Source organism: Rhopalosiphum maidis, chromosome 3, assembly GCF_003676215.2.
Source record: "Rhopalosiphum maidis isolate BTI-1 chromosome 3, ASM367621v3, whole genome shotgun sequence".
Classification (NCBI taxonomy): Eukaryota; Metazoa; Arthropoda; class Insecta; order Hemiptera; family Aphididae; genus Rhopalosiphum; species Rhopalosiphum maidis.
The window spans coordinates 52,025,186-52,313,543 of NC_040879.1; the positions used below are offsets into that span (position 1 = coordinate 52,025,186).

Below are 288,358 nucleotides of genomic sequence, written 5' to 3' on the forward strand. Positions count from 1 at the left end.
TCGTCGTATCGGGATGATGACGTGACCCCCCGAAAATGTGTGCCAAGTGCCGTGAGAACTGATCCGTATCGTATAAACGTATATATAAATAATCGTAAGATTACTAATATTGTTTAAGTACAATATAATATACATAATATTAATATATTTTAATAATGAGTTCATACGTCATGTAATATATAAATATTAAGCTTAATATTTGAATACGTAAATCATATAAAAAAGAAAAGAAAACGTATACAATAAATAATAATAAAATAATAAAACACGTGTAGTATAATGTATAAAATATAATATTATAATTCGAGGACTTTGCAGCGATCGTATAGAAGAGTATGCCAACCCGCGTGTATATAAATAATATTACACGATTATAACTTACTATTATACTATATATATATATATATTATAGGTATACTGCTGTAGACTATACGTGCGTTCCGGTAGAGAACTTTTATTTTTTTTTTAAATTTCCTTTTAACTATTAGCATAGCTCATATATTTCTTGCAAATTGCTCCAGAACTTTGAAGAATGGACTTACATTTTCAATAATTTGGATAAGTGAACCAATTCACCCCTTAAGTGTTTTATAATAAAATATAGAAACGAAAATATCCCTTAAATATAGACGCATAATTCTCCCCCTGGAATTGTATTTAATAACAGTCATATATAGCGTATATAATTAGTATATATTATATTATTATGTACAGATATGTTAGTTATTATTATAGGTAAACCATTTAAACAGAATATTATGTATTTGATATAACCTACAACAATAATTTATTATATTTTAGACTTTAGTATACTTAGAAATATTCGTTATGGTAAAATGTAAAATTAAAACAATTAAATCATTTTATTGTTAACTTAAACTGAACCATTATGGGTCAGTGTGGTATGTTTTATTATTAATAATCGTAATATAATTCATCCATATTTTTATTTCGGGTTACTGTAGTTACTTTAAGTACCGTTAAAAATATGAAGTACTTTAATCAATGTTCATTATAATATAGATAGGTACTCGTAGATAGGACAATCAATTTTAACAATATTGTTTTAATATTATTTCACGCGCGTCACTGTATTATATAATAAAATAATGCAGACCCGTAATTGGCCACCCAATTAAAATATTTTTAACTTAAATTTTCTCAATAATTGGTAAGTAATTTGTAAATATTTGTTAATACACCCATGCGTAATACAATTTGTGAGTTCAACCATTTTCAATTGTCCACAAAAGTTTAAGCCACGGCTAACTTTTGCAAACTAGGCCGTTATATCATTTCTAAGTTTTTGACCTTGCAAAATATCGTGCGCAATTTATAAGCATTATTTGGAAACACTACATTTAAGTAGAGTCAAAGTTCAAAAAGCTGTATGAAGAATGGCCAACTTCTTTTTATGTTGGTCAATCAAGGGAGGTGTGACTCAGATATTTATTTAATTGTGCGTGTTATTTTGGCAAGGTCAAACACTTTGAAATAACAAAATGGCCATGTTTTACAAAAAAATAACAGTCACGATTAAAACTTTTGAGAATAATTGAAAATGGCTGTACGTAGAAACGACTTATTTATGGAATTGGGTAACCTACTTCACGGACCTTAACAATACTATACATTTTCAGGTGGGACTAAATTAAATTTTAGTATGATATGTTCACTCGAACGTGTTGTTTTATAGTTGTATACACATTCAGGAAAGTTTATGGGATTAAATACGTATGGTCGAAATAAGTTAAGCAGTATATATGTCTATACAGTCATCATGATAAATCCATCTGTGATTTCGGAACACTCGGAATCTGCAAATAATCTGTTAGACTATTGTCAAATTGCAGAATAGAAAAAAAAAATAATTTGCAGGACTGACGGGGCGAGGGTGTTTTTGTTTTAGGGAGGTTACCTTTTTTCGATCGAACGAGTCGCATCGCTACAACTTATCCCCCCCCCACCATACGCTGAGCTTTTATATTGTATTAGGACGATCTTACAACGCACGCTTATATTGTGTAATACTGGCAATACTGCGACCGCCGAAACCGTGCATGTATAATTATATTATTATACGTACATTTACAAAATCTCGAAGAGCCACCTATGTATAATAATAATATACGTAGGTATAGTATAGGTACACAAAATAATAATATTATGTGTGTGTAATGAAACGAGCTGCCGTGCCGAGGCATTGGGAGCAGGTGCAAATTATTATTACTTTTTTTTCCTCTCGAATCTCGGTCGCTATATATACATATGTATAGACTAGTTTACTTGGGAAAAAAAAATACATAATATATTATATCTACTAGTGTAATAATAATAACAACGAGTAACAAGTATGACGACGACGGGAGTAGTAAGTTGTACTATAGGTATATAATAATAATGTAAAACCAGTATCTGTGGCGGGAGTCCGCCCTATCGGGAGCGTCGGCAACTATAACGCCGGACGGCCGCGGCGCGCGCGTATATATCTCGACACGCCGCCACCCCTCCCCACCGCCACCAACCCTACCCGACGTCAATCGCCGCCGCCGTCGTCGCCGCCGCCACTACCACGACTACCGATGCCGCCGCCAAAACTACCGGCTTCTGGAATGCAGTCCCTTCCCGACGGTCCCGACAGTCGTACGCGTGACGTTGACGCGTGTTGATCGTCCGTTTTCTCGTTGTGGCCGCACCGCCGTCGATCTCGTGCGAAAGATTTTCCGATATCATTTTTCGTCGCTATTATTTTTTTTTTCGTTTCGATTTTATTTTATTTTTTTTTTTGTTTTGTTTAAAATTTTTTTTCAATTTTACGTCGTTTTCTTTGCCCGACGATAACCGTCGCGTATATTATGTCGATCACCGACGGCCGTGATAACGACCAGGAAAACTTTTCGTCGTCCCGTCCGCTGTCTCGGTAGACTTTACCGCGCACCCATAAACACATACTCGTCTCGCTGCTACTGCTGCTGCTGCTGCTGCTGCTGCTGCTGCCGCTCCGCCAATCCATCGACGTGTGCACGTCAACCAAGTGAGTACCTCGTACATTTTATTATTATAAAATATTTATAATATTAATGGTTTACTAATATATAATATTTGTAACGAGATCGGCGGTCGATTTTATTTGCTCGATATATTTTTATTTTATTATTTTCGTCCGAGACGTTTTCGACGATAATTTTTTTTCTCTTTTTTCGTAAATCAGATAAACATAATTTTAAAACACCTGACATATAACGATTAATTCCATATTATGTAAAATATATGTTGTTATCTATGTAATAATTTAATGAATTTGAAGGACATTCGTTGAACGCGTACTCGGAAAGTTAATTAATTGCATTTTAATATTTAACAATAATTTATACCTAATAATTCAAACAAAATTTATAAAATACAAAACAATGACAAAGGAAATATTAATAATTTAGTCCTTTGATATGCAATTATATACGAGAATATTGATGTTATTTAAATTTACTTATTTAAGTTTCTCGTAAAAAAGTTAAAAATGACAATTATTTTTAATTTTGGTGATGGTTATACGGATATAAATATATAATTAATACGTAGTGAATGCCGGATTGCATGAAAAATTTAAAATTTATTTTACGATTCACTAAAATTTTAATGAACCAATCATGAACCACTAAATCATGTTTAAGGAACCAATAGCTCACTATTGGTTGTTTATGCAACCCGGCATAGGGATTTTTATTATATGTTATATACGTTTGTCGTTGATGAATAGGTATATATTTAATATTATTCAATCAATGAAATAGGAATAAGTATATCTATCCGTTGAATTAATTAATTAAAACGTGTACCTATAATATTTAATGGATATAAAATTGTAAAAAAAAATTATCTGATTAGTGATTATTTTAATATAGGTATGTATAGCTTGCTGTGGAGTTATAATATGTGTTGTGAATTATCCCAAAATAATAATTACCTACCAAAAACTCGATTTAATCCGATCATACTCTGCTACCTGCGTGTTTGCAAGTTATTGCAACAATACTCTTAGTATCTGTATAATATTGTTATAACGATAAAAACTAAGATTTTAAATCAATCAATACTTACACCCGTGAGTGTAATAATAGGTATCCGCCCATCTACTATTCAAAGTTGATCATCATGTGAGACTTTTTTCGATTTAGGCCTCCGTGTTTTTAAGCATATATTTGTATGTAAATATCACATCGTGAGAATGGTAGGTATATTACTATTGTGTTGTATAAAAATTGATTCATTTGATGATTTTCTAAAATTTTATCATGGTCCGATAAATCCTGATAAGAGACTATTAAACTATATCGATTTATTAAAATATTGAGCGATTTCTGATCCAATCCATGTTATTTTTACCCGCTTACTGTACCGATACAAATATATACGTACCTGTCTATACCTATGCGTGTTTCTATATCACACAAATTAATAACTACTTATATATAAATATAAATCAGTATACCTTCTGATCGTTTTTAATAATTATTTTTTCGGGTGAAAGAATGTTGAGTTGAACGTGCCAAATTAATCTAAAAAAATTGATACCTTATATACATTATTAAGAGGTAGATTCGAAATTTTAAACCATCGAGTTAATTTTCAAAATACAAATAATAATTTGTGGTTAAACAACGAACATTTTAACATTTATTGACAAGAAATTGATATTCATATTCATTAGGTAGATACGACAGTAAATGAAATCTGACACGATACGGGAGACACAACACGTTAGACGTTAGACATTCAACGTGGGTTATCGGAGCAAGAAAAACGATATGTTCTTGAAACTACATAGTAAAACCTATTATATATCACATAGATTTAAAATTAAAATCAAATTAAAAAACACGATTTTATTTTCTAGTTTATTTTAAAAGGGAGTTTATATTTATCAGGAGAACATATTAATACCAATAGTATTACAGTATACACTATGACTATACAGGTTACGAAAAGATCAATCAGTATAATAATCTTCCACTAATTTCAAACACGCTATTTTGGAGCCATTGTGAAAATGTTGTTTTTAAATAGGTTTAAAACGAAAATGTGACATTAAATTAATAAATTATTATAATAGTTTTCTTAAAATTAATTTTATACAACGATTACATCTGATGATACGTTATATACTTTACTTATAAGAATTTGGGGCTTCCCATATTATTATACTATACGTAACGATATTAATTTGATACACACAGATACAGTTTACTTAAATAATTTTCATGACGTGTATAAACATTATTATTTATTGGTTATTTCTTATTACCTTTAACATGGTATTATATATTTATGTATGATTGTGAAATACGGCGAAAACAGTGCGTACTAACGCGTATTCCAATGCTCATAGTTTTAAATTTCACTAATAAAATACATTAAGTGGAACCTGTATTCTATACTCGGTTACAATTTTACGGAGAAATAATGTGGTAATAATAATAATATTATGAACGCACGCACTACTGCACTATAAAACATAAAGTAATTGTTTTTTCGTAATCGGCTGTTATTTAATTTGAATAAGTTCTAATTATCATATTAATATGATGAACCTTCTTTACATGTATTTATAATGTCATTTATTATATTATTATGATTATAATTTTTAAAATATTTAAATAATATGAATTAGAATAATTCAATGAAAATAAGAAATATTATATGATAATGTTCAACAGGCAGCTATCCGAGATTTTTTTTTTTTTTGTCGACAAGAGCTTAACCATAACACACATAAATATGTGTGCGCGTGTAAAAAGAGGAGGTGATGTTGAACCTGTCTACAGATAATGTAATTTTAATAACAAATTAGGATAAATGTTCGTCAAAGGAAGTATTCAACAAGATTATGAAGAGATAAAAACATAATATAAAACACCAACATTCGGTTTCAGCAAACTCATAATACGAACTAATATTATTCGTATTAAGGGTTTGTATGGACGGCGTGTTACACAATAATAATAATTTTATTGTGTTGTTAATAATACAAAACTGTGATTATAGAATGTGACAAGTTGCAGACGAGTATGTCAGGTCACGTTTTATAATGGTTTTTGATTAAGAAAAAATCACTAGTTACATCGTTTAAATTATATAATATAATGGGATATATTTAATTTCAAAAATTAAGTGCTTAAAAATTGTGGATGTTTCAGGAGGTAAAAACATTTTTTATTCTTTCTCTATTTGTAGGATAAATGTACTAAATATTAATATTTGATAACATATTTTTCTATGAAATATTTTAAAAAATATATCATATTTCTATTCCATAGCGTTTAAGCTATGAAATCGCACTATAGAAGGTTAGAAGTATAATAATTAATAAAAAATGATATAATAATATTAAAGTTACTAATAATCGATCTGCGTCAACATGTTTTATTGAATTATTATTTTAGATTTATTAAAGATAGAAATGTATTACAAACCAATCATCAACGGGAATATTACACTGAATCCCATTCTACCTGTAAAACTGTAAAAATATAAAATACTAAATATTGAGTTAATATTTTTATTTTTCTTAAAATGTCATTGAAGTTGCCTATTTAAACTCCTTACAAACTTTGATGGGGACATTATTTCATAATAATATCATGTTCTGTCATTTTGTGCAATCGAATCCAATGTAAAAAATATATAATACGATGTTGATATCGTAACACTACTCATTTTGCATATTATGTGCGTTTACTATATTATTATTTTATGTATAATAATGATAACTCGCTAAACGTGAAATATTATATTATAAGTTGCACTACCTAGAACATTTGATTTAATGAGATAAATATTTCATTTCAATTTTACACAATTGCCAATTTTCAAACAATAACCCTTATTATATGCAATACACTGTATATACTGGTTTATACACAATGTTGCACTCGATATTATTAAATATTTTGTATTTCGTGTACCGAGCGTACGCATTGCTGTGTCAACACGTGATTTTGTTTATTTTGTATTTTTACCGGGTGTTTTGTTATTTTAATCACGTATTGCCATAGTAGAGGATACCAATGTACATATTATTATATCCGCGTCCAATAAAGTACACAGAATATATTTAAAAAAATATTTCATGCTGACAAAATTATCTATTATTCTTCTCGTACATCAGAATCATCAGATTCGTATTATTAATAAAATATGTTATTATTATTAAGAATAATATTATAATCTCGATTTTAATATATACTCGTAGTTGTTGAGAATTAAATATATTTAGGTATTTATTTGTAAATAAAAATATATACATAATGCTAAAAGAAATTCCCTAGTATACAAAAACTCTTATGCTAGATCCTACGAAAATTTTTCTTATGTAGACTGTGTACATTCGATTAAAAAAAAAATCGTCATATAAAAATCTATTCATATTACAAAAAAAAACTATTACTGAGACAAATTCCAGTCTTGAAAAGCTTTCGTAGTCCATAAAGTTGGTAATTAAAAGTGTTTGAAAATTGTTTTTAAATGTATTTATATTATTTTTTACTTGAATACTTTTTACACTCAAGTAATTAAAATACATAAAATAGGTACCTAAATACATGTGAAATGCATTTAAAAAGTATTTTATCCCTGTTATAATAACATTATTTATTCATTAATCGTTTCGAGCAACGTGATTGTGCTATTGGGTACCGAATAATACATATTATTATAGCCGTTAGGTAGATACGCGCAGAGCACTTTGATGTCTACACATGTAATATTATGTATTTGTGTGTACTATTATTGTCACAATTGTCATTTATGGAACTGTAAATAAATGGCATGAGCGGATAGGTAAATAAAAAATATGGTACCGAGTGAATTTGTATTATTTGATTACAATATATAGCTAGTACCTACTGTATAATAATAATATGTATTATATAGATTTTTATATACATAGGTACATATGAAATCTAGCGCTTGCCTATAAAGGATAGTGAACATGGTCGTACATTACAACCAGGGTCATATTATTTACATTGTGAATGTGAAGTGTGAACGCCTTGCAGGGGTGGAATGTCTCGGTATTAGGGTAATTGTTTAGCTAAAACAATATTAAGAAATATAAGAATAAAATTAAAATTCAAATATACAATTAATGTATTTGGTTTACAATGTCTGTTTTTGTTTTTAATGTATTTATGCAAATGTAAAGATAATTGTCAATGAGGAAAAAACTTTAATATTGAACGTGGTTTGTTTTTGGTAACAGATTTGATCCAGTCCTGATGGGGATTCCAGTAAAATTCTTTTTTTTCAAAATGTTTGGAAATTTAAGTCGAAGGACCTCTAACTATAGTTGTTCTTAAAGTAATTAAAACATTTCGAAAATTGAAGTTATAGGCTCTCTCCCCAAACCCAGTCACCGGATAGATCAGTGAATAGATTAATGCCTATATTTTGTGTTCAGAAACATTTTTTTTTGTATGCTTAAATGTATCATTGAATTCTAATTTAGTTCATTACAGAAACTTACTCAATGAAGAGATATACTCAAAACATACATTGTACATCAGAGCGACTTTCTCGGTTGATAAATAATTATTTCTAAAAAAAAAGGATAAATATAAAATACCTATTACGAGTTGAAAAATGTCAAGAAAATGTTAATGAACCCCTTTCGCTTTCTCAATAATTATCATGAATGAAATAAGTGTAACATAATATTGACATTCACAGGGATGATGGTGTACATTATATATTTGGCTGTCGAAAAATGTTAAATACGGACGTCAGACATAATAATTTATATACTGTTAATAAATTATAGCTTAATACATTGTTATTTAATCATTAGAGTTTCAGTAAAAATAAATCTCCCCATAAACGATTGCATTTTATATTACTATATTATGATGCAGGTGCAGCACGACGCGGCTACCCGTGTTGCACGATATTATAATATTAATATAATAACACAGAACATTGTACGTTGCCTCGACATATTTTAAAATAATAACGATATTATCTCGAGTTCTCGACTAGATCTAATACTACCTGTATCTAGTAGATATATTGAATATCTACCGCATCACAAATATTGCGCGCCGGTTAAACGGTCTTCGTCGTCGTCGAGTATTATCCATTCGACACGGATGAGTGCCGAGTGTACCTCCTACTATACAATACTGTGGGTTAAGTTATAGACACCGGCATACAGCATATAATATTATAACGGGTACATGTTCTAGTATTATATACGCACACACGGGCATTAATTTATTATCGCGGCCGTGTATATGTTTAAACATTTTAGTTTTTTTAACGTCTCCGGCTTCGGAAGCTGACCTTCCGGATTTCTCCGTACATAATACATATAGGTAGGTACGTCGTTATTATTATTATTATCTGTATTACGTACGTACGGCGGGTAAACTTATATGTAGCGGGCGTGTATATTTCTATATATTATGTATGTATTATTATTAATATACGATCGCGACGGCTCCTCGCGGGTACCTATACGTCTCATTTCTCTGTCCACGCGGTGAACTGCTTAAATGCTCCTCCTAAACTGGTATATATATAAAATAAGCTATATGCACACACACACACACACACACATACACACATATACACACTTGTGCATATAACGTACCTACTATATTTAATTTGGTTTAGTCGGGTGCGCTGCCTCAACAAGGTAGGTACTTTTATACACGCATAATAATAATATGTACGTTTATATTATTCTGCCGTCTGCTGTGGCGTCGTATACAACGCACACATTCGTACATAAACACATACACACACACACACATACAATAATGCTAATTATAGTTTACCGGCGTCAGGTCGGCGAGGTCTGTGCGCGTTTAACTCGGACCGGCATTTATAGATTTGTTCCTATTCACCGCCCTTTAACTAAGTAAAAGAATTATACTTACGCGTGTACGTCGTACGAATGCGTGTATATAATCCACGTGTATGGTGTATATATATATATATATATATATATACTTTATTATATAGGTATCGTCTCGTCTGTTTTACGAGATCGGCGAACGACTAATTGTGACTTGTGTGTGGAACGCATGTTATTAAAGTCTGACTCACGTTTTCGCTCGGAATCGTATTTATTTATTTTTTTTGCGCAATTTCTTCTGTGTATTATACATATATATATATATATATATATATACATGTCTACCCCGTTATTCACACACGCGCGGTCCAGGGTGGTCTGCTGCTGATTGGTGCTCTTATTCATTATAATATAGGCGTATGCGAAAGAGAGATGAAGAAACGGCGTTAAAACTATTAATTCATTTTTAATTAATAATCTCGTTTACTTTGTACACACTGCGCGTGACGTTATTTTATGCACTTGTCCTTCCTACAACACTCCAGCCACATTTTTAAGCAATATATATATATTGGGAGTTTTCATCTTTTACATCTATTATATAGGTGGTTTAAGTTGGTTCACCATATTTGGTTGTTCTTAATGTTTCGATGTCATTAAAAACGTTCGTCCTTTGAAGTCATTTTTAATTTTTAAGAGCACGCTGCAGTTTGTTTATTAGCCAGAAACCAACAAATTTATGAAGCTTAATGAACTGATGCCACAACCACACATTCGGGCTTTGAACTGTTTTAGATATTTTTTGGTTTATTTCCCTGGGCTTAATTAAAACCACTTGCGAATCCGATCAATATTTTGACTGGTAGAAATTAATTTATAATAAACTGGGTCTTTTATATATAAAACAACAATTGAAGTCTCAGTATTTTTTTATCATATCTTGTACGATAAATTTATTTGTATAGATACTTTATAATGTAATAAAATAAAAAGTATAGATAGTAGATACTATGGTTAAGTAATAATTATATGTGTAATTTGTATACTGTACAGCAATGTGATATATCTGCCATAAATTTCATTAGCAGAAAAATATACTTGTTAAATTCTTGCAAACTATTTGTTAATTCATGGGCATAATTCGAGACATTTTTTAATCAAGTCGAAGAGCTAATTTTTGTGATCAAGTGCAATTCCTTGAAAAGATGGAAACAAAATTCTGATAAGTCAGACAGAGGTCGAATAATAGGTTATTAATTTATTATATTATACATTTTCGAACCGAACCGTCCGTATTTAGCCACGTAATAATATACATCAAACAATATTTTATTTCATTTTTATTCGCTGCTATAGGCGAGTGCCTCTGCAGGGTATGTGATGACGTGATGAGTAGAAAAAAAATCTACTTACAAAATGAGTTATTATTAAAATATTTTGGCACGATAAAAAACTTCGAAATCACAAAACGTCCAAATTTCGAAGAAGTTAGCTACGATATCAATTTTTGTAGATAAGTGATAACGGCTGAACTTGACAATTTCCAATTTGTAAATGTAAACGACTGAATAATTTTTGGGAAAACTTGAACTTAAGATTTTCAATTCGTACGGTCAATTTACGAACAAAATCAAAACTCGCACATAATTTTACGACGACTGCAGTTATACATATTTTTTTTATTATTTGCTATATTACGATAATTCGACGTCGACTTTACCGTCTATTAACAACAACAATGACGGCAATAATAACAATAACGAACGACCGACTACTTACTATATATAACAAAATAGTACGTTAAGTCTTTCCGGTGCCGTTCGAATAGTTATAATAATAATAGTAATAATAATAATAATAAAATAACATTTATTAAAATAATTTCTTCCCGGTCTCGTGCCCCGTACACCGATTATTACGATATACACAATAGTATATACGCATAACCTAACACATTATGCCATCTGCACACAGTGAAGAACAAAACGACAAAGTATAACTGTCTGGGCACGCTGTTGCTGCAGCGCGTACTGAATCGTTTGTACTAGTGCGCTGTTATTAAATTCGTTATCCGCTTTTAAAGCATCAAAGCATGTTTCGGCAAAAGTAGTATAGGTACCTTATACTTATATTCATTTAGGCGCACTGCTGTAATTTGTGCAGTTACGGCCGTGACGATTTATACATTGTTGTTATGATATTATATATTATGAAAAACGAAATCGACGGGGGGATGGGGAGGGAACACTCTCGGATGTTGTATATTATTATTATTTATTTTTTTACTGTCGATTGACGCGTGGTTGTACACTTTGGGTACACGCCGTTTATATATATTAAAATATTATAATAGTATGAAAAACATGTATTATTTGCGCGTGACGCACTGACGTGTCGTCGTCGTAATATAAAATATAATAATGTAAAAACGTGGTGTTTGTGCGACGACCTAGTGTGTAGTTAATTCGTCGGTAGTAATTTGATTTTTAATCGTTTGAAATCCTATTGTTAGGTTTATATTCTAAATTGTATACTTTAAACAGGTACACAAATAATTTATTAGCGAGAACTAATTTATATGAATCGTGCGCTGCGATTTATTATAATATACTTAATTGTGGCTATAATGTATTGTAAACTTCATTTGATCGTTTGATGCACAATCCAATCATTACATTATTATGTATAATAATAATATATTGACACGGCTGGAGGGACGAAAGCTGGAAATGCATAAAAATGAAAAGGTAAAAAAAAGGCCGTCGAGTTAAAGATGTTTAATGTTCCGTTACGTCCAAGAGAGTAAAACGATAGAGACTGCTTGTATACCTATTCCAGAAATGATCAAATCTCAGAAAATCGATCTAAAATATTAGCTAATTAATAACTGAAAAGGCTAAGTTGATAAGCATAATAAAATTGAATTGAGTTCACGAACTCGTTATTTTTCTCGACGATAGTAGGTTATTGTCTGGTTCAAGTGTCTTTTTGTATATAAATATAATAGTATATGTTGAGTACAACTGTGTGCATGTTGCTTATCGGACCTTTTTCATAATACCATTCCGTACGTTAAATTAATTTTGTTTTTGTACGATGTTGCCAAATATAACGAATTTCAAAATTGTATAAAACTAAGAAAATAAATTAAATCTATAAAAGATTATAGAAGAGCAAACGGTCCAGAAAGCTCCCAGAAATTGTACAACAGCCAATATCACAGTGCTCACCCACCAACAGACGTATAGTGATGTGATACTATCAGTATTAATGAAGATCCAAGTTGAAACAATAACACAAATGTGTTTATCCTCAAGAGGTGTCTTCAAATAGCTATAGACTTCTAGAGTACATCGACATTGAGGTTATGTAAAGCATGTGTTACATTTTACTTCAATGATAAATGTTCCATGTACGTATCATTGCATATTGTGAAAACCAATTAAACCTAAGAAAAGTACGCGTACTTGGTAATATTATTACTAAATATTATTATAACCTACAAACAAAAGACGTATACCTTTAAATAGTATAAATAGGTGACGTTGGGGACAATTTAAAATCAATCTAAACATTTTGTATAGTAAAATATAATAAGTTACAACAAATATTTTTGAATTACTGCAAAATAACCAAAATCGTTATTCTTTGTTTGAATTTCCAATTTCATCAAAACATGAACTTCAAATACCTTTATAAAAAAAAAATTGTTTTAGGGAAAAAGGAAAAATACAAAAAGACATTGTAACATCAATACATTTACCATTCCATTTGGAATCTAATAGTATAACAAAATTTAAAATAATTTTATATAGAACAAATCACAAACTATTGATTTTTGTCCATATATATCTTGAACTTTGAATGAACAAATGAGGTCTGATACATATGTGTGTGTGTGTTGTGCAGTTTTGATTGTTAATAACTCGAACCATGCATACGTTAATATACATTAAGTTTTCGCAACCTATCTGGAGGACATTAATATACGATATTTAGGAGGCGATTCCGAAAATGGTATATATTGAACCGCCGCCGCTGCAGCACCCACACGTAAATTATATATTTTACCTCCACAATATTATTATAGTATCGTGATGCTAAGGATAACTGCAGGTGGGCGTTATAGGCTTTATAACATCTGATTTATATATTGTTACGTGTACAATATAATATGCGGTCCACACCGATTATACGTATATACTTATCCATAACGCAACACATTTTGGCCACTCCGTATAATGTCTTATTAGCTATATTTCCGGGACTCGAAAGTTACATAAGTTAAGATCGATAAACTATAAACATTAGAAATACATATAATATTAAATATTATTTATTATTATGATTATTTTTAATTTTAAAATAATTATCATAGGTATTAAAGTAATGCAATAACAAACTGTTTGGATAAAATAATGATATATTCTATAACAAAAACATGGCATTATCAAAATTTATTTTTTGTCACTCTACATAAATATTAAGAAAAAAAACCTTTTGCGTTAAATAATTGAGTATCAAATATACGCCATAAGATAAAAAAATTTCTTAGAAAATATTAAATATGAATAAAAATGCAAATGAATTATTAAGAAATATTCACTTTTTCCATACAATTGACAAAATATGAATGTAAAAATTTTCGTTATTATGTTTAATGATGTTCTAGCTTGATATGCTTTAAATCGAGAGCACATAGACAAATATACAACTTCTAAAACTTCTGAACCGACTGAACCCTATAGTTATTATTAGTTTATTACCAGCGTATAAAATATGTGTGTGCGTATAAAAATATATATATTAATATGTTTAAAATAAGGTTTTTTATCCTTCACCAGTATTTTAGAAATAGTTTCCATGTGTATTTTATTAGTGCACCATACATAGTAATGATTACTGTCTTCTTGGTTGTATATAATCAAATACATCAGGTTTCATGACTTGTTTAAACCATTAGAAATATCCATTGCACATTTTTATACTTATAGCAAATTTAACTATAATAATTAATAACTAAAACTGTACTGTATTTTTTACCGATAGGGCATAATTTTATAATTAATAGTTATAAACTTATAACTTATAATGACTAAATTATAGTAATGTTGACTGTAACGTTTAAAATATTTTACAGAGTACAGTTATTAGCTAATACCTATTGTATGTTTATAACTTCTTTTGTTTATACCTGCACACGCGTTTCCAAATAAGTTTATAAGTATAATTCTATGTATCGCATATAAAGTTATCGTATAGTGCGAATATGAGCCATGATGAGAACTTTTCTAAAATATTAAAATGTTTGAACTATTTTGAAAAATCACCGATTCTATAAAAAAATTTTCAAATGATAAAATAGGGATATATTATTAATAGTTGTCTATAATAAATGTTCAATCTTCAAAGTTATCAATGGCAGAAAACTATAACGTATTTATCGCTACCTATATGTATATTATTATATAAAAAAGTACTACCTAACAAAGCAGATAATTTTAAAGAATACAAAATATATTATAGATATAATTATGTATATTATCACGATTGAAGCATTTACTGAAGAACTGAAGATATATTGATAATTCGAATATACAAAACATGTATCGGGTTTGATAAAAACGTTTAAATTAATAATATTAATATAAGTATACCGTATACCGTATACCAACTTTAAAGTACACAATCAACCGTTTTTCTAAAATTACGGTTTTCTTGTATAACATCGATTTTTCTATATTATATTATATTTGATGATTATAATAATATGTATTTGAAAGTTTTATTATTCTTATATTTTTATCCGTTCTGTAACTTAACTTTAGATCTGTGCGACGGCAAGGCCTCTAAAACATTTTTTTCTTCAAAACATCTATTGTACGCTTATATAACGCTATATTCTTTGTATATCTATAAATATATACCGTGGTGATCGTTCCTCCTTCTCGAGAATAGCGCGATACAATCGGCGGTTTCGTTTGTCGGTGCGCCCGCGGTCGACGGAGTACTTACCTATATATATCTGCTACCGACCTACCAACGTTATATTGTATACCGATAGGGGAGACAATGCGAGCTATCCGCAAAAGGTCAACATCGACTCGTCGGTTTCTGTTTTTACAACAGTTGCGGCGAACGCGCGGCCTTTGTGCATTGGACATCGTCGCCGACTGTGACTAGAGTTCTATGTACAACTGTGTACAGAGCGATTATTTTGACAATAACATTCGTCATATCAAAAGGTATTAATAATTTTGAAAAAAATTTGTTACGCATAGTATAAATATTTTTTTTGAGACGTGAATAATTTTGAAAAAAAAAAATGAGAACAAAGGTATAAATATTTGGACTCATTAAAATATTGTACAAGTTATATTCACAGTGATAAAAATGTTCCTAGTAAAAAAAACTATTCTGTTTATTTATAACTATAAAATTATAAAAATTATGTCATTTAAAGGAATAAAAATGAAATTGTTTTCAATACACTGTTGTTATGGATTTAAATAATATAAAAGTATATTTTCGAATACGTTAATTTTTTCTTTATAACGAGCGTTTACTGTAAAATAATCACCCAATTTGCTATGTGTCATGGCTGTGCGTCTGCAGCATATATATATGAATATAATATACAGTTACGCCCACGACTGTTATGATAATGTTATATTTATATTGCGCCATCGACTTTTAAATATTAAGGTCGTGGGTCAGACCTACTCTTATATGGGGCAGAAAATTATATAGCTGGACAACTACATTTTTAAGGGGCTGCGACGACCACTGATGTTGTCTAACATATTATATTATTTTACTGATTACTGAAAAAAAATCGTAGGAGTAAAACGTTCTTATATTTTATTATTCCTATCAAAAGAAATACAAAATAAAACAACCGCAAACCTTATACTTAGTATTTTTTATTATTGTATTATTATTTTACGTAGGTACCTTATTTTACGTATTTAACTTTGTGTTTTTTGATCTACTGCAGTACTTCTCAAACTTTTTTGTCGCGGGGTCCCTAGATTTAATGTGAAACTGTCAGGACCCCCTTAATCAAAATCATTAATTATTCTATGGCCTACTAGGATTAGGTTAGGTATATATTATACTTTTCACGGCCCACCAGTCATATAGCCAAGGCCCCCTCCCTAGAGGATCACGGCCCCCAGTTTGAAAACACTGATCTACTGAATAGTTAAAACAATTTTCAATCATGATTTGGCTGGGTATCAGATTCGGATAATTAAATTTTCATTAATGGATCACATTTTTCTCTACTACAAATATTATTTAATCATTACTATTTGCTGTATTGAAAAAGTTCAAAACGCTTTGTAGTTTCTAGTTTGTTTGATATTCGTTTAGTTTAATAAATACTAATTCAGGTATTCCAAGTTTTGTATAGCTATATTTTACGATTATTTTTCAAAATTTTTTAAATTAATAACAATAAAATAATAATCAGTGGTTATTACAGTTAAATAAATACCAAATAAAATTCAAAACAATATAATAATACATTACTATGGAAAATAATTTATATCGTCAATCTGAGAATTGATATTATTGTGCATTTATGCAGTGTATATAATAAAAATATACGAGTTTTTAAATATTATTGAATAAAATAAATGTCGTATTTTCAAGATAATACATAGAAAGTCTTATATAACTATAATATTGTCATTAGACTGAAATTAATAAAAAATATACAATTATTCTAGGTGCTAGAAAATCATAAATGTAGTCTTGTACTTATCTTACATATAGAACACCCAAATTCATTCAATACTTACGATATATTTATTATATCTATATAACCATTATTGTAATAATCGACATTGACAGATATTTAGTTGAATGTGTGAGTTAGGAGGATTGGAATTTTTACAAATTATTGAAATGAAACATGTACTTAACATAAGCTAGGTGTATATATCTAAATGTGTATACCTAAATGCAAATAAAGTAAATACATAAATTAAATAATAAGTGGTAATATTATATTTACTAGGTATATAGTGTTGTAAATCTATTAACATTGTAAAAAAGTGTTGTTGAACGACTATAGTTTCTATGAGAATGATTTGAAACTCCGAGAGGAGACTTTACTCCCCCTAAATACTACCTCAATATTCACCTATATGAAGAAATTATATGATATCGATCAATATTAGAGTTGTTGTGGGCAGCGTGTGCACTCTACTGCAGTACTTTCGAACCCTCTATTGCGTTTAGCGTATAAGTCCATGATGGTAGTCCGTCATCGTCCACAGCGAATAGAAAAAAAAAAGCGCGCGTTTCACCGACGACCACCGCGGTGTGTGGTCACTGGGTACACATCATAATTATATGGGCGTTTCTCTCGTACTCCGCGCACTTTGTCACTTTTCGCGTACCTATATCTTCTCTTTTAAATTATACAATATGATGTATAATATATCGTATATATTGTATATGCCCCGGGAAAACGAGAAACGTCGTCATTCCCTCCCAAACCTCTTGCCCCCGAGAGTATGCATCTGTGATGTAGAGCATACACATTTATAGGTGTATAATTACATCGCGTAATATATCGCGCACATCGGGAGGCGGGCTTGCAGAGGTTTCATAATTTCTACGTATGCAGTCTCGTTATACTTCAAACTTCAAAGCCATTAATAAATGCGTGATTATCGAAACCCTCAGGGGGAGGTCAAAGTTGCTCATTGTGTATAGTCCGTAATCATAAGACTAGTTAATTTCGGCGTCACCAGTTTTTTTTTCATTTAAGTTACACCCACACTAGTCTCACTATTATCCCGACGGTGATTGGTCGGGGAGGTTGAAATTAGGGTCTATATTCATCGGTTTAATATAGTTAACTATTATATACATACGAATAATAAATCGTAGGACTTAAGCAGAAAGCTGATTCGGCTATGCAGCTCATATATCGTTCTAACTTTATAAAGGTTGTCTTCAAGTTGTAAGTTATTATATTTGTGAATAGATACTCGTAAACTCCCTCACCCTAAAGATATCGTTCTGTGGGTAAACCATAAATATGATTCGTGCACATAATATTCCGGTTGAAGTTAAAATTCATCATACCGTTCGTGTTTCCCGACAACATTTAGAAAATCCTTAAACAAACAATATTAGCTGGTATACCAGCCATCTTTATATATTAATGTTAAAACACTTAAAACGTATATAGAATTATGATGTGTACACTTAAATATGGACAAGGTATAAAAATGAATATTTTTCTATGGTAGACGATTATAGAAAACAACCATTCTATGCCGACTGTCGAGTCGTACATCGTGGTTTTGTGATTTGTTTCGTTTAATACAGTACCTATATATAAGTATTTTTACACACATAGATAACCCACACGCATGTATATATATTTTCATTACTAGCGCGTTGACGCGTGTGCGGGCGACGCGTAATTATTCTAAACGAAGGATTTAAGGATCGTACTGGGGAAAACAAAAAAAAAATTAACGAGGATAAAATAAAATATATATGTACATATTATACGACTGCCGGGCGGTGCAACGATGCGTGTGATAGTGGCTGGGTGGGGGGGTGGATTCGAATGTTACAATGCACATTAACGGGTCGTTAGGGCAAGTAATTGATACAAAGCTGTTCCGGACGCACCTGTCGAGAGATGGAGCTGACTGCAGACGTATTATATTATGCGCCGGCAAGGTATATACTACTGTGGAGTGAGCGAGTCGAAAGAGTAGTGAGCGGGAAACAAGAGTGCGCGACAGAGACTTCTTTATCGAGCCCGGAGCAGATCGCCGTTCGGGTGGATGTAAAGCACCGGGGGGGGGGGGGTAAATCTCGTAGTGTCCCCTACCGCCGGCACCGCCCTTGATCACTTTCCTCTTCTCTTTGCCGTCACACGCGGTGTATTTTATTATAACTACTATAATATAGGTACCTATATACCTATAAATACCTAATATTATAGGTATATTTATCATACATTTTTATTTAAGAGTAAAACCTGCGCGTTTGCAGACGGCTGCCCGTGGTCGTTTACGTGAACACTACCGTCCGGAAACGACGGACGTGGTGAGTATATCCACCGTAATACCGGCTCGCGTATACCGCGGTAACGTGGTCTGCTTCTCCCGGGTCACGGATTTCGATGAGCGATTTTTTCTCGTCACATCCGACTGGCCACGGGCCGACGCTCGATATAATTATTATACGATTTTACGCCGGATTATTAATAATAATGTTAGGTATGCCGTCGCTACAGTCGACCCGAATTATGTATACGCGTATACCGTTGTCGTCGATTATTTTACTTGTCGATTCTTATTATAATATATATATATATATATTATGTATTGAGGATACACGTATCATGTACGTATATTATATGCAATAATATACGGTCTAAAAAACATCGTGGACGCGACGGCATTGCAGTATAATAAGATCAAAGATAGATTTATACGAAATCAATCGATTTAGACGGTATGTACACGGTTATAATAATATTATATTATAGATCACTATTTAGTCTTTTATACGCATGCGTCTCGCGTATTTCAACAGTGTTAGGCAAATACAAAAAAAAACTACAATTTATTGGATGATTAAAGTTTATAATGATTGTGTTTATATACGGATTTCAAATCAGTGCATTTCATTAAACATATACATTCGTCGAATTTGTCACTACAAATTTAATAACGAATAATGGCTGAATTATTAAACATTAGATATGGGAATACGATTAATTTCATAAAGTAGTTTTTTCGTATAGGTATTACTTGTAGTCAAATATTGCATTTATTTTAATATCTGTGTATTATAATAAATATTATACCATATTAATTAATTTTATTGATCAACTCGATGGTTGTCGTAATTGATTGATTTTAAACTATATACAAACATCATCCGATATTATTATGATATTAAGTTGTCGTGTATTGACGGGCTTCACTTTTCGAAGCTGTCATTATTTTAGCGGTCAATCATTGTATAATTCGATAATCGTATAGGCACACGTAATCTTCATTGATAAGTTATGAAATACGAAAAATACCCCCTAAAGAAAAAAGAGCAGTAACTACAAGATCACAATTTATTGTCATTAAAACTTTCAAATCGTTTGGTATATGTTTCTTACCGGCACAAATGTTTCAACCTTGTCTACAGTTCAATCAACAAGAGGATTCTTTTTAAAACGAAATTTCAAATGTGTTTGAGTGTTTTGCTGATCAAAAAGTCTTAAGACCGGTCGTAACCTGTGTGTATAGCAATCACTCATAAATTATATTATAAAGCATTATATATTAGTTTCTGTCTATTTTTCTCGAGTTATAGGTAGGATTATGATTGCGTTCGCGCGATTAAGAGATTTGATCTGATTGAACGATTTGCTTATATCTTATCCTCTTTATACCCGGTTTTCGCAATCTTGTCCGTATAACATATCATGATACAGATATAGTACACTGCATGTAATTCGCAGCTCTAATTATATAGCGTTTACGCGTATATATACCTTTCGGACAAGGTTACCGAAAATAATAGTGAAATATTTTATACACGAACAGAGCACACCCACCACCGTTTTTCTATATCGGAATCAAATTTTATATTGTAATTTCAAGTCGAGTTCTCAGTGCAATTAGATCTACGGGTTTAGTTGTCGCTGCAGTGTACCTAATAAGACGTAATAATGATTGGGTACCTACGTGGGTATATAACGATAATTAATGACGACCAACTCATTGGCGGTGTACACGATAAGTATGAAGAACCGTGAAGTGGAAAAAATTATATTATATATATATATATAAATAATAACACGCGTGTGATCTCAAGATTTATAAAAAAAATTAAACGTACAAAGCACCTTCTGTTCCCGTCAAGATATAGTGTAACATAATGTTATAACAATCGTCGTGCAGTTTCGTGCACGTAATTTTTTTTTTTGCTCGTAATAAAATTTCCGTTAAAAACTTTGATAGGATGTTGTTCTTACATATAATATGCGACGAAACCGCAGACAAACAGGTCGAACGGGTATCGGGTATGCAATTATGATATTGTTGTAGTCCAAAATATATATATATATATATATATATAAATAAATAAACCGTAAATGATCGGCGATCAGAGTAGTGTGTGTATTGTGTGTTTGTGTGTACACGCGTAGACTAAAATCTGTCCATAAGCCGATTAAATATTCAAAGTGTAATACATAACGAGGCGGATGTGTGTGCCACGGTGATTATAATATTATTATTTTTATGCGTATAGGTTTTTGTTAACCGCGAGCTTAGCGCTGTTTTGAGTCAATTTACTGCGTTTATTTTATGATAATAATATAATAACTCGAAGAACTGCCGCTCGAAATGTCCGTACACGATACGTTAGCACGTTAATGTGACCCGTCCGATAAAATATAATATATTATATATTATTTATTATTACTTATAATATCTCCGATATCTGACACACATTGATTGTTGTATTTTATATACTGGGTGATGATTAGAGTTTCGTGTTACAAAAATAATATCTCGTATAAATTAAACATGCAAAATAGAAAAATAATATTGTATACCTAATAATATGTAGTTTACGCAATTAAACATAATTTAAGATGATTAAGTAATAAAATGCTTTTCGAAAACAATATTTCTTACTATTTTTCTTTTATCATTATCGAATCGGAATATTTTTCAGTATATTTCAGCGAATAGAAACCAAATCATGAACGATTAATTAATTATAGGCACTTTACCTATTCAAAGTTTAGAGCTCAGACCTGTTTAAAACCATAAGAATACCAATAACTCTATTAGTTTAATATCGAAACCTGAAACATTGCAATGATAAAATAAATATAACTAAAATAGATAAAAATAAAAATGATAAATAAAATTGTTTTGATAACTTAAAATTACGTTAACTATTTATTTTGCATGTCTATATCAATAAGAAATTTCTTGTAAGACAAAATGCTGATTACTCTGTATAATATTATGTTTGTATAATATGATAGTGTATATTACAGTACTATATAATATATTTACATATACCTACCTACGTATTTATGCTACGGTAACGCCTGTAAACTTCTAAAAACTACAGACGTCTATCATTATATTATATTATATAGGCAACGCATATTAAATATTATACTGTACGCATCGTTCGGTTCAAAATCGGTTCGTTCGGAATTCAATTAAACCGTTTTATTGTTTTACATTTTTGTCGGACCATTTAGATCGTTTCGATAAACCCTTATTATAATATTATGTATCTATTATTCACACACACAAATCCACACATACACTCATATTATACCCGTGTTGTATGGACACAGTAGGTCATTAGTGGAATTTCGAGTTTCGACTAATTTCTGTATACTGGTACACACCGTCGCGTATAATATAATTCAGAAAACCGTTTCTATCCGTAGAGATATTTATCGGTCGTATTTTATAATTTAGATATATATTTATGATCGAATGTCATCGTGCACGTATATATATCCATATTATAGTGTTCGAATAATCATAAATTATATGGTAATCGCGTTAACCTTTACGTGTATTATTGTTTTTTTAAATACAATTATACATAATATATAGAAAACGCGCATCTCGATTAACAAACCATTATAATTATTAATTATTATGAGTTTTTGGAATTCGATTTAAAAACCCATTTAGATCGTTGCAATATTTCTGAGTAAGAGAACTCCTAGCACGACGAAGTTGCAGTAATATTTTACAAGCGGCTCATTAATACATCTAGTTAGGCATAGGCAGTTTTGTAATACACGTACACTACAAGTCCACAAATCTCGTTAATTACGAGTCATTATAATATTAACTGTGAATATACAAAATATATTGCATCACAATAAAATTATTATAATAGTAATATGCACGAGTATAAATACGGGTATCGGAATGTATTTCACAACAATTTTTTTAACGGACCCGGAACTGCACATTGTCAATCTCTTATATCGGGCTGTGATTTGGGAATACTATACAGATGATATCCGGACAGCAAATCGTACACATGCGTAGTAATAATAAATAATTATTGTGTTCTGTGTATATATACATCAAAGCGTATTGCTGCAAAACTTTTTGTGATTTTAGGGCGTTTTAGTCTAAATTCGTGTTATTGTATGCCATCCCGACGTTCCGTTTGTTTAATGTCATATTATGTTAATACTATTATAATGCATAATATGACGTGTAATATTTATATACTAACAACATGGCTTCGACATTCGAATCTGTACGGGAACACTGTTTTCGTGTGCACATTATAATGTTATAATAATACTGTTAGTAATATAGTGAGTGATTCACCAAGCATGACATTCACCTCACCCTCCCACCATGCAACCTTTTATAATGCATTTATTCTATTTAAATCATGATTTGTGAAATTTTTAAGAATACTTACTTATCGACGATATAGCGTTTTACAAATAAATATTATTATTAATATATACGTCAACTTTTATTATTACTTTTTACCTACCTACTCGCCATTACCTCAACTCCGATTACGGCAATACGGTTGAATACTTTTACCTTACAGTTTACGTACCTTCATGATATTATACACTTCATGTTTTTAACATCAAATATTACGTGCATAGTCATAAGATTATTCTAAGTAGGTACTAGTCTCGATGCTTGATCCTATTGTATATTTTGTGAAAAATAATAATAATATTTGAGACACGAATAGAGGAAATTTATTAAAATTATACTTTTAAAAGTATAGCTTTTTGTTTAAGTATAATTTAAGATTAAAAATTAACTGAATTTATTGTATATTATAAGTTTTAGAAAAATATAATAAAAATGTTTTTAGACTTTGAATAGTATTTATAGCACTGCATTCTTAAAAATAAAATACAATTTTATTTCACGGATGGCTCTTTTCGATGTATTCAGTAATTGTTTTCTATTACAAAATAATTGTTTAATTACTAATCCAACAATGAATAGATTTTTCTCAAAAAGATCATAAGATCATAATAATCAGATATTTAATTTTTAGATATAATTGTGTCGTTTTAAATGCTCAAACTAATCGAAAGATTAGATAAAATTTTAAATTTATTTTATCGTTTATAATAAATAACATGATTTCGAGGCTTATTTTAAATTTATAAGGCGTGCAATTGCCTGAACTTTTAATCATCTCCTCCTTCTCTTATTTTAACTAAGCCGCCTCATAATCCAGCATCCCTCATGGATATTTGATCGCGTTTTGCACGTCTTCGCGTCAATGGTAATATAACAATATATCGTTAACAACCAATACCTACATTATAATATCGTATGTACACTATATATCAATATACCTATTTCAATTAAAGGTATCGCATATATGCGAGTACGTAGGTATACATAATATGATGTGGTGCAGGAGTTCGACGCGGAAAATCCGAAAATTATACACTGCCTCGGCGCCGTCGAAATTATACGGTTCGTAAAAAACGTACCCGTATACATGCACATCTGCGGTGGGCGAAGACCATGATCTCATAATAATATATAATATTATAACAAAATAATATTCAAGAAAGCGATTGTATTTTTAGTCTATATCACATTATCACCGCGTAGAGGTTCGTTCGAAAATCAATTGCGCGTTTATCATCGAGTAATTCCGCATATTATGAAAATATAAACGTCATCTGTTTGTTACATAGACAAACTGCACGAAAAAAATGTCGCTTTGCCGACCGCAGACGTAGAAACAACGGCGACTAAATAATAAACGCCGCGAGTATACCAACAGTTTAATACGACGGGAGTAGTTTACCGATTGTCCCAATTGCTGCGATCGGTCATTTTCATGGTCGATAAACCTGCAGTTATATTCCGTTAAATAACATCCGTTGGTCATTTAGAATTTATATTTAATACTGTATAAGTAAAAAATTATATCTAATATATTCCTTATCCCTTGTAACTCTATATAGTAATTGTATATAAATATATACATTTTACTTATACAATATATAATTAACACTTAATTAAAGTACAATAAGAATAAATTAAAACAACCACAAATTTCTATAAAATATATTATAAACAAATAGTTTTTTGTTTTTCGTATTTAATAAACTACCTACCTATCCGTAATTTTTGTTCGTAATTTGTTCTTTAAACGCTAAATTAAAATAAATCACCATTATATTTTAGTTTAATATACCGCATTACTGTAATATGCTATAAAATAAAAAAATTAGTTAGGTAAAGTATTTTTTTTTCATACCTATATGTTGTGGTTATATAGTATAGAAGTATCTATAGTCTATACATATAAGTAAATAGTTAACAAATAGTTTTCCAATTTATATTCATATCAATGTCAATAATAGTTTTATAATTAAAATTAAAAAATTACCATAATATTTACAGAAAAATAATCTATGGTAAAATACATTTTTCATATTATTATATTATATTATCTTGTATTACAATGTGTTAGTGATAATTAATCGAATTTAGTTTTATAGAATCAGCTGATCCATGTCCTATATTATAATATATGCTATAATAATATATCATATAATATGCCACTGAAAGTCTGAAAGCTGATGTCCATAAATGTTTTTTTAAAGGGGGTATAGGCAAACTTTTTTCTGTAATACATATTAATATATTACTTTTTAAATAATATTATGATGTTTTTAAAAACCATAGGTATACCTTAAATAATTTAATTCGTCATTTAATTAGTTTATTATTAGTTAAAAAAAAGTATTTGTAAATTGAATAATCATTTGAATATTATTTGTTGTAAATCTCAATAATATTATAATATATGTATATTATTGTAAATTATTATGGTAGCACTGAATTTAAACACTAAACAGTGAATTAATCTTAAAGGGTGGAATTCTCAGCCCTCCCTTATCAACACCTCCCCCACTCACCGTTGTCGACAACCATATAATATATTTTGATTTGAGTGCGCGTGTGTGTGTAATACTTATGGATTGTAAACTGCATTTACGAGGCACTATCGTCATCCAATTATGTCGTATACAGGTGCATTACCTATACTTACCTATATAAATATATATATACACACTACACGCACGTAATGATATCGTCGCGTTGTGCACACGACCGCTTACTCAAAATCGTCGTTGTCGTCTTGTATATTATATACCTACCAACTTACTTATAATAATAGTCGTCTAGCGCAGAGAGCTTTAACCTTATTGGGGACTCTCGACCCGCATTTTAGTTATTATTCTTTTACTACCCAATACATTTTTATTTTCTACTTTACTGGAAATTCTTTTCTTTTTTTTGGGGGAAGGGGTCTTACTTTTCTGTTTTTTTTTTTTAATATGGTGAAAACTACATTGTGTAATTATAATTCAAAATAAGCGTGGCTTTAGTTTATAGAAGCTTAAACTAATTCAGGTTGGTCCGTAAATTGTATAAGTATAATTTAATTTTTATTACTTTTTATTAACTACCTACGATTAATTAATTGAAAATAACTTGTTTTATGAGTAAACAGTGACTTGTACTTGGTCATTTTCCGCCGTTATTGAGATTGTTTAAATAATATACATAGGTGTACGTAGTGCAATATCATAGAGTGGTACGACTAAAAAGTTTGTGGGTAACGAGTTTTTTTTTTTATCGGCATCGATTGAAATCGCCGTTCGCTCGCCTTTGTCGTCGTCTTTGTTATAATGCGTAGTTGTACTTACCATGACCATTGTTGTATTACGCTATTTAGATACGACCGAGTAGAAAAACTCCACGCAGGGCGTATGCTTTCGGCGCATCTCGGGTTTGCGGACGAATTTTTTCTTCTTCTTTAAACGGCCACCTGAATACCGCCGGAATTCGTCGTCATTATTATGATATTATTTATTTTTTATCTTAGAAATATATCTTCTGTACAATCCGAACATTAATTCCCGCCCGTAATTATAATTATTAAATTATGTATAGGTGTATACTGGCGACATTATCTACGGGCGTACCTGCTATAAGTCTTTCTATCTTATACTAACATAATATTATGTATTGTGCGTATAACAATAATTTAACGTTTGACAATATTAAATAATAATAATATGTCTTCGAGATGAGTGACAATAATAATTATTATTATTGTCGTTGTCGTCGTCGTCCCCTATGTATAATTTATTTGAAGGTAAATTATTATACATCGACTGCATTGGAGGCGTTTGTGATCGAATTCGAAAACTGGTGAGCACGTTTATCATCATCATCCGACGACAACGACGACGATATAATAATAATATTATATTATAACAATATAAAAAATATATATTCGTAGACACAAACGTCCGTTTATCGACGCGATAACAAAAACGGCTTCTAGCGATGTTCCACCTACTTTTTCTTCTTCTTCTCATTATTATTATTTATTAATTTTTTTTTTTACTCGTTCCATTCGAAGGAATATATTATATAGCTGCTGCTTGCTGCTATACGTACATAGTATATATTATATATACACATTATACACATACACTGCACAGGGCGTAGCCCGACCGTTATTTTAAGCTCATTCCGTTGCTGGTATTATATTAGTATATAAGTTATAAGTCAACACAAAAACCAATAATAATAACAATAATTGTAAAATCGGAAGCCGGTACATAATATTATAACGATTTCGATCATCGCTTTTCATAACAACAACAGAAAAAAAACCAACCTTCGCCTCTTAACGCCACTGCCGAAGACGATTTAGCTTTTGTAGTCGTTATCGCGTGCTCGCCGTCCTATATATAACATTATACGAGTTAGTACACTTTATCGTCTCCGCCGTCGCACAACGATTTTATTATTTTTATTATTATATTATATTATTATAATAACAATCGTAACGGTTTTGATCGCGTGTCATTGCATTCTCTACACGACTGTATAACTTACCAGCTACTCTCCTACTAAAACCTTAGCTCTCTTCTCCGATAAAAGGACTCGGGTTGATAATATTTATCTTCTTTGGAAACATTAATTAATGGTCTTATTTCGATATTTCCGAACTTTTTAATTTTGTTAAATTCAGTTTCCCTGTATTCAAGATAAGATTACGATTTCCGATTTCCGATTTTTAAGTTAATTTCTTAAAACGATTGTTTTAGTATATATATTTTATATTAAAAAAATAACTATAATAAGAACTTATTTACATTTTGGCGTTATTGTCATGCTTGTTTAATTAATTCGTTTACTGATTTATATAATATAATATTGTTTCAGTTATTATACCTTGTACTTAATAATAATTATGAATTGTGTATTGTATTGGGCTTGCCCATGTTTTGTTTGAAAATAATAATATTAATACATGTTTATGTGTCCTGATTTAAAAAAGGACTTTTGACTGGTTGTGGATTTACTCTCATAATATGGTTCTATAATTCTATATTATATTTTATTAGAAATAGGATAATATATTAATCAACTAAAAATAATGAAATGTACGAGTATTTATAGGTATTAAATTTATAATATTGTAATTACATCAAATTTAAAAAAGTTTAAATATAATATTATATATTTTTATATCAAGTTTAATATGTACACGGTAATTCATCTAACGACTGGAATCACCCCAATTTTTTCGACAGGTCGTCTTTTTATAAGTTAAATTAAATAATAAGAACGCACATTATGGATCGTTCGTTGAGTACACAAAATAAGCATACAATATAAGTATGTCTGAGGGCGGGTTTTTTTAAAAACAATTTTCCAAGTGCGGGTAAAGCAAAATTTGTCTTTTTTTAACACTTTTAAATTATTATTTTGCATGCATATATTATATAGATGCCTATAGTATAGTATAGTTAAAAAAAATCTAAGTGAGGCACTTAAATCAACGTCACCCCTCGCATCTACTAAATCCGTCACGGGTGTGTGCTTAAGTATATTGTGTGTATAGATAAAATACCTTCCACATAAAAATTATAAAAATTCGTATTACAAAAATGGTGTTGCAGGTGATGTGATATTATATCGCAACTCGTAAGACTCTTTTGATATCTCTGTCGCTCGAGTTTGCGACACACACGAACTCTTCGAAATGAATTCCGTGTATACACCTACCTACATACACGAATCGCAGCAATACGATAAAACGTATCCGTCTAAAGTGATTTTTCTTTTAGTCAATCGGATTAAGTGTTTTAGGACGTATCTCATAAGCCCCTCACAACCTTTTTTTTTCTTGTCGAGCTTACAAATCTAAAAATTGCCTGTAAGCAGTATTCGTAGACACCCGCAAAAATGCGGGTTTCACTCTCGCAAAAATGTAATATATAGTTTCTATTAAAAATGCATAGCATAATAATATTTTAAACGAATATAACGAACAAAAGGCAAAATTTCATATATTTTTTATGGTTCTAAAGGCATAATATTACTGTAACGTGGTCGGAGGATAACCAGTTAAATATGGGATATCCAGGGAGAGTCGTAGGACTCTACAGATATAGCTTCCGTAGCCAGGGGTACAATGTAAGAATCTTAAATATAATATAAATAACTAGGATTCTGTTTCAGGTGTTATTAACTTTTATTAAGTATTAAATAATTATAAATAATGCTACTCACGATAATTATCTTCTATACTAAAAATGACCTTAAAGCAGTCATACGGAGTCCTGCAATCCTTTATGTCTAAGGTGTATTATCGACTGACTACCTACTATACATTCGTGGCTTGGCCATAGGCCTTACAACTATATGTGTGTGTTAATAATGCATTGGTCAGCAGCAGTACGTATACATATAAGTGTCATGTAACATATATATTTATAATTGTTACATTACCATCATATTATAATATAGTTTGGGCATATATTTTTTGGGCATCGTATGTTGCATAATATATATTTTGTTCAGAGTTTTTTAAATATTTATAATATATACTGACCCTAACAATAATAATAATAATAATAATAATAATACACTTAATATAACATCGATGTTAATAAATTACTACGCGGTGTTCGCAGATGAACGAGTATGACGAATCGACTGGAGATTTTTGTCATGTGCGTGGCCTTAGTGATGGCCTCCGCCGGTCGGGCGTCGTCAAACGAACAATCTTTCGTCGTCGAACCAGAGGATCTGAATGCGGTAGTGGACTCGACGGTTTCGCTACCGTGTAGAGTTGCCGATCTTGCCGGACAGCTGCAATGGACCAAGGACGATTTCGCATTGGGCACCAACAGGAATCTATCATATCACGGTTACCCGAGATACGCGATGACCGGCAGCGACGCGAACGGTAATATTGTATTGCATTGCATTATTACACCCAAACTACACATTATACTAGTTATTGTTTTGTACTTAGCTATATTATCTATACCGTTATCATACGACGCGATTTTATAATAATATTACACACAATATATAGTTTTAGCGGTGAAACGAACCTAAATTGTAGCTAACCCCGAATTACCTGACAATGACCGTGATCGTCGTCCGCGTAGATTTCTTAATAATTAGAGCTAGTATATTTATAATAATAAGAAATATATAAAATAGTGTAACAAAATACACAATTAATTTATCCCTATAGTTTCCAATTTATTATTAACTATGAAGAAGCGTAATATCTATTATATGATTTTAAATTGAATTGAATAAAGTTACTTTTTATAAAATTTATGAACTAAACCAAAAATCCGTGGACCAATATAGGCGACTCTCCATCTTTGCAAATCATAAATTTTTCGAGTTTACAGTTAAAATAAGTAAAATAAAAAACACACCATATTATTTTGTATCAATATTAAGCGATACGTGGATATTACCAACTATGTCTTTAAAAAGACGTGGCAAAAATGCTTACTAATGCAATAATACATATTATTATAAAATATATCCTAGCCTTACTGATAATAGTCTGCGACATTATTTTCTCGAAGCAACTAATCCCCTCGAATCTCGATATTATATTTTGTTTCGCCGCTGTATATAGAATTATGATCTTCTGCGATCTGTAGCGTATAATATACAGAGTGATTTTCGATATATCATTATTCAGCTAACGTTGTATAATATAATATTATATATGATAGGTGTACACCGTGGACAAGTTTACGTGGTATTATTTTTTAAGGTCCATGGGTACAAATTGATAATAGCTTTTATATTGATCGAAGTTTCCCGTGTACTATGTATAATGTATATTATAGACGGTAAAATACTTTTGTTATGGGTGGGGGAGGATTGTATTACGCCATTCACACTCAATTAATATTCATAAAAATAAAGAAAAAAAATAATCGCTTACTTAATATAATATAGTACGATATATTCGTATAAAGTCATATATTATATATACATATATTTTTTTTTTGCAATTTTATTTAGGTTTATATTATCACAATTATTTGCGTGTTATCAATGAGATAAATATGTAAATAAGTTTAATTTTTTAATTCTATAAAACAAATTATAAATATACTACTTATTCAATGAGGACTTAATTTGGGACTCTTTCGAAAATAGAGATTTTTCCCCTTCACTTCCACTATTTACTCCCACGGGACATGTTAAGGGCGTATACAATACCTGTATCGTGATATATGTGTGACTTATTGTTTAACACTTAATGATTTTATTCTCGGAAATTCAAAATATTTAAAATATGATAATATACGGTCGTGTGTAGGTATACGATGTTGCAGTTTACTGGTTGATGATAAAATAAAAATCACTCTGTATATTATGGTATTATATTGTAAAAAAACGTTTATTTTGCCGCTATGATAATTACCTGACCTAACTTAAGTTAAGAATTTGCGTGCAGCCGTCCCTCATCATCTTAAGACAATTTATTATATATACATTATATCATATTAAATTATATAAATATATATGTACGTACATAACCGATAGGTATATCGGGAAACAGATCTTTCACAAATTCCTTATCTTCTATATTAATGTACTTGATTCACCGCGTCTGAAGTCGACTTTTAAACCTATTATTCCTTTACTTGTTCGTCAATACAATATATAATTACAAAAACAGTTTGGAAATATTATGATGATATGAAATAGATATACCACACACTCGGCACTATATGTGCAGAATTCATAAATTATCTAACAAATTAAATAACAGAATCAAACAAACAGATTTTGAAATTGAAAATTTCTCGCCATTTCTCTACAATAGTTCTGATATTTGAATAGTTACGTATATACGCTATTATATACAGTAACAATAATTTTGTTGTTCGATTGAAATTCTTAAACATAATATATTACGCAGCACCGTTCGATGTAAATTTAATGGCGAACCGCTACAGCACGAGCGGTTTGGTTTTCCAAGATGCCTATAATTTCGTAATTATTTCGAAGAACGTGCCTCTAAATATAACACATTTATGTATTATATAGTGAATAACGCATGGAAAGGCTGCACGCGTCAACGGCTAAATAATGACTTATAATAATTTGACGTCAGACGAGCGCGGCTATAAGGAAACCCATCGAAGAAAACTTAACCTGCCGCCGAGTGTAGGTACTCGAGTGTAGGTAGTCTATGATGGCGTAGCGCCTATAGTTACATCACTATAGGCATTTACGATCGACGACAATTTTTTACATGAAAACCGTTATTATAATGCCATTCGTCAGTAATTTCAAAGTCGACGGCGATATTTTCCTGACCATTTACCATGCTAGTGTACAACGGGATTTTCACTGAATATGCTCACCCCCGAGTGTTTCCCGTTAATAATAAATGTATCAAAATTCTGATTTCTGAAATTTTATTTTAAGTGTATGCCTACTTAAGGACCATGTTTTCAAATACTTAGATTTGTTATATGCCATATAATTTATGGGGAGTGTCATTTTGGCAATACCATCTATTCTTTTTTTTAATGAGAAAAAACTCTTGATCCGTGACACCCTTTTTTCATGTAAATGGTCGTTAGCGCAAACGGCTTTAAAGAAAATGTTGACGTATCTATATCGAAATTCGGATGAGTAGCTTTTGAGTTATTTAACTTCGTACAGATATTAAGGGTAATATTTTGTGGTCAGAGGATTATATTGAAACACTGGCTTAAATAGTACTAAAAAAAAACATGATTATTTAAAGATATTATTGTCTTTAAGTATACTACTTAGGAATTATTCAAAAAAAATCTAAATTTGAATAATAAATAAAGATGACAGATGACTTTGGCGAATCGCTATCATCGGCACTTAGACCCCCAAAGTCCGAAACCGCCCTATCGAGTCATACATATGGTTCCGATCATTGCACATACGTCGTACGGGTTATTTGAACGTTGATACAATATAATATTATTATTATGTAGTCGTATTACGATGATCATCTATATTACTATAGTATAATATGACATGCACTCAATACACGTATACAGTTTTTATTGCACATCGGACCGGACTGTGATGCGATCGCTTTTATACGGATTTCGACTGTATATATTACGAGCATTCGTTGGCACAGAAAATCCTGTATAATCGCGTGCATAAATACCTTAGGTATATATTATTATATTATACACGCAGAACTACGGATTTATCGGCACCTGTCGACACGCGTCAATAATATACATCGATGCCGCAGTGCATGCTTCTGCCTCCGATCCGTTTTACGCTGCACGACTTGTGTGATGTTTAATTGCATATTGTTATTATTATTATAAATACATATAATGTATTAATGTCGTTAGTGCCCAAGCACTCGCGTAACGTTCGAATGCAAACTGCACTTAGTGCAATGTTGAATAATTCATTTTACGTTACGCGTGCTAGTATACGACTGCATAGTTTTCGGTCGCTCGACGCATATCGTTTTACCATATATTATATAATACAGTATTATAATATATTATACGTGTGTATATAATTTCATTAAATATAATATTGCCGACGTGATGCTTGGTAAAACTAAGTCGATGTTCACCATATTATTATTTGTTCTTTATAATAGTTTATAATATTATATACATATGCAAGAGAGCACATCACATGTCGTTATGCGTATAAGTAGTGCCGTAGTGATAGTCGTAGTGACTAGTACATGCACCATTATATATCGTGATATTTTAATACTTAGTATATATATGTATATATAGTTTTACATGATATTATATACATATATATTAAACTTCTATAGAAGTAGAAAAACCATATCGAGGATATTAATGACACTTAAATCGTTCAAACTCTGTTTTTATTCTTATTCTTATTACATATTTATATATATTTAATATATACTGTATAGGTATTGTACGCCGTTGTAATGCATATACTAATATAATAATAATATCAATATGTCATTTCATATTGAGTTTATGTATATTAAATAATATAATATAATATATTCAAATGGGCGGGGGGCAGCTAATTACGAATATTAACTTTTATTAAATAGAAGTAAACGTTAAGAGCGTTAAGATGAAATAGTTGATTATAGCTAACAAACAATATATTTTTATCTCTAAAAGTTAGAAGTCAATATGGACAAAAATATGCAAGCTATTAACTCGGCTAAAAAAATGTAATTATTTCGTTTTTATTTAATTATCACCCCAACACCCAAGAAACACATAATATATCAAAGTGATTTTCTAACATTCGTTAAAAAAAAATAGTATCAAATATTTTCTTAAAATGCACTTTATTGTACCAACTATATTCTTTCTTTTTGTATCTATAGTGGTTTAAGTAGTTCAATGTTTATGTCAACTAAACTATTACTACATCAAAGAATATTTATTTGTTACTTTGTGTTTCAAATAATCGTAACACTGGCCACTGATATAGATTATGCAAAACAAATAATTTATTGACATATTTATTTTAACTAAAGTATAGATACACACATTATAACGCCATTTTTTAAACATGGCTTTTATTAAACTAAACGTATTGTGGTTTTTCAAATTAACTGGATAAGTCTAAGTTCTTGTAATGAACTATTTACTATTAATGTAATTAGATAATTTACTAACTATTTAAGTAAAAAAGTCTAAAAAAAATAACTTTTAAAGTATAGTTTAAATTCACATCTATATATACTATATTACACAAATATGTTTTTACACGATGAGTAGATAACTTTACAAGCTGCTATGACATTATAAACAACATTTATAAACTCTTAAACTATATGATTTATTACTATTATAATATTATAAGCATTATGCTGCAAAGAAATTCTCGTATAATACGATTTTATTTTTATGTTATTATTGGGATCTATTATATTATTATTATTATCATAATATTATGCTGCTTTCAGCGGACGATTTGACCGTTTACAAATAAATAAATATATTAATTCAATGTATGCATATAAATTAATGAATATAACACATTAAACTTTATATACTATTACTATGTATAAGATGTACGAGAAAATAACATTTATTCAGTACGTTCTACTTACGTATATGTAGTACTCTAAATGTACTCTAAATAAATAAAAATATGTATAAATATGAAATAGATAAAATGCATGACGATTTTTTTAAAAATATTTTTTAATAATTTCGTATAGAATTTCGTTTTTATAATATAATTGTTTATGTTAACGGTTAATAAATGTATAAAAAACAATATTATACAATTTTTTATTCTACAAACGCACATTTTTCCTATTGTTATTTTTATATTAAAAAGTCTGATAAATATGTTTATTAATATAAAAATAATAATTGATTTTTATAATTGAATTATTTACTAAAAAAATGTATAAATACCGTAAACATTATTATAATAACCGTCAATGATTTTTTTTTTTAATTCAAGTTCATTAAAATAGTTTTATCTACTCATCGTGTGAGGAATGTCTGTGTTGAAAACAATTATCACTGTATTTATACATATCTATACAGACGTTAAATAAAAATTTTGACAACAAATATTTTTTAGTAGGTATAATAGGTATATATTGTACTGTCTCATATTATATGATAGAAACAACATTTATAATCGATTTCACCCCGAAACGATAGGATTGCTAATTTAGTCGTAGGCAATTTCAAGTTAATGAATTCATTTGAAATACGAAATACTAAAGATGCAGGTCATCATATAATAATAATATTATATTATTATTATTTATTATAACAAAACTCTTAGTGGTCTTTGGCGTAAGTAAAATGTTAATTTAATAATATAATATATTATATTGTTGTTAGTTATTTTATCTATAGTTATTATTATTATTATTATTATTGTTGTTACGTATTTGATTGTACCAGAATTATCGTTACATTACACCTGTTGCTTATTCTATTTAAATGCATTTCGTCCTGTCGCGCGCAGCATCGACGACCGCACGCTGCAGCATACCTGTAATAATTATGGTTCTCTTCAATATTAATAATACATAATCAGTCTTCGCCCTCACCCCTCCCGGCGCAATTAGTTCGTTTTCTACCTATATAATTATTTATGTATATATAAAAAAAAAAATGACGCATCTAAACACTGGTTAACAGCAAAAACAAAAGTAGCTCAGTCGAGTATAAAAAAATTCAAAACTGTTTCGAACGCGTAATGTATTATTCATCCCGCGCGTATTGCAGCCAACGGTGATACGATGACGTATATGTATAATATTAAAAGTCTTTACGTTAACGTCAAAATAACTTTATTAAAATATTAAACATGATAATTTCAATATTATAATTTAATTTAAAACGAGATTTACACGTAACGTTTAGAGCATGTTATGTCGTTATTATATTATATACTGTTTGAAAACTTTTCAAAATATAAATTTATAACCATTATCATTCATCAATAACATTATACAACTTTTTGTTGTTTTTAAAATGTGTAACGCGACTGATCGCTGACTGAAATGTTTCAATGTTGCGAACTATGTATATCACTGCAGTTATCTATGTCTATACTATGCCAAGTTGATTATGCTTACAAACAAGAACAAAACCTGTTTTATCCGACATCTAAATTGGTTCCCATAGCTAAAAAAAACCTATATCCGAATTGGTTCTCACTGAGTATTTTTTTTCTTTTATGGCATAGATCAGCGTTTCTCAACTGTTTTCATTGATATCTTCCCTTGACCTCTCATTACTCTTCTATATACCTCCATGGTTAGGGAGTATAACCACCACCTTTATAACGTTATCTATATTTATTATAGTATTATAGACTATTGTATATTATAAAAACTGTTTTTTTTTTGTGTCAAAAATGATTAAATTATAAAATATTTCACGAATAACATCAAGTTTTATTTTATTGGTTATTTCGCTGTTTTTTGCGTCCCCCTCACGTACCAGTAGTACACGTATACTCGGTTGAGAAACGTTGGAAAAGTGACATAAACTTAAGAACCTTTATTCGAGCAAAATAATACTACTGAAAAGTTTTAAGACATTTTAATGCATTAAATAAACGTGCACAATAAATTAATAACTAATAATTTAAATATTTGTTTTAATATATATTTTGTATAATCATTTTATATATACAAAATATAACACTTTTTAACTTTAAAAAAAAAAAAATCTATTAACTACTATAATAGAGATGTAATATGTACGTACGTAATATTTTTTCCAGTTATTTGCCTAAATGTACCATAAATTTGGAAATGTTTTTTTTTAACAATGTAGTCTGTAGAGGATATTGTTTATTTTGATATGATTTGTGTATAGTTTTTGCGTTAGATAGTTAATTTTTATTATCCAGTGAATACCGTGTATGTGGGGCATACATTAAAATAACTTAAATAACCAAGTGTTTTTTACTATAACCATGGTTTTAATGCTACTGTTATGATATAAAATATTAGTCTCGTAAAGACGTTTAATCGGTGGGATCGCTTTGTAAATTTATATGATAAAAAAAATAGACCGGTTAAATAACTTTATTTTATTTTATTTGCATTTGATTCAAAAAATAAAATATAAAAATAAACCAAGGGAACCAATTCGAAAATATAATTAACTGCTGCATCAGACGAATCTACAACAGATTGTGATGATGATAATATTAATGGCGGGGGAGTTTTTTTTTTTAATTCGGATCCAGCCTCCGGTTTGCCATCCAAAATCCTGCAGCACATCTTTATGATACATTTCAGCGGTGTATTAATCTAACCGGGGGGGGGGGAGTAAGTGGGATTATAATATCCCCCTTGGCCCTTCTTATTCTTCTTATATTTATATGGTTTTATTTGTGATTTATCCATTTATCACTTTATGAGTAGGTAATAAAATGCTGGGACGTTTGACATCGACAATTTTAGTCATATCTCCCCCCTCGAATAAATCCTAAATACACTACTGATACATTTCTATCATACTACATTATATTATGTTTTATTAATAAATTATTATCGTACACTATATAATATATATAAATATAATACAGGAACCGATAACCGAGACGAAAAAAAAATATGCCGCCGCCACGACGACGCGCCACCCGCGCCGATAGTTTCCCATATAGATTTTTTTTTTTCAATGACATCTATACTCGTCTGTAATATATGATATATCATAATATATATTTCTACAAAACTATACATCGAAAGACAGCCGTACATAATGTTTTGTTTTGTTTTCATTGATATATTGTTATTATTATTATTTATTATGTCCGCTGTAATTGCGTTACGATTCGGCTGTGCACCTCACCTAACATAATAATATCATAATAATAATAATATATAATATTGATCTCGCGTAACAAAAATGTGGTCTTTGGACTCGCAGAACCAATCGGTATGTACCTCTCTGCACACCGCATTTCGCTGCAACAGTGTCCGTAAGTTTGTTTGATGGCTGCGTGGGTTTGACACAATAATAGTAATTCTACAGACTATTATACACGAGTTTTCTTTTAATCCGTTCGTTGTGATTCGAGTTGTATTATTATTATTAAAACGTTAAGTTACAAAACTATATAACTTACCCGCGCAGTCTAGTGTATGTAGGTATCTGCCTGTATTTTATACAAATTATTACAAACAAGTCAATCGGGTTTTATATTCTATTACATATTTTATACTTCAGATAGACGTACGCGAACATTAATATATATGTGCTACGTTAAATAACTGTGTCTTAAATCGGAAGATCACTCTTTCAAAAAATCAATGGTTATAATGATATTTTATTTAACATTCAACTCGATATTAACCGTAATAAATTAAATCGTTTATTATGTTATCATTCATTTTCTATTCACGTCATACAATATGACAATATCTATCGTATAATTATAATAAACAGTTTTAATTAATTACATTTTGAAGATGATAAAAATATTCTCATCCGCACATTTTTAAACAAGCACTTGACAATCGATTAGAAAACCTAATTCACCGTCATTATTATTATTATTCTATTAATTTATGACAGTCTAAAACGTTTCATAATTTATTTTACAATAAGCGTTTATTGTAGTCAGGTACAATAAATAATGTACAACTCTGATTCCCGAGGTTTATAAAGATCTAAAACATTATATTACATAGTGTGTAAGTGTTATAATTATAATGATATTGTGCAGTAGGTACCGACCTACGCGTATAATAAATGCTAAGTCTCGTTTACTCGAAAATTAATTCATGTGGAAACGTTTTAATTAAAACTGGCTCCAGCATATAGATATAAGTGCTGCGATGTTTAAAGAAAAAAAAATTATATATTTTAATAAATAAAATTATATACTGTAGGTTGTAATATTTATTTTAATAAGAAAATAAATAAATAAGCCTAGTTTGTTTTAAAATTGAAAAGGATAATAACTTTTATAATACTAAACGTGACCTGTAACTGTTATATTACACAATAAAGATGTTTTTTTTCACTAATAAATTCTAAGTACTTACAATATACATCCTACCTATGAATAATAATTTACAAAAGTTCTTAAAAGTATTATTATTACTACCACTACAACTTCTCATGACCATGTTAAAGATATATTGGGCTCCGGGACACCAGACAATTATTAGTGACCTCCATTCAACCCTTCTCACTTCAAACAATTTTTAATTACTATTTTTAACTGTTGTATATATTATATAATTTATAATAACTAATAAAACTAACGAAATAAATATTTAATATTTTATTATACACATATATAAATTATTTAAACAAAGATGATATATATATATATATATATATAATGGCCGCAGCCAACGCGATAAGCCAATAACATATTGTATTTGTGAGCGTTAGGACACTAATATAGCATATTGTTGCCTCACCCGAATAGGTCAAAAACACCCAATACGAATTAATAATTGAATATGTTAATATTATTGATTATTGCATATACTTCAATAGTGGTAATACCATAAACATACTATAATATAATATTGAACAACATTGTTCACAACTCTCATTTTCACTAATTTACAAACACTATTTAACAAATATCAATTCGTTATGCGAGATCTGATTATTTTTTTATTCAAGTTTAAAAATTTCTTTTGAATGTGTGCATTAAATATTTTCTTTTAAATTTCTGTACCTACTTAAATAAATGCTCATCTTTAATTCTGGGTTTGCTACTACCATTCGTTCTTTAATACCACTCAACAATCTATAACAGACCTTAAATAATATTATGCTTTCTATTATACATATTTAATCGAATACTATAATTGCAATATAGGTACAGTTCTTAATCAAATATTTAATGATATTAAAATAAAAAAATAACATTTATAGAGATGGAATGAAAAAATAAGTATAAAAAAATATGCCGAAATTAGTTTAAAACCATTGCTACAGACTACATAGTATCATCCGACATTTTATGAACAGCAAAATTATTATGTAAATGGAATCAAGAAATGTATTTATTTATTTTTTATATAGCTACTTAGTTATAATTCGATCGTCATAATATATTACACTGCTATATTTTACCGAAATTTAAAACATTTTTAATGTTCATTTATTACCTGTTTTCGTGTCTATAAACAATAATAATTATTATTAAGCATTAATTAAATCGATTAATTTTCATAATGCGTTTTTTTTCGCGCGTTTGCAGTTCAATTACCGCAATGAAATCAATAATATTACTGTAAATATTCTTTAATCACTCAAAATCACCATGTAAAAGTATGAATCTATACTAATCGGTGTTCGGTAAGATCTAAATAATATTTTAAATCGATCGATATGGCTTGACGCGATAACGATATTATTATAACATAATTATATATAAAATTATTTTAATATTTATTTTGAGGAAAATAAGAGTGTTATACTGACATAATATTATAATATTAATAATATTGCAGCCAAGGTTAACAATAAATTAACCTCAAGTCATAAATCGACAAGCATAGTTTTTTTAATATGTATAGATACAGTAATTAATGACTCTGCCGGTTAAAGTTAAAAGTCAACTCTTGATTTTATTTTATTTAGCTCAACTGCATACTATGTTCATATTTAAGTTATTGTTAGTTTTGTTAATCTATCATTTATTAATTGTTCATTTAATTGCCGTGTAATAAATCTTCATACACAATATCAAAATAAGAGTTAATTTAGACAAATATGCATTTTAGGTTATACCTAATTAGAACATAGTTTGTGAAGTGCAAACAATAATGGCGATAAATTAACAACTATAATAAAAAATATTTTTATACACATAATAATATTTTAATAAAGCATTTAGGCTCAGCAAAACATGAAGAATAAAACTGATGTAAAAATCGTTTGATTTTAATTTTTTTTTTAATTAAATTTTATTGGCGTGAATAACTTTAGATATAAATAATAATAAATTCATCGATATTTTAATTACCTACATAATTTTAAAAGAGAACAATGATTCATGATTAATTTACTATAAAGTAAGTCAAAGTTTAACTTATTAATTTTAATACCAGTATTCATGGTTGGATGAGAAGAGGTTTCCACGTACCATGAAATTTATTGTATTTAATTTTTGAGTCAATACCACCTTACCGAGTTACTGTAAACAGTGTAAATAAGTTAATGGTAAAAATAGGTACCTAAGTAGTAATTTCTTAAAATTAATTTACATATAATAATAATAATATTAATAATGTTATGAGGTAACCATGGTTGCAAACCCATTATTTTAATAATAATATTGGATTTGCATAAAAAATTTAGTTTTTCCTTAATTTTTTGTTTGTTTTTTCCAAATTATAAAAAAAAAATATTGGGAATTTTTTAAGTTTGACCTTATTAAATAATAAACAACATCAAATTTTCTGTCCAAAACTACCCTCAATGTTGGAAATCGAAGCTTTTTTGACTGCTTATCGTGTACACAGACACTAAAAATCAACACACATCTTTGTAAAATTAATTGCTCTGTTCAACATCTAAAATTCTGAAATACATAAAATAGTTAAAAAGTCTGTTATTTCTAATAATATTCCCAATCTTTTTATGTACATCGGTGATTTTATTTGGGTATGGCTTAAAATTTCATACAAGGCTTTTACAATTTTTTATTCCTTAAAACATCTACCCGTCCCCCCCAAAAAAGGTAACTAACTATTTAATAGAAATATTATATGTTATTGTACATTTTCGTGCAGTAGTTCATTGCTCACTTGCTCGACATTATGGTCTATGACCGTTTGTTATATGATGCGGTTTTATTAGAAAATATTCTTGTCACATCCAAACATACAACATACACATATTCGTTCCGGACCATAGCATTGCTACAACAGCAATGGATAGTGAATACATTGTATAATAGACTAATACACCAATAATAATAATAATAATAATAATATTTATCATATAAAACAATTATCGAAATGTACATAGTTAACGAACACCGACCGCGTTAAAAACTAAAATATTATACCGATCATCGTGTTATATTATAATATTTTAATATAATTATATGAAGCCGTTCGAATAAATGGAATAATAACAACACACAATAACAACAGTATCTATATTATTTAAGTAGAATCGACACGTCAATGGGCGTTTTCGTGTTGGACTATATTATATAGTTTCGTCCGTCCGAACCATCGTATTATTATGTATTATTATTATTATTATTATTATATTGTGCGCACTGTATAACTGCAAGTCGATGCGCGTTTTTCCCTTCGACTTGGCGGCGCGGCGACTGATCCCGTTCGAATACCAACGAACTATTTATTATTATTACCGTCGTCATTACTGCGCGCAGTTTAATATATTTCTCAGCTCTTAAAAATCGTCGATAATCTCGTTTTTATGCTCAACCGTCGTCGCTTCTGCTACAGTCTATATAATATATATATTTATATTTTATATTATGTACTAATATATCTATATATACACGCACATACACCCGTCAACCGACTATACAGACAAATCCAGTTTTACTCATCGGACTTACGTATGCTGCGTAGGTATAGGTACACACTGCACAGGTCGTCGTCGTGGTCGTCGTCGCGGCGCGTGATGTGTAGACGACTTGCACGGCAGCAGCAACAGGTGTTCGACTTCTTTCCTCGCATAGGTATACGTCGCATTATCGTTATATATATATTTATATAATGTATGCACACTCCTCGACCCCAACCCGCGTCATGGGTCTACCGCGGTCGCCGACCGGTTCGATCTGACGTGCCTGCTACCCAACGACGACCGCTACTCCATATTAATTCACCGTTGAGAATAATTTCATCCAGATAAAGACGAATAAATTTTACTTTTAACCGGACAATAAATTAATACGGTAGATACAATTAATGTTTCATATTAAAATTAAATATTATAATATTTCAATAATACGTGATGATGAATAAACGAAATTATTTGAATAAAGTTATACAATAAACTTTTTATTACATTTTCTGGTTTTAAAATCCAAAAATGAACTAGTTTAGATCTTAGAACATCAAAATCTAAAATTCCCAATGACAGCATGAAATCACGTGTATTCGATGTACATTTCCATATTTTTAAGAATCGTTAATTTCTTAATTACCCACGGTAAAATAACAAAATTTGATTTAATTCATTTTTTGAGAAAATTTTCCCGAACACTCGTCGATTTAAAAAGTATAGAATTCGTAAAATGACATCTCAAAAGTACTAATTTACATATTATGTTCAATATTTGTCAAGAAAAATTAAAAATGAATAATTTTTATCCAGATACCTAAATCTAAATACATTGTATATTATAATATTATATTATATACAACCATATATAATACACATTAATTATAATATATTAAGTGTTCACGCGGGACGGCTTCATCGTTGTTGTTGTTATTATTATTTTTTTCATTATTATTATTATTGTTAAATTGTTGTTGTTATTGTTACATGATCGTCATGTTTATTGTTTTGATCTCGTCACACCAGGCGAATACAACTTGAAACTAAATCCTGTGACTCTGGACGATGACGGCGTGTACCAGTGCCAAGTGGGCACGGGAAAGCGGGACGAGCCGGCCATCAGGTCCAGGAAAGCGACGCTGACCGTTCTGGTGCCGCCGAACCGACCGCGGATCGTGCAGGGCGAGAAAATCCACATCACGGAAAACTCGCCGATCGAACTGGAGTGCATATCCGAAGGTGGAAAACCACAGGCAGAGGTAAGAAGCTTTTCACGTTTTATATATTATAATATATTGCGGCCTCAATTATATATTATATATACTATATCCATCACTTTATCGATAATTCCCATGCATATAATATGTAATACATTTTGGTCCATTTTACGCAATTCTACTTTTACACTATTACACTAAATAATGACATTATAAACGTACTAACACTCAAAAAATATGCAAGTTTTATCAACCGCATAATATTATATAAGTTCTATAAATTCAAAAGTATTAGATCAGAGTTCTATGTGTTATGTATAGAAAAATTACAGTGGGAAATGGGAATCAATATCATTATATCATTATATCAAATAATATCATTTGGATGTCGATCTTTATGGGCAATAGGACCACCAATATTATTTGGGTGTAGTCAATATTTTTATTACTGCATCGTAATACTATATTATTATTATTATTATTATTATTATAAGTCGAGTATAATTCTACCGTCGACCCGATGGCGTAATAAAATAATGATATTTTCATGACCATACTTTATTATGTATTATATTATAATGATATTATGTATAACGTATAATATAATGTGATGTATTATGTAAAACACCCTCGCGTATACGTCGGACAGATATCAATTGAGTCGATAATTCTCATATATTAATCTGTATTAGTCGCACGACTATAAACATATAATCACACGATAGAATATAAGCGATATTATTCCATTAGGTAGGTATAATATATCATAGAGGCCTCTATAGGTATTATATTTTTATTATGACGGCTCTCGATATTTCGTCACGCGTGTTGTCCGAGGTCTGACAGACTTTTAAAAATTCTCACTCGAATATCAAGACTAATATTACCCATCATTGTTGTTATATTATTATTAAATTATAAAATATTAACTATGAAATCGTAATGTAATCATATAAACCCATATGATGCATTTTGTTCAAAAATCTATTGGTTTTTAGAATTTACAAGCATATACATTCATCAATTACTGTAAACATATATATATATATATATATATACTTGCAAAATCTTTGATTTTTTTATTCAATTTAATGATTATTGGTGGTTTACAAACTTTTTTTTCAAATATAATGAACTACTATTTTTATTTAAAATTGTTTATTAGTTGATTTATTGATTATTTTGAAATTGTTTACATCAAAGTTCGACCTCGTGTAGTTTCTGAGTTTTCAAGATTTATGAACTATATAAATAGTATATATATACTATTATATTATAGTCTTTAGTATCTCATGGTTTTACGTAACATTCAAAATATTATGTTGTTTAAATGTTTAGTCTAGCGTACCTAAGATACCAAGAAAGTTTTTTACAATTTATAAATGTTGATAATAATAGTATAATATTAATCCTCGGTAATTAAAGTTTATTAATTCAGAAAATACTCGTTTGGATTTTGATTTATATACCTCATAAACATTTTTAGACAATTTATCTTCCTAAAAATCGATTATGAATAATATAAGTTTGCATTTTGAAAACTAGTTTACATCACTATGAGACACTCTTTAATTCTTATATCTATAGATTGCATAACAAAATTTTAGGTATTGAAAATATGGTCCTTCATATAGGTACTTAAAAATTCCAAAATAAAAATTTAAATAAACTAATTATTATAAATGATAGCAATGGGGTGAACATTATGCTTGATGAAACACTATATAATATATAATATACGTTCATGTATAAGCAATATAAAACAGGTGCGTGATCTTGTCGATCGAAATCAGTACCTACAGTTAGGTATATCATAATAATAATATATAATATTTCATATGTATTTGACTCGTACATTTTATTATTGATATTATTTTTCTCTGCGTGTAAGCAGACACAACGACCTAATTTATATCTCATTCACAGATATATATATAAATCCATCCGTCATTAATAAAAGTGGGCTGTCAAGACCAATAGAATTTTTGGAATTATACCTCCCGTCGTCGATTATACACATAGTAAAGTTACAAGTGGGAGGTTCTGTATATTATGTGTGTTGATAGTGAGAAAATTATCGAGATTCACTGCAGCAGGTCTCTCGGCGGCTGCGGTTTAAACCCCTACGGGAATTGATGGCATATCTCATTCATGTATATTGATATAATCATAATAATATTATTGTGTTTTATTTCAAGTGACTAGGTATGTATGTATAATATATACATATACATATAGATATATGTACAAACATGGTGATTATTTTAAAAGTAAACATTTGCTTGGAAAGTATTTACGTTTTTATAATTTTTTTTTTTTATTTATTCATAAATTGAGGTCTTTATTATGAAACAATATTTTCGAGGAGTCGACTAGTTATAATAGTATTTACTTGCTCATTCTAAGTTCATATTAAAATGTTCAGAAAGGTATTCTACTTAGGGATACGTGTAATATTATATATACGTATATATAATATTTATAAGTATACCTATATGTCATTCATAAAATAAAATATTTAAAATCTCGTTTTAAAATGATCTTAAATTATGTCTAAAAAAATATTCACACATTTGTATGTAATTTTAAAGGAATAATCACCCTGTACAACGTCATCAGTAGCTATTAAGTTTGACCTTCAGGGAGGAAGAATTACAATTTTTACAATTGATATTTGAAACGGACGGTTCTCATTTTGACGCTACACGTATAGTTAATCAACTTTTTGAATCTTTTGAATACTTGTTTAACAGTTTATTTTCGTTTTAAAACAATAATCATAATAATTATAAAGACGATCACGAATGTACAATGGAATCGCTTCGGAATTGAGAAAATATATAGTACGGTGGAGCTATTATAATATTATTGTTGTTAGAAAAAGTTTTGTTAAATGTTTTTTCAAGAGTTGATTTAAAACGATAAATAATATTATAGAATCAAACAAAATTGTTACGTTATTTCATTATTTGGGATTTACTTTGAGTAAGTACGCATGCAGTGTTTAATAACAATGTGAATTGCAATGTACATTTACGTAGTAAAGGAATGTTTATCGACTTAACCTCAACCCTAAATGTCGACTCTGTTGTGCCGATTCGTTTTTTTTTTTTGTAATCACCCTTTTGGAATTTATAACCTCACTCGCAGTACCCGAATCATTATATACCGATTTCGATTGAGTATTTATTAAAAAATATAATAAAAACCACATGAAAAAAATTTCAGTTTTTTTTATGTATCAAAAACTTAGAAATTACCATTTCAATCTTATATATAAGTATGGAGCAAAGTAAATAAAAGCGTGTCGAGTGTATAGCAATGGTAGTTTAATGGTTGAAAAGTAAAATTGATTTGCAAGGGTAAAAATTGGAAGCGTGAGAAAACGTCATTTGTCGCTTGTAAGTACATATACACACACAGACAGTACTCGTATAATGAATTTATTTATTCGACGCCACCGCCGAGTATATTATTATTATACTCGTTTTTGTATGTAATGACGTAATGTTTGTTGGCAGTCCTTTTATTTTAAATCGCAATATACAGAAAAACAGAGCTGAAAACGACACTGTAGATATATATATATATATAATAATAATAATAGCGACTGTAGTCATCCTGAGATTGAGCGTGTATAATAATAATATTATAAAGTCGTCTGTCTCGCTCGTTAATGGGCAGTTTCTAAGATGCATATCTCAAATTGAAAATACATTTGTATCTTATAACTATATTGCATCGTTTATTCGTTTGACACTTGTTAATTGTATATTATATAATTTTATATAGTATCTATTTGATATGTGGATACTTTACTTTTCTTGTGTAGGTAAAATATTTTGTTTATTTTTAGAGTATAATATTTGTTAAGAAAACATTTTTCTTCTCTTTTAAAAAAACAAATTAATTTTTTTTAATGTTTACCTCGTTTGTTATTTCCATTAAGCTAATTGATGGAATCACAACATTCATTGTATAATAAGTTTAAAAAGGACACTATACGCACTTTTCAGTGTATACTTATTATTAGTTACATATACATTGAAAATAATTTTTGAATTTTTGACAAAGAAAAATATCATGTTATTATTGAACTCAGATAATGGTGTAGGAGATATTGGTAGGCCGTTTGGGTACAGATAATTATATTTCGATAATATGGATTTCTGACAAAGATTATTATCGTCACGCGATAAACGTATTAATAAGTACATAATATAATACTATGTTACATAAAACTATGTACAGCGTCAGACAAATAATATTAAATAACTACACATTTTAGCAATTTTACTCACTAAAATAAGTACATATTATTACTTAGAAAAAAAGAATATACCTTAGGTATTAGTTACCTATTATATATCTTTTGGATCTTGGATACAATACAATATAATATAATAATATACATCGTACATATTTTCGAAAATTGTTGAATGATGTAACAGCTAAAACATATTCTATGCATTTCGCGTGTCATGATATCTCTTTTCAAGCCACTTGCGACCATTCCTGCAATCCGTATAATATAATATACATATGAAACATAATATTATTTTAACAACAGATGGTTGAAATGTGAGTAAATAACTGCAATAATAACAATAATAAGGTAATAAAAAATATTTTTATCGATTACGATATTACAATAACGACAGCCGACTTTGCATATGGGTTTGCCTACACTATTATTATTATTGCGGTTATGAGTCGCGACGACGACGACGACGACGAATAATATTAAAATATGTGCATAATATTGTAATCACAGATGATGCATTTTATGCGACGACGAAGATGCCGTCGAACCCGTTTTCTGAGAGATGTATAAAAATAAAACACGAAAAGACCAAGTCGACCTCTGCGCACCCGTATAATGTGTACGATATAATATAAAACTAAACATATATTATGATAATATTATAATGTTCGTATCTGCGTCAAACTGGTTATGAGGCGCCGCAATGGTGTCGGCCGCCCGGTCGGTTTGTGTCGCGCGAGCGTCGCGTGTAGCCGCCGCGCAGAACACGCGTCCGCGGGAGGAGTCGATTGGAATACAACATTATATTATTACTGCTCCGCGAGACCCGTTTCCCGGCGGTAATACACACACACACACACACACACACACACGTATATTATAATGTATATAACGCGAGCATGCGTGCGCGTTATTCGTTTCATTTGGATATGTGTGTGTTTGGTGTGATATATTTTATTTAAAATTGTACGATCGCCATAACATTGTTATTATTGTCAACACCTCCGTTCACACGTCGCTACAGTATTACAATACGTCTCGTACTCTCGTCTATTACGGAGGAAATGTAAAATTTCATGTTACCACTCAGCCGTTTAAACTTTTCAAAAACTTTCGATGTTTTCACGAAACTTTTATTTTGCTATTTTTTTTTTTTTTTTGACCGTTTTGCGTATCACAATATATAAACCACGATTTAAATGTTTACAATAACATGTACACCTAGCATAAGTTATTAAATTATTTAAAAGTGATTAGTTATAGTAGGTACATAATATATTATAGCCATTATAAGCATACGGATTTGAGTCAATCTGAAATTATTTAATCGATTAACAGATAAAAAATAAATAAATAAAATTATTTTAGAATAGAATAGATACTTATGTGACTAAAAGTATACACATCATCTAAAAGTAAAACAAAACTAAAAAAAAATGAACAATTAATAGTTATAATAAGTATTACCTAATGAACAATTATTGTAGTTATTTGTAGTTGTACCGTTTTTATTTAAACAGTCAGTTATAGGTTGCTTATATTTCCTCAATAATACAGGATAAAATATATAACTCAATATCGTATAATACAGTATAATTTTATATCGTGCTTTACTAATGCCCCGCACTGCGGATGAATATTATGTGTTGTAATGGTTTGTAAAATAAAAAAATACCACGTTGACTATTTACGGCAGATAAAATATTATTATATAAAATGTACAGCTGACCTGCTGACGTTGCTGCTGTAGTCCTTTTCTTGAACACAACATTTTTTTTAGGGTTTAATTTGAGAATAATAACCTTTGCAGGATGTCCCGAATTAGATTTTTTTCGGTAGATAAATTCATATTTTTGAATTAAAAACGGCACTCTAATGTTTTTCTAAACGGTCATTTATACGAAATAATAACGTGAATATTAATAAGCCGAGTTCTTTGCTTTGTGTATAGCGACTACAATTCCATTATAATTAATTATAATAATTAATGAATGTTTTTCAAAAATGTTGTTTCTCAATGACCTAAAATTATGTAAAAAAATATATTTTTTTCAAAAACTTTGACAACACTTTTTAAGATAATGAATGTTTACTGGCTGTAGAAGAGACCACTGCGCGGTATTCATATATTATATATTATTATATTATAAGCGGCCCGTCGAAAAATAAGAATAATGGTCTATGCACATTTTCTGAATACGTATACCTACGCGCCTAATAACGAATTCTTTTGTGTCGACGGAAGCGTTGGTATATAACGTCAATATGGTAGCTTGACGAGCAACAATCGAAAATAATAATATCTCCCTATCGCAGTATTGTCGCGACCTATCTTAATCCCTACACCCCTTGCATCGTCACCTTTGCGCGCGTTCGAACCCAAAGTTTATAATATATTATTCTATTCCACGCCTATGCGCGCGTCAGAATAACTGCGCTGTTCAATAACTGAACAGTTTATCACGATCGATTGTCCGCAAGACTTACGTATAATGATCATATATAACATTACATTGTGTAAATAATAGATAATATGTATGTAGCGAATGACGTAAACGGGAAAATCTATAGCACAGTATTTTTATTTTTTTGATTTTTCGTGTCAATAATAACAAAAATGGGTCAAAAGGGTTTGTTTTTTTTTTTTAATGGAAACGCGTGCATAGTACTTTCGACGACCAACTGAGAATGAATAATTATAATCTACTCGCGGATGCTGAACATTATCTATATTGTTTTCATATAAATATATAAAAATATAAGGTCTGATTAATCTCAGAAATGAATCATATTTTAGTCAATTGCTTAAAGCATACTAAATTTAAGTGCCAAATAAACTATTATCTATTATTTGAGATATTATATAAAGTTGTTGTTAATGATTTTCATAAAATAATAAATTATTAAAGTTTTTAAAACCAATTATTATTACGCGCTTTAATAACTTTTGCTTTCTCACTCCATCATATTTTTGGCCATGTAAAAAGTATAAATGGTACCTACGCCTTTTGATCTAAAAATCAACTTAATATTTGTATAAAAGTAAATAATTAACATTTAATTGTATCCTTCAATATTTTTGAATACTCAGGTAATCTTGTTATCTACTTGATAATGATTTAGGTACTTTGTATAAAATATAAAGAAGAATTTTAATTTGAAAAAAAAAATAATCTTTTATTGTCACTCAATGAAATTCCTTAAACGGCACACACAATCTAAGTAGATATTCAAAAATTCGTTGAAATCAACATTTTAATAAACGCGTATAATAATTAAAATAATATATAGAATGACGGAGGGTGAGCGTGCTTGGCGAATCTCACCACGACTCAGTGTAGTTTCCGCGAACAAAATAACATCCGGCAATATACGCGCGTGTATAAAGAGGTAATTATATTTCAAATTATTAATAAATACTTTTTGTAACTTTTTATACCTACTATAATATTATAATGGTGATCGTCTGTTATCACGCGAAAACCAAATTGCTCGCCCGAAATTAATAAGTAGGTAGGTATATATACATAGGTACATAATAAAGTGTTATGCTCGGACGGTTTTAATATAAATATAATACTTAACATACATTTATATAGATTGATTCCCCTAATTTTTGAGATTTTCTGAATAATAAAATTATGTTATGTATTAATCTAGGATAATAATCTAAATAATCTTTAAAAATTATTTTATTCAAATATAAAATAGATTGGACAAGACAACTGTAGATGATTCTGATTTTAAAAAAGGAGTTGGTATCGCCATCAGGACACCATTTAAATGGTTTAAGAATTAAGATTTTTAAAATAATTTAGTATATATTATGGTATTTATTAAAAAAATCAGAGTTGAAATAAATTTATTACCAACGAAAAAAAATGTAGGTGAGCATGCTTTCGGTGTGACGATTAAGAGTAAACGTTTTCTTTTCGCTCGATTATAATTATAATATTATATATTTTAAAACTAAACTTTATATTTTGGCAAACATAAAAGGTAAATGTAATGATTATTGATTCGGCGGAGTACGAAATAATTTTATATATTATCAGCACTCAGCAGTAAACTATTGAAATTTAACACACGCGGTTCATTCGGATTCCTGACGAACGGAAGGAAAGCCAACCGTTTTTATGTATACTCGTATAATCATTGTTATAATTATTTCTCGGTACATATATGATATAATATTATATTATTAAAATAACGTGACCCGAAAACACAAGACTCTCGTTGATGGAACGACGTTCAGCCGTGTGTCATGGCGATTAATAACACATTATACAACACAACAATATAACAATAATAATATCGACGAGACGGTGTTTAATAGGACACGGCTGAATAGTTATGCGTCAGATCCGCTCTCTATATAATATACATATGTTCGGTGTGAACAAACACGCGCACCTCACGCACTGTTTATTTTGTGTATTACCACCAGTGAATTTGGTGGGGTTAAATAATTATATACGTATATTACGCGCGTGAGGGTGCGAGGATTCGTGTGTGTATATAGGCAGGTACGCTAAATTATATGGCCCGCCGCGATATGCGCTCGGCGATGACGGATTTGACGACGGTCGAGAACGAGTAGCCGGTTTTCAATAATGATTAAGGGCCGAGAGATAAAAAGCGGAAATTGAAAATTACTCGCTAGGATATTATATACATAAAAGAATAAAATTTAATCCATTTCAAAAATATAATAAATAAACGGCGGACGATATTATTTGTCTCGCGGCGCGGTTCGTATCACATCTCATTGTCTTCTATATAATTCTTCTTCAATCGTGGATTAGCGGCCAAGAAAATGCATTATAAATGCATTTGATGTTATTACGTTTTTCATCTCGCTATAGTGCACTTTAGAAACCTCGTGCAATTGGACGGCGCGATTCTATGTACGGCCGATGCCGCAATATGCGAGTTCAGTCTGCCGACTGATTATAATACTAATATATATGTATGTGTGTGTGTGTGTGTTTATACTCGGATTTTCATTAATTAACAATAGCACTTGTGCGAAAACAGTGGCTACGACGCAGTCTGCACGTGTGTTTTATTATTTATCGTCTCGTATACAGAGTGATCATCGTTTGTATGATTATTCTAATATTTCCTTCAATAATGAATTTATATTGAAATAATTAATTGTATACCATTTAGCCGTATCCTATGGTGGCGATATAAATTTATTTATTTGATTATTTCAAAATATGAGAGTCATCTTTTATTCCTGATTTTTTTTAAATTGTATAGCAGAAGACTTTTTTGAAAATGATGACGTTCTAATATTTATATATACCTAATTTGAAATGCAAACTTGTTATTTTTAAGCTCTTCAACTTAATAGGTATGAATGATATTAAAGTACCTATCTATCGACGTTTTTTAATTTATAAAATAAATAAATAAATATATTATATAGATTAAAAATTAATGTTAATTCTATTTTAATTTTTTTTTAAACCATATTTCATCCTTTTAGACTTTAGTATAATATATATTTTAATTACTCAGAAAAATTAATTTATAATTTACTTTAAATACAACTGCATTTTCAAAAAAGATCATTTGAAAAGTTTGTACTACTATAAGACTGCTCTCGTATTTAACTAATATACGTTATTTATAGTATATAATGAATATATTTAATAATTAAAGTATGGTTAATTATATTTTGTTATTCGATATTTTTATATAACTATAATGACGTCGACCACACACCAGACAAACTGCGTTATAAAGTACATTATATATAGGTACGTGATAAGATAATACGTCTATACTGCATAGACACGAAAAAATGTTGTCCGAAACTTAAAAAAGAAATACTACGTAACAATAATGTCTATATTAGGAACTTTTAATTTGGGATCAACGAAACGACGGTGATGATAATATTATATTTTAATGGTCTAGGCTCATCATCATTCTTTAAGTCGATTTACAATTAAGCGCCGGCTGGACGCCGTCCTCTTAGCCGAGCTCATCACCAGCCGAGACCACACATATATAGGGGCGTTACTATAATACGCATAAAGGTGTATGCGATAACGATGTAATTACTAATTTCATAATTTGTCTCGACACATCAATCCGTACGTATAATATTATAATAATATAACGCAGTTAACGTCCGTGCGTACTCACAAAAAATAGCTTAAATTATATGAACGCAATTAGGAATGAGTCGCGACGATAATGATCGATTTTATTTTTTAATGATATTTTTAAACATATTATTGATTAATATGGCACGTGATATACTCAGTTTTTCTTTTAATTCCACTCCTTTTTTTAATTTTTTTTTTAATTCTGAATTATGTAATGTTGGACAAGGGGGAAAACGGGAAAATATACTCTGTATCCTGCAATGCAGTAACTACATAATATAATTCTTCTTCACAGGTATTCTATTTCTCTGCTTTAATCCATAATTTGGAATTTCCTCCAGTCCTTTACACGAGGCACTAGCTCTGTTTTACTTTAACTCTCCTACAAAGGAGTTAAGAAGCCATCCTGCTATTCATTTTTCTTCCAACAGATAGGTACATTCTTTTAGGACAGTGTTCGTGTTATAAACAAATTCTTCCGGATGTCTTATTATGTATCCAATAATTTTCAATCCGTACCTTATTTTAATCATCTCCATTAAACTTCGTTTTTCTCCAACATTATCTAACACTAAACTTCCTCGTTATTTTTCATTTCTATTCCAGCTTGTCCTCTCCTGTAGCTTCCGTTTTTAGCACCATATCTCCATACCTTCAACTTTATTTTAAAATCGTTGTTTCGCATTCACAGGTCACAATGCTCCAGAGTTCAAACGTATGTTTTTACCAGCCTATTTTCACAGTTCTATTACATATTCTCTTCGATATGAGTAATTTGATTTTGTAACTGACCTACATAAACGATAGGAGGTTGAATTTAATTATCGTTATTTGATCATAAATATCACTATAGATAATAAAATATTAGGGTAATATTTGATACCTGCATGTGCTACATTATATATATATATATTCCTACTGTAGTGTTCGGACCGAATATATTTTATACTTGTCGTTAATGTTTAATCGGTGTTATGAATAATTACGCATTAAAATAATATGTACCTAATAAAACATTTGGACATAAACTAATGTAAACACCTTTCATACGTATATAATATTATATTATACATAGTACATACAGAGTGAGAGAAACTAACCTATTTGTTATTCGTTTACCCCGAACAAACTATTATAGAACTTTTAATATTATAATTTTAAACTCTTAAGGTGTACAACCAATCGAATTCAATTTGAATTTAATCTTCACGTGCTCTCCTGGTTCCTATAGTATTTAAATCTCGTAGTCTGTATCCAAAGCTTAACTTCGGTAATTGCATAAATCTTTTATATGACCAAATCATTGGAAAATGATCTAATCTCATTTCGCTTCTTGGTAGGTATATACAATTGTTTCCCCAATCCAACCTTATCATCACATTTAATCCGGTTTCAAAAACTCAATTTTCTTAGAAATAACCTCCTTATTTAGTCTTCGATTTCGATACATCATTCCTTTAGATTTTCCTAGCATGACTACCCTCTTACACACCTTCATTCGAGTAGCTTTGTTTAGCATTTTCATCTCCTTATCAACAAATTGTCGCCACGATACTATTTCATTATTTTTCAACCACAAAGAGTATAATACCACTTAATTTTTGTAAAAAAAAATATATTTGGAATTAATTAAATGTTCACAAACCTCGGGTATTTCATACAGTTCAAATTTATTTTGAAAACTAACATTGTTATTTTAACGTTGTCTGGCAATTCGGCTTTATTTGATGTTTACTGATAATGTGTGGGTATATGACAATATAGACCAGCGGCGACCAAACAGTCAATCGTGGACGGTTTTAAAATCTATTTTCCTTTGTTAGATATTACTACTATAAATTTAATAGCCCCCTCTAAAAAAACCTCCAGTATGATCAATATCAACAGTTATTATAGTTTTCTGTATTAGTAGTTTATACGATTCTTCATACGAAAAATATATTTTTTGTAGATCTTTATGAATTTAATGTTGGTCAATCACTTCATTCCTATACCTGAAGTAACAGTAACATACCTACGTATACATAATTTGTCGATAATGTTTTCAAATACATTATTTAAACAGAGTATAATGGACATAGGATATATAGTTTTTGATTTGTTATGGAAATTGTAATTCTATACAATTAAAACCATGGTCGATAATCCAGCGGATTTCCTTATACGTAAAAAAAAAACTGTTTATTATATGAAGCGGGCCCGGCCAAAGATAAACGGACGGCGACAGATGAATGTCCTACACGGGTACCATACGCATATTATGCGCGTGCAGTTAGCTTGTATAATTTTTAATAATATATGTGCAGTGCATCTATAGTCAAATTAAACATCTCAAACGAGACATGCGCGTGTTGGTCCTTTTATGATTTAATATTTCATCCGAACAAAAACGTTCATTATTTTTATTTTATAGAGATGTTTTCCCAGGGTTTTAAAATAATATAATGTTTATCACTAGCGTTTCACGACTTTACACACTCAAAATGTACTTACACACACATACAAACCATATTATATATGTATATATATATACGTATAATTTAAATAACAACGAAGGTAAATCGTGATGATGTCGTTTATTTATAGTTTTTGTTTTTTTTTCCCTGACAAAAGGTAACAAAAGAACCTTTGATGACTATTTCATATTTGTTTTCGATGTTTATATAATATTATCATAATATATAGGTACTCTTCATCGCATGTACGATATATGTCCAAATAATGCGGGTGGATTGAATAATGTTTACAAAAGGATTCATCGAGCATTTCACCCCCTCTCCTATCTCACTAACCTTTAATAACGAATTTATTCGAATACTGTTTCTTGGAATATTTTCAAATACAAGTTTTATTTTCAAATTAAAATCACCATTTTTTTACATTGTAAGTTGTTAATTAGTCAATTTTATGAAATTTTGGTGCATCTCTATCGAAATTTGATAGAGATAACTTATAGTTCATAAGTTATTGAAGTTTGTATACTAAGGATAAATAGCTAGTTTTAAATAATTTTTTTCATAAAATATTAAATATATGTGATATTTAGTTATTATTAGTTATAGATATTAGTTATTATATTTAGAAAATGTTTAAATTTTAGTTTAATCATATATTTTTTTTGTAATAATTTTATTATTAAATTATCTTAGCCCTCATTTCTTTTAAACCAATTAAATCTTAAACTATTTTCCTAACTCGTAAGTACTTTTATATTAGAAAAGATACTGCTAAATATTATTAGTTAAGTTATGATATTACGTAAATTTTGCTAAAATTCCCAGGTGGTCACCCATCCGGGAACTCAAATTGGGAACACTCACTTAACACCAGCGCCAGGGTATGTCCAATCAAGTATACTTAAAAAATGAAAAAATCATAATTTGAATAAATTCATTATTAAAAGAAAAATGAGAGTAAGCACTGTAAAACAATTATCCACATCAATAAATTATCCGTTTAGCACATAATATATGCAATACATATGGGCAGCAGACCGAGAAAGGTTTCAACACCTGTGCTGCTGCACAAGAGTATAATAATATGTGAAATATGGATATTATCATCCCGATCGGCTGCGAATTGGCAAAGGGGGGTGGTTAAAAGGGGCCTCTCAAATAATTTATTATTATTTAAAAATATTTTATAAATTGAATGGTATTTTTACTGAGTTTATATTATAGCTTTTATCTTCGTTGCGCGATCAGTCACAAAACAATTAAGGTATTGCTATAAACGTATTTTTGATTTTTAGATGTTGCGGATATATCATTATTATTATTAGCTGTAGGTATAGATCAAGCAAAACATAATTATTAATAGTTTTTTCGAGTAGGTATAGCCTAATAAATGATAATTAAATGGATTCATATATTATTCAAAACACTGATAGGCGACGGGTTGTGTGAATTCGTATCGTGCTATTTGATTGTAAACTTCATTCATTCAGCCCCTCCCCTAAAATTTATCTAAATGTCCGCCTATAGGCGAATATCAGCGTAACTTTAGTGGTTTGATATTTGAAGTTTATTTAATAATAATAATAAATTATTTGTACAACTCAACTAACGATCGTGATGATTATAATAACAAACACGCGTACAATATTGAAATGTTTGCTTTTATTCTTTGCATTTGTACCTCTGGGCGAACACGATTTTGAACTGTTAATAACTATCGAAATCTATACTTTTGATCTTTAAATCCGATCCGTGTATTATTTGTTTTACAAACGTTTATAATATTATTATCATAACGAGTGATAAAGCAATAATAAATAATACATAATAATAATAATATTTTAGTTGGACTATCGAACGCGTGCGCGTTGTATAACCGTCCCCATATATTATATCTCTATGATATTATAAAGTATACACCCATGATATTATTAATATTGTAACATGCCGCGGCTATTTGAAACTTTTTATTTTGTTTACACGATTCAATAACCGAGTTTCGCGGGTAAATCACAAAAATGCTTAAAATATTAAACACGCAGATATATTATATATATATATGTACGAATATGAGTGCGGATATTTTATCGGAACAATTTTGTACACTATTATTAATACACCACGTGTGCGTATCTCACGAAAACGGTGTTCGGAATTTTGAATTGCGTTTTATTTATTTATTTATTTTTTTTTTTGACGATCAGAATGTTATCTAGGGACTTGACCGAACTCGCCTCTGCTGCAGATGATGTATTATGTAGTGCGTAGTGTGTGCATAACTGTAATATTACAATATGATGTTATTATCGTGATTATTATAATAGGTGCACGCGGGAATTGAATGCACTATAAATACTGTCAAACGACTACTTCAGGCGAAAAATATTGGCAAAACATGGGTTAAAAATTCCGTAACATATGACTTAAAATGCTATAATTATGACTATATGTTACGCTGGAAAAAATGTCAATGTTTTAAATTCTTCTTGAAAATAATTATTAGACTTGAATTTTAATCCTATGTTTATATTGATTTTATTATAAATAACTGGCGAGATTTTCAATTCCCTAGTAGTGATGGTTATTTAAATAAGTAAAAAAGGAGAGGCGCGTAAATTGATTTAGAAAAACAAGTGTGTCGTGAATTGGAATGTTTTTTCTGCTCTTTTTACTTACTTTATGTGTCAACGCTAACGCAAATAAAAAAAATACCCCTCTATATCCGATCTTCTATCGGAAAAAGGTGATCGGATCTTTCATTATATTCCCGAAATGACGATCACGAAAGTTAATAGAGAAAACACTGTATTGTAAAATTAATTCTTGAGAAATCTAAAAAAAACCAAATCAATTTTCAACAAAATTAAAAAATATTAACGTAAACAAATATTTTTGCTGTGAAAATATATACAAATAATAGTAATAAATAAATATTTTGTGTACATACTTAAGTAAATAACATAGTAGTTGTTGTGTCAATTTTGTATTATTATAGCAATGATTTATATTTTATAAACTCTTAAAAAACATATGAAATAAATACGCTTGAATAATAATAAAAAAACAATTTTAATTTTAATCTTACTTGCGATTTCTTCTTATACATGTACGTGTATTATAAAAACCAATAGCTTTGTGACTAGACTATAATAATTTTAAATAACACTAACAATAATAATATAATGACAGTGGTGATTTCGATGATCCCATCTCTCCGTCTCGTGACAGACGAATTTAATCAATACATGATATTATTATAGTACTTACTTATAGTATTTTTTCGTATACATAGCGTGTAACGATTTCTGTAATAACTAATATATTAATATAACTTTAAGACTGAGGACTTTTAGTAGGTATATAAGAATCTCAAAGTATGTAGGCACTAAGCAATTATATGCAATTGCGCATTCAGAACATGTTCTAAAAAATGCATTCTGTGTTCTTTATTTGGAATAAAAATATGATAAATGATGATTATATTTTATAATGCCTATATGAAATAAAAAAAATAATATATTTTATTTTGATAAAGTTGGTGAATAAAAACTTTCTTCATCTACATCTCCATTTTCATCACTTGCTTTGTTTTATTCTTCTCTGTCTTTAAATAAAAAATATAATGCACCATAATATTAAACTTATTTAACGAGAGTCCAATGATTGTTTTTCTTTTGTCATTTACTAAATAAAAATAATAATTTTTTGTATAAGTATAACAATATGATAAATAACAAATAACTTTGATGGACAATTAAAGTTCATAATTATTTACTACACGTGTTTCATTATAGTGTATATACATATAGTATATCGGTCGTAGTAATATTGATGGCTTGTCATAAATTATGACTCATAATATTATTATCATTTATAGGTTAGAATTTCATGATAGTGGAAACATTTATTTTTATACCGAACACTATGTGATCATTATATAAATAAAAGAATTGTATAAATTCACCAAAAATAAACACCGTTATAGGTACATCTGTATTTTCATTAAAAGAAAGTAATAACAATCGATAGAAATTAGCATCTAAAACACGGAAGTTTTCCCGGAACATTCGTTGGAGTTTTAGGTCATTAGACCCGGTATGTAACTACAAATGGTGAATCAGTGGTAGATCAAGGAACAGATGATGATAAAGATTTTTCCCTCGACGTTCAATATTTTCAGTTTGTTGTTTTCGATGTTATTCAAAAAACACACTTTTATACTTACATAAATCGTGAGGCGTGTGACCTCCGAGCATATACATGTTTGATAAATGACGAATGCTGAGGTGGTGTATTAACATAATATTATTATAACCTATAGAAGGGGTGGCTAACCTATGGCACAAAGGTCATACGTTGGAAAAATTTAACGACACGAAAAACTATTTATTTTTTTTTATTGTTAAACTCGCATCTAATAAAAAAATAATATTAATTAAATCGAATTCTTTACTATTTTTAAATTATTATGTATAGGTAGGTAGTCTCTAATTATAAAATTTTCAATGGTCCAAACTCACTTATATTGGAATATTTGAAATAAAGTTACTCATACTACATCATAATATAGTCACATTCAATATTCACGTCAAAAAACTATGAAAGTTCATTTTCCACAGTTCCAACGCGATAAAATCAAAATAAAGGAATTAAACGTTGATGGAAACAACTATAATGCGGTGCTCGGGTTTTGCATTACAACTAACAAATTATGTAATGGGTGGGTGCAGAAGTTCAGTCGTCATTTAAAGAGTAGACAATCAATGTTCATAAGTATCTATCTATCTATCTATATATATATATATATATGATATGATATTATATTCATGTTTGTACATTATTTTTTAAATCTCCGACCATTCGGAAAATTGTTTTTCTTACGTACCGGCATTATACAAATACATTACAATATTACTGGCACGTGAATTTTTTTTTAAACTTTGACTACACGTATACTTTAGCACGTGACCCGAAAAAGGTTTGCCGTTCCCGCGCGGTCTATATAGGTTAGATCTGGCTGTAGTAACAGTCGGCTGTTTCTGGTGCGGCGCAGATTTAATATTTTCCCCGGTCGTAAGAAAATATCGTATACTATCATTATAGGTGTCACTGTAAACGATTTCTCCACACCGCAGTTTGTTTTGCAGATCGCTCGCATCTAATTATTATATGGTTCTGCGACCACTGTATTCCATATATATATATAGTCACAAATATTGTGTATAATTTGATAAAAAAAATAAACTATTCCACAGTATATATAATATATATACAGGTATACGTGTATAAACAAGTCATCGGCGGCGTCTGCGGCGCAGTAGTCTGCAGATTATTTTACCGAGCTATATACGACGGCTAATCCGATACATGAGTGGGAGTGCAAGTCGAGTGAGTGATGAGAGGGAAGGGGGTACTCTACACGCGTTTACTGTCTTGTTACCAGCGCTATAGGTACGTATACAAAACCCGGTAATTAAAATCTCACGCCGTCGCATACTAATTGTGCCGTCGTTGTTCGCATATTACGCGAGCGCGTTTCTACTATTGGTCGTTAAATTATGCACGGCCGAGACTACCTATATATATATGCACGGGAGTAATATATTTATATACGTGCGAGAGGAATGTTGTTTTTCTCGGCTCTTGGGCTTATCACTCGGGCAAATACGTATGTTTTCCACTCGAAACCGGAGAACGAAAATCCTAGAGCCTCCGTCGTCAGAATATATAACAATAATAATAATAGTAATATAATATACGTGACTGTATATTATTATTCGCAGAATAGCGCAATACGCCGCCTGCAATAATATGAAGAATAACAATAATTACGATATTAACACGTTTGATGTGGTACAAACGGCTTTGTTTGCCAACTAATTGCATCCACATATCGTATGTATATATTATATAGATTATATAAGTGCCGCTGATTATAGGCGAACTTCGAGGGAGGGGGTGGTGTGTGCTTAACACCTCCGATTTTAAAATTAGCAAAGCAACCTCATCATGTATGACTACAATTATGTTGGGTTAAGATGTTAACGACTTTTTCATGCTTTTGCTTTTAACTGCAGCCAAATTATAAATCCTTTAGTACACGTCGTATATACAATACCTGTACATCGGCTATATCGTGCAATTATTTTCTATATTTCATAAATTTTTAGTTATAATATATAACCTAGTTTAAAATAACATAGAAATAATTTATATATATATATTTATAAATAACAATATAATGTCACATTATTCGATTTCGGTTTGGCGCGTCACTATAAAATATATTGTTATGCGTATTGTATGCGAAATATAAATTCGAATGACGCGGTTTTTGTCAAAAATAACAACGGTGGGATAGAATATGATCGGCTTTATATAATATTGCTGCGGGCTACGCGCTATATAGTTGCGTTTTTATTACTACAAACTCAATTATTATTCTCGCGCTGGCACAGCGGTCCTATATAATATATTACGTTACTGTCGCGCGGTGTAGTCTTATTTTTAACGACGGCCGTCGATACATAAATCGGTAGTTTTAGGTGCAGCAGCGGTCTACATACGTGCATATATATAGGTACGCCGATGGGGTTGCAGACGGTCGTGCGAATCTCTGACGAAAATCATAAAACTTTCGCGAGAAATGGAAACGAAATCGTTTGGGTCCGGTTTTTATAGGTGAAAATTCCGTCCGCAAGGACATGACGTATAATAACGTTATACATGTTAAATGCGTGTTCGCGGCAGATTACGGAGATCGCGGAATCCGCGCGAAATATATCGCGGCTATACAACAGTTTTACGAGGCAAACGATAATATAGGGATCTTAAAAAACACTGCATACGTCTATAATATACCCACATACTGTATGATATTCTCGTCGTATACGCACGACGATGATGTGTTGGTCTTGAGCGCATTAAATCTCACGAACAAGGCAGTTTGCCGTTTGTTCTACTCGGAAAAATATGTGACAAACTGCAGCGGAATATAATGTTTCATATCAAAATTGCACCCCCAACCCCACTCCACGGTACTGTCTTGCATTAACACAGTTTTTGATTTTATTAATTACAAAATATATTAAAATGGATAAAAAACAATAAAATAATCGTTTAGCATATTATTACGAGAATATTTGAATTTCTATACGTTTTATAAACCAAAATACAAAATCCACAATTATTATACTTATGTATTTTATGCTCATATTATAATGATGCCCCCATGACAGTCAACCCATATTTTTAAGCGTCCTTATCCATAAAAGCAAGAGATTAATAATATTATGCAAACCAGAAGAAAAAAAACGAAAATCCAGAAATGTAACAATATTTATTGATTCTTTTTATAGTGTGGAAAGTATCGCAGGCTATAACGCGAGCTTCAATAGTTCCGAGTTAATTATATGCATCATTCAATGTTTTAATTAAATTCAATCTGTGATTTATCAAATCTATCCCCTTACCCAGAATTGTGTCGACTTTTAACAATATAATTTACCTACTTCGGTCAGAAATATATGGACATAAATGGAGTATTCAAATCCCCTACTATATTTTATGTTTATATATATATTTGAAAATAACAATATTGGTAATTTGCAAATGTCATTTGAAAATCCGCCTTAAAAAAAAAGTCTCTGTAGACAACTCCCTACCTTTCAACCCCTTAACGGCCAGTACCCTGTAATAATGACGAAATATATACATATACGTATAATTATAATATATGTGCAAATAAATAACATATAATACAAAATATAGAAACATTACAGCCTGGTGGAATCGACTATAGATGAGGTATATACCATATGTATACGTTTATATATCAGGTATATGATGTAATTATATATATATAATATACCTACTACAACGACAATGACAATAAAAATGGTAATGTCGAACGTAATGGCGTGTGGAAGTAATAGTAGTATAATACGAGAAGTGTGTGTATATACGAAGAAGGCTGCGAGCCGCATGAGAGATTCAGTGCGGAACAAGATAAACCAGAATATACATACTCTCTAGCAGCAGGAACAGCAGCCACAGCTATAATAGTGTATAGTCGGCTATTAAGAAGCCGCGAGATGATGAGAACATTATATATGCGTAATATGGGAGAGAAGAAAAAACAACCATCGCGTTCCGTGAGAATAACAATTTATTGTCAACGCACCATTTATATTTCTAATTATATTGCATGGTTTTGTCGTAATCTCGGATTGTCTTGACGTATTATTTCCTTATAATGAGCCGACGAAAAAAAAACCGAAAACTCGATAAAAAAAAAAAAAAATAGATGAGAACGAACAATAATTGTATTATACTACTAATAATATTATTATCTATGTACTAACTGGCTCTATACAACTTCGCCGCACAGCATACTATATATATATATATATATATATATATATATAATATATTTTCTAGTATCACATGAGTAATATTATATTATTAAATTGCGGAGAAGAAAAAAAATCTCGTCCGTTTTGAATAGTCAATTATATTATAATAATACATCACGTACAGACAAAATGAAGACATCATAAATCCAAGTATGGAGTATTAGAGTATTATTTGTTTGACTCGCATGTAATACAGATTTTACATTTTCGAATCTTGCGTATGTACAATACCCGCAAAAGACGGGCAAAGAGTTGGATTATTGTTAATACTCGTATATTTTGGGTTTAAAAGTTCCGTGGAATTTATTTTCTTCAAATATTTCATTTATTATGTAAAAAATAAAAATGAATTACAAATATCTAGTAATATTACACCACTTTGGAGCGAGGTAGAGAACATTTTGAAAAGTATGTTTATATTGTATAAAGCAAAAATAATCCGTTTCATTGCGAGTCAGCAAGTCACAATGGCACAAACTCATTTATGAGAGGAGTAAAGTAAAGAAAAGTTACACGTTTGAAATCCAAAACAATAAAATATGCTCGATGTTTAATATTTGTTACTTATAATATTAATATTATATTGTTTGATAACTTTATTTTAAATTCAATATTAGTAAAATGATAGTAGTATTATTATTATTTCTTATCAATAATGCGAGTATAGTGATGCTAACAAAGCTTAAATGTGAAAATACAGCGAAGGATATTTTATACAAATATTACTAACAGTCTTGTGAATAATAAGAATACAGATATTTTCATGTAAATCTCATCAGTCATAATATTATTGTTAACTAATTTTCATGAAAGACTAAAAACCGAACCGATTGGTGTTCATTTGGCTTACAGTTTTTTCGTGTTGTAAATTTGTAATATTATATACATATTCTGTTCCTATATTATAGAGGTTTTTCATTGATTGTACAACTTAAATGTTAACAAAAATTGTGTAATGTATTACAATAATGTAATTGTTAATCCACTCACGTGCTATACTGTCGTTGACGTAAAAATAAGATACGTGGTATTACAACTTGCCGAAATCAACCTACACTGAACAAGTTTGTTGCAGATACGCATGTTATGTAGTTTACAAATTATACAATTCTTGTAGTTGATGTATAGGTAAATAAAATACGGTATACGGGTAGAAACCACGGGTCTGTCGCGCATAGATAAAATTATACATTTTCTCGCCGCTTATATTCCACTCGTTCTTGTCTAAAGTCACAATATATAAGTTTTATTAATCAGTGGCTCGGACTGGAATTTCAATTGAAAGGTGGCAATTTGTTTTTAATTTGCTTGTAGGCTATCTATGTGATAAGCGGAGTACTTACCTATATCATGAATAATGTATAAATGTAAAAGAAGGTTTTGATACAATATTTATAAACGTCATAACTTATAATGTTATATATGTTAGATTATCTAATGTTACCGGTCGCCTGAATACTCGATTATTTAAATTATTTAAGACAAATTACTTATTTTTATAACATATCAGTAAAAGTTTAAACTTTGACAATAATTTAAAATTGTTACCTATGTAGTTAATATTTTAACTCTTCATAACTTGAAAATATTATTACAAATTATTACACGTGGCATATGACATCGGACAATTATAGTGGGTCGTTGCCTTTGATACGTTTTGCCTCCCTAATTTAAGCTACATAATTCATTAGATATTATAATACATTTTTTTAAACATTATTCTCATGCTTTAATATGCTTGAATCTTGAATATTATTTTCAACGTGTGTTTTTTACTAATCTGTCATTAAAATATTTATATTGTAAAAGATATAAATATATATATATATACTTAAAGTTTTGCTCATTATATAATATGAATAATACCGAATTCATATATGTTTTCATTAATTTCACAACATTTCAAGAGACGCTACATAATGTTTAAATTACGTAAAATATAAGATATATTATTGGCAAACTATTTGAGGAGAAGAAGAGCTTATAATATTATAATTATATTTTGACTGCTCCAAAAAATAAAAAGTACTTCAAGTTACGCCAGTACTTGATGCATACGACTTTCATCATTCATAGCTAAGTACTACAGATGTTATGTAGTATCGCGATACGACAACGTGTATAACCTTTTGAAAGTATTCGTGGTATATTTTTTTTTTTTTTAAGTTGAAATGTTTTGAATTATTTTACCGCGTGACGTCGAATTGAACGCTGTTGAATGGACTGAATGGACTATATAGAAAATTAAACATTTTCAAATTAAAATTTAAAAAAAAAAAATACACCGTATACTCGACGACATGATAAATACAGTATCCCTGCATATACTTACGCGCATGTTACATATATTGCATAATAAGTAAGATATTAGCTATAATAAGTGGTGCGTACACGTTACATACTTGCATTACACAGATAATTATATATGTAGTGTGAAATTCGCTCCACATACACATCAACATTCAACGTAATATTATTTTATTTTCGAACTGTATGCATATATAAGAATATATTGGCGATGATGACTGTATAATATACGTAACCCTATTACACGACGTGGTAATCAAATGCAACCTCCGAGAAAGCAAATTATACGTTTGTGTGATGTGCGGGTACAGTCTATATATTCGGCTGGCAATATCGTATTATTCGTATCAGCATACGTCATGTGTTTTTTTTTTCAATTATAATTCTCAGCAGTTTATATTATATTAATAATAAACCATAATGGTATAATTTTTTCAAATATTTTCGCGTAATAACATACATTCCGTAAAAAATATGCCCTAGCTGGTACATGCGTATGATGCGTTAAAATCCAAATCAAAACGTGTGTAATAGTAGGTATACATATTATTATCGAAACCATTTCGCATGGGGCCAGTAATTCAAGGGGAAGGGAGGAAATCCGAAAACGTTAAGTAATATAACATCATGTTATACTTATAATATTACTATCAAAGTATTTAATTGTCACGAATATTGCATTTTTTTTAAATTGTTATTATATTATTATTATTTTATTATTTTTTTTTCGCTTTAAACAATCTTTGTAACAATACTAAGACCAACTATACACTATTATGCACTTATATTGGCTATTGATATAAATAAACATTAGAAATTAAAAAGTCTTCAAAGTGTTTTTTTTAAATTTTTTGACGACTATAATAGGTATTAGGTTATTACAGCGTTATCTCATTTTTTTAAAAAGACAATTAAATAATAAAACACGACTCATATTATTATTGCGATATTTTTAGGACACGAATTCAGATGTATTACGTCAATTATTATTATTAATGCGTACATTTAAAAGCTATATAATTTTTTCCGGTTTTTGTTTTTATCTCTATAAAATATCCTGATGTATATTTTAGTGATATAAATAAACAAAAATTGCTTATATTTTATGAGACTTGATATGAATTCATATATGACGCTCAGTAATATACGCGATACATGTCTACCTATATTTCCTGAGCTTTTCGACCGGCACGTTGGAATACTTCAAAAAATTCCAATTCGCCGCGCGATCGAGCGTTCGGTATTGACGTTGTGTTTGACAAAATGTCGATACCCAGTATTTTACTTAGTTTTTTTTTTAATGAATCCTTATACAGTTATATAATATTAAACAAATTTTTCAAAATGTTTATATATACATAATTGCTAATAATAATATCGTCAACTATTAAATAAATAGCATTTTTTTTTAAGTTTCAATTTTATATTTTATGGGTCGACAAATACTGTCACTGAATATTAGTAGATGACCCCGGTGCCGCAATAAATTTATATTTTGTTATTATATAACTCATAAACTACTCGTCAGAAATTCGATTTTTATGTGCACGTGGCGAAATATTCCAAAAAATATTTTTCTCCACTATAAGGAATTATAAATGTATGTTGTTCTTAAAAATAAAAAGTGAAAAACTTAAACAATTTTAACGATAGGAAAGTGAAAAATGTAATATTTTTCAAACTGGTTGTTTTCTAACGACTTTAATCACCATAACCCAATCACGCAACACAATTCGCTATACTCTCGTGTATATCATAAAATCTATAAGAACTCGAAACAACCATTATACTATTATAAATAGAAATATTATTTTATAGGGTAGGTTGATGGCTATATAAATAGTCTAAAAATCAATAAAAGAAAAAAAAATACATAATATTTCTTCTCGTAAAAACGAGAAATCGAGAAATCGTCGACTCGGAATAAGCCTATAGCAGCTTACGCGAGGATCATCACCCCGTAATAATGATGTATTAATTATTGTATAATTGCGATATCTTATCGAGTGCGACGATAATTTCATCGCGCCGTACGGTATACCTATATATACGCGCGCATTACAACCGTCCCGGGGGGTCGTCGACGGCGTACGTGCCTCGAGACTTTTCCACGCGGCAGCCGAGACACTTCTAAATTTATTTGTCTGGCCGCATAAAAATAGCGAAAATGGTCGACTGTCGGCCGTGGCGACGGCGGCGACCGAAATAAAAACGCCTATGTTAATGATGATGCGCCCACTTTCCACCACCGCCGCCGCTCATGTCTGTACCGCGTATTACATAGACGACGGAACCTTCGCCGCCGCTCTATACAGATCACAGACGTCCTCATCGCGTGTGAACTGTATTTATGATGATTTAATAACGGACGGAAATAGCCTGCCGGTTATTACGATGGCAAACTCCTACGGGCTCGAAATCCGACCGGAACTCGAATCGGCGCGCCGTCGCCGGTATACCGCACCGCCGCGCTTATAATATACCAAATAACATATAATATCGTCGTATCGTCTGCGCTCCGTATAATCGTCTATATTTATACATACTTTGAGGTGTCCTTGTTGCGATATTATTGACGGGGGCCGCGGGAACGGATAGGCGCTTTATGGTCATAGAAAAGTCAAAAATCTTTTTTTTTTATATAGACTGTATTTGTACAGGTACTTATTATTTTTAATTAAATATATTAATTTTACCATTTCACAAAATTAATTTATATACCTAGCCTAAATATTTTTAAAAAAATACCAGCCTATTACAATAAGCCCTGAACCCAAAAAAATATATTAACCTATTAAAAGTTGATGGAAAACTGAATAATGTAATAATACCGACATTACCGAAATACTACAACTTTACTAAGCACTAAGTGTAACACTACTCCATTGCACTCGACTAAACTTTAAATATACTTACAATTAATATCTACATCAACAGAATGTATAGAAAAATAAAAATAAATGTTTTTATGAGGTGACTTCAAATTTTTTTCCGAAATAATGTGAGCGTTTACTTAGTTCGGAGAAAAACTAAGGACTAAATATCGAAAACGGCTAAATAAACTATATAGTCGTAATAAGAAGTAAAAAAGCTCGAGCCTGCGGAAACCGTGACGTGTGTCACTTAATTTAAGTGTTTCTCGAGCTAGTTTGTTTTGGTGAAAACGTTTTGTTTCTATATTATTATTATTATTATTATTTACAACGGTCCTGCAATGATGATGATGATAGTAATAATAGAAATTTTGTATTGATGCGCCCGTCAATACGGCAGAAATGATGCTGAAGGTGTAGGTGGATGTATGAGACAGTTAAATTATTTCGTTGTCTTCACCCACTTAATCGTCTAGGATCGTATACCCTTACGCGGTAGTAAATTATATTCCTGGGCGAAGCGAACAACGAAATGAATAAGCTTTCCGTTGGTAGGTTGGTAGGTATGGTATAGATAATATACTTTAATATAATAATATTATACGTTCGCAAAATGTGTCGAGTATGTCCACGTCGCGTGGAAGGTATGATATTTCGTTCGAACGTTGTATCGTATACAGCCTGCCTATTACATGACGTGTAAACCATCCTCCGCCTGACGGGTAAACGAAAAAAGAAAGAAAAACAGTTTTTACGACGTCGTGTGCATCCAACATATAATATAATATCATAATATACACATATTTAACGGTCTGTTTAAAAAAAGGAACTCCGTCAAAGTACGTAATATTATATAGTATATAATAATAATATATATATATATATATGTATATTCGACGCAACGACATTTCGAATACACGATATATTATTATTATTTGATAATGATCATATTTGTAACCTACGTCATTTTGTATATTTTTGTTTTGTACACCTACATATATTATTATATGACACACACCCACGACATATCATAGATCGTTCACATCTCGTTTAGTGTGTCATATCCGTAGTCGTACAGACTGCAGTGATTTGAAATGCATCGTACTCGCTATAATATTATATACGTACTACCTATATTTTATAATAATAAGCGTTGGTCGCCGAGCGCAGTACATAGATTCAACACGATTGTTAATTGATCCAATATAGAACCGTTATTTGAGAATGATGTGCCTTGTAGATATTGTTATGGCGTTAAAGTTAACTTTATTACCCTTTCATTTATAGGCTTTTGTTATATTTTTTAAACCTTAAATCTGTTGATACAAGAAAAAAATTGTTAGGTAGGTATCTATAATAATTATACTTACAATCGATGCGTCTTAATGTGCGTCTAAATTTAAATGGTTCAAGTCGCATTCACGATGTGGATATATAACTTAATATTTGCCATCGTGTACCATTTTGATAAAACAACTGTCGTCTCAATGTTTTTATAAAAATATATTATGTAAAACTGGCGAATAAATTAAAATATTGATCTATATTCTCGAGTGTGTATATAGCTATACTAACTGTTCACGTTTTTAATGCATATTTAAATAGCTTATTTTATCAATATTGACAATATTGTATAGCACTGTATATATACTATTTTTTATAACCATTGTTTGAACTTTATGTTTTATGATCTTTGATAATAATAAATGTCATACTATATATATTACTATTCTGTTACTTGGCATCAACCCGTCTGAATAAATAAATAATATTGATATAGTCAGATCTCTCCCAGTATACCCTGACCCCGCGATCCTTAGATGACGACCGTTATGTCTGAAATTCTATAACCTCGTTAAATGTAAACATACCGAAATGGTGTACACATTATACTTTGAAAATTACAATTTAAAATACAATACATCTAGGGTGATCATTCTATTACAGAATACACTCAATAATCCTTAACCCGGCCCAAGGGTTAGAGAAAATCCTTATCGTGCTCCAAAGTCACGAAGGTTAAATGATGTCAAGTGTATGGGACATGGGTAATATGCGTATATATTATATTGTATTATAAAGAACATTGTATAATAATAAATTTGAATACATTTTTTTTCTACTCGCGTGGTTTTAGACATACCTAATAGTTCCTATAAAAATAACATGAAATGAATATTTTCTATACTTATTATTAGTTATTATATGATTACAGAAAATATTTTTCCCCGCTGATATGCGTTTTGTATTATGATGTTCTTTTAGGAAATGTGTACAATAAAAATGTGTTTCTGACTCAGATATTTTTGCTTTACGGTGTGGCATTTTTATTTCATTTCTAAACACAATTATAACACCAACTAGTATCAGCCAAACAAAATCGATAATAATTATATAGGTATATTTTCTTGACTAAAATGACCGCTATTCCCGAGCCTATATAGCTGTTTTCTATAATCGCCTTTTTTAACTACTGTGTTTACCATATAATATTTTAATTATCAGAACCAAATTTATTTTTTCAGTTAAAGTGATCCTGCTTTTTATCGCAGAACATAAGCTCCTCATAGATTCTGTATATAGCCGATGGGTCAGATCATATATGCTCATATTATGTCACTCACTCCCAAGTCAGGATAAATATTTTATCGGGCGTGTGTAAATACGTATTGTTTGTGGTGTTGGTTTTTTGAGATAAATATTTAAATGCGTTTATCAAATGACGTGTGTCGGTGCGTTTTGCGTTACGCGCATGGATCTATAATATTGAAATTTGAAATGTTTTACGATTATAAAAACGATTTATATTAACTCATTCCGTCCACCCAACGTTATAATAAACATTCGACAGATTCGCGCGCGCACCGAATAATAAATAACGATATTATAATACAGTATTTTATATTATTTTAATATACGAGTTGTAAAAATTGTATTACTGATAAACATATATAAAATATTATAATAATATGTAGGTATATATGGCGTTGCTATGTGGCGTACAACGATGGTCGGTTCGTAGTTTTTCAATGAACCTCCGCCGCCGATCGACGTCGTGAGCCCCGCGGGTCTTAAAATAATAATATCGTAATGATATACGTATGCGCGTTGTTATGCGAAGGGTAATACTCGGACGGCGGCGGAAGACATATCGGCGACGATTTACGAGCACGTTTATTCGAAAGAAAAACTAGTAATTAAAATCTAGATGACCGAAGCGGTGTACGAAATAGCCCGCAGTCCATATCGCGGTCTATACGCACGCATCACAATGATATTATTAGATATTATATATACTCCGTATACTGTTCCGCGTGGTATTTTATTTCTTATTTTCGCTCATAATTTAATTCGTGATTCGATTCCGTTCGTGATTTATTGTCATTCCGTATTTATTATTATATATTATATTTTTTTTTCATTCATTCCACGCCGCTCCGACACTGCCACCACTACGCAACCAGCTGCATACTGTAAACGTACCACGCGCAAGTATACTGTACGCGATGGTATATATATGCATATATATATATAATGATAATATTATACTTATAATCGCGTTGCGCCCGTAGCGATTGTGCAGGATCAATAATAATCATCGATAGTGTAACGGGACGAAAACGATAGGTGTAAAAATAAAAATAGGATACAGTGAAAAATCTGTTTTACAGGAATCGGCGTCCGGCATTCTGCAGCAAGACGTCATCTGTTTGACACCACATCAGGGACAGATATCCGAACTTAATTCAATATTATGTCATACGACCTCGGCAATCGTACCGTTGTTAGTCTAAGTAGTGACGGTCATATTATTATTACACAAAGATATATTCTTTGGGTACCTACTTGGAAAATTATTTCCGAATATAAAATACATAGATAAGCGTGTACACCATTAGTTCGTCGTCATAATGTCTATAGAAATGAACAATTAAATTATTTTATCATTCATATTTTATTATGAATTGGATGTATATTGATTTTTTAATTTTTAATTATGCATTCAAGGAGTGATCTGCAAGATGACATCGGGTAAAAATTAATGACGGCGGAACGATAGATTATTTCAAAACTATATTTGCGAAATCGATGATAGGTCTCAGATATTATAATACCTATGTCTGTCTAAACTTGTTATCGTAAATAATTACAGTGTGATGTATACAGAGTACAGACACAACTTTTATTGAATCGACACACGTTTTTCTTCTAAGGACGTAAATTTGTTTCATTTATTCCGTCTAGTGGTGTTCCGTTCGATTTGCATACTTACCGCGTTTTTGCAGTTGCAGAGTTTTAGTGATTAAAAAAAAGAAAAAATATATATTCATGTCTTACGCGTTTTAATAAATATACTCGTAGACGGACAAACTCTTTCAGGAAAAATTAAATCTGTAAAGAGAGAATAAAAAAGATTAATTAACTACTCGGAATTAACTACCTGTCGTGGCGTCTGTAGTGCGTAAAATGTTGCAGACGTGTACGTTTGTCCTTTCATCTTATTATCCAGGACATGATACATTATATTATAATATTGTATACCAGCCCTTTAGTTGACGATATTCAAATAATTCTTCTGATCAAAATAAATAACCATAAATCTGTCATTTGTAGATTATATATACAGTTGAGGAGAACGTAATAATATTATGTCGTAAAGGTCATCGGTGGTTTACAATAATCGATGACTGCGAACTTTACATAGCGTAACTTTGTGCAGGTTATTATTTATATATATTATTCACAATAATATTTTCATATCAATCGCAATAAAATACGTTTACTTGTGTATGGGCGTTTATAAGCCAAGTCTAGAATCCGAGACGACTTTAGTTTTTAACGTCATTGTAATTTAAATGTAAGGTAATATTTATCATGTAACTACAGAGCTGCAAATTTATAATATGTACATTGTAGTGTGCAGTGTGTTTCGAGTTCAAACGAATTATTATGAGTTATGACTCATTAGTAAGGTCCGTATTTTTATGCTCAATAAAGTCGAAATATGATGAAAACACGAACTTACAGTAAACAATTTCCTTATATTTTCTTAAAAATGATAAAAAAAATATGTAAAAACGGCATGGCAATTTGATAACAAGTATTATCATATTGCATGTGTGCATTGAAATAACTATGGATGTACAATAATATTAATGTGCAGACCAACTTGAAATAATTTTTAAACAAAATCACATTTATTCAAAAAAAAAAAAAATTGATAAATTTGTAAACGATATTGTAAAACCTGCACACTATGCAGTATGTGTTATAGTTTTGAGTATTAACACATGGCGGGGCTACTCTATCTGCAACGTCTGTATCCTAAAATGTGTTGTGATAACTGAACGACTTGACTATGTATTAGGTATAACACGCGCCCAATGCATTTGTACGAAAAATAAGTGAATACAACAAAGAGTAAAACGAATCGGTCTGTATAACCGTTTCGTTTATTTTATTAAACTATTTATATTATAGATGGTAATAATAATAATAATAATAATAATAATAATATCTTGGTCGCGGTCTCGTTTCGAAAAATCGGCGATAGTTATATTATGCTTATTAAATACCTAAGTATACATAATATGATGTTATACCGAACCGAATGTGATCGTATCTATCGGTAAAAATAACACGTACAGCAGACTGTAGATATTGCTGCAGTTAGCAATAAACATCAACGATTCTATCGTAAATAGTAAGGACATATATGTCATAGTCCCTATGACTATTGTAGTCATTGTGCATTTTTTTTTTTACACGCTCGATCGTTTTAAATTATATTATTTAAGATGGTATTTTATATACTTTATATCGGTCAGGTTAGGTAAGTTCGGTCAGTCGATTTGTAACAGTCGTAACCGGAACACTGCGCCGCATATAATATTATATACTCACAAATCACAATGATAATAATAATTATATTAACACACTGACAGCCATCACAGCAGTTATTTTAACTAGAACATTCATCCAACTCGGGTACAGTTGAATTACAAACGCAAAAAATAGCATTGCAAATCGACTAAATAATTCACATCTCGAGAATTTGTAAAATGTTATGGTCCGATACAAAAATTATAATATTTGAATAAATTCGTTATGAAACGGAAAAAAGGGTCGAGCATGCTTGCGGTGAATCAACCTGTATGGGAGGACGCGTATATAGTGTGATTGTGCGCGAAACAGTTTTTATACGTTTGTTTAATAAAATAATAATTATTATTGTATTACTCTCAGCAACAGATTCCAACGTAAAACTCGCAAATGCACAACAAAACAACTTCAACAACAACCTCATCCCCTAGCCGCAATGGTAATAGTAATACACGTATATGTGGTGGCAGTAATAAAGTTGTAGGCGGTGAGGAAATTCGGCACTCGTCGGTGGCAGGTCAGAGTGGTTGACGCGGAGTCCGTATACGGGTTTGCGTGCCATATAATAATAATAATAATAATTTGTAATAATATTATGCGGGTGAAATATTATCTCCATAATATCCACCACCGCCACAGCTGCTGCCGTAAACGCGTGTGAGTTACACCAACTCGAAATTCGTGTGATTTCTTTTATTCCCGTGTTAACGACGACGACAACAACCGCCAACTTAATAATGATAATATGATAATGACATTCGTTTTTCATCGGTCGATTTTCGTTTCGTTTTTTTTTTCGTCACGTCTGTGTTAGGTTTACGCAAAACAATATACACCTCACGATGACGATATAATATTATACTCCGGGTACTAAAATAATAAATTAAAAGGATCAACGGGCTCGCGGTGGTGGATATACGAGTATACGCGTTTCGTGTAATAATAACGTGATACCAAGACGAGAGAATAACGTCTAAATATAATACAATATGGGGGCTCGGGATTTGTCGAAAGATTAGCAAATTTCTATCACGGTGCTCTATAGTCTATAACGTACATAATAATATATACTTATACCCATATATATCCACTGTTTTTTAACATATTATCTGCAAAATTCTATTCACGCACCGAAGAATAACATAAACATTACGTTTTTTTTTTTAGCGATCCATTTTTTGCCTAATTTTATTTTTACTTTTTTGATTTCATGTCAATAATGCGTTAAATAACTTTCTTATTTATTTTTTTAAGTCCTATATTGAGATCCGAGTCACAACAATTAAAGTCGACATACTGCGGTCGATCAATAAAAATATTATTTTCCATCTTTGATTAAAAACAAATACGACTGTCCAAATTAAAAAAGGTTACGCAGATGACATCAATTCACTATAAGTGTGTTAATTTGACCTTTTAATTGCAAATTGACTCCAATTGTTTTATAATATTCCAAAAATCGCGCTAAAGCTATTTTTTCCACTTTATCATTTTATCAATACATATGTATATGGTTTTGGATCTCGTAAATTGTTTTGTCATTATTGTAATTGCTTTAATATTACAAATTTATTTTGTTGTTTATTTGAATTATTGTTTTAATTCCCAATGAAATTAAAACTTTAGTGTAATAGTATATTTTATTAATTTGTTCAATATTATGAACTCTTTTATTAAGCTAGAAGCATAATAATATATATCATATATTATAATTGTATGCTTTTATTTTACTTTATGAAATTATAGCTCCATTAATTAATTATTGATGTTTAAATCAACGATGACCAGAAGCTCTGACTATTATAGTATCTATTAGCTTTTTTTAAGTCTAGTATGCCATCCCTAACTATCGATACAAGTATTGATAATTAACTATCTATCGATGTAATAATTAAACAAGCATAATAACTATTAGTAAAAAAAATTGTCATATATGAATCGATAAAAATAAACATGCATATGTCAATTACTTCCGGTAGGTAGGTACATACATAATTTACATAAACGGAGTAATACAACTTAATTTAAACAGCAAAAATAGTCTAGGGTTTATTTATTTTTCCTCACTCTTTCCACAGTACATCATACATATGACGAAAATTATCTATAATATAATGAATTTACTAAATGCTTATACATTAACATTTTTTGTGGATGACGCTATAGCATAGTATGTTGTCCTCATATTAAACTCTATTTAGCATAACGTCAAATGGGTTTTTTTTTTAGCTGTTTATATCTTAAAATTACAATTATTCTAACTTATGTGCTCCCGCGCCTCTGTAAATGTTTAGAATAAATAACGACAGTAGCAATAAAAACTATTCAACGCATTAGTAAATATTATTTTAATCTAAAAATAGTCGACTTAACTATAAAAAATAAACATATATTTATTTCATATAGTATAGTTTCTTATGTGTAGGGGATTTTTATTAGCTTTTTCGGTAGTCGTGTCTTTATATATAGGACACACAAACAAACACTGCTATAGTATAAATATATATATATATATATAAATAAATATTTGTTTTATTTTTGAAAATAGAATACAATCATGTAATATCACTCTACGTTGGCGGTATTATTTTTGTGTGCATGTAAAATATTCAAAATGTTAAAAAACATTTCTAAAATATTATTAATTCAATCATACATTTCCTATGCACAAAAACATATTATATGATAAAATAAATACAATTAATTATAGTACCAAATACTGTTAGAGAAAATTTTACTTGTATACATCTAATAAATTTTGTTTAAACCAATACACGTAGTGGTAGGTAATAATAATACCTACATTTATTTCTTGTATTTCTGTGTCAACTTCGCAAGTCGTAGTGTCGTTTCAAGACCAATTTTTAGGTTATACCCGACATAAAAATATATAATACACATAAATAAAATAAATAAATCATACCCTCGCATTCTCTCTACACTCAAATAATTTGGGCTCTGTATTTGGTATGTAAAATATTATACATTTTTGTGGCTAGACTGCTGAAGGCCGCGGACCCATAACCACGACTAAGATGAAAATAAATTGGTGGCTTGGTGAACGCAAATAATATTATACCAACATTGCGTGTACACGTAAGTTTGTTAAACGTATTATTGGTCAGGACATTATATTATTGTCGTCAGTGATTACGAAATTCGTTCATATACAAATAGATAGTAACTTAATGATTTATTAAATAATATAAATGGAGATGTAACTATTGAATAAAATTGATTGTGAAAGGATTTAAGCACAGCATAATCGTTACTTCTAACTGATAATGACAAAAAAAGCATGTGTAATTTTAATAGCTATTTTATTATGTACATTCGACTAATTTTTATGATTTGAATTATGTACATTTATTCGAAAAACTTGAATTTGTATTTAATTAAATTAAGTGTAGGACCTTCGTATATAATATATTAAACAATAAATATTAGCATGTATTAAATGTCATTAATACTATTGGTAGATTCATTAAATAAGATTTGATTTATTAATGTTAGCAATAATATTAAGTATTCGATGTTAAGAAACTATAAATAAATAAATGATTTACCCCTCCTCTCTTCCACTCTTTTACAAATTATTCCGCTACATGTGTTAATAACGTATTAAATCGTTTTCATGAAAATTTATGCATTCTTTGAAACAGCTTTCTTTGATAAACATACCACACGATAGTGACTATCCATAAAAAAAAAGAATATTTTGTAAAAAATTATTTAATTTTTACTGATCGACAGCAATTTGCAAATTATATGATTTAAATTACTCATATATTATAAATATAAATTAATCATTATTCCATATTATATATATATATTATACACGTTGTTTAAACTTAATCTCCAAATGATTTATAATATTTTTTTAAATTAATCGAGTTTATTTACACGTTGTCGGGACAGCCAAATATTATTCATCGATGTTTATCTAAACGAGAATAAACCCATAGAAATATCTAAACATTTTAAACAAATATTTCAAATCAATTGAAATGATTCTCCGGTAAACATTAATTAAATCATAGACAAACTGCAGTAATATTCAAATATTATGTTTAATTATTTAAACAAAGGATGCACGAACAGTAGTTGTATATATTGTACAATATTAAACAATATAATCAATGTCATGTCAAAACGTTCTGTAAAAAATAAAGCTATAATAATAATAATAATACGTAGTACCTATACAGTGAAAGGAATCTGAACAATTTACGGAATAACTAAACTAAAATTAAAAAATAGATTGGTTTTATGTATTACATTATTATATGGCTTAAAATTTATTTTACGAACATTATATGATTATTATAAATTATAAAATATCTTATTAGTATCCAAATATCTATTTATTCTATAATGCGTTTAGTTAAAATGCAAATAATATTATTAACGTCTAACCGAAAAACGCATATTTGTTTTGAAATTCGTTATGATTTAAAGGTGTTGAACTCGAAACAACTACCAACATGGCATTCACTAGTACTACTATGATATTAAATAACAACATCGTTTAAATATGCAATAACTTAAGGAAGAAAAAAAAATGTAAAACCGAGACAGATTTATAACGGATGGAAAAAAACCGGAATTTTGATTTGCCTTCTGGTCATCTGCAGTAGGTACTAACGAACGAGAAATCCTTCTATCGTGGTCATAATTGTTTGTAAAATAAAAATTGCACTTGTATTTGCTCTCAAAACGATAAAACCAATCAACGTGTCTTGCGGATGCAATTTAACGGTGTAGTGCCTACTAGAGGTGTGCACTAAATATATGACCATCAATACCGCGCGCGCATGTTGTACATAATAATATTATAATGAAGGTATCTCTACGCGCACTTTACCACGGTATATAATATCGGCCAACCGATAATGTATAATAATATAGTCTACTGGTCGATTGAAAATCAAAAAAGAAATCTGAGTATAGATTTTTATTGTCAATGATTATATTATTACATTATTAGGTATACGTTGTTTTTGTAGATTATAAAAGAATAATTTTACTGCATATAAATTCAGCTCGTATCTTATATATATAAATATACCTACGAAGAAAAGCATCTACTAAATAGTTAAAAAGTTTATTAAATTTTTACTTTTTAACTTAACTAGTTAAGTAATCTTCTTAAGAATATACTTTACAAATTTAATTTTCAGTTCAAATAACTTAGCTCAACTTATCCAACAAGTAAAAATTAAAAATATTTTGAAATTTTTGGTTTTGATAGTTTTTCAGATTACTGTTGTACACAGTACACAGTTTTAAATAAAAATAATCTAATGGTTTAATAATAGAAATATGTAAATATTTAATAATATAATATAACGTCTGTTCTATTTCTTGATACAATAATATTATACATTTATACATATATAGATATAGACACGAAATAATTGTTTAAGTGATCCGCGTAATAATCAATAAATTAAATTGAATTTTTTCAATCCGAGTTAAGTTAATATCTTTTTCCATATTCGCATCAAACTTTGTGAGTTAAATTTATCATTTTTCGACTATTAGTTTCTATCTTGACGATATTGTGTTCACTTCACTTGACTCGACTTGAGTTAATTATTTTCATTAACTTGCCTACTTTCGACCATGCTTATATATATATATACCTATACATATTATCGTTTTATGTTACGAAGTACGCCACGAAAACTTTTGTATGATTTGAAAGACGGGAATCGCCAGCTTTTAATTAGGGTTCGTATTATGTATATAAAGAATCATATAATATTATCGGTTATACGTTTATACGAGTTTACTGTAGTCTGTAGCAGACACGTTGTAAGAAAAGGATTAACGATCGCGTAGTATACCAGACTCTGCAGTATAGCTTTCTATCTATATATCTATATATAATATAATATTGTAACAGGCGTATAAAAAATATAAATATAATATATTTTATACGTCGTCACATCGGTTAAGGATATTGTTTATTTTCGTGTAGGAATAGTATTAAAAAAACGTTGGGCTGACAAAAGGTTTGTTCTGATGCTCTTTTTTTTCCACACCTGCCATGTCGTGCCTACATAATATTGTAGGTATATATAATATATATTATACGCGCATAGTCATACGACTTCGAAGATTTCATAAACACTAATTATTTTTGTTGGTAGCGTTTCTTTCCCCCTTCCTCCTTGTATTTTTTTTTATATTTGTTATTATTATTTTTTTTTTCTTCTGATGTAATTTGATTTTGCCTTCGTGATATAGTTCTTCTCTTTTTTCTGTTTCTCTTCCCTTCCCCTGCTGCTCGATTTCTCGTACTCTCGTTCTTATATTATTATACTCGGTGACTAATTATTAGGAACGTCTTTCTGTGAACCGGTGCACGGACAGGTAGTTTTCATTTATGTATCGGCCGCCACAGCATAGAAGTGCTCTGGCTTAATAAAAACCGGTGTACTGGTTGTACTATAGGAAAAAAATAGAGGATATAGAAGAGTAAAAAAAAAAAAAAAAATACTGAAAATAATTGGTAGGTGCTTACGGCAAACGGCGAACGCTGAGATCAAACTCGTTTTATAGAGCCTCCGAATCAGCGGCGCACGAATGAGATTTTTTTTTAAACAAAGAAAATCCATTAAAAATTAAGCTATATATACATATATACTCGCGTTTTCACCCAAAATTATAATTCAGATTAATTTTTTTTACTTACTTACTTGCTTAAAAACGTGTAAGCTATAGGGGAGTAGCAGCTGGATACAATACCTACAGCTAGTATATATACTTAAAGATACGTACCAATATACATTATATATATATAATCAAAATAAAATATAAATTTGACAAGAAAACTAGTTGGCGTATTATTTTATGTTTTGATTTTATATTCCGAAATTATTAAAACGTCGCGAACGTCTAATTAAAAGTATCTTAAAATCCATCGAGCATTAATAGATCGAATTAAATTAGCTTTTAATGTTACACTGTATCTGTGGGGTATTATTTTATTACCTATTACGCAACTTATCTACAGTCCGATCTGAAGTCCCAAAACAACATTTGTATAATAACTATTTAGAAAGCATTATTTGATTCCTTGTTAACATATATGTATAAATATGGTATACTACCAACCGCAGTTAGTGGTCATTAAAAACTCCAGGAGTGATGTTTTATGTTTTTAACGAATAAACTCCCCGCAAAGTGGTTTAATTTTTAAATACTTAAAGTGACAATACTAACTATGTGAAACGTTAGTTTTAATTACGAATAGTCCAGAAAATATGAAAGCCAACAGTTGGTTAAATTAAAATGTTTCGTGACAATAATGGGATTTTTAAATTTCTAAAGTAAAATGTTCATCGAACCACCCATATATATTACAATCTTAAAAACAATAATTTGTTCGACAATTATGTTGCTATTATCGATGGGAATTATTGTAAAAGATTTACCTATATTATTATGTAACCTGCAGTTAAATGTAAAACCCCGATTGATATTACATAATATGTATATAATTTAATAATTTATAAACTATAATTTGTTCATTTTAACAACAAGAATGTATTGATAAGAGTGTCAGGTAACACCGTTTAGTGGAGCAATAATAATATAACAAGGTAAACTGTTTTTGTATTATATTTTCAAAAAATGGTAATCTTAGCCAGACTTAATATAAACAATATCAGTATTATATGTATACATATATTATTATATAATATGGTCAAACGCTGTGCATTATCAAATTTTGATTTTTATAAAAGGTTACATGGAATTAGGGCATACTATTTAAAGTCAATTTTTTATTTCAATCAAGTTTTTTTGTTGTATACAAATTGTATTATTATCCGACCGTAATCAAAACCAATTGCTATAAATACAATAATGTCAATCGTTTGCAGAGTTGTTTCCGATAAAACATCAGTGATTTATTGCAGTATGTTTACAAGACTTAAAGGTGACTGTATTATAATGTTACACTTGTAATAGGAGCGCAAGAAATCGACGTAACCGTTTTAATAATTGCTATATTATCTGAAACGTGTGTTAATGTATTGTAAATTGTAATCGTATAGCTACCTATATGCGGCGCAGCACGCGTTGTAATAACATATATATATATATATATATAGTGATCTTTGCTGCTAACGATTTAGGGTTTGAAAAGTTTTATGGAAACCATCAAGCTGCAGCAGCAAGCGCGCGAAACATGTACTTTATTGTAACACACATATAGGTACATATATATCTGAAAGGAGTTTTGCGTGGGTGGTAAAAACGTACTCGACCTAAACCGGACTACGCGGACCGAAATATAGCCCCCGACTGCAAGTGAAATATCGTAAATGGAAGAGCGACACACACACACACACACACATAGCATATATATATATATATATATATATATATATATATATAAGTGTATAGCGAAAAATAACCAATTAATTTCAATAAACGCGAAGTCCTGCGATAACCTCATTTTTTTAGTTTAACATTAATGTTTGGAATAAAATCCAAAAACCCATTAGGCGTAACGTACACCACGCACGCTGGATAAAAAATTCGTCGGTCGCGCTTTATATATGTATAGGAGGTACTGCGGCTGAAAATGTAACGCGCGCCGCACAATGTACGATGAAGATGGCTAAAATAATTTAATAATAGTTGTGACGAAAAATTGTGCACTGGTATAATCATTACGTGTAATACGTTGAAGTATAGTTCACAACTTGGAATAAATAAACTGCATTATTCTCGCAACTCTGAACATTATATTATAACGTATAGGTAATAATGCAATAGTAAAAATCAAATTACGTTATATGCTCAAATTTTTGACGATGCGCAATACTCGATTTGAAAAATCGGTTGGGGGGGAGTTTGTGATCGAAAACAATACGAAAAATGTTTTATGTATCTTACAATAATAATAAAATAAATATTCAAGTTTATAAAGTTTTTATGCTTATATAGGTTTTTTTTTCTTTAACAAGTGTACTGGATAGGTATACAATTTTTTTTTTTAGAAAATTAATTTTCAGTTATTTATTTTTGAATTTCTTTTTTTGTGATTTGGGGAATTTGTACACACCTTAAACGCGTTTAGGTGAATATGTCTTGTTCGTGTATTAAGTTTATATTTTGACTTTGGTACAATTGTACAGTACAGACATTTACATTGTTTTATTTTTTTTTCTTACATTATTCTATTGTAATAGTGTGTATTTGCATAGTTATGAAACGTTTTTTGTACACTAAGAGCAGAGCAAAAGAATTGTATTTGGTTTTACAATGATGTGTACGCATTGATTTTTTACGCGTTTTTTCGGTTAACACTTTATCGGAATCTAAAGAAAAGTGTAAACAGTGAATATTCGACTTCTAGATTGCCAATTGAACATATTTTAAACTTTATAGTACCATATATTTATATGTTAGTTTGAAAAAATGACAAAAAATATAATAAAAAAAAGCGATGAAGAGAATATATGTGGTTTGTGGAACGTAAGAACATGTGTCTAGGCTTTAGCAAAATCTTTCGGTTTTCTTTGGTGAGCGAAGAACTACAAATCGTTGTTAGTTTGATCTTCTATAACTTTTAAAACTCAGTCGCTCTACTCGCTCTGTAGCTTATATAAATTATAACTATATGTGTTATGTTTTTCGAAGATCTCGTATTGTTATTGATATATACTTATGATAATAAAAATACGCTATACGCAGATTAACATTTATAATAGGTATATTTTGTAAAATTATTTAAAAAGTCATTATCCATTAGATATATGAAATCAAAAAAGAAACTCAAGTTATGTAGGAGAGAGACGAGAGTAATGTAATATTATTATAAACCCGGAACACTCCTTGAGTTGACATAGACTATGTAATATTAATATGTATATAATATTGCAATAAAGAGATGAGCTGTTTTTCTGACGAAGAGAATGATTAATTAATATAGTAAGAATCGGCAACCACGTTATAATTTAAGCATAATATATATATCATATGATATTGCAGGTATTTAATAAATATGAAACATCATACATTGTTGGAAAAAATTGAGGTCTAGAATAGTGTAGCCACGATGGTGTAAAGGTGAGTACGATCAAACCTATAACTGGTGTGGAACGAAAAATTATACTGTGGAAAACCTTGGAAGGTCATGACGGTGTCGAAAAACAAAGGAAAACCTATGTATATATATATATATATACACACACACACATTGTAGCCGGCTATTTATTTATCACAGCTATATATATACGTATATAGTTATTTCGTCGTCGTGGGTCTCGTTTTTTATAATTCGATCGTCTCGCTGACGAGTTCTCGCCGTGGTGCCCACAACAGAGCGACGTGATGAGGTGAGGTGAGGTAGAGTCGTTGTTTCGTCGTGATATTCTCAAGTCGCGGTAGTGCTCGGTGTCCCCCGGACGACGGCCAAAATCGACCGAACCTAATGCCTATTACAGTAGCTGCCACCGTATATACCACTGTGTGTATATATATATACGCTGCGCGGTAATAGTGTCGTTTGTGAGAAAATCGAAAACGACGAGAAAACTAAACAAAACCACATTAATTCGACGGATTCGAAACCGATAAGTCGTTATTACTTATTATTATAATATTGGCGACTCTGCAGCAAACCAACGTAATAATCCAAATGTGTAATTTGATTTTGACCATCACAATCAAAGAATTAGATGAATTATGTGTTTATATCGTGCAACGACCATATAATAGGTATGTATATGAATAGTACTCAGTATAATATACACTAACAAGCCAGAGTTCAATAAAACATATAAATCCAATCAGCTAGTATATTAGAGTAAAGTCATACGTTGAAAAAGTGGGATTTAAAAAAATTTTAGAATAAAATAAATTGAATCTCCTGTCGGTCTGAGTCCTAGACCGTTATTTTTCGGTATACCTACTTGTGTTAATATAATATAGTGTCTTTCTATTACTTAAGTATATTGTTGATGATGTTTGATACTGCGCGCGATGACATTATATTAATTGTTTCGTATTCGGCACGTCGTACATATTATATCATACAATATTTTCTTAGTACAACTATAACGTAACAATATAAAATAATTATAATAATGGCATTTTACTTAGCCGAGAGACATATCTTACCTGCCCATATTATTATTATGGTTTCCTGAGTTACCTCTCTGTAGTACAAAATAATATAAAGAAAAAATAGCTTTGAAAAGTTTTCCATACACCTTCAACGTTATTATAATATAATAATATGTGTTAATTGCGCAATTAAAACATTCGTAATTCTTAAATTTACCGTTTTGCATTCAATTAAAATCTATTTTCATATGCGTTATTTTTATATTATAATTTATTATTGTTCACATATTTTACCCGTATCTAGTATGTATTTACATATTTTTTCTTCATTGGCACTGCAAATGATAATAACACAAATAAAATGTTTCACTGCACCCTCTCCCTCATGTGCCTTCCCACCGCGCTGTCCACATTACGTGTATCTACCTAAAAAGTTTATGCTAAAATCAACAACAAGAAGCTTTCAGCAACGTTGCTCGACTTTTTCGTTCAATGTTTATGTACATAAAAATCAACATAGCTATAACTTTTATTAAATCGCTTTATTTAACGTATATAACAGGCGAATTCATAATTTATATTTTTCTTTCTTCTTCTTCTTTTTTTTTTTTTACATTTTAGTTACTTAAACTAAATCGCCTTCGTTTATTATTTTACGAAAAAAAATAATACAATAAAATATACAAATATATATAACTGTCCGCATATTAAAAATGAATTAAATGATCGACCGGCCGTTGTACAATGTATATCGCGCTATACTCAAACACTCAACTCAACATAACATACCTACAATAATCTCCTTTTAACCCAATTTAACATTCATATTATTATTATTCATTATACTCAGGTATACTATTGTATAACATGTACCTAAATCAAAAACTGTGACTGCTGTCTATACGGATGTTCGTAAATTACTCGTGAGATGGTCAATAAAACTATATACATTTTAATGTAATATATTTATTATATCTCCCACAGCAATACGATATCTGCTAAATCTGTGTGTTTTATTTTTTTTATATAGTATTATGTACTCTTCGTTATTAGTTCGTGTTCCGACATGATCGTAAAAAATATTTGTGATCCGGCAGGTATGATAGTCGCCTATTTGATACATTTTACCCGTTCGTTATATATATATATATATGATACGTACTCGAAAATAATTAAAAGTCACTGCAATGATGGCCGCGTTATAGTAGAATATTATCGCATGCTCTATACATACGTGAACTAGAAAAATAATAAAATAATAGATGAAAGGGAGCCGTTTTCGACATAAAACCATCCTCGCGCAGTTTATAGTTTATTATATTTAATCGGTAGTTGCATGATGCCTAATTGGCTCGTAAAAATTGTGACTGTATAACACGATAATAACATTATGTGTGTGTGTGTGTGTGTGTGTGTGTGTGTATATGCACACACAATATTCTATCTCGCAGTCGCGTAGCTAAATTATTCAATAGTAAATTGTAATTTTTATTTAAAAAACGCGTCCAATTCCCAACGTTTGTGGATGCGGGCCTGGGTGGTGTAAATATAATATGAAATACGAATAAATTATCAAGAATCGGTCGAACCCACGATATTTTGATAAAAGCGCAGCCCCCCGGTCATACAAAACAATGTAAGACCGCCCGCAGCTGTTGACCGTTTGACTAATATATAATAATATTATTGTATTCTCATGCTAATGATATTATTATCGGTGTACTACTTAAATAAACGAACCACAATATTTTGATTTGTTTTTAATGATGAACTGGTCATTCGAAGACGCGTTTCGTTCTATTATACCTATGTACATAGCCTATAGGTAGATAGGTATAGATAGGTATATATGTATTAGGCATAAATTATTTCGTATATTATACGAATTTCTTTGTAAGCGTCGCCCCTGAATCAAATATGTATTAATAACGGCGTCTCCCCATCTTTCGTTCTCTCTATATAGTTCATGTTTACGTCATTGTACATAATGTAATAATAATAATATATTGTTATATCGCGATATTATCAATTAATCCAATTACGTCGATATTGGTTTCGATAATACAATACAATAATGAAGGTTTCATTGTGATGTGTATTTTACTTATTATTATGTAGATACATACGACCGCTCGGGATTATTAAGGCCAGTTAGTAGTCGGTATTGTGGGGAGGTGGAGGGGGACACGTGATATAACACAATTTATAATACATGCGGTTGTTTATCATTTTTCATTTTATGTACGGCCCTTTAACACGGGCATTCGACGTGTTTTAACACTTTGTGTTCAAATCATTCATTAAAAAATAATGTAATAATAAATAAATAAACATATATAAACGAAACGAGACCACTGTTATATTGTTGTTTCAATGACGATCCAATTATCGTGTGTCCGTAAATCGCACGAGATATATCATCAGGCTGTATATATTTATTAAGTGTGAGTATTATAATGAGCTCATGCGACCGGACAACGTGTGTCATAATAATAATTTATCGTGGCCAGAGGTTTTTAAAAGTTATTATTTATAATAATTAGTTTTCAATAAGTGTTGTTCGTGTCGTGTGTGTTGAGTACGCGCACCCCGCGGATCAAATTAATATATACTATATACATATATTTTATGCAATATGTTCTTTCCGTTTGAAATATAGTTACTTATTCGTATTTAAATCTCTCGTTATTACATATTTGTGAATATTTTTTGATATCCTGCATTACTTCTTGCGGTGATGATTTCATTTTTCGTGCACGAAATTTGGGTAAACTTTTCCACTTTCATTTTCGAATTGAAATCGTCGCGTATTATTTGAAAGTAATAATGCTCACTTAAAACCCCCCATTGTAATAACGTACTCTGTTATCACGTCTTCTGCATTATAACAGGTTATATTTGATATTATTTTTATATTAGGAGTATAATATACTTGTGAGGGAATAAAATAAAATATTTAGTCAATGTATATTATAATCTAAGTTTATATGGATAGCTTTTTGTCCATCGATGAATAAAAAAATGTTAAAATAAAATATATCTAACACGGAAATAGGATAATATACTAGGTATGCATTGTAACCTATATGGCTAATATGTTATATATACAGTACACATGCAATTATTGTGTGCAGAGGAATTGGAAACGTGGTTTATATCAATATAATATTATATGATTATGTTGTTTTATCGCCGATAAAAAATGAAGTTTCCTTGATTTTTTAAAAATATTGTTTGGATTGATGCTCGACACTAAGATTTGATGTCGTAAGACTGGGCTGCTGTAGACAGTCGTCTAGGAATTTGTGATTTTACATCGAATTCATTCCGTATAATCGTAACGATTAATCAAAACAAAATGATATACACTTTCCTACATGATACCTATCGGCTACCATAATATTATTACCGTGTGACTGTTAATTCAAGGACACGCGTCCTGCGCTCGTGTAAGAGTAAAACATATTTTATTAAACATTAATCGTGACACGTTGCACGACGTAACATATAGTTTAATAATAATAATATTATTGGATTATAATATTATAATATATTTATGACCGATTTTATCTCGAACAGATCATTAAGTGACCGTTCGTTGTCATCCTATTTACATTCACAACACACAGACACACTCGCACGGCGTATAATATATGTAATATTATAACCCATCTTTACAGGCAGTTCGTTTGTGTTCGTATTACGTATTATATGCGTATTGGTAATATAATATATTTTTTTTTAATATATACGGTTATACAGGATTTTTCTTACCTATTGCGGTCAACCGTGGCTCACAGTGACCAGCTTTTTAATTTTAATAAGTATATATCTATCTATTTATCAGAGTTACTAGCAGGAAGAGGGGATGTCTCTGCGCGTCGCGGGTGACGACGATAGTCTAAAGAGATTGAAAAATACAATTTCCCGAATGGAAAAGAAATCCGTATTCGTGTTTCCCGGAGGGTTTGACAAAATAGTATAACGAACGGTATATATACATTTCGTTACATCATATAAAAACGCATGTATTATGTATAATATATAAGCATATATACTACGCCGTGCTCATAATAATATTACATCTTTATATGTATATAGTATAATGATTTTATACCTATATCGTGTTTACTAGTTACTTTGACGGACATGATAATTTTTCAATCTGTATGCCGTACCGACCATCATAGCATTTATTTACCTGTATATTCAGGACTATGTATCATAATAATAATATTTACCTATAAGATACATCGCGTATTCGCCGGTGACAAGCAACTTAATATTGTAGGTACACATAAGGTGTTTTAAAAAAATTCACAGAGGAAAGTGAAAGATTTAACCTAACCTTTTTTTACTGATTCGATGGCAATTTAATAACGGTTCACTATTAAGTCTATTAATTTTTCATACGATGCAGCTATTCGATGGATTGTTTTTTTTATTGTATATATATATTAAAAGTTTGTTGTTAGAAAACAAATAGGTTTTAGTGTTTATTATGTTAACGAAACATAAAAGACATTTATAAGTTTGTTGAGTTTTGTTGTATGGCTTATACACATTTTGTTTGAAATCACTTCTTTTGTATTGTTAATTATTAAAAAATAAAAATTATATGTATACATGCATATAGGTATAGAAAAAAGTTTTTCTTATATTTCTATATTTACTGCATATAATACTCGCAGTTATATAGTACTATATAACCTAATCTAACTTGTATATATTTATCAGTCGTACTTTGTTTTCCTTCTGAAACACGATGTTTATACGGTAATGTAAATAACCACACGTCGGTGTCCTGTCAGGTTCTGTTATTTTATTATTTTATAATGCTCGTGTATAATACCAATAATATGGTATGTTGGCACTCAATACATATAGTATAGCTGGTGGTAAATCGATTTGTTATTGTACGGCCGATAGTCTCCCGCGGGTTTTGTACGCAAATGATACACGCGGCGCACGTCGCGGTTTTTGATTTTACTACTTTGTCACGTTTGTGCTGTGCATGTATTAATGTATTATATATAGGTGTGCCGCAGTGCGTTGTATAAATATAATATAATGCACAGATAATATTTAAGCGCAATTCAACAAACATGTTCACCGCCGTTTTTTTTTTTCATTTGATAATGAATTTATTCAAATTCTAAAGATCCTCCTCGTCTCGGTACAGCGTTATACGGTTGTTTTTGGGGTTGTACGTCGTTTCGATATTATTTATTGTCGTCCTCTGAGGATCGGCACGATGATTTTCCGTTTCGGGGTTTTCGACCTACTCCTCGGAAACCGTTACCGACGGTTATATGCTGTATATAGGAAAACGCGCGTCATGTCATATGTGTGTGTGTGTCGTCGAACCAATATAAACGCAATATCAGCTATTTATAATATAGTATATGTATATATTATATTATATAGTATGTATCTTTGTACATATAGGTATAGCTGCTGCGGGGTCGGCGTGGAGGAGAAATCGTGACACTCCGCCGTCGATATATATTTCGTAAACGCGTACTGTTGTGAGGTGCACCCTGCTATGGTGGTCAAAAGCGAAGGTCTCACCTTATACAGATTTCGGACTCTGATGTTCTGTGCATATATATATATATACATAGCGTTTCGATTGAGATTGTACACGTATACCTTTATTTATCAACATGATATTATGACATAGTCGAAATCGCGAGTTGTCAGAACGATGTGTTTGATACATTGTGTTATTCGTTATCGTACACGACGACCGCTAAAAAAAACGTCGTCTAGATCGTGAATAACGGCTACAGTAGAGCGATATTTTTATTTATATTTTCGGAAAAATTCGAAACGTGTTTTGCGGTTGCATCCGTTTTGTCGCCATTAAGCTTTTTCGTTATACTATGAAATAATACTGCAGCGAAAATAAATTATTTTAAAATAGAAGAATAAATTATTAACTTATTATCATGATAATGAAGTACTCTTTCTTGGATAAATAGCTTTTTTGGGAGGGGGTATTGTGTTTATTGTTTGCACGCGAGTTCGAATAAATATACCCAATAAAAACTTTAATATATTATACTATGGTGGTGTCGCGTTTCTTGCGTTAGAGGAAATTGTATTATAGACGTTTCGTCATCGAATAAGGAAATCGCGAATGAGAACGACGGTGATGAAAACGAGATCACGACTAGCGAGTCATAATAAAACTAAAAAAACTTGCAAGTATCTGCCATGAAAACAGTAAAGACGCGACGGTTTTCACTTTTAATATAATGTACCTACCTATAATATAACCATGATAATAATAATATTATTACGACCGTACGTCTCCGAACATCATCCGTATACCTTACCTGTTTCAGTATATCATATAATATCATATTGTTTTGAATACAGATGCGTGCTGTAACATCATATTACAGGATTTTCTTTCATTTTCACATTTTCAATTCAAAACCGATTACCTGTACATAAATACGATTCTGTGATACAAAATTACGACACACATATTATACTATAACTAAAAGTCATATGTATACATCCCCATAGGGTTCTGAGCCTATAATATCGAGTGTATTATATTGTGTACATTCACGGATATACAAAGTGATTTTTTTTTAAATTATAGGAAATATTTTTTTAGACAATTTTTATTTATCATGAAATAATATTTTTTTTAACAACTTTCTTAAGTTTTTCATTTTTTTGAATGACGTGTGTCTTTTATTCTTAAGCAGTTATTTTTTTAAGAATGTCAATACATATAATACATAGATAATTTTTAAGAAATAGTTAATTAGTTAAAAGTATTTCAAATCAACAAGTCGAACAGTGGAGTGGCACGCCTGAACGCCGTAAAGTATTGGTTCTTGTCTAATTCGATTATTAATACTTTTCAAGAAAACAATTTCGTTTACCTTCAAAACAATCACCTTGACCTATACACAGGGTGAGTCACAGTGATTTTCTGCAAACTTTATTACGGGATCCACCATGTAGGTTAGGTTATCCGCGTACAGATTGAATAATATCCAAGTTTTACGCGCGGGGTGCCGACGTGAATTACCGAATTTCATAATATAATATTATATAGTACAACAGTCGTAACTATATATTGGTGTTACGACTGTTACGAGCACGTGAGGTGTGAATCTATGGCCCCTAATATCATACAAAACAACGCCGTTGATATTACCTATATACGCCTATTACGCCTATAGCTATAGCCTATAGGTATATATTGTATTTATAAGCCCAGGTGTCGCAACAGCGGCTCTATGAATTAATAATAATCACAGGAGACAACACACTTACAGGAACTACCTATATATTATTATAATTTATAAAACATAGCTATGTCACAATATAGATACTGCAGGTGTTTAATATGTAATTATAGTGTATTAGTGAGTGAGTGTATATTATATTCCTATAATATACCTAATATTATAATTTATAATATATACTACTATCTATAGCAGTGCACACTGCGCCGGAGTAAATTTGGAAATTGTAGAACAAGCAACTACAAAACGTTAACAGATTATAATTAATATCATGGGTAGTCTACGTTTTTCGCTCTTTAACCCGCAGTTATATACAAGTACTTTAGTTTTTATCGACCGGAGGACCCGTTGCCGTACACACCGCGTTGGCTGTGACGGTAACGCGTGTTCAGGTTTCGGATCGAATCACGGCCCAAGTTCAATGTAATATACGCACGAATAGCATAATATTATAATATATTATAACCAAAATAATTGCCTATTGATTAAATTTCACCGATTTGCCTCTAAAAATGTATAGCTTAAAAATCGTAAGTACACCGTACACAACACATAAAATAACTCCGCGACACACTATACTCGTACTATGTGTAAATAATACTAATCGTATTATTTAAAATTGTATTACTTATAAAAACATGCAATATGTAATATGACATCATATTATATTATGAATGTTATAAAATATTATTTTAACACTTTGAGTTCGTTTTCGAATTCCATTTGATCGAATTTAAATCGTTAGTTAATGCCGTGCCATGTATATATATTAAAAAATCGAAACGACAACACACATAATATTATATACAATATACATGTAATAGGTACACAGTATAACATACTACGTAACGTCTGCAGTGCATACGCATATTGTTGCCGTGTGACGATACATAATATTATAATACCGAAAAGGTGTGCATAAATATATGCAACGATGATTGATAATTTAATACCCAAGGGATAGGTATTATAAAATTATTATATGGCCGGCCATCGGACTTTTTATATAATCGTTTTACGCGCGCGACGATCCGGTCGGTTTGCGCGGTTCAACCGGAACGATTATAATTACTTAATGAAAACCTAGCCGGCCGCCCTACCGTATAAGTCGTGAGCTACTGTATTATATTATAATAATATTTTAATATACATGTATTATAATAGAGCACGCACGACACTGTGGTCACGCGGGGAAACGCGCGTTTGATATACAGTGTGATTCATCAAACGTGTGTGTTACCCCATTTTTTTATTTTTTATAAAATAAACTTTAAATCAAACCTAATGCTTTATTACTCACAAGAAAATGTTTACAAATGTTTAAATACAATGATAAAATGTGTCGAATGTTGTTATACTTGTTGTTGTATATTGCAATAATTATTAGTACCTATACTATTAATTTTAAAATTACCATAATTCTAACAAACATAATATCTTGATCCTATTATACTTAGTACACAACGTAAAATACCTAACTCAACAACTACTCTTTGAATTTTTATTTATTGTAAAAAGTTAAAATTATTTGCTTAACAGTTTACATGAAAAAAGGGTTAACCTATAACTTCAAAAAAAGTAGTTTGTATTATCTACAGAGAACTTCTTAAATTATATAAAAAAGAATCCAAACATTTAATTGAAAATATAGTCTTTATAGGTAGGTATACTAAAAATTTCAAAAATCAGTAATTGAAGAAATTAACTGCTTAATTGTGGTAAGCATGCTTGGTGATCCCTATAAATATATTATTAATATCTTATATTTACCTTAATCCTAATAATATATGTTATGCGAACATGCAGTGACTTTGTTAAGTGTTGATCAAAACACCCGACCTCGAGACACAGATATTAGGATTTAGGCGGTAAGCAAAATGCTGAGTCATATATATTTTTCACGGGTTCATTGTATTTACATATAATTTTATATAATATGCGAGTAGGTTTGAAAATTCCAATGAAAACCTTCTGTAAAATACGAACAACAATATATCCATTAAAATGGTTCGAAATATTATAATTTTACTGCTCACGAGTTTATTATAAGTACGTTTTAAATAATTTCGCGCTATTTTATTTCGTCGTAGTGGTTTCACAAAATAATTGATCCAAGAGCGTAGGTTTTTTTTTTTTTTAATTTTTCAGTCTAAATGACCACTCGAGTGCATAGTAATAATATGACGAACGCACTACAGTGAATAGATTTTGACTGATATCAACTATTAGATATGATATTATAGCTTAAAACGTAAAATTAAATTTAATAAACACATCGTATCTACCTGCGTATATTATTATATTATATCGCAACGGCAGCGTATTTAATAATATATGATTTATAGTATACGAACCGTTTATACTTATTACGTTAAAATATATAGATTATTATATTATTGCATACGACATGTCATATTTATGTTATATATTATATCGTAGAAGAAGTTATCTTGACAAGTCACGAAACATCAGAAAACCGATTTTTTATATAGCATGGATTACAGCTGTCCAGCACTATTTGTAAACGAGTATATAATATTATATGTATATAAATATCGCGTAATGTATACTCTGACGAATAAAAACTCGAATTTAACATTGTACGAATTATTATTTTTTTTTCAAAGGAATTCGATAGAGTTTGTAATACTTACTTGTATATATTATTATTATATTGCGAGCGTATAGCATAGGCACAAGATGATATAACGAAGTTTAAATTAGGTATATAATATAATATGCAGTAAAGCGACCGGACTGGTTGTCTACCGGTGTTGGTAACGACGTGAGCGGGGCGGCGCGATATTTTTCTGCACGCACATTTCTGCCAGATTTGCGCGAATGACGCGTTCGTGAGGACGCCATTACAATGTATACCCATTATTATAGATAAAACTTATTATTTTGTTATTATACGGCGAGTTTTGGGTTGGTGTATATTATAATGACCAGACTAAGTGAAGAAAAAAAAAACGCCTAAATATAATCAACGTAAAAATACCATATTGATAACATGTATAATATAATAAAAATGTTGCACATTATATTATATGTCCGAACACATCTAATATCCAAAGCAGCTATAGTCCACTAGAGGTTATACATGTACATAGGTATTTAATCTTATGTAATTATAAAATAATATTATTATATGTAGATACATATATTTTATTTGAAAATGTTATTTAATTTCTATAAATTAGAATTTAATACGGCGAATTTTTTTGTTGTATATACATCGATTGTCTTTTGATTTTTGTCCCATCAGCGATTTCGAAGTCTTGACAAAGTTTATATTTTATTGAACGTGATTGGATGAGATATTTCGATGTAAGCACATATTCGTTTTAATATACATTTTCGAACGCCTCGCGTAACATATTTTATGTACGATTTGAAACAAAGCCGTGTCGTGCAGTCACAAATCACCCAACTCATCGTAAAACCACAAAATAATGACTTCCGGACGAGAAACGTAGTAATGAGCGCAGTCTTAATAATAATAATAATAATAATAATAAGGCGCTAGCCTACTGCGAAAATTATACCGAAAAGAAACACACGAAGGTTTCATGATGCCAACATTGCAGCTCATCTTAAAAGTTTCTTTGTATTTCAATATAATTATATTTAAACATTTAGAATAGGGATCTCAATGTATTTAGAATTGTTTGTTCAAAGCTAGGTATATGCGATGATGTTTGTTTTTTTCCAAATCAGTTGTTTGTATTTTATTGACTGAATTCATCAATTTAATTTTGAACTTTTATTTAGACTAAAAAAAAAAAAAATCAGAAAAATCCATTTTACTCTGTTATTTGTATTATCGTAGTGAACTAATTAAATATTATATTAATATACAATATAATAGGATTTGACTTAAATTTTAACAAATAACCGATAAGCTGCGATTGTATGCAATAATGCTATTAACGCTTATAATCAATCAACTGTAAATATGTTTTGCGTTCTATTAAACGGAAGCTAGTTAGAACCGTTACGGTATTACTACATACATATATTAGGTACCTATATATTTTAATATGATGTTAAATACTTATTTCAATAACCAATCTTGTACAATATAGGTCACATAAAGCGTTTAAATCTTTAATTCTCCTAAAATATAAAATACAGAATACTGTAATAGCATATACTATATATATTCGAGTATATCATTATGGTACCTACATAGGTATTTATAGTTTCCTTGTCTGAAAAAATATAAATTGAATTTGTGTCTACACGTAATACATATAATACGATTTAATATTATTATTATTCCTTATACTTAATCTAAATAAAAATTAATAATGTTGTTTTAGAAACCATTGGTTATTACTATTATTACTATTATAAATAGGCAGTAGCCGTGTATAATGTATATCGATGAAAATATTAATATAATACCCACAGTTTTCCATCGATCCACGGTGGAACATAATCGCGTGCACGAAATATTTGTTTTTCAAATTAATACCGTCGCAGAGAATTCAATATAATATATTATTGTCTACTGTGGAAAATAACAATGCTTGTGTGTGCGTCGTCAAGTGTGTATAAAAAAGTTCGTTGGTATCATATTATATTTATTCGGATTGTATAATAATTTTTCGTATCGTTTTCTTTTCGCCAACGTGTGTGTGTATGTGTGTGTGTGTGTGTGTGTGTGTGTGTGTGTGATGCGGTTTGTGTGATGCGGTTTGTCGGTATCGTGTGAGCTCGTCGTTATTAATTATTTTACTTCATAGTGGCAAAGGGGAGAGAGAATAAAAATACTGACTCGATCTATTGGCATCATGTACATTATCACGGAAAAACCACCGAGCATACACGAGCTATATTTTTAATAATGACACAAATAGGCGAAATTCCCAGGAGGTCGGAGCTTAGGGCTTCTGCAGATATTTTAATATAACTCTATAGGAACTGTAGAAGAATCAAGAGAAATGTATTGAGTATGCTTAAACATACATGATTTATCACTTGTGTATTGTTTGAGGGGATTAGTTAAGATAAATGATAACTGCAATAATGACCAAAAAACATCTATAGTACCGAAATTTCAATCATTAATAAAAATAGTTATATTTTATTAAATATTTAATGTCAAAAATCAATGGTTAACTAGTTAATGGATCACTCTATATACACTATTATACAACCTATATATTCATTTAACACGGCCTATACGACTAACATTCTTAGTTAATTTTCATGTCGATAAAAAAACTAAAAAAAATATGAATAATAAAAAATTAGATTTTTTGTGTTACTAACGTGTAATCTAATACCTCCAACTAAATAAAAACATTATTTATGTTGTTTTTCATCACAAAAATCTCAATTTTCGACAACAAAAATTAGTGTACAACCGGTTAATAACGAATGATCACCTATTCGCCTTTATAAAAATGTACGTACACGTGTTTCACTGTAGCAGCAGACCTCTGTAGCCCCGGGGCCACTGCGCGGTTGATAATAATTATTATCTTTACGATTTTCACTAGGTATGTTATAACATTATCGAAACGTCCGACATTTTAATATAAAATGTTTAAATCGCCACTGTGTGCGTAGAAAATAGTGTATCATACTATAATAGTAATGTGTACCAATGCATGTATAATGTAGTATATTATGAATTATCGACGTTTTACAATCGTTCTCTTCCCACTGCCGCATGTATACATAAGATAATAATAATAACCATAATGCATGTATACGTATGGTACGCACTTAGGTTTGTAAAACGTCGTCGTATAACGATGATGATGATGATGATCGCTTATTGCCGCGCTCGCGCCCTATACAATATTATATATATATTATATAGTGTACGCACATTATCACGTAATATTCGTTGGCGCCCGCCGAAATAGAAAACAAAACGACGTAATATACTTACATAGTAGCCTGCAGTACGTAAACTGAATAATAATAATAATAATAATATAATATTATGTAGGTCTGTTGCACTCGTTTGTCTCTTGCTCATTTATTATATCTGTACACATGCGGCTCGTCCATAAGTTTATTAACGACCTAATAGCTATTATAGGTACGTGTTAAACGTACGGTTTTAATCTCGGACGAGACTTCCGTGTTCCACCTGTAGTATTGTAGGATACAATATATATTATGTATGTATAACAAAAAGAAAAAAAAAGAACAAATTTGATTTAAGCTTGACTGTATAAAAAAAACTACCTCCAAAAATTGTTTATTTTTTATAGTAATAATAATAGTATTGTGTGTTCGCACAGTTACGTCTCCCATCAGTCTTATTTTTAACTCCTCAAACGAAAAACCCCAAAAATCATGTCCCAAATTGTGTATGTGTATATTACCCGCGCGGTATCCACCGCAATAATGACTATAACCGTCGTGACGGGTCCAGTGCTGCACGACGAACATACGGATTATCATTTTTTTTCCTACTCAACAGTAAATATCCATCGCGTACTGTAATAAGTGCGCACTACAATTACTGTCGGTTGGTTGCGATTATAAATACTTTTAATTTTACTTGTGTTTTATACGCTTATAGATACTTATAAGTATCTAACCACCGTGTGTAGGTACATATGTAGCCGTATAAAGGGACAGCACTATCGTCGACTGCCAGCGCGCGCGTTAAACGCGGCAGCGGGCGGCTCTGCGGCGCCAAGTACGGCAATAATTGACCCCTGCGGTGGTCGGCGAACGCGCGGCGGGGGGGGTTCGCGCGCACAATTGAAATATTTATGGCGCGTTTCAAAGAAGAAAAACCAATATACACATTTATGTTTTTTTTTTTTTTTATTACTATTTAAACTCTGTATTAATAATGCGTGCGACGTGCCTATACATGTATAAAACACTCACACACACGCACACACATACGCACATGGCACATACGCCTTAACTAAAATGTTCGTTTGTGCTACTTCTATAATTCAAATTGCGCGATTCACAAAACTGGATATGACTTGTGAACAATGTCTACATTGCGTTGCTCGGATAATCTGAATAACATAATAAAAAAAATTAATGTTTTTTGTCCTCTTGGTAGGTACATAAAATTATGTAACTTCAAAACGATTCGTTCGATAAATTTAGATTTTGATACGCCAAAGTTTTTGTGCAAAATATCAACTAAATGATTAACAGTAGGAGGGAAAGGTGGTCGTTTGAAGTTGTATATTCACAGAACACTCCTTAACTCTGAAATAATACGAACATTTTCAACATTTTGAGAGTATAGTCTTTAAATATATTCAAAAATTCCAAAACTCTTATTTTGGATAGCTGTGCCATTAAAGAGAAAAAGGGGTGCATGTAATAAATCGATCAAAAAAAAAAAATAAAAATAAAATTAGTTAATATATTATTACTCGTAAAATATAAATAATATTGATGAATAATTGGTGCACTTATAACACAACTTTGCAAGACAAGCAAATACGAGTGTAGGAATAAGAAAATGATGGAGGCATAGTTTGCAACTATAAGTACCATTCTAGTTAATCAAATTCGAAATTATCTTAATTAATTGAATAACAATAATGACTTTAATATTTTATAGGCGTTGTTCCATCAATATAGTACATATATTAATAAAAAACCTTCGAACGTATAAACAATATGCGACGTTACAATAATGATTATACTTTCTTTTTTTTTTTTTAAAAAACATTTCATTTCCGATATTGAAAGTATGGTAACATCATATCAGTTTCCGTGTTCGTGTATCATATACTTATTGTAACTATACTCGTTTCGGAAATTCTTAGGACCGTATAGTTATATTTAACTGCAGGTATACCATGAGTTATGAAATTGTTCCACACGCAATAATAATAAATATAACATATAATATGTATCTGTGTTAACGTCGAATCGGAAAAAACATACTCATAATTTTCGTTGTTTGCATAATTTTGCATACATTATAATACGGCGGTTTTTACTGCGTTTAATGATAATAAGCTATATTTTGTCGGGTTACATATTGGTCAAAGTATTTAGTTATTCTATAGTTATTCGATTTTTCTTCTTTTTTTTTTTATCAAGTCAAAACGTTATTCATTTTTATCGGTTTGAGGTGAGCCGTACGTTATATATATTAGTATTCGTTGCACACGCCATCATAATATAATTATTTTTATAATACTGTAATGTTTACTCGGCGGCGTATACAGCTATCCTTTACAAATCCTGATACCAGCGAATAAAGTCGACATCGCTTATTATTTCCCGCGGTGAAAATAATTTGAACGAAATCCTATATTATTATTATACACGTAACAATTTTAGTCCGGCCCAAAGTACGATTGTAAAACAATAAAACATGTATATTTTTTTAACCGAACATTTTTTATTTTTATTTTTTTTTCGTCCACTATAGCTGTTTTCGAGGTGTGCGTATGTGCGCGCGCGGCTCACTGCAGAATATACTACGACGATAAATTATAAGGGCTGTTGTTTATCTCTGTCTGGCATCGTGGTGTAACGAAATCGAGATCGCATAAATAGATCCGTCGCTAACGGTCGGAAAGTGATTTCCAAGATGGCTATCAAAAAACGCCTGTTGTATTTGTTATATACATTTATAAACGAATCGCTCGGAGAACAATAATAAAATTAAATTTTCTCGCAGCATTTTTTTTCATTACGCGCGTACATATAATATGTATAATATATATTAAATCACACGCGGTATGTGTACAAATCGTTTTTAGATACCTACCTAGCTAATAGCTATATATGCATGCAACCGACGTTCAGTAGCTATATTTAAACCGGGATAACTGTAGATGTATGTAGATTTTTACTGAATAATTTATAGGTATAGTGTAAATGTTTAAAGTAAAAACACTATACGCGGAGGAGTTCCGTCGAAATATATCAGTTTCGTTCGGCTTTATAATACATAACAAGGTAAACGTAAATATAATATGAACGAGCAGGTGTTTTGAGTTTAAAATCACTTTCCGCGGACTTGTTTTCACCGTATACGCGTTCCGAACGCTCATCGTGTGCAACTATATAGGTACGCCGTAATCATAACAAATCTTGTAGGTATACTACGCATATTTCAGTGTTCAGATGTTTTATTTTATAATAAACCTATTCGCGACTTTCCCTTATTAAATCGTATTAGAACGTTAAACTTAACCAATTTATGTTGTTATATTATATAATATGTTGTGTACCTATGTACATTGTATATATATAATTTAAACACTTGTAAAAATCTATTGGCTCTTTACATAACACAGCGGAATCTCAAGTATATTTAACGAAATCATCTACGAAAGTAGTTCAATAGGATATCAGACAGTTCTTCGACAACGTAGAACATAGAATATAATTAATAAAAGTTATGAGACACGTGTACAACGCGCTGTCACTTTTATATTTCTACATATTACTATTATATTTTTTTTATTATTCGCATCAGTTTCGTGCAGTAAAAATTAGTTTTATTTAAGTGAATACATCCCGTTATTGTATATTATTCGTTTAGCAATAACTACAATCTTACATTATTTATTCAAATACCGATCGGATTTCTGTATGATAACTTGCACCCTTTGCATAGAGGAAAACAATTTGAGTTTTGATTCGTTACGAAACGAGTGGCCAGCAATAGTGAAAACCGAGATCAGAACGAAAAATAATGATAAAAATATTACGCATGTAATATTCTCTTATCATATAGTTATATATATATAGCTTGCCACAGTTATATATTATATAAACGTACATGACGTATCACGCGTATTCGAAACGATAGATCTCTGAGACGAGAGGCTTTTTCGTTTCAAACGCGCAAAATTCGCCTCGGTAATAATAATATCATCTCAAACGTCACTCGAAATCCTCGAGGAATTCTCCACGTTATAATGTTATCGCGTCCGCGTATTATACTATGTACATTACGTATTCATATATATATATATATATTATCATATAGATTTAATAAAAAACAAAACCCTAATAATTGAAAAGTGTCATTTTTTGACATTCCCTACGCGGAGATTTAGTGTTTACCGATATATTAAAGCGTGGAAATATTTTATAATTTTGTCTATAGAAACTTACACATACATATGATGGTTTAACATAATTTTACCTGAAGTGGTGCCGAGAAAGTATATTTAGGTACATTTGAAAAATCTAAAACTATTTGCGTGAAAACTAGCCATACGATGATGATGTGGGTGGATATGGATGCAATAAATTGATTGAGTAAAATTAATGCTTATATACAAATTTACTATGTATATATACTTACGTATCGATATTATTAATAATATTTTTATAATATTGTATACCTATTGCAGTTAAGTACTATACTACGTTATTTCATAGGTTACTGAAGAATTTCTAATTATAGTCACATGACGCCGACTATATTGGCTATTGCTGAATTTGGGAGTGAGCTTAAAATATAACTGCATCACAGTTTGAAAATTTTAACTTGACAACTGAACTCAGCGCCGCTGGCCGGATAATGTATAATTGGCTTCTAAAATGGCTTTCTAATTAGACTGTGTGATTTTTCAAAAATTCTTTTCCTCTCCTTAAAACCTATAAGAACATCATCACTGCACATCAACAGCCACGCGTTCATTATCACGTATGTGCTGCGCGTAGAGCCGCTACCGCGGTACACATGCGCCACGCGTACGCCGGTCAAGTAGTCGAAAAGTATATATTATTATTATAATTATAATTTTTAATAACATAATAATGAGCATCGCATCTATATAATATACAAACTATAGGTACATTACAATATTATACGCTTAATATATTATAATTTGTATTGTACCGTACATGGTAACAGTCGCATTATACCACGATTACCAAGTGGTTATACCATATTATAATAGAGCTGTAATACTTGCGCAGTTACACCCCGTCACGATTGCATTGCAGCCTCATTGTGCAGGTCGTGCTCACTGCAGCTTACAAATTATAACAATTTATAATATACACGCATTTCAGTATAATAATAATTACCATACGGTGATTTTCCAAAACGCGCACAAATACTAACGACGTACAATATATTATAATATTGTAACGAATTGCCGCGGCGGCGTACTTAGGGACGACAATAATTGATGCGGTGTTCGTCACGTCGGGCGGCTGCAGTATATATACACTGTACAGTGTCGCGTACATATAAATATTATGACAGATACATTATAATATATAGTAATAGGATAGCAAGACGAGTGTAGTCTGTTCCCCGGCCGCAGCAATCAACTCGTATGTATCGGAGTGATCACGGACCGGACACATCTAATACACGAAAAACGCGGTCTTTATACAGTTTCGATCGTTCAAAAACACGCGATTTTTTCCGTCTTCTCATATGGTATACTATATCATTGTAGTTCACGTAATTTTAAAAATATGTATCTTTATTTATAAAATTGTCGTCCGTGTGTCACGACGATAAAACCCGATACACCCTGTACAGCACCCGAACATAATAATAATTATTGTCAAGTCGTGAAGCGCGCGAAAAATCTTCTACACCCGAAATTTTCCCAAGTATATAGAGTTTCAGCGTAGGTACCTATATACAGCTGCTGGTATGCATCGATCTTTTAAAACGACCGACCGCGTCTCATCGACTATACCTACATAAATATTATCACTATTCATTTACCGAGCTTGCAAACACGAAAATCGATTATTATATATAATATTTATCCTAATGAGTTTCTATAATTTAGTCGTTTTCATTTCTTGTTATCAGATCTATCGTTTATATTATACCCGTAACTCATATCCATACCTATATTATGAGACTTTATATTTATATAACAATATGATATTATGTTTATATGTCTCCGATTTATTTGTTCTCGTTTTTATTTTAGGATTTTTCGTTTTGCCATATAAACAGCGCACGTTTCTATACGTCAGGGGCTTAAACCTTTTTTTTCAGTCACCGATCCCTTAGGGATATAATGATATATATATAATATAAAAAAACAACAGTTACAGATCCCGCATCCCCCGTCTGATCTGATAAACCCGTTTTTATTTATTTTAAATAAAACTTATTCGATTTCAGCTAAAACATAATATAATTAGATTGTAAAACAACTCGCATAGATTGTCGCAGTATGGATATATTTTATTTTCCAAAATTGAATCATAATGGGTATTTTCTATCAACTAAAAGCGTTTTAATCAAAACTTAAACTGCTATAGCAAGACGTGAACGTGTATATAATATGTGTACATCGCATGTAGCATGTGGCCATTACTAGTTTTGGAATTTAATAATTCGTTTTTGATAGGGAATAACAAAAAGGGTTGTCATCGAAAGTACTGTTATAAATACCGTTTCTTTGTGTAAAAATAAAAAAAAATAATGATAAATAATAACTGATTTCGAGGCCAAGTCTATAGTGATTTTATTATTGAACTTCTTGACCGGGACTACAATATTTTGTATCAGCGTATATTATATAGTTGTCGCTTCCGTTGTATGTTTTGTGATATAACTATAGGGGAGGCGACATCCACGGCAATCGGAATACTGTCGATGTTGCATCCGAAACCTCATGCATATAACCACGTCGTTTATTATAATACGAGTATACAGCATATTATTGTAACTTATATTATATATTATTATAATAGATGGTTATTATTATTATCAGTGCCGCGCGGTAAGAGCCGGAAAAGTAACGACGTCGGAGGATCCACGGTCGATGCTGCGAACAGTGCTATATAATATGTGTGTGTGTGTGTAAACACGCAGGAATTGGATTATTCGAAAAAAAAATGACGTAATCTTGGGCTTCGTGATACGCTCTCAAATCGAACCGACAGCGGGGGGTATAAAAAAAACATATTTCAATCGCTCTGTTTTATAATAACGTTATATTTTTATATTACTCGTCGAAAATGAGATTATCCATCCACGAACGGCGGCGACGTGAAGGCTGTGTATATAGTGTTATGTCCATATTATTTTTATTATTTACCTATTATATGCATAGGTAGTTTCCGTTGGGATAAAAAAAAAATAAAATAAAATAAAATAAATAAATAATAACAGTATTAATATAGGTACGCGTATTATGTACGTATAGACGATTTGCGTACATATTTTACTATATAGATAGATCTAATTACGGCTGGACCATTTAATTTTATGCGATTCTGCGGACAACTAACGGTTATATCATGTTTGCCAGTGCTTCTGCGGCATTATTATGTGCATCTATACGCGATCGCCAATACACAGCGTGACATAATAATATATACATTATAATTTATAATTCAGAGTAATAAGTATTTGCCGGTTATCATATATCAACTGTAAAAATAGGGCCATACAGTACTGCAGTGGTCAATTAAAAAATATTAATAATCTTATTAAGTCGAAATAAATGTCAAAGGTATTCCGTGCCCGATCTTCTTCGGCCGCACGGCAGATATCAATAACCGATTGTCGAATTATTCATCCCATCACGCATGTTTTTCTGCACATTAACTGCACATCTCTATTGACGGTATGCGACTGCAGATTTTTTAACTCTTCCAAATCTCGAGAGAGAAACGGAGAAAAATATACGTAAACTATGTTCTTCTCGCGACCATATTGTATTATAGTATGTATTATATTCGATCGGTGATCGTAATATTAGTATATACAATTAAAATACTATGATCCTTTATTTCTATACACTCTATTTGTAAGGCATTTTAGAATGAAATAAAAAAATCATGAAAAATGCAACAAATCGTTTTTTAAATGCTTTTCGGTTATAATTATTTATGGCGGATTAAAGTTGAGAAAAATACTTATTTTGTTTGTACTATAATGTTGTATTATACCCGCTAAACTGTGAAAATAATGCATTTTGTAATTGTTTTTTTTTTTTTGGCTACATACTTATTGATTCGTTAAAAAATGTGTTGTGCATTACTTTTACATTACTATATACTATTTACATACGTCAGATCTTTGTGATATTGCACCCTAACTGTTGGTACATTATACAATAAGTATTATGTGGGTAATATTTATGTCTTGAACGAGTATTGTAAAAAAGTCTAAATAAAAATAAAAATACTTTCATGGTATATAGGTACCTGTATTAAAATATACGCACTATAATATGATTGTTCTCGTTCCCTTCCACGCATTATCGTACGGTGAGTAAATGGTAAAAAATGCGTTTTATAAATAATTTTAAACGAAGTATATCGGTAGGCTGTGAATATAATACGATATATTATATATATTTATTGAGTGTCCGAACGGTTTTATGCAAAGTATAGTTGACAGATATTTTATAACCGATTTTCCATTGCGTTATATCACTACACTAATAATACAATGAATAATAATATATTATTCATACGCGATTTATTCCCTGATGAATGGAACCAAGAGGCACCGCGGGTGTTTCATGGATTTTTCAGTCAAACACGAGTTTTATTATTTTTATCGCGCAATGAACATTTTAAAATACCTCGCCATGCTATGCATTTTTATTTACTAATTATATATATGTGTAAGGCTAACGGTAGATGATAATGGGATAGCGCTAAGAACAAATAAGCATGCCCCGGTTATAAAATAATATTATGTATACCTATATAAGGCCATAGAAGGCTGGCAGAGACGACATCAAGTGGTGTTGGTGAAGACACCCGCTCCGGGAAATTGTTTGCAGTCCTCTCCCAGTAAGGAATACGAATAATAAAATTTTTTTATTACATAAAATTATACATAAAATATGTAAGTACACTGTTATTTTTATACCATTAGTAATAAAATTGCTCGTTACCCACCTCTTTGCTTATCAGTGTGTTTAATTATTATTTTTATTTTTGTACATATTTGGGTCGTTTGGTATTACATCGATTATTCATAAGCACTATGTATAGTTATGAGTAGTAGGCAGAATTTCAATATGTTCACATTTGATAATATTATCATTGTCATAAATGGAGTTAACTTAAATATTTTGGCCATTTTGGTATACATATATAATATTGTGTTTAATGTGCAAAGCTCAAAGTTGTAAATTGTGTGTAATCACATTTTTTTTCGATAGAATTTTTCAATTGTTATTAGCCTTATTGAGTATAATATGCGCCTAGAGCGGTCATCCGTTATATTTCATATTAAAAACACCAGATTTCCGGTCGAGAGTTTGAATAGTAAGTCCGACAAAACGGTAGCATTTAACACATACATATATGCGAGTAGATATACTCGGTACATGTAGGTACAGATAGAATATCCGTTTAAGTATCACTCGACCAACGTCGGCGGTTACCCGCGTGATTGATGGCGCTTTAAATATAATAATATATTATGTGCCTAATATGTATCAACTGTTGCGGATATAGAAACGCGCGCGCGCACGCGGGTGTATGTTATTATATACATTATACCATGATCATAACAATCGACCGCGTTTTAATCTCTGCCTGTAGGTAGTACGTATATAATATGTATAATATTGTATAGTACGGAAATAATACGATGTGTGAAAAGGTAGCTTAGCGGTAAACGGAGGATAATAATAATAATAATATTTTGTTTACCGAAAACGTGAACTATATAGCGTGCCTGCCTTCATACACTATATAATATATTACTTACAATAATATCGTCGTTTATACATATTACACTCGATAGGATCTAACATCCTACATCAGCACTATGCGCGGCGATATATTATAACGTACGGAAGGCATTAGGCACGCCGAGTGGAAATTAAATAGTTTAAAAATATATACGCATACCACATATTATTATACTACGTACCGCGGTTAGTTGCGATATGATGTATCGCGCGTATAATTATAAGTCGTTTTGTGTGCGCTTTCCCGTTTTAGTGCGTTTAAATAATAATAACGCGTCCAGTATATATAATAATATGTAATAATATAACGTGCGTAGCACGGCAGTGCCGGAATGGCTTAACCCACGAACGATTTCGTATTTTGTTCAGAACATTTTAGACTAATGCCCGATGTAAGATATTCTTAATAAAAGAAGAAGAAAAATTTTCCGTTGTACCCCCGATAGTCTTGTTTGCGGGGTCCGCGGTAAAACAGTGCGACCCTGTGACTTTACACAAGACAGACCAGGTTTTTATTTCGACAAGCGAATTCATTATCATTTTTGACAGTCGTGGAAAGGGCCAGATCCATCGACTTTATACAAAGTAAATATACCAATCGCTAAATGTATCACTTACTGAACAAACAAATGTGCATTAACCGCGGTGTTTCCTAGTCACGATATTCACTATAGTCATTAAAGTAAATTCATTAATTCACGTCTGTTTGACGGCGATAACATATATTATATATTTACGTACGTAAGTTATAGTACTACTAATGCACCTACTATAGTTACGTCCCAATAATAATAATAATAATAACGCGATAAGAACAGTAATAATATTAATAGTAATACAACAGAATAAAACGACCCTTCGCGAAATGTTTGGTACCCTCAGGTATTATATATACTTACATTATTATTACATTATATATATATATAATATGTATAATTTACAACAAGACGGAATAGAGGTGCACCGCAAAAACATTGTAAAACGCGCGATTTTGGACGTGACGCACACTGCAGTGCCATATTATACCTAGCACACTATTATATTATTATACTCGTGTATTCGCCGCAGAAAATCGTCTCGGGACTCCCTAGCACACCACTATATATGGATAATGCTATAATCCCTTCGCCCCTAGGACCACCCCTTTCCGCGTCGTCCTATTCGGTCATTGTCGGGTGGACTCGTCGGCGGACAGCACACACATACACGCACTCACACATATAATATTAACACACGTAACATTATGTGTATGCAAAAGTACGTATGTTTATCGTGTAATTTACCCGCTGGTCATCGTTATACATCCCTGACCTGCGCTCGATTCCACTCGGTGACCAGTTTAATGTACATATGACCTACATACATATATATATGCACACAAATCGTATACACATGCTTAAACACACATACGCGTACAATGACCGAGCCACACAATGTACGACACTATATAGACTTAGCCGAGTCGGCTTTAACGTCCAAGTCGTGGCTAAAACAGCGGACTGTTCTCTGTATACGAAATCCGCAAGAGGTTTGTGTTTACATCCGCTGTTTGTTTGTTCGAATAATAATTTTGAAACGTGCAGATATTATTACGACTGCAGCGACCAAATTAATTAATAAATACGCTGGATATCATTTATGTTATTCGATCCTTGTCGATGACGAAATAATCGCCGTAAGCGTTTTGATAAAAACAAAAAAAAAGTCAGCCATTTCCCGATTTTCAATAAACGTTACATTTCGGGCACAGGTAGATGCGGATATGTAAATAGGCAATATATACATGTATACGTATTTACCTAACCTTCGGCAGGAATGCGTAGGCGAAGGACTAATACACGCCCACACCGTCGTGTATAATAATGTGCGCTCTATTCCCGTAACGTTTTTCCGCCGGTGTACATGCTTAATTGTAAGCATATAATATATTATATATTATACATGGTATATATAGTCGAGAGTCGTTCGATATAAATATAAATCGTTTTTGTTTATATAAAGTAAAATAATATAACAGTTTGGTACGATTTCGTATTGTTTGAAAAACTAAATTTTCTGTCTTAACGTTGTTTGCGCGCGTAAGCAATATATACGTGCGATGTATGAAGTGTGCATGCGTTTAATCGTTGTATTCGATTTTACCGTTTATCGAAAGTGTGCGTAGACATATTGTTTTTTTTTATTCATACAAATAATAATTTCGTCATAATCGATCAATTTGTATAATTGTATTTAAATTCAAATTCAGAAGTTTCTAGATAAATTACCTATCACCTATATATTATTCAACTATCTATCAGAATATGTATTAAGTATCATATGATGTAAATAACATCCAGTTTATAGGGTTCTATCTCCTTCTCTAATCCAAAATACTGTTAATGCGTGACTACGTATACGTAATACGACTATAAAATTATCGTTAATCATGTGAGATAAATTACTGCAGCAGCATACTTTTGTATATGATATATTTATATACAAATAGGGTATTGAATTTTCAAATGGACTTCATGGAATATTTTAAGATTATATAAAATCGCAAGGATTAATGTTTATTTCATTAGAATATGAGCTACTATTTCCTGTTGCTTTATACGAAAGCCGATCCAAAGCAGAACTAATTAAAAACCGTATATTATAGATTGGAGGGGCTTCGGGTTAGATGTTAAAGACAACCTATATACACAGGATCTCGGGATAGTCGGTACACTATATATAACGTAAATCATACATTCTTGTGTGTGTAAATATATATTTTGACTATACATGATGATATTGTGATGCAGGAAGTGAAAACGAAAAATCGACTCTCATCCGTCTGTCGATGGGCCGCGTGTTAAATTTAGAACCGTTAACCAGACTCGCGTGCAACGCGTTACCGAAATCTAAAAACGTATGCCTTCGGGGGTGTTTGACGTATTGGAATAAACGTTCCGAGATGAAAACTTCAACACCCACCTGTGTATACTGTTTGTATTTTTTCTATTGGGGTTGCGACCGCAGTCACATACGCGCCGTGTGTATATAAACACGTCACTGCAGTAGACGTGCACGTCAACGTCACTAACCGCAGCCCTTATAATATAATATTAGTTTATGTTGTACAGGGTGATTTCAATTTTTATTGTTATTCAGTTGTTTAGGATTTTTTAAGGACGTTATTATAGTGCATTAATAATATCAAACACTTTGCTTTTTTCCGAATGTCAATCAAACTTTACTGTTAAAAAATATACGAAAATGTAATATTCTTTATCGTTTAATTAAATCCGGAAAAGTGTATATCATATCGCGTCAGTTTCCAGTAAAAAACATAAAATTCTCCCTTATCCCATTATAATAAATGTCATTATAAATTATATAGCTGGTACTCGTGTGTATCGTTATACAGATAGATAGATGATGTTTCATAGCGAATCTGATCACAATAATCGTGTAACTATTATAATATTATTATTTAGGTACTCTATAACTGATATTATCGTAATGAATCGATTTCGCGTTGTAAAATCCTATATAATAACATAAGAGTAGAAGAACGAACTTTTTTCGGTCAATAAATCTATATAATAATATATTGTCGGACGTGGTCGATGTGGTAAGATAATATTATAACGCATGCATGCTGCTGTGCGTACGTTATAAAACGGTATTACCGTTGTAGTATATAACAATGTTACTCTTACGATTTTTACGATATTACTCTTTATTGTACAGTGCGATCATCGCTTATAATAATAAATCACGGGTACAACCCGGTGATGGTGTGTAATCTAATCCCATGCAAAGTCCTCTGGCAGCACGTCATCTACCGTGTAAATTGCACACGCATATATTTAGTTACGAGCAAATTAAACACCGTGTTGTTATACATATTATATGTATTTTATATGGTATATTATAGTATACTGTGTGTAAATATTATAATTACAGAGTTTGGTGGTTACTGGTTAATTAATTTATTTTTATTAAAAAAATTTAATACTTTTTGCATAATTATTAATTATGATTTAAAACTGTGGTAATTAATATTGTATTATTATATTGTATTCGATTAATTTTACAAATCGGAAACATGCTGCAGCCGGAAATAATCGTTTGGATACAACGATAATGTTATTATAACATATACACACGTTTCTTGCTCATTAGTTTATTATAATATGTATATATAAATGTGTGTGTATTATACACACAGAGAACAACTTACATCATAAGTAAAATTTGTGCGTGCGTGTTTAAAGTTCGTGTCAAGGAATAAAAAAAATAAAAACAGTTTTTTATTTTGTGTATACACGCCGTTATTCAACAATATAACAACAACAACAATAATAAAATAATATGTTTATAATCGTAGTTTGATATAATATACATGTAATCTCGTCACCAGATACAGCAACTTTTTCAATATCTTTTTTAGCACTGGTTACCGTCGTTTTATATAAACTGCTGTTGCAACAATCAGCCATCTATTATTATAATTATTTAACGTATTCAATAATCGTTTACTATATTTAATTTCGGCCTATCCTTGCGCGATATCCATCGTCCTGAAAATGATTTGCTATGTAAAACTATTTTAATTCATCGGTGTACAGCTTGTTCACTAAATTAACATTTTTTTTTCTCTTTTGCGATGTAGATCACTTGGACCGACGGCTCCGGTAATCCGATCGAAGACGGCGTTGAATCGTCTAGCCATGCCATGGCAGCTGATAGCAAACGGTTTACCACCAAATCCATTCTGAAAATGATACCGAAAATGGAACACCACAACACGTCGATATGGTGTCAGGCGCACAACTTGGCTGTTGACAAAAAGTTACAGACGAAAATCCATTTGTACGTCAAATTCGCTCCGAAGGTGAGTACTCGGTCAAACCACACGTAAATAATTTATTTCAATATAGGGTGATTTGGCATTCGCCAAACTGTATTCTAACCACCGACATAATATTATAAATAGTGCATACGTTCTCTATAATGGGTTTTAATTTTTAAAATATGTCATGGAATTAATAGTTTATTTCAATTACTTAAGACATTGTTTATGATTACATTGCGTATAAAGTATGATGTTTTTAGTGCACGGCGCAAACTGTTACTCATCAAACAAATTCGATCCTTTTTTTTTATCGAAACCGAAATAATTGATCAAGTTTATATGTATAGTTTTCAAGTTATTTTACTTTATACGCGTACAATAAGGATTTAAGCTTGCTATGAACATTTGAATATATTATATAAATTAGCGTATATATGGTTTTGACCATCATAATGGGATTAAACATAAGACTATAATAATTGAATCGGTAATATTTATTTAAATACTAATATAACCCGAATAGTTCTTACAAAATATGAAATCTATTTTATATTTTATGTACATAACCGTATATTTGGGAACCCAGAATATCTACAGTATTATATTATATTCAACCATTCGCATATTATTGGTATTCACAAAGTGGGATTATAACTTATGAACTACTCGTTGAATTTTCTATTTCAATGAGTTCAAATTTTCAGAAAATTATAAATAAATATTAAAAACATTTTGGCAGGTCACTAGAAATGATTTCCAAAAATACCAATTTCAAAAATTCACCATTACAAATGATACACTTTGTAGTGATGTAGTTGGGGGGAGTATTGTGCATGCTCGGAGAATCTCTTTTTATACCTTATACGATGTATTATTTAAAGAATGCAAGCAGTGATGATGATATTGCTCGTGCTTAATCTGTTAACTGTAAATTTATGTAATTTCAAAAACGGTTTAATACAAAACGTTAAATAATCACGGAAACTGACTATGGAGTCGCGACGTGGACATGGTTAAGACCAAACGTAAACCACTACAATAATATAGCTATGGTATAGCGTTGGTATACTCGGGCAATATAAACGGATATTTTTTATTTTGGCAGCCATTCTCTAAATTATAATATAATATTATCACATAGATATTAGATTTTTAAAAAACGTATTTTGAGACGACGATACATTTCAAGAGTGCCACGCACGCTACTTGATAGCATATAATATTATATATTTTACCAATGATATATTTTCTATTGTGCGAGCAAACGTGTACTATTATTATAATCTCAAGAGCTTCGCGGAAAACGATGTTTTCTCAAAAAATACTAGTCGGCGGCGTCGGGACCGTCTATTGCACATGCGCCCATTTATTTATTTAATATATATATATATATATATATATATAATAGGAGAGCTGCAGAACAATACGGATAAAGCGTACATAAAACATCTATACGAGTAGGTTTATTATATCATATTACGAAATATAATTCATAAATAGAGATACGTGTATACCGTTCAGGGGTGTTAAAGCGCAGCTCTAAATAATTTTCCCCGAAACGGCGCTAACTAATAAAGTTTATTATTTTTCTACGCACTCGTTCACGCCACACTCGCCGCCCACCTCCCGCCCGAACCATAGAAAGTATCGCCGTCAACACTACCAGCATCAGCAATATACTATAGCAGTACTTACGTTTTTATCATATACTATGTATAACTACTATCTATAAATAACGTTGCACTTTTATATAAAAATAATAATATGTTTATTAGACAAGTATTGTAACATACACAGGGTGATTATTTACATTAAAAACCAGACAATATCTCTGGAAATATAATAATATACGTCATATTATAAGGAATTTTTTTTTTTTTTTTAATTGAAAAGTTTGACAGCAAATACCATTTTATTGTCATTTCATTTCCTTTGAATTAAAGAAAAAAATGTTTGTTTTCATTTTCTGATATACTGTCTGGTTCACGATAAAATAATCGTCATATATATTTATGTTACACACACTTCTTACACTCAATAAATACGGTTCTCAACTTGCTATCATATCATCCAGTAATTTAAATAAAAAATATATTAACATGATTAAAAACTTATTTTTTGAAAATTAGGCATTTTTAATAATTTAGTTTTTGAAAATTAAAGACCTACACAAATGCAATAATTTAAGCATCATTATGTATATTATCATTGAGCTCATCATTATTTGCTTATCAACGAAGCGACCGTAAAGTTCATAGTGTATATTTAATGTATTGTACATTACTCGAACAGTTTTTATTGATTTAGGTATATTATCATTTTAAATTTAGACTACAATAGAATGGTGGGTCACTGATCCTAACCTTGACTAACTCACTTATCATAAAGTCCCATCTGATCTGAACTCAATCTATATCTCAATTATTACTATCACAATGCACAAAAACTATAATTAACATTTATATCTACATCAATATATATATATATATATTGTAGAAATGTATTATGAAATTAGAATTATTTCAATATGCGTAGGTCAATATTTACCAACAGATGTATACGAGTGAAAAATGTATGCGAAAAATAATGTAAAATTTATTATTTTTTTTAAACAAGTGCTTTCACTGTGGTGAAGAATCATCCCTGTATATTATATTAACACGTGTGTGATATTTCAGATCGCCGTTTTCCCCTTGTGTATACAATCGTATTTTATCAAATAATATTCCATCCGCCAACTTTCGTTCGAAAGTCAAGTAAAACGATCGATGTATTAGCGTATATACATACCTATATTATGGTTTTTAACTAATATAGAAGTAGTCATTATAACAAGTACAAAACTATAGGTCATTGTACACATGTAACTGTTAGTTATATTATACTCAAACAAGTATACTACTGCGTTTCAAAGGAACTGATAAAAATCGTCGTTTTTGAAATTAATTAAAAATATATTTTTTTTACAACGCTCTTACTACTATACGGGAGGCGAAACGAATGTAGATTGTCGTATATATAGTATATACCTATGCGTATTGTGAGTAGTAGTACGGTTTTTATCAGAGATTTAATTAATTTATGATTCATATATAATGCGGTGTTTTTTCAAATATATATATATACATTTATCTAAAAAAAAAAAAAACTAAAAAAAATTCAAAATACAAATACAAATGCAAATTATATTTGTACAAGTTTCTGTCGAGAGATCTGAAACTAATTAAAACACTTAATACCGTACGGCCGTTTATGAATTATACGAAGAAATTAAACTTTCTTGAGAATACATTTAAATTTTAACTATTTAATATTATAATGTATACGCACACATTATGCAAACACGCACAATTCACATTCATATACACTATACAGTATACAGAGTGAGCTATTTTGTTGTGAACCAGTCAATTCGTCAAATATTCCAAAACAAATATTGTTGGTTCATATAAAAAGGCCGTTTTTCACTCGTGATAAAACGTCAGCATAGATCTACAATGGAATATTGCAAAGTTCATACGTCTTTCCACGTATAATTACAATATTATAATGTCCGGCATTATTTATGATTTTCATACAAAAAAATCATTACGTGTAATAATATAGTGTAATGTGCGTGTGGTTATAGTACGCAACCAAACCGCCACGGTGTTAGTACGCATTAAATTTCGGTTTAACGCTTTTTTAATATTAATCTATTGGATACTTACCTATATTACCTATATGTGTGCAAACGATTTTTCGATCGTACGGTTCGATAGTGTAACGTGTGCTGCAATCAATCAGATATTCTGTTCGATTAAAAACGCGTATCGCATACACCGCAGTGGTTATTATTTCAATCGAAGATAATTAAATAATGTTATGTAGATCGAAATAAAGCGACGTAATCTTACGGATTCGGGATTTCTAAATATATATTGGTACCTATATATTAAAATAATGTGTGTATGTGTGTGTGTTACTTTTCTTAGCGGAATACTGCAGCAATCTCGACAGGATTGAAAAACAAAAATTGTGACTATTATATTATATTATGATTAATATAACTAACGCTTATCGGATCGTATCGACGGCGACGAAGGTATTTCAATATAATACATTCGATTAATGAATTTCGAAATGAAATCGTCTCCAAAATTAAGTAAAAAAATAATTCGCGTAATAGTAGCCGGCAGTGCTCGAGATTCGACGAATTGCTGCGGCAACAACTTACTGACATATTATATCATTATCATCGATCCGAAAAGTCACGTGTCGATAAAGTTTTCATACTGATACGACTTTATTCATTAAAAAATAGATACCCTAACCTTTCTACTATAATATTTATAGATGATATGTCGCTTTTATTATTACTTAACACCTATTTAATCTGTAAATTTGTATATTTATCAAAAATTGATTATCAAAGTATTATTTGTTCCTCACAAAATTTCATATTTTTTCAAGATATATCTATTAAATTTTAAATGATAACATACGGGTGTACGTAAAAATATGAATGTAAACTTGACATTTAGTAAGTACCAAATCATTTTCTCTCATTTTCAGATTCAAAACAATATCGCAAAAATAATAACAATAATAAAATGTTAAATAATCATATCACAATGTTTATTCAATTCAAAATTAAAGTAACCTTTCACCTTCAGTTGATTATATATTAAATACATTATAACATTTTATCTTAAAAGTCCCTACTCTGTTTTTGATATCCACAAATAACTACTTTAACCAACTTAATAAATTATTCGTCTTACAGAATTTCAAATAATTTTGATTTCTCCCTTCGAAAACTCACTATGTTAATTGACTTAAAAACTAAAATAATTTTATTTGCACAGTGACAAATATATAATTTTCGATTATATTTTCAAGACAGTTAATTATAATTAAATTTGTGTACTTTACAATAACTACTCTACTGTCAAAAAAATATTTTCAGAGTGTTTATAAACATAATTTATCAAAAAAATTAAAACAATCCACACTCGGGAATATAGTATACTTTGTAACATGAAAATACTAAATTTTTTGCGATACCTGAAACATTTTTAATTAATAAAAATAATTATATTTTTATGTCTAAAAACTAGTTTTCAATAAAATTACATAGACCATAATACATATGTGTTTGTGACCCCCAAGGTAGTCACAGCCACCAGGTATAATTATACCACTGGATTATAATATCATTAGCCGTTAAAAGCTTAATAAATTATTCTTAAACAATTACTTTATAAACTCTATAATTTAGACAAATAATATATTATTTATTGTTATACTTGATAATTTGATAATTTTTAAAATACCTATGTAAAGACATTAAGTATTAATAAAAATCATAATTTTAACCTTTCCAATGATGTTTTGCAACTTAAACCATTTGTCTTCAGCTATTGTTAGTCGGAAGGAAAATTCGTGGTGTGAATAAAAACGATTTCGAAATACAAAAAGTATATCATATAATTATTTGATTTTTTTGTTTATTTATATATATATATTTTTTAAATTGATTGGTATTATAGGTAAGTACATTTGATACGACAACAATTATTTGAGCATTACCATTTTTAAACCCAATTGTTACGTTTTTTGAAATAATAAGTGCGCAGTTCTATTTTACACAATGGTATAAAGTTTAATGTTTATATTTATAGTATAATACAATATACTACAAGCACATATAACTATAACTCAATTTATAAAGTCTCGCGGTTTTTAGAAAATTGAAAAAATAACCTCATGAACACGGCTAATAAATGTATACTACTACAGACATATTAATTAAATGTAAAATTGTCAGATCTTCATCGCGATACGCTTATATTTATATATTTATACACTTGGGAACAATAACATTTCGACACGTTGCTGTTGCATCTGTTTTTATATAAACATTCACCACGCGTTCGGCTGAAATAATAACTTGGGCCCAAGTGACCAATGTAATTTAGATAGGTAAAAAAAAAAAAAGGAGATGTTGTTCTCGAGTTTCTTATCATTTTCATTCGAATAACTCGTTTTGGATTTTTTTCACGTCGATGAGTATCAGTGTACCACAGTTATAGCCTGCTGCTGCAGCCTGTCAAAGACGTGTTGGCTAATTATATTTTCCCAAAACTAGCTTTATAATTTATTATATTATCATTTCCGTTTGTCCGGTACTCGAGCATTTAAAATATAATATAATTTAATATTAGATAATATAATAGTATAAGCTTTTATATTAATAACAACTGATTCACACAATATATTAAACGCGTTTATAATATTATTCATAAAATATATTATAGAAACCGCGTTTGTAGTGCATATTATCGAGTTTTCATTTTTTAACACGATAATGGGATTATAATAGTATATAAAAGTGATGTTCTGTGCGTGACTAATAACCTGAAACATGCCGCTGTGGCACTCCGTCGTGTAAGATGACAGATCAACGATAATTCGACGTGAAAGCCCTATAAATATATATTATATAGATAAAGGCATCTTAAATATATAATATATGATGCGTTTGCTACTGGCTGCTGTTGTATTCGATTAGATTTCACAAACGTTTTGACGTTTCAATCTTCGTGGCAGGCTTTCGGCTCATAATTATATAATGATAATATGTTACGCATAATATTGTGGTATTGAGAAAAATTGCAATGATTATCGAGCGGTATTGTAGACGTATGCGTAACGTTAATGTGTGACGAGCGATATACTATATATACACGATTAAAAATTGTAAGTTTTACGTCGTATACCTATGTAAACGACAATGTTTATTATAAGTATATATACATATTTTTTCAGGGTTAGAATCTTAAATTCGTACAATTATATGATTTTAAATTATTCCAATTTTATTATATTGTTAAATTATTTTAAATACATAGATCGATTTTCTATACAAATGTATGTTTTATTAATTAAAATAAAATCGATTTGTATGCAAAAATTATTAAAAAAAAATTATAATTTTGATATAAATTAATGGTTTTATTTTTTTTAAATTTTAATACAAATTATTTAGAATATCATTAATAAATATTTTTGATCTTAACATTAGGTACTTTTGAATTTTTAAAAGATTTTTAGGGATGTTTAAAACTGATTTCTAATCGATCTCAAGTCCTGTATTTATTACTCTTATGAATTAAAGGAGTAGGTTTGTTAAATGGAATTGTATAACTTCGTAATAATTAACGTAATGCACAACGGGAAATACATTAATTAATGATTCCTGATTCGTTATCATTACTGCATTGGTGCCGCAGTACGACCGCAACTATACGAATTATTCGCGAATGGGTCAACTTATTTTCTATCAAAACATTTACATATTATATTTGAGGCGCTTGAATTGATAAATTATTACTAGACAATGACGGGATGTTGCGCGCGATTTAGATTCGACTTCTTATTCTTGGTTAACGATTATTTCTCTCTTTTTCTCTCTCTGTCTTACCTTAAGCCGTGTACCGCTAACGCCATCTGCGGCAGCTTATAGACATGACACACTATAGAACACGAGATAGATACGTGCGCGTTTTGTAGAAAACGAACGCGAATCGTACTATACAGTGGCAGGTCGATATAAATTGATTTTTACGACATTGCATTATTATGTACCTGTACAATAAAATATATGATATACGCACGTGTATTATGTGACCGGGATCCGCCCATCAAGCACAGCAGCAAAATGTGCCGGTATTAGGTCGACGTGTCGGTATTAGGTCGGAGCTGCTACTACGGTGGTATCGTAGTTATGAGCAGGAAATAAACACCCATTTGGTTAATCGAAAAAAAAAGAAATAAATAAAAAGTCTGAACCCCCGTGTGCGATAGGAATCGTAAATCGTACAAACTTTTTTAAATTACTATAAACCTTCACCTGTGTTTTATTATTATTATTATTTTAACGCGTGTGTGGTGTGTATATGTAAACGTATATATAATATATTAATAGTAAACCGACATACGAAAAATATTGAGCTATCGACCGAACCGCATACGTCGTCGTCGATTTCATTACGATATTAAATGTACGATCGACATTGCTCTGGCTGTCTATTTCTCTCTCTTTCTGTATACATATATATAAATACATGTTTATATATATTTTACGGGACAGACTTCTGTAAATTATATATTATAATATTATTTAGATCTGTGAACGTATTAACGTAATGCATTTTTAAGTTTTTTTTTTTTTTTCATTCGTTGTAGAATTATAGAATAATTACCTAACCGTATACGCTTAAAATTTGTTTTACATTATACTATTTATTAATATTTTGTGCAGCTTAATAGTTCTATTATGCGTAACATTTTCGCATATTTTGAGTGTTTGAGCAGGGTTTATATCATAATACATTACGTTTTTAAATTTTAATAATATCAAATATTATTGTTTTGACAGTTCAGAGGTTTAGACAATATGTATTCTTCTTTACTTTTTCATTTGTTCCACAAATGCATGCTTATTGAGTTATTTTAGTTAAATTCACAGTTAATGCGTCGTACAAATATACAATATATTATAATAAGTGTATGTGTGTGTGTGTGTGTGCGCTGAGCAATCTACACGTTTATAGTGCAATATTATTTAATAATATGTGCACTGTGCATATTATAGTATATTTTATATTTATGGGAAACGTTTATTTACACACATATAGTATGACATTATTATTATAATATTAGTATGACAGAGAAGATGCTAAAATACGCGAGAAGACATTTTATTATTATTATTTTTTATTTTATCAAATTTTAAATTATTTTCATTAAAATATATTTTTTAAAACGGCCGTCTCCGATTAAGAACTAATATTCAAACGTATGGTGTTTTATCTAACTTTCGTAGTGTAAAATTCACTAGGACAAGTGATTAAATCGTATAATTATGTAACCGTATTCCTAAAATAAACGCACCTACAGCAACTGCCTACATAATTAAATATAAAAATAACTGTACGTTTGTAACATTACTAAGATACATTCAATTAGAGTAAAAATAACCATCATCACGACAATGTACGGTTCGGGTTTAACTCCTAGTTCACGTTATTTTTTACGGGGCCATGTTTAAAAACTGTCATCATTCACGAGCAAAGACACTCCGACGAGTTTACAAGATTTGAAAAAAAAAATAATTACGGATTATAATTACTATACACTGCATGCTGTCGAATTACCCAAATCCACATTATATAAAGCTAAAGCAAAAGTTTCTAAGACGATTTGTTTTTTTTTCGAAAATTTTTCAGATTACATAGCTGAAGGAATAGCGCGTAATACATGCTTCGGTTAATCGTGATCTTAATAAATCAATATATAAGTAAAATATAACATGTACATAGTAAGCTCGCCAAAATTTTTTTTAGGTATATATTACATTTTTTTTTTTATCAAAATCCGTTTAGTTATTACTTATTACTTATTTCTATAGTTATATAAACTCGCGTATACATGTTAGCTGCGTATGCTTCAATCAAGTATCGTTCTTTGCACTCCATTGCTTGTAACTAAAAATATATACTGTTGAAAATGTATACGTCGTGGCGTATGTCACGTTCAATTTAAATACAATATAATAAATTATTGCACCGAATGAAAGTCAAAATATTGTACGAGGACGTTGACGGATGGCATTTCCTTAGTCTAGGCAACACGCTATTATATGAGAGTTGCTCCCCATGAAACGCTCCAACACAGCTCTACTAACCGAAATGTTTTCGTGTTTTACTACGATAATTCATTCCAAAAATATTAACCTGCTGCACCCTCTTGTATTCACAACAACGCGGATCGCCGGTTAAAATCGTATATAGTCGGCACAGTGCGTTGTACTGTATACGGTGTGGTTTACCGAGTATGATCACCACCCACAATTTTTTATTTAATAATAAACATATTAAAGTTATGATTATCGGATTTTTCGGGACCAGCGCGTTTTTGATACGAAAACTTCCCTCGTATAAAACGTCTGTGCGTCGGATAATATATAATAATAATCGTGTACCTAATATACGCATATTTACGTATAGGCACATAATAATATAACTTGCTGCTTTGTTTATAAGATGCTTGTCCGTTTTACTGCAATAAGCAATGCATTCAAAATCGTGGTAAAAACTAGAAATATCACAGTGAATTTCCCCATGTGTAGGATATCACAATTATTCGACTAAATCGTCATTCTGCAATTCATTACATTCACTAGATCGATGATAGAATATGATGCATACATTACACGCGGATCACCCCAGCTGCTCGCATATACTAATAATAATAATAATAATATAAATTATACTTTATACCTACGTGAACAAGTGATATAGGTACTGCACCATAATATACGACCGCGCCAACCACCACACGAATGTATCAAATATCACATGCGTATACCTCTACTATCACAATATATATGAGTCGTCGTTGTACCTTGTACACACATAATATTATATTATATTTATACACACATATAGACGATCGCGGTAAACAGCGCAATAATTAATCGTGTTTAATCCTATTGCGGATTCAGAGAAAATGTTGACTTATCGACGCTCGTAATCGCGTTAAATTATTACCAAAACACTGCAACTCGCGTACGTATTGTATATATATAATACGCAAGTATAACCCACAAACACGCACGCGTGTTTAAATATATATATACATATAGGGTGATTCACCCCATTTTTTTTTTCAATAACGGTTTTATTTATTAATTCTTTGTAATTTGGAAATATACACACTTGCCCGAAAATTATTCGTTCGAATTTGATTTTGATGTGTCAACGTTTTATGAAAAATTATCCGGTAAATAATTTATAGTGAAAAGGGGTTTGGTTTTTTTAGAAAAATAAACAATAAGTTTTATCTCCACAAGTCATTTATCGAACGTTACAAAAGATTTCAATAATACAAAAACATCATAATCTCCGTTAAGTATAAAAATTCCGAAAATCTTATTAGGTATTTTAAATAACTGCATAATGAAAAAATAAAAAGGGTGAACACGCTCGATGAATCACCCTGTAAATACGCAATTGTCGAGTGGCGTACGCCTAAGTATATATTACCATACCGGTGCACTGCACTTTATACTATAATGCACGTATTGTAACTATTATACTCGTGTATACACAATAATATGTGTCTCTGTACAACATGTACGAGAACATTGAACTGTATATGTCTGCGTCTTCTGTTTATATTACCTAACGACTCTCTCCTCACTTGAAAGCAATTAACGATCTTAAATAGAGAAAAATAGAACATAAATATTTAGACAGCAGTACGATGAAATATATAGTTTGAGCTAAACCGCGTTCACTTCGTTGTTACTGTTTAAAAATAATCCCCGAGCACTGGAAATGATGGTTGCAGCGCGTCGAACGTATTCATCACACAACTCGGGAATTAACCGTTTTTGCGAAAAATGAAAAAGGTTCAATTTCTAGGTTAGGTTTTTACCTATCCAATTTACCAAATAGTACTATTAATCTATAATCAATAATGAATAATGATTAAATACAGAGTAAAACTGGTCACATTTATACTTCACACAAAATAATAAATAAAATAATGTACAATAAGAAGTACCTAATGTGAATAGATTATGAAAGCTATGTATGATGTCAATATCAAAAAGTTTCATCACATCATTTTTCAAGTTCACAAAGAAAACTTAAATATGTTTCATGCGTAAAAAAAAATTGTCATATTCTATAAAAGCATAAATTTTCAGTTTTAAAAGTTATGATTCTCAATAGATCAACACCACACGAGAAATATTATTACCTCATAAATTCTAATAGAGTTTTCCTGTATAATGTTTCGTTTATACCACGGTATATAGACTTTGGAATAACTGAAATATCCCTTGTGGTCGATTTAAACGGAAATTTAATTATCATATAACAGTAGACGGTACCGGCACATTTTACCAGACAGGCGACAGTTTGACAGCCACACAACGGAAATTTTAGCATCAATCAACATTACTCCCCGTGGTCTTTTGCTTGCACACACGCTATTAACACAGTGATATATTTTTAAAAAAATCGACCTATACTGAGTGTATTCAGTTAACCGGACAACATAATTTAAAAAAAAAATTATTATTTTTCAATTTTTATTGTTGTAAAAGGTAAAACCCAACGATCTCCTTCAAATAAATCATTCTATAACCATATGGTTAAAATTTTCCCGATTCTCTGATGCATGCACATGCATATTTTATGTCTTTGAACTTTTGCAGTATTAATAAATCATTTTTTTTTCAAAATAAATAATACTAAAAACCGTTTATCTATAAATTTTGGAGTTTTTCTATAATATAATATTGTTACTCAATACTTTTTAATTTAATTTTAATTTTATAGATATATACATACACGAATACTGGGCCCCATTAAGAGAATTCGTGTGGAAGCCCAGGAATTAAAAAATATAGTTACATTAGAATCTCAAATAGTTATATGTAAAAAAAAGAAAGAAAAAAAAGGTTGTTAGTTTTTTAAAAACATACAATCATAATATTATTTAAAATTATTAAACTAAAATTAACTACAAATTGATTACACTGTATTGAGTATTGGCAAATATAAATTTATGTTATTAATTCGTTATGAGACTCCTCCGATAACTATTGCAGAATTATTTTTTTAAATAAATAACTGGAACGATTTTTATTTCGGATGGTATTTTGTTACATAATTTGATACCAATTACTCCAAAATGTCTACTAGATGAATTTTTTTTAGTTCTTTTAATTAAAAAATATGTTTTTGCGTAGATTCTATTGATTCGATGCATTATAGTTTGTAATAGATTATGACTTTTTAAAAACACAGTCGTTGTTTTTAAATATAGTTTCTTAACAGGAAGTACATTTAATTGTGTGTACAATTTTCTTGTTGGGGACGTACATTCTTTGTTGAACGGTAATTAATCTACCATGGTATATTACCAATATTATCTTGAATATGTATTATTGGCATCGATGTAATGCGACAACGTTATCGCCTGTAAATGGCTGCCAGTATATCCTTCGTCGACTATACGATTTAATATTGTACACTGCACCTGATGCAAGTCCGTGTACACGATAATTAGTTGTCCTGGTCAGGACAGCTCTTCTTTGTGACGCGCAAATATCGCGTAATTGGTAATTCATTTTATTCATTATATCAGAGAAAATAACCAAAAAAAAAAAAAAAAATTCTCTTTGGAATAAAAAATTTTAGATGCATGTTTATTAAAAATTATTCACGTGATGATCATAAAAAAAGCAAAACTTTATTGTTTTCTTAAAAAATATAGTTTTTAACTTAAAAACTTAAAATTATATAAAAAATATAAATATTCAAAACTGTTAATAGTTATTTTAAATAAAAAGTGTCTTATATTTAATGGATCACCGGTTTATGTATAGATAATATATTGATACAGAAAACGATAGACCAATTCGTTATTATTATATTATTCAAGAAGTACCTAATACAGCACTAAACACTACGTTTCATATATTATACGTTATATTCAATATAATATAATTTTTTTTTTTTTTTTTTGGTTTCGATCAACCAGGTCTCTGTAGCGGTAATTGACGAGAAACAGAAAACTATTAGTGCTTTCGTATGGTCCGATAAAATATTAATACATTTCATATGACATATGTTGTATAATATTATTGTTGTACCGCCGGACGCGTTCTACTAATATTATGCGCATTTTATATTTATTTTTAATTTACACGCCGATATTGATTTTTCGCTCTGAGTATTCCACTCCAGAACACGAAATTCTAGTTACGTATTTCATATATTATGTATATACCGTTTTTAGTTTTAGTCGTTTTAAGAAATGCCGGGTCAGTTCATTCAAGTCTTAAAGGTCCATTATTGTGCACTGCACTATTTTCCTTTCAGTTCATTATATAATAATAACGCGTCTTTAGTTCATACGTGTCGCTGGACGATGAGTCCTGCTGATTGTCCTGCGATTCACGGCGTATTTTTTTTTTATTTCCACGTCTCTTATTATTATATTATCCTGTGGTTCTGGAATAAAGGATTTTTTCTTTGATGGATTATGTCGGGAAAAAAAAAGTTTTGCAAAGCATTGCAGCAGTGTGCGTTGTAGGTATACCTATATATACCTATATATATACACGAATAGTTTCTTACATTTTCCGCATCGTCCTAACGTATTTGTGTTTTCGAATGCCACCTCATCCGTAATCATCGGACGATAAAACGGCCGGTTTTCAAGCGGAAAAATCAATTAGTTCGTTTTTGAAATCGAAATATCAACCGAGAAAACTAACGACATATAGCCCACACGGTACTGTTGATAATTGACCATTTTGCGTACATAATTACGACATAATACTATAAAAGAATATAATATATAATGTTATGTCTAGTACATGTTTTTTTTTAATACGACGCTGTAGCAAAGCTCGCGAAATTTTTAATCGGTACTTCTACCGCGTTCGGACGCAAACGATTGCGACGGTGTTTCGGAAGTGGTGGCGCGCAGGGTGTGATTTATGTCGGAGAGTTTAAAACCTTTGTATCCAACCACCCGCCCCCCTACCCTCACATCACAATCCCCGACAGTGTTCCTCCGCCCCTATATACTCTCCGTGCACGTTTGGCTTTTTCGTTCCATTCTCACCGCCGTTGCAGACGGCTGCGGATACTATTATAAGCCACCGCACACGCGTATACGTCTATATATATATATATATATTCGTATAATAATATGTATCAACATATCACGATGTCTGTCTGCGAGGCAATAGTGATGCCGGTACGGAGGTGCGGCGGTCGTGTATATAAATACAAAAAATATATACATACATGTATATAATAATAATAATAAGTGTAACTCAGACAGTATACGATGATAATGAAATAAAACGCAACGATCGTGTGTATACGCGTACTACAGCGCAGTAGGTATAGAGACTTTGTAATTTAACACGAGTCGGAAGAGAATAAAAATGTAAAGAAAAACGGCCGAGGTGTGATGGCGCGGCGGAGGAAGAGCAGGCGGCGGCGGGTCTGACGTCTGTCGTCTCACACACGGCCGTGGGAATCGCTCGTCTGCTCGCTCGCTCTCCGACTAGTACAAACGCGCAGACCATTACCGGACAATAATAATAACAACAGCAACAACAACAACAGACCCTCCGCCGCCTTTGCCGATGTCTGGTAAAACATTTCTGCGCCCCGTTGTTGTGTTTTGTAGTTGAAATCGTATTATACGTACGCGTATATGTATATAGCGTGTGTATGAGTGTGTGTGTGTGTTTATAAATCGTTTAAACATTTCACGCCACCCCCGCACGAGCGTGAGTATATATTATAATGTTATTTCATCTGCACGCGTTTAGTGCCGGAGTTTTCAGAAAACAGATTTGAATTGGTATTTGAATCGCGTGAAGTTTGCACTAAACATCGACTTGCTCGGATTTTCAATCTTTTCACGCGTATATATTGTATAGGTTAGGAAAAAAAGGTTGTTACGGACGATTTTCGAGTTAATTCGTCTAATGGATATAAAATCGAAAACGTGAGAAAGTCGGTCTCGAGCAGACTTCACGACCAATTCAAATCTGTGTTTTGAATCCACGTCGTATGTCGTTAGAATATTGATCGATCGTCTGTATTACAACACTATAACACGTCTGCCAGTGCAAAAAACCACCGCTGTCTCGAAACCCTTTACGTTGACCAATCGACTCGCAGCGAACGACTTTGGCCGAAAGTCTAAATATTTTATACACAAACGTGGTTACGACAGATTTTTACAACTCGAATACGCTTATAAATAGTGTTGTTTGATTGTTTCGCTGAAAGTTAATTCTAAAGAAAATATCTCGTGTTCTAGGATATATAATATAATACATATAACGTTTAAACGATATGTGTGTTTTTTTATATATCAAACGTCTCTGATTGTATCGATATAACTGCAGTAGTCCACAACGCAGAATCGTGACTAAACGTTAACCGCGAGCATCATATTTTAATAGAATTATATTGATCGCCGTACAATTTTTTATTTATCGCACTAAAACTGACCATAGACGCAGTTATACGTGATATTACAACAGTATTTATATCGGTGAATTTTGGTTGGATATATACGAATATAGTTGTTAGCTCTGAGGTGACAGTGTACGTATGAGTTTCAGAACTCATAATGTTATATTATTATACTCAACACAATTGAACAAATTTTCGGTTTTTCTATATATCAATATACTACGCACCTATTCCACAATATTTATGGATAAAATATTGGTGATTCTTCTAATGTAATAAAAAAAAACTCATTATTTAAAAAACGATTAACGCTTTTGAAAATATTTTTACACATAGTGCAAGTCGTCAAAAAACTATATTTTTTAAAATACTTAATCATTATCATTGTTTAAAATGTGCATTTTAAGTTCTTTGATTTAAGGCAGACATTTTTTTTGTGTATCTAGTTTGATATAAAAAAAATCAGACGTTGAACGAATAGTTTATGAGTTATAACTTATAAGTATTTTAAGCTTAGACAAAAGGCGAACGATTGGAGTGTTACAGGAGTACCCAGAAAAATGTTGGTTCGTTACTCTGCTCATCTATAAACGTATTATATGTAACTAATAAACTACTCGTCCGGAATTTGCTGTCAATAGATCGAAATATTCGAAATAATTATCTGCTTCAGAACGTAAAATTAATAATGTATTGTTGTCGTTCAAATGAGTAGAAAAAAATGGATTTGCATGTACATTTTAATAACGTAAAACACGTTTAATCATCTACCCCGTAAAAGTATAGCGAATAACACTAGTAATTTTAATTAGTTGATAAAATAATAGTCGAAAGAAAATCCGTCCACACACTTGCTCGCGTGTCGGGCAGCACATAATATGTTTTGCGCCCATGATCATAATATATTTATTATACATAATAATTATTAATAACACAATATTACAATATATACGTTTAAACGCACGTGTGGAGGAGATTTGCGGATAATATGCAGAACGATAAACAGTCGTAAATTATCATAACGATACGCCCGGGCAATGATCGATTTGTGTCACGACTTAATCATAAATCATATAATACCTCCCATGATAAACACATTAAATACCTACGGGCATACGACCACTGCAGCATCACAACGTAAATGATACTATACGCAGTGATTAACCAAGCCCAATTTTTTCATTTAATAATGTATTCAAATTCCAATCTTAAATATTTTAAATATACTTAAAAACTATATTACGAAATTGTTGAGATTGTATATCGCACTTAACAAGTATTCCGTACGATAAAAACTTCTGTTTTTCAAATGAAAACCCTTCATTTTCACTGTAAATGATTAAGATTAATTGAAGAGTATTTTCGAACATTACCCAATTCAAAATTCGAACAAGTATAGTTTCTCAGTATTTATTAAAATGTTTATAATAAGGATAATAGTCCTTAAAAATAGTTTCACAAAAATGTACAATATATTATAATATTTTATCGGATCGGGTCCACCGTATTTATAATTGGACCATTATTACGAATTGCAAATTTTTATTAATTACAAAGATTAACAAATTAAACATAGTTCCCATATGTTACAAACCAGTCATCGTGGACTTTTTTCATAGTACATAAAGCTTAATAACACAAAATACACTCGTCCTAATTTTGATACCGACACGTAAAAATGTTCAAAAAACAATACCCATTAAAACATTTACAGTAGAAAAAAAGGCTGTTATTTTTAAAACAGAAGTTTCTCCACGTGACTCCTTTAGTATAGTACGAACAAATTTCAAGAATTTGAACAACTACTTTATTGAAGAAGAAAAGGGGATGATCATGCTCCATTAATCACCCTGTATTTTATACGCCACGGCTGTCGTGGATTCATGAATTGTTTGCGTACCTATCAAAAATATACTCTGCATGTTTATGTGTCTGTGTGTATGTAGCCATGTAGGTACGTAAGTTCAGTGGCGGGCGTCTAGTGTTATATTATTCAAAAGGGGAAATGAAGATTTTAATTAACAGCAACGGAGAGATATACAATTCAAAAAGTTTAATATAATTATAATAATATTATCGTTGTAGTAATCATTATATCATTGAGATTCATATTTTAAAATATTGTATCTAAGTAGGTGTATATATATATATATATATATGCCACACCCCTTCTATTCAAATGATTCCTGCCTGAAAATCTGAAAGTATACTTTGCAGGGTGATTCATTGAATTATACATGCTACAATAATTTTTCCAAGTCAATTTTAGTGTTAAAAAAAAATGCTGTGAAGTAGTTTGAAGTGTTTATAGCGGTAAATCATAATTTTTCGTTATTTGTTTTTTATACCTTGTACAGATTTTTACATTTTTTATAATTATTATTAGTACTATTTTATTTTATAATAATTATAGCTCATAAAATTTAAAATAATTTTCGAAATTCTTAATTTATTATATAATATCATGTAATATTGAATATTATTTTTCTAAATAAGTGGAGGATTATACTACAAATTTTACAATGTTCCTTATTATACGACCTAGAGTATGTTATCCGTCCAATTAAACTGTAAATGCTTATAAATGGAAAATTATTTACACGCTATTCGATATTTACATATTGATCGTTTAGTCAAGCACTCAGATTTTGATTATGAAATTAAAAATAAACAAGGTTGTTGTTAAAAAATTGTAAAAACTACGGATAAAATGGCTTTGTAATTAATAATAATGAAACTAATTGTAAAACAAAGTTTAAATAAATAATAATAATAACAATTAATAGTTTAAATTTATATAATAAGAGCAATCTTTTTTATAAACACAAAAACTGAATATTATTGTCATCAATCATCATATAAAATGTATTTTCATACCTTTTCACGTGTTCAGTGATTTAGGGCTAACTAAATTTTTCAACCTGACTTTTCGTTAGATTTCAATGAGACTTTTTTTTTTAAACAAATTCGGCAGCGTTTGTCTATTTTTCTAAATAATTTTGTCTTAGATACAATTAAACATTAAAAAATTAAAATTGACCAAATTAAACTAATGTAAATTTTTCTTAATGTTCTTAGACATTTTTCTTCTTTTGAAAAATATACTAAATATTTTACGTATTAATAGGTACAAAAATATTTCAATAACTTTCTGTGTATTAATCAATAGCGATTCAAACTATATATATATATATAATATTACAGACTGTCAGATTTTCAAGATTTTAACAAATAGCAGTTTTGTTGTTCTGGTACTTAGAATTTAAAACTGCGACTTACCGATTCACTTGACAGCATGTTACTAACTTTTAATGAATTTTAACCAAAAATTCAGTATTTACGTAAAACTCGAATTCCCCAACATCACCCGTCGTATGTATTTCTTGGGGCGTGGTGTACACATTCATCCCCCGGCAGTACAGAGCCTCCGCCGATGTCAACTTTCGAAAACATTTAACCATTTCATCGGGTTACAATTATTTTGGCTCTGAGTATAAGACGCGCGTAAAAAACCGAGTGTCCCGGTCGAAAAAATCATCGTTGTTATTTGTTAATAATAATAATAATTGGTAACATTTTTTTCCGATTTAACTATCTGACCCTCATTACACGCGATACCAGCACCCCTTCTCACCACAACCACGACTGTAAACATACGCTTACCACATCATAAGATATTTATGTGCATTTCATTATATATTATATAAATGATAATTATGACGAGTTATTTTGACGTACACTTTCGATCGTTTATGTACGTGTATATACGACTTGTTGCACGCGTGTTATTTAATATGATAATATTTATTACTATTTTGACACTTGTTGCCGTGTGATGTTTACATATTATTACATATTATTATATTATGACGTGCGAGCAACATGCGCGGTGGAAGTATATATACTTAAGCGTTGTATAAATATTATTATAATAATATCGTGATGGAGCGGCGACGTTAAAAAATCGAAAAATATACGAATAATCTGTGGATTAAAACATTCATTATGTAGGTCCCCTCATACGAATATAATTTCTATTATTTAAATATTTTCAACTAATACAAGCGTTTCACCGTGCGATTAATCCCTTTGACGTGTCATTAATATTATTATTATATATCATGTAACTATACGTGACGATAAAATAAAGCATTTCGGTCTGCACCGTGCCGATTTCCTACAGGTATAATACATAGAGGGACTATACGCTTTTTGTCTAAGTCGTTTTTTACATATTATATTGTATAGTTAATTATAAACAATAACGATTGTAATATGTGTCCGCGCATCTGAACGTACCAGCCATTTATTAATATTGGTAATATTAAACTCGTGACCGAAACGTTAACATATAATATAGTTAAAGGCACTATAATAGTTAATCGCTATAATATAACTTACGATAGACACTATAGACATAATAACAATATAATATAATGCGTTATCACGTTGTTACCACCTACCTAGTAATATTTATGGCGTCCGATATTGAGAACTATTTAAAATCGATTTAACGTGCAGGATACGATATTATGTGCACTGCAGCGATCAATAAACGCGTCGAAAATCCGATTTCGGTTCGCGATCCGAATAAATCACCTGACGTGATACGATAGTTTCAGTGCGTAATTAAAATATATTATATATTATAATATACGCTATATAGTTAGGTAATAACATATACCTACGACGTGCCTCCGATGTATTATGGCTAATATACGGCGCGTCGAATATTATCAGGCTACTTATACAGAATATGTTATTTCCCTATACACATTAAAATATGATACGTTCTCTCCCGGCGATCCACCATAATCCTCATTAAAAACAATAATAATAAAAACCTGCCCGTACCGCCCACCCGTGCCCCGCGCGCGTAACTCCTTCCCGTGATGTACAATATTATATGACGTATAATACACGTCGTCAATCCGTCGTCGTCGGCGCGTTGTGCTCGCTCGACTATCCGCGGGAGTCGGAACAATCGTCGCAACTGCACTGTACAGCACGTATTTTAATATCGCCGTAGATACTACGTGAACAATTCGAGCGAGTGACGATAGTGTGTCATTACCGCGGAGACGCTATTATTACGTATACCTGTGTGTATATTACACAAGTGCGGTACGATACGTGTAGGACGATTGCGACCTACCCACATGTCCACCACGTACGCGCACCGAAAACAACGGCTGTGATAATGTAATTTGTCGGATCCCTATATATTATGTACCCGTCTTCCGCCGTCGGGACGCAGTGAAACACAATGGAAAAAAAATTACCCGACGATTGGCTACCTATACTCGAGCAATATCATATTATAATATATAATGATCGTTATAATGTAGTACGATTATTATTACTTTGCTGCTGATGCGCAGCAGTATCGGCCTAAATTAAAATGTAATATTCTTATGTGTATACCGGTCCGCGCAAGACTATACGTATACCTATTACGCCACAGTCTATATATACATTATAATTTATGCTCGTAATAATATGGATGGGCGACGAGTATAATAGATAGAAAATAACCCGTTACTCGCACGAATGATTTCAGTGGTATATATTTTACCAATTCGACGAAAAACGATGACGAGCTGAAAAACCTGCAGGTGTTTGCAAGATAAATCCCAGTAAATATATGTTTATTATACATACCGTACGAATCCACGCTAAACCTGAAATCGGGAATGTACATATGTATGTGCGACAGAAAAATTGGGATGTTGCAATTATAGTCAAAGTATGTTGAAATCTAAAAGGCTAGAATAGACGGATAGCTGCGGTGTCTACTGATGCAGGAAAGCTTACGGTTAGATTAACGAGGATCGAAGACAGATGAAATCGTTAACGGTGGAAGGAATAGATATAATAGATACAGCAATAATGGCCTTCGTAGCTGTAATGCTTTAAAAAATGTTTTAATAATAATAACTAAAAAACCACGTAGCAATTCAGTTTCTGCATTGTGCCAGTTTCTCTAGTAGGTTTTTTTTCGGTTAGGGTGCAAAGTAAACAAGTAAGGCTTCAAAATGTCTACTAAATATAATGGATAATTTTTCTACAAAAGGTTCGTTCGTATTCTAATATTATTGTTATTGCTTACGTTTCGTACGGCTTTAAATAATAACACGTAAAAGTTATAGTCTCATCTGCATTTAGTTATTTATTGCACAATAATGTGCGAATTGTCCTCGTATATCGAAACACACGTTAATAAGGAGCTCTGATATATTTTCAATATTAGTTTCAACGGGAAAAGACGAAAAAATTAAGTAAATAATGAAATGGTTGATTTTTCACTTTGCGGTTACAGAGTCGCGAGCGCGCACGAATCTTCAAAACCATAATTCGTGTAAAACCTTGTTTATTATAATATATTAGATATATAATACAGGACCATAATTTCGTCTCCATTTTTTCGTCCGAAACTGCACACACACGCGCGCGCATATCGTCGGGTTATCGAAAATAGGAGGGAAAAAATGTAAAATGAAATTACCGGGGGAGAAGAACGGTGCACTGTGGACTGTCATAAATAAATAAATAATTTTTTTCTTCTAAAAAAACCAATATAGTCGCGTCTGGGTCGCCGCCACTGTGGTCGTCGTAATAAGTGCGGTTTACCAAATACACGCGTATAATAATATATAATATATTACCATAATAATATGTATATTAAAATATATTATGTGTAGCTGTGTATAGCCATTAAAAGAATGACGCGCGCGCATATTATCTCATTAAAAACGTCGCCGTGTTCCGCCCGAGTCGAAAAACCGAATGGAAAAAAAATCATCATCACCGTCGACGTCGTGTATATAATAATATGTGCGCCGCGTTGTTAGCCGAAATCGCGCCTGGCAGACAGACGACGTCTGTTGCAGGGTATCGCGTGTTATTATGTTATATAATTTCGGATTTTTTTTCGTCGTCGTCGTCGTTGTCGAATACATTCACCCCGCGCGGTCCGGGAGATTCCGACGTCGAGTATCCCCGCTGCCGGCACATGTGTGTACGAGCGGACTTCTCCGCTTCCCATATGACACATACTACGCCTCGTATATACATATTATTATTTTAACGCGCATGTCGTAATATCTGTAAAATAATATTATATGTATTAATGACAATGTTTAATAACACAGAGTACCCCCTTCCTCCTTCATCACCATCTCATATATATATATATATATATATATACCAGTTATTGTTTCTTTTCGATTTTTTTTTCCACTTTGCCCCTCCCTTTTCAAACCAGCGCTTCCGTTTCCCTATTTAGGTTTCTTTTTCCGTTCTCACATAATGCCGACGACGAATGCGCGTGTGAATGCATATTGAGTCCGGGACGACGCCGACGATGAAAAATAATAATAATAATTCCAGACCGCCACTATATTATTATGCGCACTATACTGCCACGACGGATAGGACCAGATTTATTGACTATTAACATAATAGTATTATATGCATAATACTTAAATGCAAATATCATGGCGATTCAACAAGCATGTTCACCCTTTTTTACTTCTATAGGTATTGCATTTGTTAAAAATCTGTTTTTTTTTTGGAATTTTTAAATATGCTCTAAGACATTTGTATTACTTAAGAATTAAAGAGTATCCTGAATCCTATATGACTGTATGGCGATACAAACGTCTGATTTTCAAATAACAATCTCCCTTTACTAGAGTAAATTATAGGTAACCGATAATTTTTTTTCTAAACATTTGAATTAAATCAAAATTCAAAAGAGTAGTTTTTGAAGTTGTATTTTAAATTGTGTAATAAGGATAAAAGGTTGATGATGACGGATTTAAAAGAATGGTATAGCTATGATCAATTGAAAACTGTATCAATTTATATTAATCTATCAATAACATTTATAATTTGTAAAAATGATCCAATTACAAATACTATGAATCCGGTATAACATAATATATTGTATATTATTGAAAAAAAATTTTCAAGGGCTTTTTATTCAAAATTAAAAAAATAAAATATGTTCACTAAAAATGATTTACAATAGAAAAAGGCGAGTTACACTCCTCAATAAGTAGTACAAAAAATATCAAGAATTTGAAAATATGGTTTAAAGACTTAAAGCGTATTTAAAAATTCTAAAAATCAGATTTTGAACAACGTTAAATGAATAAATTGGGGTGAGCATGCTTGGTGAATCACTCCGTGTAATGTATTGCTGACGGCTATGCTTGGACTATACGGTTGAAATCGAAAAATAGTAATTTTCCGATATACGCAATAACATTGTATTATATATATATACATGTAGTATGTACGCATCTACAACATAATATATCTTATTGCGACCACCGCGTTTACCGCTTCAATACCATAGCTATACATATAGGTACAATATAATATATATAATCTATCGACCGCGTGATCGAGTGGCGTATTATTATATGGTAGAGTTCCGTACGCGTTATAATATGCCGCGGCCAGAGGATCTAATTATTATTTCCGATCACTCGTTAGGTGCATGACGTTATTATAAAAATCGAACACATACTATACTATATATGTATATAAATAGGTAACAAAGTAGTCTACTCTTCGCATTCACCTCCAATTATTTTATATCTGTACACATATTGGACGTATACCCGAAAAATATAATATAATATTTAAATCGTATACATATATTACACGTAGGTACGTAATATTATTAAAGCATATACTGACGGTTTTATTTAGGTTGTTTTTTTGTTTCTGATTCCGCGCCATTACGCTAATTATTACGAAGCGGTGATATCACAGGAGGTATGCTTTGTATAATATATACGCATATATACTATTGTATAGGAGGTGTCTAACCTAACCCTAGTGCGTATACAATATTATTTCTGATAAATATTTTATCAACGAGCAGAGAGCTTTTTTTTATCTCATCCCGTTTTCTTTCGTTTAATCAATAACTTACACACCGGTATTATAATATGTAAATGTCAGACTGTATATATTATTATAGTTTACAGGGTAAATTATTTTACATCGCCAGTAAACATTGTTCATTATTCGTTTTCTTGAAAAGTATTAACGTTTTTGAAAATATGTTTTTAATACATTTTTATTGTTTTTTTAACGGTATAAATTTTTAGTTTTTACATAATTGAATAATCCCATGAATTTTTGATTTCGTATTCCCAATATCAGAACATATAATTCCTGAGCACTGTGTCATTGTGTGTATAAAAATAAAATTTCAAACGGGTATAGTTAAATACGCTTATATATACCTAATATTTACTTAAAATATACAAATATTTAATATACCCTCTATACGCTATATTTTATTAATACGATTAACTTTAAAATGCAAAAACAAAATACATCTCGTGATTTTTCGATATTTACTATCTTGTAGTTGTTGCCTCATTTTACCCGGTCGCTTATCTGCGTGAATTTCGGTACCCGATTAAAGTTTGCATTGGTGTTGATTTCGTCCAGCTGTTGAAAACTACTATACAATGTTTAAATAATAATATATAAAATTAAATCCAATTTTAACTTTTACAAAAAAAAAAAAAAGAAACACAAAATATTTCAACTTTAAACTTAAATCAATTAATCTACACAATATCGCGCGTTTTATGCGGTGGATATAATATTTAATTTTAAAGTTCGCTGCTGACTTCGACCAGACGAAGAACAGCAAGCTCTTATTTCAAACGAGAAATAATAATATTATATTATAAAGGTATCTAATGGTAGTAATACTACCATACTACCTAACGAGTAATACTCGTTGTCGCGAAAACCGTGATCGCAAAAAAAAACTGCGTGACAGGTCATCGTTGGCGCAACACATATAATGTTCTACTGATGTTTCGATAAGTAATAATTGTTCAACGCGCGTGTTATTATTTGATGTTTAACATCTGTCATTTCGCAGATAACGCTGACCATTGCCGGGACGTCGAGGAAGCTGGTTGAAGGGTCAGACGTGCAGTTTTTATGTCAGACGAAAGCCAACCCACCGGATGTGTCCTACCGGTGGTTCGTCAACGATCAGTTCGCGCTGAGTGAAGTCACATCTGAATTGTGGCTATTTAACATAACCAGAAGGCTGCACAATTCGTTGGTCAGATGCGAGGCGCAAAACTCCGTGGAGAAAACCGAGGAATCTAAAGCGTTGAACATATTATGTGAGTATACCGTATTATATACAAAATACTTATTATTATAATACTTGATACGGGGTTATCCACTGAACGCAAGACCCTCATTATTTCATATACAATTTTTTTTTTTTTTACATAATTTTAACTTGTTAGAAAAATATTTTCCTAAAAAATACATAAGTATATTTTTACTATTTTTTATCGTAATCCCTCATTTCAAAACTACAAATTAGGTTAAAGCTTTTCAAAGTAATTTTAAGAATATCAAATTTGTATTCTAAACCAATAATCAACTGAATAAAAACTATTTAAAATTCAGTTTTTGGTCGAATTTTCGGAAAAAATATTTATTTTCTTAATAATGCGAGTATTAAAAAATATAATAATTGATAAATAAACTTCACATTGATGAACTCTGATCGTATCACAATGCTTTGAACAAAATGTACCTATACGAATAAAAATAAACTCCCATTTGGTCAATTTTGAATCCATAGAATACGACTATATAAGATATTATATCGAAGTATTTTAAAAAATGATGTAACCAATTCGAATATTATATAAAAAATAATAAGGCTGTCGCTTGAAAAAAAAAACGAAGTTACGTTGACCATGTGTAAATTGTGAGCCAGAGAAAATACATGGCCTTTCATTAGTCTAATTTCATATTTTACAAACTAATTTTAAAAATATGCATAAAATACTCAGTTTCAAAGTATTTCTTATCTCCGTTGATCACGGTGTGTGGAATCGTACCTACAGAGAAATTTTATATTAACAGAAAACACTACATCATTTTACCAAAATTTTTATTTTTTAATATTTGAAACACACATATTACATATATTTATTATATAATTTTATTTGCAACTGTAGGCTCTCATTCAAACGTTTATCCATTTTTTATATGTTTTACTGTGGAACAATTTAGATTTTTAAATTTTAAATACAAGTTCAATGTATATTTTTATTTTCTAAAAATGTCAAAGTTTGAATTTCGTGAATGTTGAACGTATTCAAATTGTAGTTTGTTTGGTTTAGAGTGGCACGGTTATACGCACTAAATCTAGACTTCAAAACAGCTGTTAGTAAATTACGATATACTCGTTTGGTATATTTGATTTTGAAATACATATACGCAACAGCGTTTTAAGAAAATATCTCATATATGAAGCACTGCAAACACACGTATTCGTATGATATAATTATATTACATTAAAATATTAAGTGAGTGTTTGAGATAATCGAGTATTGTAATCAAAAGCAGACAATATACTTTGATATTTTAAAACTCGCTACCGTGGTTCATCGCAGGTCGCCGTCTGCAGCTCGAGAGCACTAGATTCTTGAATTTCTATTTCTATATCATTTTTTCTCGTGCTCTTCCTTTGCCGTATATACATATTATTACACTGCAAGCAATAAAATCTAAATGTCACGTAACAGAGAAGACCGCCGCGTTGTATATATACGTATACTACACGTACGGATGTAACACATGTACTCACGTGCAGTGCGTTTCGAAACGATGACGACATTTACACGTGTTCCAGACGGCTGCAGCGGCGACTTATGTACCTACTACTTACTATCATATATCTATACGTGTAGTAAATCGAATACGCTATTCGCATTCATCCGTGGCGAACATTGACAAAATTAAATTAATAATCGCATGTTACGTCTTGTGCGGATTTCGTAAGCGAAGTTTCCGTCGATTTGGCTTTTCATATATTACATTACATAACTATCTCTTAAATCGAATTGTGCTTTGTTGAAAACACTTTTTTTCACGCTCCGCAGACATTACGGATATAACATATTTTAGGTGGCACCTATTGTACGTAATATTTTGTACGTTGTTGGCATAACATGTAATATCTTATGATGCTGCGGAGACCGCGATCTAGATTTGTGATCGATCACGGCGCGTACACCAACAGCATATTAAGATATGTTTAGGTATATAGTACCCATATACTCGTAAGTCAGTTGCAGCTGCGATGATGAGTTACCGCACACAACGATATATTAATTTCTTTATGGTGACTCTTTTGTCGCAAAATCCTCGATACGATGACGTGTACCCACGGCCTCAAAAATTGGAGCTACTTGTAAATTCCGCGCAACTCTTACGTCACAGGCATCGATTATATTATTATATTGCATTTCGAGTGCTCTGCAAACCTTGTGTGGACGATGTACATGTGTGTCTGGTATGACACCTGACTACCATCGTGTTGTACGAATGAAAAGTATCATGCGTGGCATATAAAAACACTAAAAAATGATACGACTTGCGCGGGGTAAATTAAAAATATAATAACAACGATAAAAGAAAAAAAATGGGCTTGAGCGAAAGACATGGATAGTATTCCATCCGGGAGGTCTGCACCGAAATAATATCATTGAGGTTAATTACGCGTTCAGTCTACTGATGTTTGCGTATAAAGTGCGTCTCAATCACAACCAATTGGAATTGATGGTGTCGCTCCACCATTGGGCATCAAAGATAATAATATAACGTGACGCGTAGCTGATGCATATTGTTACTTTTCAGAAAATAAAAATATCCCGAGGACAAAAACTATACGCGCGTCTAGTTGTTTTGCCATGATTTACGTAGGAGATTTTTGGAATTGCAGTTCGTGTCATATTATACAGTTATTAATCGCACATAAGATATTTTATAAACGATTTATATAGTATAGGTAACACATAATATTATAGAAGTCTTGTTTATTAATTTTCATCAATGTAGAGATAATATATGACAGCGATAGTGCATTTTAATGACATTTTAAACGTTCAAAATAATCAGTTCGACTTTATTGAATGAATTAATCGATGTGTATTATTAGTAAAAATAATATTTATCCAAGGTCCCATAGTAGGCATTTTTGATATTTTAATTATTTTTTTACAATATAAGTTATGAACATTTAAAAATGTATAGTTCTAAAATGCTCGCATGACTTGCTTCAAAATTCAAATAACAAAAGAAACCTACGATACGCCCTAGGTAATATTCTTACCTTTGAATTTTATTACAAGTCTATTATCTTTCTAATATTAAAAATAATCAGAGTAAAATGAATTCTTCTGACGAGTGTCTGCTGAATTTTCCATATTATGCGTCAGTAAGACAAAAAAAAACACATAATACACTGTTATTAAAAAAAATAAATAGAAAGTTAAAATATTTTTTTATTGAATATTTCATATTATATAAATAGGTATATTTTGAAAATTAAATTAAATTTTTTCATTCAAAAAAAAAACAATTCGACCGTCGTGAGTTGGAAGCACCTGCTTGTTAAAATTTTGTTGTAAATAAAACTGCGATGATAATTTGTGGTGTTTATTCAAAATAAATTATACCTGATCCGGTGTTTATAGGCGATGGCCAACGTCAAACATTATTATGGTAGGTATATTCGTGGGCATTTGATTCGTGATAAAAATTATATAACATAGGTAACATCGAGTCTTTGTGTCACGATTACAGCAGATTCATCGTAATAATAATATTATATCAATACGATGCGTATTATATTATGTTATTTATGCGTCTCACACGCAGTTTATATGCGAATCGTGTGAAACTATCGAGACGCGACGGTTTCGTTTAAATTTCGATGGTTTTTGTCACACAAATATTATAATATAATACTATCATAATATTATCGTCTCGTGTAGTATTTTATAGTATCCACATATATTACTACAACTATATAGATCCGAACACGTTCAGAGCTTAAACAGATGCGGGCGTATACGCGCGTAGTGTGGACATCACGTGTGTGCATTGCGTGAAACCGATATTATTCATTCGACGTTCGATCATATACGACATAATATATACGTGTTCTACGGTATACACGGTATTATACATATTATACCGTAAGTTAGCATGCACGGATACGCAGGTCTGTAAAATGAATGCGTTGAGTGGTTGTTTTTTGTAATATCGCTATTATATTGTATTATATATAGCTCTCGTAGACTGATGTAAAATTAACTTGATGTTAAGTTGATTCCCGGAAAAATTGTGTCATTTGTTTATGCAATTTGCATAATGTTTTCTTCTTACAAAATATATTATTATTATTTTTTTTTAAATTATTCATTGATATTTTTAAATCATATTAACAAATAATTCACTTTTCCTGTACTAATGAATGTTATTGATAATGTTTATGATATTTGTCACATTGTTAGTGTATTGCATTAAAAGGCACTACTATTGTATATTTACTATAGGTACATATGTATCGTAATAATTATAAGATAAAATAGTTCACAGAATAAAGTTTTGAGGATTAAAGGGTTACGATAATTTAAAAATTATAGTAATTCATTGTATTAATTTATAATAATTTTATAATTTTTAAACATATTCCGGTTATAATTAGTAAGATGAAATATTAGCATGTTTAAAAATTTCAAAAATCGTATAGTTTTAATAAATATATTAGTTAATGTGTGCGTGGTATGAGGGGTAATGGGTGCACGCTTAGTGAATCATCTATACTCTTTAGTATAGAGAGGTCATACACTGTAGAGGCGTTCTGTGCGAGCCGAACTATTTTCTTCTTTTCATTTTCCTCCGATAAAACAGTATTTTCTGACATAACGCCCTCATCGTCATCACAAAACCACCGGCTCTGAACAATTTTACCTATGTGTACATAAATGTTACAATCGTTTAGCTCTGATTTGGTATTACGACACTATCGTCGCAAATATACTTTCAGCACATCTTATTACGCCATTACTATATATATATATATATATAATATGCACGAAACATGTATAAATACCAATACATACATGAAATAAGTAGGTATACCAATATGCTCGTAAATTTTTCTCATGAGAAACACTTTTGAAAATGTGTTTTAGGGCCTGAGTAAGTACCTAATTAATTCACCTATATAGTATATATATATACAGCAGTGGTCTGCAACTAATTTTTAATGGAGTCTGAATGATTTGACAAAAAAATTTCGAGCTCCAGAAAAAATCAAATACAAAATCGAGCTTTCCGCGACAAAAAACACACTCTGTATAATATCTATATTTTATAAAATGTATTACATTATAATTACGGTCGTTCTGTCGCGAGTCGCGACGATGAGTTTTAATACCTTAATATTTTTTTTCTCTATAACTTAATACATATTATTTTTATTATTTTACGACGACGTGACTACGAAACGATGAAAATTTTTTCGAGTTCCCCGCACACACGTTTCCACAGAAAAGACCCACCGTATAATAATAAAAATATATATTCATGAAACCGTAACATTTCCCAGTCACCGCCGCAGTACAATTACCGGACATGCTGCCATAATAATATTGATAGGTGATATCGAGCATTATAATATAGTATATATATTATTATTAAGGTTTTTGTTTCATCGACACGGCTGACTATACTATACATACAGAACGATTCACCAACCATGATGCTCACTTCTCTTTTATAATCTATTTATTCAAATTCTGATTTGTAGATATTTTAAATGTACAATTGGGTTTTCAAATACTTAGAATTGTTTTTAAACTTAAGGGATTTTCTATGTCATACAAATACTTCTGTTTTTAAAAACCTCATTTTACTGTTAGGTATGTAATTTTATTGAAAATGTTTATAATCTAAATTGGAATTTTAACGAGAAATTTCTGAGTAATTTTAATGTATACCTACGTTCTATGTACCTATATTGCATATAAGAGTAGATATTTATGAAAACAGTTCTTAATAACTGTTGTCTGTTTCACATATAAAACATGCAGCATAGATTTAGTTTTTATCATTAAATTTTGATAATTAAAAAAAAAAATTTAATAAGAATAGAATAGTTTTAATCAATATAATTTTTAAACTTTCATAGTTCATATACCTATATATTTTCTGAACCTTTAATCACGGGATTTTATCCTTAGTACACAAAGTTTAATCCCTAATTAAAAAAAAAACTACTCGTACGAAATCGATTTAGTTCGTGAGCAAGTTATATAAAACATCCTGTAGAAATATAGTATGCATACAATTATTTTAACTAACATCATGCGTTTTTTTCTCCATAACCGTGCACGGCGATTTTGATAACGTGATCGTGGCTACAAAATCAATCGTTATGGGCAGTATCTATAATATTGTGATGAACTCCTCTGACTCACGGTCGTATTAAGAAAATGGGAACTGGCAACGTTTCGTAGACGCCAAATTTGTTTTAAACAGACGTTTAGTTTTATTTGTAAAACCACCCACGATTCGAGATCATATTTATGGAAACAGTAGTTAATTTTTTTTAAATTTCGATGTTAACGAACAGTTACTTGTGCTCCGGCAGAATAACCATGACTTGGGCAGATGTACGATGTATCTTACATAGATACGCGTCCTCCGTGTAAATGTATAATATAGTATCATAATTAAGTCTTTGTCGTCTTACATCACTGCTCTACGTGATCCAATTATTATTAAACTCGACAATTGGCCGACCGAAACTCGACGTCACTGTGATTACCCAAACGATTCTTTAAGTGTATAGATATTGTTGCGGTTTTGAAATATTATAATTATTATACTTAAACATTTTAGAAGAATAGAGTAAAATATAGGCAGTGATGATACCTTTCGAACGGTTAAGGCCACTATTTAGTTCATCATTATGTCTGTTATGATAATACATCAATTTTTTTAAAAAAGTATATTATTCGCGTCTGATTTTAAAATTAAAAATACACGTTCACAAAGTATATTCAACAAGTTTTTTCTGCAAAATCATCAAAATTGTTTTGTAAAATTAGTGTAGAGGTGTAGACGTTCAGAGAGATTACACAAATGTACGTCGCGTAATAAGTACAAAGATTACTGACATTGATATTATACCTGTAATATGTACTATCAACGTCGTGGACATTCGAAAATTACGTGGCATAAACCTACTCAACCTATACACATTGCACAGTGTACAGTAATTTAGAAAGTCGACAATCATTTTTAGCTAAAATAATTAAAAACTATAAAGCTTTTTCACATTTTTTTTTTCTTTTAATAGTCATAGCACACGAAAAACCATCAAGCCATATTATATATCACAGCTCTAAAATATTTAAATATTCGCACTAAATAATGAACTGTGGTTACAAACTTTCCAATTAATTAACATTATAATATTGTAAATATAATAACGATAATAGTGCATGTAATAATAATATTCTTAAATGTGTTGGAATGCGTTTAATTCATTCTCCGCAGGGGTTTTTCATGTGCATGTTGCTCATTTAGTTTTGTTTGAGCTTGCATGTGTATGAAATATTCAAAATGGTGATGGAATAGGGCGAGTGATAGCATGACGGAAAATTAAAGTGCCAGTGCTAGCGCAAAATTTGAAATCTCCCCTTAAAAATGACAAAGGAATTAAAGCAAAAATTGACAAATTAAAATTTTTTTTAATTTTTTAAAATATTTGAAATTAGACAATTTGCTGGTTCTGTGGTCAAATTTGGAACGTCCCGCCCTCTCGGAACTAACGAAATCTCCACATGGGTCCTGATAAAACCAGGCATATAAAAACATTTACGGTCTAGCAAAATAATCAATAGTGAGCTACTATAGGAAATCCTTGTTGATAAATGATAAATATATTTAGTGTTAAGTGTCGTTGCATATTATCATGTGATGTTTCGGTGCCAATTCATCGTAGGACATTATACAAAACGACGTCGCTGTAGACACTCGACGATAATATCAAATTATCAATTAATATTAATACACCTGCTCGTCGTGTACCTACCTAGTCGTGTATAGCAAGGGTGGCCAAATTGCGGCTCTCTTCATCGACGTATGGCTCGCGGTCTTATTTACAAAAATGTTATAATTTCATATTTCGTAATTTGATATGTTTATTGGATGTTAGCTATCTTTATAAATTTTATGGTATAAAAGTACAGATTAGATAATTTGGCTCTTGATATAATTGCATTAATGTATGTGGCTCTCGTACATATTAATTTTGGCCACCCCTGGTGTATAATATAACGTAAATATTATTAATAATAAATTGCAAATGTGTTTAAATAATTGACCGCAAGCGTTTTTTGTGTGAGGCTGCGTGTGTATTAAACACGTATTACGCGTCCGAGAGCTCGTCGTGCCGGTCGCGGTCCCCAGGAAATCAGAGTGGATTCTCGCCAGTGCTGGTTTTACGATTCAGATTTTTTTCACATTTACGTTTTTTTTTATCAAAACCACATTTTAATTACTAGTTTTTAATTACGCAAAGCTGAATTCGTGTACCGCACACGTCCGCGACCTCTGTAATGTAATAATAATAATAACACGCAAATATATATATATAATCTGTAGGAGGTCCGATGGTGAAAAAAAATTTAATTATCAACGTTTCGACGCTTGTATATTATTTTATTGTACCCATACGCGACGAACGAATAATAATATGAAGTCATCGTGATCGACAACATTTTTTCAAAAAAAAAAAACCATCTATACATCATCGAGAGTTTTGAGATTTATTACACCTGAACCGTTGAGAACTTCGTCGGCGCGGTTGTCAATAAACGTTATCCGTCGCTATACAGCGATTAATAATAATAACATTAATAGTAAACACGGCCAGCGATCGCGGTCGTGCGACAACGTGAAAAATTATTAAAGCTGATGACAACATCGTTATGTATAATTATATTATGACAAATATAACTTATAAACATATTAAATAACATGATTGACCATATATAGTACTTGACACGTAGGTCAGTGGCGTGAACGTGATTTTTAAATGACGGCATAACGGGTGATGGTTCGCTGTTCACCCGAGATGCTAATAATACCTATCAGCTTAAGTAATATTCTAATCTATATGCAAACTTGTCAAAAAATAGCGTTTAAAAGTTTTCCAAATTGGTATTTTCACTCGATGCGTTGGTCACACCGCTACAGCATAGCAGCAGTATAATAATATGTTCTCAAAATCAGCGTCAGGGATTCAGTTCTTATGACAACATTTTAAAAACGAAATCGTTGTGTCAACTGTCTCGTCGCTCACGAGGTTGCTATTTTGATATTTCTATTCCGTGTTACCTAAATTGCCCGAACACCTGCATACTTACAATTTATTCGAAAACAGCCTACTAGAGTACTATATACAAAACTTTCGTACAATTAAAACATTTTAATTAATTGTTTTTTTTTTTCATGCAGATAAACCTCAGTTCAAAAATCGACCGAAAAACGTCCAAGCGGATTTCGGGAGTTATGTAACAATTATATGTGATGTGGACAGCAACCCACCACCAACCATCGAATGGACGTTCGAGAAAACAAAAAAAGTAAGTGTTGAACGCTTATCAATTATTTCGCTTTTAGATAATATCACCCTATGTAGAATATTATCATTGTGATATGACATTATGGCAATTTCACATGATGGCCTTGGGGTATTATTTATCATTTATGCTAATTGTTTTTGAAAGTTTTAATCATGCATATTATGGTGGTGAATATTTTGTTCATAAGTTATATGATTTTTTAATCCCTCTCACAGCGTATCAGTCAAAGCCAAGGAAGGGTAGCGCACAGACGTAAGGTTCTGTCGTCTGCCTACGCACTCTGAACAAAAAGCATTAATCATTTATTGTCTAATATAATTATTATTTAAAGTGCCTACTGAAACCTATATAAACACAATTATCTTAGAACTCGGAATGAACTTATTCATTGTTAGAAGTTTGAAACGTATGGATGAAAATGAATTAAGTTCATATTTTGTTTGCATCAACTTAATGTGAATTTTGTTTCACATGATACTTGAACTTTTTTGGAAATTAATTTTATTTTAAAATTATCACATTGACAAAGTGAAACTATATATAGGTAATTTTATAAAAAAAAAAAAAAATGAATTTATAAATACATTTACGGGTACGCTTAAACGAAACGAGTTTATGAATTTTATTAGACGTATGACGGACTAGCTGTATTAGTTCATATTTCAAACAAACGTTCCGAATTATGTGATATAATTCGGTATGTATATATATATATATTATATACTTTCGTCTCGTCTCCCCGTAAAAATGCATGTCTGCAGCATATCATCACCCTCGTAACCCTATACAGTAAATAATATTAAAGGCACATTATATTATTATCATTTAATGTAATATACTATTTATATTTATAAAGTCCGTTGTTTGGCTGCAGGTGATGAGTACGACTAGCAACTTGACGGTACTCGTGTCGAATACGACCATAGGCCGGTACCACTGCAAAGCTAGCACCACAGGGTTCGGCGAGGTGAACGCTGAGGCCTCGGTGTCCATGAGAGGCAAGCCGGTCATCGACAGCCCACAGATCCAGCACGGCACGCCGTCCGAAACGGTCCGGCTCGAGTGCGTCGCCTCGTCCGTGCCCGTCGCAGACCGAATAGTTTGGACTTATCACGGCACAGTTATCGGCACCAGGAACGATCAAAACTATTATTCGGTGAGTACCTCGCGGTTAATATATGCTTTATAACGCGTTAGCTCTAAGTATATGTATTACGCACATCGCGTAAAATATTATTTGTGTGAATACCTTACCTACATAGAATTTAAAAAATATTTCGTTAAATATGTAATGTGGAATAATAACAAAACTTATTAACACATAAAAACATAATTGCTCGCGATTATAAATTATAAATATTAATATACGAGTACTAAGACCGCGAGTGTACAAATTCTGTTGCATTCCCATGTTTTTAATTTATTTATATTATTAAAATATTATTATATGTATACCTATTATTTAATCATAAATATTCCAAATTGTTTTAAAAAGACGATAAGAACTTACGATTTTACGAATGTTCACTTTCAATGTTACAATTTTTTATAATTGATTGTAAAAGAAAATGAAGGTTTTAATTTTATCGGACGCGCGAAATTTCTCTGTATATTAAAACTATAGCAATATCAATAATCGGTTATTTGGGTTACATTTCCACAAAAAGTCTTTATAGTTAATTACACAGATCGATTTTCGATGATAATCACCCTCGATCAACGAGTTTTTGGCTTGCTAATACATTATCGTTGTTGTTATTTATTTATTTGTTTGGTGCCCCTTTTATTATTTTCCTGATCGATCACTGGCATTAAGGCCGTGACTGTAAAAGGTTAGTGAAGGATGGAAATAAAGGATTTCAACAACTACTCGTATACAGGATTGTTACGATTTCTTTCATTTTCGTAAATAATCAAATTTCATACTATTATTTATTATCTTCAGGAATCCAACAAAACATTCTATAATATATTTTAAGATTAGTTCAAGGGTGATTGTTTAAAAGGTACAGCAAGGTTTAAAATTCATTTTCTGAAGTAGGTACTTATCATTTTGAAACTTTTTTTTAAAAAATTATTTAGTCAAAAAAAAAAAAACCACAGTATTTTCCATTTTTTATTGTTATAAATGAATTTTAAGTTTAAAATTATAATGTTTTTTTTTTTAGGAATTTCAATCATTAAAAATCGAAATTTGAAAGAGTATAGTTATTAGTTAATAAATAGTAAATATTTGAAATTTAGTTTACCGAAATAGTGAACCAATATTTTGCGTGGTGCACTGAACCACACCGTTCCTCTTATCTAAATTCTGAACAATTAATACTTAAAATTAATTAGTAACTATTTGTAACCTTTGAAAAATCTTCTTATGATAGTATGATACTTTGGTATAGCGTATTATGATGCTAAATCCGCTTTGATGGTCGTCCATATTAATTATATTATGAAACAAATTAAACTTATTGTGTAAGTATCAAATCAAAAATCTGTGATTTGAACACCAAAGTATAAAAAATAATACATGCACACTGCACTTTATCATAATAAAACACATTGTACCTAAGGGGCATAAACTAAACCATTTTTTGAGATCAGTAACGGTGTAATATATTATTATTTATTATTATATTACTAGTATTGCACGTTTGATATGAAAAAATAAGGGAAAAGACCATTTGCAAAACGAAACGTTCAAATAACCACACTGAAGCGTTTTAAGAATTTGAAATTCACATATAATCATAAAATGGGGAAAAAATACATAAAAACGCGGTTTGACTAAAACGAAGAAATACGCGGTTTTTTAGTTTAATCGAAGTGTGCGTTTTTATTTTATTTTATTTTTTTGGGACGATACGGAAAAAACACACACACATTAATCTAAGTATCAGTACTACATATAATATGAATATGTATCTAGATTGTAGAGCGATATTGATGCATATAAATACTACAATAAATAGCTGACTGGATACAACGTATGACTCAAAAATACCTGTTAGAATGTTAGATACACTAATATTATCTGAACTGATTATTGTTAATTTATAAATAAAACTCAATTTTTATGTACGTAGTATTCGGATATTCTCAGATATTTTGAGGGGGGTTTCTATAGAGACCCTATTCATACGTGCCTACCTTTTAAATACAATTAAGTATTTTACATAATTTGTATTTATTAAAAACTTTACCTTTATTATAGATCGAAAATAGAATTTTGTATCGTCACTGGACATTCCTTAAATATCCTAAAAATTCTCAAGAATTAGAAAACGTTGTTTTTAGTATAATATTTAAAAACTTAAAAAATCAAAATGTTAAACAATACATTATTATTCTATAAAGTACATATATAGATTTATAAGCACACAGGTACGAAAACCAGCGCTTAAACGTTAGAAAATCATATGATTTTTTTATAATCGTTGTTTTCATCATCACTCTTCTCATATTGACAACGACAAAGACTACAATGAATTTTATTGAAATAATAAAACGCTTCAAAGGATCGATTTTATAAAGACATGCTAAACTATGCCATTGTTATTATTCAACAAAATAACAATATAATTGCTTTATTATATAAATCATAACAATACTCACAAACAGTCGGCGGAGGTCATGAATGTATAGTATATATTATTATTATGTATGTATGTGTAATGTTATAATTTCCGAGGGACGGGACGCCAATTATCGAAACTCCACGCCCTCTCTCGAGGAGTCGGTGTTAAATCCGTACAACCAACCACGTTTATGTATTCTAATACTTATTTTATTAATATACAGAGTGCCACTAAACACCCCAACTTATCAAGTACGTTTATTTCCATTTTTCATATAATAATAAATTCATTAAAAATTTTGAGTTTTTGAATATTTTATTACACTTAAACAACATTTTTTCAATTTTTTTTTTATCTATCAAAATAAAAGTTTGAACGAGTAATTTTTGAGTTATTTAACATTATGTACTCAAAATAATATGCCCATTTTAATGGGTTTTAAAAATATGAGGGCTATAAAAATTTCAAAATATGATCTTTCGGTATAAAATATTATTTAAAAATTCTAAAAAAACAAAATTTAAGTGAATTAATTCGGATGATATGATGGTTGGTGAATCACTCTGTATAAACTGTAATGTTCCAGGATAATTTTTAAACATAATAACAATGATTTGGTAATTGTGTTCACACAAATTTGAGTATGAATAACAATGTCACATTATTATTATTATGTAATACGGTAACATTATATTAGGGCGAATAGTACCTATATCTTTATCTTAACTATACTGCTATAATTACTTATATTTTACCCGTGAAATTCACCACATCGACGCAAAGTCATTCAAGCGTAAAAATTCGTTTAATTTGCTTTAAAATTACTACGACAATAAGATGTATAGTGATTAATATCCTTTATTCGTATTGTCTCGTTGTTACATCTCTATTACGATAATATATTACCTATACGTATACTTGAAAATGAAATAATTTTACTCCACAAGCAAAGCTTGTATAGAAGACGATAAGTTTTCCAAATTCTAACACATTTAAACTAACATAAAAAATTAAAAAGAAATCATTTCATTTATCATAAAAATAACAAATATGATTAAATTATAAAAAATCTTTAGAATATCAGTCTTGCTATATTTTAACCCCTAAAACTATATTGTATGTATAATGGCGATAGAAAAAAAATATATATATAAATGTGACTGCGTTTGGGCGACGGTACATATATATTATATAATATAATTACACATCGACGTCACGTTTGTAGTCTCCCCCTGTTTTAAACGTGCGTGAAAAAACTAGGTACCATCTAAAATTACGATTGTCGCTGCCGGAACCATGTACGATGATATAATAATAATAATAATAATAGAAACGCATACCGAAAATGAGATCGACCGTCAACGCGTAAATCATTTGTACACGAATATATATGTATAATGTATATATATATTATATATGTATGAGTGTGTGTAATGCGAGTTCCTATATATATATATATATACATAATATATATACATATATAAAAATAATAAATATTATACGGCACATATTTTCGTCTGTGCATTTTGAACCGATTCCAAAACCAAATATAATAATGTACATAGAGTATTTATGAGAATAGTACCGTATTATACATATATAGTGATCCACCACGTGTCTCGCCCGTTCATCCGGAAATCTCGGCTAGCCATCACCCCGTGTATGCCTATACACGGTAAAACTTTTGATAAGTACGTTTTTTAGTCTCATAATAGTTTCTTGGAGAGCAAATAAACATGAAATCAGCTAGATTCGCGCGCGTTCTTTCGTTTTGGCCGAATTAACCGCTATTTTTTATAAAACTAGCCAAACTAGATATACATTATTAATTGTATAGCTATATATTAAATAAAATGATCCCTCAAGTATATTCATTGCCTTTATATTCTTCAATATTTAGTTGTACATAAACTGATTTTTGAAATGTTTAAGTATACTTAAAGATCATATTTCAAAATTATTGAGATTTTTTGTGCTATATACAAACAAAGATACAAACATCTTATATTTTTTCAATCACCCTAGTTTTTTTGTAAATTATTTTTAAAGACTATTGTTCTTAATGAAAATATTTTAATAATAAATGCCTATGTTTATTTTTCTCATTGAACGTTTATTTAAAAAATCATATTTTATTTGAAAATTGAATCAAAATTCCAATATTGTTAAAATATATGTGGTATAATGCGTAAGAATATAAATTATAATATATGTATACATAAATCAGTGAGGATGTAAATACATAAGAAAATTTTAAAAGATTTAAATTGTTTTATTTTAAGTAATAAAAGACTATATTCATAAATATCGATAATTTATTAAAAAAAAAAAAAACCATTTGTTTACCATATACTAGGGGAGATATCATTACAAAAAAAAATCTTGTCTAGTTAATAGAAAAGCTGGACAAAAAGTAGTAAAAAATTATGTTTTATATTAATTTTTCTGTTTCTATTTCAACAAAATGTTGTTCTACAAAATATTGTTCATTTTTTTTTTTTCATTAGACGAACATTTAATTGCATTTCGCAAAATTCGTTAACAATAATATCGCCGTTCAAAAACATTGTAGTATTTTAAGTCCATAATAATAATTATATCCATTTTCTAATAATTAAACACAAATATACTAGTTTATAATATAATAGCCAATAGACAATAGCCCGCGGTATTTATCACCGCTTTTTTTTTGCTATGTATAAAACAAAATAATAAACATTATATACGTACAATAACAATATAACAATAATTTTTATATGTGTACTGTTGCAGGTACTGGAAGACCCGACGGAAGATGGCGTGAAGAGCACGCTGATCATCAGGAACTCGAGACAAGAACAGTTTGGAAACTATAATTGTACGGCGTCCAACGACTACGGGTCCGACTCGATCGTCATCGTGCTGGTGCCAAAAAGTAAGCTACACACGCGAAATGGTTGCTTGTACTGAGTTCACTAAAATATTTAGAAAAAAGTGTAGCTTTGAAGAATATGGCATCACGTTTATTATAGATTCAATAACATTATTAATTAAAAGTATTCAAAATGATCTTTTTCCTACTAAAAAATACTTACTAAACATTTTCTTACTAGGATTTTGAAAACCTTTTTGGCTTACACTTCTTTGTATAAATTATAAAAGTCATTCGTAGGATCAAAAATATATCATTATGACTTTCAAATCAGATTTCAATGTAAAAATTACAGCGTCGAATCGACTATAGCGGTGTAGTGGAATGAAAATTGCTCGATTATTAACTTTTAAAATACGAGATTATAGTATGTGTAATATTTAGCCTAAATATTAACTATATACAAAAATCCTTGCTAACGGATGCATTTCAAATCATTTTTTTTTTTTAATTCATTAGCTTAATAAAATTTATATAATAGATAACCGAAAAATACACATTATGTCGTTATTAGTTATTTATGCATAACATTTTTGTTGCAGAAGATTTTATGCTTATCTTGGCAATCATTGGTGCCGTGGGCGGAATTATAGTCATGATTATGATTTTCTCCGTCATCGGGTTTTGTCGACGTTCGACGTCTCAGAAAAAGAAGAAAGCCAAATGTGAGTTCAATTTTATTATTATTATATATATATATATACTATTGACATTATTCTATTTACGACGAGGAGGGAATAGATTAGGTGTAAAAAAATTGAAGACTAATTTTATAAATAAAAATTGTTCAATATTACTAAAGCTGCAAAGCCAGATTTAACTGCGAGTTGTTCATTGCATCAGTGGACTTAGATGTTGTGACTTGATTTTTTTTTTTTTATAGTAACTTAAACCTAAGTTGTAGAATTGTTTTTTCTAGGTCATAGTACATAAAATCAATCAAGTTAATCAAGTGTACAATTCTGTTTTAACCAGACTTAAATTATATTATTAAAAAATCCACAGAATCAAAGAATAATATCGATTTTGTATACATACCTGGTGTGGTGGTGTGCAAATAATTTCCCTATTTATTTCGATTAGATTCAATAGTACTTATATTTGGACTCTGACTGGATTAATATAATATATTTTATTAAAGAACCTGATAGATTAAAGTTATATATTATACTGAGAGAATACAACCAAGAATGAACTTTTTTTTTATAAGACACCTTTTATAGAATACAAAACCTATGAAATAATCTTAATACTTCATTATAATATCAAACATATAATATTATGAAAGTTGAGTTAATAATTTATTAAGTGGAGTTTATGAAAAATGATGCGTTTTGCCCACTATGTTTTATTTTCAGACTAATTTTCATTCTATAGACACGGAGTATACAGTAGGTTCACGATTTTTTATTTAAAAATGCCTGAGTAATACACAATAATAAAATATTAATATATTGTTCTGCATAATACGTTTTCTGAACGTCCCAATCAAACCAGCTATTCTCGCAGTATTTATAAACTGGCTAGTTATTCTATTTGAACGGCATTAATGTATGTATATTTATATATGCTATTTATTGAAGGGGCAAAGAGGTAGACCGCTGTATTAACGTGAGACTTCGTGTTTCTATTAAAGATAAACATTTTATCATTTATTCCAAAAGTATTAACGATTATTGAAATAAATTTCTTTACATAATTTAAAATAATTATTAAAACCTGAAATTTTTGCAAAAAGAAAAACGTTTCTTTTTTATAGTAAACTTTTTCGAACGACATTATATAGATACTAAATACTTTTTAAATTTCATATTCCATGAAAAAAAATAGGTAATTTATAGTTATAAATGAATTTTAATCGACTTCTTTATTATTCATAAAACATATATTAATATATTATAAAACGTATTCGTGGTATTTTTAAATGTGTCTTGACATTTTTTCAAACATGTGGAGTGGTCACTCGGGTATTCTGAAAAATGTCATTCCATTTAAATTCATTTTTAAATTATTGTTTCTATACATTAAAATTCTCAAATAAATTACTGCCTAGAAAAATAAAATTATAAATTTGTAACAATTAAAAATACATTTTTTTCAAAAACGTTCTCAAATTGTATGTAAAAATCATTTTTCAAATTAAACTGTTCATACTTTTCGAGAAAATAACGAGTTTACATAAAAAAAAAAATCGATTTCTGTCGCTCGGTGTTTGCAGTTCACGCTTAACATCTTATAATAGATGATCCGAAAATAGCCGAAAAAGAATATTAGCTACTTTACATTGCGTAACGCGTGATTTTATCCGCACCCAAACGTACACATTATTATATTATTATACGAACGCAGTTTTAACCACATTAACTCATTATACATAGGTACACATAAATATAATAATATACACAATATTATATATGCCAGTAGGTAGTAGGTAGGTAGGTGTACACACAAACGCTGAACGAGTAGCCCGAAGATGTACCTAACCGCGACATTATATAATGGTCGAAACTATGTTATAGGTCTACAGTAGCGGCAAAACTATTACGCTCGTATGTATGCATGTATAATGTGTATATTACCATAATGTTTATGGTTTTATTTATTTCTTATATTATTTATGTGGAGTATCTATTAAATGACTATCGAGTTACATTATGTTTAAATCTTTTCCCCGTAAAACATTTGAGTTTCATAACATATATATTATTTTTATACATATATATATAATAACACGGCTGTAGTGACTCCGCCTTCATATATAAGTACATATTATTATTATATTCATCCTACCGTCCAATAATCGTAAAAATATTTATGCAGCTACGCGCCGTGCGTTTGTATTTTAATTATAAAACTAATCTCCGTCAAAGACGTTGTGTTCGTAATATAATAATATTATTACAATAAAGTAGCGAAGAACGCGCGAGGCTCGTATTACTATAAACCGAATGCGCGTAGAATGTCACTGCGGTAGTTTAGATACGTCGTCCTACTTATTAATATACATGTATAATACATCATAATTATACGAAATTCAACGATCGAAATATCGTAATAATATATTATTTGAAAAAAAGCGAAACACAACATTTCCCGGTTAGGTAATACGTATATATTATTATTTTATACAGCGCGCAAAAGTGTGCTATGTACAGTTTTCGTTTTGTCTCGACCCGGTAGTCCTGAGCGACAGAGTTTAACGACGGACGTTTAAATAATAATCAGTCATTGTGAATCTGCAACGGCGATTGTTTGTTGAATGCGGTCGGTTTCGTGACGTGTATCCAAACCGTTTGCTGATTTACACCAAAATGTGCTTTAGAACTTATTCCAGGCACCGGAATATTGTATTATGCATTTATGTGTTCGTACCCCGACGGTTGAATTGGATAAGTGATCAAATGATTGAAACAACGTCGTCACCATTTTAAATCCAACTGATGGACCGTGTTAGACCGAATTCCATTTTACATATATTTTCATATTACACTTGCAGAGGAATACATATATTTTAAACAAAATAAAACTGGTGTGGGTATTTTGCTTTTAGTGATAACTGGAAGTGCTAAGTACGCTCGCAAACTCGCTCTCCGATCGCGCATATGTATGGGTTTACAACTTATCAGTCATAAATGTTCTTAATTACTCGTATTTACGGTATGATGGAAATTGTATATCTAAATAATAATGATTTATCAATTCGTGTCCGCGCTATCGACGTAAAAGCTCGTAAACGATTATAATTATTACAACATATATTATTATTATACCTAATACTATTAATATTTACTATAGAACGCATAAAATCCACTACGTATTTAAAAACGGTTTTTATATTTTTAATCGCGATATAATCGTGAATTATTATAATATCATTTGATATTATCATCATGGATACGAAATCGGATTGCCGTGAGTACGATCAAATATAGTGATCAAAAATATACGATATTATACAATACTTAAATATATTATTATTTTACGATATCGATCGAAGTGATTATAATTATATTATATGAAGATATACCATCATTAAAGAGTTTTCGGATTCGATGACGCCAGCGCACCTGAAGCGGGGCCGTAAAAACAACACGACGCCCCGTAAAGCCGCTGTCGAACGGTTCGGCTGGTGTTGTATAATAATTATATTTTTATGTAATTTATAATAACGTTTTATGGGTACTTAAAAATCGTAAATGTACACACTAAAACGTGTGCACGTGATGCATGTTCGCGCGCTAGGTGCAATTATCGTTTATACATTATACTTTACCCCGATGTGGTGTGTGTCTCGACACGCGTTCAATCGCCAACAATTTTTTCTTTTTTTATATCCTTTTTACGCACAAACATATCTGTTGTACGCCGTTAGTCGGTTTACCTATACACAGCTACAGTTAATAATATAAATCCTAATTAATCGCCGGACTCCCGGTCGACCGGAATGTAACGTCAACTGTACCCATATTTTATATAAATGTTATAAATTATAGTAAATAATATAATACAGGTCTGCCGTACCTGTACATAATATAGTAATATAGATTACCACTAAATAATTAACCGCTGCAGCTACTCAGCAATCGCACGCGTTAAATATATTGTTATTCCAAAGCTCATGTATACGCTATTATACGTTGGTATATAATAATATAACACAACTACAATGACCGTCGGCTCTCATCAACAGTGTCTGGCCCACTCGACGCGATATCTATACACCAATCGAGGTTTACATTAACAACGTGTCAACATACATATTAATATTATGTCTGCAAATGTAGCGCAATCACAAGGGTCTAAAGTATGTTGCGGATAATAGTTTGACTTGTTAATGTTATGATATTAAGAGAACGCCACACGCATCCTTGAATGATTTGTAAAAACTGTTTCACGTGAAAAACAACCACTCTGGCTATATAGCCATAGTTAAGAAACGTGTATGCGATACACGAGGCTAATATATTTGCTGTGTAGTAGCGTTTTAGTTTCTGTCATACCATTATTAACACTGTGAAAGAGTTGTTTTTAAATCTGGTTTTATTTTTATGTTTTTGGAACAAGAATAATTTTTTTGCTATTAAAATGATTTAAACAAAAAAAATACCGCATTATTAATATTATCTTCTAAATAGTGTACACCTTACTTTTTTTCTTTATAATCCCATATACTCATGTACAATAATTAACAGTAGTACCTAAAACGAATATGGGAAGCGATAAAAAAATGGAAAATATAATTGGATTTATTGTGAAGTTAACTTTAGATCGATCATCCAATAACTTTTTAATCTCTCCCTCAAATGTGATCTTCAAATATAAAAACTAAAGAATTTCAATATATTAATCGGAATAGAAAAAGTGGGATATCTTGTAAATTATACAATTAATTTTTTTCTATGGGCAAAAAGGTGCATAAACGCCATATTTTTTAATCGAAAATATTACTTGTCCATGTTGACAATTATACGTGAAAGTATGTCCCCTTTCCCTTAACTTTTTAACTCTACAGTCAGATAAACCACCTAATATATACACACATATTGCCACAACAGTACGCACGCACGTAAACAATTTCCAAAATTGAACTCCTTAAAACATATCTAGGTACCTTTAGATTTTTTATAAATTTCATCAAAATACTATCATAAATCCATTAAAAATTAGGTGTGTGGCGTGCGGATCTCTAAAATGTATATATGAAATAAAAATGTTGTTCTGTAAAATATACATTTTTGCATTATAAAACAACGCCAATGCCGGGCGGTTGGTTTCGATATTTTAACAATAATCTATTGGCGTTTGTTTTTTTAACTTTATTTTATAATAAGTAAAATTATTACACAAACCACGGCATCGTGAGCGATGTCTACAACAAACATAGGTATATAAGTAGTGTGTAACCAAATTTCGGGCTGCGACTGATAGGTCGCAAATATCGAATATATAATACTGTCTGCGGTCTCAATCACAAAGTTTATAATACCTATATATTATGATTATTATAGATTAGTTGTCGAAAACACGCGCGCGCCGCGTTCGTCCGTTCCGATATTATTTCACTTTCTGCTCGTACAAGTTGTAGGTACACCTAAATACCATAATAATGATATTGTATAATTTATTGTAATATAAGCAGGCATATACTATATTATTGTGATCCACGAAACTAGGAATACACTTATATTTAAAGATAATATATCTATACAATATGATGTCATATAATCTAAACTGAACTTTTATTGAAATTTAAAAGATCATTCTCAGTTTAAAAATAAATAATTAAAACACTAAATGACTAGTTAGGTCTTGTCTAATAGAAAAAAAAACTAATACCTAAATTAAAAATGTTTAATTTTAAATTTCTGTGATAGTCTTTTTTTTTGCTTATTTAATTAAATTAAAATAACAAAATAATAGTCTACATTATTTATTTTTTAGCCTCGCATATACTCGATCGCCAACTACATATACTTGACCGGCTTTTTGGACTTGCATTAGTAATTCAGCAATGTACGTTTCCCCAGCTCCCCACATATCAATTTTCGAAAATTTGTTTTTGCTGATAATTAGTACGTCATAAGTTTGTATTTTTTTTTACTACACTCCGAATTTGTTTGATGTCAATTCATCTCGGAAAATTGGTTTTCTGTGTAAGGGGACTAGTGAAATGGATATCCATTTCATAAACTACGATCATATCGTATAAGTCAAATTTTAGTTCATGAAATGGGCATATATTTTATCCATTTCATGAAATGGAAACTCTTATTTTACACTTTGTGTAATATTTTAAATTAATTACACCAATAGGTAACTTTTCATGAAATCGAAATAATAACTTTTCGTGTTATGAAAAAATACAATCAGTTTAAATTAAGTTTAATTTTTAATCTATTACATTTATTCATGATTATTATAATTATTTATAATGGTAATAAATAATTATAAGAATATTATTTATATAAATAATAAATTATTATTTATTTTTAGAAATATTAGAGTTATGGCAACGACTGTTACACTTTACAGAAACTTTAAAACAAGCACATCGTTTTGATTAACATTGGCGTTTACAAATACAACTTAAAAAACCTTGTCCTCCAAAAATATGAAATATTTTAACAATTAATTACATTTTTATTTTGGCTGCTAAGATTTCTTCAATTATTAATTGAACCTCATTTTTAGTAGGTGGCTTTTTCCCAGGTTTGTCTACGTAGTAAGCATTTAATTTTTCATAAAATTTAGAAAATGAACCAAATTCCTTTTTATATAAAATATGTATTTTGTAATAAACGGTAATATACGGCTCGCATCAAGTCAGAGAACGTACTGGCATCATATAAAAATAAAAATGATATAATATAAAACTTTTCCAGAATGTTCCATAGTCATATTACACTCATACAATTGATCCAATTATTTATCAATAACAGGTGTTGATAAGATATTAATAGTACAGCATAGGCGTGCGCAGACCTTAATTTCGGAGGGTGCCTACAATTTTTTCGGGCCGTTTTCTTAATTTGGACCTTCTCAAAAAGACATGAACATATATTAATAAATTATAATGCACGAATAAACATTACTTACATTATATCACATATTAATCAGTGGTATTACTAGTACCAAGAAATATAATATATTTCATTAGATAGTTGGATCTAAAATCTATTTTCAAGATAATTGCAATATTTATTAATTATTTTTACTATTATAGTCAATAAAATCTAGCTGTTATAATCATAATAAGTTTTACCACGCAAATTTAAAATAGTTGACGTTGTATTATTTTTTTTATGCCGAAACATAATTTTTTTACGGCATATTTTAGAAAAAATACCATTTTTATCCTAGTAAAATTAGTTAAAATACGGACCCATATAATATATGCTATTGTATTTAAATTTTAGGGCCCCAATTACATGTCGGGGGTGCCCAGCCACACCCGGGAACCTCCCGTGCGCACACCTATGTAGTACAGTACTACAGTAAGTTCTATAATATCTAATTAGTATCTTAATGCCTACAATTTAAAGGTACTAGATTCATTTTATCGTATCAATGTTATTATTTCGATTTCACAAAAAGTTTACTTATTGATGTAATTACTTTAAAATATTACACAAAGTGTAAAATAAGAGTTTCCATTTCATGAAATAGATAAAATATATGTCCATTTCATGAACTAAAATTTGACTTACACGATATGATCGTAGATATACGATATGGATATCCATTTCATGAAAAATACGATTACACTAAGTGAATGCGACATATATAATATATATATTATATATTTTGTACAGAGAACGCGAATCTAACATGCAAAGTGTGAACAATTTTCAACTTATTAAATTTTAACTAAAATCTAAGCGGCTTCGTAGTATTATTAAATACATATAATTATTTCGACGATTTCGCAAACAATCAATTATTTAGTATAATATTCAATAATAGTTAGATAGTTAGATACAATTGACAATATGATCTCAAAATGTATAGACCGTTCACGAAACGTATTTTTTGAACGGAAATACGAAATTAACTTAGGAATTCGTAAACAACAACCGACACGGCGTGGGAATCGTAGGTTTTCAAAATCTCGCCGAATTGATTATTATTATAATTCAAACATACGATGTCATTGTGATTCAAGATTTTAAAAGACGTTTATCAACTGAAAAAAGATACAGAAACCGGCTCTTGAACACTGAACATATTTTATAGCTCAACTATCTTTGTAATAGTAATTTTTTTTCGAGGCTAACATTTTTTTTAGTGGTGATGTAGAATCTCAGCATAATAATACAGTGATGCCAGTTATTTATAGCTTCGTCACAATACGAATTATATAGTCAGTTTTATCATTAATGCAACAATACAAATATTAAACGTTAAATGCAGGTATAGAAATCAAATTAAAATGTTATAACTTTATAAGTTTATAACTAAGTATCTGTAAAAAAACAATTTCGTAAGATAGAGTGGTTTTCAAATTTGTTAATTAAATTATTGGTTGTGTTGTGGGGAATTGAAAAAATGGAACTGAATACTTTTAGCGAGTAGAACATAAATAAACTTTAAAATGAAACATTGAATGAAGAGAAAAAAAGAGAGTCAATTACAACACAGGTACCTAATGAATCGTGAAGGAAAAAAATATTACAAGAGTAACGACGGTCAACCGAGAGGGTAACTTAAGTTTATTAAGCACTGCAGGGTACACCGGTTATAGTCACAGTTGGGAGAGAGAGAGTAGGAGATTTCATAGCGTAACTTACAAAGTTTTGTTTTGTCGATGTTTTTTTTTCCAAATAAAGATTCCGCTGCTGCTGTCACATAAACTGTACAGAACACACAATCGCCGCCACTGCGATCAAATAACGTGATGTCTAATACATTATGTATTAAACCAGCGGTTCCCAAACTTTTTTTTTTTCCGTAGTGCCTTTTTTAGACCAAATTCAGCCGCGGTGACCTGCTGTAAATTCTACGAAATCTTCTTTCGAGATTATTGTTTTTATTGTAATTTTTTTTTTTAATTGCATTTTACAGTATTTTTAACAATTTTTGTTGATTAAAATATTATCGTTTTTCTTTTCTGTTTACTGACAATTATTATAAAATTATTAAAAATATATTTATAATTCCCAGGAGAGTGTCAGTCATTGTGATAAATTAAAATATTGAATTATGATTATTATCATTTTTTGTTATCTAAATATTAACTTAAAAATATACTTTTTTCCTTTTCAACGAGACTTAATGCTTTTAAAATTTTGATTTTCTCCGACATTAATTAATAATGTGCATGCATATTTAAGTGCACATCTATTGAAATTTTAAGAACGTTTTGAACTGCATTTTATATAGAAATATAAATTAATTTGTTTGCATTCGATTCACAGTCCATTATTTATGAATGTTTTCCGTGGTTACTCGCCACGCACTCATAATATTATACGGACTAATATGTTATTGTAGAATTGAGTGAGTATATTATTGTGGGTTCATAGTGTGATAGCCTTAAATCCCAGTTGAAAACGACGATTAGCCGAAGTGAAATCGTAATATCATTATAGATCAATCCAACTACAGAGGAAGCGTAAGAGGCCGTATATAGGTTAGCCTAATGTTAAAATAAAAAATAAACAAAAATCTTCTTTGATCATGTTATAGCTTACACGGTATTTGATACTCCATCCGCGTATTATTATTGTTATTATTATTATACTACTGTGATAATGGCGTGAACTATACCATGCCGTGGTTAATACGAGTCCGTTTATAACGTAAAATGTATAGGTAGGTTATATAGTATTACGTACACTGGATACGGTGGTGGCTTACTACACTATTATTCGCGTCTATCTAGATAACAGATCTTTCACTTTTACCCTCAATGCTTGTACGTGCATACTGCATATAGCCACAGCTATTCATAATAATAATAATAATAATAATAATAATACTCTACAATATACGTATGTGCATACACACTGCACGGCGTCATATATATATATATATTGTGTATATACATTATATGCATAACATACGCGATCATTATCCGTTGACGTTTGAGTCATATAAACTGCTGCTGCAGTCTTACGTATAAATAATAATATTTACATACCTCTTTTTCTCTATATATACATAGTTAGTATATTATATGCATTTAATATATATATATATATATATATATACTTATGACGGCACTTGAAATATCAGTCAAAAACAACGCCAAACAACGACGACGACCCCGATTTGTACCCCGATAACATATTAATACGCACAGCCGAACAGGATTATAATATATATTTACAGTGGCGGATTTATTGGAAAGCGACGTATAGGTTGCAGTGGTCTAGGTTCACCGTAATGTTTTAGGGGCAAAAACTTCCTTAGGTGTGGGAAATTTCAATTTTAGTTATCTGAAAGTACATAATTAGAAAAAAAAACAATAAATTTAACTTTCTCTTAACTCGATTGATCTTTTTATTAAACTTAAATTTCATTTGGAAACGGATCGCGTACGAAACCCTTGTGGACTTGACAGAGCAAAGTTTAATTTCTACCCCCCTCTCCTTGGAAAATAATATCTAATGAATTTTAAATGTTTACCAACGTTGTCCGTGAATTTATGGACAAATTTGTTCGATTGATTGGATCGATATCTGCTAAATATTGCGTTGCCAAGTTTATTTGGGTCCGTGTAAGATACTTATCGTATTATGAATTTGTCACTATCGCAAGATCTGCACTCCAAATTATCTTATCGAATTTATTAATACGCTGGCCCTTACAGCAACCGGAACAATCGATACGACTATAGTTTCAGAGAATAGAAATGCACTATTATAGTATTATTAGAGGTAAGTGCTGTATACACTAAACGCAACTATATATATAAATAGTTACCTATGTAGTTGCGTTTTATGTAGAAATTTGCTATTTATCGTAAATTGCGTATAAAATAGTCTAAAAAGTATATATTATAGTGGCATACATTATGTTGTACATTTTATATTTACAATTTGAATAGGTACTAATACTAAATAATGAATTTACAGAAGTTTTGTACCACCTACCTACCTACCTATATATACGTATTATGACATTATATTATTATTATTATTATTATTATTATTATTACTATGAAAAATGTGTTAAAAGAACGGTAAATCTTTAAATCCACCACTACGTACCTGTGTATGCTGGCATTACTGTTGTGGTGAAACACAATTGCACCCGTCCTACCTTTTTACACTGCAAAAAACGTAACACGATTGCGCTCCGTGAAATATATGTCTTGGCCTTATAAATATAGGTCATTGCCCAATACATTTTTTAAAAACACAGTCGAAGTGATAAACCCAAAGTTTAAGTTATAAGTTTGAGTTATCCAAGTTCGACTGTATTATATAATATATTTTAACAAGTTCCCTTCCCAATTTCAAAGGCTTAGGACTGACAAAAAAATTAAATTGTTGGCTTGGTTAAAAATTGTTTCTTATACATTTTATTAACAACTACAAGTTACATTTTATTTTTTTTTTTTTAATAAAACTATAATATAATATGTCCACATTAGTATACACTATTAATATATTTTTTTTCAATTATAATATGCCCAAATATGTATAAAAAAAACTCAATAGAATTACGAATTACAATTTTATGGCTCAAAATTGAGGTCCCATTACTTTCAAATATTCTAGTATAGATATTTTATTTTGTTCTAATTTTGTTCAAGTTTGCAATATAAATTTCAATTTGTTTTCTTGTTCTTTTCGTGGTTTGTTTATTCGATTTTCTTTAATACTTTTAATTTTTAAATAGGTTTCACTTTGGATGTCTAACATTATATTAATAACTTCATGAATAGAAGGATGTGAAGTGTAAGACTGTGAGTTATAATGTCGGTGGAATGCATATAATCCGTAAAATCAAAGTCATTAATAGAGCATTTGCAATTAAACAGGAAAAGGCATCGCCGACTAAATTTTCGGGTAAAAAACTAAGAGCGAAAAAACATTTTAACTAATGACCTACTTCTGACTTTAAATTGTATTCTTTTAATAAGTTTTTATTGGTTTGGATTTTTCTAAACCAACTTTGGCCTAAATAGAATCTACAGGCCATAATTTTGCTATTTGGAAAGACTTCTTTAATAGCATTATGTACGCTTTTTTCAAAATAAAAATAAAAATTACAATTTACTAATGATACTATTAAATGTATGCCTGTCAACTTAAAACATAATTTTGCAACCGTGCGCCACATATCTACATAAACGTCAGTCGATTTTGACGTCAAAAAACAATATACTAAAGGAGTATAAAAACCATTTTGTAACGTATGTATTGTATGAAGTTGATCGTAGTATTTTGGTAAATGCGAAAATGTGCCATCAGCAAAAATATGAGTTGAACGACTTAGTACATCAAGATTAGTCGAGCAAGTGAATACAACTATATTTGAAATTTCTTCCGTGTAGCAAAAATGTTCCTGTGTATTAGTTTTAAGAGTATCACGTAAGTTAAATAATTGAAATTTGGATTCTTCCAATGATATTGGAACTGTTGGCAATTTTTTGTTACGGAAGTCGTACATACTTTTCCTCCATAGCTTAATATCGGAATGAACGGTATGTAAATCATTTTCATTGCTACGTAATTCTTTTCGAATTATTTTATTCGGTCTCGTAAATAAGTCGTTTTCACATTTTCTTTTGGTCCGGGAATTTACTATTTGTCTACTAATGATAGTTTTTGGAATAATGTTATGCTTGTGTTCATTAAGCACACTAAGCACTTTCGTCACATAACTGTTTCCGTAAAATAAACTCGTTTACAAGAGTTTCCGGATTGTTTTGTCGACATATGGGATAAGGTCCTAAATCCTGATCGCACTCTCACCATCGGTCGATCATCGGCCTAAAATGCAAAACATTTTAACGTTTGACCCGGGTGAAACTGCAGCAAACGGATACAATATTATTTGTACACACGTGTTTTACCTTTAAATTACCTATTTAAAAGTATTATCCCGTGCGTTCTCCTAGCAGTGCCGGCTTACCAGATTATATATTATAGAGGACCAATGACGATGACGAAGTAAGTCGTGGCAAAATGTCAACATGAAAATGACAAAAATATTAGGGCTTTTGACAGTGCAAGATCCCAAAATATATTTTGAAAAATTGTAAATAATAAATCGATTTGTGACAACCATGTTTACATCGTTCTGCGAAGTATCTATGCATATTATTAGTATGTCGTACGGTGTACCTACTCCAAGTACCTACCCTCTCAAATCGAGCACTTAGGAAAAAAAACATGTAAGCAAGATCATTGAATTTAATGAAATATATATATATAAATAAATACATATGTGTGTGTGTGTTTGTGTGTGTGTGTGTGTGTGTGTGTAGAGCTTGTACTATGTATTGTTTATACACAATACAGTTTTGAAATCATTATACCTATGTCCTATATACAATATACATAGGTATAATATATATATCAAATAATAATAATGCTGTATATAAATTATTAAAAAATATCATAAAATTTCTCGATTATCATCAACATAGTTTCAAATTAGTTTCAAACAACTTTAAGGGTACTTTATGATAAAGTAATATTTCAAATGAATTTTAAACTATTATAATTAGTTATATAAATAGTTTTTACCATGGCATATACAATAACGTAAAAATATACACAAAAATAACACGACATTATACGACATTAACTTCATAGCTTAGAGATACTCCATCGATTTCTTTTAATGTAATATATTCTATTTCCAAAGAATAGTCCAATGAAACATTTAGATTACTCTTTCCTGTCGATTAACTATATTGAACTAATACGTATGAAATTCAAATGTAATACTTTAAGACTTGAACACGATCGGGTTTATTTGCTATAAACCGTACTACAAACAATTTAAAATTGACATAAGTATAATGAAATAAATATCTATACATTCACAAATCAAATCAGTCTGGCTTTAAGGAATTAAATGATGGGGTAGGTACTTATTGCTGAAATGTCAAATATAAATACAATTTAAATAATTCAGTCGGTTATGAGAAAAATATTAAAACCTTCGTTGTACGTTTAAAATGAAAGGTTACATAATATAGATCTTAAAATATTAACCGTTGAGAAACTGTTAAACATGCACACGTAAAACTCCGCGCAGAGCACAGGCCTCTTCTGCACTCAAAACCATTAGTTTCAGCTCTCTCTCTCTCTCTCTCTCTTCTCAAAACTTTTCTAAAATATCGGATAAGCGTCTAACACAGTAATATGACAATGTTATACATGCATGTAAATATTTCTCAAGAAAATTCCTTCTCCAAACTAAAATAATAAACCTATTCATCGCACGAAGTGAACCCAACCCGTGCGGTCTATTCCACCTCTCGTGCATTTAAAATGTATATTCTAGGTTTAATATTTAATCACTTTTACTTTACTACACATCTAATTATGCGCAGATTATAAGTAGTTATCTTGCAAAAAAAAAATAGATATAAATAACTATATATTATTCTAATAGGTACATATATACTAATATAATAAATAATATTATGAATTGTTTGTTTTTAACAATTATTTAAGTTTTGAAAATATGATACGATCGTATTATTTTAAATGTAAATACAGTAGAATACTAATCATGAGCGTGTACATGTGTAATAACTAATAATGAATATTATGATGAAATTATATAAATAATTATGAAAATCAAAGGTCGTTTAAATTGATAAAATAATCGTTTACCCCTATTAATTTGCTTGTTTTAACAAAACAGAATACTATTTACTTAATATAATTATTAACTCATAATAATATTAATAACATCTGTTGGTACTGTATATTACTGGTCACATGTTCTGTATTATTTTACATTTTTACTATAAATTTTAGTTTGTGTGTTGGACACTACATTCTTTTATTTAATATACTTTTTCTATGTGTTTTTGCATGGTTTTTAGATAGTTGGCATAAATAAAATTTAACTGATTATTAGCTAAATCAAAGTACTTTTATTTATCTAACTTGTAGGTAACTGTTGCGAGTTGAATAGAAAGAAAAATTATTTCATTTGACGAGTTAAAAAAATAGTCGACTTGTTTAGCCTTGTATAATATTATTAATGTTAAATACATTTATTATACATTTAGAAACCATCGCACCATCGCGCGCCGAATTAGATCTCATAATTAATTTAATATTTTACGAATAATATAAACATGTAGGTACATCCCACAAATGTTCTGTTGAAATTAAAAAATGTATACACGCATATACTTATATATTATACGAAACCGTTGCTTTGACGTGAAGTGCGTTTCAAGTCCGGCTCGGAATCCAAAATCATTAATCTATACAACTATACATATATGCGATCTATAATATTATATGCATAATAATAACAAAATATAATAAAGGTAAAGCATACGCACTCGTAAACTGATCGAATGCGGCACGCCCTTTGTTTTTCTTATTGTTACATTGAAATCCAATCTCAACAACTATATGTATATGTATATATTTATATAACTTATAGTCGTCACATAATAATAACAATAATGATACATGCATACATACACACTTGTAATTTTGACAACCGCCGAGGCGTACAAAAAATACGCCGATGGTACGTATTATAATATGCACTATAGGTGAATACATACGTACCTGTATAGTTTATACGTATAATAATAATATGTATGTAACGTGTGCCCCTTAAATGAATCGATTTTTTCGCATAAACATATACAATATACATATAATATATATAATATTATGTATTCATATTCGAATAGGATAAAAAAAACATGTGCAGTATAGCAAAAAGTCTATACTATTATTGTGTCACCATGAGATTTCCAAACATCGTTGATACCGCAACTAGGTCGACCTATTATATATCTATGAAAAAAAAAATAATGCATATTATACTCTCATCGTACACTGTAATAATATTATCGTTTTAAATTATAATCAACAAAAATTATACAAAGGTACAAACCAATTTTTTTTATCTTATCATTCTTTTATTTTAATTATTTCTGTTCTGTGCTTGTCATACTCCATATTCTTTCTTTTTTCTTTTTATTCCTATTTCTTGCTTATTATTTAATATATTTTAACACTAATGCTGATTTGAGCAATTTCGAGAAAAACAAAGATATCTAAAATTGTATTTTTTTTTAAATTTATGCTCCTGGAAGAAAATAATTTGTACCTCTGTTACTTTTGAAACAAGAAGTTAAAAATGTCGACATTTCATGCATTTTAATATGGAATTCGAAAACTAATTTCATAAAATAACTAGGGATAGACAATATTAGTTACCAAGATCAAAAATAAGCATTATATCAGTTAACATGTGATTAAGAAAAAGAAATCAAAGCCAATATAACCCTAACTTAAATTGAAGAAGTCCCTAGGTATATTTATCATGAAAGGGATTCTATTTATAAATGCTTATTGAAAATTGTCTTAGTTATTTATATATGTTACCCAATAAACTGTGGAGCCAAAATCAAGATTCGATCTGTCTAGAGTTTATAAATTTTCCAAACAAAATCATTTATAAAATTTTTAGTTTTTCTATTAATAAAACCTATCATCTAATAAGATTTATTTATTATAATTTTATGATTATTACATTAATAGATTTAACTATACAAAAAATATTTGATTCATCAGCAAATAATAAAATGCCTATAAAATAATCAAGAACTATATGAAAATAGTTATTAAATATAAAAAATAGAAGTAAAAATTGGTATACAAAATCTAAATAATTGAAAAAAAAGTTTACTTTAACCTATAATCTTAAGTATACTTAAAAATTTCAAAGTTAAAATTTACCTTACCTAACCTATTGAATTAAAAAATTAGAATGATCATGCTTAGTGAATCTAATCAAGTTAATGTATAACTGCAGGTAATAATAATAACAGCAATAATATATGAAATACGAATACAAGGTAGAAAGTCAAGTCTATTCGTGCTTGATTCTGTAATGACGTATATAATCTATAACAATAATATAATAATATACATTCATCTTGTAAGCCACGGAGTTCATCGTTTTATTACACACACAAAGTCCAATAAAGTGCACTAGGTACTTTATTTTTTCACTGACAAGACCATAATATAATATATTGTAATAATAATATTATAACCAATTGGCTGCAATAACAATATATATTAGTGCATTACTATGCATATATATATTACATACGAGTACATACAACTATTAAAATATCATATGATTATAATATAAGTTATAAGGAGCCACGACTTCTTCTCGTCCCTACGCATATTCATTCCGGGAAACCCTTTCAAATAATCTACCACCCACCACTACACCAATCAAACTCGTAACCAACATGCTTGTATTATACTATGAATAGGTAATATATTACTGCCTATACTTGACACATAGATGAACAACACTAGTTAAAAATACTTTTGAAATGTATCGCAGTTAGCCAGTTAAGTAGCTGTTCGAAAAATCGTATTCGTCTATAAGATCACATCAGAGCTGAAATTCGTTTAGGCAGATTTTTTTTTCGATAGGTAGGTTAAATCATCGCAAATACCCTTAGAAATCAAAACCCAAGCGTATATAATAATAACATTTGATTGTTAGAAGAAAAATTTTAAAAAATACATTCGCTATTTTATTATATACGTATACCTATACCTATAGGGTATAGAAAATAAGAATCTCTACTAATCCCATGACCAATTCAATTAAAACGTATAGTGGTATAGACGTAGAAACGTCTAACAATATATAGTGGGTATGTGATTGAACATTTTGTGATCTATTGTGCGTCCCGTCAACTGCAGGTATAATAATAATGTCCTTTATGGTTTAATAAAAATAATAGTACGACCGCCCACTACGATTGTTCCAATTCTAATATATTATCTCTAGTGCTATTGATATAGAAAAATGTCGTCATATAATGTTAAAAAAAAATATACATATATTATATTATTAGAGCAAAAATAATATTGTTAAGTAATTTATAATGTACAAAAATAAAAAAATGAAAGAAAATATATCGAAACAATATTCAATAATATTAATTAGCAAACCTTATTCAAATACTAGAAACCTATTGTAAAAATAAACTAAATATCTAAATAAAATTATGAAAATCGAAATTTGATTGACTTTTTTCCATCAAATGGCGAAATTACACCGTGTAATAAAGCGCAGGTTTACTGAAATATATAGTTTTAGTATACTAACCTTTTTTTTTCATTTACACAAGTTCAATTGGTTTTAAATCTAACATAATATTATTTCTGAATTTTGTAAGTTATTATTATGTATTATCTATATAGCGCGGTGCTATAACGGCCAATATTTTAAGATGAAAACACATTTTTTTTAACTGATGATGACAATTAATGTACTTTATTTGAATCGAATTACTGAACTTATGAAATCTTAAATAGGTCCTTGTGATCACTTTATATAAAATAGTTGAGATACATTAGTCATTGGCATTTCCGCCAATGTTTGAAACGTTTCTTTGGTTGAAATTCGTAAGCAAAAGGTGCGACATGTTAACTAACCGTGATATAAGACATGATAAAAAGTCATACCTACCATACTGGTCCTCGATGATATCAACTTAATTTAGTCTACTTAAACATAAAAAAAAAATACGACCCCGGTTTCGGTTATTGGAACTAAACAAACCAAACGCTGGATCACGGCTTTTACTATGTTTTCAAACGTCTTTACACTATCGTTAAGCAGACGGTCCGAATTTCTCCGTTATAAAACGTTTCCGCAACGTTTACCGCTATCGAATTTTTTCAACGTATGGGCGGCATAGGCGTAAATACCAAAATCTGTATCATACTAATATACTATATACACTCGCTGTCTTCGTGATAACAATAAATAATAATAATGTGGTATTTTGGTTTGCAGCTGATTTCGGCATAGAATCGGACACGGACAACAAGCAGAGCGCCGCGGCCAGGGAATCGGACGCGTCGTCTAACGTGTCGGACATCAAAATGGAGACGGGCACCGGATCGTCGCTGAGCAATTACCGGTACAAGATCGACTACGGCGCGGACTCGATGACGGTTACCACGACCGCGACCGCGGTAGACGACCAGCATCCGCGGTCCGCCACCCCGAAGAGCGGCGGCGGCGGTAGTCAGACGACCCTGTCCCGCGGCATACCGCTGGCTGGCCCCGTACCGGTCGATCCCAGATACGCCACTGCCGCCGGTTACCTGGGGCACCTGCACCAGCACACGAACGTCATGCACCACCCGTTGGCCAACGGCTCCGTCATCGGCGATTACGCGGACCCGCTCAACTACGTCAGATACACCAACAACCATCACGCCGTGAGTGCATATTATTATATTAATACGTAATATTGTGTAAAGAGTAAACGAACGTTCGTTATTGCACGTACTCGAATATATATATATACATGTATAGTTTGTACACGCCGATATTTCGATTCGTGGTCGTTCGCAATATCGTTTAATGTGATAGTCTCGACTCTCGGGGATTAGCTGGTTATATATTAAGCTGCTTTTCGACCAGGAATAATCAACCGTCGCTGCAGCTTGCACATATACACACGATTGATGATTATTATAAGTTTATCCTTGAAATGCGAAAATACATTTTTTTGTTTTGTTTATTTAAAAATATACATAACGGGCGAGAAAATCCCCTTTTTAATATATGTCATTGTGTTTGTCTATATTACTATACTCTTGTTCATTTTTTCCCGGGCGTATTGGTACACCTAAACCACCTTAACCGATTTGCTCGTGAAATTATATTATTGCAATCCATTATTGTTTGATTGCACTCTCGCTAGGCACCTATAGCGAGAATCACTAGAATTTGAACGTGAGTTAAGATTCACGTTAATTAATTGCTAAATCGTGGATATTTATTTAAAATATAACATAATGAGATTTTATTTGATTTAAAACATGGAAAGAATGTTTGTGTTTTCTGCCGTTCGAACTTTTCAATAAAGCATATGTACAGCATTTTGTACGGAAAGTCTGTGATTTTATTTTCTATGTGGTATTTATGTTGCATACTCGCGTATAATGAAGTCGTCGCCAAAAATTATTTCGCTGTTTGTTCAAAAATCCTATCTTTGATTGTTCGTTGATTATTCATATATTCATACATAATCTACTTACTTATATAATATAAATATATATATTATGCCGTCCAGCTAAAAAATTAAGAATATTTTAAATTTTTAAGAGAGATAATATTACAATGACATATTGAAAATACTTTCGGCTGTATAGACACTTGACAGACGGCTTTTTTGCTGTCAACAAACTTCCGCTGTGGGATGTCTTTGCTACATCATCCAATGTATTTTAAAATAAAACAACAGTATTTGACGGTTTATTCAAAATTACACAAGTCACAATATAACATAAGAATTACACAACACGTATGATATTATGCCCATCTGTTGTTAGAGATGCATATTTTACCATAAACTCGACTAATGCGTTTTTTTTTTTGTTTATTTAATGTAAACCCTTTTGGAACGAGTGGTTTAGGAAGTGCTTATTCCCTTTACGGGTACCTACCTATCTAATTGGGCCCATGTGTGCCAATAATCGAATTCTGTCTCGTTTTCGGAAATTATTATGGTACTTAGCAGGTGCTACTATATATTTTATACACAAAGACTCAGATAAGTTATCATAAGCAGTTAATATTGAAATCAAAGTATCTAAAAATATACAAGCACAATTCATTTTGTGTAGACATTTTAAATTAAAAGGGCAATAATTATTTGAGACTAGTAGTAATTAATATAAATCTATTTAAATCTTATAATTTGAAAGTATTATTTGACTATATGTAAACATTCTATTTAACATTACATCTATTTTATAATTTCGTAAAATTATTTTTAAGTTCTATGTTCATGTAAGTAAGTACATTTTTTTTTATTCAGAAACCAGTGGTTCAAATTTAAATATTATTTTAATAATAATAGGCACAGTAAAACTTAAGGGTGTATCGCACACATATTTCGGTTGTTTAGTTAAACATTTCAATTTGAAAAAATTCATTATTAAAGAACAAAATGAGGGTGAGCATGCTTGATGAATCACCTTGTGTATGTTGAGTTATTGTGAGTTGTAACGACGGGCGAATGATTGTTCATACACTAGCTGGTTATAACAATATAACATAACATAATATTATGTAGTGCTAGTTCAAACACGCAACATCGTCGTTTTATTATGCATTTCAACATTTCGTACTTAAATAACATAACCCCAACAATCAAGAACGAAAAATAATATATGTAGATACACGTGTTTGTGTGCGTGTATGTGTGTATGTCGGTTTTTTAACGAGTCGATACGGTCAAAACGTAGTCTCAGATCGTATTGTGATACGATTATATAAACAGTATAATATTACAAAATGTAGATTTTATAACAATATAAATTATAATTATTAAGTAGCGAACATATTACTCCCGTTTCTCGGAAGATGTGAGTTTCCTGTCCTGTCCTCCCCCCCCACACACACACACACACACACCATATGGGACAATTAATAAAATTGCACTAGGTATAATATAACAATAACGAGTTAAAACAATTAATCAAGTTCTGGTATGCAGAATAATTAACAAAACGTCAGCGGTGCTGAGAAATATTCTTTTCCGCGTCACTTGTACCTACAATATACACCACTCAACACCACCACGACTATTAAATTGTCTGCTACACTGAATAGTGAATAATATAGTTGAGGCGAAATGGGGTAAAGTCGCACGCATTCCGTTAGTTAACACAACTCGAACTGCGACATTTATATAATACATATACATAGTATACCTACATGTTATATTATATTATTATTATTTATCATATATAGTGATATTACTGACTGTATTAATAATACGCGTACAAGTCTGCCTGAATTTTAATCGAAATACATTTTTTTAGCTTTGTAGAATAATGCACCAAATATATTGATTTCTTTACACAAAAATTGAATCATATATATTATATTGGTGGGTTCAATTTTAAAACTGATTTGCTTGTTTTTATTTTTTTGATCATTTTTGGCTTTTTTTAAATAAATAAAGACCGCCGTCATCATGTCGTATATACATTCTTGTCTGGTGATGGATAATATGGCATGAAGTTTATGTACGTAGAATGACATGACGTAGATACACTCGATAACATGTATACATGCACTCCTGTAGGAAGACTCGGGACGGGACATGTTCAGAACTCTGACGGTTCATCGCTGCAGACAGTCGTAGGAATTATAGGATTGCGGGTTGTTGTTGATTTTAGTGTATATAACTATTTTGAAAAATCATTCAATTGTTCCTAGGTGGGCCACTGTAAAGTCGTACCAGACAATCCACTGTTTGATCTATAAAAATTCGGGAGTAGTTTCGATTTGCAATTTTTGCAATTAATATATTTAATTTATAAATTCTTGGCGACTATAATCAAATATTTTCTGACATCGGAGACTTCGTATAATAGCTAATAGGTTGGTAATAAGACAATATTCATCAACAATACTATTTATTATATATATACGCCCTACACTTAGTATTTGAAAGTCTGGAACAATACCGTGGCCGTATTTAAACGCCCATTCGACTAATAATATTATTTTAGGTATATAATGACGCGTGACGTCCACTTAATTTATTAATACTATGCGTGTGTGTATGTGTGAGTGTGTTGTGTTGTGTAGGTTGCTTGTTTTTTGTTTTAAAGGTGGTTTTTTTTCGATCACTGAAACCTATAAATAAACCAGACAAAATAACACTTACTTACTAACCAGTCACAACCTGCAGTGATCCAATTAAAATTCTGTAGAAATAATGTACTTATTTGATCCGGTTGGTTTATTTTTTGTATATTGCAATATTGCACCTGTGGCATTTACATCACAGAAATCGTTTTTCGGTGTTTTAATTTTGAAAACACGTCATATAATGTAATATTAAATGTAATTCTTAAAATTTGAATATTCACAACATTTAAGTGTTATTTAAAAGGATATGTTATTATATACACTCTAATTTATTTATTCATTAAGAGCAAAAATTAGAATTTTATATTTAGTATTGAAATACACCTACGGAAAACTACAGTGATCACTCGTCGTTCAAAGTTCTAGTAAAGTGGTTTTTGAGGAAAAGCACAAGTTACACAATTTAAAGCAAACAATATTTCATATGTTATGATACTTACCCGCCGTTTTGCGAAATAGTCCGTAACAACCAGAGCTTATTATAGTTGTAAGAAGTAATGAAATATAATATTTTTTTATTCGTAAAATAATACTGAATATAATTTAAAAACGGATTTGTTAGTTCCTCAAAAAGATTATCGTCTTTCAATTTAATAATATAGTGTTTAACTTTAAAATCGCACTACAAATTCTTGTTTACAATATGGCAATAATTGATCAGCGTTAGTAATATTTATTCGTGAATACAAACCAACAATAAAATAAAACAGCAAAAACTATGCTCCCCCAACTGTAAGATACTTTGCTCAATTGGTTTTTAAATTATAAACAATTTGATACTATGTTTTGATTTTAAAATTTCGTAGAAGTTATTGAACCTCTCTTTGATCGAAAATTCGATGGCACAACAACGCCTATAGAAGATGCATTATAATAATATTATCAAGTAGGATCTGCGTTCAAATGTTTTTGGCGTACAGTTGAAATCGGATCACTGGGACATGATGAGTTTTGTCAGGATTAAATCTAAAATCTAAATACCCACCACCAACAACACCAATCGCGCGTAACGACGGCTGATCAAATGTACTGTTCGAACTTCGTAGAAATGTTATTAGTGTTATTACATAAATAGACATATCATCAACGCATAATATGTTATAATACGTTGTATTATATTAATATCAATATATATTATTATACAGGATATAACGTACAAACTGTACAAATTCATACAGACTTTCGTAACTGGAACGAAAATATATTGATATTTATTAACTAATACACCGATTTATCGCATTCGCATATTATAATATCGTTGTTTCAACGATTCAATTTAATAATATTCCATTCCAGAATTTTCACGAACGGCCGACAAAACCAAAATATAATATAATATCATGTCTATCTAATACGATAATAAAAAACTACATTGTGCGCCATTCGTGGGAGGTAACAATAACACTTTATATTTTACAACACTTCGATTCGATTTCCAGCCCTCATCATCACAGAAGATCTTTGTTATTCATATATTCTATACGTTTGGGTCCAATATTATTATCGTGGTTGTTGTTAAAGGTTGGTAATGGAGTTAATCAAAATAAATTAATTTGAGCTCTTAGTAACTGTTGGATAATAGTTAACAAATAACTATAGTCTATAATATATACAACTCTGAGAGTTTAAAGTTAATATGGAGAAAAATGTTGAGCCAACTTGTCTTATTTATTGTGTATAAATAATTTGGTTTCTCAATACTACGACTGAAGCTTAAGTGGTTGTTTTCCACACGAAAGCGTTTCTCTATATAATCTCATAATAAATTACGTAACAACAAACTATGGTACCAACATGGGATCTGAGAGTTACTTTGAACTAATATTTAAGATATCCATTAAAGATTTTCAATTTCAATTTTTCTCAAAATGTCATTATAATATTACCTATTTAAAACTACCTTAAAAAGCTACTGTATAGTGAACACACAATGACACAAATCTTTTAAATTATAAAGTTCAAAAATACGCATTTCTTTAATTTCTATTTTAAACCATTATATACGCTATGCGATGACTAAACAAGATAATATTAAATTAATTCGTTATTAAACTGTATAACTATAAATATAAGTTTTATAATTATATTTTCAAATTTTGAATTTACTGAGCTGATAAATTATAATTTATAAGTTTTTAAAATTAATCAGAACATCCAACAAGATTCCTTGGAAATTAAATAAATTTAAATTTAAAAAAAAAAAATCAACAGTAAAACAATAAAAATATAACGTGATACATATTACTTCCACACACACACACACACACACACACACACACACACACACAAGAGTGTTTGACTGTTCAATAACATGGCGTTGAATAAATTATATTAGTGCCAATTGTTCGTAACTTCTTTTTTATCATCCTTATTTAACAAACCTAATTTAAAAAAAAAAAAATGCTCTATAGTACGTATAAATAATAAAAATTATCAAATTATCGTATCTAAATGTTTTATTACCTATTCACCGTGTTTGACATGACAAGTTTTGTTGGTGCTGTCGTATGAATAATTAATGACTTTAATAATAAGGTTTCTTGATTCTCGGAAACATGTGAAACTATATTTACGAAATACAAAACCAATAACAATAATTGACCCGTTTTTTTTTTTGTGACTTGTTGTTTGGACGTGTTATGTTTAAAAAAGCATCGTGTAAAAAAAATTAATAATAAATAAATATTCTAGCAGAATTTATAAATGTAGTGATATCAAACTACAAAAAACAATAATACTTTCTTCGATGATGAAAATCAAAAACACAAAATATTGTATTGTAATTGTAAGACTAATATATTTTCCTCTAAGATATTTTTAATCGTCGAAAGGTATTGTAATTATTATTACAAAATTGTTTAAGTTTTTGATGTTACCTATCAGTTTAAAAGCAATGTTTCAATAATGCTATTATTCATTTCACTATTTGGGCAAGTTAATGAAACTTGTTTTAACAGTTAGTAGAAAAAAACATTTAGGGCTTTAAGTTAATAATAATTTTTTATTTTTATTTTTTTTTACAGCTCAATTAATATATTTATACTTATAGAAGCCAATAATTAACTGACTTAAGTTAAGTTTATTAAATTAAATTATATAAATAACTAAATAATAATAAATATTATTGAACTCAGTCAATACACTTACTGTAGTCTACTAGTCTATAATAATTAGAATAACTAATAAATTACATTTACTTATGGATTTTATAATATTATGACGCAACTATTTTGTAATTTGTTCTCTCAAGAATTGTTTTTTTCACGATCGTCGATCGACGATGATGAATAATAATATAAAATATACCTACTATTTTAGTTTTTTCTACTTTCAGTTACATAATATTATAAAACAGTTTTATCGACTGAGTATCGTACTCAACTTTTACGCGTATTTATTATAAATATGACGTAATTTAATTGAAATTTTTCTCGTTGTGTTTTTATTAATTCGTGAAAAGCACTTAGCACCCAAAACGATTCGCAGGAGACCTGCACGGTGGACTCTCGGCTCTTCACAATCCCATCGCTACTTTACTTCGCCGTCCCGCAGTATAATTGTGCGCGCGGTCGGTCCCCTCGGTCCTATCCCGTTATTATTCAGACAACTACCGTTTCGGGGATGACGCCGACGTTTGCAGTTATTTATTTTTATTATTTTCGCGTGACGTATCGTCCACAATCCGTTCTCATTAAACTTCTAACTATATATCATAACTATTACGTATGACGCGTATTATTACATATAATTAATATCCCACGATATACAATTGATATAGACGTGTATTACTATATGACCATATAGTGCAATTTTCAGAAGTTAAGCATAAAAAACAATATTATATATAATCGTTATTACAACGTACTTATTTTAACTCGTAGATCCTATATAACATATATACTATTTACTTAGAAAATACGTATTTGTATATAAATATACCTTTCAATGAAACTTACATAAATGTTGTGCGTATAGGTCGATATCCTATATTACCTATAAATTGTTGTTTGCCGCGTCTTTTTTGGAAAAAGCTATATATATATATATATTACGATTTAAACCCTCTAGAGGTTGTATTAAAATATCGTCGAATATATATTTTTTTCATTTAGCGTTGAATATGTTATATACGTAGGCCGTAGGGATAGGTGTCTCTAATATACTCGTCTGTGCTCTACTCATCTGTATACAGTGTTGTTGTTTCCAACACCGTTGCTCTATATTCGACCTCGACGAAATTCGAATTAAAAGTTTCGAGTGATAATTCGAGTAACGCTAAATGTATGTCTATTGCACTATGTATTATTATATTGCGGACATTTCGGGACCGTTCAAAAGTACCTATTAACGAAATTTTTCGATATCTCTCGCTCCTTCTTCATACATATAACATTCATACGTTCGAGTTTTTTCTTAGTTTTAAACATTGATCGTCAATACCTGCGATATTAATCATAATATTATGATGTTTTGACAAATTGTCGAGAAAAAAATTTATAAAAAAAATCACTATGTTTAAGCGGTTAAAAACTGTGGTAATTAAGCAAGGATACAATGTTTATTTTTTTTTTTGTATAAAATCAATCGGACCAAAAAATTACCCTCGCGCGATGATGATGCAGTCGTTTCGAGCGGAACTCGCCGTAAATATTCACAAATATTTTACGAAAAACGGTCGCGTACACACTCGTACACACTCACGCGTAGTGCGTACTCGATATTATATTTACATAATATGGCATATATACCCGGTATTAGTGAATTACCAGCTATAGGAGCGTTTTTTTTTTACGAGTTTTGTGTGTACGATACGCGCGTTTCGATAGCAAACTTCACCGCCGTGTAATACCGCCATCACAGTGCGTTTTAATTAATACAGTTAACGTATAATATACTGTACAGAGTGATTCGCTGCAAACACGGTCGCCCCCGTTATCTTCGTAGAAAATGTTGACGTATATAAATTGAAATATTCGATTAAACGTAGTTTCTGAGTTTGTAAAATGTTTCTGCTATATAGGGTAGGATCTAATATTCATTACACTCGAAGATATTTTAGAAATTAGGATAAAAAATGTGGATGGTTAAATAATATTTCAGATTATTTGAGTGCGTTCGAAATTATAATCATCATATTATTATCCTCAAAATATCTTCCAAAGCCGCGTTTCCTTATAAATTATCCTTAGTACATTGCCGAGTTAAAAAAACTAAAAATCTATTCGTTTCAATATTTCAATTTAGAAATGACGTGTCAATGTTTTCAAATAAATAAATCTGATAAGCAATGTCTATATTTAGGGAGAAAATGCGATAGTTTAATTATTCAAAAACAACTCTTACAATAATGTTGAGTTAGACGACGTTTCGACGATTGTTTTTGAAAAAGAAGTTTGTGTGCCAATGCACATTGAATGAGCATAATGCTTATAATGAATCACTCTGTATACGTCTGTCGAAAGCCTGCAAGAAATCCGAGATCGCATTTCGGTGATGATACTATAATAATAATAATAATAATAATAATATTATGTATTTATACTAATCGCGGACGATGATCCCGCGCCACCGAGCGAGTAATATAATGTGGTTTATAAACATATTTTTTTATTTAAATTTTTTTTTTATTGTCCCGGTCAGAGTCAGTCGTGTGACGTGCCGGTTTTTCGTTTTTTTTTTCCGAATCACAAAATCGCACCATCCCTCTACCCTAACATCCACCACCTCTACAGCTGCCGTCCATTATTAATTCGTATACTCAACGCGTACACCACCACACGCATGCACGCACGTGGGTATATCGCGTGCGCATTATTTACATATGTGTGGGATACGACCCTCGATCCGGTCACCGCGATTCCCAGTGTTTTACGGCCCTATAATCCTTCCCTGTGTGGCTGCAGTCTGGTCATCCGCCAGCTCACAGACAGTACGCGTATTTATTTATTTATAAAATTTACGCGCATTTACCTGTGCATACAGAGTGATTCGTAGCGTTTATTCGTCATGCTTTCCGTTCATATATGATTGCAGTAGGACTTTTATCAGTACACTGCATCGCCTTTCTGCAGTGTGTCGAATGCACAGGTGTATTCCAACCAGATTATATATCTCCAAGGGAGAAAATTACCTCCTGGAATTTCATTCCTCCCCTAACAAATACAACTGCCAACAAAATGTGCAATATTCTCTTAACGATTTTATTATTATTATCGACGAACGCACATTCCATTCACATATTTTACAACGAAATACTTACCTGAAAATTGTCTAAATTAAAAAGTGACTGCACTTGTAAATATTATGCACAATGCACTTAAATACCATTTTTTTTTTAAATTTCTGACATTATATTTTATACAAGAAATTGACTGTGTTTAGTGCAATGCGGCCAAACACAAATGCATGTATAGATATATATTGTTTTATATCATAATCATATTGTAAAACAAATAATTATTATTTTTGAAAATTTCAATAAACCGCCCGCTCGCTGCCATCTGAAAATCGACTGCCCAAGTTATTTAATTTTAATACACTATGTAAAAGTATTTAAAAAGAATAGAACGCGGTTGCCCAATCACACTTCACATATCGCACCCTGTACGTTTAATTATGAATAATTATTCGGGTCTGATCCAGCGGTAGTGTATACATCATTATGCATATTATTATAAAATATACTATACATGTAGCCAATACAGGTATATATAAACATGGCTATATGTACGTTAACCCCGAAATCTTGCACGTCAGTGTATCGTGTCTGTTGTACATAATAATAATATTATTATAATATTGTAAATACTATACCTCGCATCGTTTGCCGCCGACTTGCGAAGCAATATAGGTACATCATGATATTATAATATTTTAAATTTATTATAGGTCATGTTGACTTATAATTTGCTGATTTTAAAATTTTCGCGAACCAACCAGAAATTTTATGTAGTTGAAAAACGCTTCTTTCATCTCGAATGTATTATGGACGAACGTTCAACAATATTTACGAAAAAAATATCATTTTTTTTTAAATTCGTTTATAAAGTAAAATGTCCCAGAAATATCTCATAATAATAATTTTGCATATTGTTATGATACAATATACCTCACAGCTCTCAACAGTAGTCGGTTAGCAATTGGTTTGTGATTATTAAATTATGTAAGGATAGTATTAAATTTTTCGACAACTCAACTCAACGATTCCGTGTAATCGAACGAAAGACTTGAAAACTAATAAAAGTACTAATAACGTTATGCAATCGTTTAAAATTATACGTAAAAGCAATTTTAGCCATATTTTATTTGTGCATTATACCAATCATATTATGGCGGCCATCGTTGTCGGCCAGTCTTGGTTCGCGCACGTTGAGTCTTGATCAACAATGTACTCTTTTTTACTTGTTTTTTTTTTTTTTTTTTTTAATAATAATCTGTCGTGAGAGCGCTTGTGGCATTGCAACCGTTTCTATTCCGGTTTTTGCGGAAATGCAAAACCGCTGAGTAATCTGACACAGACCGAAAGTCATCTTATTAGGATACAATGCGTATATTATAACTTTGTCGTTTTGGCGAAACTTTCAGACATTTTTTTGGATTTGTTCGACAGCACGCCGCCATCTCTGCCATCGCCTTTATACGTGGTTACAGGTTGAGCACTCGGGTTCGGTGTTTTCTAGCAGCTCTCGGGTCTCGGTACCCACGTGCGTGAACTTAAATATCTGGATCGGTGCATTCATATGATTTCGTGTGGGCACCCTACATTGTGATATATTTTTAAAAAAAAACTCTGTGCGCACGTTTTATTAACGTTTGTTATGCACGATATTTTAAACGATATACATTATGATAATATAATTTCGCGTAATTACGAAGAGTTGAAAAACGCAGGAAAACCTTTATATATATATATATATGTATTATCGGAGAATACAAAAAACTAGAACAATAAAATTAAAAGTTTACTTATGTACATATACAGCAGAGTGCGCCTAGCCTGTATAATACAAGGTGCGGTGATTCTTATGAAGGTAATCGTTCATGTTCTTGAATTTTTTGTTGTTTTTTCTTTTATTACATGGTTTAGGGAAATATATTATTTTCGCATAGCATTATTTTTACTATATTTATCATTATACCTATAATTTTTTAATTTATTTACTTTTTGATCAACTAAACACAACACGTTTTTTTCTTTTTTCATATCATAATGTAAAGCGGGATATTTTTCTGAGAATTTAAATTGTATACATTAAAGTTCGAACTAGTACCTGCTTACTTAATAAGTTATAAGTATTCTAAGTGTATATAAGCGGAATAGGAGACAAATATTTTTGCGTGATACTATGACACACTATCCACTCATTGGTACAATACTTCAAACACTTATGTTGACATTTAGTAATTAACTACTGGTTTCCAATTCAATATTTATAAATCGGAATTCTCGGAAACATGTTCTGTTTTGGAATTATATGAAATTAAAAACAAATACTGTCGTTCGAAAAAAAAAATTATTTTTTTTTATTGTCCGTAATATAAAAATATAAATAATACAACTTCTTGTAATTTATACAGTATGCTTTTCAAAAATGATGATGTATTGTAATGACTTCAGAGAATATAGATAAGTCAGTCGTTACAAAGGACTTTTTTTCTGATTAGTATAATAATTTTGTTTTTCAAAAACTATTTTAAAAATTCATCGAACACGTTTGAGATGCTATTGTGACACTCATAGTTATATCAATTAAATAAAAATTGACTTACGGTTTAAATTATTTTTCGAGATACTTGCCAAGTCTAAAAGTCTGAATTCCGAAAGGCGAAACGATTTAAAAATTTTTTATCACGTTATTTTTATATTTTAAAAGTTAAATTATGTTATATATATATATATATATATCTAAGTTTCCGTCAAGTATCCGATCAAGTGTATAAAATGTTATAATAAAATAGCTATACACAATAAGTCGTCCGCAAGTTTAAATAGGAATTGTGGCTGCAACATGAGTCGGTAGGGAACAGATATGTAGGTATAGGTATACATAGAGGTGTCAGTGTGGCGGAATTGTGTTTACGAAGACAAACGCAGCGTGACACCCTATTATGTAAGTATATATTGTATCAAAGGTCACGTTTTCGCGTATCCCTTGACATTTGTTGTAATAATATATACATATTTTGAATTATCCGCGATGTTATTTACGTCATTATGTTCGCTCGAGCTTCTCGACGATTTCGACTGCGGAGAACAAAGCGGTTCCGATACATGCGACTTATGTTAGGCGTATATATTATAATTCAATAGCCATACCAAACGCCCAAAATGAATATCAGAAACATTAAATTATATAGTACACTTTTTCTGTAGAGTAGGTACAGTAAAATTTCCCGATTTTTAAAATATTTGAATCACTAAATTTTGATATATTATTTTATCTGACCAAATTAGATTATAAAGGTCACAGTAATATACTATGTACATTAATTAGTGAAATATTATATGATAAAATATAATTAAAAATATTGTTTTATGCAAATTTGCTGGTTTTAATATATTTGTCAATCTTAGTTAGGTAATGACACTATTATACAATATATAATTGCTTATTGACTATTATAAAATATATGTTATTGATAATTTAAAAAAATAAAACTATTTATTGTACATTTAGACTGTTTAGCTATCGAATTATATGAATTATATTGTACCTATTCGTTTCGCAGATATTATAATCAATATTTATTAATTTTATTAACCATGCTAGTGATTTCCATATAACAAGACTTTAGGTCAAATTAATATTACCAAGGAACAAAAAAAAAAAAAAAAAAAATATGCAAAAAAGATTATTTAATATTTTATTTCTCTTTCTGTTGTCCATTCAAGCGAAATACCAGCTTTTTATTATTGTTATATTCTAAAACTTTAATAATATTTATTGACCCCCAATATACCTTCACTGATTCAAAAATAAAACGTATGAATTATTATTTTTCCGTTTGCGAGAAATATTATCAACTATTTTTTTTTTTTTTTTTTGTATTGATTAAAATCCGTTTAACGTATACAGTATAAGTTAACGTTTAAACCGTTCGGGAATCGAATCGAATGACCATGTAGGAATAATAATCCAATTATATGTGATCACGTCGTTGTCCGTATAAATTGTTTGTTGAATCTCGCGCGGGCAAAAATCTCTCGGACTATAATTCTGTAATTAGGAATCAAAATCATACCACAAGATTAAAATAAAACTGACTGTATGAATATCATTTGCGAGATAAATTAATAATAATTATTGTTTTAAAATCGGTTATTATTATGTTCTTATTTCTGAGTTCTTTCTAATAACTATTTTCCTATAACAAAATTGAACGATATTACACGACCTAAATTGTATTTTTTTTTTTTTTTTTGTTTTGTTAATTTATTATGTTTCTTATCTATAACTGAATCCTTATCGGATTTTTCACGAAAAACTGTAACTAACTGTGTTGCGGTATTGTGACGGAACTAGTTGTTACTTAAATAGTACTTATAGTAATAGGTATTTCAAGTACGTACTTTGAATTTTTATCTAAATATAATTAAATTATCATATTTTTTTTAAAATGTTCATACATTTCATGTATTTAACCCTTTAATATTCGTTACAATAATGATATTAATAATTACGCTTTCGACTATAAAGAGGAAACATATTATTATTATTTATCATTACACATTACTGTACTAGTCGATCAACTTGAGACATTTTGATTAAATATTTCATAATTCATAATAATTAAATGCAACTCATAATCGTATCTGAATCACAGCAAGACGTGTGATGGCAGACCTGGGACCCAATCGTTTCTGAGCCTAAAACGTAGATTAGTATGAATAATTAGAATCAAAGACATCCCGCCTCCCGCTAGAAAAATGTTCGCATAACAAAAGTTATGTCTTAATGACAATAATATATTAATTTAATAATTTATAGATATATACACAACTTATTTTATAATTCATAATGATCATAATGTTTGACTAATTTAATATAATCATAACGTATCTATAAAGATAGATTATATTATGTTATATACATTTTAAACAAAATTAATTCGCATATAAGTACTATACATAGAATATAAAAATAGCACAATATGATCGACTTGAGGAATATTCGACGCCCACTGAAGACACTTCGACGTCTTATAAATATAAATTAACAATATACCGACATCGTCGTGACGGTCACACTATTATAATACGTTATTTATCACGCAATATAGCTGAAAATTAATTACATATGGGTATAATAGTACTTAAAAACAAATACATATAGGTCTTCGCCGTGTTAGAATAATAATATATAATATATTTAAGGCAGATAATAATTTTCTGGTATGTACCGCACACAATGTGATTACCTATGCATGTTATTTTAATCCCTAAATAATATTATTATTTGGGTTGTGTGTTATACGCCCCCGCGCACAGGAAAGAATAAATGGCCCGAACGGATTCCAATTTCCGAGCCCGAAAATTAATTGCGAAATTGCATTATTTACGGAAGAATTACCTACATGCCCGCCTACGATATAACTAAAATATATTATTACTGCTGCGGCGGTGTAGAGGTATACGGAGGTAGCGTTTTTTGTCGATCGGATCGATTGCATGTACGTATATTGTATATATAAATAGTTAACCGCAATTTTCACTTTGAATCTGTGTACCTGGTAGCTACAACGTTCTACAGTGTTACAGCGTTTTAGTATGAAATTTTGTTATATTTCATGAATTTCCAGGCACTAGCAAAATAAAAATGATATATCATAAAATTTATAATTTTAATTGGTATAGTAGTTAATAAATTCCCTGCGATCCCAGTTCTGCAGCTATACAATATTGTTTACACTTAAAGTATAGTTTCTATTCTACTTATATATTATATGATGTAGTATTAATTTAATTTCAATTAAAGCAGCTAATAATAATTAATAATACGAATTTCATACAACAATAAGTAATATACCATGTTTTTATGTTATAAAAACGTATTACGAAATACATTTCGAGCACTCTCGTAAAGAATAATGCGACGCTTTGCCAAACGGCCACTCTATAATAATATACTATACACAATATACATATTTACATTTAGGGGCACGATTTAATCTCGCTATACCTTGTTATAATCTGCCGTCTTCGATGGTAAATTGCATTGATCTCTGTCAATTTGTAATTCGTCGATTTTCAAACTATGGCCTTCAAAAACTTAACTAGGAGGGACCAACTTCACACTAACCCCCTCCCCCATAATGTATCAATATTACGCCGGAAAAATAACCCGAGCTTTGTTACAACTAGCAATTTTTCCGGTTTAATCTAGACAAAGTGGTAATGGGGCTAACTTGCGTCGACCTACAAAAAATATTGTGACACTTAACTCATAACTAAGCCAGTTTCACATTATACCCGGTCTGGCATTCTCATAAAGTTTTTACTAAAAATCCGTAACTATGTAAAAAAAAAAAAATAGGTAGATATTACATTCGTAATATACTTACTTCAAATATCGTTATTAAATAACATAGTACTGCCAGCTAGTGGCCATCTATATTAAATAATAAACTTTAAAACATAAATCAATAGCACGTGAAGAGTTAATAGATATTTGACTACTATTCGAAAGTAAATTCCGAGGCGAAATTCAGTAATAATGTTATGAATGATTTTAAAAACAAAAGTATTCGAGCAATGTTCTGCGTGTACCTACGCATTTTCAAAGAATATCAGCTATTCTAAACAACACTGGAGCACCACTGTCTGCAGCGTACGTATAGGGCATGCATTTAGAACGTTTTGAAACGTTCGGCGCATAAAGGCAATGGCTATATAATATGCACAAACGACGACGGCATATACACCTAAATACACATTATGTATACGTATAGTTATGTTCTAATACAGGCGGCGTTCCAGTTAAACGGTTCATATGTCGCGGACGTGCGACTACGCATGATACGTGACGGTCGTGTGTGTGTGTGTGGTTATAAATTATTTTAATATGAAATCGTACATAGAAATCCAATTCAAGAAATGCGTATCTGGTATAATAGAACATAAGATTGAGTGAGGGGGGAAAGTGGAATAACTGTGGCCTTTAAAAAAAAAAAAAAAAAAGCTTAAAAATATAATAAGTATTGTTGTTCGTGTTCAAAAAGAAAAAAAGAGAATTATTCCATTATAATACTATGCATACATAATTATAATAAACAAATTTGGTATAATATATTACAAAATAACACAGGGTATAGAACGAGCTGACAATACTCAAGATTTAATTTCGACTATAACTTTGATATTTAATTTTTATTAATATATCAAATCAAATCTAAATTGTGTTTTTTTTATAAATAATTAAATAATTATTAAAATAACATTTTTACCGTAACAAGAAGAAGAAATTAGAAATGTAATTCTTATAAAAATAAGTAGGTACTACTAGATACAATTTCTCAAAGAGCAATTTATAAAATATAAGAATATTATTCCGATATTATTTCCCAGAACATCGTTTTCCAGTAAACAAAATAAAATTATTTATGTTAAGTTTCTCCGTTAAATATTTGTGTTTTGTTTCTTTTTATCTTTGCTTATCCCACAAAATATAAAAAACATTTTCAAAGATCGCAGTCACGCGGTTTGACGCATTTCTTTTTATATAGTGTAAACTCGAAAGTCGATCACAAGTCCATTGAAGTTGGCCTCCACGGTATACACAAAATACAGATGCCTTATAAATCTTATCGCGGATTCGGCCGTGTTTTCTTATAAGAGGATGTGATGGTTGCGTGTGTTGATTTCGTCTCATGTACGTCGTACCTATAATAATATAGTAAATGTACGTTCAACCGAATCAATTTTGCAATTTTAGCTTTACTAATATAAAAATTAATTGATCGACATTGTAAAGTTTAAAGACGTGTATATTAGCTGTATTCTCTGGTATATTGTGTTTTTTATCCTATTAAGTATTATTGTAAAAGCTATTCACATGAATGTAAAATAATTAACTTAAAAATTAGGTTATTTGGCGCTTTCCGTCCAAAACTCCCGGGGCAAGTGCGCTGATTCATCCTCTCCTCCCCATATATCCGGCCCCGCGTGCGTGAATTCACTGTTATACAAAAACCAACAACAACACAAAGTGAATTCGGCTGAACGCAAATCGTCTACAACGCTGCCGTGTTGTATCTTGTGTAATGTTTGCAAGGCAGAGACAACACAGCACGTGAGCATCACGATCTCTTAAGCTGGGTTCACACGAACCGTGACGTGACATGATTCGATATTTCAATATTTACGATAGTCGCAATCGTAACTTGGCCTTTGAATTCGGGAGGCTCAAGTCTCATCTAAAATTATTTTTTTATATTATTTTTTATAAATATATAGGTAGACAAATATACTTTAAAATGCCTATTTTATGGAAATTGGTTGTGGTTTCTTTCCCAATGATCACCCTTCTATCGTATAAAAAATGTTATTTATATATACTACTGGTATCGGTCGCCGACGATCTGCAACGATCGAGGGGTTTACCCAGACATGAAATTGTATAAAATATTCAACGGACGATCGTATAGAGTGTGTTTACTGTTTGGCATTATAATATTATCACATTATTCATTGGATCGATCGCCATAATCGATTAAATATATACGAAGACCGAACGAGCCTCGTCGCGTGTGTACATATTATACAAGAGGTGATTCTTTTAAAGGCAAACACTCGCATTTTATCGAAAATAATTACATTTTTTCGTTTGTTGATCTGGTCATGTTAAACATGGAAAATACGTGTAGACCGTATTATAATATAGTCGTTGTATGTCAAAAATCATTTCGTGGTTGTTAAACTTGAACTTTGGTTTAAAGGTAGAAAATTACACAATATACACCGTAATATGTTTAATAGTTGTAACTTATAACTGAAATGTTCACCAACTTGATATAATATAAATATCATTAATATCCGCTTAATAAACTATAAAAGTGTTATTTCTTACAAACGTTCTTTTTTGTCAATAAAACAATAAACTAAAAAAGGAAAAACCTCCTAAAACCCAGCCTATATATGCATTGTGCGCGTACATAGTACATACACATTAAGAAAAAGACATTGAAATCTCAATTAATAAACCGATAAAAAAAAACTCGTATAATATATATTTTTGTATAGCGTTCAAATCATTTTTTAACCTATAAAGCATTAAAAATGTAATGAACCAACGTTGTGGTTGGTTACAATATAATTTTCGTAAATGACAGTTGTATACGAATAATTAGTAACATTATAATAAACCACTACCATATTATCAAGTTTTACACTTCAACATTACCTACAAATATGATTAATAGGCGCGGCAAATTATAGATACGTTTTTATTTCGAACTATTCTGTTTACAAGCATAAAAGTTTTAGAACGATATAATATCATATTTCTACGACTTTAAAATTATTCGTGTATCGAGTGCTGACAATCGATTTCCCATCGACTATATACTATTATAATATGTTCTCGCGATCGATCCACTCGTGTGGGCAGATACATACTCAGCGACCGTATACATTACAATGGTGTATTATTAGCTATTATATTATTATAGTACGGTCGTAGACAAAAACTTGGGGGTCTCGCAGAGGAAAATTGTGGAAATCACACACCACGTGGACAATTCGCACACGTGTCGCGTGTATTCAAAGGTTTCGCTAGTCGTTGCATTTCTACACGTGTTCGCGTGTGACTCAGAAATTCAAACAAATAGACTCAAAGTTTAAGTATTAATATAAACACAGTACAGCACACGTGACACTCGTGATTGTTTACCCCCGAAAACGTCGTGTTGGCGGGTCGCTTTTGACGGAAAATACAAAAACCGAAAACGGTCGTTCTTACTCACTCGACACACATGGTCCTCACCCGTTCATGTCCTCGCCCGCGTACATGCAGCGAGTATCATTCATCAAGGTCGCCAATCTTTGATCTTTTGATATAATATAATAAACTAATTATTAAGTTTCTAATTTTTAGTATTTTCTTAAGGGGGACCATGTTTTCAAATACTTGTAACACGATTTTAGGAGTGTTAGTCCCGAGAAAATTTTTTTTTCAAAACCGACCTTTTTACTGTAAATTGTTAATCAGATGTTTCATGTAATCATGATATTTTATTGAAAATTTCACGTATCTTAATAATTGAAATAAAGTAGTTTCTGGTTATTAAAATACAAATGTTAAGAACAATAGTTATATATAAAATAGATGATAATATCAAATATGAGGTATAGTTAGCACTTTATTATATACTTAGACAATTATTACAAATCATAAAATGTTCATATAGATTAGGTAATATAAATTAATATCATTTTAAATTCATGACATAAATCCTCCGGCGCGTATCTTTTAAAGTTTTAAACACATTGTAATATTATGGGTTGTTATCATAGTGATAGCTACATAAAGTTTAATCATTAAAAAAACTACTCGTTAGTTACATCAACATTTTCAAATTAAAATCATTGGCTGAACAATTTACAGTAGAAAATGCTGGTTCTCATTTTAAATTAAAAAGTTTGTATCAACACAAAATTTATCTTGAATTATATAATTATATAATATAATTAATTGAAAATATAGATTTTAATTGAATAATTTCACAAATCAAAATTTGAACAAATAATGCATAATTAAATTGGAAATTTGCTGCCACTCATTAAGGAGGACTTTGTCCAGCGTTAGAGATCTGTATCCCTTTTTTGTCCCACATTCATAAAAATACATAATATTATTAGTTTTTGAATTGTATTTATATGCTAAAAAGAATATTTAATTATCTACATCGTAAAATTGACACCATTGTGGTATCGTCCATTACTATGGCACTATACAAGTTAGTTGTAATAACTATATCGCCTGTATTTTACCACTATTATTGTATTCAATAATAAATTATATTATCATAGTTTATTGTAAGTACACATTTTAATAAAAAGTATTATGTAGTGTATTCTTATGTTTTTTTTTTTACAATATGATAGTAAAATTAACTTAATAGTCTTATAATATTTCATCCGATGTCCAAAATGCGTGGTTAACAAATTTTGAAAAATGTCTAAAAAGTGCCCACCCTTTTTTGAACTGGAAAATCATGGCCATTATATTATAATGTGGTGAATCGTCGTATTCGGGTTAACGCGATATGTGCTGTATTTCGTCTATTATCTAGTTAGGAGTCTTGTGCGCAGTGTCGCAGTGTAATATAAATAATACCTAATATTGCCGTATTATTAGTACTTATTTCTTCGTCATTCCTTATTGGCGGGTGAGGTGTTGCTTTTTATTTATTTATAATTGTAATTTAATTTCGTTATTTTTAGTGTTGTAATTCTCGGGAAGAAGGGACTCGTCATCTCAGCAGACTTCTATTATTATTATAAATTTATTGCATTAATTGCACGTTTCGTCCGCTATTCTGTATTACCTATATATAATAGAAATGTCTATACCTGTAGGCGGCTGCAGTTAAAAAAATATGTTAATTGCTTACAAAATTTTTATTTATATCAATTATAGTATGATAAGACTTGAACTAAAGCTTTGTTTAGATTAATTAAGCCTTTTTTTGTTGTAAATTGCACGTTTTCGCATAGTTTATGCTTTGGGCGTAAGTAAGGGATGGGTTTTAGGTGTTCAAACACCCCCCGAAATTAAATATAACAATTGTATTATTTATACAATTGTTATATGTATATACATACAAATAAATTATTCATAATTTTATAATATTAATATAGATTTAGACAAAAACCACCTCCGAAAATATTTCCTACCTACGCCCATGGTTTATGCATATTTTTACAATTTCCAGTGCGTAATTTGAGTGCATACCTATATAAAATAGTCTTTTAGGGCATTACATTTTTAGCTCTGTTGCATTATAATACCACTTTGTATATATGGAAACAACGGCAGCCGTGTACCGCAATGTATGGTCATAGTTGATTTATTTGATTTTTTTCCTATAGATCAGTGTGTTTCGAAGAAAGTTTTTTAGGCGCCGGTGGTATAAACAATAAATTATTACTATTTGGAGCTCAGATGTTATTTAAATATAAAATCTAAAGATAAATGCATTACAGTATACCTCAAATAAAACGCCAAAAATCTACTATAAAAAATTATCACATTACTATTTAATCAATCTCTAAAAAAATGATTTAATACACTTTAAACAAAATAATCACTTATAAGGGATGCCCTTATTGTTTTACTTTCAAAACTTTATCCTTTCAATACATTAATATTAATTTTTGTATATTTATTTAAATAATATTAAAAAACAATTGATTGGAATATATCATGCATCTCCTTGAATATTAATTGTATGATGATTGTCTGATTTTTCAACAAAGTCCATCATAACAGACCTATACGTATCGATAATAATATTATTACATACCATTTATTACCTAGTTGTGTCTATTATCATTTTTACAAGAAATTTATTAATAGAAGAAATGAAAAACTTCCTCATCAAAACTATTATAACAATTGGTTCATAAGATCAGAGAGATGACCTCTGATATTCGTTGTTATGTATATATAAGCAATTTATAAAATAATTTGGTATAGACATTTTTTTTTTTTTTGTTCGAGACACGAGCAAAAGCGAACATCACGTGACGTCTGTTGTTGTTTTCGGCCCCGTAGTCGATCACATTTTCCGGCGCGTTTATACAATAATTTATTTATAATATAAATAATTGTATTATGTGTACATGTACGCGTGTAGGTCGAACGAGACGAGCGTGTAGCGTGGGTGACGGTGACACGCGAAGTATCATATCTAATCGCCCGGTGAAATGTACTTTAGGCGAGACGTTTTTTTTTCGTATTCGTTTCGTTTTCGTCGAAAACGTACTGAAAATCTGAAATTCAAAAACAATTATAGAGGGTAGCACGAACATCGAATAATTCGCCATCCAATCACAAGACAATATCGGATAGTAAACGGCACCCGTGACATTTATCGCCATCGTGTGAGTGCCTGCGTGTAGGTTCTTATATCACCCCGCCGGATTTGGGCATTGACGAGTTAAAAACTTAAGGTAAAGTGTTACTTATTTCGACTAGACAACTAAACGACGACTATCTACTGCTTTTCTATATTTATACGCGTAGGTAATCGTGAACGATAATATTAAGTACCTAATCATTGCAAATTTTGTAGTGTGTGGTAAATATTAATAATCGTGAACGATATTAATATTATAATAAATACTAGTATTGTTATACTATATTATCTGGAAGCTCGTTGTCACAGTGTGTTTTATATAGAAAAAAAAATGTCTGAGCATGCACCGAACCCGCTGCAGGTCACTTGGTGTTGGGGCGACGACAAATCCGTAGCCAACACCACCACCACCACCACCGCCGCCGCCGCCGCGCCACGAGTGTGCAACGTATAGAAATCATATAATACGAATTTTAAAATGTTCAACTCGACAATATAGGCTCACATCCGGTCGCGTGAACAATATTACAATATGTAATACATATCATATTATACCTACATGACGAAATACATATTATATCGCCGTCACCGTTGTAACCGTACATATGTATACCTATTATATTATTATACAATGTATATAATATTAAGTACCTCTGTATACTGGAAACGTATATTATGGTTATGCAACCGCGAAAAATCAATTAGAGAAAGTGAGGGGTGGCACTCCATCACGCTCCAATTGTGTACAACATCTATAATATTAAAAAAGTCCATAAAAAATATATCACATCGCCATGCATCATAATAATAATATAGTATATATTATAGTACGTATAGTGTTCTCGTATGCAGCGCCGGCGTTAATTACAAAACGACCGCGCGTCGGTTGCCATTATTCGCGTCAGTAGTAATAATAGTAATAATAATAATAATTTCAACGCGGTCGTTTACCGTCTTAACGTCGTTTTCGTAGGTATAGGAACGCACGTTGACAGTCGCGTTTCCGAAAGACGAACAATGAACACGCGTTGAGTAAAACGATCGTTGTAATATTATTACATTACTACTTTAATAACACATATACCTACCTGTAATATGACGGGGTTGTGAACTTAATGCACTGTAAAACCTTAGAAAACGCGTCTAAAACCTGCTAAAATTGCCACGGTTTAAAATGGACTTTTGATTTCAAAATCTGGTAAAAACAAAACAAAGTTTAAAAATAAAAGGATTTTCAGATTTTATTGAGGGGAAAAATTAAGTATTTATACTTAAATTTAGATCAAAAGGGTAAAAACGTTATTAATATAATATTTTTTCATTTTTTCTACATAAGTGTTTAGAAATTATTATAAAATACAGTTATACAGTTAACGCGTGAACGTCTAAAATATATCGTTAATGAAAATGTTAAAATTACCGTTAAATACAATTAGAAAAAATAAAAATAAATGACCTAGACGGACAGACACAACTGTACCCAAATGTCAAAATATGCAAAATAAAAGTCTTGAAATGTAATTCATTATTGCAAAGAAAAGGTTCGTGGTGTTTCACAGTGAGATAAAAAAAAAATCACTTTTCCTCTGCAAATGCACACAACAGCCCTAATAACTATTTATACTCGTAGTGTGTAAAAGACGCGTCGTATAGTCGGTATATATATATATATATATATATCAGTAATATATTGTAACACGCGGTATTATAATCCATCACTCGAATTTTCGTCGTTTTCCGTTTTTTAATCGTTTGAAATCGTACAGCCATTTCCTCCCTTTCTCTCGACCGCTATCACACACACACATACACACACACACACACACACGATTCCACGTGATTAACACGAAATAAACTACGATTTGCCGAAGAGCATTCGCCTTTAATAACGCGCGTATTGTATAACATGTATCAAACATATATGGGTATATGTATTATAATACGTAATTTTAGCGTAATCTATATTATATGCAAACCGAATAATACCCGATTAATTAAAAACTTTTTTTTTTCCATTCTCCGACGAATATCGAATTTTATGATTTGTAACGCGCATATATATTATATTGTGTATTGTATTGGCTTTACGCAGACGCGTAATATTTTCGGTTTTTTATTTTTAATTTTATAATGTGCTCGTCGGGTTCCCGCTTTATCTGCTATAATATAATGATCTATCTGGCAACGATTGCCAATCACATTTTCCCAATTTTACGCATTATTGTCGACTGTTTGTAAAGTGACAGGTCGCAGCATGCTTTCGATAGACGATTCCGTAGACGACGTACTTGTTCGGCGACACCTCGAGTACTTTCGGATTGCGGAGAAAAACGAACCGTTAATATTTTGTTCACACTATATATCATACTATTATCTCGAATGTTATTTACACTTGTATGGCTGTACATGTTGGAGAGACATTTTTTTTCCAAAAATAAATTACTATTGTATTCACATTGGACATTACGCCAGAACATTAATTGGGAAACAGTTATCGATTTCCGTGTACTTATAAATAATAATGTAGTTATCACATTGTTCTGTTACATAATTATTATGTAAGTGTCTATACAGGGTAAACTGCAGTCAACAGTGATATCATCTCAAAACGTATTAACATTTTTAGAAATATTTTTAACGTATACGTACGCCTATAGGTACGCTTTAGTTTAAAAAAAATCATATTTTATGAAAATTTTACATATTTTTAGTATTTTTTACTGTTTAATTTTTATTTTTTCGAAAGACAACACTGACATTTGCGTTTCATTTTTAAGTACAATAATACTAGTCAATTATGCAAACAGTTGCTTGAAAAAAATTTAGGCAATATTGTTATTATTATGTTGTCGATAATTGTAGCTGATTTTCATCGTTGCTGTCTGCTTACCTAACACGTATTATTGTTACATGCGTTGCATTTTGAAGTTTGAATAAAAATGTTAAGTAAGATACCGTGCCGATTACGTTTTTCGGATAGACATTTTTCATATTTTCCACATCACGCCGCGCAAATACGTAAATACGCGCAAAGCATCGTAAGTAGATGATACTTTCCGCTGTACTTATACACACATCCAAATATGTTCATATCGCACTATAAATCACCGCGACTTCTGTCGCCGTAACCACTAGGATTTGCATAACCGACTGAGACTGTTTATGGAAAGCGTTCGATTTGATTAAACGCCGTGACTTAGCAGAAGCGAAAACGGTCGACCGGTGCTCGGTATTCGTCGCGTTCCGCCGATACAATCGAGCGGCCGATTTTATCAAATTCAATTTTAGAATTATAAAGTTTTTTCATCAGAATGGTGAATAAAATAATTTTATTGTACAGAATATATTATTATAACGCTCAAAACTGAGTATTGACGAATTAAAAGGTTATGTTACATAACGATAAAATTACCTTTCTTTTTTTTAAATGACTTTTAAAACTTATAAGTCAACTTATTATTTATTAATTTCAATCTCAACCATACATAAACTAATTTACAATCTTTTAACACTACCAAATACAGTATTACCCGAGAGCGATGTCTAAAGAAACTTTGTTAAATGCTCGTTTTAACGAGTTAAAGAAAATGTATAGTTAACCTGCCCCGCCTTACGATTATACCCAATACTATTGATACCACGTGTGTGTCAAGCACATACCACCTATCGAACATCACAAGCATAACACAATAACACATAGATGAAGATTAAACATTACTTTGGAGGTACCTACGTTTAAAAGAGTTTGCTCATCATTATTAATAAGGAGAAAAAATTATCTATTATTTTTTGGTTGCTATATAATTATTATAAAACGTTTACAGCTTGAAATATTCACTTTCAGGCACATTTATGCTTCGTTAAAAATTAGTTCGCTTTAAATTATACGCTCAGCGTTCGAGTCAATATACAGTTGCGAACTTGCAAAAGTCTATTGTCCTGCGCGATAAATACGATCAAATAAAATAAAAACTAAAGAACACATTGAAGTGTTTTATGAAGCTATATATGTAGTGCATTAGTGCTGCTCGTGTTTCATTAAAATCAACAAAATACACACCTGCAAATATATTAACAAGACGTCCAATTATCAATAGAAACAAAACTTATAGGTATAAATATTTATATATACAATAGATATAATGACGGCTAAACATCAGTAGGGCGGAGTTCGTTTATCGTATAAAAAGATATGATATAAAAATGGTCATCGTGAATCTTTCATGTAGTGAAAAATTTCAAATCCCCAAATAAGACTTTTTTTATACAGGTACCATTTATAAATGTGTAGGTACACGGACAAATTATTACCGACACGCGAAATTTTCTCAAGATTTTGATTACGACATTTTGGCCCGGGACCCGCGGTATTCGCTATACGTTCACGGTCTTAGGTCATATTAAAGATTATATAATATATAATCTGTACAGAGATCGCGGGCTTATACGACATGACTCCTCTCGTAACATCACAATATATATGTATCTATAAAAAGACACAGCACGCATACTCGTCTACACGCGGAGTACACATGTGTGCACGTGTGTGCGCGCGCGCTTTATGCGTGCTTACCAGTGCGATAAAAGTTTTCTCCGTGTCCTTTTCGTTTGGCGCTGCGCGATTTCACCATTGCCGAGAAGGTATCCTCCGGGGAATGGTCGCCGCCCCCTACGCCCCCCACGACTGGATACAATGATTTATATACACGGCTCCAAATGTTCGTAGACGATATATGTTTACAGGTAGACTGTATATATGTGTGTGTGTCAGGTACATTGAAATCGTCGAAACGCGCTTTTTCGTCTGAACTCCAATAGTAATCGTCTTTCTGAGAAAAACACCTGACTATATAGCTATATATATGCGTGTGTGTGTGTGTGCGTTATAGGCGCACGCGATGCGTGAAAACTGTGGGGAAAGGGAGTTGATCGCCGGTCGAGAGGCTGCGAGAGAATCATTTTGTCCCGCGAAACGGACAAAATTGTTATTACCGTTTTATTCAAACTATTTCTTGTATATGTATATATTTTATAATAAATTTATTGATTTTTTTAAAAATTTAAGACCGTTCGTTAAATCACCTACCGTAAATAAAATATAAGACCGTGGATTAAAAAATGATCTACGATAAAATAATTTGTAGAACTGAATTCATTTCGTGTCAAATCGCGTTCAAATATTATACGTGATATATATTATAGAATTGAAAAAAACAGTGTATGCGTTTGCGAATATAATTACTTGCGATGTATAATAATTACTGTTCATTATAATTTATGCTTTGGTGTAAAAATAGGACGTCGCACACGATTGTTTTCGTCGTCGTGTCTTGTCCGCGATTAGATACATATTATTATAATATATGTATGTAGTTATAGTAAAAATCGAGTAACAATATTTCGTTTTTAATTAATTTTTTTTTCTTAATGTCTTGCACATAAAAGGCGGCGTAGATAGAATAAAAACAAAGGCCGAAGATCTATCTTCCTCTTTCCTCCCACCGCCGCTACCGACGCCGGTTCGACCCTTGAAGGTGAGACGTAAATACGGTAATGCGTCCATCCGCCTGCTGCTAAATATAAACATTAAGACTTGCACGTTACATATTATTATACTATTTGAACATTTAATGGAAATTAATAATTTAGCTTTTAAAATGTTTACTTACATAAATCAAAGCTCTATCAACGCGGATGTCTAAGGATTTTTTTTTTAAAATCCAAAACAAACATTTATTTTTATTTTTTTTTATTTCAAGCTTTAAAAAACCGTAATATACTCTATAAATTGATAGCAATATAGAGCGGCTGTCTAACACCGCGCAGTACTAATTTTGCACAATCGTAAGTGCATACGGAAATATATTAATTAAAAAAAAAAGTGAACTAACGGGAACGCGCGCCGCGCGCGAGACACTATCTGGAATCTTTAATTGATATAATTATATCGTGAGCCAAAAATAATTTAATAACATAATTGGTAATTATGATGTTTTCGAGTTACGCAGACGAATTAAAAATTAATAATATTTCGAACGTGGTCGGGTAAGAAAAAATTAAAATTAAAGTCTATAAGTAGTTAATTCGATTTCTCGAAATATTTCAGTCGAGATATGATCGAATTAAATTATAAAATACGAAAACGTCGACTAATCGTTTAAACTCGACACTATAACAACACATAATACTATAGTGTAGTTGCAGGTGGTATAGCTTGTAATCGTTGACTTAAACAATATTTACAAGGTTACGACGCAAATCGGTTTAATTAAAAATATATGAAAAAACAAATACTTACAATAAATAAATAAATCTTTTAATCGCGTGTGAATTCGACAAAAATGACACCACGCGATGATGATGATGATGTATGGGTGTTTATTACATAAAATTGAATGAAATTGTTTGAAACGCCGATTATCTTATTATAGCAATTGATGGGCGTATTATCGTGAAAAATACGTTTAAAAATGTATATTTTGCATTTTTGGGCGAAAGAGGGGGTTGTGATCTTGTGATTTATTCATTTTTAATAAGTTAAAATCCCAGACCCGACGATTGAGAACCCCCGTTGCATGACGAATAATTGTAATTAAACCGGGCTCACCGGGATGAGCTGCGTCGTCTGCCGCGCCGCGTCCAAAAGTCGCACTCGACCCGTATATAGGCCGAGGTACTCTGCAGGAAAGGCCGCGACAAACGACGCAGCTGCACGGCGAGCCCGCGCACGTGAGATGCGGCGATTTTCACTACTCGTCCTTTACCTATTTTATGTTTTCTTCGCAGGACCGGCCGACCAGCAGCAACAACGGCTACATAGCGGCCGACCGGCTGTACGACCTGAACCCAATGCCGCCGCCGCAGACGGTCATCGCCCTGTCGTCGTCGTCGTCGTCGTCGCCGTCGCCCAAGCCGTCCGACGCGTCCGCCTCCAGGACGTCCACCGGCGGCGACCCGGCCACGCTGCTCCAATACTCGGCCGCGTACGGCAACCCGTACCTGCGGCCGACGTCGGCGCAGTGGCCGGCGCAACCGCCGCGGCCGGTGCAGCAGAAGTACGACGCGTACGGCCGGCCCGAACCGCCGCCGTACAGCGCGGTCGGCAAGGGCAAGCGGAAAACCGCCGCAGCCGTCCACGGGCCGTCCGCCGCCGCCGTGCCCGTCGGGCCCAACTATCACATCGGCGTGGCCAAGCGGCAGACGCTGGCCACGCACGTCTGAACGGCCGGTCGAGTAGTCCGGCGCAACAAAGGCTGATGAACTATAGTCGTATTATATTATATTAAATAAGTTATAGCGCTGTGTGTGTGTATATGACCATCGTTGCGTGAACGGTGACATCCGTGTAATAGTAAAAATTATATTATTTTATCTGTATGAGAAATATCATTATGTAGTGATCGTCTCTCGGACTCTTCGGACACGACGAACTTTCTAAGAACTTCGAACAATGTCCGTTCGAACATTTTGATCGCCATGTCCAAACAGTTCGAGTGCACGCGTCACACAGGAGATTGATTTTAATTATTATTATATTTTTTTTTCTTAAGTGTTTTCTTTACTACTATTTTTGCGTTTTAAAACTTGTTACGGTTGAATTGTTTTTGAAAAATCGGCAGGGTTCGAACTGCAGTTATATTATAATCAATAGTATAATAAAAAATCGAGTTCCACAAAACACCCCTAAATGCCATCGTGGCTATACTTAATGATGTTATTGTACACGAATAATAATAATATTGTACGGTAAATAAAGCCGCCTGGGGTTGAGCCACGAGGACCCACCCCCCCCCCTCCCCTATCGATCATACCGGCCGGGCCGATTGTCTTGCGAGGGCCGGTGCGACGATCAATTATTACACGATATCGTATGGTTTGTGTGCCTATACTGTGTCGTGTGGTTTCCGACGATTGGAAAAACGATAGAAAACGGTTAGAGTTTGAAAACAAATTCAATTGCGCAACAACATAATGCTGTATTGCCTTTAAACCGTCGACAGGTAAGAACGCGTCACTAACACGAACATTTAACTGCTTTACGTCTTTTAACGTTTTTCTTTTCGTTATCCGAACCCGACCGATTCGATTATTGAACACGTCTATTTTTTTATAATATACGTCATACGGCGTTTAATTAATTCAATACTTTTTATTTATTTTTTACTCGTTAGCACATAAAAATATATGTATTCAATTTTTTTTTCATCACTCAAAGTGTACAAACGGTATTAATTGTGAGAAACGCTTATTATACTGAGATTTAGCCGTTTTCTTAAAAATCGTTGGTAGTGATACTATTTTTTTTCTCTATGTCGTCGGGAATTGCACGATACATAAACCTACTACACCTTATCGTATACTACTATAGGTATGATAAACGACAAAACCAAATTTCTGTTGGACTTTAATACGAATTCGTCGTGAATCGCCACGACAATACAATATATAATATCGACAAAAACCGTTATCGTTTATCTGCGATATCGAAACCCGCCACTGCGCACAGATGATACGGCTCTCGTTTGTATGTCCCCGCACTATTATACGAATAGATTTTTGAATCCTAATCAAATAATATGATATAATAAATGTAGGTACGCGCGCCGTCCTTGAATATTTTATCACGATTATGTGGGTAAGGTCGAATGCACTCGAGGCAGAAAAGAACAATATTGGACTCGTTATATAATATATACATATTATTATATTATCCTATAATCATCGATTTTAAACAATATAAAACCTATATGTACTAACGAATATCAATTGACGGTCGAAAGAATAATAAATTCGTATCTTAACTGCAATATTATATTTCAATAAGCATATTGTTTTCAACTATAACAATAATTACATTGTTATAAGCACACGGCTTCAATTAAACAAAAAAAAAAAAAAAAAAAAACAATGAAATATACAAACATTTTTTTTCTAAAATAAATAAATAGCTACGATTTTACGTTTATTTCTAAATCAGTCACGTGTTTTTGTAGCACTCGGTCCACACACACACACACACATACACACACTACGGGTCTTGGAATATTGTCAACTAAAATAAAAAAAAAAAAACATTTAAAAATTCTACCTATATGGAATCGAGCGCCGCAATCCGAACATAAGCTTTTTTTAAACCCGCGGAGTGATGCGATTCCGGCATTTCGGTTTGGTTAACGAGTGCAGTTCGACAATGCCCACATAGTAGTCGTTGTTACCACGCCGACGATGATAAACACGTTTTTGCTGTGCCTAAATCCTAAGTAAAGTCAATGTTAATCCGTATTGCTGTACTGTTTATACAGAGGCGGATCGTTCTGGTTACAGGTTTATTACCACACTAGATTTATCAAAACTAAATATGATATACTCTGTTGATAATTATTAATGGTTAAATAATGATAAGTAAAATTTTAGAGTTTGATGTTGTTCTATATATTATTATATATATATATTTCTTTTTTACTTTTCTACACGTTGTCGCCACGAGTCTTCGACTTTTTACTATACTGCACTCTGGTCCCCGCAGTGTTTTGACGGGGTGCAGATTCATGTTCCGACTGTTGTAGCTGATGTTACTACGTCTGGTCGAGAGACACCGTTTCTCCCGCGTGTAATATACATATAGGTATATGACTATTACTATCTCTCCGAATTTCGCGCCACTTCCATTCCCGTCCCGACCCCGCGGCGACTCGCCGTCAAATAATACTAATAATCATTGTTTGTTTTGTTTTCTTCTACCGGTTCCATCACTGTTAACTTAAAATCGTGCAACAACGATATATATATATATATATATATGATAGCATAATTATCGCGGTGTGCTCGCGGGCGATCCGTCTGCCGCTCGTTATATTATGATGCGCACTTCGACGTAGGCAGAAGCGCGCAGTCCTATCCGATATATACACATAGATATGAAAATATACGGTATTCCGTGATATACGAACGACGGATATCGATGGCTCGGAGCGGTGCACACGTGCACGGACTACTATTATGTAAGTGTCTACTTTTTACCCGAGATTTAACGTTAAAGTGCCGTTAAACAAAGTGCACATATATACTGCAGTGGTACAGTGCTCATATTGAATTCTGTTTGTTTTTGAATACATTACATTATCACATCGTGTGTACCCGGCGTGTTTTTTGTCGTCCGTTTAGATATAGCCCTACCGTGATACGTATAGGTGGTACATATGGTATATCCACCTATACTTTTAAAAACCGTTTTCATATTAATATTATACAACATTTGATGTAATGAAAATAAAAATAAACCCTGAAACCGACGAAGCTCACCGACTCATCGATTTCATACGTTTTGTGACTTGTTCGATGACATAATAATAGTGCAGTGACGTGTGCTCTGTATAATGGTACGGCCATCGATATACACAATAGTGTTTGCGAAAACTCACCGTTTTTACAGAATTATAGGTAATCGCGCTGGCGGATGGGTATAATATATGCTATATATATATATATATACGATTCAAACAATCCCTCCTCGCCTACCCCCTCCCCCCCTTCCTCCCGAAAACGGTAACGTTTCGTTTCGTCTTCGAATTTCGGGTAATTTCGGTTTCGTCCTAAACATTTTTTTTTTAATAATATGTCTTTTAAGCGGCGGGCGTGCTACAAACATATTATGATGTATATTGCATTATATATTATAGTAATACGAGGCTGCCCTGTACAGGTTAACAATACAATATTGATAAATTATTATTATATAAAACTATATATATATATATATGTTATATATGTTACGTTACGTTATTATTTTAAAAATTATAATATATATTTATATATATATATATAGTACCTAATATGATTATATGAATGTGTTAGCCTATAAGATAAATATATTATATTATTATGTATATTGTTTGATTATTGTGTATCTACGTGTATAAGAGTTTATGTTCCAAACAAATATGATCTATATTATAATAATAAATTAATATTACGATAAATGTATTATTGAAAACATAATATATATTATTAGACTATATAAATTATAAATAAATGTATTATTATTACTATTATATTATTTACCTACGTTTCGATAGATAAGTATTATTATTGATATTTTTTTTTTTTTTTGTTATTTTGATCGTTATATATAATATATGATAAACATATTAATGTATATCGTTTACAAATACGAAACGATTTATTTTAAAATTATAGACGAATGTGTACTTAGTTTTTTTTTTCATTTATTATTATTATTATCATTTTTTTTTCTTAAATATAACTATACGAAAAATCATTATGTAAATATTATGAAGTTAATATTATATATATATATATATATATATACCTACCTATTATTTTAACTTGTACTATAATAATATTACATTTTATGCCATTATTGTGTAAAAGTCTACCTTACCTATAAGTGTGTGAATATCAGAATATATAAAATTATAAAAGGATTTTCGAAATATATTTTATTTCTATTGTTTTACTATATACACTATAATATATGATACTGCTATTATATCGGTATGTACAGGTTGATTTCTTAAAACGGACACAACCGTGTGTACCCTAAAGTTATTAACGTTTTTGGAAATATTTTTTTTTATCATCGTAATAATATCATTAAAAGTCATTAGAAAACCAAATTTTAAACAAAAAAAAAGAAGAATTTTACACTTTATCGAATGACACTGAATGTAGGTGGTACATTTTTAATTTAATATTATTCCTTCCGCGAAGCGCAATAGGTACTTTTTCGAGGATTTCAGTGTATAAGATTCGAATTTTAAATGAGTAACTACTTAGTAACTAATATAGTACTATATAGTTACCTATTATATAGTTATAATAGTATTTAAATTTTTGATAACTGCGGAGCGGGTTGGCACGCAGAAGTGCCCCGTCATATGTTAATCTACTGCAGCTATATTATTATACTCTGTTCATCAAAACTTTAAATAGGCGCCCACTTAAGGCCATGTATTACGAACTAATCGTTTGTTATCCGATTTTTTTAATTTTGACATTTTCAGAAAAATATTCTGATTAGGGATAAAAAAAAAAATATTTATTTTATGTTTTTCTATTAGTCGAAAAAATATTTCCCAAAACGTTGACATAAGCTCATCTGCTTTTTGAGAAACAAGACGTGTACACCTTTAAAAAGAATCGACCTGTACTGCCTATACTGTTATAATATTATATTGTAAACATAATATAATACATTATTATGTGGTTCCTCGATCTATGTATTAATATAATATATTTTTATTAATATATTGTATCTATGTAAGAAAGTGAGAAAATACAAAAAAGACAATATCATCATCGCCTATAGCTGCGGAATATTAATATTGTTATCGACATCGTGACCCAATTTAAAAACCCTCGTTTTGCGTTATTTCGTTGTAAAAATATAACCGTCGATGGATATGGTTGTGTGGAAAAGAAAAAAACGTATAAAATATGTATAATCGCGGTAGGTACAATATTATGATGCTGCGCGCAAGTGACGCGGTACACCTATACCGCGGGTGTGATATTGCTCGCGCCCGTAGTGATATATGTTTCATCTCGCCGCGCGTTATATTATTTTATTATAATACGTATAAATATACCGTGTACGCGTGTTCAGTGGCGTAGCCAGAGAGAAGGCTGAGTGGGTTGCAGCCCCCCCCTCCCCCCCCCCCCCCCGAAATATGAAGAAAATTTAAAAATTATTTTAATTTTTAATGGTCTATGAAAATTGCTACGAAAATGTCAGATTGTTCTTTACAAAAATTGATCAGCCCTCCCCGACAAAAATCCTAGCTACGCCACCGCGCGTGTTTTTAAATTTTACGAAGAAATAAATGAAATACGTAAGCCACCTACCTATATACACACAGTGTATACAATAGGTACGTATCGAACGCAACGTCGTGAACTGCTGCAATAATAATAATATAATATAAATAATGACGGCACGGGGGCGTCACTCTTCCGCAGAGATGTGGTGAAATCGCTCGCCGTACGTGATCTTTTTTTCTATCGTGTTTATGGGTACCCTACGCGTCTAGAGATACTTTTTGTCGCACTCCCGATATAAATAATATATTATTTAGACAATATATGGGCCGGTGCGTGTGACCTATACCACCGGGCAATCCACATAATGTAATAGGTAAAACATGTATACCTTTCGGGTTTACGATCTAATGTGTGTGTGTTGGCCATCAGTGACCTACCGAATTCCAGTGGTCTGCAAACAGACAAATATAATAATATATAAATACATATAAGTGTATAAATATCTGAGCAAAAAGTAAATATAATACAAGCGTGACGCTGCTACGAAGAAATTTTAATCTCGGCGCGATCTATATAAATCTATAATTTTACAACATCACGACGATTATTATAACAATAATAAAAAAGGTCGAACTGTCAAATTTAAAAAATCGTCGATCTATGAACATAAATTAAATTTATAAATAATTTATTAGAATCTAGATCGTGACAGCGATGACGCGGAATCATTTTAATATTTTTATTTTTTTGATGATGAGTTTTTTTAAGGTTTTCGATTTTTACAATTGAACAACAACGATGTATAGCTTATTTTGAATAAGGCATTAGCTTGTCGTCGCTGAATCTCTAAAGGACCGAGAACGGTTTACGATTAAAAAGAGCATAATTATAAGAGTAATGATAAGTAACACGGGCGCCCGGAGGGGGACAAGACGGGGCATTTGCCTCCCCCTGGAATTCAAATAGAATTTTGAAGATTTTAACTTTTATTTTGATTTATAAACATTTCATCGATATTTGTACTTTAGTGTTTGGGGTTGGTATTTGATTACATGTAATTCTAATTTGGTGTTTGATTTCATTGTACCCCTCCCTGATAAATTTCCTGCGGGCGCCCGTGATGAGTAGCTACATATATACACGGCCGGCGGAAGGCAGGGGCGGCAAATTTTTGTCTAAATAGTAAATACCCATGGGCGGCATTTTAGCTAAGACACTACTCGAATTACAACAGATTAGGGCGGCAAAATAACTTGCGCCAGCTCTGCTTATATAATTATAAGGATCGTGGATAATACATTATTTGTATCTTCCATCTTCTTTTGATACTTAATAACTGTATATAATATAATACCTACCTACATTATATACACAGAATTATTCTAGTTACTTGTTTCTTTGAAGTAATTTGTACATATTTTTTCATTTCGTATTAATATTTTTGTTATAATATAAAAGAGTGTATTTTTAATCTGAAATCATCTGCAGATACGGCGGGTACCTACATAATACATTAAATAATATCGGTATGAGTTATGTTAGATTTTAAACGCGTATTGTTTAAGTTAAGGAGAAACCCTGTTGATAATCTGTAACATATAATATATTATGTAAGACGAGCAAATTTTCTGATTACTATTTTTTTTTTTTTTTTTTAACGTTAACGCGAGAAAGAATAGCTGATAGAAAACTCAATGAAATCAATTTACAAGTCGAGATTCAAAAAATCCATATACACCAGTGGTTTTTTAGATGATTGGAAGGAGTGAAAACTTTTTGGAATTTAACGAAAAAAAAATAAATTAAAATCAAATAAGTTTTCAAATCCACCTAGTGTTATTTCTATATAGGCGTCATTTTAGTTTTTAATTATGCCATTATGCCGTCTGCAGACCGTTTTTAAACCATTGCCATACCACATGTTATACTATCAGCTATACTTATATATTTATTCCTAAATATCATTAGCTAAATCTATTTAACGAGATAAAACAAATTTCATATAGCAAATGTAGGTTAACAATATATATAAAATAAATCAATAACATATATTAATTATAAGAAAAACAGAATATTTTGCGCCAAGCCAGTTTTCGACAATAAGAATTTTCTTATTGGCTTTATAACTCAAAACGAAAAACAGTAAGTAATTGATTAATTTTGACCAATTTTTTATACTACTATTTCTATACATGATATAATTTTCAAAATATTTTGACTCTTTTTGAACATTTTTTCTCTAAATAATGTTGAATGTTTACTTAAACATTTTTCATATTATATTACTACGTTTTGTATCCAAAATGATTTCCTTTCGGAGACTTTCTTATACACACGGAAAATGTATTTTCTACAAAATGGATTAAATTATCTCAAAAAGAATCAAATTGTCCTCGGAGGATCAACATAATGACATTATTACATTGTCCCGCAGTTAAAATTACATTTTCAAAAGATTTAAATTAATTATATATTTTTATAAGTCTATTTCTTATTTACACTTATTTCACACGGTTCTATGGTTAATAATAATTATTATTTTTACATATTATAATATAAATATGATATTATGATATACTTACTATTATAATAATTTAATATTAAATGCAATGCAATGCTTTCGCACAAATCAATTAAATTTATCATATTATTACTAATTACTAATAGTAAAATAAATTACTTTTTTTTCTGTAATATTGTAATATTTCATTACAATTTTATTTGAGTAACCAGTAAAGTAACTCGATTACTTTTTAAAAGTAACTTACCCAACACTGGAAACGATGTTTAACTCGATATTGTAAATCTTGGCAACAGTATGTTTTAAACATTATAAATATTACCGTTTGATAGCTCAATGACTGTATAATTCGAGTTAACTCTATTCATAATCTCCCTTATACTCTACCGACAATCCTACATTTATCCAGTGACTCCTCAGATATATGTTATAGGACGTATAGTACTTAATCGGTAATAATAAGCGCAGAAACATTCTAAGGCCACGACAAATTAATCAAACTGAAAAAAAAATTGACAATAGACTGATAAAATATTTTAAATAACTATCATAATAAATTACTAAAAAAAAACCAATACGCACACTAGTGCTCTGCGTGGTCTGGTCTTAATCAGTCCGGTCTTAACCAAACCGGACCATGGTCCGGTTCAATATTTTTTAAGAGTAATTCAGTCCAGTCCTCAGATAAAATACATTATTTTCGGTCCCTTTCGGTTTAAAAAAAAAAAAATGAAAATAGTTCAGTCCGGTTCGGCTCGGTCCCAATCGCGGTTCTTAAAATCTAAGTAAGTTATCTTTATGTAATACCATTGATTATAAATACTATAGATAGCTCACTTTATATCTTTCTATTGTAATACAAAACGCATCATTGTCCAGTCTGAGCTAATATTGATTGAACCTTACGGTCCGCTCCGTAAACGGTCCGAAATGTTTTAAGATCGAACCGGCAGTCCGGTCCCCCGGTCCACTCTATATGAATAAATTTAATAACTGGTCCGGTTCGGTCTATAAATAATACGCAGCCATGGTTCGGTCCGAATTTGGTCTTCTATTGAACTTTTAAGTGTGGTCTGGTCCGAATTCGGTCCCTCCCTCAAATTTTAAGTACGATCCGGTCTTTAAAATAACGGACCGTGCAGAGCTCAAACGCACACATATATATAATTGTATTATTTGTATAATAATTATAGTCAAGGCTAGGCATTAACTAAAAGTTAAAATTAAGTTAAAACGTTAAGTTAATTTACTCGTTACATTTTTTTTAACTTAATAAGTTACTTTTTTTTTAGATTAACGTGTTAACTTCAAGTTAATTTTATTCAAAAGTATCTAAATCAAGTTAATTTTTGTCTGTAAAATAATGCAAGAATAATTCAAAATTTTAGGGTTTATTTTAGAAAAACACGGTTTTTGATAGCTTTATTGGTACTAAGATGTATCATTTTAAATTTTCCTGGTAATTTTCTCGAGCGTAAGAAAAACTATCTAATTAACAAGATTATATGTCTGGATTTTTTTATTTTTGCAAATTAGAAAATTTTAACTTTAAACTAAGTTAAGTTACTTTTTTTTTAAAGTTGACTTTTAACTTAATTTAACTTGATTCTTTTTAAAATAACTTAACTTAAGTTAAAAAAAATCGTTAACTTACCCAGCCTTGATTATAGTGAATATAAATATACTGTAAAGTGGAAAACATCATACCCTATTGTATTCGTGTATAATGCATTACCTAATGTTTGCGCCGAAAAGCCACGTCTATCTGTGGTATACATAATAATAATAATAATATATAATATGCTATTCTTGTTATTAATATTGCGATATTATGCTAACGAGCACGACATCGTCACTAGACGTCTTATTAGTTATTTGAATATCATCCAGTCCTCCTCGTTCTACCGATTGATCACTTCCATTATTATTATTTTGCATATCCATGTTCCTAATTTTCACCAAAACTTAATATTATCATTTTTTAATTATTATGGATTATATAATCTTCTAAATATTTTGGCTTATTTTGAATTATTTATAGAAATATTCATCTTTTAATTGGTTTTAGTTTTTCTTCTATGAGTGTATCGATAAAAAAATCTATTAGTGTTCTTAACAGATTTTTACTACAGCTATTAAAAAATATTTAATATAAATAGTCACGATATTTATTTATATAGGTGAGTACATTTCAAGTTTTTTTTTTTAGTAAAATTCATTAAAATTACAATAATTTGAAAATACCCAGTTTTGAAATTAAACATTCATACAATTTTCATTTTTTTTTTTGTAGCTAATGAATTAATCCTATATTAATTCTAATATGTAATTTAGACTGTAACAAAAAAAATCTATTTGTAATTGAAATATATTATTCGCGTGTACTTAAATTTTAACGTATATTTATATATATATATATCTATTGTAATATTTTATTATATATTCAATGACATATTTTTCAAGTACGATTTTTTCGGAAAAATTAATTCAACCTACGCATTATGATGCTGTATTACTATAATAATTAAATTAAACTACTTTGTGAGTAATATCAAATAACATATTATTATTATCATAAAATATCGTTTTTCGTATGCAATGATAAATGTCTTTGAATTCGAATTTAACACACAGGTGCATAATAGTGACTTACTCCACGACAAACAAGTTTACTCTACACCTGTCGCGCAGCAAAGCGGTTATCCAATTTCCCCGTTTTGTATTAATCGTGTAAGTTTTTCTCTTATCACAGTTGCGGTGAAATCATTTTTTGTATTAATTAAATCGATGTATGGTTCACATCCCACCGTTTTTTTATCGTCCACAAAATGTCTGTTCATTTGCAGGTCATTTGACTATAAGGACGTTGATAGGTCCAATAAATTGTAAACACGTCATATCCCATGTATATATTCTTGTTTATGTACCTTCTTTTGGCATTGGATCTGGTCAGAGACGTACGCAGAACAACGTTTTGAGGGTGTTTTTGAAAATCAGTTATTGAAATGTAGAACTTTTTTTAATAAGTATACAAACATTTTTTTATGAAAATTTGGTATACTTAAAATACTTTTTTTAAATATAAACAAAGATATAACAAAATTAACATTAAAATTGAATAAGTAAATAAGCATACAAAAACCCAAGTATTTTGGGGTGTGTTTGAACACCCAAAACACCCCCCTGTATACGTGCCTGGACCTGGTCGTTTTCCGTGTTCCCAAGTGTTGCGTCACTTGAGTTGCCTATTCAAAATCTATCGACGTACATGTGTAGTGACCAACGGCCTTTGCCTTTATAGATTATACCAGTAGTTTTCAACTTTTTTAACCGTGTGGCACACTTCATCTCCTACAGAATTTTTGCGGCACACCAGTCCATATAATATGTGAAGCATATTTTGTATATATACGTATATCTATGTATACACATATAAATACTAATAAAACTATTAATAGATTTTTCACGGCACACCGGCACGCGTTTATAAACTTACGAATTCGTTGTCTTTGTGTGTCATGACACGGTATACGCTATCGGCTGGTGTTTTTTGTGTGGCGCATGATACATCTAATTTATTTTGTTTACAATGTTTAATATATTCAAATATAATAAATATGACATTTAAAATGTTTTACACCTTTTTTTTTTTTAATCATTGTTATACTCTTTACCCCCCTTTTTTAATCTACATTGTGTGGTATCTCTAAAGATAGTTTTTTTTTTCGAGGCTGTGAGCAGATTTTCCACTTTCTCTGATTTTACAATTGTATATTCGGCAACTCCTGCAACATCTAAACGATTAGGTTGTGATTATGGGATTCCACGAGATAGGAGAAGTGATTGACTAGTTTAAAACAATTTTCCTGACATCTTTCCCTATTGTTTAGTTACGCCCCAAATGCAGTAGACATAAACAATAGCTGTGTTGGTGACAATATTACATGATGATAACTTAATAAGGACGTCTTCCTATTACGTTAGTTTTAAATTTGAATGATAGCCGCGGCGACATGAGAACTGGACAAGGTATAGTACATACAGGGGCGTATTTAGGTAGGGGCTTTGGGTCGATCCCGTTGCCCAGAGCGGCAAAGCTTTAAAGATTAAGAGGGGCGGCAAATTTTTATTTCGTATTTTACATACTGAGTACTGACGTAATGACGTCAATCATTAATATTTTTCACAACAAATGTGTGCCATAGAGACATAGAATACTATAGTATTTATATAACATGGTGTTCTATGGTATTAACAGTTGCGCGATTGCGCGGCGTAGAAGTTTTTTATTTTTTTTTCTAGGGAGGGGAGGCGTCAAAATATGTGTTGCCTTTATCCTAAAATTCCTAAATACACGCCCCGAGTACATACACATTATACATATATATAGTCATAGCAGGACAAAGTAGGCTGCCGTGCTAGACAAATGCATTGGGAGTGCGTATAAAAGAGTTTTGAAATTTTACCCTCTTCACGCTATGGTAATTACACGAAACTTGTATAGGTATACCGACATTTTACAAAATGCATAAAAATGTAAAAATGTGCAACTTAATATATTCACCGATAAATCGCTACGTCATAACAAATTTGGAGGTACAAATGCCCAGAGTCTTACACCATATCCATCGTATCAATCTCAATATTTTTTCATATTTTAACAACGTTTTTGAAACTAGATAAAATATTGATTGCAAATAATACAATTAAGTATCTACCTATTTAAAGTATTTTACCGTTAGTTTTGAAAACTTTGCTTGAAAATTCAATTCTCCATTAAATTGTCTTAATTTCATACCTTTATTTTGAACTTATCATTTTTCGAGATCGTTTGTAAAAATATCTTGCACGTTGCACAAAATAGGAAATTTTGTATTTACAATTTACTGTCCATATACAGCAACTAGCTGCAAGCACACGTCATAGATGCCTACTAACAGTCATGGGTAGAACTATACGGCCTGGGCCAACTGGGCCATGGACCAGGCTAATTGCCTCGGTATTAAAGTATACATTTGCTAAGAACATATTATTTTAAATGTAATAAAATAAATTACTTATGTTATATATTTGTATTGTAACGAAAAAACATTGGTGTACATTAACTCATTAACATAATCATAGTAGTATTAAAATAAAACCTAATATATTTTACTTGATATAACCAGCTAGTATGTCAGTTGTCAGTTTATAAACGGTATATCTATGGCTAATAAAACAATAATTAACAATCTTCATTAAGATGAATTACGATTTTACATTATTTGCAGTTATTATTGCGGGCACGCGGCAAATCGTAGACTCAACAGTTGACAACCAATTTATTTTGAGTTGGGATTAAAGGGAAAAAAATATGCTAATGCGTAGAAATCCCAGCGCTAGTAATAACCTAGGCGGGTACCTTATCAGTATAAGTACTAAAGTACCTAGGTATAATATATTAGTTCATAAATAAAAGAGTAAGTAATATTTTATTAGCAGATTATAAGGGTAGTTTTTATTAATACATTATACCCACTAGGTAACCCGTTCAATAATAAAGACACCGTTAACACCGAGGTCGTGTCTCCGATGCCTCGTTAATAATCGTATAACGAAGAAAACTCAGCGGCGAAATTGCGAAAGAATGGGTGCTTGAGAGTTATAGCGGCTATAGCAGATGATACGTTTAAGAGACGCCAGAGTTCGCTGAATCGTATAACGGTCATAAGGAAAATTTGCGTAGGTACGTATGTACATTATTATTTGCCGTTAGCTATTTATTTATTTGACCGCCAAAACGTTGTATATATTATAGATTATATAGATAGGTATATATGCTGCCTTCCTACAGTCTTGTAAAGTATTTGAATACTATTCTAAATACATTAAAAAAATATATATTCGAATACGTATTCTGAATATCTTTTTTTAGTATTTTTATTTTATATTTAAATACTAAATTTGAAAAAAAAAATGTTTGAGTTTATAAATTATCATCCTAGGTAGTGGTCAAAAAATAAAAAATATAGTATTAGCCATAACACATAGACCTTATACTAGTTGACTTGATGTGCGGACATGTGGTGTACGATGTACTACCTATCAGCGCTGTCACGTTCATACTTTATACGCCGGAACTACAGCCATACGACTACCATACTCAGTCAACTTATAGTACAAGGGCAAAAGGTTTATGGTATTACTGTACTAGCACAAAAACCCCGATAAAAATTGATGGTAATTTGTTATTGCCAGTGTAGATAATATTCATATTTTGAGCAAAATAAGTATTAATAAATAGTATTCTCAAAGTATTCAAATAATTTTTTAAGTGTTCCAGAATGTATTCTAAATAAATTTTTTGAAAATTATTCGAGTACACGTATTATGAATACTTTTTTTAACCATTTATTCGTACACGTATTCCGAATACAAAATAAAAGTAATCTTTACAAGACTGCCTTCCTAGTGAAACGAGCAATAATAAGTGCCAAATTTTAAAAACCGAGGTAATTTCATATTCGGTGTATCTAATTGCATAATTAATTCCGCATTTTTTTTTCTTAGGAAAAACACCGTAACAGCCTAACTCTACTAGAAATGCCTTTAAAAAGCATTATAAAATGTAGTATCGACCAAAATATTGTCGAATACTTACTAGGGAAATACACAGTATAATATGCAAGTATAATAAATATACATAAATTCCTACACAAGGTGATTCTTTTATCATTGTACACTCATTATTTCAAAAAATATTCATGTTTTTAAAAACATTTATTTACATAATTTCAAGTTGTTAAAAAACAACGTTTTTATTAAAAAATTATATTTTTAAGTTTTTTACTTTTTTGAATGACAACATAGTTTTAATTTCATATTCCAAAGCAGAATAATTTTCTGAGTATTTTAATACATACGAATCGAACGTTGTTTTTTAAACAACTTGAAACTATATAAAAAAATGTTTTCAAAAACATGAATACTTTTTGAAATAATGAGTGTTTTATGATAAAAGAATCATCCTGTATGGTTGATTTTTGAATTTTTATATATTTTTTAATAACAAGAATTGTACTTATTTAATGCTTTTTTTAAATACATTTCCAGAAATGTATACATTAAAATGAACTTAATTGATCAATGATTAAAAATACAATAAGATAATTTGTAAAAAAAATAATGGTTTAGTATTTTAAAATAGGCTCAAATTACAATTATTGAAGATACGAGACGATGCAGCTGATTATATATCATAATGCCCTTTTATTTAGTTTTGTGTGGCGCAAATTACATATATTATACATATATTTAAAAAATTTCAAATTCCCAACAAAATGTACAAATAACAAGGTAGTTAACCTAGTAAAAAAATTAAAAAACAATTGTAATTTACGATTTTTTTAAATTTTACCTAATATATTATTATATACTACAGTGACTATACTTATGCAATATAATAAGATACATAAGTATGCATAATGTAACTTGGTAAATATTATAACATAATTTGATAAACATGTTAATTCGTAAGTAAGACGCGTATCATTGTATAATATTTATACATAAGTAGTGGTATCTGCCTATTACCTACAGCTACAGGCATTTAAAATGTAATGCTTTGATCCTGCAATTTTATAAACTATACATAAATATAAGTATATTAAGTAGATTATATACTTACGTTAACGACGGTAGAACCTTTAGAACAAAGGTATAAAGTTAAAATGTGCTAAATCACGGACGTTCTCGTGGGTGGAATCATCTTTCTTGGCTTTTTTTAATTTTAATAATATTTCTATTTGAGATGATGGTACCTATGAAGTACCTTATATATAGGTTTCAGTATTGTATAGGTATAAATATTTACGTTTCACAAAGAAAAATAATATTATCTTTATTTAAAACATAATATTCATTCAACTATATTTAATTTAATTTGTTTTAATTGCGTACGTGTATATTTTTTTTATATATTTTTACCTGGTTCAAAAGAATAGCTGCTATTTATTTAAGCATAAATTTTTTTCGGATTTTAGTGATCACCGCAGTAATAATAAGTAAAAAAAAAAGTTGAAAGTATTTAGATACTTTAATTTTTATTAGGAATGTATATTTTAAAACGTATTTATAAGTTAAATGGTCCAGGTGTGTTCATCCATGCATAAGTAATTTAAGTATATATATTATTTTATTTTATTATATCTCAGTAAAAATGTTTAGTCTTATTAATTTTTAAAAGTTTTTTTAATGTACTTATGTAATTTTTTATTATTAATAAATTGTTTAAGTTATCCAACATGAAAAGTTACTTTTTTACACTTTATTTCGTAGTTCAAATTTATATAAAGTTGTTTGCGCATAAAGCTTTATACAGATTTATTTTTAGCTATTTTTTTTTTCAATTCAAAATAAGAAAAATAATCACCTTTTTATAAATGTTGTTTTTTATTATTTATTTAAAATATAAAAATTTACAATGTACAATACGTACATTTGAAATTGAGTCGGGAAGCATAGGAAAGCGAGAAATCACCAGTGTTAGTATCTCAGAAGTTATGGAAATGTTAACAATAAAAATTAGATTAATTTGAAACTTTGAACAAATCGCCTAATTAGGCCAGTTAGGATTAACCGGGGTAAAAATATTGATATATTTGATGTCTGCAGACATAATATTGAAGACAAATTTTAACCAATGCACAAAGAAGAGACAATGTAACTTATGTCAACAATATAATATTTGATACCTATTGTTAGTTATTTTCTTAAGTAAATTATTATTTAATACTTAACTAGAAAATGACAATTACGGAATTCATTCAATATTTCTTTCAAATGCTTAAATAAGAAACAAATAAATCAAGAAAATCCATTTTCACACAGGAATAATTCAACCAAAAATGTTTTATAAAATTACCAGTCAATCCTTACATTTAATTTGTACATATTCAATTTAAAAGAACGACTTCTGTTCCATAATGATATCTTGAAATGCTAGTTACGTTTTAAAATAATTATTAAAATTACCTACTAGGTAAATAATAATAATAATAATAAATATATCATTAAATATACTATAATTTCTTTTTCTGTTTTCAGTATCTTTTTCCTAGAGCAGTGTGATCAAATGATTTATTTTTTATCTCGAGTCTTGACACAATGATTTGGTCAGTAATTGAAAAAATTAAAATTAGCAATTAAAACTGAATATAATTAATTAATGAAAATAAACATAATCTGTAGATGGCTGAAAATATGTTATACCCCAATATTTTCAATCATTCATAAATTTCTTAAACTGTTATGTAAGCTTACCAGTGTCCACATCAACACTCTAAAAGACATTTTAACATCTAAGAACAGCGAAGACTAGAGATAAACTATGTCTGAAATAAGAATAAATCATCATAATGTATTCTCCAAGATGATATATTTTTTTTAATTTAAAAATTGTAGTCTTACAGACCTTGCCAAATGGATTAACATTGTTGGCTATTCATAGTCATGTTCCTATTAAACCAGAAGAGAATATTATATTACACAAGTCCAGGAAAACAAACAAAATATTATACGAAAATAAATTAGTTTCAACTAGTGGCGGATTTATGGTGGGGGGGACGTGGCGATTGCTCTTCTTTTGGGCCTTTAATTAGTACTACAGATATTTTTGATATAGATATATTTTAGTTATACAAATATACATAAATATTCCTACTACAAATACCTAGCTTGTTAGGAGTATGATACACCCAGATGTGTTGTCTTCGTCTTACAAACGTACAACATGACAAATTTGCATTTAACAAAATCCATTTGATGTTGTTAGCTTTAATATTACAGTAAATTTAAATATTATCAAAGTTAAAGGTAAAAATATAATCTAGGGCATCCAACAGCATTATATTAATATTATAATTTTAAAATGAGTTATGAGCATTTTTAAGTTTTAGTATTTTATGTAGCTCAAATTGACTTTAAAATCATATCAATAAAAGCCTTTAAGATGTCCTAAATTATTTTCTTATTTATAAGTTTAATAATCAGTAAATTTGCTCTTGCATTTAAGTTATAGCATAAAATCACTTCTACTGAAAGCAAATTTACTGTTGTACATGTTAAGATGGAGACAACACATGCAGGAGTAGCATCCTCTTAAACATAAAATATATTAGATTTCTATAATAAATATTCGAGGAAACTAGAAGTATTACATAATAACCTCCTATGTGCGCAAACACAAAAAATCGGGTTTCTGAATTATTCGAGATATTTATTATAGTAGATAGTATAGGTATTGTGTTAATTATGAAATAAACAGATAATATATATATATATATATATATATATATATATATATATATATATATATAATCATACTCATTTATTTATTCAATAATACAATTTTAGTTACTAATAGGATTATATACAGTACATTAAACCACGTTTTAATTTTCAATTAACTTAAGTATTTGCCTAATAACTCATATTTAAAAATATGAATTTTAGTAATTTCATACATTTTCACAAATAGTATTTGTTTAAAGTGTTATTATAATTTATAAGTTATAACTATGGATCACTTAGTTTTTTTGCAATCTGAACATAGAAATTTCTTGGCTACATAATGAATCTCCATGTGATGCAAGTGCAGCTCATTCAGAAGCGGTTGATTATAGGCACGTTTTTTCAGAATGTCAGCTTTGAACCACAGTAAAATAAAACATCTTGATAATCTCCAAAATGTATTTTTTTGTAAATTAAAAAATTGGTTTTGCCATTCTATAATAGTATAATGTGATTTATGATCAATAATAATATGTCATGCAATTACACACCAAAAAACATTTAAAATTCAAACCATATAATATGCTGAAGAATATGGAAAAATAATAATGTACAGCATATGCTTGGTATTTTAATATATATTTTTATATTTTCAAGACGTATAAAATGTACTCTAGTTTGTTTGTACAATGAGCTAATGGCTAATATTATACTTAACATTGGTATTAACAATCATTAATTGTATGATAATGATCTGTTGAATAAGTATAAATAAGATAATGGTATTCAGCAGTCAGATCTTGGTAACAATAATGAGATAAATGTACATATAACTAGGGATGGGTAAGCTACTTTTAACATATTTATTTTTCCATTTATCTTTGTTTTATTCCAAGTCTGTCCATAAACCACCAAATGCCAAAATAAACAAAATTACCAAAAAAATAATGACTTTTTAAATTAAAAAACATAAACATAAAATACCTACTCCATTACCAACAAGAGAAGACAAATTATCAATGAAATATAATAAGCCTTTAGATTTAATCTGTCATTAATAAACCTTTTTCATTTGCCTTATATTCTTTTTTGGTATTTACTATGTATATATATATATATTGTTTACAGACAATAATTCCAAAAATATATTTGCTTTAATTTATAACACAAAAATGATTATACAACAAATACTTTTAGGTTATGTATTTAACCAAATTTGAATCTTATATATTTTATTCTTTCTTTGATAAAGGTTATTATAAGAGCATCATGATCTTGTATCCAATATTCTTTATTAAATTGTATTTTGATACTTGTATAGGATCACCTTATCCAGCCCCTATAAATTACACTACCGCATATAACGATAAATTAGAAGAAAAATACCTTTAACAGGTGAAGTGAATTTGATGGCCAATCCTAATCAACACATATATCTCCTTGTAACTTATTCCATTAATGGATATCATCGGTTTTTATTTACTCCTTTAACACCAACCATGTTGATAGTGCATAATCACCAATCATTTAAACACATGACCTGCGATTATTGAATATAAAAATCAACAAAAATCCATTTATAAATATAAATTAAGGAATTAATAATTTGTATTTAACCTGTAGTTAATATTTTGAATAACCCATCTGGCCAATCAATATTCCTAGTGCATCGTTTAAGCTGATTATCAATTATTAATACTCCTGTACATTATAAATATGCATTAAAAACACAAGGAAAACAAATAAGTTTCCAATTTATAAGTAATAAATTAATTCACACTTTTCAAAGCAATTGAAAGTGAAATATAATAAATGGTGCTGATAATGGGTATGTGTATTAATGAACAGATACAATTATCAATTTAGGCAATAACAAACAATAAGTGATTTAAATTTAAAATGATACAAAAATAAAGTAATTAAATCGGAGACTTTGCTAAACTTTGTTCACTATGTGTATGGCCAATTATTCACCAAAATATATAATACAATACACACACATACGGGCAACACATATAATACATTAACTTATAAACTTGAACACAACATTATAGGTTGCTTTACATACATTTAATAGATATTGATTTTAAATATATACTCATACAGTTCCACAATTAAGATATTCTGCAACACAATCAGTTACAAATTGTAGAAATAAGAAAATTGAAATCCAAATAATTTCAAGTTTTACTGTACAGTAATAACAAAATACCCAAATAGTTTGAAAAATACTGCTGAATAGGTTCTTTAAGTGGCAAGTTTTAAAAGACTAGGTTGACTTTGCTTCATTATTTTAAAGAATAAAACAGCAGTTTTCATCCATTTCTATATCATCAAAACAATTCAAAATTCATCCGATTTTTAATTAAATAAAACATATCTATGGTTATATCTCATACCTATAGTGGTATGTGATTTCAATGAACCAAAAATTGTAATAGATTTTAACATTGAAAATCGCAAGATAAAATATAAATGTTTTGAAATTTCCAAATACATTACAATAACCACAATACCATGAATTAATTTTTTGATATGTGTTCAATGCAAAAAAAATAACCGTTTGAATGTATATGTAAATGACATATGAACTTGAATAATTAGAAAAATAACAAATTATATAAATCAACAAGGCTAATGATAACTAAATGAAAAATAAATAATTTTAATAGGTATTATGATAACTATAGAACAATAAATATTAAATAAACATTAAATTTGGGATGCAAAATTCTAATGAAAAACGGCTTCAATGAGCCATAAATGATTATTCAAGGGTTGTATAAATCTGTTTTCCTCGATATTTTAAAATAATATTAACCATGAACCAATTGAACAGGTTAGTAAATTCGATTCTATTTCTAATAATTTATATTTCTTTATATTTTTAAGAACGTCAAAAAGGACCTTAACTAAAACTTCAAAGATGTCCAACTACACAATATGTACCATGCTAATGTTTGGAATCATACATATCTTAAATTAAAAAATCAGTTCAATGGCCTTACAAAGAAACATCAAATATTTTCAAAATTTTAAATCAATAATTTTTGATTTTTTTTTTTTTTGTACCAACATAAACAATCTTCGATTGGTTCACTAGAATTCGTTTTCACAGTTTTAATCGAAGCTGGAAAATCATTTTTTTCTACACCATTAATGTACTTGCAATAAACATACTTCATTGGGTATTTCTTGGATATGTGTGCAGTGTAAATCAAATTATTCTTATTGACAACAATACATATCTAAAAAAAATTATCATAGTTACTTTCAATAAAATCAACTTAAATTAGACAAATCGAAGCTTGTCAAATAATCTTTATCCAGAATAATCTCATTTTTGACACGCCTCGATGAGTACAAATTTACTTTGCGAAGTAAAATGGTATTCTGATGATTACGGCCCAACAGCCATGATTAGATTGATATTGCAATAATAAAAAAAATGTTTAAAAAGTCGATTAAAAAATAATAATTTTTATATATAATTGATTTTATATAATGTCATTTATTACAATATATTACATTGTATATGCAGTTTGATAAAAAATAAAAAATTTATTTTAATAATTTAAGACAAAAAAAAACGTAATAAGTATACACATTTTTTTTGAATAAAACAAAAAAATATTTTAAAAAATGTATCATATAAATAAAATTAAAAATACCGTCTAAGATTTGCTAAGATTAAATACTTTTGCATATTTCTTTTTAAGGTCTTTGGGACAATATTTATCAACCACATCTTCAATTAATGTTTTATAGTCAAATATTTTTTTCAATTGTTGTCTAATTTCATCTAATTGAGCTCTTGATACTTTGCTTCTTTGAATGTTATCCTAAAAAAATAAAAATTGATATACTAACTACACAACAAATATAGACATTGAGAATCAAATTTAAATTTAAAATACCTTTTCATGAATTATTTTAAATCTTACAAAATAGTTAAAGGCGCGCCTAATAAATACTCTAAAAAAATGTAATATATTTATCTATTTAATTTATCATTTAAAAATAATAAGTGAATTTTGTTTGCTTATTATTTTTTTTTTATAAATTGTACTTTTTTCGTATAATGTTTCGATTTTGTTTACAAAAACGGGTTTCTTATTGAATAATTAATTCGTTATATAGAAACATCAGATTCTTTATAGAGGAGATAAATTTACACTTAATTATAATGAAAGTTATGGTTCTCAAAAACAATTTGTTAAACAGACAATTTTGTTATATGAAGTTTTACTGTAATTATATATTTATAAGATGTAATATTTTCAATAAAATAAATAATAATAAAAAATAGAAATACAAAATAGGGATTAATATTACTGGGGGTAATTTGTAAATGGGATATTTTTAATTGAGATATTTTGAAAACAAATGATATTTTAAATCTAGTTAAAGCTATTTATTCAATATAATTGTTTTTCAATATTTTAATCTAAATTGCAGCCCATTATACTTGTATAAATGTTGTTAAATTATTAACTCAGTAAAAAATAAAAAAATGTTATGTTATGTGGATAAATTGTAACACTAGTAAAAATAATTCTGTAAATAATTTAATGTTGAATGTTTACTCTCTACAACAAATAAATAGAATAACAAAAAAACATAATATTTTTAAAATATAATAAAACAAATTAAATTATTAATAAAGTAATTAAATTTATAATGCATAAATATAACAGAGAATAAGCATTTTTTTTTCAAAATACATACTTTAATTAGTTCAACGAGAGTAGTACACAGTCTAAGATCTTTTATATTTGCTTCAATTTCAGACATAAGTGCAGTCATTCTTGCAATAATTTCTTCTTCGATAGTTATCTATAACATTGTTTTTTTATTTTATTAAAAATTATTTTACATTACTATTGGTACAATGGTTCTTAGCCGGTGTCATGTACAAGCAAGTTGGGTGTAGTCAAAACTAATTTTTATTTTTTCTTCCCATTCATTTCTATCTAATAATATAGTAAATGACATGTCACTATACATTTTAAGAACTATAATAAGTTATAAATATCAAATATTTTATTAGTACCTAATATTAATATTATATGCCATAAATTATTTCTTTTAATTATATTGAATGCACTAAAATTATATGTACCTTTACCAGATACTGTAACTTAAAAAATATAATTTGTAACTGTAACACTGTCTGAAATTTAGATCAATATAAATTAAGCTATATATAGACTGAGACATGTTTAATACTTTCAAAATAATTAATATTTTTAATTACCATTCCATCAAATTGATCTAATAAGTGCCGAACTCTCCATCCAGATATGCTATCTGACGTCCACTTTTTAGCTTGCTGCATATCAGCTAATTGCTTTTTCGTTTCTTTAACTTTAAAATCAGTATACCTACAAAATAATTTGCTTAATATTAATTCATAATAAAATTACAAGTAAGCTACTAATGTTGCCATTGTAAAAATATAAACATTATATGTTTTATATATAAAATTCAAAATTTTTATATATCTAGACATAACCTCAAAGAGTATAATGTAAAAAGTATATTTGTTCAATTGTTTCAATCAAATTGAATTAACATATGTATATCCTAGGATTTAATTTTAAAAGGATGTTGCCTGAGATATGTTGTATGTCTTGAAAATGTGTAATTTATCAAATTTAAGTTCAACACAATCAATTTTGTGTATTAGCTAAAAATATTAAGGGTAGTACCATATTATCAAACTTAAAGTTAAAATCATTATCAGCGCTAAAATGTTAACTTTTTTACGATATATTAATTTTTAATTTATGATATTTTATATCTTCATTATAAATTAAGATACTGTAAAAGCCAACATTTAAACATAGATGTTTGATAATAAGTCAATTCATTCCAAAATTTAAACTATTAACACAATATTGATTCTACTACACTAAAAATTGAGAAGTTTAACATTTGTAAAACAGAAACAACACATGTATGCGCTCTCTTAAATATTCTTTAAAGCACAAAAATCAATTTCAACATTTAATAATAATTTATAGCTCTGGATTTTATATGAGTACATGTGTTAGTCATTCGATAAAACAAAAAAATATGCTCTGCGAATGTTTTAATTAATTATATATACTAATATATAAATGTTACATTTATTAATTCAATAAAGGTAGTTTGAGATCTATACCTTTGAAAATGGTGAGAATTTGCCCCCCGCCACATATTTTTATAACCTCCCAATAATGTTGGTCGTTTATTCTTAGGTTTATTGCAAGCTGAGCTTTCATCACTGGCTTCTACTGATGTTTTAACTTCTTCGAAGAATGTTTTATCTGACTTAACATAATCAAATTCTAAAATTCAAACAGAAAACAATGTTAATTTTTAAAATTTATACTTGGGTTTAAAATATAATTAATACTATAAGAAATTAAGTAACTTACCATCTCCAAAATCATTCCCAAAATCATCATCATCATCGTCATAATCATCATCTGCAGGACAATCATCATCAACATCCATATCATCTAAATCATCTTCTGCTTCATCTTCAGCATCACCATCAATTAAGTCATCATTACAAATTAAATCTTCATCAGGAAAATCTTCTGATTTATCATTTTTTATTAATTTTTCATCCACATACTCCATATCATCACCTACTATTTTAAATGGACTATCTTCTTGATTAACAGGGCTAAAAAAAAATTAAAAATAACAATTATTCATGAAATAAAGAATAATTTAAAATAAATTATTCAATTTAAGATGTACTTACAGTAACTGTTTTCGAGGTTTTTTTCGTGGACTAATTTCAACCATTATATGTGATTGCTTACTTAAGGCAGAAATTTGAGGTAGTAACCTTACCTCTGGTATTTGTGGTACCATAATTGATTCTAATTGTAAGCCACTATCACTATATCCATTTCTGTTTAGTGGTGTTTCGTCTATATTATTTACACATTCTTCAATGTCAGGTTTGGTTAAAATTGGTATTAAATTTTTCTGCGCTCTAAGTACACTATATCACATTTAAGTATTAGTATTTAAGACAAACAAAAATACTTCAAAACTACTTACCCATCTGCATCACGCTTCCTTAAAATACTAGGCCTAGGTGAAATAATTGGTTTAAATACATGTTGACTATTGGGTATATTTATACATGGCTCATCAATATTTCCAGGAATGGGACCTATAAAATTAAAAATATTGTATATATAAACATGAATTTAAATTCAGAAATATATCTGTCAAAGCAGCCATCAAGGTATCATACAAACAAGTGTTATAAAAACTTTATTGGCTAAGAGTATTGCAAAATTAGTATATGTGTTTCATCTGGGTTTATTTTATAATATTTATTTATTTATCTTTAACAGGCGAATAAATAGCGGATATTTAGTGGAAAAATATGTTCATATTTCAAAAAAATCACAGATAATGTCCTTACCATTTAAAGTTTAATAATGGACCAATTCACTCTTATACTAATTCTTATTACATAAAATTGGAACTGGTGAATACAACCATATAGTAAGTTTAAACATGTTGATGTGGTGTGATTCTAGTTAAATATATCTTTAACCTCCAAAAAAATATTAAAAGTTGTTATTGAGCATAGAAAAATATACAATTGTTACAATAGACGGAATAAAATGAGATGTAAACTATGAATGAAATAGTTTTACAATTATTATAAGAATACCAATAAGAACTCAAGTATTATGAAGTATATGGAAATATTAACAGAAGTTATTCAATGAATGATAATAATTTAAATTTTTTTAAATCATACATCAGTATTTAAAAAGAAAAGTATTTTAGGGAAACAAAGAGGGGGTTCCATAACCCAGTACAATGATTAATGTACAACTAATCATAAATAAAAATAAATAACATTTTTAATAAAGAGCAATATAATAAAACATTATTTTATGTTATATTGTTCAAACTATTAATAAAATAATATCAAAAATTGCTAGTAATAGAACATTTTTTTTTATTGACCTATAGCAATATTTGCATAAATATTTTAAACTATTATACTTTAAAAGCATATTTCTGTTATATTAATACACATTCAATATATTTCAGCTTTTTTTTTTTTATACTTAACTGTTATATATTATTATATCTAAATGAAACCTAATTGAAAAAAACTAACAAATTGAATAATCTAATAAAGTTTTTCTGTTTAAAATTATAACAAATATTTAATATTAAATAAATAAATAATAATAATGAAAGAAGGATTTGTCATATTTTATCATGTAACGTATATATTTAAGTTTTTCAATACATTGACATCTTGCCATTATTTATCAATTATGAACTATGAGTACATTTTAACATAATTTTTAAACTTTCAATGTAATGTAGAAAAAATGATTTACAAAATATGGTTTAGTTCAAATTTTTTTAAATTTGTAATAAGTTCAACATTGTCCCACTTAATTTTAATTAAGTAAAGCTAATGGTGTTAATATTTCTATTATTAAGAGTAACATTTAGTTTTTTCTAGTGAGACATTTTTCTATTAACAATTAAAAGTTTTAAATCAAATATTATCAAAGGTTGTAATTTGTTAGAGTAAATTTTTAAATATAATTCACAAAATTATTAAATAATAGTTTATGCATTTTTTCAACTATTAAAGGTCTTGATAATTAATTTTCAAAAGTCCAAAAGATAACAAAAGTAATTATCTATGATACAATGATTATTAATATACTTAATGTATTTACAATAGCCAATGGTGTTTATGATTAATTAAATATTCTTGTTTCTAATAATTTTGTTATCATGCATATTGACAACTACACATTGATTATTAATATATTAATATTACAACATATAATTATAGTTTAGCTTTATCTATTAGCAATAGAATTATTATTTAACTTTAAAACTCATCAAATCTAATGAATTGTATCCCAAACGTAATTCAAAAATATGTAAATTGAATCCCAGTTTGTATATTATTAATAGGAAAATAGTGTAACAGTTGAATTTCATTCAATTCTAGATGAATTAAATATTTGGCTTTTTCAATTACTTGAATAATACCTAATGGATTAGATAGTAAAACAAATATAAATGTAATCAATCCAAAATTATATTTATACAATTGTCATCATCTACAATCAATTTTTCAGTTGTCACTCTGAGTCATTGCTATTAAGTGTATGTATATAGGCAATTCATAATATAGCTCATTTATTTGTTCAAAATATATTTGCCAGAGGGAATAATAATTTAAATTCCATAATCTTCAATATGACCTATAATTTTCAAGCAGATGTTTAGAATAATATCTTATTTTAAATGAGAAAATAATATAAACATCAATCTAAAGAACAAACTTACTTTGAACCAGACAATAAACCAAGAAATTTCCAAAAAAACAAGCAATATTTTAAAAGAACAAGCTAATGAAGATATTTAATCAAATCCATCAAGACTTTTACACGTTGAATTAAAAAATAATGAAGTAATAATAATAATTAGCTATGTGGCATTATAACCAAATTAAACATTTATTATGAAAAGTATTAAGTTCAATAATATGGAGTAACAATTTACCTAATAATAAAATACAACTGGGATGAAATTCACCTAGTTTTAAGAAAATATGACATAATCATCTAATACCGAATTTTTTGATTAGATGAACACTAATTATTTAAACTAACACTACACTTTTAAAAAAAAGATGTATATCAATTATGACATATCTTATTGCATTTAAATGATAACAATTGGACAATAATATTTATATTGATTTTTAATAATTTTTTAATATTGAAATGTATTACAGAATGAATGCAAAAACATGCAATATGCTAAAATAACATATTATGCTAAATTCTATCACCTTGACAATAATAATTTCTTGTTGCCTGTCAATTAACATGACTTTTCAAAATTGATATGCAAAAGCATGAGTATTTAAGTCCTGATCATATAAGTTGTAATGATACTATTATAAATGGCTAAAAATACTCTTACAAAGAACTTAAACTATCATATTTTTATGCAACTTAAATAATCAAAAATGTTATTAAACAAACTCATGCTGAATTAATATCTTTTAATGATAAATAAACACATACAAATGTCTAGATCCAAATATGTAGAAAAATTCAAACGCGATACCATTGAATACTGACAACTTATTAATATTAAAAATATAAATAATGGAACTGATTTTAAAAGATACTAAACAATTTATGAATAATTACAATTTAAGCTTCATAACAATATTCATTAGTTCATCATATTATGTTCAAGTAAAATGTACTATTAAACAATTAATGATAATCAAAATAGACACTTTTTTTAGACCACGAGACCACCACTAATGATAGATAACAGATTTATGAATGAACTATTGTAAAATATTTAAAAAACGATAAAAATGTATATGATTAGAGGTATAAACTAAAAAACATATACTAATATGATTTATTAATTATATGTTCATTATATTATATGTATAAGAAGATTCTATAATTTTTATTTTTATTTAACTACATATATCTGATAACTCTTGATTACCATGTAACATGGCATTTGTTTAAACTAGTTTTAAGATAAATTTTAATTTCTTTCAACCAACCAATTAAGGTACATTATTTATAAATAATCATAGTATGTAATAACTAATAAATAATATCTAATAATATCTTAGATATTTTATGACAATTATATGATTTATTTGGAGTAAATAAAATATAAACTATACAATTATTTATAATAAAATTAATATCAACCAAAATTGGTTAAACTATACGATTTTTTAGTATATTAATACATATTTTAATATATTTTCTAAACATATGTATAATAATGTCGATATAAAGGATTATTAAGAATTATAGAAGTATGTAAGCATTTAAGGAAGTAATATGAGATACTTAAAAGTATACAAGTGTTGAGAAATAAATTAGCATAACCAGATATATGATAAAATACATAGAAGCAATGGAAGTATAACATACTAAAAATCTAATATACAAGTTTGGTTTGCATAGAATATCACCCTCTGCCCATTTAATTCTTTAGTAATGAAATTGAGATACACTTACTAAATATGAAATTAGTTTTATTAAAAATATTTAGTTATCATTAATGTCTAATAAATTATGACTGTAAAATAGTTCTATTTTTAAAGCCATTCTATAATCTAAATAATTTGTAATAAATTTGTCATAATTACCATGAATAACTGCTGGATTGACAACAGCATTTTTATGGTGGTAACTTTTTGGAGGAAAACGAGCAAAATCACTCTGAGTATAAACTGGTGGTGTACCGGACACCAAACTTTGGCGTATGCCTGTATATTCAGGTATACTATCATAAGAACCTATAACAAAAAATTAAAATGTATATGATCCCGTAAGTAACATATTATTTTGAACTTAAAAATGATAAAAAAAAAAAAAAAAAAAAAAAAGGTATATAATAATGATCTAACACATTCAAATGCAATTTAAATATATTGTTTAACATACCCGTCTTATTAATTACAGAAAAATGTGATACAGCGGGAGCTGATGGTATTGGAACAATCTGTTAATAAAATTAAATAAAAAATGTCAAAATTGATATAACTAAGTTACATAAATATATAATACTATTGTACTCATATTAACAGAATACATACTTTAGCAGGAACAATGTCATTAGACGAATGAATAACATGCGATGTAGGTGTTATTATAAGTGGGGAAACATTTTGAGATTCCATAATAGAACGTTGCAATGATGTTGTAACAATACGGTTTTGCGCTTGAGCTGTCATCTGAGATCGTGCAGGTGCAAATCCAATTGTTTTTATAAGCGCATCACTTTTCATCTGAACCTATTTCATAAATAGTGAAAATGATTGAGTTTGTTTATATTTCAAGTTAAAGTCAAAGTTTTTTACACTATAATCATACATTAAATGGGGAGCTTGAATGACTATCAAAAATAAATTTTTAATGTATAAGATCATAAAATGGTAATTTTAGGTTTATTGATAGCGCAATTTTTTTTTTTTTAAATGTTTTATCAAATGTAGATTAAGTTTTCCCTATATTTAACATATTATTATACATAAGAATAACTAATTTAAGAATATGTTAGTTTTTCACTGGAAAAACATATTCCATATGTCAGGTAATTAAATATAAGAACTAGATTAATTAGTTTCACAAATAAAATTATAAATAAATGTACTGTTGCTGATAAAAACAGTTTAGGTTACTCACAAGTTTAATCAAAACTAAGTGCATTAAAAACAGTACTTTATTAGATGTCATGGTTTTTATTTTTTATTTTAACTTTTTCTTAAAAATTTGCGCACATTGTTTTTTATAAAACTTAAAACATTTCTATATTAGTGAACAAATTATCAATCAATTTATAAAATCTTAAGATTTATCAAAAAAAATTACAATTGTCATACAAAAATATGAATAAATATTTTGATCAATTTAATTATGTTATTATAAAAATAACTTGTACTTAGTTAACTATCCATATTATAATATAACAAGTAAATTCTAAAAATAAACTTTGTAAATTATAAATTTACTAAAATTTGAAGGAATATTTTGTAATTTGACCTTAGAAATTAGAATATTACAAAAAGTGTACTACCTGATAGCTACATAGTATCAGAAGCAAATTTAAATTATTTTTAAATTAATTTAATGGAAAACCTGACAATGAAGCTTGAATTTGTAAACATATAAAGTATACATGAATATACGTGAAAAAATAATTGTCATTTCAAGAATGAAATTAAAAAACAATAAGAATTCCATTCCAAAATAACCCTAAGTAATTTTGATAATTTATTATAAGCCATAAAATATCAAGTTTAAAACATATAAGTCTAAATTTAACAACTTTTCTAACCAATCGCAATTTAAAATAATTTGATATTATAAAGATATATTTATATAAACATTATAATTCACTCCCTTATGAATTATAAGAGTTATAATATATACAAATAGTCTAATACTATATCATATTTAACAAATACCTACAAAGTGTCATTGGTATATGCCTAGTATTAATATCTAAAAACAAATTAATTTATCATGACTTACTTGTGAACTCAATTGCTTAGAAGGATGTAATATTACAGGACAAATACCAAGTTCATCTCCAACTTCATGGGCTGACAATTTTGGTATACCTTATTAATGTAAAACAAAATATAATTAAATACTGAAATTTGATATTGTAAAATATAAATTAAAAACTACACTAATTTTGTATCTAATATTTATGAAAATCAATTTATATGTTATTAGTAAAATATTTAACTAAATAGTTTAAGTAAGGTATAAGCGTATAAAAGAATAAATTAAGTAATACTCAATACATAACATAATTAAATACTAACATCAAATTATTATTACATTATTATATACTTATGCCTAATTGTTTGACCTACCTATATACTTATAATATATTTTTAGTCAACAAAGTGGGATGATTTTTAAAGGACCATTAGCTCACTATTATTTGTTAAATATATAGTAATTATTTAATAATTTGGTATTAGCATGTTATTTTTTCAAGTATAAACTGACCTGGTTTAATGGAATTTCCAATAGGTGCAAATTGAGTTAATGGTATATTATGAGATGAAGTATTGCACATTCTATATGCCTAAAAAAAAAAAAAAATTCAATTAATACATATTATAATTATAATTTTTTTGTACCTATAAATGTAAACATTTAAAAAATATATATTGTTGTAACATTTAGAAGCTAACAAATAAAAAATAATAACTATTTAAATATACTTAGTAATTTTATCTAAAATAACAAAACCTCTTATTAAGTACCAACATACATTTGCCAAGTGTTATGTAGTACACAAATTTAGATACAAATTATGCCAATTTTATTGAAAAATAAATTTTTTCATTACATCAATATAAACAGTTGCAAACTTACAGAGGTATACAAAACCATTGACTGGGGTTAAATGGTAAGGGGTATTATGTAAAAACTACTCAATACTTATTGATTTTCTTTTTTGAAAAAAACCACTAAACAGAACAAATATTTTTGAATAGACACCAAGGGTAACTCAAATAAGACAACACAGATGTACAGTACAAATCAATGTGAATAAAATGAAAGGCCCTTATACTGCCTCGACATGGATAATTAATTAATCATAAAAATGGGATTAAACGATGAAAATCACAAGGGGTTAATTATAAAATGACAATGATTATTAATTAATTGTGATGAAAAAGAAGAGTATTGTTTCAAAATATAATTTTTTAGTAAATTGTGTTACTAATATGTAACATATTTTAGGTACAAACAAGTGAAATTATTCAAAATGCAGAAGCACATGGGAAACACTCAAAACCGTGATCCAGCCAACTGTAGGCTGAAACTCATGCCTATTATTGAGCAATGAGCAAGTACCATGTTGCATACATACAATTGCATTGAGCAGAGTAAAATGGTGAGACATGAACATTGAAATTACAGTGATGCCATTTCAAACGAATTAATTTTCATATAATTGCACAACATTAATTTCGCATTACAGAGATAGTTTCGGGATAATGTCTGTTATTTTATAGTGTTTTTCATGGAACATACATCGTTAGAAAACATGTATGTGAAACGTACTTCAATGCCATCAACAGATTTCGCGTGAACCTAATACGCGAGAAACTCGACGAGAAACGATGATACAAGTGTACCAATGTAACGGCTACATTCGTGTTGAAAAACCAACATCGATATTGTAAATCGCCAACGACATAAGGGCGAGCAGAAAGAAAAAAACGAACGTCTAGTGCGGCGTATGCCTCACGAACCCTACACGGTAGACCTCAACCGTACGATCGGCGAAAAATCCATCGCAACTGTAATCGACTCGTACGGCGTCACTTTCGGGAAGGATTTGAAAACGGGTAGAACACCCGCGGATCGAACGACTTTTTCTCTTTTTCTTCTCTCGACGACGGTTATTGCGATTCGAACGCGGACTTTGCGAGGGGGCCTGGCGGAGGAGGAGGAGGGTGCCAGGGTTTGAACGGCACGGGACGACATTGTCGGTGGCGATCGGGCGGGAAGGCAGGCGCACAGGGCAGACGGGCGGGCGGAGAGGAAGACGGACGGGCCGGCTGCTGCCTAAACGTGACGGCGTCGGGCCGATACTCACGGTGGCTGGCACGTCGACGGCGCTCTTGAGGACGTCTTGTTTGCCGATGTTGGAGAACGGGCTGGTCGTCAGTATAATATTGCTGCCGTCTTTGATCTGGTCGGCGACGTCACTCATGCTGAACGTGTAGGGGTGAGCGCGGTCGGGCGGGTCGTCGCCGGTAAAGCGGTACGGGACGACGACGACGACGGCGGCGGCGGCGGCTGAGGCTGCGGCTGTGGCTGCGGGCGAGGGCTCCCTCGGCCGGTACAACGACGGGGTCGGGTACGCGCGGCTGGGGCTGCTGTAGAGTGGACCGACTGTGCGCGGCCGCTCGGAAAGCTATCGCAGACCGCCGGACGGACTCAGGTCGGACCGGACGACGCAACGAGCGTACAATAACGGGCTGTGCACAACAACGGCACGGTGGCCGGTGGACGACGCGGCGGCGGTGACTGCGGCGGCGGTGGTGGTGGCGGCGGCGGAGGCGGCGACGACGACGGACGGCATCGCGCGCGACCGGACGGCAACACGTACACCACCGGACGACGTTTACGACGTATTTAGCACGCCCGCGCGACCGATTGCGTCGTCAACTGTCCCGTTAAGTACGCGGCGGCGGCGACGACGACGGACGACGAGCGTAATTGGCTAAAAACAGCGGTTGGGCAGACGATGACGACGGTTTCGCGTTCCGACGACGCACCGCGGACCACGACAACGCATATAATATCGCAAATGTCGTATGAAGATTACTGTCGTGGCTGCTCGCTGCTGTTTTTGTTTTTGTTGTTATTACTGTGAAAGTTACGCGCGTGTGTTTGGGTATGTATTAATGTATGTGTGTGTGTTCGTGCGAGTGTGTTTGTGTGTGTGTGTGTGTGTGTATGTGTATGTATGTGCAACAATAATGCGATAGAAATTGACAAAAATATCGCTCGGACTGAACGCGAAGCGGTCGTTTTCTATAGCAGCCGCCGCCGCCGCCGTCGTCGTCGTGTCGTCGTGTTGTCGTCGTCGTCGTAGTCGTTGTTGTCGTCGTCGTGTCGTCGTCTCTCTCTGCAACAGTGGCAATGATTTTTGTGTTCGAAATACGCTTTTTCGTTCACTGCTGCTCGACCGTCTCGATTGGAATATAAATTAGCGCGCGCGTCACATGCACGGTGCAGTGTTACGGGCCGAGTAGACAACACAGAACACACTGGTGGCGCGCACAAATAATTCGTCGCGGTGCTTGCTGGCTGCCGATTGTGATGTCGGGGACCGCCGCCGCCTGTCCCGACGGTGCTGCTGGCTGGCAGCTGGATAATCTATTGCACAAACACGGCGGTGCGCATGCGCGTCGACGAATGTCCGTCGACCCGCCACTCCGGGATACAGCGGTCCGCGGGTGACGAGCGTTTCCCAGCCAGACGGCGGCGGCGGTCGTAACAGACACGAAAACGCGCGCGAAACCGCGACGGGAGACGTGACGCCGTCGCTATTGTCGCAAAAAAAAAACAAAAAACGAATTTCCGATCGATTATCGGACAAATCTCTACAGACACGACGATATCGGGAGAATGTGTCCGCCGACGATCTGCTCTTTGAACGGCACAAAATAAGTCGTTTTAGTTTTTTGTTTGTTTTTGTTCGGCCGTCGATAGTTTTTCTTTCCATACGCGTATTACTTTTTCTTTCCCCCCTTTATTTCTTTCTTTTTTAACGACCGTAATTGAACTGTAACCGTTTTAACTGGTCGAATAACAAATGACAACGGAGGTAACTGGCGACTGAGCGACCGCCTCCAAGGTTCGTTATCTGCGCTTGATTTATTGTTCATTATCATGACTGGAGAGAGGAGATCCAAACGATTTTCTTCTCCTCTTTTACATGTCACGACGACATAGTTATATGCGTTGGTGATGTTGTTGTTATCGTGCGATTACAGTCGTGAGTCGTCCAACACTTGAATAACAGCAGTTACTGATCGACTACCCAGCTACATCAACACCGCGATCTATTCTCTCAAAACATAGTGCCGATTTAAAAGCAGAACTAAAGGCATGAGCGAGACCTCTTCAAAGTAAATACAGTCGAATGATAAGAACAAAATAATTAATGGATCGCTAGGCTCTACATTAGATTGCATAAGGACGATGCTTAACAATATTTATAACTTTACGTATAATAACTTGAGTTGCTGATTTGACTAGATTTTAAACCAATGAAACGAGCTAATTACTAATATTACTCGAGAGTATTAGTTCTCAGTTGACCCCCACGGGTCAACTGAGAACATTATATAGAAAGAATATATTTTTGTTAAGGTTTGATAATTTATTTGGAGCAAGAAAGCAATTGGTTTTATACTGGTAATAGTATGTTATCAATATAGATGACATTCTGCAAGTTATAAAATATAAAATTATAGTTGTTTTTAAAAAATAATGAGAAAAAATGTACATGTTACTATTAAAATAAATAATTACATTTTCATAATGTATATTGCCTATTATAAAAAATTATAATAAGCCAATCGACATTATGCTTATTATATAGATTATTAAAGATATAAAACTGCTAGTTAAAATATATTTATTTCAACGCTATTAATTTTTATTTTTCATAAAATATTGAATACTCGTACGTATAATCTATCTAAATATTTTGTGTGAAATTTTATATGGTTAAGTTAATACATTATAATTATTTAAAAACATAAAACCAAAAACCTTCTTAATGATCACGTAAAATTTAAAATTCATCTCAACAAATTATTTATCATCAGATTCTCTACTATCAAAGAAACAAATTAACTATAATTAAAATCAATTTGTTAAAACTTACTGGTGGTTTCAAGTGTTTCATCTCCTGAGCATTTTTTGATATAAAAGAATGATTATCAGCTTTATTAGTAACTTGTAGTGAAGAAAACATTGATGTATCTAATCAACAGAAAATGCAATAACTTAAATCATATTCATGGTATTTAATTTAAAAATAAAAATGTTTAGGTATATTGTAATTAATAAAATCTAATCCGTATGTGTTATCAGTAATAACTAATAAATAGTTGGGAAAAAATTATTTTAAAATTGAATTTAAATACAGATACAAAAACATACATTTAGAAAATAAAATCAAGTACAAATACTTGACATGTGTTTAAATTGTTTTCTAAACACTCTACAACTTTATTTATTAATTGTACAAGTTAATAAGGAAAATAATTTTATAAATAGTAGGTAATTAATAATTTAAAATTTTAATATCATAAATAAGTATAATTAAGACTTTAACTACCTACTTTATTTTATACTGAGCAATGCTGTAATCCTTTAATATTAAATAAACAAAAAACTGTTGTTCATGAAACACGTAATAAATAAATGTTTGATGATTTAATACTACCAAATCATAATTAATATAACAATGATAAAAAAAAATATGAAATGTGATGAATAATTAAAACATTTGATGTATTTGAATTTAAAAATTAAATAGTTGTAAATAAATTATTTTTAATATTCAAAAAAATTATTCATTACATTTCAGATTGTTTTTTTTTTTTTTTATCATTATTATAATATTTTATTTATAAATATAATCAAATTATTAAAGATTTATTTACTATACTATATTTCATTAACTACCATTAATTTATATAATTCATAAATACTAATTTAAATTTAAAAATTTTTTTAACATTGATACATAACACATTTTAATTTATTTTTATTTTTTGGTATAAAATGATATAGGTAGTAAAAATTAATTTTCTTACTCATTCCTATAGTTAAATAAATAAAATTAAAATAGTATTTTTAACTATTAAATTTATGTATTTGTATCTGTATTTATAAACAATTTTATAAGATTGATAAAAACTCAAATACTTAATATAGTTTTTTATAAGTTATAATATTAAATTTAATTAAATTATAATGAATAAATCTTAGAATATATATAATGTTTAGGAATTCTTATATTTCTTTTTTGAGAGTTTATTTATTAAAAAATGTTTGTACTTTGATTAAATAGTGAATATTTACCATAAGAAGGAAGATTAATCATTTCAGATTTTTCTGGAATTTCAGATTTTTCTGGAATTTCAATGTCTGTCGGATGTGGTCTATAAATAATTTAATAATTGTTTATATATAGCTAATATAATATTTAAAATTAAAAATATTTGTGTTAAAATTTTATCATTTTTACTTTAATTGTGTAGATAAGGTTCCAGATGAATATTTTTCATCTATTGAGTTAGATGGTTGAATAGTTGGATAAGAAATTTGAGGAAAATCATTTTGTTCATTGTTAGAAGTTGATTCTATTTGTCGATTAGTGTTACTGAAGTTGTATATTTTTAGTGATTCTTCATACATTCTTTTATTGATGGGTTGAAGTCTATTTTTCGGTATACTTTGTACACATTTTCTTATTGCTCTATGTAAATAAAATTATAAAACTGTTCAATTCATATTTTTATTTATTTATAAATCTTTACCTATTAGATTTTAATAATATATTTGGCTTTTTCCGTCTTTTGTTCATAGTAGGCATACTAGGCACTTCTAATGGCATTTGATTTTCACTAGTAGTGTCTAATAAAATAATAAGACTAATTAGAATATTCCATCGATGAAAAAATTATAAATTTTAGTACTAAAACTAAAAACTAATAAGTAATATTTTTCAAATTAGACAGCAATCAATGAAAAATGAGTAAAATTCAATACAAAAAGTAGAATATACTATTCATGATATAAAACAAAACAAAGTACTAATACAAATTCATAACAAAATCTTTACAGTCAAAAGAAAAGAATATTCTAAAAAATATTCTATATACTTTTTAAAAGAAATGGTACCTAGTGTATTGTTAACTTTATTTAATCTGAAACACAAAAATTATAAATAGACATACATACAACAAAAAATATCAACACTGTTATTATTGTCAATAAGTGTATCAAAAATAAAACATTTTGCCGGTAAAAACAATATTAGTACATTTAGTACAATTTTTTAAGTTAGTTATCTAATGAGTTTTCTTATATATTATTATTTAATTTTAATTAATGCTTAAAATTATGATTGGTCATAAGCATGTTGTCTAAATTTTGTTTCACAATGTCTAATATTTATTTATAAATAATATAGAATTTATATAAAAAGAAAGGAATGCATATTAAGGTAGTATTGAAAATTTTACATTTTAAGTTTACAATATGCATACAATTTTAGTACTAAATAGAAAGTTTATTAATTAAATAACTTGATTCTAACCGAAAACTTCAACTAGGTATTGGGTTACATTATTTTATTAATATAATTTTAAACATACTTATTGACTGTTTAATGTTATATTGAATTTATTTTTTGTGAATGAATAAATAAAATAGTAAGTAAGTAATACTTGAGTAAAGTATATGATGTATATTTTATCATTTAATAATTTGACATACTGAATATTGATATTGTAATTTTATAAAGAAAGATATGGTCACAATTAATATAATCAACTTGTGTGATTGGTAACATAAATACAATTTGATGGTTAAAGGTAAAGATAGATAGAATAAATAATGAAGTTTTTTTAAGAATAAATACTAAATCTACATTTATAATATCAAATATTTATTAGTTACCATAGTTGACAGAATTATTTTTATTAATGCTGCACATAGAAGAATCGGCTTCCTTTCTATTAACAACACTTTGATCAGCAACACTCTTTTTGCATTTTAAAACGTAGTCTATAACTTTAGGGCTGATTCCTAAAAAGAAATTTAATAAAAAATTAATTACAATATTATGCACACCACTTATAAAATGTAGGTATTATTATTAATTGTAAATACTAAATATTTAATCAATGGTATTATGGAAAAATAAGTATTTGATGATGTATAAATAAAAAAAAATCAACAATATAAGTATGGATTATATATACCTTGGTCATTCTTAGAAGGGAAATGCGAAGTAGTCTCTGGTATAACAAATGACTGTAAAAGTAAGATCAAAAAAATGTAATCTACATAGGTTATAATTTAGGATTATCAAAACTTACATCAAAAGGATTAGCTTCATTAATTGTTTTAATAAGTCTAAATTCTGTAAGAAAAAAATGTAATTCAATGGACATCAGCAAAATATTAAAAGCTAATTTATACCATATGTTATAAAAGTACCTATCATATACAACTACGTATTTAGCTTAAAATTATGGATAAGTATTAATTTAAATAAGCATTTGACATACTTTGGAAGTATGATAAAAAAAACAGTAAGTAGTAGCTGTAGGAAAAAACTACTGTAAATTAAAATAAAACAAAAATATAAGATTCATACAATATACACTCTTAAAGTAAATGCATATATCAGGAGGTTCAATATTACTGAGTGTTTTAATGTCTCGAATTTCTGAATAAAAAAAGTATGTAATTCTAAATCAATAAACAAATAAGAATATCAAAATAAATTTATACTACATATAAAATTCAATCATAATATTGCCCGAGATAAAATGATAAAGATTAACTTTTAATTTACATACTTGGTTTTTCAACTCTTAATGATTCTGGAGCAGTCATCATTAAATATAAATTTGAATATAAATTTGATGTTCTTCGGGAGTATGATGAAGTACAATGTGAAGTATTCGGCATAGGATAAATTGACTGTAATTTAAAATGAAAAAATAATATAAGATTCATACAACTAATTGCTTGGTGTCTCACCTGCATGTGTTGAATCCGTTACATTCGTTTTACACTCGTACGACATAGTAAATTTTCGTTCACCAGTTCAATAATGTGCAATTAGTTTTAAGAGGCCGCAACTCCCGCATGTGTTGTCTCCGTCTTACAAGTACGTAACATGGCAAATTTATGCTCAGCAGATCACATTTAGCTCCGTTAGCTTAAAAATTAGAGTTAATTGACCTATTATGAAACTTGCTGGTATGAACATTATCTGTGTTTGTATGTTGGATTTTTATGGTTATTACGTTTTTAAGTGAGTTATGAGCACTTGTAATTTACACTAAGTTATATACGCATAACTTGCTAAAAAATTGAACTATTGTAAAAAACCAAAGTACAAACACAGATAATTTTCTTACCATCAAGTTTCATATTAACCTTTAAATTGACGGAGCTAAACGTGATCTGCTGAGTGTAAATTTGCTATGTAACGTACTTGTAAGACAGAGACAACTTATGCGGGTGTGACATCCTCTTAATATTAGAGTAAATTAACCTATTATCAAACTTTTAGGTAAAAACATTATCTATATTATTTCGTTGGCTTGTTACGATATTTTAATTTGTAGGCGAGTTATAAGTATAAAATTATTAAATATTTGAAAATGATCATAACCCACTTTAAAATTAAAATATCGTAAAAAGCCAACAAGAACACAGATAATGTTCTTACCTAAAAGCACACTATTGAAACTGGTGAACGAAAATTTACTATGTTGCACGTGTGTAAAACGGATGCAACGTATGCAACGGATTTAACACATGCGACAAAGATGTCTTAAAGATCTCTTAAAGTAAATGAAAGACTTACATCGATAGGTTTAATATAAGTGGATGTTTCAACGTCTCTAATCCCTGAACAAAGAAAATATGTAAATCAAAATCAATAAATTAAGAAGGAGTATATTAAATAAATTCATATTACATAAACAATTCAATCATAATATTAGAGTGGTATAAAATAATAAAGATTAAGAATTTATATTTACATACTTGGTTTTTCAACTCCTGATGATTCTGAAGGAATCTTTGATAAATATAAATTCGATTGTGAATTTGACATACTTTGGTAGTTTGATGAAGAATAGTGTGAAGTAGTCACCGTAGGATAAACTGTCTGTTAATTAAAATGAATAAAAAATATAAGATTCATACAGATAATTTCTTAAAGTAAATGAAAAACTTACATCAGGAGGTTTAATATAGGTGATACAAGTGGGCGTTTCAACATCTTTAATCTCTGAATAAAGAAAATATGTAAATCAAAATCAATAAATTAAGTAGGAGCATATTAAATAAATGCATAAAATGCATACTACATAAACAATTTAATCATAATATTAGTGGTATAAAATAATAAAGATTAAGAATTTATATTTACATACTTGGTTTTACAACTCCTAATGATTTTGAGGGAATCCCTGATAAATAAAAATTTGACATACTTTGGTACTTTGATGAAGAATAGAGTGAAGTAGTCACCGTAGGATAAACTGTCTGTAAATTAAAATGAATAAAAAATATAAGATTCATACAAATAATTTCTTAAAGTAAATGAAAAACTTACATCAGGAGGTTTAATATAAGTGATACAAGTGGGTGCTTCAATGTCTCTAATTTCTGAATAAAGAAAATAAGTAAATCAAAATCAATAAATTAAGTAGGAGTAAATTAAATAAATTCATATGACAAACAATTCAATCATAATATTAGAGTGGTATAAAATAATAAAGATTAAGAATTTATATTTACATACTTGGTTTTTCAACTCCTGATGATTCTGAAGGAATCTTTGATAAATATAAATTCGATTGTGAATTTGACATACTTTGGTAGTTCGGTGAAGTAAAATGTGAAGCAGTCGTCGTAGGATAAACTATCTGTAAATTAAAATGAAACAAAAATGTAAGTCTTACACAACTAACTGCTTATAGTAAATGGAAAACTTACATCGATAGGTTTAATATAAGTGGATGTTTTAACGTCTTTAATCTCTGAATAAAGAAAATAAGTAAATCAAAATCAATAAATTAAGTAGGAGTATATTAAATAAATTCATATGACAAACAATTTAATCATAATATTAGCCTGGTAAAAAATGGTAAAGATTAAGAGTTTATATTTACATACTTGGTTTCTCAACTCCTGATGATTCTGAAGGAATCTTTGATAAATATAAATTCGATTGTGAATTTGACATACTTTGGTAGTTCGGTGAAGTAAAATGTGAAGTAGTTTCCGTAGGATTAACAATCTGTAAATTTAAATTTAAAAAAAATGTAAGTCTCACCAACTAATTGTTTATAGTAAATGGAAAACTTACATCAGAAGGTTTAGTATAAGTAGGTGTTTCACCCTCTTCAGATTCTGAATAAAGAAAATATGTAAATCAAAATCAGTAAATTAAGTAGGATTATTGAGCAATTTCACATCAAATATAAATTTAATCATAATATTAGCCTGGCATAAATTGATAAAAATTAAGAGTTTACATTTACATACTTGGTTTTTCAACTAATGAATCTGAAGCAGTCATCGATAAATATAAAATTGAATGTAAATTTGACATACTTTGGTAGTTTGTTGAACTATGCGCCATTGAAAAAACAGGCTATAAATTAAAATAAAACAAAAATATAAAATTCATATTTAAAGAATGTACTTAAAGTAAATAGAAAACTTACATCAGGGCTATTATTACTGGGTGTATCAATGTCTTTAATCTCTGGATAAAGGAAATATGTAATCAAGATTAATAAATTAAGTAAAAATATCAAACAAATTAATACAGCTATGAAATTTAATCATCATATTTGCCTAGAATAAATGATAAAGATTAAGAGTTGACATTTACATACTTGAATTTATTACTGGCAATGGTCTTGAAGCAGTCTTTGGTAAATATAAATTTGACATAAAATTTTGGCAGTAATTTGGAGAAAAATATGATGTAGTCATCGGTGTAAAAATAATCTGTAAATTAAAATGATTTAAAATTTTAAATCCATACCATTTATGATCATTTATTCATTTTAGACAGTCAAAACTTACTTTAGTAGGACATTTTTCATTTTGTTCATTGAGATTTTTTTTTAAAGACAAATCCATAATTTTAATTTAGGTAATCTGGTGCAAATTAAATAAGTATCCATGCCCATCAATTTTCACCAGATTCTGAAAAAAATATTATTAAATGCAATTTATTGAATACCTATTACTTAAATTTTTTTAATTTCTATTGTGAATAAATACTAAGAATTAATCAATAATTTGATTTTTAACATACATAAATTTATATAAGTTTTAATTATATTTAAATATTGCCTTCAGTAGTTTATCGATTATCGTGTGTAATAGGTGTAAACGAATATTTCGCAGTCGTTTCAAAAAAATTAACATAGGTTATATGATGAAAGATTTCTTTTTCGTTACCTTTTAAGCGTATTTGCAAGTCTGTAGCACTTGTAGCACTCGTTCAGTTACGACCGATCACAGCGGCGTGTACGTTCAGCGTTGACAATGTCTATCACAATAGTGTACAGACGCGTGTCGGATCAGTTATATTCTCGCGTATTCGGATAATTTTAAAAATTTAACACAATTCGATCGATAATAATTGACGCTATTGAAACCAATAAGCGAACGCGGAGTGCGAGTGAACAGACGAGGGAACAGGCGAGCGATATTATCGGGTACACGTTCACGGCACAACAAATCACATACCGTTACGCAAACGCGGCGACATCACATTGCGGATCGCAGTGAAGACGACGACGACCAGGACGAGAGCAAAGGCGATCATGGAGACGAATGTAACGATTCCGACCATGGACGTCTCTCGTCTGGCCCGGCGGCTAACGCGTGCGACCATTACGTGCGAGATAACGACCGCGACGTTGGGAGACGCATGAAAAAAAACTGGTTAAAAACACCTACTTTTAATGGACGGCGGTATGAATTTTTTTTGAAACAACGATGGCGAACAACGAACACGGGGACGAGCGAACCAGAGGTCCGACGAAATGACGAGACGGACGACGGATAACCGAACGTGATGAGCGCAGATTCGAAACTGGTCGCCGGCCGCGTGCGTGTGCGGCTCACACGTTTTTCAAGACAACGTTCGGCCGTCGTGTTGTGGCGGGGGCGGCGGCGGTGACAATGTGCAACCGCCACCCGCAAGACAACAAAAACATTGAACGGCCACACGTTCGAGTGGTGGCTGATTTTTTTCCCGCCGTAACCGCCACCGCCCCCGCTCAAATGCGGTGGCCGTTTACGCGGGAACGAATCGGTTCGCGTTCCTCAGGTGGTTCTCCTCGACAAAGACGTACTCACGCATCTTATCGCCGTTCCGCCATGTTTGTTTTATTACCGCGATTCGATCTCATCGATCCGGCCGGTCGGGTGTCGTTCTCGTCATAGCGAAGCGTCGTCGTCGTGTAGAAATTTCTCGACGTCGTAGCATGTCCGTGTGCCGCACACTACGCGGCACACGGATTATAAAAACATACGTTTAACGACGACATTGTTATTAGGCCATTTACGACGCGGAAGACATAATCCGATGGACGAAGAACGAACACGACGTTTTGTCAACTGCGGGCTACAACTGCAACCGCTGCTGCTTTTGCGCGGGCGACGCGTGTCGACTTAACACTAATTAATACTTAACAGCACCCACTCGCATCATTCAGCTATCAGCCAACTGTTATCAGCAAACATTTTATAATATTTTCCAATGCGACTCGTCGAAAAACAGTTGGTTACGGGAATCGCGGGATCGCGCGTCGACATAGAGAGCGCTCGTTTTCCGTCCGTGTACGACGACGACGACGACGACGACGACGACGACGACAACCCGAGTGGGTACGTCGGCCGTCGTCGCAAGTTCGGCGGTACCGACCGTACGATGTTGCGATGTTGTGCGTGTCGTCCGTAATTATTATTACTATTATTATTATTAAACAGTAAACGCGTCCCAGTGATTTGATTAGTTCGAGATGCTGAGGTTATCTTTTTCGATAAAATGATCGACATCGATGATGATTAACATGTGATTAGCATTAAAACATTAGTCACTATTCGTAATTTATCGTCAAGGACTATATTATTATGATAGAGCGTGAAGAACTAAAGATACCCCGAATTAATTATGCACAATTAAGTTTTACCATCACATAACTTCGTTGTTATAATATTATTCAATTATTGAAATAATCAGAGAACTATCAGTATCGATATGTGTGATTAAATTTAAAATGTTTTCTCTTTTCTAAATCGAATAAAATGTATTAATGGCATTTTATGAATTTTAACAATTTAACATTGTTGCCTTATTATCGTTACCTACACTAATTCAACGTGATTTTTCGTACCAATTTAGTATTTAGTGTTTCAAAGGATTTTGTATTTAATCTTTCCAATGTTTTCAAAATCTCTACACAAACTAATAGTCATTTTTCAGGTCAACAATTGGAATAACAGGTTTTCACGTTTTTCGTTCTGTACACAAATGTATTGTTAGTTTACGGGTAAAAATGTGTTTTCTGTACGTGTTGTAAACATGTTTTATACACAACGATGAATGTCGCCCTTTATTCTCCACCGTCAGGCCGTCCATTCGAAAGCAGGCAGTAGCAGGTCTGTGAGAGAATAGAGGATGGCACAAGAGGCCTGCTCGACGGGAGATTTTTGGTGGATTAACTTATTGTTGCAAGATGGTTAGACGACTGTCGAAGATATCAAAAAATGCGATCTGGATAAATAAAACTGAAGCCGAAATGTATATATACATATGTTTTATATACAATACACGGGTACAATTTAATAGGGTCGTTACTATATTCGTATTATTGAATTTAAATTATTTTTCCAGTCAATTTACTTTTAGAAAATATACCAAATATCAAGTGAGGAGGGCGGGAGCTATGTGTAAATTTGATTTCGAAGTGTGTTACAATTCTTTATAAAATTACTATTTTTTTAAAATTAACAATCTCCATCGAACTACTATGAATTAAATATATACAAATTTAGCTTGAATTATTTATATCTTGCATATGTATTTATATAGTATATAGTTACTAAATCATAATATGTATTTCCTAATCAATATATTTTAATTAAATATACATTCAGCATATTATATAGTGAATAAAAAAATATTTTGGTATGACTGTGGATAAATTAAATATAATATACCTAATATAATAAAATATTAATGGTAAAAAAAATAATATATGCACTGTTTCGTAATTATTTTTCTTTTATTCTTTTGGCTTAATACTATATATTTGTCAAATAATAATAATATTACATCAAAGAGAATAATATGATTTAAATATTTTAAGGGGGTCACTAGTAAATTAAACAGTCGACGAACTGTTACTGCAGATATATTTCAAATCATCTGAAAATAATTACCGAGCTCAATAATTAGTCAACCCCCGTAATTTAAGCGGGTGGTCCGAGTGACCTAGAATTTATTAGTACGGCCGAGCCCGTAAGTTATAAACTTACAGGATGTGATTTCATATAAATCACGAATGATTGAAATTTAGAAGCTCTCAACTTCTATAAATACATACCGCTATATGTATTCACCAACCAGCTGACGATTTAAACGTCATTTAGTCGTTCAAGTGTACCTCTTTATCAGATAAACGTCTTTATACAGCATTATACATAATACATTATTATACTTGCTGATGTTGAATTAAATAGTGCATTCCAGAATTTAAAATTGCTAATTTAAATATTGCATAATAAAAGATAATTTTTTTTTGTATATATTTTATACTATAATTCAATAAAAAATGGGACTTTTAACAAATAACATATTTTACATTTTATTTTTCTTACTTTTATTAATATTATTTTATAATTTTGAGTTATGATGTAGATAATTCAACTATTAAATGCACATATCCATATTTAATCAATGCTATAACAATAACATTAAAGATATTATGTAAATTTATATTAATAACATATTTAAAATACTTTTAAATAAGTAAATAACAATAGGTATATTAGAAAATAATACAAATTAATGATGAACTGTACTATAATATATTCTTTTAATATTTAATTTTCCCACCTTAATTAAATCTTGAATATACATAGAATACAATTAGGAAGTCAAATCCATTACAAAATAATATTATAATATTTATCATAAATTCATAACTGACTTTAGGCAATTATTGGACACATTCCATCGGAGCACAAGAAAACATAATTTTTTTTAAATCGACCTAATGGTCATGTTGTCGTTAAATAAACTTGACATTTTTATAATTCATAATACAACTATATCATATAGTATATTTAATGAATATTATTATTACAACAATACTAAAATTGTAGTTTATAGTTATATAAGTGAAATTTGTATATAAGTAGTGAGTTCACGTTAATGGTTATGCGTTGTGTATTTATTATAAATAAATATACCTATTACTATATATTTTTGAGTACGGAATATTATTATTTACTATTCTACTTCGGTCAAACGAAAAAACGGCGGTTCTGTATATTAATATATTATAATATTTAATATTAAATAGGTATAAATAATGTACAATACAGAATTGTTCGAGAAATCAAAGATAAAATAATAAATAATAGTATATCAAAATTCCCCTAACCGGAAACAGAGGTTACGATCTTATTTGAAAGGTGCTATAGACAATTATATACAAAATACATCTATACAAGCATAGTAAACAACTATATAAAAATACTATTTTTTTTTATAATAACCAGTAATAAATAACTACATAAAAATAAAAATACGATATTTTATTATTTAGGTACCTATAATAAAAAGCTATATTGATTCCTGCAAGTAATAATATTATAATATAATAATTATATTATTATATACAGCATGAAGATTAGATAAGGAGACCAAACTTCACTTCTAATAAATTTATTACCATATCGATCACCGCTAAACAAATAGATCCTTTGGATGGTTAGAATGTATAAAGTATTGGAATTGTGCATACGGAAAATAATATGCATATTATACGTATTAGATATTATTAAATTGTGTTTATAAAAAATTTTTAGAATAAAAAGAGATGATAATATAATACAAATATTAGCCAAACTTTTACAGTCCACTGCAGTCTGCGCTTATTTACCGTTTTAATAATTATTACTTTTTCTATAAGTCTTTGATCATAGGTCATGGTCATCAATGATATGACAACAACGCAATATAAAATTATGGGTGTCGGGTGACACTGACACGGCAAAATATATCCCCGCAAAAATATTTCATGACAATAATATCCTGTGTAAATATTAATTAAAGTTTAAATCTTTTTATAAAAGTTACACAGATAATACAATACAATTGTTATTAATATTTATTAGATACAAAAAAATTAATAAAAATATATTAAAATTATATAGAAATATTATATAAGAAATTATTATACAAAAATAATTGATAGCTCACGTCACACGTTGTAGGTAATGATATAAAATGACACACTATATTCGTATTTTATATACTATTATCAGAATAACGAATAATTCCAATAACTTTAGATAAACTTCGATTATTAATTATAATCGCAACTTTTATAAAAAAGGTTAACATTTTAAGTTATTATTTATGCTGGATATTTTGGTTTAGGCCTTTAGGGATACCTATTTGTCGTGGAACTATAACTATGTTTTTACCTACGTTACTCGGACAATTAATTACGTACAGCGAATGGCGTTGCAGTAATTACTTTAAAGCCTTGCTGAATAAGTAGCAAACCACATTGGCGATTAATAATAAATATACCTACTCAATGATAATATTATATTATTATTGTTATTAATTGTATTTAAAAAATAATGATTTGTATTATTTTTACGACTTCTCTATCGGAATATTATTTTATTGGAAATTAATGTACCCAATTAAGGTATCTACTACCTACCAACAGGTCCACAACACACAACTATTAAATTGTACCCCTATCATATTTATTTTTTTATTGTTTTTATAATGAGCACATATTTCCCATGCAAAACATATTTATGATAACGCGAAGAGTTAAAATAATTGCAATTAAGAATAACGCCCATGAACAATGTTATATATGAAAAAAAAATCACTATATATATACTATATACTATAAGAATCAGGTGGACGGATAAGTATAACTAATTGGCTTTTGAAATGCAATACATTTGATTTTGATTGACCGATTCCTATTTTAGCAACACATTATTTACAGCTAATTTATATTTTATACGATTTTATGATTCTATTCAAGAAATAGTAAGTTTGGTAGATTTAGTGAAACTGTACATTTTGCCGTAGGTAATTGTATACTTAATACAAAATAATAAATAGTTTGTTATGGTTGACAACTATATTAATAAAATATAAACTTATAGTTGACCCTTTACATATGAATTTCTTAAAAATCATATTTTTTAATCATTATTATACTGTTTTTATTTATTGTAATACACTAATACACTGCAGTATTGAGTTGACTTATCGCGTATTTATATTGCATTCGGCCATCGTCCGAATATGAAATGTCAATATTTTAAACAAATAATACAATTTGCTGCAATTAACTAATGTCATATGATCATTAAATTATATATATTTTATAAAATATTATCTATTGCTTTGTCAAAACGAACCGGTGTGAAAATCAAATACACCGATTTGTATTAATGAATTCGTAGAATGAGCGCGACCGCTATACTCAGAATATGCCAATTATAAATCAATCAGCTTTCAGAGAAGACTGACGTTTTGACCATCTAATAACACTAATATAACTGAAAAAATTCAACTATTCAATACCAGTGGCAGTGTCAGGAATTTTTTCCAGGGCGGGCTATAACGAAACCAACATATTATGTGTATTGTGGCAGGCGCAGTCACACGATAGAGTCACAAAGTTATGGGAGGGGGGAGCAAAACACTTCCACACTGGTGCCCACGGTCTAGACCCTCCAACCTTAGACCTCGACAGCGTTGACGTCGTTGTCTGTTCTCTAGCCGTTAATCGCTACGTGCTACATGCCCATAGCCAATATTATATGGTCATTTTTCAAAATAGTCTAAAATTAGATTTATATTATGATAACCGCAAAACCGTCTCGGAGAACGGCACGAAATCTTAAACGTAATTCGTAAACGACCTTCACTATCCCACGGTTATATCTGTGTATAACTACTGTAACTATCCATATGATATAGAAAAATCAGATACTTGCATTTATTGAATTTAATATATAAATAAATAAATATATAATATATAAATTTAATAATTTATCATTTATTTGCGTAATAATATTTGAAAATACAAATTTAAATTTGTTTGTTAAATCAAGATTTCAAGGCGGGCCATGGTCCGTTCGTGCCCGTCTTTGGCGCCGCCACTGTTCAATGCAATATTATTGTTATCGGTACTTCCGTCTTATCTCGACTACCAAAATGTTTTCAAGACTACCTGTTAGAATCATCTGGGTTATCTCGACTACCGAAATATTTTTAAGACTATCTAACCTACCTCCTTATACCTCCGTATAAGAATCTATTTATAAATAAATATAAAGTTCGATTTAAAAATGCATATGCGGCTTATTATATACACACGCACTATATAAATACGCCGTATATATTGTATATACCTACTTATTTCCTCTAAATAATAAAAACGGTCATGAATCCATGACTCGTGACAAAATCGACAATATTGCCGTTCACGTCAAGTTTCTTAAATCCAAGTGTTCGTAAAATTATCCCACTCAGTACACACGTATAGCCAACCTAATCCAAATCTAAATAGAAAATACGATGTACAAAATGAATAAATACACACTAGGAGTAGTAACTATATTATTTAAGTACCTACGCGTTTTTCAAACATCAAAAAACCAGCCGAAATGTTGCAGAAAGGATCGATCTTTCTTTTTTTTTTTTTGACACAACTCGCACACAATAAACTGCAGTACACTTAATACCTAGCACAGCGGCGACAAAGATAATAATACAAAACCATCGGCTGTGTGAGTATAATAGAATTATTATATGTGTACGCACAGCATGCGTTTGGGTCTCCAAGATGTCCATAAATTCCTGGAAGGATATGTGACATTTTTTCTTTCACGTATACAACCCTATTGCGGCACTGGTGGTCGGCCGGTCGGATTTTACCCAAAACCGTCACTTGACCTTCGCAGAGGGTTGTTCTGAGAGTTTATTGAAACATTGAAAAGAAAACTGCGACGCCACATAATATTATTATAACAATATAATGAATAATGATCGAGAAAAGGTTTGTAGGTATTCATTAATTTCTCTGCCCGGCAGTGCGATGTCAAACAACATATACAACTACAATGTATGTTCGTTATTGTCATCTGCGTAAACATATTTTATCCCGACACAAAAACACGCTCAAGGGCGTATATTTTGTTATATCGAGATCATATTATTATATATTCTTGTGTACTATACTAAATAACGTGCCAACAAATTATGACTAGAATGTAGGAGCAACATTTGCGTTCGCCGGGAAATGTTTTGATCATATTTCTCATGTTTTGATGTTCTTAACATTATTTCGTTAGATATTGACAGACCCGAAAAAAAATTTACGTGAAAAATATAAATACTCAAAAGTATTATAATGGGTTCATTGTTTAAATTTCATAACTTTGTACTACCTATTATATATATATTAAGTACATATTTATGTAAATAGTAATATACCTAAGTGTTACGTGTATATAATGTAAATTATTAAAATGTAAAAATTAAATACAAATAAAGTAAATCATTTAAAAACGTGTACAATAAAAACATATGTCAAAAAAGAGAAATAATATTAAAACCAACATATATACTAGGTAATATATGGGATTTAAAAATTCAAAATTATTTCTTTGTTTTGGTGCTGGTTACATAAAGTGTTAATAGCTTATAATTTATTATTTTCACTAGAATTAGATTTTTGCTTCTTATGTAACCTATTGACACATTCGTCCAATTGTATTGCCCCCAAAACTGTTCAAAAAAACTCGAAGAATGCTGTATAAGACACTTAGATTAACCAAATAATATTTAAACTTAATAACAATTTTAATAAAATTGTATATAATATATACATATGTATATACTTTATGTATATAATAGTACAAAGTGTCCGCGTTTCGCATTTTTGATGCTCGACGGTACAAAGTGACCTAGAACCCACTGCGTGACATAAAGTGGTTATAAACACCGTTTTTTAAGCAATTACCTTTAGATATATCTTAGGTGATCATGAAAAAAAAAATAAGTAAACAATCTACAGTATTACAGTAAGTGATGTATGTTTATCATTAGTAAGTCATTGTATTTGTAACATGTGTTAGATTTTAATTAAATAGATAATTGAACATTTATACGAACTTCAAATTTCAATTAAAAAAAATTGTAGATAAATTTCGGATATAATAGGTTTCGGTTGAAATATTTTCTGTTATTTTATACTCGGCGTGTACCTATATATTATTCAGATGACAAAATACGGTATTGGTATATTATTTTTCGGATGAAAATACGGTTCGGACAAAATTCTTTTCTTATAAAATATTTTTTGGTATAAACCGTACACAGGATTTGGATGAAATATTTTCGGATATTTTACGCACTCTCTCATTGGGAATCACTGAACCGTGAGCGCCTTGACGCCAACAACATTATATCGTTTAGGACAATCACGAACGTTACGGTTGACCCACACGGTTTACCTCCTGCTTTGTTGAAAAGGCCGTTAGCTGTTGGGGGTATTTGGAATTTCGACCTTAGACCGGTCCCTATTGTCCCATTTATAACATATATTTTTGTTGTAATTTTGATTTTGTTTGCAGCCTAATATAATGTAAATAGGTTGTCAGTATCTAAAATATTTTACCATAGACCATTTCTCTGTATATGTTTTATTCAATGATTATTTATTTAGAAATTCAATTGTAATATGTCATAATTTTATTAATGTAGTAAAAGGTGTATATACCTTTTTAGTTTTAATATTAATGAATTCTTCGATTAAAAAAAAAATCCATAAACTTTGTTTTTGAATTTGACTTATAACATGACTACATGGTACACGAGTTATATGATTATTGAAAATTTAACAATATAATATATTTATGATTTAATAATAAATCGCAGCAATGTCAAAATACATTTAAATTATAAACAATGATAATTGAAATTAGGTACAAAAGTCCGAGAACTCTGTTACGGCATGGCATAGGAATATTTTACTTAGTGGTATTAAAAGAATTCAGTCATTTATTAAATATTTTTTTTTTATAAATTCTATAGAACTGTCACGGGCATAACCGTTGAACGTATTATAATGATGTCTATAAAATATATAGATACACATACATGTTTAACACACTATAAGTATATTTGATTGTCTAAATGTAGGCCTGTAGGCGGTCGAATGTCGTAATGATGTGCGCCTAAGCCAACATATTGTCTTTTTTAAATTTAAAATGTATAATAAAACAATTATAACAATCGTTAGCCATTAAGGATAAGAATAAGTTACAAATATAGCGATAAGATATTACACACACGCACGCGCGCGCGTACACAGCGCACACATACACAACATTAGATATATAAGGAGCTCAGTTTTCAGTCCAGGACATAATATACGTGTTATTATTGTCTTTTTGTACGGGCGTTTAAGGGCGAGTGTAAAGGACTACGTAGATAGCAGATCGTCTATGCAGAAAGAAGTAATCGTGAAAATTGGTTATAAACGTCTGTCATATAATAATAATTTAAAATACGTGTGTTGATGCGTGTTAAAAATTTAAATAAAACTAACAGTGGTGAACCAGAGAAAAAGGTCTTCAAAATACAAATAGGTCATCTCATCTTATACATCGTTTGAGAGGGGACGCTAACTACGGTTTCAACGGGAAAGTCGTTACAGGGATCGGAGAGGTAATATCACTAATATACTGTGTAATTGATTTATGTATCTAATAAACAATGTACCTCTCCCGCGACTAGGGCGTGCAGACAATGGACGGCCTGCCGATACGATCTGCCGCCATCTATCGAGCGTTGCATGCGTTTCATTTTCGGCGTCTTCTTAAGTCAGACCGTCGGCCATTTCGTGTGTCGCAACTACCAGGGTCCCATGCAGACGAGCGCGCGTTCAAGGTGGATATACATACATATATATGTATACACGTTGCGCGGGTTAGTCGTTCGAGTGTACAGCGACCACAGATATTTATAACAACATCTGTGTGGTGTCAACTGTAGAGACCTTTATTGGTGTATAGGACCCTAGTCAGCGGTGGTGCCAGAATTTCAGTACCAAGTGGGCTAAGGCCCAACATTTTTTAGGGGGCCCAATATTTTAACTCGATATATACAAAAACGATAGTGATGATTGGTGACAGATACTTGCGCAAGGGGATGGGGGAGGGGTCATACCACCATTGGGTTATTTTTATTGTCGTGTAAACCTACTAGAACAATGATTTATAAACATGCGTAAATAGTATTTTTTTTTCTAATAAAATTAATTGAAAACAAAAAGTACCATAGAATAATGTTAATATATATATATAACGCACTTATCTTCAACTTTATATACTAATCTGACGGTTAGGTTAGTACACGATCAAAGGATCACAGCGGTCGAATAGAAAAAAGGTCTATTTCATAGAGTAATAGTATTACCCTATGGTCTATGTGCGGTCGATTATATTGATTACTATTATTACTAACGTGATTTTTCGAATATTTTCCACTTTTCACAGGATTATGACTTTTCCAGAGTTTTTCCAACCCATTCTTTTCGTATTTGCTAATGTCAGTGGCGGCGCCAGGGACGGGCAAGGTAGGGTCATGGCCCTACTTAAAAATGCATGGATCTTCCAGTAGCCCTAAAACTGGCTTAACCTTAGACATAATAATATTCTCATTTTTAGTTTTTTTGTAGCCCTAACTTATAATTGTAGTCCTCCTATCGGCCCTAACTAGAAAAAAATCCTGGCGCCACAACTTGATTTGGAGACATATAACCGTCTCCGGTAATCCACAGGTCATTACAAAGGTGCTAGGTCACTTCGCACGGTCGAGCATCAAAAGTGCGAAACGCGGACACTTTGTACTATTATATACAATTTTATTAAAATTGTTATTAAGTTTAAATATTATTTGGTAAAACTAAGTATCTTGTACATTCTTCGAGTTTTTGGACAGTTTTGCGGGCAATATAATTGAACGAATGTGTCCAGTGGCGCAATTATCGGGAGTGTTGGATGTGCAATTCACAGGGGCCTCAGGTTTTGAGGGTCTCCTAGATTAAAAATTTCATGTATGATTTTCCTACTATAATCTGTAATATACACATGTTATATTATTTATTTTAATATAATAAATAATTGTGTCTTTACTCTTTTGAATTTAGAGAATACTTCAAATTATGATTACCTATGTGGGAAACCAGTTAAGAGGATGTCAGCGCACTGTTTGTTTTCTCTCTCTAGCCCACGCGCAACATAGACAAAACGCATTTACTCAGTCTGAGTAGAACCCACTTAATTTTGGTTTTAGAGTAAATATACCTATTACAAAATTAAATTTTGATAATATTTCTGAGTACAAGACGATGAGTTTAAAAAAAAAAAAATTGTAATGTTGAAAATTTAAAGGTTATAAAAAATGTTGTAATTTATAGCTATTTTTTAACGATATAATTAACGTTGTATTGGGAATAATGGAAAAAACTCATCGTCTTAAAGATTATAAAAATAATTTATTTTATATTGGGTTTACGATTAAAAAACAGAAACATAACATTTGTTACGTATTTTAAAACGACTAAGCCATACAAGTTACGTATTACATTACATATTACTAACCTAAAGATGTTTATCACTCCCTTAACGGCCTTAACACCTCCTCCCTCTTATAAGTAACAATGCCACTATGGAGTAAAATACTCTGTATTTACATAAAACAGTTGTTTAAAAACGTGTTAATCGCCTATCTGATCATTAGGTACGTGTGTCACGTGCGTGCAGGCCCCATGATGATATTACTTATACAAGTTATACTCAATTTGATTGTTTTAATAATTATTTATTATTAAATAAGTAGTTAATTTTTATTACTACTAAATACGATATGATAATAAATGTTATTTAATAAGTAAAAAAAATATATTTCGTTGTTTATGTATTAGGTGCCCCCATAATGCATTCCGCCAAGGAGCCACCATACGTACACCTAAATGCGCCCTTGGCGGTGATATGGTCTATAACGCTCTCACTGCAAGTTTTACAAGTGTCTGTAAAGTATTATTATACAATAAATATTATTATAGTAATATTTATGATCAACATAATGAATATATTTCTACCCAAAAAAAAAAAGAGGGGTGCCTTATTTTTATCATCATTCTTTTAGAGTAGATAAACATAAAAAACAAATTAATATTACACATTCCATGCTATCTTTATTTAACCATACAGACTTTATTATTTAACGTTGCTACTGGCTAATTAATCTAACTTATTATTATTATTATTGATGATATTTTTTCTTTCTTTGTACCTTTCAAACTATTTCCTAATTTTCAAAACAATTTGTTAAAACAAAATTTAAATTTAAAAAAAAATTTAATAGAAATGCGTCGAAAACTGTGGAGTGTTATAATCAGGGCTCAGATTTATATGTATTTGTGAAACCAAAATATTTATTTATGCTACCAAAATTTGTACATAAATATGTACTAAAAAACTCAAAATATGTATTTTACTAATATGATTAGTAAAATTATTTAAAAAAAACGTATTAATTATAAAATATAAATAAAAAAATAAAAATAATAATTATCTTGATTACAAATTATGATAACATGCATTTTCAAATTCAAAAGAACATAATAATTAGCGACATTTAACCAAGTTTACAATTGGTTGTGGGGGAGGCTTAAATCTGGGTACATATTTTTAAATATTTCGATACAGCTAGGAGCTTTTAAAAATATCTTTTTAACTGTAGTCTATTTTTGTAAATTTTGATCGAGTGGTTTCTTCTATTCGGTGAAATGCGCGTGCTAAATACTTTAAATAGATCATTTAATGAACAAACTGTCGAAATATGTAAAAAAAACTTATATAAATTATTATTTTGAGAAATATGTATAAATATGTAAAATAAAATATATGTATTTAATTTCATTGAAAATCCCTCGAAACGAACTTATCACTCACCTAAATTTATTTATCAAGTCACAGTAAAAATATGTATTTACATATAAATCCGAGCCGTACTTATAATTTATAATTTATACGTAGCTTATTTTAATAAGTTTTGTACTCCACAGCTGCCAGCTTTCGTCCAGTTGACACTAAGGAACCTCAATCAACCTAACGTTTTATAAGATCTAAACTTCGTTTGAGAGTAGAAGAAAAACCTTTTGAACCAATTCCGATGATAGTTATAAAAATAATAAATAATAGGATGCAATAGAAAGAATTACACACTTCTCAGTATTCTGAGGTTCGTGTTTCGCCGTGTACAATGATTTATTACGAAATTCAATTTTAACACGTATATTGTAAACGATTTAGAGTGACCTATTTGCAATAACGAAATACACAAGGTATTGATAGTACTATACAGCAAAGAGACTTACCAATTATTTTTTCGTTTACGTACTGTTTGTATAATATTATAATATATACAATGATTTAATGAGGAAAAAACGTAAGATTATTTAAAATACCTACCTATATTAAGATGTATGTAGAAATTACGTTTCACAACAAATTTAAAATATAATTATGCATTAATATGATAAGCATAATTATGATTAGCATTATTCATTAAAAGAAAAAATACAAAATAATAATTTAAACATTTTTAAAGTTAATAGTATAAAACATAAAATATCTATACATTATTTTAAATTCAAAGAATTAGTGGAGCGGTACTTATATACTTATATATAATACATTGAAGTATCCATGGAATTAGATAACCCACGACCCGTGTACTACATTACCAAGTACTGTAATATTATCACAATAACAGTGAGATACGGATACTCGTTCATTATTTTTGTTTTCTCTCTCTGACCTATAGGGTAACATACTAACACAGACAAAACGAACTCACATAAAATTCATGTATATTTTTATGGTTTTTGAGTATAAATTATTTCTTAGAACACCTAAATACGATTTAATATCTATATAAAAACAAAATATAAAAACTATTTTATTAAATTGTATGTATTGAAATATTAATGAATGTAAAATAAATACTTAATGGCATGTGTACAATTTGATTTATGCAGTGTTTTTTACTTTTCAGAAATATTCCAATATAGAACACTTTTTACTAGGTACAAAAATACGAAAGATATCTATAGTAATTTTTCTTAAAATTGATCAATACGTATGTAAATTTTCTAAAGATGGTCGTATACGCGTAGAATTAAAAATAACTAAATATAAAAGCTAAAAAAACTGACACAAAAGCACCAAAAATGCATTTATTCACGAATATCATAAGAAAATGTAAAAAAATGCAAAATCAATTGTATTGAACTTTATTATGCATGAATCGAATTTTATTTTTGATGTGTAATGTCTTGGAGTACTATGTAAAAAAATGCAAATGCTACAAATTTCAAATTTTTCAAGGTTTACAAAATTGTGTCTAAAAAATATAATACAAACCTATAATTGTATGTGGCTTTACCCCAAACAATAATTGTTAATAATTATTTATTCAAACCACGAAAAAACAAAAAAAACAATTTCTCGTTTGTGCGAAATTGAAAACAAATAATGCGCAGACATCCTCTTTGTGTAGTCGTGTCATCGTGTGCTGTTCACCATAAAAAACTTGACAGTGGTGCCAGATAAAATTCCGTGTAGACAAAATATATGCACGCCCGTATCTACTTTAGTCGATTTGAATATCAAACGGCTAAATAAAAACGATCAAACAGGACACTCGTCGTAAGGACAGGTGTCAGTGGCGCGCTTATGAATTGAGGTAACGGTCCAGTAAGTTACTTACAAATCAATTTTTGTCCTAAAACATTTGTCGTTTAACATAATATATCGTAACTATTGTGTCGATGATAATATGAGAACAAAATTTATTTAAAATCAAAAATAATCAGTGTAAAAGCATGAAGAACTAGACGTAATTCCATAGGTACAATTTTAGAAATCATCATGAATATTTATCTCGTTCGTCTGACGTCAAAAGGGTTTCTTCTATAGATGTTTGCATATAATTCGTCGAAAGCATTTTGATGGCGGGATCTCCACTATTCTTTAAGATAAATGCCATGTTATAAAATAAATATAAATATCATTTTAACTAGAATTAACAATTATCCAGTCTTTCTGTACTCTGGTCTCTGAGTGTGACCTCTTTTTTCTCGATTAATATAAAATTACAAGTATTTTCGTGAATGTGTTTGCGTGATGTCTACAATCTATACAAAGAAAAAATGTCTTAGTTGTTAATTGACAGTTGGCCATTTAGCTACCTATTAAAAGCTATAATAACTTAATATTCTTCAGTTGATCTAAAATTATAAAATATATTTGAAAAGGCTTTAATCGTTTAACTCGTTAATAATTATTATATATATACAATTTTAAATTAAAATAAATTAATATAAGTATAATTATGATACTATCATTTCCGTTGTTTCTTGATAAAATAATATTTATTATTATATTAAAATTATTATACATACAGATAGGTACAAAATATTTTTTGTGTGATCCTACGAAGTTAATATTTTTATTTTTCCCCCATAGTTACTTAACGATTTGACAAGTTAAATTGATTATTTGTTAATTATTAATTATCTAACTTAACGATTTTATGTTCCTTAATTTGGGTAAATTATTAGCATTAACTTACTCTCTTTTACCATTAGGATCATAGAGTTGCGACCCGTGTTCTTTACGTGTATACATATATAACTAAAACTACCAAGTCATTTTTGCAGAATGATAAAATCTTAAAATTATTTGTATATATAGGTACTTACTGCTTAAACAATAATCTGGGAATTGTATTTAAGATAACCAAATTCATTAAAATATAAATCTTAAAAATCGTATTATCTAATTACGTTGTACATCTAATTATATTTATACAGTTCCAATATCGTATAGGTATCTACTGTTATTAGTTTTTATGTTTTTAAATAACTTTGTAGGTAACATATTATGCGAGCTTATATTATAATATTTGATTAAATTATTGATTATAATATGTCGAATATGTATTTACAATAATTATATTGACTTTTCGAATTGTTATATTATGTTACAATTATTACATATTTGAACGATATTATGTATAAACTACGCGATTTTTAAGTATATTATACTGATTATACAATAAATAATTGTGATTATAAATTATAATATTATACATATTACATTGCCGGGTATAAGTTCTTTTTACAATCGTTAGAAATGATCTATATATTGCTGAGTTACATAAAACATTGAGTTCCTAATTTAATGGCAGACTAAACTTAATGAACCAATCCTGGTGGTCCACTAAATCATGTAGGGTCCATTATAGCTTATATTATTTATTTGCTAAATGTTTAGTGATTGTTATAGAGGTCAGAATGATATTCTTTCAAAATGTTAATTAGGTGATGTTTTTATTACGTTATAAAATAGACAATCTATTTAAATCAAAAGATACCTACATAATATAAAGCATAGCCAGTCATAGGTGCTCCAGTGCTCATCCACCAATTGAAATAACTCCCCCCCAATATTGCATAAGTAGATACATTTTTTAATTATAATTTCCGGACATGCATCTTTTTTTTATTAAACTAACGCTAATGTATAAAGCTTTACAATAATAATTTTTAAGGCAATTATAAGCAATGTTATTTTGCGTTTATCGCTAATACCTACATGGAATATTAATATATTAATGGTAATTATTAACTATTAAGTATTTAGATATAAAAGTATCAACTAACTAAGTATAATACAACTTTAGTGTTTTGGTTTAGACATTACAGTATTATACTGATAAACACACTCGCATATAATGTTTCTCCGTCTTACAATTATTGTAAAACATAGCAAAAACTGTTTTGTGAGGAAAAGAATCTAGAAAGCTAAAGGCGCTACAGCTATAACTAAGAAACGAAATGTTCATCTCATATCATCCTATATCACACTATTGGCTATTGCAAACACGTGCGCATCGTAGCCTCTTATTCTTCAACATTTTCAATTTGTAAGAAAATATTGACAGTATAATTCATTATTATTTCTTTCAACATGTGTTTGGAATTGTTGCAGTGAAGCTACATTTTGAATCAAAATCTGATACTGCTTCTACTAATGTCAGTGGCGGCTCTGGGGGGGGGGGGAGGCAGCGGGCCATTTAATATACACTTTTATTATTACGGTATACCTATAAATTATAGTATTATATTATATTAGCATACTATTATACTAAAATATAGTTTAGTTGTAAATTCTCGTTAGTCATTATTTTATATTTTCGCGTATTATTACGTCAGTTCGTAGACTTGTAGTACGTAGGGCACTTTAGAGGTATCTATAGTACCTATATAATATAGTATATAGCTTAATAGTTCCTAAGTAGTACGTGGACTCTTGGGATCTCCAGGGCCGTCCCGATGATTTGAGGGGCTCAGCCGGCTCGGGGCAGAGTGAAATTGCGGGGCCTAAAATGTCTAAAATATCACTACTGCGTGTCAGTTGCATATATAGGGTGATTATTTTGTCATTAACACTTATTTTATCAAAAAATGTTAACTTTTTTCAAAATTTTTAGTTTCGTGCTTTTTTATTACTATATATACCATTTTTATATTTTTCACCCTTATATTTAATAGTGAAATCATTATAAACTTTTGATTTCTAAATAGCAACTATATTTAAAATGTCATAAAATAGTAAGTCTATTTTTTATGAATTTTAACATAAAAATTATTATTTTTCATTTAACCGTTATTTATAAGTTGGGTGGTTTGAGGTTTTTAGGTGTATTACCTACAGATTATTACGGTTGTGAGGCATTGGTAACTACATGTGCAAACGAGTTTATTACATATGAGATATGAAACGAGAAGTATTATAAAATCCGAAAACCAATAAACTTTGAAAAGCTATATCTCGCTAAGAAATTAACGAAAAATAATAATTTGAACGTTCAAATTTATAAAAAATAGCCTTATTAATTTTAGTACATTTTAAATATAGGTTGCCATTTAAAAAATACAAAGTTGATAGTGGTGTTTACCTATTAAATAAAAGAGTGACAAAAATAAAAATTTCATACAGTTTGAGAAAAGCATGAAACAAAATATTTTGGAAAAAAAATTTAAAAAGTCAATACTTGATAGAATAATAATGAGTGTTTAATGATAAAAGAATTACCCTGTATAGCTCCCCAAATTTGAAACTCAAATTTACGCAAATAGTCTTAGCAAATATAGTACCTTGCACCTACAGTCATACAACAATATATGAATAAGTAAATTAATTAATAACGCAACATGTCTTAATATAATCAAACTTAATATAATAAATAATAACATTGAAAAAATAAGATAATAAATATAAAATATAGTAATAGCCAATAGGTACAATATAAAAATGTATTAAAAATTAACTTTTCTACTTTTTAAATTCCCAAATTGATCAATAATATCATCATATTTTAATTGGTCAGGAATTTCTTTTTCTATAGAGATTATAGCTAAGTTGGTGACATTTTCTTTTACAATTTTACATGAAAAAAAATGATATGTACATTTTTTTTTTGCTCACCAACTTGACTTTTTTTATTGTATCTATAACGCGGGGCCTTTTCAATTGTGGTGAGAGCGCGAGGGCCCCGCTCGCCCTGCCCTAGGGACGGCCCTGGGGATATTTATTTATAATTCTAATTTGGTTGATTTCTCATCGGTAATATGTTTGATAACACTGTCGTGTTCAGACGTTTAGGGTAATATATCGCTTTCAAGTTGCGCATACAACGTGTATGTTTTGCATGTATGTTTTTTATGCAAGTTGCAATTTTACGTCGGCAGACGACCGTCAAAAAAATAAAATCGAAAATTAGATTTTGTATTATAAATTGTAATTTGTAGTAATTACTACATTAATGTAGTTAATTCTTGTTTTGTAATTTTGGATCTTATTGACTTTTGTACTATTTTGTATAATATTTTGCTCTAATGACTAATGTAGGTTATATGTCATAATGTGACATTGATTTTTAAGTACCTATTTAAATAAATTTATCATGAAATATAAAAAAAGTGATGTTTATGGCCCACACACCAAAAATCGAACACTAGAGCCGCCATTGACTGATACAGATGTTAATGCGCTTGTATAGGTCGGGTGTGTATTGATCTCGTTTCCATTGATCGGTTTTACGATCAAACAAAACATAATATGGAACGTGTAAATAAAAATCACCATTATCTGTTGCACATGAATAGGCATCTAAACGGGTTTTAATGATTATACCATGTGAAAGGACCAAGATCATCTCGAATAAGTTATAAGAGCATAATATATATACTCATTATAGACTATAATAAAGCTGTCTTGTTGACAGAGGAAAACGTATGGCAGACGGCAGTGCGTGTGTGCGGTGGGTACTGGGTAAGCGCGATTTGTTATTTGTACATATATGATATACGCTGTAGGTTTCAATGGTACATCTAACACAACTACCGACCCTTCTTAAGTTTTATCCTGCAGAGACAAGATAAAATATTTCGTGATATTTGTTTTCCAAAGACAACCAAATTATTTTTTCCCATTCTAAGTAGTCTACTTTTTACATAAATGCGTTATAATATAGGTAATAAATGTGTATACGTATTATGACAAGCGGCAATATACGACAAATTAAATTATAGAATATAAGGCTTTAAGAACAAAAATAAACAATTTTAACAACTCCAAGACTTCAACTACCACCTTTATTAATAGAAATTATAAATTTAATATGAAATTCTGTAAGTAATTATTAAAAAAAAATATATAATATACCACCTGACGTGGTATAAAATACGTACCTAATTTGTTATTTATTTTTAGTACATGTAGTTATTGTTTTACTATCGATACCGGACGGTAGGCGAAACACGGTTCGCTAATTTAGGTATTAGTTTTTTTAGTTCATTCACTCCAAGCCGTAAGACTTCAAGACCTAATTTACGTAAAGGTCTATGTACAATAATTAAAAACCATACCATCCATACTTGTGTATTATTATCAACAATATAAATTATTAAAATTAATATTAATTAATTTTTTCCGAACAAATGAAAAATATATGTTTATGAAACGAGATAACCCATATAACCTTTATAACTGATGGCCTGGCCCTCATAAATACTGAAACCGTTATCCCTTACCACGCGTTTTACTTTTTAATAACATAATAAAATTAATATAAAATAAGTATGAATACATTCAAATAATATTTAACATGGTGATTTATCAACACGCATTATATACATATATAAGTAGTATAGATCTTGTTATACTTAGTAATAGTTGGCAATCTAAAATCCATTATTATTTTAGTTATATAGATTATATTTGAGATGGATTTTATTATTCTTTTTTTAATAATTCTTTGCGTTTTCTTTGAAGCTCCGCAATAGTGTTCTCTCTAATCACTATATCGCGTTTTTCGACGTTGATTTGTTTTTTCAATTTACTTATTTGTTCTTCAAACTCCATCAACACTCGTGTATACATTCGTTCCTTATCCAGTATTTCATTTCTCATTTTGGATAATTGTTCTACCAATAGATTATTCTTTTTCTCTGTTGCCTAATACAAAAAAAAATAGATTATTATATAAATTACCACAACACAAGTGCTAAAAAATTAAGTTTTTAAATAAATTACTTTTAATTTTTGTAGAGACATGTCTATTTCGTTTAAAAGAATTGCTAAAAACGATTCTGTTGATTCATCGACAGAACTTTCAACCGAACACAAGCTATCTTTAAAAGCCTTTTCTTTGTTGTAAGCATCGACAATTTCTTGGGCCAAATGCCATTCCCAATGTGCGTCTTTGTACTTTATCATATTTGACATGATAGAAGCTCCTAAATCTTCGAACATTTCATCCAATATCTTACAATATTTCCTAGAGATATTGTTCAATATCTTTTTCTTTTGTTGTATCAACACTGAAAAATATCTTTTTAAAAAAATGATAATAATTAAAGTTTTTAATTTAAATAAGTATATGTATATGGTTAATTTACTGTTCTTAAGTAAACTTTAAGATAAATTCAGATAAATTACACAAATAAAATTGCTTTATAAGCAATTAGTTTGATCTGCGGTATCAAAACTCAAATTAGATTTAATTAAATATTTCAATAAGTATTCCTATATTTTGGTAAAAAATAATTATCGTACGATAAGGAGTTTTATCGTGTGTTGTTATAATTATATAGATTTAAACTTTATTTACATTTTTTATGTTAAGAAAATAATAAAAAAAAAGTGCGTGAAATTAATATAATTACCAGAAAACAGAAGAATAAGCATACGAAATAAACATAAATTTTGTGTACTTACTTTGGTAAGAAATATTGAGGATATTGATATGACAGTATATCTATATACTTAGTCCCAGGTCGCTGTTGATGTAATTCATTCCAAAGAGTGGAAGATATAAAGCTATAACAACATTTTGTTGATAATAAATCCATAGGTGAAATCGTCGAGACTTTCATTGCGGTTTCCAAATTGTCAGTTCGTTTCTCTATCTAAAACGCAATTTTGGAAATGTGTATATTTATTTGATTTTAAACCAGACTATAGACGTAAATTACTTGAGGTTAAGTGAGCTTAACTTAGTCTAAAATTAATTATTTTGAATAAAAAAAATAGTTTACAAAACAAAAAAAAATAATAATAGAAAAAACGTTTATTGTAACCAAAATAAAGATTAATGTAATTAATGAAAAAATGTAATATATTTAACTAACTAATATTGCCTTAAAAGGTTATAATAATAGGTTATTATATAGGTTATATAATTTTTGATGAAAAAATATTACCTAGGTAGTAATATAATACTGTTATCATAATAATAATTAGTATAATGTTTTTGTTTTACATGTTTTAAGTTTTTTTTTATAAATTAAAATGTGTTTTAACCTTACAAATTGTGTTCTTCAAAAATTAAAATTTTTTATTTAGATATTCTATAATACAAATTATTTCAACATTTTTAAACCGTTATATTTTATTTATAATTGTTGTAATATAATTTAATCGTTATATTATTATTATTATATCAATGTTTAAAACAATTGGAGAAAAAATATAAGTACCTAAAATAAAATATATAATAGGTAATTCAAGAATTTATTATTAACCCTAGATTTAATAAAAATGTATTATTTCCTATTATTGAGTACAATTTGTATTATTTGATATTTTATATATATATATATATAAAAATAAAATATCAAAAATAGCTCCCCAAATTTGAAACTCAAATTTATGCAAATAGTCTTAGCAAATATAGTACCTTGCACCTACAGTCATACAACAATATATGAATAAGTAAATTAATTAATAACGCAACATGTCTTAATATAATCAAACTTAATATAATAAATAATAATATTGAAAAAATAAGATAATAAATATAAAATATAGTAATAGCCAATAGGTACAATATAAAAATGCATTAAAAATTAACTTTTCTACTTTTTAAATTCCCAAATTGATCAATAATATCATCATATTTTAATTGGTCAGGAATTTCTTTTTCTATAAAGATTATAGCTAAGTTGGTGACATTTTCTTTTACAATTTTACATGAAAAAAAAATGATATGTACATTTTTTTTTGCTCATCAACTTGACTTTTTTTATTGTACCTATAACGCGGGGCCTTTCCAATTGTGGTGAGAGCGCGGGGTTCCCGCTCGCCCTGCCCTAGGTACGGCCCTGGGGATATTTATTTATAATTCTAATTTGGTTGATTTCTCATCGGTAATATGTTTGATAACACTGTCGTGTTCAGACGTTCAGAGTAATATATCGTTTTCAAGTTGCGCATACAACGTGTATGTTTTGCATGTATGTTTTTTATGCAAGTCGCAATTTTACGTTGGCAGACGACCGTCAAAAAAATAAAATCGAAAATTAGATTTTGTATTATAAATTGTAATTTGTAGTAATTACTACATTAATGTAGTTAATTCTTGTTTTGTAATTTTGGAGCTTATTGACTTTTGTACTATTTTGTATAATATTTTGCTCTAATGACTAATGGAGGTTATATGTCATAATGTGACATTGATTTTTAAGTACCTATTTAAATAAATTTATCATGCAATATAAAAAAAGTGATGTTTATGGCCCACACTCCAAAAATCGAACACTAGAGCCGCCATTGACTGATACAGATGTTAATGCGCTTATATAGGTCGGGCGTGTATTTTTCTCGTTTCCATTGATCGGTTTTACGATCAAACAAAACATAATATGGAACGTGTAAATAAAAATCACCATTATCTGTTGCACATGAATAGGCATCTAAACGGGTTTTAATGATTATACCCTGTGAAAGGACCAAGATCATCTCGAATAAGTTATAAGAGCATGTATGTTTTTTATGCAAGTTGCAATTTTACGTCGGCAGACGACCGTTAAAAAAATAAAATCGAAAATTATTATATATATATATGTGTAATCTCATAATATTAATAGCATAAGTATAATGTTTTATTTATTAGGACCTATACTATAGATGATAAATACTATTTAAATTTTATTCGATATGTTGTAATAATGGATAAAAAAACATTTTGAAATCAGTCAGTTGGGTACTTGGATGGCTGCTTAAGCTTCTCCAGATACTTCAAAATGTACATGCTTTACAAATTAACATCATAACCCGTAAAAAAAATAGTTACATATACTTGTATGTTCTTTTAAGATCGCGTTAATTTTTAATAATTTTTCGTGGAAAAGATTTCAGAAAGGTACACAAACATTTCACTGTTCAGGATAATAATTTAACTCAGGCAATTTATTTTACGTACATTTGTGTTTATAATAAAACAACTTTCCTGTTGGCTCTACCATAAATAAACCTGTCAACTATATTCTAAGTGGTGTGCAAATGTGGTGTCTTAATTATAGGTATTTCTGTTTTATTTTAAAAAAAAAATTTTCTATACAAAACTATTTTTTTTATCTATAATTATAAAATCATGTGTAAAATAATAACAAACAGCTATTATGTGAAGCTACACTTAAAATGTAATTTAGTACCTGCATAAGTAACTAAACTGTAATATTTCATTACAATGTCCTATACTCCTATATTGCCTTGTATTAAACTTAAAACTTTAAAAACAGTGATTACCATCCAAATATGGGCACCTATCAAGGTCTACTCGAGTTTAATTTTTTATACTTCGTTGCAAACTACTTATTTTATTTAAATCTGACAATAATATACTATATAATATGTATTAATGACATAAATACTAAAATACATATTCTTACTTGACAAATTACAGATTTGATTTGCTTTTTCAATATGGAAAGCAACTTGATTTTGTTAAATATTTGGAGATCGCTTACGCCGATAGCTTTCAAGTCAACCTATATATAAGTAGTTACACTTTTAAACATCGTACGGTTGTTGGTTTTACTATCGTGTTAACAATAATTATAATTTCTTACCACAAGATATTCGAGTAACTTATTGATAAACGGATGGGAACATTTTCTGATTACACACGTATCCGCTTCATCCACCATTTCTTGTTGGACATCTTCGTACAGCGTTTTGTAGAAATCATAAAATTCGTTTCTTAGACATATTGATTTCCTGCTTCTCAAAACGTCCCACACCTGTTTAGCGTCTGTCTCCTCGAGCATCGATTCTTGCTGGGCATCCGATTTTATTTGTTCCACACGCAAATTATATGGCACTGGTGTAGATATTGGCTTGCCTTTGCAATCTAACCATTGTGTGTCTTTACCATCGCCCATTGAAATAGCTATGTATCCAAATATGCCACCGCCATTGGGTAAAGTGCGGACGGCTACGTAGGTCCGATTATCGGCAGACATCAAATTGTCAAATTCGGCAACGTCCATTTCCCGGTTTTCGGGTTCCTGGACATCTTCAATCTACGTAGAACATTTACATAATCTCTTATTATATTCCATTATCATTATACACAACTATAATAGTAGCTAAACAGGAAATATTAAATTAGATAGGTAGGTGTATTCCCAGCGTATTGTACCGCAGCTGTATTCACTTTTAATTTCAATAAAAATATCCGGTAAATGTAACAAGCTATAGCGGCCTATATGGCTATATATATATTTGTAATTTAATAGTAAATAGTTTGTGTAGGTATTATATACGTATATAATATGTAAAATATATAAATATTGCGTTTAAAAATTGAGACCATATAAATGATAAGTCATGTGAAAAATTTAAGTTCGCTCATATATGTTTACAGTACGTCACTATATCATTATGTCTACAATACATAGAAGTTTATTATATCATACTACAACTACACTATACTTCATCGTCGTCTCCGTCTTCCAAGGTCGCGTTTTGATCCAACGCGGTCTTCAACCACTCGACGAGCTCGGCGTAAGATCGACAGGACGGTCTCTCGTTGAATGGAGTCCGCAGTTTGTTGTTCTCGATGTCCATCAGCATTTGGCTTAGCGCCATATTCCGGATACGAGCCTCGTCTACGTCGTTGTCGAGATTTTCGAGGATCATAAATAACCATTCCTGCGTGTAGATAATGTAATTTGTAAATTAGTTTTACTGTGTTAGTCTATTTAATTATAATATGATATTACATATTTATATTAAATATTAAATTGTTTATGAACAGATAATTAGAGAATACTAGAAGTAATAAGGTAGCTCAGTAATTTTTTCCCGGATTAACCTTGTGGTTTATTCCTAATTAAATTAATAACCAATTTGATTTACAATATGCTATATTTAAAAAAAAAAAAAAACACCAACAACAACAAATTTGATCTACTTGTATAATTATTTTTTCCTCCGAATCCTCAATGCTGATAAAAGCTTCCTCGAGATGTGTTATGTATACGAGAAGATCTTGGGAAAGAATATTAAATTTTTCATCATCTATGATTGACATATTTAGAATTTTGTGTTTTAGATAAATTTAAATCATAAAATTAAATTTTTTTTTTTTTTATTTAAAACGCTCGACGTCTTGATTATTAACTATGGTAATAAATTTACAAACATTTTAAAATTCTACATATAGCCATGTATGTATAAAAATTAATTTTTTTACCAACAACCTACTGAGAAATTCATTAAATCTTATTATAATGATCTATATAAGTACAATAGCCGATATGAAACACCAACTTAAAGTAGATAAGTTGAAAAGTACTTATATAGGTAATTTATATAAATATATGGTGGACATAATTTTCTCAACTCTCATATAAGGATAAGAGCCATAATATATGTAACCTAACCTTCAATGATTTGTTTATGTTATAATAGCCGTAACAACAATATTGTCAATATTAATCAATTTTCAAAAAAAAAATTAATAATACGTTATACATTAAGTTGCATAATTACTAACTGGTACTTATTAATTATTAACTATTTGAATATCAGTATATCATAATGTTATTTATACTTTATTGTACTCAAATGATAAGAAATAAAATAAAATAAATATGTATTTATGATGGTTCTTTTCGCTTTGATCTTTGATATCTTTAATATTTGTGAATGAAGTATAATTTTTTACTTGAAATTGTATATCATTACCTAACCATTACATAATAAGAAATTAATTAATTATCAATAATATAATTATCTATATAAAATACATTTAAAATACAATCTATATCATTAAAATAAATTATTTGAACTAATCATACTTATATTATATTCAATAGAAGAAGGAATAGAACTAATACAAAGATTCTCAATTGGCGGCTATTTATTGTGTGCAGCATTAACAAGTAGATGTTGTCTATTTGTATATTATCTTAACTCTCTAACACTTCATAGACTTTATTATATAAATAAGCATACATATTAATTTTTTTTACTTTAAATACAACAATTATTGTATAATTGTTAACATTTTAAACAAAACTTAATTTTAATTTGGACACAAATGTTATAAAACATTAACTTTTTTCACCTCTTTAAAATGTTAAGTCATCGCACACTTAGTTCCTTGAGTATTTACTTAAAAATTCTGGTTCCGTTTAATAATTAACTTTGATTAGGTATGTAATTAAATATTTGCAAATCTAAATTAGAACACTCTCAAATTTATTAAACTTTTCTTTTGGAAACTTGGGTATTTGAATATTTTAAAAACAATATTTCAAAAAAACTAATTTTCTAAAATTGTCAATTATTGAATTGTACATAACAATCTATGTAAATACCATATTTTATGCTTACAGTTATAAATATAGACAAATAGTTATAAATCAATTTTTTAGGGCTATGTCACAGGTTTTTTTATTTATACAGAGAGTTACTTACCTATGTGTTAGGTATCTCACTCAGTCCTCAGACATCTCAAATCAAAAACTTCTTTTGACGTTTTATTCAAAATTAAATTATTAATAATTTCATATTATTTTTGTAGCAGCAAAAGCAGCAGTAATAGCAATTCTTAAAAATCATGCCACTATTATAACATATTTATTTTCTACTAATAAATTTGAATAGATAATTACTAATTATATATTATATAGATAATGAAATATGCGGTATACTATAATTATTAACAACCATTAATAATATTATAATATAATATATATTATACATTATGTAACATAGGGATTGTGATATAATATTATAGTATGTTCCATGTTTTAATATGTAAGTCACTATTAAAGGTATTATTAATATAGTCACTATTATTAATCTAAGGTAAGGCCTAAGAAACAAATTGTGCTGAGATAACATATAAATCATATAATATATGTAATGCTGCTGTTATCATATAGTTCGGAGTGAGTGTATGTGACAGACATATGCTGAAAGATGAATAGCTGTCACAACTGTCACTGACCTCAGTTGATTATAATGTGTAATAATTGTAATAAGTATTTACTACTATAAATTGAGTTTAACTTTCTTAGACTCATTTGACGTCCTACCTTCTCGACTTTACATCGCTTAAGTATTAACATTATTATGGTCATAAATTCTAAAAACTAGAAGGAAGAAACATGAAACGGTAAATGTAAACGATTGTACTTCTAAATAAATTAACTCCGTTGGTTAATTGAATTTTGGATTATAGCCATTAGCTAGTCATACCTGTAAGTCAAACATACTATTTATACTTATATTTTATAGTCGAATCATCATTGAATTGTGTAGATTCTTGACAATGTGTAGCATCCGATTCATTTGAAAATTATTTCTCTGTTATACTTCAGCAATTCAGCAATTAACGATAATCTTTCTTTGTTACCTATAATGATTTTGGGATTTTTTATAGTTTATACAGATAGAATTGCGATGAACATATTGTTTTACAACTGTTATATTGTCCATTTTATGATGACAAAAGCTGAAGAGCTTTATAAATAATAAATTGTGATTTATTAATTTATTACCTATTATCACTAAAGAAATTTATGTTATCACAAATAATGTTTCCATTATTGGCAATATTTCCAATGATATAAAATTGTTCACAAATATTTTTTTTTCTGATCAGTTTTTGATTGTAAAACTAGTTTAGATTTAATATCTTTACTACACATGAATACGACATGATCTTTAACTGTTTGTATATTTTTATATGCTAGTTATTAGCCAATAGACGATAATCAGTATTAATATATTAAGTAGGTAGCAGATGAAAATATTGTTTTAATGTCTCATTGTCTTCTTACAAATGCCATTACAGCTGCAGTACTTGGTATCGGCGATAGTAATGAACTCTATTATAATCATGTTAAAGGAACATCGTATAATATTATATTAGAAGATGATTTTTGTGATTTATTTAATTTTGTTGTAGGTAAATAATTTGTCTACTTGTAACTTTTTTAACAAATCCATTTCATGCTTGGAAGAATGTTGATTTTTCTTTTATTAAGTAGGTAGGTTTAATGTTATGGTTCGATATTTAACAATAATTGATGTTGTAACTGAACTGTTTAACCAGTAATAGGCGAAGAATAATTTATTACATATAACTAGGGATGAGAAGATATAGAGGAGAAATTGCCAAAATACCTATGCACAAAATAAAAACGAAAATATGCATACAATTTTTAATTATAAATAAAAATAAAAATATTTTAGTCTTATCAATTTTTCTGTCTACTCTCTTATTATCTAGGTTTAATCTTCGTTGATATAAGCATAGACTATATGAAATTATCATATACATTTTCATATAATCTGTGATATAAGCAATGAACGTCTTATCTACATTGGAAATTATTCGTTTTAATTTTTAAAACTCTCTAAATAGTAAGAGTACTGAAATAATGGATAAATTAATTTAACATAATTTACATAAAACACACGCGGGTATTTTTTGTATCAGCAATTTAAATACCTAATTATTATCTTACTAAACTATGAGGATGTAATAAAAATCGATACATCATAATTAATAACTCATAATAGGTATATACATTAATATAATATAGTCAATCATGCATAATATTTATTACAATAATAAATGTGTAAATGTAAGATGGATTTAATTATTAAAATATACCTAAAGAATAATGGATAAAATAGAAACAATAGAAACTAAAACGATCGAAATAGGTATATTATATTTTTCTTTCAATCCACCGTGACATTATTTGTGAGTTTTGATTTCAATAACAACATACAAAAACAAATAATAAACAATTGAGGATGTAGACATTAGGATAGTGTAAGTACTTACTGACTAGTGTAACTTGTGAAGTTCAATATAACTGTGTCTGTGTGATACAATATCACCATTCACCAACAATCTCGATATCAATGTTGTCACTCGTGGCGCTGGCACTTTTGACAACGAACATACGAAAACAATAATAATAAGAAGAAGGTGTATAAATATTAAACGAATCCCGGAAAGAGAACAATTTCTAGAAAATATTAAATAATATTTTAATTGAAGATGAAAATTAAAAAATGATCACTTACTACGCACACATTTACATGAACCATATGCATACACATAGAAATTGTCTACATAAAACTCCTTAAAAATGGTAGGTGTCTAATTTCTTCAAGAATATATATAATATTATTTAATATATTTTAAAAAAATATTGAAATACAAAAAATATATTTCTTTTGAAAAATGTTGTTTTCTTATTGCATACAATTATCTGAAAAAATATAATAAAATGTATCTTTTATTCTTCATTTTTACTACAGATTAGGTAGTAGGTACCTACCTAGTATATTTTTATAATTTTATATATTAAATAAAATATATTAACTTAGTTTAATGTAGATTATAGACTATAGAGTAAAATACACTTTTTTTATACAACAATGTACATCGTACAATATAATATAATTATTTTAATTTTTTTATGAACCAACCAATTGAACAAATGTTATCAGCAACATGCTAATTGTTTTTATATTATATACTTATTACGCTGGTAAAATTATATGATATTATCATTAATTGATAAATAATTAATAATAATAATTTGATATTTATAAATTTTTTTTAAGGGATAATTTTTTTTATACAATTTGTATGTGTGTACATATTGGTCGTGTAAATGTGTGTAAATAATCATTTTTATTTTTCATAATTAATTAATATCATATTTAAATTTTTTTTAAATTATTCTTTTTTTCTCGGTCTTTTTTGTCGATTACTATACATATTATAACAAACACAAGTTGCACATGGACGAGAAGAAAAATCTACAAGTCAAAAGCAGAAAACCGTTTGCATACAACCAGTTAAAATAGTATGCAATGAACAGCAATACTGAAGGATTTTAGTACCTATTGGCTATTATTATTTATAGGTACACCTATCACAAATTTACAACTGCGTAGGTATGCGGCAGAAAGGCATCTTAATATCTCGCCTCTCATCCCCTCTTCCATAATAAATACTTTGATTTGATTTTGTTTTTGAATATAATATAATATAATATGATATAATATAATTGTAACATATTAATATATTATTAGTTTCATCAATATGTTATAATGATATAATGTAATGTGAAAAATTGTATTTTTAGGATAGGCAACCAAACTTACACCAAACATAATACCCGTAATAAAATATGTACATCAATGTAAACGATACACAACGTTTAGCATGACAATTTGCCATTTAGTTGTGATTGTCATCCACATTAAGTCTTACCCAATTGCAAAGCATAACCACCGTATTTTAATAACAAATTAACAACTATTTTATTTGTGTATACTTAATTATTAAACATCTGTAGACTTGTAGTAGATTTAAATAAATATTCCTCTATTCTTAGGAAACTACTACAAACTATTTTTGGGCCAATAAAAATATTAGTTCCACTTTCCACAAGTAATTTGAGTCCAAATATAAAATCTAAACTTTAATAATAAAATAAATGTAGATTTAATAGAATAACCGGATAAATGTTATTACACACAATCAGTTTTATACTTGATATATTGTAATTCCGAAAAAAATGTTCTCAGCATTCGAGATGAGAACCCAAATATCTTGACCAAAGAAAAACATAATCAAATTATTTTGACTGTTTTTCTAGGTACATATCTACGTCATTATGTATAAGATTTGTTGTATTAGATTTATTTTGTTAAACAAATAAAGAATTTTTTAGGTACCTAATATTCTATACAAGTAAACCACAACAGAAAAAAAAATATCATATTTATTCCTATTTTTATTATTTATTTTACAAACAATAACTTTAACATCTTCTTCAAACAGACTGGTTGAAAATAGCTGCCTAGTGCCTAGTCAATTAAACAATTATATACTTAGAAAATAAAAATAAATAGAATTCACAGCCTTTGATACAAAATATCAGTAGTTCTATCAACAATGATTTATTTTAAATAAAAAGTTAGTAAATTAGTATTATTTTTTTTTATTTAAAGAACTGTATTTTATTGTATTTAAATAGATAATTTAAGTTCAAATTTGGATTTGATATTTTAAACAAAAAATAATGATTGTTATTATTTGATGATTGTAGAAACTTATTTTAATGTCTATTATATTTAACACACACAATGACATTTTAAAATGTTATTTTTGCAGTAAAAATTATTTCAATATAATATAAGTGAAATATACCCACCTACCTAATATTATAGACTGATAGTAACAGTTTTTCGTATGCAATGATTTATTATTGAACTCAAATTTAACACATACATTACAAAAATGTGCAGTGATTACTCCTCAACAGTGAAGTCCTACTTTTGACATCTACTGAATGGTACCTAAGCAGTAACAAAAATATTTTAGTCTTTATAACTAATATAAAACATAAACAATAAACATAGTACATAGTTATAAAAATAAAATTGAAATGTTAAGTTAAATAGAAATTAATTTCATCAGTGAGTATCATCACATTAAATTTCTAAACGATTTAAAAAAAAAATTAACATTATACCGTTAGCATAGAAGCGTGTTATTGCATATCGTTCATCTGTTGATTATAATCTGATGAGTGGAGAATAGTTATTCACTGTTAAATGAGAACAATACTCTAAATGACAGAAAGTGTAGCATTGTGTTCACACTTCCTGGTGAAAAATGCTATTTTATACAAACAGATTATTTTGAAACATTTTTAATAAACGTGTAATAAAATGTCCTAAAAAAGGGGGATTAAATTTGGAATTTTCAAGAGAATTGACCCATTGATATAGGAGTCAATCACTTGGTTGGCCCTGTTACACTTATCAACTGCTTATAATTTGATGAACTAGGATATTGAAAAATGATGGCAACATGGTATTTTAATTATGTTAACCAGTAATCCATGAAGCCTTTATGAATTGGAATCCTCTCTATCAGTTATTTATGTATTTGATACAATATAATTTGGTTGTTATTAAATTTACCATAATGAATTTGACTATTTAGTTAAATTTAAAATATATTAATTATCAATTGTTTTGTATTTAAACGATTTATAACAATTTATAAGCGTGAATAAGAAACTATGTACGATACAAACACATAAACATCCATAATACTTTCTTCTTTGTTTTCAGATTGTTATATTATAAGTGCATTATTTTAATAATGTGGATTTGATGTAGATTCTTAAGGCGTTTAGTGCCCGTTGATCTATTGGGATACATTAAATGATGGCAAATAAATTCCAAACGTAAATGTAATTATATTTATTTTGGTTGTTAAATAAAATGTTGAGACCGCAGTTGAACTTAAAAGATATTTTATCTATGTATTTATTTACATAAATATCAGTCGTTAGAAACGTAATATATAAATATATACAATAATGGAAACAAAAAGCTTACGACAAACTTCTACATTGTTGCTTATTAAAATTAAAATTATTTTAGCCTTAACTATAATAAACTTAAATTTTAATTATGTTATGTATTATCTTAACTATAATCGCTAATCAAAAATGATAAAGATTAAATTCTTGAAATCTGACATTTTCGTTTCCAATGTGAAATAATAATAATTATAAATAATAATTGTATTCTCTTTGTCTACTTCAACTTTGAGTTATCCAATAATTCGAATAGTAGACTCAAGATTTTATCACATGTCATGTAATATAAAAGAGATTAAAATACATATTATAAAGATTAAGTAAAAACATTGTCATCATTTAAAAAATGACAACATTATGATTTATGATATTTGATATTACATCAATAAGTAACTACTCATCAATAATAATAGAAATAAATAAATTAAAAATGATAATTTAAACTTATCTTAATAGTCAATTTGAGTACATTTTTTTAATTATTTTATTCAGCTCATTCAATATTATAAATTAAATGAAAATTCAAAATTGAACATCATTTTTGAAGTAATCTGCTAATAAACAATAACTAAAACTAATACAATAAAATATTCTAAAAATTTATAAAATAAAATAAAAAATGAACACACACGTTATTGCAAAAGTTGTACAGATTTTGTGAATGGAAATACATTTTATAACTATTTATAATATTTATATGATAGACATCTGACATTTGATTAACATTTGGATCACATTTCATACACATGTTGTTTTTATACATATATATATATATATATATTATAGTTTTATCAATTTTAATTTTATATAAACAAAGAATGGTTGGAAAAGATAAAAATGTATTACATTTTAAATAATTTTTTACGGGGTATATTTTTATAATACAACTTATAAATATAATCTAAGATTTAAATACAATCAAGTATGTAATAGTCAATTTTTGTATCAAACAATAATTATGAGTTACAGAACTTAAAATATAATTGGCTAAATTTCAAATTTGTACACACACAAAAAAAAAATTATACATTTCTCTAAAATTACATATATTTGTCTGAGTTCAAAATTACTGGAGTATAAAAAAAAATTCTTAAAATATAATTGAGACAAACATAACATTATGCCGACCTAGAGATCCTAAAATCGGTAAATACCTATTTTTCAACAAATAATTCACAAGGTTTAGATCTTCAATAAATCTATCTACTCATCTAAATTTTATCATCTTCATTCAGGAATTACAACCATAGTACAATATGTTATTTTAGAGGATAATTTTTACATAATACATGTAGATGTGATCTGGGGTAATTTACCCGATATCTGAGAGTTCCTGGAATGCATGGGCAATGTTTGATGATGATTTGATTCAGATAATTTTACCCGTAAACTAGTAGGAGTACTTTCTTGTGAATAATGTTGATGTTCAGCAGCTGGAGGGCGAGGAAGTCTACGACGTAACCAACTATGTCTTAGCGCCATAGCAGGTGTGATACGGCGCTCAGGGTCCCATTCCAAGCACTGAGTAATAAAGTCTAAGAACAGTGGATCATCACAGCCTTTGAGCGCTTTTGATAAGTCTTTAGATTCGGGTGGTCCTCGAGCTTTACCCTTCCGTGATATACTTCCTTTGAGAATGGTTGAGCCATCAGGTAATGTGGTCTGGGAGCAATACCTTGGATACCCTCTAGAGCTTATGAAGTAATTAGAACGCTTTGAAGCATCTAAAAGTTTTTTAGGTGGCATTCCTAAAAGTTCAATAATACAAGCCAATTGATCAGTTTCATCTTCACCTGGAAATAATGGAAAACCGGTAAATAGTTCTACAAGAATGCAACCTAAACTCCACATATCAATTGGAAGTCCATATTTTGCACCCAGGATTACTTCAGGAGCTCGATAAAAGCGACTTTGGATGTATGTATACACCCTCTGATGTTCAAAACAGCTTGAACCAAAATCAATGACCTGAAACCAAATTTATATTGTAATAATAATAGAAAATAAAAATAAATAAATAAACAAAGATAGTATTTTTTTTTTAAATAAAACAAATTACAGCAATCAATCAAAGAAAACATTTAAAATATAAATCAACTAAAAAATTAATATTTAT

The 288,358-nt window shown here is 29.9% G+C and overlaps 4 protein-coding genes across 5 annotated transcripts in view; 1 reads left to right on the forward strand and 3 right to left on the reverse strand.

Annotated features, from left to right (window-relative positions):
* Positions 1–2,644: 2,644 nt before the first annotated feature.
* Positions 2,645–211,884, forward strand: LOC113557202 (irregular chiasm C-roughest protein). 2 transcript variants are annotated; one of them, XM_026962583.1, is made up of 11 exons: positions 2,645–3,034; positions 30,903–31,177; positions 45,264–45,496; positions 116,407–116,628; positions 142,579–142,831; positions 152,052–152,179; positions 153,054–153,335; positions 158,524–158,665; positions 159,205–159,327; positions 178,163–178,593; positions 207,911–208,345. In XM_026962583.1, the coding sequence occupies exons 2-11, from the start codon at positions 30,913–30,915 to the stop codon at positions 208,343–208,345; spliced, it is 2,514 nt and encodes an 837-aa protein (XP_026818384.1). In that variant the 5' UTR covers positions 2,645–3,034; positions 30,903–30,912. The 2 variants fall into 2 exon arrangements, with proteins under 2 accessions (XP_026818384.1, XP_026818386.1); XM_026962585.1 differs by lacking the exon at positions 2,645–3,034 and having other exon boundaries at positions 30,913–31,177; positions 207,911–211,884.
* Positions 211,885–226,826: 14,942 nt separating this feature from the next.
* Positions 226,827–252,164, reverse strand: LOC113557949. Its single transcript, XM_026963488.2, has 39 exons — positions 252,044–252,164; positions 251,663–251,785; positions 251,470–251,584; positions 251,296–251,336; positions 251,114–251,222; positions 250,935–250,978; positions 250,742–250,865; positions 250,562–250,605; positions 250,368–250,491; positions 250,179–250,231; positions 249,997–250,108; positions 249,799–249,851; positions 249,605–249,728; positions 249,423–249,466; positions 248,404–248,527; positions 247,918–247,961; positions 247,801–247,852; positions 247,496–247,624; positions 246,352–246,448; positions 246,060–246,290; positions 245,894–245,973; positions 244,689–244,786; positions 241,881–242,201; positions 240,275–240,353; positions 239,786–239,874; positions 238,348–238,545; positions 238,196–238,253; positions 237,898–238,047; positions 233,757–233,871; positions 233,452–233,697; positions 233,117–233,370; positions 232,861–233,026; positions 231,952–232,078; positions 231,423–231,530; positions 230,366–230,536; positions 229,771–229,942; positions 228,312–228,395; positions 228,081–228,234; positions 226,827–227,189 (listed from the first exon to the last, which is right to left on the reverse strand). Exons 2-35 carry the CDS (start codon positions 251,717–251,719, stop codon positions 230,369–230,371), a joined length of 3,978 nt encoding a protein of 1,325 aa, XP_026819289.1. The 5' UTR covers positions 251,720–251,785; positions 252,044–252,164; the 3' UTR covers positions 226,827–227,189; positions 228,081–228,234; positions 228,312–228,395; positions 229,771–229,942; positions 230,366–230,368.
* Positions 252,165–273,212: 21,048 nt separating this feature from the next.
* LOC113558918 lies at positions 273,213–278,891 on the reverse strand. Its single transcript, XM_026964500.1, has 7 exons — positions 278,772–278,891; positions 278,291–278,509; positions 277,426–277,878; positions 277,246–277,344; positions 274,292–274,482; positions 273,608–273,905; positions 273,213–273,529 (listed from the first exon to the last, which is right to left on the reverse strand). Exons 1-7 carry the CDS (start codon positions 278,889–278,891, stop codon positions 273,308–273,310), a joined length of 1,602 nt encoding a protein of 533 aa, XP_026820301.1. The 3' UTR covers positions 273,213–273,307.
* Positions 278,892–287,054: 8,163 nt separating this feature from the next.
* The window catches only part of LOC113557393 (dual specificity tyrosine-phosphorylation-regulated kinase 2-like), a 6,727-nt gene continuing 5,423 nt past the window's right edge, over positions 287,055–288,358 (reverse strand). Inside the window, exon 2 of the mRNA XM_026962881.2 lies at positions 287,055–288,210. Coding sequence (XP_026818682.1) covers positions 287,521–288,210 — 690 coding nt within the window. The 3' untranslated portion in view covers positions 287,055–287,520. The remainder of the gene's footprint in view (positions 288,211–288,358) is intronic.

What these genes read in the sequence shown, in the direction of transcription:
- LOC113557202 (XM_026962583.1), top strand. Translation starts at nt 30,913, where the DNA reads ATGACGAATCGACTGGAGATTTTTGTCATGTGCGTGGCCTTAGTGATG. An exon ending in CATCGTGCTGGTGCCAAAAA is followed by an intron (nt 158,666 to 159,204) that starts GTAAGCTACACA and finishes TTTTTGTTGCAG; the next exon opens with AAGATTTTATGCTTATCTTG. An exon ending in GAAAAAGAAGAAAGCCAAAT is followed by an intron (nt 159,328 to 178,162) that starts GTGAGTTCAATT and finishes TTTGGTTTGCAG; the next exon opens with CTGATTTCGGCATAGAATCG.
- LOC113557949 (XM_026963488.2), bottom strand. Translation starts at nt 251,719, where the DNA reads ATGGATTTGTCTTTAAAAAAAAATCTCAATGAACAAAATGAAAAATGT. An exon ending in CCTATATTAAACCTCCTGAT is followed by an intron (nt 249,729 to 249,798) that starts GTAAGTTTTTCA and finishes TTTAATTAACAG; the next exon opens with ACAGTTTATCCTACGGTGAC. An exon ending in AATTCTCACCATTTTCAAAG is followed by an intron (nt 232,079 to 232,860) that starts GTATAGATCTCA and finishes ATTATTTTGTAG; the next exon opens with GTATACTGATTTTAAAGTTA.
- LOC113558918 (XM_026964500.1), bottom strand. Translation starts at nt 278,891, where the DNA reads ATGTCAATCATAGATGATGAAAAATTTAATATTCTTTCCCAAGATCTT. An exon ending in AGTTACTCGAATATCTTGTG is followed by an intron (nt 277,345 to 277,425) that starts GTAAGAAATTAT and finishes ACTTATATATAG; the next exon opens with GTTGACTTGAAAGCTATCGG. An exon ending in CCTCAATATTTCTTACCAAA is followed by an intron (nt 273,906 to 274,291) that starts GTAAGTACACAA and finishes TTTTTTAAAAAG; the next exon opens with ATATTTTTCAGTGTTGATAC.